We start from the raw sequence: 288,358 nt of genomic DNA, 5'->3' as shown, positions 1-288,358 counted from the left end.
GGTCTCTAATCTCAGTAGACGTAGCCATAAAATAATAGGGAGTGGAGACATAGGCAAAAAAAAAAAAAAAAAAAACACAAAAAAGTAATTTCTCCAGGGCCACATTTTTTTTTTTTTTTTTTTGGCCCATTCTCCAGGCCGAGTAGTCAAGTATTCAAATTCAAATGCACATGCATGCACGTGCACGCACACACAGACAGACACACTAATCATACAGCACTGGGGAACTCTCTGTCACAATTTTAACCTCTAAAATCTTACCTATTATTGAGTCTTAGCAGCCTCTACAAAGTCTCTTTTATCTCTTAACAATGCATAATTTCTCCCTACTCTGTCCATTTTCATCTCTACTTTACTGACCTTACTGTAAATATTTTTGGCTTGCCTCAAACTCAATACAAAATGCCAAGACCAAGGAGGATAGGGAAAGTGCCTGACATATCCTGATATATCTCAGAGGCCTGATACATCTCATTGCTGTACCTTAACTCTTAGCACAATGCCAGTCATGGACAAAGTAGTGGATAAAGATCTTTTGGATGAATGGATGAACAAATGAACAAGAATGAATCAACTGCATAGTTCAATTATTCAGAGGACATCGACATGATCAATTATAAAGACCAAAAGTTCCAGCCTTGTGTAATTTGGCTATACAACATTTACGGCATCCTAGACTTATGTTTATAATCAAATTTCAATTGATATTAACCTGAATTCATTCATTCAACAAATATTTAATCAATATTTGCCAACCATCTGATCTGGGCAAGGCTCTGTGCTAAGAATCAGAATATAGCAGTAAACAGAACAGGTATGTTCTGTAAAATGTAAAGATGAACAAGAAAATAGGCATCATTCAATGAGTGATAACAAATTCAAAGCCATGTTCTTTGGGTTATTCAAGAAACATTTTGATAAAAGAGTTATGAAATAAGTATCATGAAATAAAGTTATTTCACACTGACTTTCTTGCAAGCCTTATCTGTAAGACACTGTGTAATACAGCACATGCCAGAAGGGAAGTGAGAACACTCCACCTGAGAAATCTTCTGTGCCATTCTCTCAGCCTAAGCACTGTTTATCTTGAAAACGTACTGCTACTGGCCTTGCTCCAAGGCAAGCAATCCAATGATTCATTGAGATTTTACTCTTTGGGGATCAGTTTTAAGCAGCAATGGCAAACAGGCTATCCCAATAAAAACATGTCTTAAGGAAAGAAAATTCCATATATTTCTCCTAATAGACAGAAGTCTCATAAATTTTGGAGTTAAGAAATTCCTCTATTCACGTGGCACTGTCTAGATTTCTTATAAACATGATGTCTGAGATGGAAAATGCAGACCTCCTCTTTAAGAAATCATCCTACATCTACATTTAGATTTATGCTTAAAATATAATTTTAGAGTGAACAGAGGAAAAGAACATTAATGTTCCCATATTGAAGGAGTGAGATAAATCAGAACAAATGATGATTCCAGTTTCACTAGTCTTCTTTGGTGAGAATTTTCACAAGCCTTCTCTGCCCTTACGCCCATCCCATGCAAATTGAATAGATTGCTTAAAGTATATGGTAAGACCCAAATGAGGGGGCTGCCATAACCCAATCTTCAAAATATTAACAAACAGAATAGATTTAAATCTTTCTGTACAAGATAAAACATAAAATACCAGGCATATGCTTTCTTATAGTAGAGAAAAAAAATGTTCTGTATTACTTATCACTCTAAACCAAAATACCAATCTAAACAATTGTTTTATAGCAAAATGCTATCCAAATTTCTCTTATAAAAATAATAATAAACAAAATCCTACTCGATGTGGGACAGTATATAACATTTTTTAAAAGTTTGATTCCCTTATGTGAATAAAAATATTCACTTAAATAAAATTTTTCCCCAACTGATGAATTATAATATTTTAAGATTAAATTTTTGGCATCCTTTATATCCTAAAACTGAGTAAAAATAAATATAAAATAGAAATCTGTTTATTACTTCTGCACTATTGTAAAATATAATCTATGTATATACTAAGATTGATATTCTTTCACTTAATCACTTGAATCTGTGACTTTACAAATGTATTTAGTTCAGAGTTCTTTAGGGATAAATATGAATCTATTTTTACTCATTTTGATAATACATATTCTACTCACATTCATAATATGTATTATGTCATAACTATATACATATTATTTACTTATAGAAAATATTAGGAAAGATTATGTTATTTGACTAAGAAGAGTAAGATACAAGTATCACTGACAACTTTCAAGAACTCAAAATATTACTACACACAAAATCATGATTTCCAAGCTCAAATATAAAACATCCTAGAAGGTCTCAAATTATCTCAAACACTGTCCTAATACTCTCAGATCCTATCAAGATTAATGCATTTAACTCAAAGAAAAATTAAAAACCAGATGACACTTAATGCTTTTGAAAGAAAGTAAGAAAAAAAATAGAACAAAATCTGCTAAATGAATGTAGATGTCAAAAGGGTCAAGAGAAAGCCAAGAACCTCAAACAAACGTGGGCCAGCTATCATCCGTTTCTAAAGAGGATAGAGCCCAAAATGGGCTGAATGAAATGGAAGTTATTTATGAAGGTTTTCCTGACTGTGAAATTTGCTAACCTCCCTAGCAGTAGAGTGAGAAAAGAAGAGTTTTACTAGAGAAAATTCAAAATTGGGTAATATCTCACTGGTCTGAACTAACATATGTGACTCTGTTTGAAGGATAGGAAATTGGTAAGACAGTTATTCAAGTTTCCTTTTAATTCTGAATGTGCACAGTAACATATTCTTTAAAATTACACAGAACAGCTGGTCTTTTGGCTCTTTTAAGAATGGATATACATAGAAAGTGGGAAACATATGCATTGAATTCCAGTTCTAAGATCTTCTTGATACTGCTATGCAAATTGTTTACTTAGGTTTTTCAGATACTATCTTTTCTACCATTTCATTTATATGAAAAAAAGAAACCTGCTATCCAGATCTGAGGATTCACTTTCAACAGTACATGGCCCAATCATGGAACATTTAAGATAATTACTTCATATAGATAATATATGCTCAAAGATTCTAATTCCTTTTAAAAAGTGTTTAACGCAGTGGGATTTTCTCTTGTATTTTTGCCACCATCTCTGCTGTTATGGCAGCTGGTCAGCTAATGATACTCACTTTAACTGGCTTTTATTGAACTGATCACACCTTAAAGATAGAGCATATGAAGGTTATTGCTCTACTACCTAATGTTTGTTCTTTTTGATTTTTTTAAATTTTAATTCCAGTATAGTTAACATACAGTGTTATACTAGTTTCAGGTGTATAATATATAGTGATTCACCACCAATTCTATATGTTACTCAGCACTCATCATGATGTGTACTCTTCAATCCCCATTACCTATTCACCCATAGCCCCATCCACCTCCTCTCTAATGTTTGTTCTTAATAACAGTCAACGTTTTATGCCTCCTCTATAAACCTTGCTCCATTTTTCATCAAACAATTTATTTTGATAAAATATAGAAAACTGTCCCAATGATTCATGTTACTCATTACATTTATAAATTATTCAACAGAGAAATAACAAAAACTCTATGAAGTATAATCTAAATTGAACTAAACACATCAAAGTTAATGAACAGTTCATCCTTGATTTTTATTGTGTTTATTCAATTGCTGCTTAATTAGAAAAATGTCATTATTCAGACTACAGATCCCTATCACTGTAAAATCCATGAGACCCTACTATAAAACTATTATTAACTTTAGACCCAGTGATTGCTTTCCTCAAGCCAACAATGATGAAGACTAAATAAATACTTCAATAAGATTGAAAGTTGAGTTGCCCAAGATACAAACTTCAATGGGTGTACCAATAAATATGCAAATGGTTTCCAAAATTTTCAATATTTATTTAAATCTTTTCAAAACCACTTATTTTACTTTGGTGGTTATTTGAGGGTAGATGATAGAAATTCAATTTAGTTAGACATAAATTCCAAAGAGAAGAAAATGTATGAGCTTGGTGTCCCACCTCTTCCTAGGACTATAGAGAGAAACAAATGATACAGGAACTAATCATTCCATCACCATTATTTTGCTCAGACCATCTAAAAATTGGTTGGGATATAGAATCCATGAGAACTTCAAGAGCCATAGAGAAGAGTATCAAAATAAATTAAGTTCACTTTTATATCACTTGATTCACTAGCTCAGTAATATCATGACTTCTGTCCATTAAAATTAATTTTGTTCAGTTTACCCCATAACTTTATAATGCTAGCAAAACTGTAAAGAGTCCTCACAATGATATGTGATCTCTCTAAGAGCAGGTAACAACCATCACATTTATACACTTATTTATATGATTATAATCTAATCCTAACAGAATGATTAAGCTTTTCTTTCTTGAAGTTCAGCAAATATTAACAGAAGGACTAGGAACAGAAACAGGTATGGAATATAACAAATGAAATATAAATCCCATATGGAAAAGTCAAGTATATTCAGCTCTATATTTGGGGGCATCTTTATAATGAATACAGCAGGACTAGTCCCTACAACTCTGAAGTGTATTGTTCATCTATAACATAGTCTGCAGCACACAAGATAGAACCTAAAATTTTTAGCCTCATAAAATTTAACCAAGGTCAACGAAAAGCAGTTGTGAGCTATTATTACCTCCAGGTCAGAAATAGAGGTAAAAATCAAACCAAGATTTATCCAACCATGGTCTAGGTAAAATACATGTTAACAACAGACCAAAAAACCTGTAATTCTATATGTAAGAATCTATCCAAGGAAAGATCTCCCCACTCTAGAAAGCTTGAGTGTAACTGATTGAAAAAAAAAAAGCATAATTTCATTATTTCCCTTGTTTAGCTTTTGTTTGTTTTTCTTCTGTCATGGAGGCAGCAAAAACAAATTATTTGGGGGAGCCAGTTTGGCTTCCATAGCAGCTGCACCAGTCAGACACATCACAGCACAAGATGAGATTGCCAAATGTTCATTGTTTAAATATGGCCCAATTTACTAGGGTCCAAGTTATAATTAGGTTTCTTCTTTGAATTTTAAAAGGAAAAAAGTGAAGACACAAACTCCTAATACATATAATTAAGACTAGCAGCCTTAACCTAACAGGTTTTTAGAGACACTCTTACTGTCACTCTAAATACAGGTTTCCTGCTGAGAGCATAATTACAGTTTTTGTTGCACTTCATACTGTCTACCTCCTAGAGAGCTAACACTGTTTGTTATTAAAAGAAGACCTTGTCATATCGTGTTCACCTCTGCATATAATGTCTCTCATTGTTGCTGCTTACCTTTTATCTACTCTTCTGGTGTGAAGAGGGGTGGGGGGAATGGCTAATGAACTACAGAGACTTGGTAAATTTTAACAAGTTGGAGTTAATGGGGTATTTCCCCCCTCTTCTTCCACCAAAAGGCAGCCTGTCTTCTCAATTTGACATACTTGCATTCTGAATCCATAGATGCCTTTTCTTTATTATGCCTATAAACCAGGCTAGAATGAAAAGCAAACCCACAGAATCCTAACTACCTAAACTAGGAGGGTGGGAAATTCCATTTCAAATTAAATAGCACAGTTTTAATCCATTAAACTTTTCAACTACATTTATATTTAACACCAAGGTGGTAGCCAAATCTTTTCTACTGATCGAAAGCAAGGGCAATGAGCAAGTCTTAGGTAGCCAAGTACATTGAGTTTCCAAAGAGAACCTATAAAAACATGGTGCTTTTTTTTTTTTTTTTTTAAGAACATGACCTACAGGGGACATTTGTTGGTGCTTTGATAACTACATATTTCCAGACATTCAAATAGAATGGCAGCAAATGGATTTCTTCTTCCACATATTTACCATTCTTAGTATTAAAGTCACTATGCAGTTTTGGCAGTTTTTTAAATCTGCTTTGCATGTCTCACCAGGCTGTGACATCTCATTATGTGTTGTAACCTGCTCTGACAAATCAGCATCAAAAAAGACTGCTTTGTAAGGTGGGATAGTTTTTCACTATCATTTTCTAATCTGCTAAAGCTATAACCTATCAGAGAATGGAACACACAGTTGTTCACAAAACTGTAAGACTTAAAAAGAAAAAATATCACAAGTATTTTGGATCAGAAAGAATTTGTTAATACCATTTTCTCTAAGGCGCATTCAGCTACAATTATTTACTTGAAAAAAATAACAATTTCCAATGATGATCATCTATAGTTAGAGTTGAGGGTTTTTTAATATGCTGAAGCTGGAGCTTGACCACACTTTACAGCCAGCTATGCTTCCTCTCTACATGTCAGAAAACTATGTTTCAACATTTTAATGTATAAAATAATTTAGTGGAATGGTTATATAAAACAGGAAAGATCCATAGAATGGAAAATCCAAAGAGTAGCTAAAAGTATACACTTACGTATACTAATAAAAAGAAAGAATTCCAAGATACAGTGATAAGCCCCCAAAAAGCAAATTGCAGAATAGTATATGCAGTACAATTTTTAAAATACTCAAGCCATACTATTTAAGCATGCACAGGTATGTATATTGATGCCTATGTAAAGGCAAGTCTGGAAGGATATAAAGCATGTTGATAACACTAGTTACCTCTGCTAGAGGGAGTGAGACTCAGGCTCTCTTAGTGTCCTATTGCCACTGTAATAAATTACGACAAAATAATGGCTACTTAAAAAAAGATGAATTTATTACCTTACAATTCTAGAGGTCAGAAGTCCCAAACCAATCCCACTGAACTCAAAGTCAAGGTGTTAGCAGGGTTGGTTCCTTCCAGAGCCTCTGAAGGAAGAATCTATTTCCTTGCCTTGTCTAGCTTCTAGAGGTACCTGCATTCCTTGGCTTGTAGCCTCTTCCTTGAATCAGTTCATCCTCTTACTTCCTCCATCACATCTACTACTGACTTTGATCCTCTTGCCTCCCTCTTATAAGGAAGGACCCTTGTCATTACCTTGGGCCTACGTGAATAATCCAAGATTCTTGCTCCATCTCAAGATCTTCAACCAAGTCACTTTTACTATGAAAGGTGACTATCCACAAGACCCAGGAATCAGGACATGGACATCTCTGGGGAGGCCATTAATAAGCCCATTGCAGGAGGATCAAAGTTTCCTGGGTGATAGAGGAAACTGTCAGGGAAGTGAATCCTAGATTCCTAATCAAGAAGGAGGCAAAGACCTATTCTGTCGTTAGATTTCCTCCTAGTTATCAGATGGCTCTAATCGTGGAGAAAAAAAATAAGAATTCTGACAATGTCTTTTTCTGTTATCTCCATCTCACTCTTTCTCCTTCTCCATCTTCTTTATTGAGCAACGAGTATTTTGGCCAAACTTTAATTGGGTTTAATCTTCTCCAGACTTTGAGAGAAACTGTATCATGTGTATTACTGTCTTGGTTCTTAATATGCTAAAATTTTAAAGAACTCCTAAGGCTGGCTTTAAGCCTCTTACTTTCTGAAATACCAAAGGACCAGCTCCCTTCCTGCCCTGTCTGTAATATTAAATTTCCTATATCCTTCTGAGGCAGAAGGCTATGAGGCAACATGATTTGCTGGAAGAGGGATTGATTCATGCAACCCTCATTCCAACTGCCTTCTAACAACATTAGGTGTTGAGAGACTAAAGTCTATACTCTCAGTCTTTCTTTGTAGCTGGGGTTCTGGGTGAGATCTAGGCTCTGCCCATCTAATGCACTGATACACAAGGTCAAGGAACACTAGGTCAAGGAACCATTGTGAGAGAGGTCAAGGAACAATGGCAAAGAAAGCATGTTCTGGAGATGGTAGTCACGGAAGTAGTGCTCTTATTTGGTAACTTCTTGGTGGTAAATTATCAGAAGTGGTAACGTTCTGTGGTATGCAGCTGGGCTGGTGACAGCTTCTGAATCAAGCAGGAACAACTCAACTCAGCTCCCTGAGCAGCCAGAAGCTTTCCTGGCTCCTGATTCCTGGGAACTGATTCACCCTTCCCAAGAATTTGCTAAGCTATATACACACTTCAATCACCTGTACTTAAACTAGGCAGACTAGACTCCATTTTCTGCAACTAAGAATCCTGACCAGTACCTGTGTATGAATGAAGAAGGTGAGGTCAAATGCTTCAATTTCATATTGGAGAATATGGCCTCCCATCATGTCTCTTTGAGAGACGAAAGTGAGCCCAATGGGTACTGGGTAAAGCTGCTCCACTTCTGGGTAAGGTTAAGAGTAAAGGACCATTCTTGAAGCACAGCATGAAGTCTTTTCTCTCACTTTTTCTTGTCCCTGCCTCTATTCAAGTTTTATAGACTTTGTACTTACAGTCTCCATGCATAGCCTCTTCCTCTTATCACCCTTAGCCTGTGGTTTTTGGTTTGTTTGTTTTTGCTTTTATTTTCATTTGTTTCTGGTCAGGGCGGGGAGAGAAGGGAAAAAGTAAGTCTAAGGGAATGGTTCTTGAGATCTTTATTAGGAAAGAGAGGTAGAAAGCCCTTCGGTGTGCTCCAATCTACCCATTATCACAGAGTTCTGAATAAAACTGGTATTTTATTTCCATTTGGCTCCTTGTGACTCTACTCAATGACTTAGAATTTTATGGGCTGGAGGGCTGAAGTGATTGGTATCCACAAACTTCTACCATGCAAAGCTGGAACTCATTTTAGAGATCATTTATTTCAACTCTCTATTTTGTTGAAGATACTGACGTCCAAGGTTATAGAACCAATAAGTGGAAAAGCTCACAGGGAAGCTCAAATTTGCAGACTCTGAGCCCACTATTATTCACCACATCAACTAAAGTTTGGGTGACTGAATTTAAGAGACTAGGTCTAGCTAGTGGATTGAATTCTAGTTTTCTATCCAACCCACTTTACTCTCTTATATATCCTGCCTAATCCCTAGAAGCACTCAGGTTTCTGAGTCTTAATTTAAAAGATTTGTATGTAAAATATTTCAGTGGAAAAAAAAAACTACTTTGGTAAAGAAAATCATTCATTCTCTATATCTAAACTCTGTAGTTTGATATTCCTAAAAGCAGAACCCACCTAGGAAAAGGGCTTGGAACAATAGGAAGGGTCTAGAAATATTTTTTAATATTTTTTGTATCTTTAACTATCCCTCCTTATAGTTAAAAATGTACTCTTTGTTCTTAAGGATAGAACATACCAAGAACTCTCCAGAGCTGGGAAGTATTTCCTACGGAACTAGGCAGGTAACATCTCCACCTGGCAAAACTTGCCTTTGTCTTCCATCTGGAATAGCAACACCAGTTCGGTCATCCCCAAAGGCACCATTCTGATACAACCCATTAATTTTTACAGGGTCTTGACCCATAAGAATAAATGGTCCATGCTTTAATGTCTAAGTATTCACATAAAGAGAACAGAGTTTAACTTAAGTGCTATATGTATAATCTTGGACCCAAGAAAAAAATATTTATGTTGAAAAGATATAAATTGCTTCAGGTAGTTATTTATTAAGCTTCTAAACAAATATGTTGTAGCATAAGACAATCCAAATCTATTTGGAAGAAAAGTATAAAAGACTACCAAGCATTATCACTAGTTTCTTATGAACAGTGTCATTATTCCAGCCCCTTTCATGCTAATGTATTCCCAGTTTAGTTTAACTATACTCATCTACGGATGGGATGCTCAAAAAAGAAAGTGGTTAAGTAATTCAAAATCCTCTCCCCACTGAGAACATTAAATCCTAAAAAATTCCAAAAGTCAGAATACAATAAAATTGGTTCTTTGGCCATAATTAAATAATTGTTCATGTGGGGAAAGTATAGCCAAACCACAATGTGACTCATATTAGAAACAGACACCAAAATCAAGTAAGAAAATGCAGATATATTCCTAAATCAGACCCTAGCTCCAAAGTATTAACCACGTTTTCCAAATAATCTCTTTTATTTATTTTTTTTAAGATTTTATTTATTTATTCAAGAGAGACACAAGAGACAAAGAGAGGCAGAGACACAGGCAGATACATACAGGGAGCCTGACATGGAACTTGATCCCAGGTCTCTAGGATCAGGCCCTGGGCTGAAGACAGCACTAAACCACTGAGCCACCTAGGCTGCCCCCAAATAATCTCTTTTAAAGAACAGTAATAATTAAGCAAATCAATTACCAACCCAGTACCTTACACCCTTCCAGGATTTCACTTTTGGAAATGAGTCAAGAAAAAAATGAAATAATAAAAGCTAACATTTATTGAATTTTTGCTAAATGCTAAGTGTTCTACCTAAGTTATCTAATGTTTTACTCATAAGAGCTATTATCATATACATTTTGCTGATGAGAACAAAAAGGTTTGGGATATTTAAGTGAGTTATCCATGTCCCTTTGAACATTAAGCTGTGGATCCCATCTATCTTCTCTGGAGCCCACAGTCAGAATCACTATCCTTTACTATCACCCTTGCGATCAACTTCTTTCTATAGTATACTTCCAGAACAACAGCTATGTTAGGAAACATTCTGGTTTGGGGATTATAAAATTCATCAAAAGAGACCAAATGAAGCCTGAGTGTTTTATACTGATAAACTCTCATTGGGCATGCAAAATATTTACTGTTTGTCTTCACTGAAAAAAAGGCATCTAATAGAAGACCTACAGGAGTGGAAAGTGTTGGAAAAAGAGCTTACAGGAAGCCTGGTCCACTCCTCATACACCCAATATATGATTTACGACCCTTCAGAAAAAGAGAAGCAGAAAAACCCTTTTTCTTTCCCCTCAAATTTTACTTAAGTTATCAATTTTTTACATTTTGCTTGAAAATAATGAGCTAATACACATCAGGAAACATTAGCTAGATACTTCCTCACATGAAAAGGCTGCCCAGTGCAGGGAACTGATCTGACTGGAAAATAACTGAAAGATTGACTATAATTAGATCAGAATCCTTTAATACAGAGATTCCCACCATAAAACATATTAAACAACATCAAAATAAAGTCTCCATTCAATTCTGTGTCAAACAATAACTGGCTCACGTAATTAGCCTGTCAGAGTATTCAGTGTCCACGGTAATGAGGAGCATAGTGATATGTCAGGAAGAAGAGAAGGTGGACTGCAGAGTTAAATCTGAGTTCAAATCCCAATACCTCTCCTGGGTAAATTTATGTCAGTAAATACATTTACTGGGTCTTGATTTGTGTATCTGCAAAATGGTAAGAACACAGGTTTGGGAAAGGTTAAGTGAGAAAATGTATATAAAAGACTAGATTCTAGTCCTAAAGATTCGTTTGTAAATAGAAGTTCCTATTATTCACTGCTATTGGGTGTGCAGCAGAATGCAACCAATAACACATGGTTCCTGCCCTAGAGCTTACGGTCTAGATCAGGAAACAAAGCTAGCAGATATGAAAACAGAATTATTGATACACACAGTAGTATTTGGAAGAAGAAATTGTTGTGGACTAGAACAGTTGAGGAAGTTCATAGTGGACACATATGTTGACTGGGCCTAGAAGGCTAAGGAAGATCAAGGATGCGATGACTCAATTATCCACTCCCATTTTCTTTTAGAGATTTTATTTATTTATTTGAGCCAGAGAGAGCATGAGCAGGGGGGAGGGGGAGAGGGAAAAGCAGACTCCCCACTGAGCAGGGAGCCTGACCCAGGGCTTGATCCCAGCATCCTGTTATCATGACCTGAGCCGAAGGTAGATGTTTAACCAACTAAGCCATCCAGGTGCCTCCAACCACTCCCATTTTTTAAAGAGAGAATGGTGAGTTTAAGACACAATGGTGATTCCGTTTTCAAAACAAAAGACTCAATAAATAAAGGACCAATGTTTGACACAATGGAATTCTACATATAATGTGCTTTGAACTTCTGCTACTGACCAACTGCAGTTTGTTGGATATGCAGATTCTTGGATCCCACCTACTAACCTGTAGGGGATTAGACCTACTAATCTGTATTTCAAGATTCTGGGGTGGTTTGTGTGTACATTAAGGTTTAAGCAACACAGTTGTAAACCACAAGAAAAGCTTCAAAACAATGAGGCTTATATGTTTTATATTTAAAAAAAAAAACACAGGGTTTTAAGACACTTTAGAGATGATAAGTCCTATCCTGGAATATTGTCATTTATAAGATGGGAATGATGATACCTGCCCCTCAAGACTTTAATGAGGGAGAGGCACCTGGGTGGCTCAGTAGGTTAAGCATCTGACTCTTGGTTTCAGCTCAGATCATGATCCTAGGGTCTGAGATTGAGCCCTGTATCTGGCTCCACACTGGAAGTGGAAACTACTTATAATTCTCTCTCTCCCACTTCATATACACACAGTTCTCTCTTTCTTAAAAAAAAAAAAAAAAAAAAAAAAGACTGTTAATAAGGGTTAAATATGATAAACATACATAGAATCTACATTTTATTTTTTTTTTAAAGATTTTATTTATTTATTCATGAGAGGCACACAGAGAGAGAGAGAGGCAGAGGGAGAAGCAGGCTCCATGCAGGGAGCCCCACATGAGACTCGATCCCGGGACTCTGGGATCACGCCCTGGCTGGAAGGCAGATGCTCAACCACTGAGCCACCCAGGCACCCCCAAAATCTGTATTTTCTAATCCCACAAGGGAAAACCATGTTTTTAAAATCTTTATATCTTCACTCTTAGCATACTGCTCCATACATAGCCCATATTCAAAAAATATGTATTAAATAAATGAATTAATAAATGAATCAAAGGCTTTAGGAAATGATCAAGGTCACTTCAAATTGGATGAACATAAGATCATGAGTTAGGCCTTTAGACAAAGGATGCTGAAATGGGGGAGCACTTTTCAGATTAAAATGTGCACATTCATTTACTTACAAGATCTTTTTATTGTTAAAGAAATAAAAATGTCACATAATAGTGAAACTTAAGCTATAAAATGTATTTGTCATAGAAAATTAGATTTATCACTTATAATGTACTCACTAACCTTGTGTTAATTTAATTCAGTACTAAATGTACTGTGGAGGTTCTGTTATTAATTACAACACTAGTTTTCTCCTGACAGACTCAAAATAGATAATGAGTTCATCTACAGAATGAAATCCAAACATGGTTCAAAGCCTCATTCTTTGATACCCTCAAGAAGCAGATAGTCTAGTGGGGTTAGTGACAAATGTCATTAGCAATTAGAATGAAGAAAATGTCTTAATGGAAGGATGTTCTAAAGAACGGTGGTGTCATTAATAAAAAAGCTGCCCCAGGCTGCCTCCAAAAGGTAGGGCAGGCTTCAGAGAGAAGCTGAGCTGAGACCTGAAAAATGAGTGATGCAGCAGGTGGACTAGTAGGGGGAGGTACCACATGAGCAAAACATGGAAGAGAAGAGAAACAGCTTGCACAGGAAGCTACCAGCTAGCTCAGTGTTTCTGGGGTGTAAACTCAGTATTTCTCAGTAGCAGGAATAAAACAGGAGATACAGACAGAGATGACATAAAGATGGCTTTGCATACTATAGAAAAATTTTACTTTTGAGGCTGGGGCGGGGGGAGGTCACCAAAATAATTTGAGTAGGGAATTAATATGATCACATTTTCATATGGGATAGGTCAAATTTGGCAGCAGTGAATCGGATTGATTGGGGGGAGGGAAGAGTGGAAGGAATAAATGGAATGAGACCAGAGACTGGCAAAGAAGTAGAAGAATTAATGATTAGTTGACATGGTGCCTGTGTCAGTGATGGTCAGAATGGACAACAGAGAGTAAGATAGATATTAACTAATTCATTCATGCTTTTTAAATTTCTAACCTTGATGCTCTAGCGCAATGATTTTCAGAGCTGTCTACCACCTGGAGAGCTTTCTCAAAATAAAGATCCTGTCCCCATACCTAAAACTTCTAATTTAGAGTGGGGAAATGCCAGCCTAGTATGACATCACCTGTGCAGACTCTCAAGCCTGGCTGCACATTAGAAACTTCTTTTAAAAAATATCATGCAGGGGCAGCCTGGGTGGCTCAGCGGTTTAGCACCGCCTTCGGCCCAGGGCTGATCCTGGAGATGGGGATGGAGGCCCACATCGGGGCTCCCTGCATGGGGCCTGCTTCTCCCTCTGCCTGTGTCTCTGCCTCTCCTATGAATAAATAAACAAAATCTTTAAAAAAAAAAATACCATGCATAGCTCCAACTTCTCAGAGATTCTGATTAATTCATCTGAGGTAAGGTTTTGGAATCAGGTGTTTTTAAAAACTCTCAACTGATTCTAACATGAAGGTATGGTTTAAAACTACTACCAATCCTCCAAAGCACAATCTCCACTTTTTTCAAAACTACTTCCCCTAAACTCACTCTTAACAATAATCATATCTTTTAGCTGACTGAGACTGTAGGAGTCGGATATAAGCAACACCATCTTTTCTCTTTTTTCTCTCCTATCACTTTGATTTTTGATCAAGAATGTCTCTATCATCTTGATCTCACCATCATCCTCATCTGGATTACTGAAGATAAAGATAATAAACCAAACTCCTTTCCTGAGTGGATCTTTTCTTCTGATTACAATCATGTAATTACAATCATGTAATCAAGTCTCTCTCACATTAAAAATAAAAACAAAACACAAATAAACAACCTTCCAAAAACTTTGCTAACTCTTGAGGCATCTTTCCATTGTTTTCCTTCGCTTCAAAGCAAAATTTCTTTGATTATAAGTTCTCCTTATGACTGCAATTGGTGTAGTGATTCCTGATAATTTCTAATAACTTTGAAAAGTGGGAAAATCTGAAGAGGAATATTCTGTCCCAGAAACTCTAGTCAGGCCCTAGACAATAGGTCCTCTACTTTACCATGCAAAGTCAGAGAGGGAAATCCAACATTCTTGTACCAAAGGAGGGACTTTCATGTATTACATAAGGACAAAGAATTGATCTGAAAAGAAGATAAGTTCTTATATGAAAGGTGAGAGAGCAAATTCCATGTATTTTTATATCATTAATATTGCATTATGTTGTCAAACTTGTTGCAATAATTCTGGTGCAAAATATATAGTCCAAGCTTGTAAATTTGGTTCAATCTAGGTACAAGTGAGACAGAAAATAAGATAAGGGCTGAATTATTGGCCATTGTTTAATATGACTTTAGAATAAATGTACTAAAAAAGAAAGAATAAATGTACTGGTCATTAAAATAATTATGTGACACATTTCAGCAGTTTCGGTGGGGGGAGAGGGGGAACCCAACACACTTAAAAATAGCCATATAGGAAAAATGCCCATCCTACTGGCTCAAAGTAAATAGAAACTATGCCAAGGACTGGAGAAAGGATCTCACAAAAAAGTCCACTCATCTCTCTTAAAAGAGGCAGCAATATCTCTGGCTCACTAGACTTCAAAGTTAAATCAACTGACTTAAGAGAAGAAAGATACGAGATAAAGAACATTTTAGTGATATACTGTGACCTATCTCATTCTGGCATCCAGGAAGAATTTAAAGTATTACCCCCTTCCACCATCACTGTCAACATCAAACTGAACACACACATTGACAATTTCATGTCTAACAAGTAGATCTCTGACACAGGTACAAGAATGTTGAAGACCAAGTAAATCTTTGGCTGGAAAATTAAGAAAGTAAAAGTAATTCTTCCTCAATTATCTTTTCTCTCATCTTTAGAAAGCTGAATTAGAAAACTGAAAGGAACCCATAAGAAAGATAAGGAATAAGTAAAGAAGAATAAAACTCTACTTCTATCTGAGAAAAGGATTCCTTACGGGTCCCTGCAAGGGCAAATTCTGTTTACATGATTAAGAAATGGACAGACTTGGCTTAGCAGCAAGATTGAAACATTTGCCGGGAGCAGATCTGAATATATTACCCTGGAATCAAATTATTCCAATGGTTATTTTCAATATTTAGATATGTGAGACCTTATATAACTACGTTCTCAAGTAACTATTAACCATTATCTCTTGAAGGCCAACATAATTCCTAATTTATTAATTTCTCAATAATCATTTGTTGAAATAAAATTTTTTGGTCTTAGTTTTGTTGGTATGCCATAATCAGTAAAATCTGTTTTAAAAATCTGTGGAAGAATAAATGAAAATGCCCTTTAAAAAAAACTGAATACTTGCATGAATACAATATATTCCTACCATTAGGTGAAACAGGATACTTTAACAGTACATCCCACCAGGCAATCTGCCTGTCGAATCACCAAGCTTTATTAAGAAACCAACAGATGGGCAATATAAAAAAATTGACATTTAGAAGATTTTGGTCTTTACCCTTTGGCTCCCTGCCCTCAGGCCCAGAGTGTGGCCCTTAAATCTGTCTCCCCAAGAGACTGTAGGAAATGTCTGTGTGGTCAAACTGGTTCCACCATTGGTCCCATTCCAACCAAAGCTCATTAGTTTTACTTTTCCCTTTAGATTTGTGGGTTAGAGTTTTATTTGTTGCATAATAGAAGGCACTAGCAGCTTGTATTTTTCTTTACCCCTTGGCATTGAATCAGCAATGTATCCATTGCATTTTCTTTATAAAGTGGTAGTTCACTCTATGTCCTTAGACCTGGTTGTCATTCTAAATATTTATTAATTACTCTAATTATAATTACATACCAGTCATTTTATGTCTCTCAACTAGGTAAAATAAAAATGAACTAGTGCATTAGCTTCAACTTTAAAAATCTAGACCTGTACTGTCTAATATAGTAGCCTCTAGATACATTCAAATATCGAGCACTTGAAATATGACCAATCCAAATTTGAAATGTGCTGTAAGCAAAAACACACACCAGATTTCAAAGATTTACTACAAAAAAAAAAAAAAAAGAATTCGGAATATCTAAAATTTTAAATTATTTCTTTGAAATGATAATACTTTGATTATACTGGATAAAATAAAATATATTCTTAAAATTAATGCCAACTGCTTTTTAATTTTTTAATGTGGTGACTACAAATTTTAAATTATATATGTGGTTTACATTCTATTTCTAGTGGATAGCATTGATCTAGATGCTCAGAGTCATTCTAAAGATTTTCATTCTTAATGACTGAATAGTTTTACTAATTAATTTGAATTCACTCTTGCAGGCTTGTTTAAAATTTGTTTATTATCTTCTAGAGTTGACAAGAATATAAAAGATAAATTAAATAAAACTAATTAATGACCATTAATCATGTTTAAATGGCACTGACCTTGATCTTCCAAGAGCCTGGGAAGTCCTTTAAATACCTACATTAATGGCTTTCTGTCATGCCAAGTGATACTGAGTGCTGAACCAGAAATATTCTAATGCTGTTCTTGCCTTAGGTGACTGCCTCCGCCTGGTGCTCCACTAAGCATAATAAACAGTGAGTGACACATAATAGCCCAAGCCCCAATACATGTGTTGGAAAAATGTCATAGCACTTTTACCCAAAACAAAGTCATGAAATAGAATATAAGAAATTAGAAAAGTAAATCTGTTTCTAGTACTTGTGATGTATTCTCAAACTCAGCTTTCAATATATATGTAGAATAATGTATGCATGAATGTACGATCATCTATTCATCAGAGGCATGTTTTTAAAAAATGAGTGACCACTGTATTTCTGACCTATAAAAGGAAAATAAATTTTTTCTTATGGAAGCTAAAAGAAATAATGAGATGAAAAACCCTAATATTAAAAAAAAAAAAAAACCACCAACCATCCCTCCATGTCACTGCTTTTATCCATTGAATTGAAAAGCAAGAGTCATAAGAAAACAGCTCAACCATGAGAAAATAGTAATATCCTTCTAATCTGGAATATACAGCAAGGGCTTTATTAAATATCACTGAATCCAAAGGAAATACAGGCCTACGATGAGCCATTTGTGTAAAGGAAATAGAAGCCTGCAAAATCACATAGAGCATGCAAGCTGATAAAGACTCAAAAAAAGAATAGCTGCATTAGGAAAATTGTTCTGTATAATTCTCCTACCCTTCACTAAGGAAGTGAACTCCATAGCTGTAACAGGATATTCAAACAGGGAGAAAATTATTTTTCTCCAACACAAGCTTCTATTAACAAGAAACTTAATAACAAGAAATCATTCAAAGGATTTAATAATGCAAAGATAGTATACTTCGAATAACATAATCTAAAAGATACTCCTATTTATAAAAACTCACAAAGACAATGAAGAGATAACTAAAGACTGCCCAACATTTGTGTACAGAAGCTCTCAGTACGCTCCTATTTTTGTTCATCTTCAAGCTTCCAATTTTTCAGATAGATAGACCAAAGCATTGAATTTAGTAAACTTGCTAAAAATAGAAACAGCCTGTAGAGGAACCAGAACCAGAAGTAAATTAATTTACAATTTTTTAAATTAATTTTTCAAGCAGTTCTTTCTCTCCACATTCTCACTGTAAAACCACTATTCTTGGGGCAATATGAATGATTAGCTTTTACCAGACCTAATATGAAGGAAATAAACTTTTTTCCCTTTCCTTTTAATTGAATAATGAACATATAGTGTTATATTAGTTTCAGGTGCAAATATAGTAATTTAACAATTCTATACATTACTCAGTGCTCACCGAGATGAGCAACACACCCTCTGGCAATGACCAGTTTCTTCTCTGTATTTAAGTAGGTTTTTTGTTTGCCTCTTTTTATAATTTGTTCATTTGTTTTGCTTCTTAGATTCTACATATAAGTAAAATCATATGATATTTGTCTTTGTGTGACTTAGCCACATTTAGCATTCAATCTTCTAGGTACACCAATGTCGTTGCAAATGGCAAGATTTTATAACATGAAAGAAATAATCTTAACAGAGAATTCACTATAGAAATGGTCCTTGAATCAAGTTCAGCTTTTAAGTTGTTCCACAAAATCACGTGAAACTCTTTCCTAAACTATGGCTTCTATGAGTTAATGATACACTCCTTAAAACATCGTATAAAATGTATATGATCATATACTTTTTAAAAAATCAAAATAGGAGGAGGCAATACATAAAGTTTTTTTTAGTATATCATTTCCTTTTTAGTACTTTATTTTTTTTAATCTACATAATTTGCCACTCTATAAATGTCCCCAGGTTTCTCAACTCCCACTGTATAATGTCTATTTAGTATTTAGGTTATATACAATTTTATACTCTTACAAACAATATTACAGTACTATTCTTTGGTTTTTACACTGCAACCAATTTAAGAATTTCAGAAGAATAAATTCCTGGAGGTGGAAATTCTGAGTCAAAGATTATCATGTTTTTAGGCTTTTGGCAGATAAAAAGCAAAAATTACTCGCCAAATTACTCAGGCCAATCAATGTTCCCACCAGAAATAAACAGTAGGGCCTGTCTTCCCATACCCTCTCCAACAATGAATGTTAAGAACTACTTTAATCATACCTCATAGGAAAAGAAGAATGTATCTCAATTTTTACTCAGATTTTTTTGACAAATCAAAATTGAGAAATTTTTCTTTCTTTTTAAATTTGCCTTTTATTCTCTACTCTCTCCTTCAGTTGGTCTTTCCTGATTCTATGAAAAAGAACAATAACAATAAGAGTTCTCTGTCTTGAGATAGAGTATGCAGGGTATATGTGAAAATATTTACCTGCTTCCAGGGACTGGTAAATATAATTCAGTGCTGGATATACTATGCATTCCAGAATTTCTCTAACATCTTTGGTTTAGCTTTTCAACAAACAAAGCAGAAACCAGTCTTATTCCATATAACGCTCCCTTGGAATAGAGAACATTTCAGTTTGGCCTATATCCAGCAAAAACTCAAAACTTTTAATATTATCTAATTTTTAATTTCAACTCACTATATGGTTTTCTCTTCAAACAATTTCTGTCTTTCATGAACACAGATTCAAACCCTAAGAGAGATCCTTTCTGTAAATTTATACTTCAAAAGGAAACAAACAAAAAAACAAGAGAAGTGCTTCAAGATTGCCATGGAAATTGACATTCCTACTGTGCATCTTAGGACAACATGTGAGAGCTTTAGTGAAGCCTTTGAAGATTTAAAATGCATCAAATTAAAAACCATGTCCATTTAAATAAAGAGCTCTTCTGGCATCAATTCTGTCCACATTTCTGGTAGGGAAGCAAATGGCTTTTTTTTAAGATATGAACACAGTTGGGGATAAAGATATTTTCTTTATAGGGACTATCTAGATATCTCACTGTTGGATATTAATGTTAAGATAAAAGTAAAGCAGATTTGTGAAATGGACATGACAGGGAAATAAGCTACAAAGAGAAAACAATCTTCAGATTGCAAGAAATTGGAGCGCTACAGAATATCACCCAGTCTTAAGGATTTGAAGACAACTTTAAAAGAGATCTAGTTCAACCACTTATCTATCTAATGCTTAAATCTTCTCCATGGGAGATTGGTCAAATGTTCAATCACTTAATGTTTAAATACATGCAATGATAGAGAGCATGTTACCTATTGGGGCAGCCCATTTAAACTCTGGAGCAGTCCATTTAGCCGTGGCAATTAGTAAGTCCTTCTTGGAATGTCCTGCTGAAATGCGCTTTCTTATACTTCATATTTATGGATTCTCACCTCTACAGCAGAATCGCAAGAGAACTCTTGGTTGGCTAATCTTACATCCGTTCCCAACTGCTTCCTCCTTTCACCTTCCATCAGAAGGTAAAAAGTAAATGCTTTTTCTCTAGTATCCCCTGAAGCTAAGGGATGCCAGTGGAACCCAGTTATGATTAATAAGATAGAAGAAAAGTTTAAATGGGGGTTCTGGAAAAGCTTTTTATCCTTCCACTCCCCCTTCTTTCTGCCTTGGCATAAACTTGATAAGGGTATAATTGCTATTTGCAACTAAGAATCCCAGACACTGGCCCTTACGTTCCTGAACCACTGGCAACCACCTACCTTTAGACTTCCTATTACTTAAGAAAAGTAAACTCCATCAATCCTGAGGGATTTTAACTGAGTGTTTCTGATGCTTGCGCCTGAAGACATGCCTATTTAACACATATCCCATAATGATCGTGCTGGAAGGTCAAATATTTGTTCTATTTGATAACACCTCATATCTTAACAGAGAAAAACATATTTCAATAAACTGCTACAGGTAGCCAGATTAAATATAGCCTCATCTTCAAATGTCAACAATCTAGAATATATTATCATATTGCAACAATTTCAAACCACTAGGTAGACTACATCCAAAAGTAAGGGAACTTAGTAAATGGAAGTTAGAGACCTCTGAATTCTGAAGCAAGGCCACTGAAGCAATTTATTCATTGTCCCTGGTCAATTCTTTCTCTTTTCTGTCCTCTCTTTCTATTCCTATCTTACCTCACCTCCAAATTCACATTAAATTAAGATTTCTAAACCTTGGGAAGCCTGATAGAATGATCCAATTCGTTTTCTCTTCCCTTTTTTCTTTTCAGGTCTATCAGGATGTCAGTTTTCTGCAAATGACTTGGCACCATAGCTTAATCTCAAAAAGGAGTACTGAATTTCAGCTTTCCCAGGATCAACAAATGTGAGCCTCAAGTTGCAATGTGATTTACAGATACTGATCTGCTATAATCTTTTTAAACTAATAGCAAAATGCCCCCCAGAAATATGTCCAAAAGTTGGACCTATTTTTCTAGCTTCGTTTAATGCATATTACCAATAATGCTATAAAAGAATTAATATAAGTAGTCTCTAACAGGAACTAAAAAATAAAAATACATTAAGGTAAATCTAAATTTCTCCCCATAATTCATTCCCAACTCAATTCTTTTCAAGAAAAATTATAATTGTATTGTTACAGAATTTGTGTTTCTCAATTGCATTTCTTTTGTTTCTTTCTTATTTTTTTTTTTATTAGAGAGAGAGCAGATGGAGAGGGGCAGACAGGGAGGGAAAGAGAGACTCCTAATCCGGCTCCTCACTCAGCACAGAGCCCCATGCGGGGCTCAATCTCACAACCCTAAGATCACGTGAGTCAAAATCATGAGTTGGACATTTAACCAACTGAGCCACCAGTGTGCCCCCACAAACTGCATTTCTGAATCAGTCAGCAGGGCTGATCATATATCTTCCATCTACTTTAAAGAAAACTTCTAAGGAAGATAGTAAAAATAGTTAACAGAATGAACGTCAGCAAGAGTAAGTTCTGGAAAAAAAAAAAAAAGATTCTGAGTTTGAATCTGGATTGCCCCATATGAACTGATATCGGACAAATTACTTAAGTCCATGTGTCCTCATCATCAGTAAAGAAAGAATAATTATATCTACCTCATAGGTTTATTTTTTAAATTTATTTATTTATTTATTTATTTATTTATTTATTTATCAGAGACACAGAGAGAGGCAGAGACACAGGCAGAAGGAGAAGCAGGCTTCCTGTGGGGAGCCCAATGTGGGACTCGATCCTGGGACCCCGGGGTCACAACCTGAGCTGAAGGCAGACGCTCAACCACTGAGCCACCCAGGTGTCCCTTCTTCATAGGTTTATTATGAGGATAATTTAAGATGTGTGTGTGTGTGTGTGTGTATAAGCCACACACACACATACACGTATACGGCTTAGCATCATCACTAGCATGTAAGTTTTCAGTAAATGGTTAGCTATCGTCATTCCTGGAAAAGTGCTGGTCCCTTTGGTACATCCGAGACCTCAACCATACTACTCTCTTTTATACTACCCTGGTTTTCTCAAATTATTTCTTTTGATTTAGCTAAATGATTAAAAATCATGGACTATCTAGCATAAGTATAAATTATTTTCATATTTATATAACTTCATACGTTTTAACCTGAACCATTGTCCATCCTTTTATAGGAATAGAATCTATGTGGTTTAGCAAGAGTTTTTGAAAAGACAGAAATAGTAAGGAGGTAGAGATTGAGCCCCCTGATATGAGAGGTATGTCTAAACTTGTATTATCCCAGGAGGATACCGTGAGACAAGGACTCAAGTGCAAATTGCTTTTTTTGGGAAATGCTGGGAACATTGGTAGGGAAGTAAGAAAGAGCTACAAAGAAGGGTTCCTTATCAATCCTACTACCTACTCTAGGTAACTTGATTTAATCTCACTAAAGAAACTCTAGGAAACAGTGCAAAACATACACCATCAAATTGGAGCACCTAAAGGGCAAGAGAGCCCAATTCCTGAGATCATCAGTTAACTGGTACTTCAAGGGATTGTTAAATTCCCGGCTAGTTCTCACCTACTGATCATGTCTCATAGGCATATATGTTTTCTGTGGTGCTGGTGAAAAAGAAATCAGCCACTGAGATACAAATATTGGGGCATGAAAGCCAGGAGGAACCCACTGAATGATCAGGGTAGGAGGAAGGAGGACCTGATGGGTGTGCATCAGGACACCGTGCACCAAATCAAACTAGAAGAACAAGAGCTAAATCCAAGTAACGTCCTGTGACAGGATAAAACCCTGGAGTAAAAATATCACAGGAAAGGAATCTGAGGGGAGGAAGTAAAAGCCTGAGATTTTTGTGGAATGGAAATGCTGGCAACTCAAAAAAAAGCTGGAATTTGGGTTTGGGGAGCGTGGTACACATCTCATATGCCATTTCAGTTGTGTGTATCCTAGCAAGAAATTCATGATGCTACAAGGCCTTCCCGCAGCTATATGGGCGCACCTAGGACTTCGGGCACACATTTTTCATCTGGCTGACTCTTCTTTAGAGCATTTACTTCCCAAAACATGTCAAGTCATACATTTCAGAGTCCCTGAAAGAAGAGTCCATTTTGGAACTCCTCCTCAGACCTGGACTATCCGCTCTGAGGAAAATTCAAACATCTTTTGACTCCAGGTGTGCTTTGGTGACTGACACTTACTCGCTGGATGACGTTTTCTGCATCTTCCTGGCCTGCTGCACCGAACTCGTTAGATGCTGTCTTCCACAGTGGATGTCCAGAGAGAAGCCCAGAACTGTGAGCTGAGGCCCAGAATCTAGGTGGAAGCAGAACCTAAAATTGTGAGCAAACCCAAGACATCTGCAATTGATGACCTCTGGTTCCCTCACTTCTTCAGCTAATATTTATTAAGCATCTACTTCTCTCTCACTTATATATGTGGCAGAGTTATAGTGGGAAGCAAGCCTGGGGCTGAAATCCCCTCTTATAGGATCTGCCAGTTAGTCCCTTTGTGCTGAGGAGGTCAAAGTTATAGATTAGATTGCTATGATCAGATGCTCACTTATTTTCCAGTGTCTGAATGCCACACTCCATCTCCGCCTCATGCCTGCCCCATCCCTGACAAGCTTATCACAGAGGGGACCTCAGTCAAATCCATCTCTAGGACAAGAGACAATATGCCCTACAGTGAGGTCCTTCTCACACGCAAGGGATATCAACTATCATTAAAAAGGCTTGTGAAACATTTACAGCAAGCTATTCAATGATTTTTATTGGGCTTCTCTGAGTATGATTACACTTAGGAAGGTTTAAGAACTTAGTAGGACATCTTCATGTAAGAACTACAGGATTTCCTTTATAGAGAGAAACTTTCCGTGAGAGTCATGATTGTTTACTATATTGATTTTTCATTTTTTATAAACTCCTGTGGACTTGATACATTGGGGTAAAGATATCTCTGAAATGGGTAATTCTCACTTCAAAAAAAAAAAAAAAAAGGCTGCTTATGTGGAGTTGTGCTTTCAGATTAATGTAAAAAGTTAGGCATGTTTACAAGGCACCCGGGTGGCTAGGTCAGTTAAGCATCTGCCTTCAGCTCAGGTCATGATCCCAGGGTCCTGGGATGAGCCCTGCAAGGGGCTCCTGCTCAGCGGAGAGTCTGCTTCTCCCTCTCCCTCGTGCGCTCACTCTCTCTGTGTCTCTCTCTCATCTCTCATGCATCCACACTCTCAAGCAAATAAATAAACCTTAAAAAAAAAGAGAGATGTTTAAATGGCTATTTAAAATTAATTTGGGGGACGCCTGGGTGGCTCAGCGCTTGAGCGTCTGCCTTCAGCTGAGGGCGTGATCCCGGTCCAAGGATCGAATCCCGCATAGGGCTCCCTGTGAGGAGCCTGCTTCTCCCTCTGTCTCTCTCTGTGTCTCATTAGTAAATAAACAAAATCTTTTTTAAAAATTAAAAAATAAAAATAAATAAATAAATAAATTTTAAAAATTTAAAAAATTAAAAAATAAAATTAATTTGGGACAATTCTAAAAGTTAAATAAATTAATTAAATTAATAAATTATGTGTTTCTAGATCCGTCCCTAAAACATATGAATCTTCCATTTTGTATACTGGGATTTTTTTTTTTTTCAGAAAACTAGATATATAAATGAACACCTTTGGAAATATAATTGAATCTTTATCTCTTTGGGGGCAACATTACCCTTAAAGTATGATGATAAGGCTGAGAATGGTTTCATTTCAAAAACTCAACTGTTCAAACTAACAAAGGAAAATACTGACTGAATAATTTTTAAGCATACAAACAAAAAATAATTTACAGCTATCTCCAGGTGAGAACATGGAAACAAGGTAAGAAGGAAAAGGGAAACAAATTAGGATGCCCAACGTTGCCTTCATTAGTCAAGTCAACCGTGCTGTTTTAAAAAGGCAAATGACAGTCCCTTCTCAGGGCCCTATTTGAATGTAACTGCTTTCTAAGTTAACTCCTGTCAGTCCCTTATGGAAAATTCAAAGTGGATACAATATAGCAAGCTTTAAAAAAAAAATACTACTTTTAGGCAGACCTTTACTTTCCACCTTACTACAGTCTCCATCATCCCTTATTACTCATAACCCCATCCTGATTTAGACCTTTATTTATTAAGTCTCGTCTCTGCAGACATGTGATCTGGGACTTCTGTGCAAAATTTCCCCCACCCAACCAAAATGCTCTATTAACTATCCTAGAACACTGTTCAGCCCATAATTCCACTCTCAAGTAGCCCCCCTCATTCCCTCTTTGCCTGTCTAAATTCCATTTCTCCATAAAATCCACTCACGTGATAATTATTATTTATGAGCAGTAGTGTACCACTATGTGTTTAGTAACTGGCTCTCTGTGGAAAAGAGGGAAATCACTGATCTGCAGTGTTTGCCAATTTCTGTGGTATAACGTGTCCTACCATGGCATTGCTGATTTCAAAACCTACAGTGAGAAAAGTGCATACAATCTGCTCTTGAGAGGTGATGAGAGCCAGCTCCAGCATACAACTGTTTTATCGGAATAAGTGGCTCAAGACTTTGTAATGCCATATCAAAGTATCGTATTTTTAAGAGAGGTGAGATATTATAGTAGAAGCAAGCATTGTGGAGCAGAAGTAAAAAGAATTGGGTTCTAGCTCTGCCATTACCTAACTAGCTGACTCTAAAGCCACTTAAACACTCTGGGTTTCAGTTCTCTCACCTATAAAATAACAGAAGCACACTAACTAACCTTCTAACATTAACAGGTCTATGAATGTCTGTAACTCCGCCTATGAGCGTGTCTCTTATCATCCATCTTAACTGAAATCTTTAGAGTAGGCTGTGCCATAACATGTTATGTCCTCAACACGCCGAGCACAGTGCCTTGCACTTAGCAGGTGCTCCACAAATAGTTTTTGAGTAAATTATTTACCTGGGCGACACTGGAGGTAGACTGAGTACACAAGGAATTAATAGAAGACAAAGGGGTGCGGGATTGTATCAGCACAAGGAGATGAGATCAAGGGATTAATTTGAAGAAACATTTTTCTCTGTAAATATAGATATTTTATGGGTTGGTTACAGATGGATAGGAAGTACCATTTTTAGTTGCACACCATATCTGTTCCTTCCCTCCTTTTAGGAGCATCTCTGAACAGGAACCAAATTGTCCTCATTTGACAATGTCTCTTAGTAGAAATTTCCCTTCTCCACCATCATTTTTCTATTCTTAAGATCACACTAAATTGTGTCATTAACATTTTTTTATCATTTATATTTCTCTCATCATATATCTCTGCCAGATTTATCTCAAAGAATATCTTTTCTACCGATCTCTTTCTTTCCATTTTTCTCACAATGCTACTTGTGATTATAAAGAACTTGAATTGGGACACTATTGTTTATACTCATAGTCCAAAGTACAAGAAGACCATATGCAATGAAGTAAAATTGGACATTCGACAGAAAGATAAATGCGATTCTTTCTATCTCAGTTTTAGCCAAGGCCCCAAAGGTTTATGTATATATAACAGTGAGGTAGGAAGGGCCCCACGCAGAATTGCTAAGACTGCAAAACCACTTCTGCCAAGTGGTTTATTCCAAGCAGTAATGACTCTTGAGTTGGAAGAACTGGAGAAGAATCCTTTGGAGAAAGTTATTGCAGATATTGTTGCCCCAAGGGAAAAAGGCTACTTCCTTACTTTAAGTCAGGTGAGAGCAAACTCAAAGGGAGACTTGGGAGAGTTTGACAAGTATCTCCCAGAGTGTAAATGCTGGGGGTAAGACGCTATGGCCAGACTGGAGCAATGCACAAAGACAAGACATGGGCCACACAGGAGGAAACAAACCTAGAGCCATCTTGAAAGAACTGTCTAAAAGACAAAGTGACTCAAGAGACGGACAGCTACCAGAAGTCTAGGAACTGAGGACAATGTCAAAAGTAACCAACTGCTTGAAGTATCACCTATTTCACAGGCATGGGAGTTATAGATGAGGGTCTCATAAGGGGAATCACCCCAAAAACAATGGATAAAAAGAATCTGCTTTGAACATCTGTGAAGTCAAAGCCAAATCACATCAGTAAGATCTCTACTGCCCCCTTTATGTATCTTCCTTCATCTCACTCCAGTGCTGGAGGGGCCAGAAACCATGGTGAGAGAATGGAAGAGGAGATGCCACTTCCCATATGCACGCACACCACGTGTGCATGCACACACATACCCACACACACCACTCCAGGCTTCCAATCCTTGCTCAGCCCTGGCTGAGGATGGAAGAAATTTTAAAGCGGACAATACGTTTGGATTATTAGACTGAACTGTATTCTTTGAAGCTGCAGAACTATTAATTATCAGAGAGTAACTTAAAAAGTTATGTTCTTTAATTCTGTTATCCCTCTATTTTGCCTAATTACCAACATTAAGATTGTGTTTTTTCTATTGCCTTTCATTGGAAATAAATAATGTATTTCTACTCCCTTTAGATTTTTCAGTGAACTAGTCCTAGGACCTCAGACACCTGTTCTTTAAAAAGGAGAATGTGTGCATCATTTCAAAAATCAATGGTTGGGACTCAATCCATTTAGAGACTGAGTCTTCCTGCAATGTGCTTACTCTTGTGGGGATTGCTCAGGTAAGGCTAAAACAAAACTCTTTATTCAAAATGATAATCTCTGTATATATAAGACTTGTATGTGATCTCAAATCTCTCAAAGGATTCTTGTAAATGTTTTCCCCAGCAGGTCTGGCATGGGACTAAGAGAAACTCATTATTCCATTCGTATTAATTTGTCATGGTGTGTACGGTCATGTACCCAGGACAGAAATGACACAAGCAAAGACTTCCAGGCTGACTGTCTCCATGGCTCAAGTCACCATATTGACAGAGTAAATAAAGATATATTCTAAGACTTATGAACCTGCCCATTATTCCTCTGGAACAGCAGCCAAAACCAATAGGAAAAAAAATGACCCAATGCTGCCAGGATGGCAGGCATTCTTTACTACATTTCATGCCAATTATTTCCTTTCACATGACAAGCAGGCATTACTTTTCAACTCCTGACCTATATTTCACATATCTGGGTTTCAGACCAAAAGAAACACTAGCCATCATAAAAATGCTGTAACAGCCTGCCACACGATGAGGAATCCCTTTAGGCTCCCAGCCAATAAGTTTGGTTTGAGTCTGCAAAACTTTTATAAGGTGGAAAGGTGGGGCAGGAGAAAATGAGGGTAATTGTCCTACCTTCCTTCAGAGGTCTTATTTATCGCAATATCTACCACATTCAGAGTGGTAGAAAGAAGTGGTGGAAATAATAATCCAGTGTTTACTTGTCTCCATGGTGTCTCAGGGCCAGCTGACCATGTCCTTGGCTGTTTCCCCTCTCTCAAGCACATTCTAATCATTCAAATAAAACTCCCCCTCCTCCCCCAAAAAAGTATCTTGCCTGAAATATCCCAAAGACATGAGACTGGAATAGAGAATTCTCCAGACAAAAACCTTACGATAGAGGGTGGCTTTTGCAGGATGTCATTGCCAAAGGCATTTATAGTGGCTGAGAGGGAATTTAAGTGTGATGGTGCACATCCACTAAATGGTTCCCTAGGGGCCCTGAAAAAGAAAAAGTAATATCCAAAAGTGCCCACCATCTTCCCAGGGGTAACTTTTTCAGAGTAACAATCTAACTCTGTGAAGACTCACAATGTGTTCAGCTGAAAAAAAATGTAGTGAAGATACATACATTCCTAGCCCCATAAAGCAGACCCCAAATGCAAACAAGAACCAGATCACAAAACATTCTCAGAGTATAGCCAAGTTCTAGACGGATATCAAGACCCAGAGAGATTTAATTTAATTTTCTAGTGTAACAGAGTAAGTCAAGAAATAGGGGTTTTAAATGAAATTCTTTTTGCCTTACAACCATACAAGTGCTTAAATAAGTCACTGTCAAACTCTATTGTTTCAAATTATATTATTGTTTCTAGGCGTAATAAGAGAAACATGGGGAAAAGGGGCGGGAGGCATATTGCATTGTTACACAAAGTAGCCTCCGGCATCTTTCTGGACTTCATTCATTCACTTCAATTATTCATTCATTCGTAAGTACGTATTAACTACTACATTCCAGGTACTGGGCAAGTTGCTAGGGTTGAGATTGTGAACAAGATAGATAAGACTCCTATCTTCATGGAGAGGCAGAAGAGAGGCCAACTGTACTCTGGGCAAGAGACAAGCTGTAGCTGAGCCGAAGCCCTGGAACTACCCTCTGACATACTTTAGTCAAGGCAGCCAGCCTTTGCTTTACCACTGTGTGATCTCACACAATTCATGAATACCTTCTGGCCCCCAATTTGCCATCACTGCCATGAGACGGTGACACCTGTTTTACACCCACTGTATTTCGAGCTAAATTCTAAGAAAATAAAGCTTTATAAAACACTGTATAAATATCTAAATCACAAATATTAGAAAATACCTGCAGTAAAAATACTTGTTGAGAGATGGTATTCTACTTGTTACCTAACTCAAATCTAACAAAAAATACACCGTCAGAGATGAGAGCCAAAAGAGGGAACCAAGTGGTGGTTATAAATAAACATTTACACAATGCCTCCTGAAGAATACAATACTGAGTTTTGTATAAGGTCACAAGCTAGGTCACAGCAATGTTTTTCACAAACTCACAAACTATGTAAGAAAAATTACTCACAAACTATGTAAGGAAAAGAATATGCATATTTTCCATGTAATACCTTCCAGAATTAAATAAAATAAAGGAAATAAGACATGACTTTATAGATGAATATGGTTTTCTTTAAAATACAAATAGATTAATATTTCAAATAATATTCAATGATTCTAGAGAAAGAAGGTAGAGAAATAGTCTATGAAATTTGTTTTTCTCTCCCCTTCTCTTCCCACCTCTCTACAAAAGGAAAGAAGCCAAGAATTATGAGTTGGGGGTACTTTTTCATTCTTCCATAATTCAAACATATGTTTTCCAACTGAAAAGGGGGCAAGTGCTTCTTTAGCTATGACCCAGAATGATCACTTTCAGTTTCAAAGAAGATGATTAAAACCAAGTAAACCAACAGAGGATGTATGGTGGTAGTCACAAAGAGGGTTTTTTCCTACATCTAAAACATAACTGAATAAAAATATTTTGCATGGCTTTACCTCTAGGTAAAAAAAAATGTATTTTTTAAAATGTAGTGTGCAAAAAAAAAATCCTCATAGATGGGTGTACTGGATTCCTTATAGCAACGAGTGCCAAGGTGTTCTCATTTTTAGACAATGAGGACAATGAGTTCAAATCCAAAGCCACTGACGAATCCAAACCTGCCACTGTAGTTGCAAAGAGATTGTCATTGGATGCTTTAATTCAAGAGGCATGGGGAATACACCGCAGTTCATCAAGACTGGTTTCCTTGTCTCCAAGTCCTGGCACACATATATGGGAAAACTCTGACCCTTTTGTAAACAGACAGCTTGACTCCCCCACCTTTGTGTGGTGGGGCCCACCTAGCCCAGTAGCATACTTCTCAACAAGCAGAATATTAACTTGGCATGAGATGATTTATCACCTAGTTATTGCAGGCATGGCAGGGTAGCTGCAAGGAGTAAATATTCTAATGCACTCTCACTCCAGGCAGGCATAGAAAAGGTAGAAAGGGTAAGTCCATTATAAGCTTAAATACTTAATAAGATTTAATACCATCCCTTTGCTGACAGAAGTAAGAGAAGGGCAGAAAGAACTCCAAAGAAGCAATGGGAAAACCACACGCCAAAAAAAAAGAAAAAAAAAATCAGAGTTCTACACAGTTTGCAGAAAGGATGCAATGGAGTAAGTTTCTAGTAAAGGTCATCAAAAGTCCCACTACAACGGTACTATAAAAACACAAGAAAGAGGAAGACACTAAGCAGCTGGGTAATTGCCAACTCACAGAAAATGTCTTCTAGAAACATCAGCATGAAGAGAAATTATGTCTTAACCAAAACCATCTGATGGCTGAACTCTAGATGCCTTGTAAACAGGATCTTTGCCTTTATTTTCCTCCCAGCAGCTGACTGTAATTTTGGTGGTTTATATAAAAGCTGGATTTTTTTTTCTACAGATGAAATATATATATTTGCTGTTTGCATTTCTGAAATCTTTCTTTAGCCCTATAAGGCTCTGGTAACCACGGATACAAGTACTACTACTGCTACTACTACTACTGCACACACACACACCAACAAAACAAAACACTGATATACACTCGTATATCCAGATCTCCGGAGGAGGAAAATACTCTCTGATAAAAGAAAATATAATCTTTTTTATGGAGAATTTTTTGGGGGGGTTATAAATATGACACAGTGTTGTCAGATGTCTTATATTTTTCAAATGATATCTCAGTCAACAACAAGCGATTTTAAGCATGATTTACCTGCACTAGATTTTAAATCTGCTGAACTCATGGAAGTTTACCGTAGCCCAGCAGGGTGCATGAGACATAGGCATTGAGTACACTTTTGTTAAGTATATTAACTAATATAGTGAGACCAACCAGCAAACCTATTGTTAATTGAAGTTTTACTTTAATCATTTCTATAAATTAATATTTCCATTTTAATATTGCCAGTTGTGAGCAAATAAAAAAATCTCTGCTTCGATTTCATAAATATGCTACGATTTCACACTACTCTCTTCCCCAGCGGCAGCCAAGCCTGAATCAATAATTGTATAGTGACATTTCAAATCCCCATGTCTCAAGCTAACAAAACCAGTAGGGTAAGAAGCAAATGTATTAAATATTATTTGAAGAATGCTTAAAAGAGTGACTGAAAGGATTTTTCCTTCACCAATTTACCACTGATTTGATCTGAAAATGCCACTACAAATCTACGTAGTAGACTCAAAACATACAAAGGCTCTGTTAATATGCAAATGTTATAGGTATAACCTGAATTTTCTTACACCTTAACACGGGTGTGCTAAAATATTAATTAAAATAATGATTTAAAAAATAAAAATAAAATAAAATAATGATTTAAATGTTCCTGGCTTATACATCCACTTATGCTAGATCCTCAGGCCTTCAGCATCCCCAGTCACTGCTCCATTCCTCACCCCCTGCAAACTCCTTTCCAGTGTTTCTTGGGTTTTCAGAGGGCATCTCAGACCTGCCCCTACATGACCATATTCCAGCTAGCTCCTGAAGTGATCTTAGAGGGGTAATAGAGCCCTCAAGAAATCAAATCTCTGTAGGGAACAATGTCATAGCAAAGAATACCTCACTTCCATTTTGGTCCCGGAACTTACAGAGTGTTCTCTTTCTCTCTCTCTCCCTTCTCGCTCTCTAACTCGCCTTTAAATTTAACAAGAGTCCCTCTGCTCTCCACAGAGCTCAGCTGTTTCCAGTAGGGCTGAGAGACAGCTCTAGGTGACTGCAACCGTGGTGCGCACTGACCCAGCCCAACCCCCAGCAGGCAAAGCTCTCTTTTGAGAATTCATCCAGCCTGGCTCCTTCTTCTCCCAAGACATTCTTCAGTGTTTGTGCAAATGTGCTTCTGGCAAATACAGGAGAAAAATTTGCCAAATATGCCTGGATTTCGGTCTCACTTGAGACCATATTCACATATGAAAAGATGAAGAGATAAATATTAACACAATATCACCCACAAACGCCTTCATGAGCATTAGATTTTTTCCAGCTTTACCGAAATACAATTAACAAATAAAAATTGTACGTGTTTAAGGTGTACAAGGTGATCTAAGATATGTGGACATTGTGAAATGAGTACCACAGTCAAGCTAATTAACACATTCATCACCTCACATACTTATTTGTGTGTCTGTGTGTGTGGTGAGAACAATTTAAGAGCTACTTTTAACAACTTTCAATTATACAATATGGATTATTTACTGTAGTCCCCAGGCTGTACATTAGATCCCCAGAACTTACCCATCTTAGAACTGAAAGTTTGTACCCTTGCCCTTGGACCAACATCTCTCCATTTCCTTCATCTCCTAGCCCCTGGCAGCCACCAATTTATCCTCTGCTTTTATTCTAATAATTCTCCAATTTTCTTATCCTATTCTGTGTTCTGAATTTGACTTTTTTCGATTCCAAATATAAGTGCGACTATACAGTATTTGTCTTTCTGTGTCAGGCTCACTTCATTTAGCAGAACGTTCTGCAGATTCTCAGACCAGTTGACCTTTCAGCAGACTCAGATCTCTGAATGATACAACAGATGAGGTTTGATGAGCCAAGTAAAAGGGGAGAGGGATATAAAGGCTAAAAAAATAAAGAAGCTGGAGGTCCTTCCCCAGAAGAAAAGTCCCAGGAGCCAGTGCCTTAGCTGGTGCCACTGCCACCTGAATGGCCGCAGGCAGCCTGAAGATATGGGGTGCACGGCAGGGGACACCTGGATGCAAGGAGCTAAAACGTGGAGCGGAGGGACCCCAGAGATAAACTAGACCAGGTCTCGATGTTTATGAGAGTCAGTCTTAGAAGCAAATATCAGGGCACCTGGCTAGCTCAGTCAGTGGAACATGTGACTCTTGATATCGGGGTCACAAGTTCAAGCCCCATGTTGGGGGTAGACATCACATAAAAAATAAATAAATAAAACTTTAAAAAGAAAGAAATAATTATCTTTTCCAGTGAAATTCCACACGAAGTTTTATATTTGTTTTTGGTCTTCACTGTAACTGGCTCTGTTCCATCTTTCGCCAGTCATAACAACAGTCTACGTGACACCAAACATCCAGCCAATTCAGCCATAATCAAAACTCTTGTTAACCAGCCAGCTGTTTTCTGTATGTAACACCAAGCAATCCACTCGCTGGACTAAGGATACGCCTGGAATGATGGAAAAGACCAGATGTTTTGGCATTATATAGATGTTAAGCGCTAGCTGAAAACAGGAGTGTTCGCTGTCACTTTACATATGATCTTAAAAATGATCCACTCGTGCACTCTTCTCATGCCTAGGACATAAGCTCAACAAAGACCTAAGATACACATGCACAAACACATGCACAAACATGCGCTAAAAATCCTGGCTAGTGAGCATGTGTGTTATGGAACGTGTCAGAGGGATAGGGGAAATAGGATACCTCAACGTGCCCCTTCCCTGCCAGTTTGTGCTCTGCTCTGGCCTGTCCTGCCCTGCCCTGCCCTGCTCTTTATCTCAGGGAGCCGCTCTTCCAGGCTCTTCTGCCCTCTAGCTTTGGCATATGGGAGACAACACCGGAAGATGGAGGATGGCAGGAGGAAGGGAGTAACTAGGTAATTTTTTTTCTTCTGTCTCCACTGATGTCTCTACGAGCTACAGGTCTCGCCAGTAGGCCTTCCTTCTAGTTCTAGTTCTCACCTGAAGGCCCCAACCTCGGTCCCTCAAGCTCCTGTGTCATCTGTGTAATCTGTTTCCTGGACGAAATTTCATCTACTCAGAGACCTAGAGTGACTTTCATTTCTTTGGCTAGAATCTGATACATAGAATAATCTGAAAAAGTATCTTCTGACCCTGGGATTTCAAGAACAATCTGAGGCCTATGATGTAGCAACCCAGGTACTAAGCTCTCCTCCTTTTCCTCTCCTCTCCTTGTCAAGCATTCCAATTAGGAGGAAAAAGTCAATAAAAGACACTTATGAAAGCCCAGTCCCATTCAAAAGTTCCCTTGGTGGTTCTTATGAGACAGAGCCCTGAAATCAAATGTTTGCAATGCTTAACCAAAATCAGCAAACAATCCTTTCTGCGTGCCTCCACTCTCTTTGTATCTCCAAATGGACTTTTTAATTATTATTAATAATGGCAAGAACACTTTTAACATTTTAAGATTCATCTTCTTAAAGTTTTAACTGTACAAAATGTTAACTATAGGCACAATTGTGTATGGCAGCTTTCCAGAACTTACGCATCTTACATAACTGAAAATTTATACCCGCTGATTCATAATTTCCCCCTCCATGCAGGCCCTGGCAACCAATGTTTCATTCTCTGACCCTATGATTTTGACTATCAGATGCCTCTTAGAAGCAAAATCATGTAGTACGTGTCCTTCCGTGACTAGCTTATTTCACTTAGCATGGTGTTCAAAGTTTATCCTTATTGTCACATATTATAGAATTTCCTTTTTTTAACCTAATATTCTACTGTATGTATGTACCACATTTTCTTGATCCATTCATCCATCAGTGGATATTTAGGTAGCTCATCTCAGCTACTGTGAATAGTGCTTCAATGAACACGAGTGTGCTAACATCTCCTCGAGATCATAATTTCAATTCTTTTGGATAAGCAGAAATAGAATTGCTGGATCATATAATATTTCTAATTTCAATTTTTTAAAGGAACTTCTATATTGTTTTCCTTAGCAAATGCACCATTCTGCATTCCCATCAATAATGTAAAGGGTTCTAATTTCTCTATAGCCTCACTAATACTTGAGTTTTAACAGCCATCCTAATGTGTGTGAGGTGATGTCTCGTGATTTTGATCTGCATTTTCCTGATGATTAGTAGTATTGAGCATCTTTTCATATACTTGTTAGCCATTTGTATTTCTTCTTTGGAGAAATGTCTATTCAAGTCTTTAGGACATTTTTAAATCAGGTTACTAGGGGATTTTTTGCTATTCAGTTGTAGGTGTGCCTTACATATTTTAGAAATTAACTCCTTATCTGATATATGGTTTGCAAATATTTTCTCCTATTCTTTAAGTTGCCTTTTCACTCTGTTGTTTCCTTTGCTGTGCAGAAGTTTTTTAGTTTTTTGTGTTCAACTTGTCTATTCTGCTTTTGATGCCTGTGTTTTTGGTATCATATCCAAAAAATCATTGCCAAGACCAATGTCATGAACCTTTCCCCTATATATTCTTCTAGGAGTTTTACAGTTTCAGGTCCTACTTTTAAGTCTCTAAGTCATTTTGAGTTGACATTGTGTATGGTGTAAGAGTTCAATTTCATTCTTTCACACATGAATATTCTGTTTTTCTCAACATCATTTGTTGAAGAGACCATCCTTTCATCACTATGTATTCTTGACATTCTTGTTGAAAATTAGTTAATGATACATACATGGATTTACTTCTAGACTCTCTATTCTGCTTCATTGGTCTACATGTCTTTATGTTAGTACTATACTGTTGTTTTATTTTTAAGGTTTATTTATTTGTTAGAGAAAAAAAGGGCAAGTAGGAGGAGGGGCAGAGGGAGAGGGAAACAGAGAATCTCAAGCAGACTCCACACCGAGCAAGGAGCCTGACTCAAGGCTCCATCTCATGACCCTGAGATCACAACCTGAGCTGAAACCAGGAGTCCAAGTTGCAGATGCTTAACCAACTAACTGAGCCACCCAGGTGCCTTTATACTGTCTTAATTAGTATAACTTTTTGTAATATTACAAAGGCAAGAAGTATAATGTCTGCAGCTTTGTCATTCTTTCTCAAGTTTGATTTGATTATTCAGAGTGCTACATGATTCCATAAGAATTTTTAATATTTTTTATATATCTGTAAAAAAATACTATATAATTTTATAGGGATTGCAATAAATCTGCAGATCACTTTGTATAGTATGGATATTTTAATAATATTAAATCGTCTAATCCATGAATATAGAGTGCTTTCCATGTTTTTTACTATTTCAATTTCATTCATCATTTTTTTTTTTAGTTCTCAGTGTATAAGTCTTCACACTCCCTGATTAAATTTATTCCTATGTATTTTCTTTTATTTTTCTTCTTATTGTAAAGGGATTGTTTTCCTAATTTCCTTTTCAAATATTTTGTTGTTAGTGAATGAAAATATAACTGATTCTTGCATGTTGATCTTGTATCCCAAAATTTTATTGAATTCCTTTATAAGTTAATAATTTTTTCTAATGGAGTCTTTGGAGTTTTCTCTGTATAACTGTGCCACTTGCAAACAAGGTTAACCTAACTTGGATGACTTTTATTTTTGTCTAATTTCTCTGGCTAGGACTTCCAGTACTACGTTGATTACAAGTGGTAAGAGTGGGCAACCTTGCCTTGTTCCTGGACTTAAAGGGAAAACTTGGTTTTTCACTATTATGATGTTAGCTGAGAAATTTTTATATATGGCCTTTATTCGGTTTAGGTAATTTCCTTTTACTCCTAGTTTGTTGAGAGTTTTTATCATGAATGTGTGTTGAATTTGGTCAAACACATTTTCTGAAAAAAAAGAAAAAAAAAAACACATTTTCTGCATCCATTGAGATGATTATGTAATTTTTATTCTTTATTCTGTTAACATGGTATATCACATTAATCAGTTTTTGTATGTTGAAACATCCTTGCTACCTAGGAATAAATTCCATTTGATCATGGTGTGTAACCATTGTAATTTGTTGTTGATTCATTTTGGTAGTATTTTGTTGATGATTTTTGCATTTATATTGACCTATAATTTTCCTGTGATATCTTTACCTGGTTTTGCTGTTAGAGTAATGCTGATCTCATAAAATGAATTTAGGAGCATTGTTTCCTCTTTAATTTTTTATTACTTTGAGGATTGATGTTAATTCTTCTTGACTGTTTGGTAGAATTCACTAGTGATGCCTCCAGGTCCTGCACTTTTCTTTGCTGGAAGGTTTTTGACTACTGATTCAACTTTGGTAGGTTGTATGTTTCTAGGAAAATACCCACTTTTTTTCTAGGAATGTATCCATTTCTTCTTGGTTATCCAATCTGTTGGTGTATAATTGTTCATAACAATCTCTTTTGATTTATGTGGCAACAGTTGTAATGCCTGCTTTTTATGTCTGACTTTATTTGAGTCTTTTTTTCATAGTCTAGCCAAAGCCTATCAATTTTGTATATCTTTTCAAAAAAATAATTTCTATTTTCATTAAATTTTTCTATTTCTACTTTCTATTCTCAATTTCATTTATTTCTGCTTGAATCTTTATCATTCCCTTCCTTCTTCTAAGTTTGGGATTAATTTGTTCTTCTTTTTCTACTTCCTTGATATGCAAGAGTAAGTTGTTTGAGATCTTTTTTTTTGTTTAATGTAGTCCTATCACTAATAGTTTCCCATAGTACTGCTTTTGTTACATCCTTTGGCTTTAGTATGTTCTATTGCCATTTATCTCTAGATTATTTTCTAATTTTCCTTTTGATTTATTATTTGACCTGTTGGTGGTTCAGGAATGTGTTGTTTAATTTTCACATATTTGTGAGATTCCAAATTATATTATTATGTTTGAAGTGTTCAGAATAAGCAAATCCATAAAGATAAAAAGTAGATTAGTAGTTGCTATGGGTTGGAAGAGGAGGAATAATGGGGAATGATTGCTAATAGGTATGTAGTTGGTTTTGGAGTTGAGTAAAATGTTCTAAAATGAGACAGGGATATTGTACAACTTTGTGTATAACAATAAATACTGAATTACATAGTTTGTAAGGATGAACTTCATGGTATATGGATTATAACTCAATAAAGCTGGTATAGAAAAATCAAATACCCTAGGTATTCAACTGCAAAAAATACTGAGCAGGATCAACCAGTGAAATAGAAGCATGGTGTCACTGAGACTGAGAGAAGAAAATAAGTGTTTCAAGAATTAGGGAATGGCCAACCATGTCAAATGCTGCTAAGCAACCGAGTAAGAAGATAATAAAATAATTGCTAGGGGTACCTGGGTGGCTCTGTCAGTTAAGCATCTGACTCTGGCTCAGGTCACAGTCTCCGTGTCCTGGGATCTAGCCCTGCATTGTCAGGCTCCGAGCTCACCAGGGAGCTGGTGAGCAGTTGTCCCTCTCCTTCTTCAGCTGCCCCTCCCCCTGCTCGTGCTCTATATCTATCCCAATAAATAAGATCTTTAAAATAAATAAATAAAGTGACCGCTGGATTTGATAAGCAATGCCAATAAAAAATAATATACTTCTCTGTGATCTTTATTAATGCAGTCCATTACTTCAAACTAATAGCAAATATTATTGCAGAATATGGCAAGAAAATAATATCCTTATAGTATTTGTCAGCTTTCAAAATTTTATTTTCTTAGTCTAAATAATTATTCATTGCCATACCCATAGGAAAGCTTAATAAAGGCTGGAAGAAAAACTGAGGACATATTTCAAAAACAGGACAAAAAGTTAAATAATGGAAATACAAAAGAAAAATAATGAAATGAGAAGAACACAAGAAATCAGACATTTGAATGTTAGGTATTCATTGAGAACAAAGGGAGGTGGAGGGAAGAAAGTTATCAAAGAAAGAATTCAAGAAAATTTTCCAAAGTTAACGGACATGAGTTTCCAGATTGAAAGAGCCCAGTGAATACAAAGGAAATTAAGCCACACAACAAATGTCATCACAGTGAAATTTTAGAGCACGGTTGGGGGAAGAAAAAAACAACAATCCAATAAGGGTCCAGAAAGGAAGGAGAAAAGAATTTCACATAAAGTTTCAAGAATCACGGGGCGGGGATCCCTGGGTGGCTCAGAAGTTAAACGCCGGCCTTTGGCCCAGGGCGAGATCTTAGAGTCCCGGGATTGAGTCCCACATCAGGCTCCCTGCATGGAGCCTGCTTCTCCCTCTGCCTGTGTCTCCGCCTCTCTCTCTCTCTCTCTCATGAATAAATACAATCTTTAAAAAAAAAAAAAGAAAGAAAGAATCACAGGGTGCCTACGTGACTCAGTTGGTTAAGTGTCTGCCTTTACATTTTGTCACTTTTACTGCATATAGAATTCTAGATTGCAGATAATTTCCTCTCAAAATTTTGAAGACATTTACTTCCATTGTTCTCTTATTTCAGTGTTGGGGTTGAAAATATCTCAATCATTGTGATTATTTTGTTTTTTAAGATTTTATTTATTTATTTGATAGAGAGAGTGAGCAAGAGAGCACAATCAGGGGAAGCAGCAGAGGGAGAGGGAGAAGCAGGCTCTCCACTGAGCAGGTAACTTGATACGGGCTCGATCCCAGGACCATAGGATACTGGTGGTAGGTGGGACCAGAAGTGGACTGAGCATAGTCAAGGCAGGTGGTTGGAAAAGCATTATCAACATCCTCCAGAGTAGGGCTAAACATAGTGCTAAAAATATTTTCCATTTGAATGTCTCTTTTCATTGATCTTGTAAATGGGATCTAGCCCATTGATAGGGAGACATACATGCTAACTGTCTGTATCCCTATACCTACACCACAATGTTGAACATAAAAGAGATGCTAAAGAAAACAGTTTATAGTAAATCAGTTATTTAAGTGCTTATTTACAGAGGGATTATATATTGTCAGGCAATCTGAAAATGTTTGACCTTAATTTTATGTAAAACTTTCCTCAGACATAGTTCTAGAGTGAAGGATCTTAAAAGTATATGTTAAGACTTTGAACTACTTTTTGCAACTCAGCTTATGACATTGTCCTCACAGAAAAATTATTCTCAATATAACATACAAGAAAACATAATCTTTAACACAATTAAAACTTTGTATCATCTATCCATGTTTTCTGGTGGATGGTCAAGTAAAATAAAGACAAACAGGTCAGGGATCCCTGGGTGGCGCAGCGGTTTGGCGCCTGCCTTTAGCCCAGGGCGCGATCCTGGAGACCCGGGATCGAATCCCACGTCGGGCTCCCGGTGCATGGAGCCTGCTTCTCCCTCTGCCTGTGTCTCTGCCTCTCTCTCTCTCACTGTGTGCCTATCATAAATAAAAAAAAAAAAAAAAAAAAAAAAATTAAAAAAAAAAAAAAAAAGACAAACAGGTCAGTATGAAAGCTACTGAAAATCTCACTATTTCTGTTCATGAGTATCTGCTTTTGTTAAACACACTAGCATCTTCATTCTTACCTATATAAAATCTAGATCTAACACCTAATCATCAGGACCAGCTCATGGTACGACTGTAGGAGCATAGCCCACACACTGAAATTCTTAGTGCAATGGCTATCTGAGTCATTCCTGTTTCTTTATCACCAAATCCTTCAGAAATCTTTAGCTGTTATCTCTCACTGCCCCCAGAGCTTTCTAATTTTTCCCTAGCAAGTGAAAAGACTCCAGACATGTGAAGGAAAAAGGCGGCATAAGCCTAATCAAAGGAAGACTGATTGCTTTCTTGACATTCTGTAAAAAGAGCAATAGCTTCTTAAGGGGCTAAAAAGCTTTCCTTATTCATTCATTTTTAAAATAAACCTGTAATTGGACTATTTGTTTTTAATGGTTCCTTAGAAAAGCAGATTCATTATAATTAGAATTATAAATTCATATCAAAGAGAAATTTATTAAGAATTATGGTTAAAATTTGCAATGGGCCAATATAAGAAAATTTTTCTGATAATTCTAAGGTGATTTTGCAGAACATTTAAAAAATTATTTAACACTAAGATATTATAACTGGGGATTTAAACTATTTTTTAAAGATAGTTAAAACTGGGATCCCTGGGTGGCGCAGCAGTTTAGCGCCTGCCTTTGGCCCAGGGCGTGAACCTGGAGACCCGGGATCGAATCCCACATCGGGCTCCCGGTGCATGGAGCCTGCTTCTCCCTCTGCCTGTGTCTCTGCCTCTCTCTCTCTCTCTCTCTCTCTCTCTCTCTATGTGACTATCATAAATAAATAAAAATTAAAAAAATAAAAAAATAAATAAAGATAGTTAAAACTGCCACAAAACAGAAAAATCCTCCCAATGTATTATTCCACATAACATTAGAAAGCCATAGCAAAACTCTGAAGAAGCATTTACATATTATTACCTAGAAAAATATCTCTAAGTGCACAATAATAGAGAGTAATTTTATCTGAAAATTCAAGGCACTTTAAAAGACTAATAAAAAGAAAATGTTAAAATTATAATCCTTTAAAGAGTCTGCAGCTATATACATATATTCATGTGTGTACATTTATATCATTTCTGAATGGTATTACTATGTTCATAAAAATGCTGTGCTCTTTTTAAGGGAGACTTAGATACTAAATTTTGCACTGAATCTTTAGGGATTTATGCCAAAGTTAAAGCACTATACCAAAGCAAAATTCAAAGAAAAGCGGTTTTTAAACAAAGTGAATTGAAAGGTAATAAGGTGTTTATCCAGTAGGAAGTTACACATATAATCTTCTAATTTGAAGTCAGAAGATTAAAGCTGCTTTTCACTTACCTATACCAATACACAAACTATTAAGGTAGTTGGCATATTAGTTCTACTTTGGCTTTTCCTGCCAATTGTCTGCCAGAGAGAAAGGTAATGACCTCTTTGGACTTCAATTACTCCAGACAAAATAAGGAAAGCAATATTCTCAAATTCTAAGACCTTGTGGAGATTGTAGGGGAAAAGGACTCTACATTTCATGATATTTTTCCACTACAGTCGATGTACAGTTCAAAGAACTTTCTAATTCAGAGAGCTCTGTGATTCTTTTATTTATCATTGCTTAGATGAACTGCTAGACTACATATACCTAAGTGGGTCTTATCATTAATATACTGGCTATTCTCCTCTATCATATACTCTGTGGTGTTCATCTGGTCTTTAGCAGCAATACATCAAGAACTAAGAATGACCTTCAAACTCCATCAGTGTATCCAGACATTTCTGCCAAAATGGAGTAAAAAGGACAGATTTAGTACCACCACTACCACCCTCTGTGTTATAAACCACTGGAAAATTATTAAAAAATACAGGGAACAATGACTTAACAACATTAGAGTAGAAGCATTATAAGATTATGTTCTCTGTGAGAAGAGAAAAATGACAATGTGATCTCAACATTCACCAGCTTACTTCCTGGAGACAGTTTCAAGGCAAGAGACAAGCAGTCACCGAGCTGAAGGAGCAGAGATCAGAATTCAGATAAACTCAGCACCATACCCTCCAGTTCTATCCACGTTGAAGCAAATGGTGGGTATTCATCGTGTCTAATGGCTGAGTAATATTCCATAGTATATATAGACCACATCTTCTTTATCCATCTGACGATGGACACAGAGGCTCCTTCCACAGTTTAGCTATTGTGGACATTGCTGCTGTGAACATTGGGGTGCAGGTGTCTCGGTCTTTCACTGCATCTGTGCCTTTGGGGTAAATACCCAGTAGTGCAATTGCTGGGTCCTAGGGTAGCTCTATTTTTAACTCTTTGAGGACCCTCCACAGTTTTCCAGAGTGGCTGCACCAGTCCACATTCCCACCAATAGTGCAGGAGGGTATTATGCTGAGTGAAGTAAGTCAATCAGAGAAGGACAAACATTATATGGTCTTATTCATTTGGGGAATATAAAAAATAGTGAAAGGGATTAAAGGAGAAAGGAGAGAAAATGAGTGGGAAATATCAGAGAGGGAGACAGAACATGAGAGACTCCTAACTCTGGGAAATGAACAAGGGGTAGTGGAAGGGGAGGTGAGTGGGGGGATTGGGTGCACTGAGGGGGGGCACTTGTCGGGATGAGCACCGGGTGTTATACTATATGTTGGCAAATCGAACTGCAATAAAAAAATATACAAAAAAAAATTTCAGATAAGCTAAGAAAGGTAGAACTCATGGAATATAGTACCACAGAGGAAAAAGCTGCATAAAGAAAGAACTCCAGAGATCTACGGTAGGTCCGTTTGACACTTTGGATACTTATCTGTGCATGCGCACAAGTAATGTCCCAAGGCCGGGGGGTGGGGAGACCACAAAAAGTAGTCAGAAAAACCCCGTGGCTCTCATGAGGCTAGGAATAGTTTGTTTTCCCATAATCCAGGATGGGGAAAGAAATATAGGAAACATCAAGTAGAATTCTCAGAAGGATACTGCGTGTCAAGGTACAACATAATCAAATTGCTGAAAACTAAGAATGAAAAGAAAAATCCTAAAATCATTCAGAAAAGTAAGATACATTGTGACATATTATATAGAGAGCAATAAAGAGAAGAATGACCACAGACTCTTCATCAGAACCTATGCAAGCAAATGTACTGAAAGAAAAAAAATGAGAATGTCTACCTACTGTTCTTTACAAAGGGAAAATATCTTTCAAGAATGGTGAATAAATATGCATTTCCAGATGAATAAAATTAAGATGATTCATTATCAATAGAACTACACTCCAACAATGTTAAAGAAATTTTCTTATGCAGAACAAAAATAACACCACAGTGAAAGCTAAACTTTCACAGAGGATGGAAGAAAGGCAGAAACAATACCTATGTGGAGGAATACAAAAGACAATTTTCTCATTTTTTAAACTATCTTCAAAATATAATTGATTGTTTAAAGCAAAAATGGTAATAATGTGGTTTGCAGTTTATAGTGCATGCAGAAGTTAAATATATGACAATAACACCACAAAGGGTAAAGAGATGGAAGTACACTGCTGTAAAGTTCTAATACCATATATGAAAAGGTACCATATTGGGGCACCTTGGTGGCTCAGGTTTTGGCTCAGATCATAATCTCAGGGTCCTGAGATCAAGCCTCATGTCAGGCTCTGTGCCCAACAGAGAGACTGCTTGAGATTCTCTCCCCCTCCCTTTGTCCCTCCCTTCCACTTGTACACACACCTCTCTCTCCCAAATAAATAGACAAATATTTTTTTAAAAAGTGACAATATTATTTGAAGTTAGACTATGATAAATTAAGTTACATATTATCAACCCAAGAGAAAATAATAAAAAGCAAAACAAGAAGGTGAAATGCAACAATGGAAATAAAATAGAATTATTAAAAAAATATTCAATCAATCTCCATAAAAGAAAGAAGAACAGGAAAAAAAACACAAACACATGAGGCAAATAGAAAACAATGAGGGATCCCTGGGTGGCGCAGTGCTTTGGCGCCCGCCTTTGGCCCAGGTCGTGATCCTGGAGACCCGGGATCGAATCCCACGTCGGGCTCCCGGTGCATGGAGCCTGCTTCTCCCTCTGCCTGCGTCTCTGCCTCAATCTCTCTCTCTCTCTCTGTGACTATCATAAATAAATAAAAGATTAAAAAAAATTTAAAAAAAAGAAAACAAAATGAGATGGGTAGATTTAAATCCAATCATCTGTATAATGACATTAAATATACATAGTCTAAACATTTCAATTAAAAGTCAAAGGTTGTTGTATTGAACCCCCCCAAAAAGACAAAAAATACTCTTTAAATATAAAGGCACAGGTATTTTAAAAGGACAGAAAAATACATGCCCTAATCAAAAGAAAATTTGAGTGCCAATATTAATTTTTTAAAAAGTATACTTCAGGACAAGAAATATCATGAAATCATATTGTATGACTAAAGAAGAATGTTTCATAATAAGAAAAGTGTTAATTCATCAACAAGACAAAACAATCCTACATGTGTATGTAGCTACTAACAGAACTTTCAAATGCAAAACGTAAAACTGACAGAACTGAAAGGAGATACAGACAAATCTTAGTTATATTTGAAGATTGACACCTCTCTTTCAGTAATTAATAGAATATGTAGTCAGAAAGTCTAAAGGATGGACATAGACAATTTGAACAAGGTTATCAATTACCCTCACCTAAAAAAAACATTTAAAAATACTATACACAACAGCAGAATACACAAATTCTCCAAGCACGTATTGAATATTTACCAAATGAGATCATATTCGAGTCCATAAAATTTCTCAATAAATTTAGGAGAAATGAAATCTTATAAAGTATATTTATTTCATGTCTGCAAAAGGGTTAAAATAAAAATCGACAAGGGATATTTGGGAAACTCCCAAATACTTGAAAATTAAACAACACATTTCTAAATAACTCATCAATAAAAAAGAAATAACAAGGAAAAATATAAAATATTTTGAATTGAATAAAAATAAAAACACAAATTGTCAAAATTTCTGGAACATAAGCTAAAGCAGAGATTAGAGGGAAAATTACAGCAAATGCTTCTATTAGAAAAAAAGAAAGGTCTCAACTCAATTACTAAGCTTCTACCTTAAGAAATTAGAAAAAGAATGGAAAATTAAACCAAAAGCAAGCAGGGAGAAGAAAATAATAAAGAGCAAAAATCAATGGCATGAAAAACACAAAACCTACTACTAAGAGAAAAATCAACGAAATCGATAAATCTCTAGTCAGATTGATCAGGAAAAAAAGACACAAATGACCAACACTTGGAATGAAGAAGAAACATTATAAATCCTAAAATATCAAAAGATGATTCCTGCCCCTGAAGAGTTTATAATCTAGTTGATAGGGCAGGCTCTACGCACAGAGAAAAATGAACAATCTTATACTTGAATCAACAACAATAACTTTAATGAGAATCCATCACCTATTATATGCCAGAAAAGGTTCTAAGTACTTTTTATATATTAAATATTTTAATCATCACAACCATAATAGGTAGATACCATTATTTACTCCAGTCTACAGAAATGTACCTTAGGCACTCGCCCAATGTAGATACGGTAATGGTAGATACAATTTAGTAACTGAGACTCAGGAGGAGAAATCAGGACAAGGAGGAGAAAAGAGGATTGCACTGGCCTTGGGAATTTGTCATGGAAGACATAAGGCCTAAGCTATCTCTTGGAAGGTCTCTCCTGACGTCTACCAAGATTTACACTAGGTGTCGCAATCTGATATTAGATCTACTAGAGATCTAGTACTTCAACACAGTAGCTTACACCCACGTTTCAGCTGCTTCAACAAGCATTTATCGAATACTTACTGTGTTTTCGGCTCTGGGATCATAGACCCAGGCAGAAGATCTACTGAATATGTATATACAACATGCACCCTACTGGTAGATGTCACGGAGCCACAGTCCTCGCTCTCAAAAAGCTCAGAGTCTAGTTAGTTGTGTGTGTGTGTGTGTGTGTGTGTGTGCAAACAAATTAGAAAGCAACTGAGACTAGGTGGTAATTATGAGCGAACCTGAATAATATTATATACGAGTCCAGGAAAACGGAAGATTAGTGTGTTATCCAGAGCTTCATGAAGGAGAGGCATTGGATTTGAATACTGAAAGACTAATCATACATATAAAGAGAGAGAGAGAAGAGGGGCAATACCAGCTGTTGATGAGGAAAATTCAGGTGGGAATCAACAGCCTGCTTAGCTAAATGTAGGTGATGCCAGAAGATGGCTAAAGATAAAGCTGAACATGCAAAGCAGGTGGAGCAATAAAAGTTGGGGCATAAAAATTAGGTTGAATCCCAGATTTTTGTTGAAAATGTAGGCTTGATAAATTTCTCCCCTAAATTCTAACTAAATTATTCTCTTTTATTCAGGCAAGAGAAAGGGCATAAACACAAGAGGGAGTGCAGAGATCTCCCAAAGCAATAGAGAAAAATGTTTCAGTGATCATTTGCTATGCATGTCATTTCCCTGGGAACTCAGAAATATCAATAAAAATTAAAATAGAGAAGAAATATACCTAATCCAAGATTTTATTGATTTTTAAAAGACAAAAGCTTCTTTAAGCAATTAACATGCATCACTGATGCCACCAAACATCATCAAACCATGTAAGAGGAAGCTTAGAGTAATACAATCACTGATACTCCTGTGGGCTGGTAAAGTGGCTGCTGTGCTCAAATGACAGGGCACTGGGTCTTCAGGGTGTCCAAGGGATATTCCCACCGCAATCCATCAGCAGACTGGCAAGTGTTCTTAGTGACAGGAACACACAGCCCAGGAATACAGTCCTACCCTCGCTTGTGGCTCACAGCACCTCAGCGCAGGGCTGCTCTCCTGGCTCCCTCTAATGGCCCCAAATACCAATTAAGCAGCTTCATCATCTCTGTATCTATATTGGAACATAGGTATCAAGTTTGAATGCCTGATGAGACTAATTAAGTGCTTTGCAGGAGTGTGAGGTAATCAGTCCTGGAAGGGAAGGGGGAGAAAGGCAATGCCCAGAAGTGGATCTGACATGGTTCCTGTCCCTGTTGAAGTTTCATAAGATCACAGCCGAAAGAACATTCTACCATAAATTGAAAGGCTCTGCATTAACAGCAGGAAACAAAAACCCATTTCACAACTCATCCCCTACTAATGCAGCACACCCACCGCAAATCCTCAAGTCGTCGCGTTGTCCTATATCGCCACCTAACGTCCACAGGCAAGTGCATGCTAACACTAGCTGAGCCCAAAAAGTGACATTTTTTCTGCAAAGCCCTTCCAAGGGCTTCCAGGTAGACCTAGCTGTTCACGTCAGGATTCCTAGTGTGATTCCTCACTCTACTCCAGGGCATACCGGTGAAAATGTAATAATGAATTTATTTTATGAGAGTTAAAATCCCATTCTGTGGATTGCCCTCAAGTGCTTTGAAACTGCAAACTCTGTAAACTGCTCCCCGGGATGACTTTTTCCTTTTCTCTCTCTCTCTCTTTTTTAGAGGAGGGGGGCAGGCAGAGGGAGAGGAAAAATCCCAAGCAGTCTCCCTGTCCAGTGCGGAGCCCCACGCCGGGCTTGACCTGAGATCATGACCTGAGCCAAAAATCCAGAGTCAGGTGCTTAACCAACTGAGCCACCCAGACACCCCAGGATGACTCTTGACCCTCAGCATACATCTGACTCCCCACTTTTCCTTCTCACTATCTTCTATTATTGGAGTATGGATCCCGTCTACAGAGTGCATACACTTTGCCGCATGAGATATAACTGGGAAGAGAGGGCTGTTTTAGAAATGCACCCAAATTGTTCATAACACCAGCATTTGATTGGCTTTACAATTGGTTCATTTTGTAGATTCACCCTTTCCCTCCTTCAACCACACAGTGGGAAAGAGAAAGAGATGTTTTTTTAAGATTTTATTTATTTATTTATGAGAGACACAGAGAGAGAGAGAGAGGCAGAGACACAGGCAGAGGGAGAAGCAGGCTCCACGCAGGGAGCCCAACGTGGGCCTTGATCCCCGGTCTCCAGGGTCACGCCCTGGGCCAAAGGCAGGTGCTAAACCGCTGACCCACCCAGGGATCCCCGAGAAAGAGATGTTAATGAATAATCAAAACTCAACAGAATATGACAAAAATAATTCCAAGGATTAATTACTTCAGAGACCCCATCTCCTTCCAAGCAATCTTTAGAGTATAAGCCCAAGCAAGCCATTTCTAGACAGGAAGTGTGACAAAATTCCAAAGATACAAGCTATTAGATGGCAATAAATTCTCTCAAAGCATTACTGTCTGAGTCAGGCCTCTTCTGTACCAGGCAAAATAGAAGATGTGAGCAATTAGATGAGTGTAGACATATGAAAACGGGACAGCTTTCTCAGTTTGCTTTGGAGTTAGATGTGCCGGATTGCCATGTAAAATTTAGGGCATACTTACACTAAAAAAATTACTCATTGTTTATCTGAAACTCAAATTCACCTGAGTGTCGTGTATTTTATCAGGCAACTCTACTTGAAATGGAATAAAAGACCTTGTTGGAGAAAATGACTAGGCTCCTAGCAGAAATGGAGTCACTTTTATGAAAATGGTGTCTTGGTGGGGTCCAGAGACCAGTATCAAAACAAGGGCCCGACATTGTAAGCATTCAAATAATACTCTGCATTTATTTAAAACTTCAATATTTCATATTTGTTATCTGGATTCTCCTAATGACAACCGTTATGTGGATATTTTTATGCCTGTCTCAAGGCTCACAGATATTAAGGATTTGTCATGGTGATCCACATGAAACTGTAGGAAAAAGAACTTGAATCCAAATCTCCCAGTATGGTACAACGTCCACAGATAAAATGTTCGTGTGGACCCCACAAGGACTTTTAATTGACATAAGGCCAGGAAAATGACGATATTCTGAGTCACTGAGCCGTCTTACATACTTTCAGACAATAGAGTCCAGTTTGATTTTTTAAAGCACAGAACATTCCCTATATTTCCCCAAGTACAGTGAGACATCATTCTTCTAAGGTAGGTTTATTCACACGCACCCAACTACTACCCTTTGTAAGCCATTTCGATGTCCTCGAGACTTTTGATAAAATCCAAATTTGTTTAATTCAGAGTTCACTTTCCCTAGATCTTTATATTTGAAATTTAGAAAATGTTCTTGTAATCTCTTTTGCTGTTATGGCTCAGGTTTGTGTTTAAATTGTGGAGTAGTGACACCTGGTGTTCAAAGTATGTGTTACATGTTTCCCTGACAGTTTCTCTTTCATTTACTGATTTTTAAAGCTTCTTTTTTTTTTTTTTTTTTTTTTTTAGATTTTATTTATTTATTATTGAGAGACAGAGAGAGAGAGGCAGAGACACAGGCAGAGGGAGGAGCAGGCTCCATGCAGGGAGCCCGACGTGGGACTCGATCTGGGGATCCCAGGATCAGGCCCTGGGCTGAAGGCAGGCACTAAACGGCTGAGCCACCCGGGCTGCCCTATCTTTTATTTATAAAAAAATAAAAAAAATATTTATTTTTTTGTGGTGGTGTGCTGCATTAGTAAGGGATGGGTTGTGAAATGGGTTTTTGTCTCCAGCTGCTAATGCAGAGCCTTTCAATTTACGGTAAAGTTATTTTCAATTTAGGTTCCTCAAATTCTAGTTCTTATAAAAATTTCCTGAAGAATTTCTGAAAATGCAGCCTCCTAAACCCTTCATAGATTCTGATTATCTACAACTGGAGTAATGTACATGATGCAAGCCCCACTGCTACCATCCCTTTCTTCCTCCCGGTCAATCTCACGTAAGAGAACATTATTGTATCGCCCCAACAAGCACTGTGCAAATATATGGAAACCAGAGCTACAAGTATGAAGTTCAGAGGAGTTCAATGATGACAATAATGCTGATAATGATAATAAAGATGATCTCAGATGACATTTATTGCACACTAAGTACTGTGTACCACGCTAAATCCTTTACATGGATTATCTCATATAATCTTCTAAATATATCTATAAAGTAGATAATATCTGGGGCACCTGGGAGGCTCCGTCAATTAAGTATCTGACTCTTGATCTCAGCTCAGGGTCCTGAGATCAAGCCCCACATCGGGTTCCACACTCAGCACAGTCTGCTTGTCCCTCTCCCAGCTCGTATGCGCTCCCTAGCTCGCTCTCTCCCTCTCTAAAAAATAAATAAAATCTTTGTTAAAAAAGTAGATAAAATCATGGTCTCCATTGTAATGAGAAAGAGGCAGAGAGATGAGCAGATAGGTAATTGTTATTTCTAATATCACAAGTAAAGTCCACTGATTGTATGAATCACGTTCAAACTGAAAATAAGGGCAGCAATAGATGGCTAGAACACATACGGTGTTTCCAGGAAAAGTTTGAGTTTTCTAGAAATGGCTATATATATATATATATATATGCCTATCTTAATGTATCAAATACTAAAAAGATATTGCATCACTGTCATAAGGAACTTAAAAGTTGTGATAATAGTCAAGCTCTGTGACAGAGTCCAATAATAAAAACCAAGTGTTCACAGATTTTTACTTTCATCCACACCCTTCTTACATTTCTATTATCATTTTGCATGTTGTTTTCTTGCAACAACAACATGCAGAGTTGTTAGTAATAGTTCCATGCAGAGTTTATTAAAATAACACAAAATATTGTCTTCAAACTTCTACTGTGCTTTAGATATGCTTGGTTGAGCAGAAAATAGTCCATCTTGTCTTTTGGTTTTATAATCCTACTACCTTTACAGAAAGAATTAGCTACGATGCAACAGTCTTTCCAAACTGAGCACTTAGCCATTACTAGATGTTCCTTCGTTCCTTTGGTTGCATTAGTATGCGTCTTTTTGTTACTCAGAATCAGCGTGTTCTAGAATCAAAAGGAAGGCATAGATTTACCAAAAAACATCAATGCACGCAGCTGAATGCGTGAGATGAGAAAGAAAACCCCCAAGGATGTGATATACTGGCTGGCCTCTGAATAGTCTCGTAATCTGGTGAACGGATCCATTTCTACAGTTTTGCCGAGGTCCTGGCTTATCTGAAGCAGCAGCACAATCTGAGAGAGAGTGAAAGGGAGAAGCAGGTAGGAGTGAACCGAAGTAAGCGGAGAGACAGCTACTCACCCCTTCGTCTTCCGCGCTGTATTGTTGTGGAAGGCATAGGGGTTTCGGAGCCAGACAAATCCCGGGTTTGATCCCATAGTCACCACTGCAGGTAGTTGTATGGCAGCAGGCAGTTTGGGCCCGAGGGTCAGTGTCTCCCCTCACGCAGTACAGACCCTACTCCTCTCCCAGCCCAGGTGTTGGGTAGCTAGATGCCAGGAGCTACGCAGCCTGGAAAGCAGCAGCGGCTACCGGCAGCTGGTTATTAACGATCCACACTTCGGCATCTACTCAGCAAACATGTACTGGTCCCCCCACCCCCACCGCCCCCCGGCTCTGTGGCAGGAATATAGTAAAGTGCTGGGGATGCAGTGAACAAGCAGATGAAGCCTCTGTCCTCGTGAAGTTTGTTTCACCCTCGGAGTATCTACTTATCAAAATTCCACCCCCCGTACCCTACTCCACTGAAATTCCTCTGGCAGTCACGGCCACTGGATTTATCAAATAAAATGAACCTCGCTAAGATCTTTCTGTAGCACCTAATAATATGAGCAACGGCCATCATTCCTGACATCTAACACTCCTGATTTCCTTCTCCTTTCTGAAACCTGCCAGTCTTGTTGCTAGGTTTTCTTCTGTTACCCCTCTAATTAGTGTTTCCTGGTATCCTGACTTTGCCCTTTTACTTTTACACTCTACACTAGTATGTCCTGGACTAACGGAGCCACGAACTCCTTTAACAATCTGAAGCTATGCACCCTCTCCCTATGGGGGAAAAATAATGAATCTACTTACAAATATACAAAAATCTGCATAAGAGTTTCACTGATCTTTCTCCCTTCCCATAAAGCCCATCATTGAACTTTAGGTTAAGGGGTTCCCATGGTGTTCATTACTACCCATATGCCAATGACTCTCAAATCTCGGTCTCCTGTACAAACCACTTTCTTGAGCAATAGGCCTACTTTCAGATGACTTATTGGCAAGTCCACCTGAACTCCACATAGGCGTCTTCAAGCCAAAGATGGCCATCTTTCTCCAAACACCTGTTCTGCTTCTGGAGAACGTGAAGTGTGGAAAAGAGAACACTATTTTCGAACCTAACAGAGATTTGTATTTTTTTTAAGATTTTATTTATTTATTCGTTTTTGGTTTTGTTTTAATTTTTATTTATTTATGATAGTCACACAGAGAGAGAGCGAGAGAGGCAGAGACACAGGCAGAGGGAGAAGCAGGCTCCACGCAGGGAGCCTGATGCGGGACTCGATCCTGGGTCTCCAGGATCAAATCCTGGGCCAAAGGCAGGCGCTCAACCGCTGAGCCACCCAGGGATCCCCCCCCCCTCGATTTTATTTATTTATTTATTTATTTATTTATTTATTCATTCATTCATGACAGACAGACATACACACACAGACACAGGCAGAGGGAGAAGCAGGCTCGCTGTGGGGGGCCTGATGCGGGACTCGATCCCGGATCCCGAGCCGCCCAGGTGCCCCAGACCCAGACTTAAGTCCAGACCTGGAAGCTTCGGAAGCATCCTTACCCTCTTTCTCCTTCCATTTCTTCATATGTGACACGAGGTTGATGACACCTCTACTTGCTATAGTGCCAGGAGCCTTAAAGCAAATAATGCAAAAATCCCCACCCAAGTGCCACCACAGAGTGCACGACCCACAAGTACTGATATTACCGGGTTTCAAATAAAGCAAAAGCAACTCTGTCTCCCGAATACCCTGGTTCATGAACCCGGGAGTCCTCCTCACGGGCCCTTCCAGCCGCCCTCTAAACGCCCTCTAAACGGCGGCAGCAGCGGGTCTCCCCGAGGCGCCAGCGCCGTCAGGCCGGGGCCCCGCTGCACCCTTCGCAGCTGCTCCCCGCCGCCTCCAGGACCACGGCGACCCGTGCCCTCGACCACCTGCGGGCCGAGGCGGCACGAGCTGCGGACCCCACGGCCGCTCACCCCGACACATCTTTTCTCGGCTTTCGGACCAAGCCCGGTTAATCCTTCCAGTCACGCGCGGCGGGGGCGGCGGGGACGGCGGGGACGGCGGGGGGCGTCTGCCTGCGGCCCAGGCCGTGACCCGGTCCCGGATCCAGTCCCACGTCGGGCTCCCCGCATGGAGCCTGCTTCTCCCTCTGCCTGCGTCTCCGTGTCTCTCAAGAATAAATAAATAAATGAATAAAATCTTTTTTAAAAATTAAAAAAAAAAAGTTCAAGGGTGCCGGGGGCCCAGCGGTGAGCACCGCCAGCGGCCCAGGCCGTGACCCGGTCCCGGATCGAATCCCACGTCGGGCTCCCGGTGCATGGAGCCTGCTTCTCCCTCTGCCTGCGTCTCTGCCTCTCTCTCTCTCTCTCTCTCTCTCTCTGTGTGACTATCATAAATAAATAAAAATTAAAACAAAAACGAATAAATAAAATCTTTTTTAAAAATTAAAAAAAAAAAAGTTCAAGGGTGCCGGGGGCCCAGCGGTGAGCGCCGCCTGCGGCCCAGGCCGTGACCCGGTCCCGGATCGAGTCCCACGTCGGGCTCCCTGTGAGGAGCCTGCTTCTCCCTCTGCCTGCGTCTCCGTGTCTCTCAAGAATAAATAAATGAATAAAATCTTTTTTAAAAATTAAAAAAAAAAAAAGTTCGAGGGTGCCGGGGGCTGAGCGGTGAGCGCCGCCTGCGGCCCAGGGCGTGACCCGGGTCACGGGGTCGAGGCCCGCGTCTGGCTCCCTGCATGGAGCCTGCTTCTCCCTCTGCCTGCGTCTCTGCCTCTCTCTCTCTCTCTCTGTGTGACTATCATAAATAAATAAAAATTAAAACAAAAACAAAAACAAATAAATAAAATCTTTTTTAAAAATTAAAAAAAAAGTTCAAGGGTGCCGGGGGCTCAGCGGTGAGCGCCGCCTGCGGCCCAGGGCGTGACCCGGGTCACGGGGTCGAGGCCCACGTCGGGCTCCCTGTGAGGAGCCTGCTTCTCCGTGTCTCTCAAGAATAAATAAATAAATAAAATCTTTTTTAAAAATTAAAAAAAAAAAAAGTTCAAGGGTGCCGGGGGCCCAGCGGTGAGCGCCGCCTGCGGCCCAGGGCGTGACCCGGGTCACGGGGTCGACGGGCTCCCCGCGGGGCGCCGGCGTCTCGGCCTCCCTCCGTGCCTCTCAGGAATAAATGAATAAAATCCTAAAGTAAGATAAAATAATAAAATAAGTATGGACTTCAGTCAGAACCTGAGGAGCGGGTCCAGCTGCCCGTGCGGCCGTGAGCGCCGGCCACGGAGCCGCCCAGGGCCCGGGACGCGCAGGAAGCTCGTCCGGGCTCGAGCCCAGCGGCTCGCGGGCTGACAACCGCGCCCCGACCGGCGGGAGCCCGCGTCCTCCGGCGGCAGCACGACGCGAGGCCTCTCACCCGGCCCCGGGGACCGACGCGGAGCACCCGGAGCCTCGCGCCGGCCGGGGGGGGGGGGGGGGGGCGCGTCCACCCACGACGCCCACGGCGGCGGCCCCGGTGTGCGCCTGCGCGTGCGCATCATCCCGCCGACGCTCCTCCGCATCGATGTGTGCGGAAGCCGCTGCTCCGGCCTGGTCGCCGCCGGCGTAGGCGCTCGCCGCGCTGCCGTCGCGGCCGCCATTTTGACGGCGGAGCCAGTGCGGGCCCGGGACGGCTGGCGGCGGCGGCGGCTTCCACCGTGTCGGACCCTCCGAATGCGCCCGTCTGGGGGCCACCGCGCTCGGTATGGCCCCTGCCCCGACAGGCTCCCTGTGGCTAGGCTGTCCCCGTCAGCCCCGGCCCAGCGCTCGTCCGGAGCTGCTGTGGAGCCGCCGGCCCTGAGGACCGTGTCCCGGGCCGGCACGGACTCCTGCTTCCCCGCCGTCACCGGGCCCCAGCTGCTCGCGGGAGCGGGGGGGGGAGGGGGGACTTGGGGGCGGGGCCCTGCGGGGGCGTTGGGGGTGGGGCGCACTTCCGGGGAGCGCTCGGGCGTCGGGGGCGGGGCCCTGTGGGAGGGCGCGCACTTCCGGGGAGCTCGGGGGTGGAGCCCTGCTTGGGGGCTGGACGGACTTCCGGGAGCGCTCGGACGTCGGGGGCGGGCCCTGCGGGGCGCGGGGGAGGGCGCACTTCCGGGAGCGCTCGGGCGTCGGGGGCGGGGCCCTGCGGGACGCGGGGGGCAGACTTCCGGGGAGCGCTCGGGCGTCGGGGGCGGGGTCTTGCTGGGGGTGCACTTCCGGGGAGCGCTGCGGCGTCGGGGGCGGGGTTCTGCGGGGGGGGGCGCCCTTCCGGGGAGCGCGGGGGCGTCGGGGGCGGGGCCCTGCGGGGGTGGGCTTGGGGGCGGGGCGCACTTCCGGGGAGCGCGCGGGCGTCGGGGCGGGGCGGCGGCGCGCCCCGGAGCTGGCGCCGGGTGGGTCACCAGGCTGCTGTGTTTTGTCGGTCCCCCAGGGGTAGAGCTTCACGGAAGGGACGATCGCCGGCGTCCGCCCTCCCCGCCGGAAATGGCCACCGTGAGTACACGCCGCCGTGGTTGGCAAGTGGGTTTCGGGACGGCGGCCTCGGCGGCCTGTTTCTCGCGCTCGGACGCGCTGTGTGAGAAGTGTCGCGGGCAGCGGGGGGAGGGGCGGGTGTGGACAGCGCGGCGCGCCCCGAGGGTGGTTCGAACACGGACGTTTTCGTCGGTCCCGGGTCCCCGCGCCTGCGAGTCCGTGTTTGGACACGAAGCCAGTGCCCGGATCCTTGCAACGTTTTCAGAAGACAGTAGTCAGTGGGTACTCGGAATCTGCCTTTAAGCTTTTTTTTTTTTTTTTTTTAATTACCCGGGTTAGCTACACGGGAAGGTTTTTGTAGCCGTCCCGGGATAGCGGGACCTCCCGCACCCTGCAGGACGGGCGCCAGGGAGGCGGGCCCGTAGCCCGGGAGTCCCGGTGGGCGGCGGCCGTGCGGTGGGATGCAGCTCACCGCGGAGCTCCGGGCCAAGGCGATCGCAGAAGCACTTCATCGGAGTTCCGAGAAGACGCTGGGATCCAGATAATTGGAGATTTTAATTTAATTTAATTTATTTATTCATGAGAGACACAGGCCGAGAGAGAAGCAGGCTCCCTGCAGGGAGCCCCACGCGGCGGGACTCGGGACCTCGGGGTCACGCCCTGGCCCGAAGGCAGAGGCTCAACCGCTGAGCCGCCCGGGCCGCCCGGTAATTGGCGATTTTAATGGAACAGCGGGGGATTGGTCTTCAGAGTCCCTCTCCCCTCCGTTTCAAAAACTCCAGAAGACCCTTCCGCCTTGCGCAACGCGGAAGAGCGGGAAGTGAGGTTGGGACCAGGGAACCTTGCATGTCACGCTCAGGGTTTAGATTCGATTCTTTGGTAAAGCTGTGGTCCTTTGATCAGAGCCGTGTGAGGAGGATACAGATGGCAGCCTTTAGCCAGGGTAGTATTCCCCTAAGGGAACGTGGTAGGTTGAGTGTCTAGTGATGTGAGTGCAGGGCCAGGTCATAAACGTGGACCACTGTCTTGGACCCACTCTAAGGTGACTTTCTACTTAAAAGCACAGGAAGGGAATGTTGTAAAAGAAGCCTGAGGTGTTCTCAAAACAGACATTAATTAGAATAGAATGCGAATGTTTAACTTGGCTTTGTTTTCATTTAAACGGATTAGCTCAGCAAGGTGACTGTTTCCTAAGGTGCTTTCATAGATCCTTTTATTGTTAGAAGTTCCGATAAAGTTTCAGTATTCAAATATACTTTTGAAAATTTGTGTTTGCGTTGTAAACACTGAATGCAAGTATGTGTGTCTTCCACATTGTAGGTAACATAGGTAGCAAGAGTCATAAATGTCTCCGCTTTGAAAGCTGGACCAGTAAATCAAGATGCCTTGGTGGGAACTTTGACAAACTGCAATTTTCATTTGTGATCCGGCAACAGGAGGAGCCTTTCTTTAGCTACAACGATTTGTTATTTAAGCCATTTGGGAATATGAATCCAATGCTGTGAGCTCTTCTGAGTTTTCAAGAATAGCTGAAAATTTGGACTTTTTCGGTGAAATCTGTGATTTTTCAATATTTATATCCGACACAAATTTCTTAGGATTTCTTATAACATCCCACTCAAATTTCTTTTGTGTGGACCACACAAAAATGTCTGAAGATAGGTATGGATGAATTTCCTAGAATGTGGATGAATTTCTTAATAATAAGCTTTCAGTCTTTGTTATAGAGCCTGTTTTCTGCTCACATAACCCAAAACGGGACTTAGTCCTAAAAGAGTGTCAAAAAGACATTTCTCCTTATACTAAGGACTTTAAAGTTATATTTTAATAACCTGTCTTCTTCCCAAGTCTAGAATCTTAGGTTTTGAAGTAGTCATATACAAAATCACGCTTATCCTCATACTGAGATAAACAGGCTGTTCTCTAATTTTTGAGTCATTTATTGGTTGTCACTTTTAGTTATATTTATCACTTTTAGTTATATTTACCAGCCAACCCAATGTCATAAAATCTGCCAGGTAAGAATTTGTCCTATAGGTTAAAAGGAAAACTTGAAAGACATCAACACTGTTGTCAGCTATTCTTTTCAGTGGATAAATTAGATACTGGCTTATTTAGCTGTTAAAATGAAACTTGGTAAATAAAATTAACATGAAACTTGGTGATTAGATTGTCTTAGATTGGCAACAAAACTCACATTTTATTATGACTTTTGTTAAATGCTTTACCATCAAGGAAAAATTCCAAAGTACGAGTTAGTGGCCTTGGCGCTCCCAGGCTAAAATAATCATAATCCTTAATAATATTAGGCAGTTGCTAAAATAATTTGGATTATCTTTCTTTTCCTTTTTTGCTTATGAAGTAATCACAAATAATAGCTTGATAATCATACTTTAATGTTAATAGTATATGGAAGTGTGGGAATAAGTAAAAGAGTGCATGTAAAGCACTTAGCATAGCATCTGTCCCATAGTAATTAACATCTATTGATTATTTACTATTTAATATTGCCCCCTTCAGATAATGTCTTATTGAGGGTTATTTTTAAGGCTTTGCCCAAAATATTTTCGGAGTTTAAAATTTTATATTGCCTTTAAGATCATGAGCCATTATTCTCTTAAATGTCTTATTTGTAGAGGTAAATTGTAGAAACACCCAAAGTCTGAGTTTGTCTAGTAAGTTAAAATCTAATAATTATTATATTTATCTCTCTGGGGAGGTTGGGTCCTGACCCAAGGAAGGATGCTGAAATTTTCAGATGGCCAGAATGCTCAGGAGACCTGCCTTCTTTGGAGATACATTAAGGAAGTTCTGTTTATCCAGTTATTGAAGACAGAGTTGAAATTTGCTAGACCTAGAAGGAGAGGGAAAGGGGCATTCTAGCAGAAGAACTCATAAGGCAGTATAAAAGAAGGCAGAGAAATATGAGAAGTGTTGTGGGGTTTTTTTTATGTGAGACTAAAGAATTGAAAAAGAAAGGAAGGTAAAGTTAATAAATTATGCTAGAGAGGTAAAACAAGTTAGGATGTTCTCTTGTACTTAGGATGAAAAAAAAAGAACACCTGGGTTGGAATTCAGAGTACTCTGTGAAAGGGGAAAAGACTGATTCTGAAGTTATCAAATGGCTAGAGTCTTTCCACACCCTGGTAACTAATTTTCGTACCACTCCAGTCTATTCTTAAATCCTATTCCAGTCCATCCTGCACTGAGTGATACATTCCTAAAAACATTCCTTATTTTTGTCAGTTTATTCTATTCCCTGCCTCCAGATCAGGATTCTGATTTATTGAATTGCTGTTAACAAACCCTTTACTGTGTCAAATATAAAGCCTTTTATGATTACCCACAACTTAACTTCCAAGCCGGTTTTTTTTTTTTTTTTTTTTTAAAGATTTATTTATTCATGCTAGACATAGAGAGAGAGGCAGAGACACAGGAGGAGGGGTAAGCAGGCCCATGCCGGGAGCCCGACGTGGGACTCGATCCCCGGACTCCAGGATCGCGCCCTGGGCCAAACGCAGACGCGAAACCGCTGAGCCACCCAGGGATCCCCCCAAGTCTGTTTTTTACCGCAATCCCTTAAATACCTAACCTTACTAAATTTCTCTCTTTTGAATATACCTTTTATGACTATACATCTGTTTCTGAAAGTTGCTCATTGAAATGCCCTTTTCCTCCACAAATTTCTATTTCTTCAAAACCTTGTGTTCTCTATGAAACTTCTTTTCCTGTTCTCTCGAGCTCTTAATTGTTCAAATCATTTAATAGTATTTCACAGATAATATAGTATTCTTACATATTTTTTACTACACTCAGTCGGCATTTTTGTTTTTTTTTTTTGTTTTTTTTTTTTTGGCATTTTTGTTTTTTAATGTAAAGGGTCGGATAAGTAAATATTTTAGGCTTTCTGTGCCATATAGTCTCTATACAACTACTTAATTCTGGCATTATGGCATGAGAGCAGCCGCATGAGAGCAGCCACAAACAGTACATAAGTATGTGTGACAATATTAGGCTAAAACTTTACTTACCAAAATAGGATGTATTCAGCTATAGTTCGCCAACCCCTGTATTAAATTATTACACTGACATAGGGCACCTGAGTGCCTCAGTCAGCTAAGCTTTAGACTCTTGATTTTCTTCAGGTCATGATCTCAGGGTCTTGAGATTGAGCCCAGCTGTGCGCTCAGCGGGGCAAGTCTGCTGGAGATTTTTCTCTCTCTCAAATGGATAAATCGGTATAAAATACAATAAAAAAAATTATTTTGACCCAAGTATTTTGCTAGAAATTTGTTCATGAAAGATGTTTACACATTCATCTATAGTCCGTGACCTCAGAGTCCAGGAAGTGAACATAGCAAAATATTTACCACAAATCTATGTACTAAAAGTGTTGAAGATTCCTTAACAATAAAAAAGTCTTACTTGTACTACCTTTTTAGTGTTGTTCCTGAATAGGGCAACTTTTAGAGGTTCCTATTCTCTCTAGTGTGGCACTCTCGATTCTAGCCTTTATCAGAAAGGCCATACACTTTTCCACAAAGTAATTTATTACTTGTTTGTTTAATAGATATGTTTTTAAAATTATATATATAATCCTTGTCATATGGTAGTTGCTCCATAATAGGATAAAACTTGGTTTTAAAAGATTCTTTGCAGTGTGAGGGTTTGCCAGAGATTGTCTATGTTAAAAATAACGTATATGCAGAACAAATAATTTTAATTTTTGTCTTATTTTTAGGTGCTCTGTAATAGAGCCAGACTGGTTTCCTATGTCCCAGGATTTTGCTCTTTAGTTAAAAGGGTTGTCAGTCCCAAAGCCTTTTCAACAGCAGGATCTTCAGGTTCTGATGAGTCTCATGTGGCCACTGCACCGCCAGATATATGTAAGTAAAAGTTACCGTAATTTACTTATATTTGTTGCAAAACACCCATCTCCCTTTTGGCGACCACCAGTTTATTCTCTGTAGTAAAGACTGTTTTTGTCCCTTTTTTTTTTCCTTAAATTCTTTATGAGTGTAGTCATTTGATATTTGTCTTTCTCTGACTTATGTCACTTTTATATCCTCTGTATCCATCCATGTTGCTACAAATGGCAAGATTTCATTATTTTTTTATGGTTGAGTAATACTCCATTGTGTACATATACCAAATCTTTATCCCTTCATTTCTGTATGAATATTTGGATTACTTCCATATCTTGGCTATTATAAATAATGCTTTGTTAAATATAAGGGTGTATATATCTTTTGTTGTGTGTTTTCCTTTTTCTTTGGGTAAATATCCAGTATTCAATTATTGAATCATTTGATAACTTTGTTTTTAATTTTCTAAGAAATCTCCATACTGTTGTGCAAAGTGTCTGCACCAGTTTGCATTTCCACCAACAGTGCAGGAGAGAATCTTTTTCTCCACATTCTTGCCAACACTTGTATTTCTTATATTTGTTCTATTCCAACAGTTATAAGGTGATCTCTCGTTGTGGTTTTGATTTCTTTTCCCTGATGATTAGTGATATTGAGCATTGTTTAATGTGTGTACCAGCTATATATTTTCCTTACAAATAAGTCTCTTTAAGCTCTCCATCCATTTTTAATAATTTTTTTAATTTTTTAAAAAGATTTTATTTATTCATGAGCGAAACAGAGAGAGGCAGAGACACAGGAGGAGGGAGAAGCAGGCTCCATGCAGGGAGCCCAATGCGGGACTCTATCCCAGGACTCCAGGATCAGGCCCTGGGCTGAAGGCAGACGCTCAACCATTGAGGCACCCAGGTGTCCCTTTCCATCCATTTTTAATAGGTTTTTTGCTTGGTTTGGTTCCATGTTAAGTTATTTATATACTTTGGATATTAATATTTAGAACTATAAATGATGTATCAGATACATCATTTGAAAATATCTTTTTCCATTTAGTAGGTTGCCCTTTTTTTGTTTTTGTAATTGTTTCCTTCACTGTGCAAAAATGTTTTATTTTGGTGTAGTCCTAATAGTTTAATTTTGCTTTTCTTTCTATTGGTGAGCAGAAGTATCTAGAAAACTGTTTCTATAGCCTTTGTCAAGGAAATACTACCTATGTTACTGAAGAATAGTTGAGTGTGAATAGTTTCAAGCATACATTATGATAATTCAACAATCATATATATATTGCATAGTTCACACCAGGATAAGTAATAAAAGGGTGCATCTGTCACTATGCAGCCTTACTACAGGACTATTGACTATATTCCTTATGCTGTATTTTTAATACCTGTTGCGTACTTATAACTGGAAGTTTGTATGTTTTAAACCACTTCCCTACTTTGCCTATCTCACCCCTCCCTTTCCAGATGACAATTATCAGTTTGTTCTCTCTATCTATGACTCTCTTTTGTCTTTTTTGCTTGTTTGCTTGGTCATTTATGTTCCATGTTTATTTTTTTTATTTATTTTTTAAGATTTTACTTATTCATGACAGAGACAGAGAGAGAAGGGCAAAGTACAGGCAAAGAGAGAAGCAGGCTTTCTGCAGGGAGCCCAATGCTCGATCCTAGGACCCTGGGATCACAACCTGAGCCAAAGGCAGACGGACAATCACTGAGCCACGCAGATGTCCCTCTGTTCCCCATTTATAAGTGAAATCATTTCGTATTTGTCCTTTTCTGACATATTTAACTGAACATAATATTCTCCAGGTCCATCTATTTATTGCAAAGGGCAAGATTTCATTCTTTATGACCAACAATCCACTGTGTATGAGCGCATACTACACATGTTCTTTATTCCTCCAACTATCAATAGACACTTAGGTTGCTTTCCTATCTTGGCTATCGTAAATGATGCAGTAAACACAGGGTACATATGTTTTTAAATTACCACTTTATTTTCATTGCGGAACTACCTAACAGTCAAATTTCTGGATCGTCTGGCATTTCTCTCTTAATTTTTTGAGGAACCTCCATACTGTTTTCCATATTCTGCACCAATTGACATTCCCAATCAACAGACCACAAGGGTTCTCTGCCTCCACATCCTTTCCACTCTTATCTTTTTCATTCTAGCCATTCTGATGGCTGTGAAAATGAATTCATAAATATGATAGTTATTAAAGACTTGTTTGACCATTTTTGAAGAGAGAGATCTGCTGGCACAGGGCAGAAGTGCAGGAGAGAAGTCCCAGCGCCCTGCTACTGTACTCAGGGGCAAAGGCAAGAGAGACCTGGATTAGGACAGTCGCTGTTAAACAGGAGCTAAGTATTCCAAAAGTCCATTTTAAAGATGTTGGTGGCTTTTATTCCCTTGCTCTGCTTCCGTATCCTCCCAATCTGTAGCAGTTTTCAGCCTGGATGAATAATAGCATCATAGTAGTAATGGTAATGGCGCTTACTATGTGCCCAGCCCTTGTCTAAGTCCTTTCCATGTAATAATTCATTTAGTCTTCATATCACCTCATGAAACCAGCAGCATTTCCACTGCACAGATAGGAAACCTGAAGCTAAGAGAGGTCAGAGGATGTGGTCAGTCATAGGACAGGGAGTGACAGCCAGGAGTGGAACACCAGAGTCCTGGCCAGAGAGTCTAATGCCTCTCCTGATCCTCTCATTACCAAGTACCTGTTGGTGGGTTACAGCCCTATAGACTCTCAAAGTGCTGAAGTGGAAGTGGTGGCCAATATTCAAATGGGAATATCCAGCTGGGAGTGGAGGTGGGAATCCAGAACCCAGAGAATAGTCAGGATTGAGGAGACACCACGGAAGGGGGGGTGAGATACCACGGAAGGGGGGGTGGAGTTCACTCGACCAACCTGAATCCCTCAAACTCCATTACTGAGTGTAGGATCAGAATTTAACCCACTGATTTTCCCGACTCCTTACAGAACTTCTTTAGGAATCACCACTCTAAATGATGACATCCTAATCACCAGCATGGTGCATAAGGCCCCCTACATCTGTCTCCTGCTGACCTTTTGGGGAATCATCTAATCGCCTTCAGGCTACCCTCTGTGGTTGCATTCCCAACTTAATTGTTCATACCTCAGAGCTTTTCCTTGGCATTTCTGCTCTCCTTTACTTGGAATGCTTCTCTACCTTGTCTGTCAGGTATATTTGTGTTCACAAATCATCCTTACCTCCAGATCGTTTCTCCTGACCTTAACAATCTCATCCCTGTGAGTACAACAGTCAACACAAAGGAGGGCTCCAGAGTGCTTGATGTCACAAGCTGAGGAGGCACGGGCTGAACTCTCTCCGAAAATCCTCCCTAAAACATGTAATATATCTATTTCCACTCTTCATTCCTCAATCTTAGTAAATAATAAACAAAAAAATACTATATGACTTTTTTATTTTTTTTTTAATTTTTTGCCAAGGTATATACACATTTTATTTAAAAAAGTTTACAGTTTTCATTATACACAACTATTAAGAAGTTATAGTCAGAGGAGGCATTTGTCCTTTTGACAGAAAGCCCGCTAGATCTCACAATGCAAGGAAAAAGGTGGAAGAGAGGAGATAGGGCAAGGAAAAAATAAGTGATAAAAAGCTTAGATTTGAATTAAGGGCTGGTAAGTCCCTTTTCTCCAAGTATCACACAATATGTACCAAATACAATCAGTAAATAATGGCCATTTCTTCCCAAGCCCCCACTATTCTCACTATTCAGATCTGACCTGCCCCTCATGGGCCAGCTCAAGTTTTGTCTCCTCCAAAGACTAGACATGTAGTAAGCTCTATGAATTGGAGCAGACATACAGGGCATCAGAATAAGAACTCAGACTTTATTAATTCAGTCAGAGTGCACATATATTGGGGCTGATGACTTAACAAACAAAGGTATGGGGTTTGAGAAATACGAGTACCAAATTTTAAAACTATTCCATTACTCTTGTGTTTATATGGTAATAACAAGCAGTGATTGTAACTAGCGAAGGACGTGCTGGTACCTGTTTTAATAAATGTATGTCAAGAATGCTTGCAGTTACTGTTCAAGATCAAATGAGTAGCCCTCGAGATCACCATTGTCCCTTTTGGTATAATGTGACTGTGGCAATGTTGCGTGCTCTGAAAGAAATATCAATGGAAAAACCAGAAGTTTTATACCTTTTTTTTTTTTTTTTTTTAAACCATTCATCTATGGATGAACACTCGGGCTGCTTCCATATCTGGCTGTTATAAATAATGTTCAGTAAACATAAGGGTGTAAATATCTTTTTGAATTAGGGTTTGGTAGGGGAGAGGGAACTACCCAGCAGAATGACTGGATCATTTGGTAATTCTATGTTTTATTTTTTGAGGAACATCTATAGTGTTTGCCACGGTGGCTACTCAAGTTTGCATTCCCACCAACACTGCATGAAGGTTCCCTTTCTCCACATCTTTGTCAACACCTGTTATTTCTTGTGTTGCTGACTTTAGCCATTCTGACAGGTATAACGTGGTTCTCCCTGTGGTTTGCATTGGACTTTCCCTGATGATGAGTGATGTTGAGCCTCTTCTCATGCGTCTGTTGCCCGTCTGCGTGGGTCTGTGGGAAAATGTCTGCAGGTCCTCTGCCCATTTTTAATTGTTTCACTTGAAATTTCTTGGTGTTGAGTTGTTGAAGTTCTTTATGTGTTTTGGATATTAAGCTTTTATTGGATGTTATTTGCAAATGTCTTCTTCCATTCAGTAGGCTGTCTTTTTTGCTTTGTTCCTGGGTTGTTTCTGTGCAAAGCCTTTTATTTTGGTATAGTGACAGTAGTTCAGTTTTCCTTCGGTTTCCCTTAGAACACGTATCTAGAAAAACGCTTCTACAACTGATGTCAGGGACGTTAGTGCCTGTTTTCTTCCAGGACTTTTATGGTTTCAGGTCTCTGTTTAGGTCTTCAATCCATTTAGAGTTTGTTTCTGTGTGTGGTGTAGGAAAGTGGTCTGGTTTCATTCTTTTGCCTGTAGCTGTCCACTTTTCCAGCACCATTTGCTGAAGATCCTGTCTTTTCCCCATTGTATAATCTCGCCTGCTTTGTCATAGGTTATTTGACCATGTAAGCGTGAGTTAATTTTGGCTCTACTGTTGCACTGATCTGCGTGTCTCCTTTTTGTTGTTGTTGCCGGTGCCATACTGTCTTGATTACTGCAGCTTTGTAGTATATCTTGACTTACAAGATTGTGCTGTCTTGAGCTTTGTACTTTTTTGTGAACATTGCTTTTTCTATATAGATTCTTTTTGGTTCCATACAGATTTTAGGGTGTTTGTTTTGTTTTGTTTTTTGGTTTTTGTTTTTTAGTAGTCTGAAAATTTGTTGGTAGTTTAATGAAGATTGCATTAAATCTGTGGATTGCTTTGGGTAATAGGGAAATTTTTACGGTAGCAATTGTGCCAGTTCATGCACATATCTTTCCATTTATTTTTTTGCATCCTCAGTTTTTTCATCAGTGTTTTATGGTTTTCAGAGTACAAATCTCTCACCTCCTTGGTTAAGTTTAATCCTAGGTGTTTTATCTTTTTGGTGCAATTGTAAATGGGATTGTTTCTTAATTTCTATTTCTGCCACTTCATTAGTATACAGAAATACAATAGATTTACCAATAATCTCTATTCTGCAACGTTACTGAATTCAGTTATCAATTCTAGTACTTTTTGGTAGAGAGTTTTTAGAGTTTTCTGTATATGGTTTATTTCAGCTACACATACTGGAAATCTTACATCCTCTTTACTAGTTTGGTTGCCTTGTATTTCTTTCTTTTTTTTTTTTTTTTTTTGGCCTGATTTCCCTGACTGGGTCTTGCAGTACAATGTTGAAGGAAACTGGTAAGAGTGGACATCTTTATCTTATTCTTGATCTTAGAGCGAAAGCTCTGCTTTTCACCATGGAGAGGAGAATGAAGTTAGCTGTGGACTTTTGACATTTAACCTTTATCATACTTTGTTGAGAGTTTTTTCTTGGTGAATGATGATGTACTCTTTCAAATGCTATTTTGTGTCTGTTCAAATGATCATATGGTTTTTGTCCTTAAAGTGACAATATCACTTAATAACACTTTTTGCATGTACGGAACCACCCTTGTATACCTAGAATAAATCACACTTGATCATTTTGAGTGATTTTTTTTTTTTTTTTAGATTTATTTATTCGAGAGCAAGTGTGTGTATGCAGGGAGAGGGAGAGAAAGAATTTTTTTTTTTTAAGATTTTATTAAGAGCACATAAATGGATTGGGGGATTGAAGGGAAGAGAGACAGGGAGAGGCAGAAGTAGACTCCCCACCGAGCAGGAGGGAGTCAGCCAGGGGGCAAAATCCGAGGACCCCAAGATCATGACTTAAGCCAAAGGCAGACCTTAACTGACTGAGCCACCCAGGTGCCCCAAGGAAGAATCTTAAGCAGTCTCCTTATTCAATGTGGAGCCCAGTTCAGGGCCTAATCTCATGACCCTAAGATCCTGATCTGAGCCAAAATTGAGAGTAAGGTGCTTTTAACCAGCTCAGCCACCCAGGTGCCCTGTGAATGATTTCCTTACTATATATTTGTATTTGTTTTGATAGTACTTTGTTCAGGATCTTCCCATCTATTTTCATCTGAGATTTTGGTGCATACCTTTTTATTTTTAGTATCTTCAGCTGGTTTTGGTAACAGGGTAATCTTGGCCTGCTGGAATGAATTTGCAAGCTGCTTTCATGGTCTGTATTTTGTAATTTTCAAGAACAATATATAGTAACTCTTCTTCATATGTTTGGTAGAAATCACGGGTGTAAGATACCTGATCCTAGACTTTGTGTTAGGAATTTTTTGACTACTTATTCAGTGTCATTGCTGGCAATTAGTCTGTTTAAACTTTCTATTCATGATTCAGTTTTGGAAAGTTTTAGCTTTCTAGGAATTTGTTCATTTCTGTTATGTTCTTCGTTGGCATATAATTTTACATAATATTTTCTAACTATCTTTGGTATATTTGTGATGTCAGTTATTTCTCTTTTTATTTATGGTTTTTAGTTTTCTCTCTTTTGGTGAATCAGTCTAAAGGTAGTTCAATTTTGTTGAGCTTTTCAAGGAACTGGGTCATGGTTTCATTGACCAGTTGTGGGTTGTCTTTTGGATGGTTCTCCATTTTAATTATTTCTGCACTAATCTTCATTATTTCCTTTTCTCTTGTTTTTGCATGTTTTTTTGGGGGGGTTTTGGGGGGTTTTTTTTTTAGCTCCTTTAGATAATAAGGTTAGGCTGTTTACTAGAGATCTTTCTTGCTGCTTTAGTTATGCCTATATTGCTATAATATTTAAGAGCTATTACCACATTGCAGAGATTCTGGACCATTATGTTTTCATTTTTATTTGTCCCCTTATATATTTTATTTCCTCTTTGATACCTTGGTAGGTGCATTCAAGGTTTAATAACATGTTATTTAGCCTGATTGTATTTGTGTGGTTTTTGTTTTTTCAAAGATTTAATTTATTTGAGAGAGTGCACAAGCTGGAAGAGAGGGAAAAGGAAAAGCACAGGCCTCGCTGAGAGGGAGCCTGACTCGGGGCTTGATCCCAGAACCCTGAATCATGATCTGAGCAGAAGGCAGATGCTTAACTAAGTGAGCCATCCAGGTGCCCCCTGTATCTGTGTTCTTTCCACATTTCTTTCTGTGATTCATTTCCAGTTTTAAACTTTTGTAGTCAGAAAAGATGCATGATACGACTTCAGTCAATTTGAATTTATTGAGACTTGTTTTGTGGCCTAACATATGATCTGTCCTGGAGAATGTTCCATGTGCACCTGAAAAGAATGTGTATTCTGTTTTTAATGGAATGTTCAGAATATAGTTCCATCTGTTGTAATGTGTCATTCGAAACAGTGTTTCTTTGTTGATTTTTGTCTGGTTCATCTATCTATTGACGTAAGTAGGTGTTAACATCCTCTACTTTTGTACTATTGTCAAGGTCTTCCTTTTCTTGTTAATGGTTTTATGTATATAGGTGCTCCCATGTTGGGTGCAAAAGTATTTAGTTTGTTACATTCTCTTGTAGGACTGTTCCCCTTATTGTAGGTATGTCCTTCTTTGTCTTTACAGTCTCTGTTTTGTTTGATGTGTATTATTACCCTAGCTTTCTTTCACTTCCATTTGCATGGTCATGGTTTTCCATCCCTTCACTTTAAATCTGCATGTGTCTTTAGGTCCAAAGCAAGTCTCTAAAGGCAGAATAAAGGTGGTCTTGCCTTTCAATCCATTCAGTCACTTCCTACTGATTTGATTGGAAAATTAGTTCACTTACATTCAAAGTAATTAATGATTAGCGGGTACTTAGTACCATTTGTTACTTGTTTTATTATTGTTTTTGTAGTTCTCTATTCCTTCTCTTGCTCTCTGGTGGTTTATGTGAAAAAATAAAAAGAAAGAAATCCAAGCATATCTATTATAGGTAGTTGATTTGTGGTTCCCATTAGGTTCATATATAGCATCTTAAGCAGTAGCAATCTGTATGAAGTTGATGGCCAATTATGTTTGAGTCCATTCTAAAAGCACTAAGTTTTTACCCACCTCCACATTTTATGTAAATGATATCATACTTGACGTCCTTTTATTTTCTGATTCTCTATGATTTTTATAGATATAATTGATATTACTGCCTTTATGTTTTTACCTCCATACTGGTTTTATATTAATCTACTACTTTTATTTTGTATTTACCTGTAAGATTTTTTCCTAATTTTCTTTCTTTGTTATGGCGATTTCTTTCCACTCAGAGAATTCTCTTTAATGTTACTTGTAAGGGTAGTTTAATGGTGACGAACTCTTTTTTACTTGTTTGGCTGGGAAATCTTTATTACTCCTTCTGTTCTGAATGACAGCCATGCTGGATATATTCTTAGTTGCAGGTTTTTTCTTTTCAGCGTTTGGATATCAGCCAATAGCCTTATGGAATTTCCCTTTTATGTGACTGCTCTCTTTTACTGCTCTGAAAATTCTCTATCTCATATCTGGATATGTATTTCCTGCCTCAGGTTTAGAAAGTTTTCAGCTATTATTTCTTCAAATAAATTTTCTGCCCCCTTTTCTGGGATCTCTATAATATGACTGTTTTTATGCTTGTGGTATGGCTGAGTTCCCTTTTTCATTTCCTGTTCAGCTTGGTCACTTTCTATTACCCTGTCTTCCCAGTCCCTGATCTATTCTTCTGCCTCTTCAAATGTTCCATTCATTGCTTGTAGTTTATTTTTTATTTCAGTCATTGAGTTCATCTCTGACTGGTTCTTTTTGTATTTTCTGTCTCTTTGTTGAAGTTCTCACTAAGATCCTCCACTCTTTTGTCAAGTCCAGTAAGTATAGTTATGAGCATTACTTTGAAATCTTTATCAGGCATATTGCTTGTCTCCATTTCATTTAGCTCTTTTGCATGGTATTGTCCTGCTCTTTCATTTAGGACATATTCCTTTGTCTCCTTATTTTGTTTCTGTGTTTTTTTGTATTTATCTGGAAAGTAAGATATATCTTTTGATCTTGAAAGGAGTGGCCTTATGAAGAAGAGGTCCTGTGGTGCCCTGTAGCACACTTTCCACTCTTCTTCAGAACCAGGCACCTTAGGGGTGACTTTGATAGGAGTTTTGCACACTGTACTATTGTGGCTCAGTCACATTTGCCTTCAATCTAGTCAGCTACAAATGTTCACTTTGCTTGTTGTGGGCAGGGTTTGGTCCTTGTACTGTTAAGGGCCCATGGGGCAGGGAAGGGCTTACAGTTGGGCAGTATCAGTAATCAGTCTAGATGCCTGCTTTTCAGCCTATTAGCTGGGGCTGCAGTTGCATAAAAGTGTATCATGTGAGAGTCTTTGCTGATTAGTGGGGCCAAGAGATCAGAAATCAGATGTCTGGAAGTCAGTCTGCTGGTACTGCAGTCAGACTTGCATGTATGGTTATCTTCCCACTCCGCAGGGCAAGTGGAGTGATGGTATTCACTGTCAGGGCTGCTTTGCAGGGACTCCTGCCCAGTGGGGCTGCTTGAATGGATTGAATCAACAGGACAATGTAAGGTTGGGTGCACAGTGTTAGCAAACTACATGGAGAGTATTCACGTTGGATGCACAAATGTGTGGGTATCTAGGCTGAGATGGGATGGAGAAAATACTCTTGGAGAAGTTTCTTACAGATCCTTGCTTCTCCAGCACAGGTTCTTTTCAGCACACATTGAGATTAATTAAAAAAATAAATAAATCACCTTCATGTATATACCCCAGGCACTTTTCAAACTTTTGCTTCTGTGCTGTATCTAGGTGAGATTGTTAGTTACACACTCTCTCTTTGAGGATGGGAACTCAGTTTCCTATCACTCTCTAGCTCTCCCAGAGCTAAACGCACTAACTGTAAAAACTTTTGAAGTTAAGCCACACTGATTTTCAAAGCCAGATGTTATGGGGACTTCCTTTCTCCGGGGAGTTCCCTATGTCAGGGGTACCTCCTGTGGGGTCTTTTCCTCTTCCTTCTGTGTTTGTCCTTCCTGTTTGTGGTTAGTCTCACTGGGTAGTTTGGTTTCCAACTGCGTCTCTGCCCCTTCTATCTTGATTGGCTTCTTCTCTGTGATTAACCCAAAGACTTCCTGGGTTAGTTGCACTGATATGTCTGTTAATCTAGGTATCTCTGTATTAAAGAGGAGAGCTTAGGATCCTTCTACTCTGCTGTCTTCCTAGGTTCTTTCCAAAATTTACTATATTCTTTTAATGACTACCAGGTATTACATAGTATGGATTACTGTACTTTATTATATCCTTTTTCTTATAATGGTCCTGTCTATGAACTGAAAACTGGCTACGTTGATCTATTGGTTTTATAAAAATAAAAATACCTAATTAGAAAAAAAATATTCTTTTAGTCCACCCATACATTTGACTGTTGGAGAAAATAGATTCACTTTGTTGTTCCTTTTCAGGTTCTCGAACAGTATGGCCTGATGAAACTATGGGACCATTTGGACCTCAAGATCAGAGATTCCAGCTTCCTGGGAACATAGGTTTTGATTGTCATCTCAATGGGACTACATCACAAAAGAAAAGCCAACTTCATAAAACTTTACCTGATGTTCTAGCAGAACCTTTATCAAGTGAAAGGCACGAGTTTGTGATGGCACAGTATGTGAATGAATTTCAGGTAAATTGTTAATATCGTTTATTCTGTTTTCTGATTATTGCTAAAATAATTTCTGATAACTGTGAGCGTATTACTTGATAACGTTTTTAAAGATCTTAATTCAAAATATATTCAACATATATGGCTTTTAAAAACTTAGCATTGTTCTATGTATGTTTGCTATATAATTTTCTTTTTAAGATTTTATTTGAGAGAACACACAAGCCAAGGGAGAGGGAAAAGCAGACTCCTTGCTGAGCATGGAGCCAAAAGTGGGGCTCGATCCCTGGGATCATGACCTGAGCTAAAGGCAGACACTGAACTAAGCCACACAGGCACCCCTTCTTTTTTACTTTAGATTACAATCTCTTTTAGGTAAATAGTTCTTCAAAAATATCTTGTCTAATAGCTGTTTATTTCAGATATAGTTTAATTTCTATATTACTAAAAATTTAGATTCTTTTTCACTTTTATAAACAATAATCCTAATTTTTATGTGGAACAGATAACTAGTTTTATGCTCCACTGGGCACTTAAAACAAGAAAATACTGAGATCTCTGAACTTCTCCAGATAGAGTAATCTAAAAAAGAAAGACTTACAAATAAGTTTTGTTTTTCTGGGGTTTTTTTAAGTGAGTTTTTAAACTGGTATGGCAGGAGTACCTGGCTGGCTCAGTTGGTAAAACATGCTCCTCTTGATTAGGGGTCTGTGAGCTCAGGCCCTGTGTTGGTCATAGAGCTTACTTTAGAAGTGGGGAGTGGTAAATAAATAAACTGATATACTCACCTAACTGGTTTCAATCAAACCCCTAATCCTTACCATTTTCTGAATTTCTAAATAGTTTCAGGCTGAGTTTATTATTTTTTTTTTTAATCAAAGCCATAATATTTGTAGCAGCAGCCCTTACAATTATTATGATTTAAATCAGCCTAACATTTGGAGACAGTTGACCTTCCCTAACTTTTTATCTCCCATAATTCTTTCTCAGTCTTCTTGGCTCCTTCTCTCTGTCTACCAATTATATGTTATTTCCCATGTGTTTCTTCTTTGAGTAACTCCTTGGTCACTTAATTCCCTGGCTTCCTCCATAAATTATAATTCCTAACTCTATCTGCCTGCCAAATGTCATTATCTGAACGTCTTAAAATTCCCTAGATTTTTTTGTGTCTCATCCTTAGGTTCCGCCTTCCTGCCCCCACCTCAAAACGTGTCCTTAATCCCATGTTATCAGCAGCGTAAGTGACTTAGTCATTATCCCACTGACCCAAGATAAAGATCATACTGCTAAACTTGGCTCCTCTCTCCATCATATCCCTATACAGAGTGACAAAATTGCATTGCTTCCACCTTTGAAGTAGCTTTTAAATTATTTGTTGTCCCTTCAGTTCCCACTAATAAAGCTAGAGTTCAAGGTCTCTATCTCTCCTCCATTCTTAGAGGCATTATAGTGAGATGGACTATGGAACTAGGATGAATCTGATTTCAAAGGTTAGTTCTGTCTTTTACCTGATTTTGTGGGCTTAAGAAAGCTACTTAATATTTCTGAGCCCATTTCTTTATAAGTAAGATGGGGATAATAATACCTAGTGACCATAAAGTCGCTATGAGAAAATGTGAAAATGTACCTAAAACACTTAAATATACTGTGATCAGTAAATATTAGCTATTAACTGTCCTATTGCTTGCACAGTAATACTAGCATTAGCATTTTATATCTGATCTTGCTATTCTTCATTGTTTATAGACTAAAGTCAGAATTTCTTAGTGTGGCATAAATGACTTTCCATAGTTTTGATCTCTTAATCACAGCATACCCTATTTTTGTTTTTAAATGTACCATTCTCCTTGTACATACCATTGCATGTGCTTGTATTGTTTCTGTCTCTTCCTGGACTCTCTTTCCTCCTGAGTTTCTAATCCTTTCTACCTATTCTTTGCAAACCAAACACATTAACTCACATGTAGCTCAAATAGGATTTCAACCTTTTTCTGATTTCCCTCAGCAAAGCAAGTTTCTTCCCCATCTATACTGTGAAAAGACTTTCTATCTAATTCTATAGAACTTTTCACATTGGATTACATTTATTTGTTCATGCTATTTTTCTTCTATTAGCTCTTTTAAACCTAAGAGTGAAGACTGGATTTTTTTTACTATTGTGGGGCTGCTCTTGCTATAATGTCTGATGTATATAGTAGGTGCCCGGTAAATTTTAGTTGAATAAAAGCCTCTAAACACATCCTGTAGGAGAGACTATATATTTAAGCATGTTATTTTGTAAGTTAGTGCTATTATCCCCATTTCACAGATTACAGAACCAAGGGAAGGATAAGTAGATGCCAGAATATCAAAGGTAACATTGTAGGACATAGTCATGGCATTTTAGTTTCTTAGCCAACTTCTATTCATATTACAATATTAATATATGTTCATTTTTAAATCTTCACCTCTTTATTCATCATAGAGAACAGTTTGAGTATATAACACTATTACTCTATTGCCAGTTAACTAGGATTATTTCTAAAAACTTCTCAAGGAAGACAAGTTTATAATAGACCAAATATTTTATTTGAACTCCAGCTTTTATTTATACTTCTTATTCCTCTTAGGGTAATAATGCACCTGTTGAACAAGAAATCAGCAGTGCAGAAACTTACTTTGAAAATGCCAAAGTAGAGTGTGCGATCCAAACGTGTCCAGAATTGCTGCGAAGAGGTATAGTGTACTTCAAACATTTTTACACTACGTGTATTAGATAATGCCACCAATTTTCTAATATGTTAAATGATGTACTCTGTAGGCATTATAATACTTTGTAATTAAATATTTTAATATGTCTGGCTGGAAATGATTACATGGCCAAGGTAAGGTCTTTCAAATGTCCCCTGACATCTGACCTCATGCTGCCATTAGACAGGAATAGTAGACTTTTTAATAATTTTTTCCCTGAAGTTCTTCTTCTCCTGAGGTAATAATTATAGCTATAATTTAATGAATGCATAATTTTAATAAACTTTTTTTGAAAATTACAAAATCAAAAAAAAAATTACAAAATCAGTAACAAGTAACCTTACTGCTCTTCAGAATGGTAATATTTCAGTTCAGCAAGAGCAGAAGTTAACCAAAAGTTCACTTCAAATTCCTTTTTAAAAACAGTATGCATTTATTGGTACTACAATGATTTAATCATTTTTCTAAGGAAGTACTTTTATATACTGCTTTTTTTAATTAAAAAAAAAAAAAGGACTTACTTTCTCCCTGGAATTATTATTTATAGATTTTGAGTCCCTGTTTCCAGAAGGAGCCACCAACAAACTAATGATTCTCACTATAACACAGAAAACTAAGAATGATATGACTGTTTGGAGCGAAGAGGTAGAAAATGAAAGAGAAATGCTTTTAGAAAAGGTAATTCTCTCAAGTGCTGACAAGTTTTATGATACATTGTAAGATGATGGGGTTCTTCAGGCTTTAGTAGTTCCCGGCTCACGTGCTATATTTCAGTAGTAAGGGACTTTGACATCTGAGAAGTGAGATGCCGTGGTTGGTTGTTTTGTTTTTTTGACTTAGATTCTGTCTAATACTGCAATTTTTTGGATATATGTGTTTTTGTAAAATTGGAAAATACAGTAAAAATGGCAAAAAAAAAAAAAAAAGTAAAATGAACTCTTTATACTCCTCACTCTTTTTAAAGCAAGTCAAGTAAAAAGTGCAAATTACCCAAGGAGTAATACTCTGTGTACAGCAATAACATACTGTATACCCACATTTTTTTCCTGTCCTTTGCTTTTTGCCAGATGATGTGACACCTTTCCATAGCTACACATAGATTTCCAACTATGAATTTTTATCTTTTCCTGTTGTAAGCAGTGAATATGTTTGTGCATATACTTTTTTGCACACACTTAATCTACAGATTCCTAAATAGGAAATTGCTGAATCCAGAAGATATACCCCTTCTACATTTTGATAGATGCTGCCAGTTTGCCCACCAAAAAAACTGCCCTAGTATATATGCTGTCACCATAGCTCACCCTGGATATTATTAGCGTTTCTTTTCATTTTTACCAACCTGAGAATTGGTAAGTGGTAACTTAAAGTCTTATTTAAAAATATATATAACATATAAATATAAATATATAATTGTCTCAAGAGTTTGATGTTGGGTTATAGGAGATTCTGCAAGATAGGATAATACTCTTGCCTTGTGACAGATCAAGATTAGCTCACTTGGGCACCTTAGCTAACTATAATTGAAAAAATTCCTTTTACTAATTTCCGTCTAAGATAATACTAGCAATTTTTTCTGTTTTCTTTAGGATTGATGTATGGTTCTCTTCGTTTGTAAATTTTAGGATAATGACTTCATACTAAAATGTCCCACATAGCTTTGCTAATAAATTTCATGTAGTCATGATCATACACTAATTAATAAGGAAGTTACAGAGAGGCATATGATATTGTCTAATTTTAAAGAGATATGAATTTAGAGAGTTAACATTTAGGCAGTAACTCATTTTCTATTTACATATAAGGCAGTATTTACTAATATATATACTTACCATTGCTATCAATTAGTCATTCATGTACATTGCATTATTGGTCCTAACTTCTAATGAGTTAAGGATTCCAAGTCTCATTTAATACTGACTCTAGTAAAATTATCAGTTTTTTGTAACCAATTTCAGGGTTTGAAATGTCATTTTTAATTTTATAATAACTAAAAGCTTTTTTTCCTATGGAAAAAAAGGTGTTAGTGACTATTTTAGAACCAAATGTAATTTACTGTCAGTAGATATTTTATGTTCGGTAGTTTATTGTAGTTTTTTCCACCAGATGTCAGTGTTTTCTGTCAAGGAGCATAAATCTTAAATACTTAAACTGGTTCTCTTTGTGATAATTTGGGATTCTTTTAGTTAACTTTTACCACATTTGCATTGTTTTGTTCTCCTGGGAATTTTGTGTACAGCAGATCTGCTCATTAAATAAATATATTTTCTAATGACTTTTCTAGCCCATATTCAGTTTGCCGATTTAAGAATTATGAAAATAACCCAAAAATACAGCATTATCTTAATGTTGCTCACTCAGTATTTTCCAAGAAAGTTAGCTTAGTTTACAGAAAAAAGTTTGCTGATTGCTGCTAAAGAGCCACCTCATAAGTTTTTAGGCTTTATAGGTTTTAGGGTCTCAACTATTCAACTCTCCCTGTGTATTGTGAAAGGAACTAAAGACCCTATACATGAACAAACATGGATGTTTTCCAGGGAAACTGTCTATATACAAGCACCCAGCTGGATGGTTGGGCATTTAAGCTGCAAGTTGCTAACTCTTCTTTTAGGATATGGCCCATCTTCCTCAGGCTTAAACATTTGGGGGATCTCAGCTGGATGTGTTCAGTGAGGTCTTAGTACTCTGTGTGGGCCAGAAATCATATTACCTAGCACTGCACCGACCCATGGTAACACCATTGAGCTCAGGTGCCAGTTGGCACAGTCTGTGAGGCAGATTCCTCAAGGAATCGTGCCTTGTGAGTCGAACCCACAAATTCCAGATGCTTCAACATTCCAGAACTCTTGCTTTCTACCTCCTTAGCTTGGAAGACAGTGTTCCAAACAGACATGAGGATCACGTAATTTGTTGCCCTTCTTTCTGTCCAAGATTACAGTTTTGTCTGACTGACTGTTCACGATTTAAAACCGTTGCCTCATAGGTTTTAGTATTACAGCCCCTACTCTATTATGGCCAGAAGTGGAACTGTGCCCTTGGTTTTAAACATTTATGGTTTGTCCCCCACCCCCCTTTTTTTTAGCACTCTAATCTGGTCCTAATATTTGTTACTGTCTCTTTCACTGCTTACACTTCTGATAAAGCTAATAAAGACATCATAGGAATTAGAGTAGGATGGCAAAACCAAGATTTTGAATAGGTGATAGAGCTACATGGTCTATAATAATACACAAAAAATACAAAGAATATAGTGAAAATTATCTATGACTGAGTATGGATAAATGTGTCTTTGACATGTAAGTTTTTAAACATTAAAATGAATGAATGGTTTATATCTTTTCATTAGGGTAAGAAAGGAAAAACAAAATATTCATATTTTTATAATATAAAAATGGCAGCTATATTTTCTAATTCATGACAAATTCAGGAATCAGTAGCACAGAACTGATTAGAAATTGTTCCTAAAAATTTAGAAGAAAAAATACACAGACTTTTTGAAGGAAATGAAAGTGTTAAATGAACCATTTTTTGAACTGGTAAAAAATGGCTTTATATCTAACTTATCAGTCATATTTTCTTATTGAACTGTCTGAAGCAAAAGATATTTAAAATTTTGTTGAAAAATAATTTGTAAGGATGCTATCCAGGATATTTGTGTCTTTTTCTATGCAGTTCATTAATGGCGCTAAGGAAATTTGCTATGCTCTTCGAGCTGAAGGCTATTGGGCTGACTTTATTGACCCATCATCTGGTTTGGCAGTGAGTAATTACATTTTGAAAGCCAGATTAATTTGAAGTGGGAGTGTTTGTTTGTTTGTTTGTTTTAATTATAAAATGGTTTACAACTTTGGTAGAAATAGATCATTTAAGACATTTTTTTTAATCTTAATTTTGACAATCTTTGAGGTGCCATCATCACTTATAGTTAAGTTTTTCTGTCTTTATTATTTTTCATCCTCACTAGTAAATACTATTACATTAATGAAATAGGTAGTTACAAATCAGCAATCATAGTTGAAGGGAGAAAACTTCAGGAAAAACCACTGTTGTCATATTTTAAATTCTGGGTATAGCTTTCAGTCATAAATAATCATGAAATGTTTTATATCTTAAGCTAGGAATATATATTATTTCTTTTCAAAATCAAGTAACACATGTAGTATAGACGAGAAATGAAAAACTTAAAGATTGTGTTTTAGATAACATGTAATTTGCTAAGATTATTGGATGAAGAGGAAGTGTTTGGTCACACTTTTAATATTTGGAGTATTAAAATAGGTATGTGTTCATCATTGTCTTTCTTGCTAACGAATAGAACTTTTATTTCCTCCAGTTTTTTGGACCATATACAAACAACACTCTTTTTGAAACAGATGAACGCTATCGACATTTAGGATTCTCTGTGGATGATCTTGGCTGCTGTAAAGTGATTCGTCATAGGCTCTGGGGTACCCATGTGGTTGTAGGAAGTATCTTCACTAATGCAACACCAGACAGCCATATTATGAAGAAGTTAGGTGGAAACCAACAGTAATGTCAATGTATTGGCTGTACTATTGATATGTACCATTTGGGTTGATCTATAAACACTGTCAAAAGCTTCAATTTTTAAAATTTACTTATTTCTGGGTATTTATTTCAACATTTATGAATTTACAGCATTGGCAAATGGTATAATTTTTAAATCTCAAATGTTTATTAATACTATCATTGAATACATGTTGATCACATCCACATCGTATAGAATGTGATAATTAACATGTAACCAGGACATGATCTCATATTGTTATTTCTCCCCTTTATTGGAAAAACTTGAGTTTTATTTTTCTCTAAAAATAAATCAATCACACATTTGGTTATGATCTGTTTTTTCATTGCTATATTTTTTTAAAAAATTAATTTTGTAGTTTTGCATTTTTAAAATAAATGCAATCAAGAATTCTAGAAAAACTGCTAAGAGTTTTACTTTGAAGTAACCTTGTGTCAGAAAATAAGGATGATACTACATCTTTATATATGAAAGTGTATGACTCTCACCCTTTAAAGAATCCTTAACTCCTGGATAAATGTGGTTTATTTTGACAAAACAGTACCTCAGCTGCTAAATTCTATTTCTCCATTTTAGCAAGAGATGGAAATTATGATACTTTACAGAAATGCCTCTTAGTGACACTTTTTTACAGCATTTTAAACTTAAAAAGAACCATAGAAATCTCAGAAGAACAAGTAACTTCTACCAAATGAATTAAGAAAATGATTTTTTTTGTGTATTTTTCAATTGACTTTTTAAAGGAACACATGGAGATAATAAACTTAATATAAAACCCTGCTTAGTTAACTAACATGTAGCTAAGTGTTGCTTAATGATTCAAGGAGTAATGGCTGCAGAGTTTTCATTCATTATGAAAAATAGAAAGCAATATAGGGTATACATGTGGAAAAGTGCAGCTATCATAAGTATAAGCAGCACCCAGATCAAGACAGAACATTACTGGCACTTCCTTCACTTGCCCCTCCCAAGGGTAACCACTACCCTGATTGCCTGCTGCATGAGTTGTTTTGTCTGTTTTGATACTTGATGCTATGTGAAACCACATATAGTATGTTCATTTACTGTGCATAATTATAAATCTTGTTTGCATAGCTTTTGCCTTCTCAGTGGCCCCACAGGAAAACTTGGGGCAGAGTGAAGGGGGTTCTAGTAGGTAGAGGCCAAGGATACTGTTAAACCTCCTACAATGCAGAGGACCGCTCACACATAAGGAATTATTTGGTCTGTGGCCTTGCAGCTCTCTCATTGTTTCTGCTGTGCGTATTGATTATTCAGGCATTCTCTTCTTTGTACCATTGTTTGAGCCATATTCCCTGAAATTTCAACATTGGTTTTAACATCGGAAGTGCCATCTACCGGTTGAAAAGGGCACTTAGTCCCCAAAATGGCTATGGCTGTGTATTATCATATAAGGGCTAGGGTACATGGTAGCAGGGCTCCTTTTAGCTTGCTAACAGAATTTCCAGAAACAACATGAGAAACAGTAACTGCCAGTTGTAATATTGTTTATGAAATGTGATGGCAAGATTCAGGTTCGGGAAATATAATCCAAGGGATCTTACTAATAGATGTAAGAAAGTAGTTGACTGTTATGTACGACAGTAAGAAAACACAGGTATCAGTTTAATCATGTCTACTTATTCAGGACACCATAAGGAAATCCTATGTAAAATTGTCCATCTTAAACATAAATCTGCTTCCTTTTAAAATAAGGTTGAGCCATTGAAATTAATTTCGACCTGTCACTGAGAAATAGGTTTTGTTGTCAAATTTGTATTTTGGCAAGAACTTAGAAATCTGTGGGAAGGGATTGTTCAGGTCATTTGACCTACATCCCTCATAGGCAAAATGAGAAATACCTAAGAGCACGCATTAGGTTATACAACTAGTGTTAAGATCAGCACTGGAATTTGGTTTGATTCCAGCGTGTATATATGTAGTTTGTTTTTTTTTTTTTATTGGCTCCAATCATTGTCAAAGTTTATTAAGTGATTAAAAATATTAAAAAATCAGAATTTAAACTGCAAGGACTTTCAGGTTAACTAATACTGCTACCACATTTCATAGATAAACTTCGAATTTCATTCTCTTGAACTCCGCATGCTTCGAATTTCTTTGAAAATGTACTGAAACTTATCCAAAAAAAATTCAATTATAGATACTACACTTCAAAAAGCAGCTCTCTGACTTCAAGTGTAAAGCTTCCACTTTTTTTGGACTTCTGTCATTTGGAGCATCAATATAATCCTTAAATTTCAACAGAATTCTTTTAGTTCCAATTCTATTTCCTTCTCTTATAACTGGTTCTCATGTTGCTCCAAAGCAAGATTTCTGTATGCCTCCCGTACGGACATTTTGAACCGGGTAATTGTTGAAGGAGCTGTCCTGTGCAATTTATGTTTTGTAGCATCCTTGATGTTTTGTAGCATCCTCTACTCTAGATGCCAATAGCAACCCCTCATCATGGCAAAAATACCTGAAGATATTGCTAAATTGGCAGGGCAGGGACTAGGGGATACTAAATGTTTATCTGAAATTTAACAAAGTGTCCTAAATTTATTGCAACAAGCCTATCCCCAGTTGAGAACCACTTACGCACATTCTGCTTCAGTGGTCCTCAACTCTACATTTGAATTACCTCGAGGATATTACACATGCTGATGATTTGGCATCCACAGACTGATTTTATTAGTCGGATGAGGCCTGGGTGTCAGTATTTTTTGGTACTTCAGATGTGCAGTTAGTGTTCAAACCATTAGTATTTGAAACTAATAAAGAGACATCTAAGGAAATAAGAGCAGGATATGATAGTAGATTTAAGGTATTAAGGAGGTATAGGAAACAAAAATGAAAGCTACGTTAGGAGTTACCTAATAACTAAGCAGAAATAGCAGAGTAGGACTCTAGGCTCACCCTCTCCCACGTTTACAACCAGGCACACCACTCACATCTGAGTAAACAGAAGAGCAATCTAAAGACTGGAAGAACATATTCCACAACTAAATGTAGAGAAGAAACCACATCTGAGAGGTTAGGAAAGGCGGAAACAGAGATTGGGGGCTGCCTGCAGGAGACAGGGAGCTGCATATACAGGCAGGAGAAGGACCAGGATGCCCACGTGGGGAAAAAGAATCCCCGTGACTGGCTTTGAAAACCAAAGGGGATGGATTCTAGGAGTTTGTATAACCAGCAGGACCTGGAGCTTTAAGTCAGCTGACTCAGCACTGGGCCAGGGAAGGCAAATGGTAGCTGGGTGCCCACACTTAGCAGCTTGCAGAGAGGCACCACAGAAATGACAGTTTGTGCAATGCCTGGGACAAAATGAAGAAAACCTGTTTATACAGATTTTGGAGTATGTTGAGGAACTTCTCCAGGAACAAAGAAGTTGGCAAGTGCCATTTTCCTCCCCTGCCCCCCAGGCATAAGTATAAAGCTTCTTGTCAGAGGTGGTGCTACACAGACACTTGGTACCTAACCTGCTGGCCATGTGCCCTGACCACGAGTTCTCGTGAGGACTTCCCCACCCCTGTGCCCCACCACCACGAACATGCCAGGCCTGCTGAGACTGCCGGGCTCAGCACGGATTTGGTTACCACCACACACAACCCTGCCCAGCCACTGCAGACACAGATAACTGTGCCCACAGCTGCTACACAGCCGTCATACACCATGCCCTTGATGGCCATCCCCACACTTTGTAGGATTCTTCCTGAGACTAGCAGTTCTACACAAATTTAGATAACACTGCCACCCTGCTTTCAAGCCTTCCCGTGGCCATTCTCCCTCAGAGCCAGCCTGCCTGGAGCAAGCACAGCTCACAACTGGCAGAGTCAGGACTGAAAGAAAAAATGACCCAGACACGATACCCGGATGCAAGCAACATATAAGAGACTTCTCTGAATTGCCAGCTTATAGTGAGCAGGGGACATTGCACTGTGGGGCCCTCTTCATAAACCCACTACTTTCAAGAGCATAAAATGTAGCTGACTTTGCTAACAGAAACAGAATGGTAGAATGAGACTAAGAAATATGTCCCAGATAAAAGAATAGGACAAAATCACAGCAGGAGATCTAACCAAAACTGAAGTAAGTAATATGCCTGATAGAGAATTTAATGTTCATAAAGATAGTCACTGGACTTCAGGAAAGTGTAAAGGAAGTCTGTGAGACCCTTGACAAAGAGAAAAGTAACATACCAGAGATAATACATGAAATTAAAAATACAATAGCTGGGACAAGTAGTAAGCTATAGGAAGCACAGGAATGTATATATGACCTGGAGGATCCAGTAATGGAAAGCAGTCAAACTAAATGAGAGACAAATACCACATAATGAGAATAGACTTAAGAGAATTCAGTGATACCATCAAGCCTAATAATATTTGCATTATAGAGATCCCAGAAAAAGACAAAGTGGGGCAGAAAATGTATTTGAAGAAACAAAAGCTGAAAACTTTCAAATCGGGAGGGAAAGAGATCTAGATTCAGGAGGCAGAGAGATTCCCCCTAACAAATTCAACCCAAGGAAATCCACACCCAGACACATAATTAAAATAGCAAAGACAGTGATAAAGAATTTGAAAAGTTGCAAGAGAAAAGGCGTTTACAAACAAAGGAAATCCCATAAGGCTATGAGCTGATTTTAGCAGAAATTTTGTAGGCCAGAAGAAAGTGACAAAGAAGTGCTAAAAGAAGAACCTGCAACCTAGAATACTCTAACCAGCAAGGCCATCATTCAGAATAGGAAGTTTCTCAAAAAAAAAAAAAAAAAAAATGAACTCATGACCACTAAACCAGCCCTATAAGAAATCTTAGGGGAAATCCATGAGTAGAACACAAAAACCATATGTAAGTGTTCAGAAAAATAGGAAGCACAAATGCAAAAATAAATATGTCTAAAAATCAAGAGAAGCACAAACTAAAAGGATATAAAATATGGAGCACCAGGGTGACTCAGGCAGTTAAGCATCTGCCTTCAGCTCAGGTCATGATCTCAGGATCCTTAGGTCAAGCCCCAGGTCAGGCTCTCTGCTTAGCAGGGAGTCTGCTTTTCACTCTCCCCTCTCCCCCCACCAGTGTGCACTCCCTCTCTCTAATAAATAAAAATCTTTTTAAAAAGGATATAAAATACGATTCCAAATATCTGAAATGTGGAGGGAAGAGGAGTAAACAATGACTTCAAAATTAAGCATTAGCTTAATATAGACTGCTATATGCAAAAGTTGTTATAAACTAAATGATAACCACAAATCAAAAAATAGGTATTCAAAAAAAAGTAAGGAGTATTTCACTAAAGCAAACTACTCATGAAAGAAAAGAGCAAGAGAAGAAAGGAACTACAAAAGTAATAAAACAAAGTGACAGTAAATACACACATGGCGATAATTACTTTGAATGTAAATGGACTAAGTACTCCAATCAAAAGACATAGGGTGATGGAATCAATAAAAAAAGCAAGACCCATCCATATGCTGCCTACAAGAGTCTCACTTCAGACCTAATGGAACATGCAGATTGAAAGTGAAGATAATTTCCATTTTTCATTGGAAATGAAAAGCCGGAGTAGCAATGCTTATATCAGACAAAAGAGACTTTAAAAGAAAGATTGTAAAGAGGAACAAAGGAAACTAATCAAACGTACAATCCAATAAGATACAACAATTGTAAACATTTAAAAAACCAAATATGCACACAACATGGGAGCACCCAAATCCATAAGATCGCTAATAACAAAAATGAAGTTAAAAAAAATGAAGTAATCAATGGTATACAATAATAGTAGGGGACTTTAACACCCCACTGCCATCAACAGATCATCCAAACAAAATCAAAAAGGAAACAGTGGCTTTGAAAGACACATTGGAACAAATGGACCTAACAAATATATTAAGAACTTTCTATCCTAAAAGAGCAGGATACACATTCTTTTCAAGTGCACATGGGACATTCTCTAGAACAGATCATATATTAGGTCACAAAACAAGTCTCAAATTCAAAAAGACTGAGGTCAAAGACCTTTAAAAAAAAAAAAAAAAACTCTGACCACAATGTTATGAAACTACAAATTCACCACAAAGGAAAATCCATAATGAACACAAATACTTGGAGGTTAAATAACATGCTACTAAACAATGAATGAGTCAACCAAGAAATCAAGGAGGAAATAAATACACAGAGTCAAATGAAAGTGAAAATACAACGTTCCAAAGTCTTTGAGATTCAGCAAAACCTGTTCTAAAAGGGAAATTTATAGCAATATAAGCCTGCCTGAAGAAGCTAGAAGAATCCCAAATAAACTAACCTTATTTGTAAAGGAACTAGAAAAAGAGCAAAACCCAAAAGCAATAGAAGGAAATTATAAAGATTAGAGCAGAAGTAAACAAAATAGAAACTAATAAAAACAATAGAAGAGATCAATGAAACAAAAGTCCAAGGCCAAATGGCTTTATGGGGGAATTCTATCAAGCATTTAAAGAAAAGTTAATATCTATTCTCAAGTTCTTCCAAAAAAGAGAAGAGGAAGGAAAACTCTAATTCATACTATTAAGGCAGCATTACCCAGATACCAAAACCAGGCAAAGACACTAAAATTTTTTTTAATTAGAAAAAAAATCAGGTTGATATCTCTGATGAACATAGATGCAAAAATTCCTTAACAAGACTAGCAATCCAAAGAGTACCTGAGTGGTTCAGCGATCAAGCATCTGCCTTTGGCTCAGGTCTTGATCCCAGGGTCTGGGGATCAAGTCCCACATCAGGCTCCTACAGGAGCCTATGTCTTCCCCCCCCCCCCCACCAAAGATTTTATTTATTCATAAGAGACACACAGAGAGAGAAAGGCACAGACACAGGCAGAGGGAGAAGCAGGCTCCATGCAGGGAGCCTGACACGGGACTCAATCCCGGATCTCCAGCATCAGGCCCTGGGCCGAAGGCTGCGCTAAACCGCTGAGCCACTGGGGCTGCCCAGGAGCCTATGTGTTTTCCTCTCTCTCTGTGTCTCATGAATAAATAAATCTTTAAAAAAAAAAAAAAAACTACCAATCTGAATCAAATGATACATTTAAAAAAAAATCATTCACCACAATCAGGTGGGAATTATCCCTGGGATGGAAGGGTAGTTCAATATTTGCAAATCAATATGATACATCACACTAATAAAAGAAGGGATAGAAGTCGTATGATCATTTCAATCGATGCAGAAAAAGCATTTGACAAAGTACATCTATTCATGATAAAAAAAAAAAAACTCCTCAACAAAGTAGGATTAGAGAGAATATACCTCAACATAAAAAGGCCATATATGAAAAACCCTAACATCATACTGGTGAAAAAACAGTGTTTCTTTCCCCAAGGGTCAGGAACAAGACAGGGATGTCCACTTTTTTTTAACATAGTATTGAAAATCCTAGTAGACACAGCAGTCAGACAAGAGGAAGGAATAAAAGGCATCCATGTATTGATAAGGAAGAAGAAAAACCTTCACAATTTATAGATGACATAATTCTATATGTAGGAAACCCTGAAGACTCCACCAAAAATCTAGAACTGACAAATTCAGTATGGTTGCAGGATACAAAATTAATGTACAGGAATCTGTGGCTTTTGTATATACTAGTAACGAAGCAACAAAATGAGAAATTAAGATAGCAATCTCGTATATAATTGTACCAAAGAGCAACTTAGGAATAAAGCTCACCAGGGAGATGAAAGACTTAGAATCTGAAAAGTATAAAACGTTGATGAAAGATATTGAAGATGACACAAGTGGAAAGATATATCCCATCCTCATGGATTAGAATAACAAATATTGTTAAAATGTCTATACTATCCACCTGAGTGGCTCAGTTAAGCGTCCAACCCTTGATTTTGTCTGAGGTCATGATCTCAGAGTCATGAGATCAAACTCTGCATCAGGCTCCACTCTGGGCATGGAGCCTACTTAAGATTCTCTCTCTCCCTCATCCTTTCCGTCTGCCCCTCCCCACCACTTGCATGCTCACTCTCTCTTGCTCTCACTCTCAAAAAAGAAAATCTAGACTGTCCAAAGCGATCCACAGATTTAATGCAATCCCTACCAAAATACCAACAACACTTTTCACAGAACTGGAACAAAAAATCCTAAAATTGGCACAGAACCCCAGAAGATTCCAAATAGCCAAAACAAACTTGAAAAAGCTAGAGGTATCACAATTCTAGATTTCAAGTTCTACTATAAAGCCATAATAATCAAAACAGCATAGTAGTGGCATGAACACAGCCACACAGATCAAGGAAATAGAATGAGAAGCCCAGAAAACCCACAATTATATAGTCAATCACTTTGGACAAAGGAGGAAAGAATACACAATAGGGGGAAAAGCCTCTTCAAATGGTGTTGGGGGAACTGGATGGTGAAATGCAAAGAATGAAACTGGACTAATGGCTTTCACTATACACAAAGATATATTCAAAATAGATTAAGGGCCTAAATGTAAGACCTGAAACTATAAAAATCCTAAAAGAGAGCACAGGCAGTTATTTCTCCAACATCAAACATCGCACCTTTTTTCTAGATAGGTCTCCTGAGGCCAGGGAAACAAAAGCAAAAATAAACTACTGGGACTACATCAAAATAGAAAGCATCTACACGGAAGGACAAAAATCAACAAAACTAGAAGGGAACCTACAGAATGGAAGAAAATATTTGCAAATGACATATCCAATAAAGAGTTAGTATCCATAATATATAAAGAACTTATACAACTTAACACTCCCAAACCAAATAATCTGATTTAAAAATGGGCAGAAGATGGGATCCCTGGGTGGCTCAGTGGTTTTGCACCTGCCTTTGGCCCAGAGTGTGATCCTGGAGTCCCGGGATCGAGTCCCGCGTTGGGCTCCCAGCATGGAGCCTGCTTCTGTCTCCTCCTGTGTCTCTGCCTTCCCTATGTCTAAAATAGATAGATAGATAGATTAGATAGATAGATAGATAGATAGATAGATAGATAGATAGATAGATAATAAATCTTTAAAAAAAAAAAAAAAGGCAGAACACATGAATAGACATTTCTCCAAAAACGATAGACAACAGAAAAAAAGATACTTAACATTACCCATTAGGGAAATTCAAACAAAGCTACAATGAGATATCACCTCACACCTTTCAGAATGGCTGGAATGCAAAACACAAAAAACAAATGCTGGAGAAGATGTGGAGAAGAAGGAACCCTAGAGTGCACTGTTGGTGTGAGTGGAAACTGCTATAGCCACTGTGGAAAGCAGTATGGAGGTTCCTCAAAAGAAGTAAAAAATGGAAATATGAATATATGGAAATCCAGTAATTATGCTACTAGATATTTACTAAAAAAATAATAATAATAAAAACATTAATTGAAAGGGATACAGGTTTATTGCAATATTATTTACCATAGCCAAATTGTGGAGGCAGCCCCAAGTATCCACTGACAGATGAATAGATAAAGAAGACATGCATCTCTCTCTCTCTCTCTCTCTCTCACGGATATCATTCAGCCATAAAAAATGAAATCTTGCCATTTGCAACAACACGGATGGAGCTAGAGACTATAATGCTAAGTGAAATAAACCATCAGAGAAAAACAAACACCATATGATCTCACTCATATGTTTTAAGAAATAACTGATCAAAGGGGCTGGGGGAGAAAGAGACAAATCAAGAAAAAAGACTCTTGACTAGAGGACAAACTGATGGTTACCAGAGCAGAGGTGGGTGGAGAGAGAGGTGAGATAGATGATAAGGATTAAAGAGTACACCTAGCATCATGAATAATGTATAGAATAGCTGAATCACTATATTATACACTTGAAACTAATATAACATTGTATGTTAACTATACTGGAATTAAAGTAAAAATATTTTAAAGAGAGTCCAAATCAATTCAGGAATTTATTTAATCCCCACATCCTCTATGAAGCCTTTCCTAACTACTCCATCCCTCACTGATCATTTCTTTTCCTTCATCTGTATATCAGTTGGTACACCACACCATTTTGCACTTGATTGTACACAATTTTTTTTTGTATTTTTGTCTTAAACTGTTCTTCTCATACTTTAGTCCTTACTAAATTTAGACACAGCACTAAACATGCAGTAATAGTCTTCATTCTCATCTTACTAACTGGGATACTTTGATTTTTTTCATAAGTTTTCTTTGCCCACTCCCTTCATTTTGTGTCAGTACAATGTATATAAGGTCTAACTTAATTATCCTGAAGATTAAAATTCAGCCTTTGAACATAGGACTTCCATTCATATTATTGGAAGTTACAATCACTTAAGACTATGTTGCTACTAGAAACCTGTAGTAATTAAGATAGAATAGTATTGCCATAAGGTTAGACAAACTGACCAATGAACAGGAAAAGTCTAAGAAACAGACCTCTACATAAGTAGCCACTCAATTTATGACCAACATGACACTGCAGTGCAGTCAGAAAAGGATGATCTTTTCAATATATGTGGCTGGATCCGTGGATCTTCATAGGAAAGGAATATACTTTTGCTTTTACTTTATACCATACTGAAAAATCACTTCCAAATGGGTTGTAAATCTAAACGTACAGCATAGGGAATATAGCCAATGGTATGGTAACAACATTGCATGGGGGTATATGGTAGTTGCACTCACGGTGAGCATAGCATAACACGTGGGGTTGTTGAATCACTATGCTGTATACCTAAAACTAATGAAACATGTCAGCTATACTCAAATTTTAAAAATTAAAAATTAAATATAAGGAAACATTCATAAATGTGGGAAATTAAAGCTTTTTAAAAGGAGAGAAAAAAATGGTCTTTGTGATCTTACAGTAGGCAAGGATTTTTTTAATAACAGGGAAACAAAACTATACAGGGTGCAAATTGATTTTGTCATACCAAAATCAAGAATTTTTAATTCATCAAAAGACAACATGAAGGAGAAGACAACCAATAGAGTTGAAGACATGCATATGCAACAATACAGCTACACACACACACACACACACACAACCAATAAGACTCATCTCCAAAATATATAGAGAACTTCTAAAGTCAGTGGAAAAAAAAAACAGAAACATAACACTTAAATATTTACAAAGAAAGATATCCAAATGGGCAGTAAGCATAAGATGGTGCTCTCCTATATTAATCATCAGAAATGCAAATTAAACCCCCAATACCACACCACTTCATGTCCCCAGAATGGCTAAAATGAAGATACAAAGTGTTGACAGATGCATAGCAACTACAGAGTTGTTAGAAAATGATACACTTCAGAAAATATTTTGACAGTTCTAAAACTTAATACTTCTAAGACCTAGCAATTCCACTCTGAGATACAGACCAACAGAAATGCACACATCTGTTCAAGAAAAGACAAATACTCCTGTAAAAGTCTATACTACCACAGTACAGAAAACCCAAAAGAAATACATTGCTCAAAAGCCCATCAGCACTAGAATGGATGTCAACTGGGGAATAGTCCCATAACAGGACACTATATAATAATGAAAACAAATGATTTATGACTATTTGCCCCAAAATGATGACACTATTAAACAATGTTGTGTGAAAGAAGCCAGACAGAAGAGGACGTACCATATAATCATATGCATATAAAGTACAAAACTAAAACTACTTGAAGTCAAGATGATGCTCACCCTTGGGAGGGGAGGGGTAGTGACTGCAAAGAAGGACCAGAGCTTCTGGGGTGTTGGTAATGCTCTTTTTTCTGAATTTGGTTACTGACTGCATAGGTATTTCAGCTGGGCAAACTTGAGTAGTACATTTATGTGCACTTTTTTATATACATGTTATTAATTCAATAAAAATTTTTTAAAAATACAACCAAATGCAGTCTTACAATAGTGGGAGAGCTTACTCAAAGATAACTGGTGTGATACAAAAAGATCCTTAAACAGTATACTTTTTTAAAAAGGGATTACAATTTATAGTTAACTCTGAAAAAATTATGAAACAAAATTGTTCTTAAATATTTAGGTATAAGCTCAACTATCCATTAATTCTTAGATTAAATAAAGCAACAAATTTGCAAGCCAATTCATTTTTCTTAAGCATTGTATTAGATCTTAAGCGTTATATCAGATCTAATTATATAATAAATTAGATATTATTTTACATTTTTTATGACATGATCATTTTGGCCAAGAGTTTAAAGAGTTTTCCAAGAACCTCTTAATCTTGGATACTTAAATCATTCTTTTAGAGTTTCTTTTAAAAAAAAAACAACTTTTTTTAAAATTTTATTTATTTATTCACGAGAGACAGAGAGAGGAGGCAGAGACACAGGCAGAGGAAGAAGCAGGCTGCATGCGGGGAGCCTGACACGGGACTGGATCCCAGGTCTCCAAGATCACGCCCTGGGCCAAAGGCAGGCGCCAAACCACTGCACCACCCAGGGATCCCCCTTTTAGAGTTTCTAATATTTAGTCATCCTCATAGGTTTTTCTGTCTTTAATTATTAATCAACCTAATAGTTGTTTCATCATATTCAATTATTTCATAAAATGTTTCATTTTTGTTACATTTGCAATTTTACTTCATTTTATTTACCTGTCATGCCATGGTTATTAAATTTGCTTCCTTAAAAGGAAAACAGGCAAAACAGATAAGGTTGCAATGCTATATAGTTTGCTTTGATCTTATACTATAAAAAATAGAGGTTCTTGATGCTTTAATTTTGTTTTGCATAAGATTATATTTAAATTATCACTTCTTACATAGTCTAAGATAAAGAGCAATATTCCTGCATTAAAAATGAGTGGTAATTTAATGATACAAAAATAGGCCTTAAACTTTTTAAATAATGGTTTGTACTCGTAGCCTAGGCTCTTTTCCTAGAAGTTGAATTTTTAGTAGTTTTGAAGAGTAAAAAGCCATTCTTGTCACAAACTCCATGCACAGGTGCCTGCCAAAGGTCCAGTTTTTTGCTGGAAGAATGCTTCAGCACAGTGCCTATCACATAGATGCTCACTAACAGGTGTCCTAAAATTGATGCTGACTAATTTAATGATGGTTCAGAAAAGTAATCCAGATTTGACAGGGTCAAACTGAAATTTTGTCTTCATGTCCATTTTAATCCCAAAACCTTGTGTAGAAAGAGCCCCAATTAGTTTCAGATTAGTTCAACATGTTTTATAATTGCAACACAGTTGGAACATTTAATGAAATACACTGCCTATCTCCCAAATATTGCCTGGTACATAATTACACTTAAAAAAAAAATGTCACTTTTTACCTGAAATTCAAATTTATCTGAGTGCACGCTTTTTATTTGCAAAACCAGGTGACCCTAAGTGAATGACAACAATGCTGTCAAATAGTGATTTTTCTTCTCTCCAGTTTTTCTAAACCTAGTTGACAATATAACATCATATAAGTTTAAGGTATATACATACCATAATGATTTAATATATGGATAATTGCAAAATGATTGTCACAATAACTTTAGTTAACACCTATCACCTCACAGTTACATTTTTTTTCTTGTGGCAAGAACTTTTAAGGTCTACTCTCTGAGAAACTTTCAAATATACAATATCGTTAACTATGATCACCATGCTGCTTAATATATTCTCATATCTTATAACTAGAAATTCATACATTTTCACTACCTTCACCCATTTCTCTCACCCCATCTATGGGGACTGGCAACTGCCAGTCTGTTCTCTGTTTCTGTTAGTTAACATTCAGTGTCTGATTCTGCATATAAGTGAGGTCATGCAGAACAGGCCTTTCTCTGACATTTCACTTAGCATCACACCCTCAAGATTCATTCATGTCACAAATGGTAAGATTTCCTTCTCCTTTTCTGGCTGAATAATATTCCATATATACGCACCCCATTTTCTTTATCCCTGTATCTGCCCATGAACACTTAGGGTTTCATGTCTTGGCTATTGTATGTTGTATGGACATGTTGAATCACCCTGCCGTACACTTGAAACTAATATTACACTGTATGCTAACTGGAATATAAATAAAAACTTGTTTTAAAAGATGACAAAAAAATCAATGGAATAGAAAAGACAACCTGTGAAAAGGGAGAAAGCATTTGCAAGCCACATATCTGATAAGAGGTTAACATCCAAAATACATAAGAAATTCATGCAACTGGGACGCCTGCGTGGCTCAGCGGTTGAGTATCTGCCTTTGGCTCAGGTTATGATCCCTGAGTCCCGGAATCGAGTCCCACATCAGGCTCCCTGCAGGGAGCCTGCTTCTTTCTCCCTCTGCCTATGTCTCTGCCTCTCTCTCTGTCTCTCATGAACAAATAAATTCTTAAAAAAAAAAATTCTGCAACTCAGTAGCAGAAACACACACACAAAGAAAAAACATGAAAACCTCAGATAATTTAATTTAGAAATAGGCATAGGGACTGAATAGTCCTCTTTCCAAATAAGGTATTCAAATGGCCATCAGGTGTGAAAAGGAAAAGGTGCTCATCATCACTAATGATCAGGGTAATGCAAATCAAAACCGCAATAAGATAACATCTCACACCTTTTAGAAGAGCTACTATCAGACAAAAAAATAGGAAATGCTAGGAAGCCTCTGAAGAAAAGGGGACCCTTGTACACTGTTATTGGAAATGTACATTTGTGCAGCCATGATGGAAAACAGTATAAAGAGTCTTGGAAAACTGAAATCGAGCTATCGTATGATCTAGCAATTCTACTTCTGGGTGTATATCCAAAGGAAATTTAATCACCATCTCCAAGAGACATTTGCACTTGCATTCTCATTGCAGCATCATTTACAATAGCCAAACAATAATGACTTGCAATGGTGAGATTACAGAGAAACTTTAATAGAGCAGCAGACTGAAATTTTTTTTAAATGTACCAATATCTACTAAGAATAGAAGTACCCTCCTGAAAAGGGTACAAGATTTGATGATCCTTGAATAATCCGCACTTTCAGAAGTGAGTAATGCATCCATGACTCATTTTCTTCCCCTCAGGTTTTTGCCTTGAAAGATCATGGTTACTGTAGCTCACTGATTGCTTCCCCCCCCCCCCCCACCTATTTTTCTTTAAAAACTATGACTCAGTTACAGCCTTAATATTGGACTCAACAATATTTTGAAAAAGAATTTTGTTGTTCAGATTTCTATTTGATTGCAAAAGGACATCTGCAATCCACTTGTCATTTGCTTACACAGCACGTGACTGCATTTGCCATTATTTAAAGTTATTTTAGCACTTCTGGGAAGGTGGTGAGTAGGGGGATCCTAAACCCACCTCGTCCCATGGACACGCCTAGATAGTAGCGACAGCAGTGCAACTAACCCAAAGACAGCCCCAACGCTGGAAGAACAGACTACCCACTGTTAATCTATGGGGGCCACACTGAAAGAGTAGGAGAGGCAGAGACACAGTCCAGGACTAAACCCCAAGTGAGACTAAACCAAAACAGGAGGAACAAACACCACAAGTATGGAGGAGGGAAACGAGCAGAAACCACACCAGGCATCCCAGACACAGGGCACCCACCTCGGGAAGACAAGTCCTTACACCATGTGGCTTTGAAAACTAGGGGGCCTTAATATCAGGAGTTTTTACAATCAGTGGGGCTGAACACTGGGTACTTTAAAAATCGGCAGGCAACCCTCTGGGAGAGCCTGAGGACAACAGACCACTGAGTCTCTGCCACTGAAGAGCATAACAAATAACATCTCAAAGATACAGCACAGACGCAAGTTTGAAAAGCTCATGAGGCATACACGAAGGAGATTTATTTAATAATCTCAGAACGTAGATTGGAGGGGCAAGAATCATCAGGAGACCTCTCCAAGGACAAAAAAGCTGGCAGGCACCATTTCTCTCCACACCCCTAACTTCCCACACTAGATAGCCTGACAGCTGCAGGAACCAGTGGAGGCCTCTCTACCTACACTGCTGACCATGTGCCCTGCCCTTACATTATGCTGAGGTTCCTCCTATTTCAACCCACCCTACTCAATGCAGGAGTCCCTTCGAAGAAGCTCTTGTGGTATCATATCCAGCAGGCAGCTCTTTCAGGAACCAGTGTCACACCAAAGTGACTCCTGCCCTGGGGAGGGGAGAAGGTAATAACCGTACACACGAGTTTGACTGCAGCCACAGTACACAACCCATCTGACTATCCATCCCCAACACCAAAAAACCTCTAGGATGGCAACTCAAACGCTTTGAGTGGAAAGAAAGGGTCCTAATCAAGAATAAGGAAATTATGAAAAGAATCTCACAAATAGAAATCAAAGTGACACATTAACAGAGAAAGGGGGAAAATCATATCATCACCTTAATAGATGCAGAAAAAACAAATGACTAAAGACACCCATTCATAATAAAAACCCCAACAAAGTAGGTTTAAAGGGAACATCATAAAGGCCACGTAAGAAGAATGCACAACTAACTTCATATTCAGTGGTGAGAAACAGAGCTTTCCCTCTGAGATCAAAACCACAGAAGATTGTCCCTCACCAGTTTTATTCAATAAAGTACTGAAAGTCCCAGCACCAGCAATCAGACAACTAAAGAAATAAAAGGATAAAAGGAAAACATTCACTGTTTGCAGATGACATGATACAATGTAGAAAACCCTAAAGATTCTACCAAAAAACTACTGAAACTAATAATTCAGTAAAGTTGCAAGATGCAAAAGTAATATAAAGAAATCTATTCCATCTCTATGTTAATATGAAGCCACAGAAAGAGAAACTAAGAAAAAAAATCCCATTTACAATTGCACCAAAAAGAATGACACTTAACTAAGGAATTGAAAAACCTGTACACTGAAAACTATGAAACACTGATGAAAGCAACAGAAGATGCCACAGACAACTGAAATAAATTCCATGCTCAAGTATTAGAAGAACCTAGATTGTTAAAATATCTATAATATTCCATGCAATTTATAGATTTATTTTTAAAAATATTTTATTATTTATTCATGTGAGAGAGAGAGAGAGAGAGAGAAAAGGGAGGGAGGGAGGAAGGAAGAGAGAGAGAGAGAGAGAAAAAAAGAAAGAAAGAAAGAAAGAAAGAAAGAAAGAAAGAAAGAAAGAAAGAAAGAAAGAAAAAAAAGAAAAGAAAAGAAAAGAAAAAAGAAAAGAAAAGAAGAAAAGAAAAGAAAGAGAGAAAGGGGGCGGGCAGAGGGAGAAGCAGGCTCCGTGCAGGGAGTCTGACGTGGGACTTGATCCCAGGTCTCCAGGATCATACCCCGGGCTGAAGGTCAACGCTGAGCCACCCAGCCTGCCCCAATTTATAGATTTAATGCAAACCCTCTCAAGATTCCAACAACATTCTTTTACAGAACTAGAGTAATCCAAGATTTGAAATCCCAGATTTCAGGGTATACTACAAAGCTGCAGTAATCAAGACAGTATGGCACCGGCAACAACAAAAAGGAGACACGCAGATCAGTGCAACAGTAGAGCCAAAATTAACCCACGCTTACATGGTCAAATAACCTATGACAAAGCAGGCGAGATTATACAATGGGGAAAAGACAGGATCTTCAGCAAATGGTGCTGGAAAAGTGGACAGCTACAGGCAAAAGAATGAAACCAGACCACTTTCCTACACCACACACAGAAACAAACTCTAAATGGATTGAAGACCTAAACAGAGACCTGAAACCATAAAAGTCCTGGAAGAAAACAGGCACTAACACGTCCCTGACATCAGTTGTAGAAGCGTTTTTCTAGATACGTGTTCTAAGGGAAACCGAAGGAAAACTGAACTACTGTCACTATACCAAAATAAAAGGCTTTGCACAGAAACAACCCAGGAACAAAGCAAAAAAGACAGCCTACTGAATGGAAGAAGACATTTGCAAATAACATCCAATAAAAGCTTAATATCCAAAACACATAAAGAACTTCAACAACTCAACACCAAGAAATTTCAAGTGAAACAATTAAAAATGGGCAGAGGACCTGCAGACATTTTCCCACAGACCCACGCAGACGGGCAACAGACGCATGAGAAGAGGCTCAACATCACTCATCATCAGGGAAAGTCCAATGCAAACCACAGGGAGAACCACGTTATACCTGTCAGAATGGCTAAAGTCAGCAACACTAGAAATAACAGGTGTTGACAAAGATGTGGAGAAAGGGAACCTTCATGCAGTGTTGGTGGGAATGCAAACTGGAGTAGCCACCGTGGCAAACACTATAGATGTTCCTCAAAAAATAAAACATAGAATTACCAAATGATCCAGTCATTCTGCTGGGTAGTTCCCTCTCCCCTACCAAACCCTAATTCAAAAAGATATTTACACCCTTATGTTTACTGAACATTATTTACAATAGCCAGATATGGAAGCAGCCCGAGTGTTCATCCATAGATGAATGGTTAAAAGAAGGTATGGCGTATATATAACATGGACTATTACTCAGCCTTAAAAAAGAATGAGATCTTACCATCTGCTACAACATGGGTTGACCTAGAGGGTGTGATCCTAAATGAAATAAGCCAGTCAGACAAAAACAAATACCTAGGACTTCACTTGGGTGTGGAATTTAAGAAACAATACAAAACAACAACAAAAACCCAGACTCTTAAGGACAAAAGAACAAACTGGTGGTTGCCAGAGGGGAGGCTGTTGGGCCATTGGTGAAATAAAGGGTTTAAGGGCACACTTACCTTGAGGACTGTTGAGAAATACAGAGAACTGAGGAATCATCACAGTGCACATCTGAAACTAACAGAACACTGTGTGTTAATTATACTTGAGTAAAAAAAAAAAAAAAAAGAACAAAGTTATTTAAAATACTATGAATTCCGTATCTGATGTTATAGAATCTTAATGAAAACAGCCCGAGACTAAAGCTGTTCAAACAGAGTTAAATCATTGGTTTGGTCAAAGGAAGACTGTTTCGGCACGGAGTGAACAGCTGGGAGAGAGACGGGGAAACCGTGGGGTTTTTTTGCAGTAACTAAGTTATAGTAATGAGATTTGGCCTATATTAAGGCCGCGTGGGTTAAAATACCTTTGCAGAGTCAAGTGGTCACTCATGGGAAATAAATGAACTCTCCTGGGACCCTAGGGCATGAATCAGTGACCTGGAAGAGGCAATTAATCCCAAATGGACGAGCACCAGGCTTTTAGGTTGCTCCCTGCCCTCAGGACCAACCAGAGGCAGGCCCGCCGCCTGCTGTCGGACGCCCCGGCCCGCCCCAAGCTCTGCCCGGACTCCGACCCCAGTGTCTGCGCTGGCAACAACCGCTTCAGCCGATGGGAGGACACCTGAACTGGAGACACCACGAATATCGAGACTATAAAAGCTTTATAGACTTTGTTACGGAAACTTTGTTTCTGACAGTTAACACGGGTCCTCCGGCAAATCGGAGGGGAGGCGGTGGAGCGAAAGGACGGGAAGTCCCAGTTAGGCCTCAGCAAACTCCTGGCCTGCTTCTAAAACGAATCCTGTTCTCCATTTAAAAATTCAGTGTAAAAATATATATAAATAAATAAATAAATAAATAAATAAATAAATAAATAAATAAATAAATAAATAATACTAAAATAAAATAAAATAAAATAAAAATAAAAATTCAGTGTATTTTCACTGGCAAGTGAAAGACTCTGGAAGTGCAGGATTGCCTTTAGCTGCCTTTAGCTGCCGGCCTCTCCACCACGTCCCCCCAGCCCCCAGTGCAGACTAAGCCCCGGCGAATCACGAATCACGTCCTTTCACAGGAACACAGACAAATACACATTTCGGGGAGGAGGGGGTGCAGAGAAACAAGCTTGTGAATACCTTGGGAACAAAGCAACTTCACAAAGAAGAACAAAATAGCTATATATATGAGGCATGTTTATCTAATGTAAAATATTACGTTCAGGGACGCCCGGGTGGCTCAGCGGGGAGCACCTGCCTTCGGCCCAGGTCGTGACCCCGGGGGTCCCAGGATCAAGTCCCATGTCGGGCTTCCCGCAGGGAGCCTGCTTCTCCCTCTGCCTGTGTCTCTGCCTCTCTCTGTGTGTCTCATGAATAAATAAATAAAATCTTTTAAGAAAATATTACATTCAAAGGTATCCATGTGAATATCTCAAATGGAAAAGGAAAAAAACCCTGATTTTACCGACCTGATTCAATGTTCTGCTCCCAGATGTTTAAAACCATAGGACGCAGTGATACCTTTGACCAATAGATGTCACCATCTAATTGTGTACAAAGTCCTCAAATTTGGAGCTTCAGTTTTGCAAAGAATTTGGGGTTTCTGATTTTGTAAAGAATATCCTACCTTATCAATCCTGCCAGTGTCAAATTTATTCTGTTCAGAGAGAGAGGTTACCCCACATCGATAACGACCTTGTTAGTCGGTTGGCCCCTAACGCTATTACCCAGATGCCACTATTCGGTTATGAAACTAGTTAGATTCTCCCGTAATAGAAAGTGGATCTCTCCAGTGTAGTAGGTCAAACTGTTGAGTACTTACACATGTCTTTTTTCCCCCATTTTTTAAATTGTGAGTTTCTGTGAAGATATCAGTGTGTCTCATGCAGGCTAATGGCTTAAATGATGTTAGGAAGGAGGACTTTTAGCTCTTAATACTTAAAGAAAGGGGCAGCAGTGAGACCTGGCGTAGGGGGTCAAATTCATCCTCACCAGCAAGACAACCAAAGAATCCTGGAGTAATCAAGGAATGCTGGGTTTAGCCAAAAGATCTGCTCTTTATATGGTCTCAAGTTTCCAATTTCCAGTTGTTAAGCACTTGCTGCCTCCTGCCTCCATTAGAAGAGACTATGTCTGAAATATTATGAAAGCAGAAAGTTAATAAGAGGAACTACTGCGTTTAGGAAATGTAGTAATGTATTATGGCTCTAGAGTCATTAAAAATATGTAGTACTCTGAAATACAGAAAAAGTGTGCTAAAAAATGAACTGACTGGATTTTTTTTTTTCATATTGTTCCACAGTAGGTGGGACATTGATGATCCAAAGTATCTGTGAATCATAAAAGAAAAATTAAAACTTGCAATTATTTTAATATTAAGAATTTATACTCTAATTCTTTGAAAAGTAAGGTATGTAGGAATAGACACATTCATTGAAGTTTCAGATCATTGTAAGTAATAAAGCCTTACATTAGAAATAATTTCTAGCCTTCTGGGTAAATGAGAAAAAAGCACAGAGATACTGATGCATCTTGGGTCTTTGAAATCATCTAGTTCTACCTTTTATTATTTAGAAGAGAAAACTCAAACCTTTAGAGTCTTAAGTGATTTGACCAACATTGCACTAGAATTCAGATTTGCCTGGTTTTTTTCTGTTGAACTATTTCTCTAATTGGCAATTTCTGATAACTCAGGTGGTTTTGAAATTAACATTTTTTTTCCTTATAAAAAAGAATTTTCAAGTACGGCATAAGCTTTTTATAAAACTGATTTTTCTTACATGATCGTCTATTTTTATTTTTTTTATTTTTTTTTATTTATTTATTTTTTTTTTAAGATTTTATTTTATTTATTTATTTATTCATGAAAGACTGAGAGACAGAGAGAGCCAGAAACAAAGGCAGAGGGAGAAGCAGGCTCCATGCACCGGGAGCCCGATGTGGGACTCGATCCCGGGTCTCCAGGATCGCGCCCCGGGCCAAAGGCAGGCGCCAAACCGCTGCGCCACCCAGGGATCCCTGATCGTCTATTTTTAAAGCAATTTTAATTAGGAACCCTCTCCCTTCTCAGAACAGTATAAATGGCTCACAGCACCCCTACTTCATCCAGGCAGTTCTCCATTTATCAGAGCAGTGATGATAGAAATGTAAGAAGTTCTGACTAATGGTGGTGCTACAAGTAACTGAGAAAGGCCAATACTTTTCATGTTAACAAAACACTGGATTTGCTCAATGTTTAAGCTTTATGATTATACCACTAGGGCTATAAGTTAGCACCTTTATTGCTGGAATTCCTTACTCAAAAATAATGTCATGATCTGAAACTTCTGGTTTTTCCATTGATATTTCTTTCAGAGCACGCAACATTGCCACAGTCACATTATACCAAAAGGGACAATGGTGATCTTGAGGGCTACTCATTTGATCTTGAACAGTAACTGCAAGCATTCTTGACATACATTTATTAAAACAGGTACCAGCACGTCCTTCACTAGTTACAATCACTGCTTGTTATTACCATATAAACACAAGAGTAATGGAATAGTTTTAAAATTTGGTACTCGTATTTCTCAAACTCCATACCTTTGTTTGTTAAGTCATCAGCCCCAATATATGTGCACTCTGACTGAATTAATAAAGTCTGAGTTCTTATTCTGATGCCCTGTATGTCTGCTCCAATTCATAGAGCTTACTACATGTCTAGTCTTTGGAGGAGACAAAACTTGAGCTGGCCCGTGAGGGGCAGGTCAGACCTGAATAGTGAGAAGAGGCCCTAGGAATAGTCTGTGAACTGCACGTGGCAGGGAGTGCACTGCTTTGCCTAGAGCAGCCTCGACATGCAAGGGAGGGAGATGAGGCCAGCAAAATAGGCTGGGGCTGGACTGAAAGCATTTTCTGTCCCAGAACCACAGGTTTGCACTACATGCTCTAACATTAGACACTGACAGTTGTGGAGTAGAACAGTCTACAGACTCAGGTTTGAAGAGAGAGATCTGCTGGCACAGGGCAGAAGTGCAGGAGAGAAGTCCCAGCGCCCTGCTACTGTACTCAGGGGCAAAGGCAAGAGAGACCTGGATTAGGACAGTCGCTGTTAAACAGGAGCTAAGTATTCCAAAAGTCCATTTTAAAGACGTTGGTGGCTTTTATTCCCTTGCTCTGCTTCCGTATCCTCCCAATCTGTAGCAGTTTTCAGCCTGGATGAATAGTAGCATCATAGTAGTAATGGTAATGGCGCTTACTATGTGCCCAGCCCTTGTCTAAGTGCTTTCCGTGTAATAATTCATTTAGTCTTCAAATCACCTCGTGAAACCAGCAGCATTTCCACTGCACAGATAGGAAACCTGAAGCTAAGAGAGGTCAGAGGATGTGGTCAGTCATAGGACAGGGAGTGACAGCCAGGAGTGGAACACCAGAGTCCTGGCCAGAGAGTCTAATGCCTCTCCTGATCCTCTCATTACCAAGTACCTGTCGGTGGGTTACAGCCCTTTAGACTCTCAAAGTGTTGAAGTGGAAGTGGTGGCCAATATTCAAATGGGAATATCCAGCTGGGAGTGGAGGTGGGAATCCAGAACCCAGAGAATAGTCAGGATTGAGGAGACACCACGGAAGGGGGGGGGGGGTGTGGAGCTCACTCGACCAGCCTGAATCCCTCAAACTCCATTACTGAGTTTGGGATCAGAATTTAACCAGATTTTCCCGACTCCGGGGAAGGGGACCCCATGGGGTTCCTAGTGAGCGATGGAAATGGTGCCCACGGACTTCCTCACCAGAACTCGCAGGACTGACGTTCTGCTCATCTTTTGTTCTCTCACACTGTACTTCTAATAATCTGCTATTTGATCAAGTACTATATTCATTTCCACTTGGCTCCAGGACATCCGGGGGCTTCCGATATTCTCAAGCTCATTTTATAAGTTCCCACCTGTCTTAGGCTTCTGAGAATCTCAACTATCCTGCCATCAAGTGTGAGCTCAGGGATCTAGACACTCATCTGGAAATCAAAGAGCTGTGTAGCATCATGGCTTAAAAGGAAAAAAAAACAAAAAAAAAAAACACAAGAGCTTTGCAAAAACACCCGGGGTTGGACCTTAATTCCGCCATTGGTAAGTTTCCCATCCTTGGCCAAGTTGCTTTCCTGTCTCTAATAACGTGCATCTGAGGCAAAGACTGTCAGGCTTAGAGGAAAGGACACAGACAAGGCGTTGCTTCAATTTCCTATGGAAAAGGTCAGTAAATTTTAGCTGCTATCATCTGATCTGTAAAAGTGTACAATTTCGTGGAATATAAGCAGTAAAAATTATCTTCAAACTGTATTTCCTTAGAGATACCATGCAAGCATTTCAAGACACACGTGACAAAACATGTTAGCACTTAATCTTATCAGTGACCGATGCTGTTTGCGTAGTCAAGTCTTAAAAAGTCCTACCTGAGGCAAAACAGTTCCCATGTAGGTCACGGTAAAGGTCAGACCGTTCGCTCACATCTACTGTGATGACTCTATTTATAAGTCAGTATGGACAGAATTAGCAGTTTTTTGCACAGACATTTTCTGTTGAAATTTACATAAGTATCTCATTTACTATTCACAAAAACAGTATGGGGTAAGTGATCCCATCTCCAATTCATGAGAAGGAAATCAAACTCAGAAAAAAAATAAAAATTAAGGCCTTTACAAAGTTTTTAAGTAATGGTCTAGGAATCCAAACCCAATGTTTTGTTTTTTTCATATGAGGCTTCCCATCTTTCGTACTGCATTGCCATTTGAAAAATCACTGGTCAAGCTTCTCACGTAGGTTTTGCATATTTTATTGGAAGGAAGGGCTGCTGCTGATGGGGAAGGGATTTAAATGTCATTCAAAGTGATTTGAGAGGTGATTATTTTTAGGTATTTGTAGGTGATAAATGGAAAGACATGATGATACAAGATTATATGGCAGGTGGTTCAGAGTATGTTCTGCTGCCTTTGGAAAGCAACAGTTCAAGAAGCCATTGAGTTTTGGTTTTAGAAAAAGATCACGGTTTTCAGACTCACTACTAAAATGCAGATTAAAGTACAATTCCTAATACTGCTACCTCCAGCATGATCCATGAGTAGTGGAATATCTTTATCATATAAATTCATATATTGTTCAACATAGGCAAATACTTACATGTATCAAATACTATAAATATCTTAACCAGAATTTTACTATTTGTAAATTAATTATATGAATGAATTAGAAAGAAACATTGATGGTAGTCTTTTTTTTTTTTTTAAAGATTTTATTTATTTATTCATGATAGACACAGAGAGAGAGAGGCAGAGACACAGGCAGAGGGAGAAGCAGGCTCCATGCACCGGAAGCCCGACGTGGGATTCGATCCCAGGTCTCCAGGATCGTGCCCTGGGTCAAAGGCAGGCGCTAAACTGCTGCGCCACCCAGGGATCCCTGATGGTAGTCTTGATAGGCCTGACTGGCTAAGGTTCCCCTCAAAAAAAAAAAAAAAAACAGATTGCAGACGTTTCTGTGCATGTTTCCAAACATATGCAAATATGCACAACTTTGATTTATCTTGATATTATCCAATTATTTAATAATAGTTTGTTGGTTAGAGTTACTATGAGATTTCTTAAATCTGTCTTAACCTATGTGTCTTTATCATATCTCAGCTAGTATTCAAACCAGACCTTTAAAGTTAGGAAGTAGCAACTGTTGTTATAAAGTTAGATATTCATAGCTTTATTAAAGAAATATGTTTCAAGGTGTTTGTTTTTTATGCCATGGGCCTTTTTTTTTTAAATGTTTTAAATGAAGTACATATGTTTTAAAAAGTTTATTATCTTTACATACATTTATCAAAATATTTTTGAAATTTGTGATTGGACATATGTGCTTCTGAAGCCTTAGTATTATAAGATGTCTAATTCTGAAGTATTGACAGTGTAAATGGTATTGATATATTGGCAACTACACAGACTGTCCCCAACCTACGGTGGTTGACCTTAGGATTTTTCAACTTTACCATGGCGCAAGAGCAATACATATTCAGTAGAGACCACACTTTGAATTTTGAGTTTGAATCTTTTTCTGAGCTAGGGATCAGCAGCACAGTCCTCTCTCATGATGCTGGGCAGTGGCAGGGAGCCAGAGCTCCTGGCCCGCCACGTGATCATGAGGACAAGCCACCGCCATCCTTCCCACCACTCTGTCCCCATACGACCGTTCTGGTTCACTTTCAGTAGAGCATTCGATCGATCACGAGATATGCAACACTTCACCATACAACAGGCTTTGTGAGAAGATGACTCTGCCCAACTGTAGGATAATCTAAGTGTTCAGAGCATGAGGAGGCAGGTGAGGCTAAGCTCTGAAGTTCGGCAGGTGAGGTATATTAAGTGCATCTTCAATTTATGCTAAGTTCAACTGACAACAGGTGTATCTGCAAAATGCCATCATATGTCAGGAAACAGCTTTAATGCAATAGGAAAAGATCTGTGTTTTCCGGTGGTGACAAGTCACAGGACCTGCTAACCATACTGGATGCGTTGCTCATATTCACAAAGAAAACAAATGCTAAATTTTAGTGGAATATTAGTGAAAAGAAAAATGTAATTTTTTTCTATCCAAGTTTATTCTATGCATGGACCGCACACTCGGAAGGCCTGTAAGCAACATGTTTTCTGCGAGTTTGTAGCAGCAATGACTTCTTGCTGATATTGCATGCTCTGGGGCTCCTACTACAGTATCCCCGTAGTGTTTAAAGTAGACTAAACCTTTTGAACAAATGAGCTGATACACGTATTGGTGTCTAACATGATGGAAGGCTTATTTCTTAGTTCTAGAACACTAAGGCAGGTGGCCCTCTTCCGGAATGTAATTCAAGGGCCCAGACTGCTTCCATCTGTGTCTGCATCAGCATCTAGAGCCTTGCTGTTGTCTAAATTCTGCTGATGGAAGGGGAAGAGGGTGTGAAAGGACCACTGCAGCTTCTTACAGAGCTTTGGCACACACCACCACCACTCACGTTTCCTGTGGCAAGAATTAGTCACATGGCCCCATGTGGGCATCTTCCTGGTAACCAATACAATGGGGTGGAAAGCACAAATTTGGGTGGACAGCTGTATCTATGCCACAATCAACTTTTCTCTCATACCTTTTATATGGTAGACCTGGGGAAAGCTTTCCTTACACCCGACCACCCTTCCCATGCGTGAGATGAACCCTACTTGGTTTTGGTGGATGCTTGTTTTTCTCCGTTGTTGAGCTGGATGAGAGGAAAAATTAACAAACCAACGCGACTGGCAGCTCTCGCTCTGTGAATGGAAGCACCTAAGCTGCCAACCTAGGAGTCATCTTTGAAGTGTCCTCTTTCCTCCTCAAAGGTCATCTATCAGCTACCGCATCCCAAGTATTTCACCTCCTAAATACTGTTTAAATCCGACTGCCCCAGCCACAGCCTCACTTCAGATCCTCATAAATTCTTTCCTGGATGGCTTCTGTTAGAGCCTCCCAACCCAACATTCGGTCTGCAGCTTTGTCCCTCTTCCAAGGCCATTTCTCCACCAATATTCTCAAATTTTGAACACTTCACACCTCTGTAGGTGAACAAACTGAACACATGTCTCAACACAAGCACTTTGACGTCTTTACGAGTCATGTATACTTACTCTTTCCCTATTTTGTCATAAAATGGTATGATTTTAAAATGGAGTGGTTAAAACAGAAGCATAAATAACACGCTCTTCCCCATCCAGTGGATTGCTCAATACACACCTGGCTCGGTCTGGGTTCTGTCCGGGGAAGGGACGCAGCAGCAGCGGTGGACCAAGGGGTTGCCATGAGCATTAGGGCCTACCTGAATGCTGGTCTGCAAAGGGGTAGTCGGAAGGTCAGAGAAACAGTCCCTGCCTCAATTTGAAGTGGAAAAGCTGGCGTTTCCAGGAGTCTGCGAAGCCACAGGTGTGACCAGAGGACCGTGAAACGGGAGCTTCCCCCCGGGTCTCCGCAAACAGCTCCTTGGACTATCCCCGGCTCCCGCGACCTTCTGAGTATGACGGAATATGCTCCACCTGTGTCTCACCGGAGAGCTGATGACTAACAGCGGGAAGGCCGTTAAAGGGAAATGTACTTCCCAGCCTTAGGAGAGGGGAGCCAGGCGGTGCCAGGTGACCACAACCATGCCAACGCCACACACTGGGAATACTATGCAGCCCCCTCGGATGCAGACGAATGCTCTAATCTGGACTGAGACTGGGTTTTCTAAAACACACCAGATTTTGTCTTATTCAGAATCCTTCCTTAGCTTTCTTTTGTCTCCAGTAGTTGGTTTTGGTTTTTTTTGGTTTTTTTCTTCTGGTAGTTTTTAATCATTTTAGCCTTGCAAACTTTTGTTTGTATACTTACAGGAGAGTGTAAAGAAATAAAATCAAATTCTCATGGTAAGCCTTGGTTGAACAGTGGGAGAGTTGGGAGCCTCTTCTAGATCCTCAGTGGCCTGCCCAGTTTTCCCTCAGTAGGGCAATACCCAGAGCCCCACAGAACTTCTTCAGGAATCACCACCCTAAATCATGACTTCCAAGTCACCAGCATGGTGCATAAGGCCCCCTACATCTGCCTCCTGCCGACCTTTCGGGGAATCATCTAATCGCCTCAGGCTACCCTCCGTGGTTGCATTCCCAACTTAATTGTTCATACCTCAGAGCTTTTCCTTGGCATTTCTGCTCTCCTTTACTTGGAATGCTTCTCTACCTTGTCTGTCAGGTATATTTGTGTTCACAAATCATCCTTACCTCCAGATCGTTTCTCCTGACCTTAACAATCTCGTCCCTGTGAGTACAACAGTCAACACAAAGGAGGGCTCCAGAGTGCTTGATGTCACCAGCTGAGGAGGCACGGGCTGAACTCTCTCCGAAAATCCTCCCTAAAACATGTAATATATCTCCTATTTCCACTCTTCATTCCTCAATCTGTGAGTGCTTAGAAAACAAATAAATATATATGGTATACAACTTTTTTTTGGTAAAAAAAATAAGAAAATAAATAAGTATGGTATACAATTTTTTTCGTGTTGTTTTATTTTTTTTTTAATTTATGATAGTCACACAGAGAGAGAGAGAGAGAGAGAGAGAGAGAGGCAGAGACATAGGCAGAAGGAGAAGCAGGTTCCATGCACCGGGAGCCCGATGTGGGATTCCATCCCGGGTCTCCAGGATCGCGCCCTGGGCCAAAGGCAGGCGCCAAACCGCTGCACCACCCAGGGATCCCTTTTTTGTGTTGTTTTAACACCAAACAACAAATCTGAGGAACACACCACACCACCTCTAGAATCTCTCTGCATTTGTATGTGTGTGTGATTTTGTCAAAACCAAGATGCTTCCTGAAATTTCAAGATGCTTCCTGAAATTTGAGATATGTTGCTTTTGCTGGAGAAAAATTGAAAATCATTACAAAAATAATAAAGCATTCTGTAGCTCTGATATTCATGAATTCTCTGATATTCATGAATTCTACAGCATTCTCACACCCTCAGAATGGCTAGAATGAAAAAGAGAAGAAACAAGTGTTGGAAAGGATGTGGAGAAAAAGGAACCCTTGTGCTCTGTTGGTTGGGAATGTCAATTGGTGGAACCACCATGGAAGCCACCAGTATGGAGATTCCTCAAAAAATTAAAAAGAGGAATTCCAGATGATCCAGAAATTCCACTGTTGGGTGTTTACCCAACAAAAGTGAAAGTGGAAATTTAAAAAGATATGCATAACCCCTGTATTGCAACATTTACAATAGCTAAGATATGGTAGCAATCTAAGTGTCTATCAATAGATGAATGAATAAAGAACATGTGTATGCACTGTATACACACACAATGGAATGTTACTTAGCCATAAAGAAAGAATGAAATCTTGCCCTCTGCAATAAAGAGATGGACCTGGGGGATATAATGCTCAGTTAAATATGTCAGAGAAGAACAAATACCAAATGATTTCATTTATAAAAGTGGAACATAACAAATGACCAAGCAAGGAAGCAAAAAGCCAAAAAAAACTCATAGAAACAGAGATTAAACTGGTAGTTATCAGTTGGAAGGGGAGTGCGGAGATAGGCAAAATAGGGAAGTGGTTTACAAGGTATAAACTTCTGGTTGTAAGCAATAGGGATTAAAGGTTCAGCATAGGTACAGATAGTGTACTAAGGTCATATGGTGACAGATGTAACTACACCTATCACGGTGAGCATTGTGTAATGTATAGAATCGTTGAATCACTATGCTGTATACCTGAAACTAAAATAACATGGTTTTTCAAACATTTAAAAAGTAAAACTTGCATTTTCCTAATATAGAATAATGACCAACATGCACATGAAAAGATGCTTAATGTTACTAACCCATAAGGAAATTGCAAATCAGAACCACAATGAGAAATTACCTGTTAGAATGACTATCATCAAAGAAGAAGGCAAGAGACAACAGGTCCTGGCAAGAATGTGGTGGAAAGGGAACCCTTATACATTGTTGGTGGGAATCTAGATGACCCAACCTCTGAGGAACACAATATAGAGGCACCTAATTTAAAAAATTAAAAATAGGTTTACTATATAATCCAGTAATTCCATTTATGGCTGTTTTCACAAAGGAAATTAAAACAGGATTTCGACAAGATACTTGCACTCTCATGTTATTTCAACGTTATTCATAATCACCAAAATATGGAAACAACCCAAATGCCCATCAATGGATGAATGGACAAAAGAATGTAGTACATAGACACAGTGCAGTATTAATCAGCATGAGAACGTAAGACATCCTCCCATTTGGTGGACCTTAGCATCTTATGCTAAACAAGATGAGTCAGGCAGAGAAAGTCAAGTACTGTATAATGTCGTTTATATATGGAATCTAAAAAAGTTAAGTGTGTATAAAACAGAGTACAAGGGTGGTTATGAGGGAATGGTGGAGGGTGGTTGTGTGGAGGTGTGATAAGACCAATGGCGTTTAAGGGTACAAACTTGTAACAAGTAGGAAATAAGCCATTGAGATCTAATGCACATTATAATTAATATAGATAATAATGTAATATAACTATGTAATGTGGCAAATATCACTACACTGACAATTATAATATATAAATTTATCAAAGCAACATGCCGTATCTTAAATTTACACAGTGTTATGCTTTACATTTACTTAACAAAAAAAAATTTTAATGATTCCTACTAATAACCCATAGAAACAAGTGACTTAGGAACTCTGAAGACAATTAAAGGGATCACTCACAATCAGTTTACTCCTTTCATTCTAGAAATAAGTGATTGAGTCCCATAAGTAAAGAGACTTGTTCTGAGTTACACTGTTTTTAGCAGAATGAGAAATGTAAAATACAATTCCCACATGGTCCTCCAGGCCAGTGTTACTGGCGGATGGTGAGCAAGGGGGAGACATGTAAGGACATGAGAACCTCAAGAGGATGGGGTCCAGCTACTCATAGCAGTTTATATTTTATCTAAGTGCATAATAGAAAGCCACAAATCTGATGTATATTTTTAAATATTGTATTTAAAATAAATTTCATGATATGAATATACAAAAGTGAAAGAAAAGAGACCAGTTGAAGGTTATTGTAATAGTTAAGAGATGGTGGCAGCTTGGATGAAGATGGTAGCCAAGGTGATAAAGAAAAATGGAAGAGTTCAGGATCTACTCTGGAGCTACAAACAATAGAACTTGCTGATAGGTTGGATATGTGGAAAAGGAATGGAGAGGATATTAAGGGGTATTCTCAGAATTTGGTTTAAAAGGTGTCAAATACTGAAATGGGAAAGCTCAAGGTGGAAAAAAGCAGAAATTCTACTGTATCCTCTTAAGTTCAACCAATCAGTAAACTATTTCCTGATTCCATCCTTAAGTATCTACTTATGTATAAAGCATTGTTCTAGAAATAACACATATTCCCTCCGCTTACATAGCCTATGACTGAGGGAAGTGCTAACTGGGGAGGTGTTGCATAAGAGGAGGTCAAACATGTCTGTGAGGGAAGGCAGGATAGGATTTCCCATGAGAGTCACTAATAAAGTGCTACATAAGTGTTGTGAGATTATTTCTTATTGGACTAAGGGAAGAAAAGCTACAATAGTGGAAGTGTTATTTGACTTTTTGGGAGAGACAGAGATGGCATTTCAGACAGAAGGAAAGGTGTTCTCAAAGACAAGCAGTAGAGGAGTGAGTTCAAAACATGTTCAAAAACTAGGGAATACTACAGGGTCGGACTGATAGATTGATTCAGTTGTTTCGCAAGTATTTATTAAAAACTTAGCATATCCCAACTACTATGACCAGCTGGGGACTTAAGGATGGCTGAGATATAGCCTTTTCCCTCAGAAAGTTTATTGCCCAATAAGTGGGGTTGAATGAATTTGATGAATACATGGGAAAGAGGTATGAAAACAAATACTTTACATTCATACTTTTTTTATTCATCCAATATATATTTATTGAGTACCTACCATGTGCATTGTCCTTGGACTTGTTCTAGGACTTATATCCTAGTACAAACAGATGTATTTATGGACATTCTAGAAAAGGATTAGTGAAGTTTTAACTTGGGGTCTGGTTGAGATTGTTCAGAAAAGACTTTACAAACAAGTCATCTTTTACACTACACACAGTAGCTGGAATTGAGACAAAAATATTGGGCAAGGACCATAGTACAGAGGGCCCCTAAAGTCCATCCAAGGAGTTTGGCTTAATTCAGTTGTCACTGAGCAGTCATTGAGGGATTGTTGACAAGTTGAGTGACAGAAATAGATTTTTAATTTGGCTCTTTAAAAAAAAAATGGCTCTTATTAATTTGATACAGGGACAGCTATATTTAGGAGTAACAGGGAAAGAGGAGAAGTTTTGAAATATTCAGCAATTCCAATCCTAGAAATATACTCAAGAGAATTAAAAAAAAAATGCATCCATGTCAAAACCTATATAGGAGTATTACAGCATCATCATTCATAACAGCCCAAAGTGGAAGCAACTCAAGTATCCATCAGTTGATGAATGGATAAAGAAATGTGGTATATCCCTGTAATGGATGCAAATCACCTGTAAAAAGGAATGAAGTACTAATTCATGCTACAACATGGATGAGCCTTGAAAACATTATGCTAAATGAAAGAAGCCAGACACAAAAAGCTACAAATCATATGACACTATTTATTTGACATGTCTAGAATAGGCAAATCCATGGAGACAGAAAGTAGACTAATGGTTTCTAGGGGCTAGAGGGAGCACAGGGTAGGGGGAGTGACTGTTCAATCGGTTTGGGATTTCTTTTGGGGGCAATGAAATTGTTCTAAAATTAGGTAGCAGTGATGATTGCGTAGCTGTGAATATACCAAAACCCCTGAATTGCACACTTTATAAGGGTGAATTTTATGGTATGTGAATTATATCTCAATAAAGATATGTTAAAAAGTTAAGTGGCTTTAAGACCAATGATGTTATTCCTGGGTATAGAGGACTTAAGGGGGAAGAGTTGCGGAGGAAAGCTGAATTTGGGACATATTGAAGCTAAGACATTTATAAAACATCTGGGTATAAATACCCATTATTGTAAATGCCCACTTGCAGCCTTAAAAGATGTATATTTGTGTATTGTCTGCCCAGAAGTGATTACTGGAGCCCTTCAGGAGTGGATAAATACTGAGTGAGAAAGTGAAAAGAGAAGAGATGAAATCCAAGACAAAAATCTTAAGAAATGTTGCAGGAAGGCAGCAGGGGAGAGAACTGAATTCCAGCAAGAAAAACTGTTTGGAAAAAAGGCCTGAGAAAAAGAGCCTGGAACAGGTGAAGAACTGAGGAGGCCATTGTGGCTGAGCTTAGGGGTAAATCTGGGAAAGGATGCGACTGGCTAAGTCCTAAGATAGGTGAGTTGGAATAAATCTTGTAGGTGCAGTTGGGATGCTTGGTCCTTAACCTGAGAACAATATGGAGCTATTGAACAAGGAAGGTCATGATCAGATTCGCATTTCTAAAAGATCACTCTAGCTATAGTGTGGAAGATGATTTGGAGATTGTTCAATCAAAATAATTCTGGTGGAAAAGAAAAACTTGGCCTAGAATGGAAATAGTGTAAGTGGAGACAGTTGAGAGAGATTTTGGTGATAAAGTGATAACTTGGTGACTTGGTGATAAAGTGATAACTTGGCGATAAAGTGATAACTTGAATATGGGTGGTGAGGGAGAGGCAGGTGTCAAGTGATAGGCTCCATTTTCTGGTCACTTTTATTGAATTGTGGGATAGAATGGGATAGAAGAGAAAATTATTGTGTGTGTGTGGGGGGGGAACAGTGTTTGTCAAAATCCAAGCAAAGCAATTGAGGAGAAAGTTGTACATATACACAAGACTGTGTACTCCAGTGAATAGCTCTGAGTTGGAGATAATAACTTAGGGGTCATTATCAATAGACAGTCATTGAAGTCATGCTGTGAACAAGACTGATTAGAGAGAAAGAATAAAGAAGCAAACAGAACCAACCTATGCCTATGGGTCGTGTAGAACACCAATGTTTAACAATCAAATAGAGGAGAATCAGCCACTAAAAGAGAAGGGAGTGAGAGGGTTGGTCAGAGAAACAAAAGGAACATCAGTATAATCCGATGTCATGGAAACCAGAGAAAAGACAGTGTTTCCAAGACAAAGGGGTGATCAGCAGGAACAAGTGGTTTGGATGATGCTAAGAGGTCAATGAGGATTAAAAACTAAAAACTATTGGTTGTGAGAATTCAATATAGTTCCATGGTGGAAATGTACCAAAAGTGCAATCAATTTCAAAAACCCAAATCTAGACACAACTAGATTTTGAATGAGGAGGTGTGACCAATGCTGATCTTTGTTGAATATTGTTCAAAAATGTTAAAAGGAGTTCCTGATGATGATTAGGGAGCTGAGACTTGGTGGCCTTCCAAATGGTTTCAGTAATGAGGTAAATCAGGTTCAACCACCTGGAGGGTGTTACAGACGTGGAGTTTCCAAACCCACAGTCCCCTGGGTCTTCCCTCTCTAGAACCTCCACTCAAAGAAAGCCAGGAATATGGAAACAAGATGGGAATTCCACATAATTCCTGGTCGTCACTAAAATCAGAGACGGAAACTATTTACATCTGACTCACCAAATCTTTTGATAATACAAAGACGTGCATTTCTTTTTTTTTTTTTAAGATTTTATTTTTTAAAATTTATTCATGAGAGACGCACAGAGAGAGGGAGAGACACAGGCAGAGGGAGAAGCAGACCCCAGGCAGGGAGCCCGACGTGGGACTCGATCCCAAGACCCCCGGGTCACAACCTGGGCTGCAGGTGGCACTAAACCGCTGGGCCACCAGGGCTGCCTAGATATGTATTTCTTAAATGATAAGTTAATTTTTCCCTCTCTTTTTCACCCTACTCCCCTGTCCAGCAGCCTAGAAGCACACGCTCTAATTTCTATTTGTTGAAAATACAACTGGTCTGTTTGGGGGGCTTCATCCAAAGAGATGGGGAACAATGCTGGTGATGTCAGCTATAGCATTTGTCCAGCCTTTCTTGCAAAAGTTTCATAATCCAGTGATGACTTCAGTGTTGATGGTTATCAAGTAAGGTAGGACGGTGATTTTCTGTTATTTAAGGCAACTCAATCCAACCAGAATGTAAACATTATAAAAATCTATAATTCCAGCTAGATCTATTTTACTTGTATTTGAAAGCTCGCTGTATTTAATCTCTTTTTATTACATAAGCTAACGATGTGGATAATGTTGTTGACTTTTTATTCATCTCTTAATGGGTAGTTTCAGAGTTAAACCACGTAAGTACCCTCCCGCAGTACTGCTAAAGGATATGGTCAAAATCATATAGGAAGGTGACAAATCATTCATCGAGAACCACAACCCTAAGTCACAGGCAAGATAAAATGGAGCTGAAAGGTATTTATAGGATCTGCTGCAATTACTCAAGAAATATGAAAGTATTTTCCTATTCGATAGCATGCAGCTTTAAAAAAATACACTGTGTGGGTAAAAGCTAGGCTGCCTGACTCAACTTCTTTTTCCAAGTGTCATTAATAAAGCTTGGCTTTAGGCTGCGTGTGCTTTCAAAATAACGTGTAGTCAGCTCTTCCTTTCTCAGAGGCCGTAACTTGGTTATCAAGTTTTTGGATTATACGGGTCCTCCGCTTCTCTCTCTCTTCTTATCCTCTTTCTTTTCTTTCTTTCTTTTTTTTTTTTTTTCTTCTGTTGCCTAGTTTCTAGATATGTCATCACTTGTTAGTAATTCCATCTGGCAAAAGAGTAAAGAAAGGAGCCGAAACTTAATTCCGCTCGTTTCACCTCTTGCTAGCAACAATGGTAGAAGATTTATTACAGGAAGGGGTTGAAAGTATTGGCCGGAATGAAGTTCAGGGAATATGGGATATTTCAATTACTTGTGCCCTCACTCTGTCTTTGGCCAAATAATCCAATCCTGGGCTTGCAGTCAGCTAGTCAAGTCTAATCATCTCAAGCGTGGGGTGTGCACATGCCCTGCTCCCCGCCCTTTGCTGTTCCATCCACCCAACTTTGGCATCAGTCTGATGCGTTACCAATTCTACCCCAATAAAAACAGCCCAAGTGAAGTCTGGCTGCCCACTGCATTCACGGCCCTCCAGGAAGACTGAAGAACTACAGCACCCGGAACACAGTCCTTCGAGGTGCCTTTGAATCACCTGGGGGTCTTGGTAAAATGCAGATTTCCACTCAGGGGGTCTGGGACGGGGCCTGAAATTTGGCATTTCTAATAAGCTCCGATGCCAAGCTACTGTTGCTGGTCCATAGACCCACACATTTTGAGCAGAAAAAGCTTGGAAAAATGGGTAGACCTTGATAAACAATAAATAAAAACATAAAAACCTATCCCGCTTTTCTATAAGGTTCAGGGTATAGGTAATAAAGTAAAGGTCCTCCACAGCGTATTTTTATTTAAATAAAGAAACGTGTATATTTTGCTATAAATCAGTGGGTTTCAAACATGCTTCCTTAAAAAAAAAAAATTCGTCCCATTGTGATAGGAACACTTGACATGAGTGCTGCCCTCTTAACAAAGTGTTGAGGGTACAGTACAGCATTGTCACCAGAGGAACGCTGCAGTCCAGCCGCTCTCTAGAACTTTCTCATCTCACGTGACTGAAATTCTATGCCCCTTGAATAGTAGCTCCTCATTTCTACCTCTTCTAAACCTCTGGCAACCATCTCCTCACTCTTGATTCTGTGACTTTGGCCATATTAGATCACCTCGTATGGGCGAAACCATGCAACGTTGGCTCTTCTGTGCCTGGCTTATTCCACTTTGCACAATGTCCCCAAGTCCCATCCATTTTGTCACATACCGCAGAACTTCCCTCTTTCTAAAGACTGAGTGGCGCCCCACTCTCTGCATTATCACTCCCACTTCACCTCCGGTTAGGAAGGCGTCCATACGTGTGTCTAGCGCCTCGATCTTGGGGCCCTCCGGGGGGTGGCCCGCAGCGCCGACGGGTCTGGCTCCCTGGGGGAAGACAGTGCTTTGGGCTGGGAGAGGCCTTGGGCCCTCCCCGTACTCGGCACAGAGCAAGTGCACAAACACTCTCAGCTCTCAGCTTTCTACGGGGCGGGGGAGGAAGAGTTGACTGAAGCATCTTTTCTTAAAAGCAACAGAACTTCTTTCTCAAAAGAAATATTTTATGAAACTTCAATATATAAACCAGAGAAAAGTGGTGGAGTCAAGGGAGAATCCCTTAAACCCCTCCCACTTAGCCTCTTTCAGCTTCTCTCGGCCACAGAGATCTTGGTGGAACTTCTATTTTTGCAAAGGACACAGACAAAAAGTCCACCGCTTTAGGCCGAGTTTGAATCACCTAGCCAGCGCCACGAAGCAGTATTTATTCATTTAGCACCCATTTGTTTTTGTGCCTACTGTGTGCCGGGCACATGGCAGGTGGGACTTACATCCTAGTGTAATATAATCACAGTAATACAAATATGATAATTTTGCACGTTTATTTTAAAAAAATTAGTACTAGGGGCGGCCCGATGGCTTAGTGGTTTGGTGCCACCTTCAGCCCAGCGTGTGATCCTGGAGACCCGGGATCGAGTCCCATGTCGGGCTCCCTGCGTGGGGCCTGCTTCTCCCTCTGCCTGGGTCTCTGCCTCTCTGTTTCTAATAAATAAATAAAATCTTAAAAAAAAAAAAAAGAAAAAATAAATTAGTACTGTAAAGTGAACACAGTAATACAACAAATAATAAACAGGATGAATAAATGAACCACACAGCACAGTAGAGGGAGATAAGGGCTAGCGAAGAAGCCAGAAAGCAGGGTAAGAGGAATGGCCGGGGCAGGGACAGCTATAAATAGGGGGACAGAGGGGCCTTGTGGCGAAGGTGATATTAAAGCAAAGACTTGAAGGTGACCCAGGGCTACAACGATGGTCATGAGCTCACGGAGGAAGGGTGCTGCCGAGCCCAGCCTCGGTGACGTTGGCCTGGAGGCCATCCAAAGGCAATCCGTGACAGGGAACCGACTGTGCGGACCCCTTGGCCTGGCCTGTATGGTCAGAAGGAGCCACGCAGCCACGCACTGGATTGGGCAGCCTCGCATCTCAGACATCCATCAAGATCTGGGGCTCAGTGTCAATCATTCATTCATGCATTCATCCATCAGACACGTATTAATTGTTCACCATGTTGAGGACCTTGTGCCGGGGCCCGGGACGCAGAGCCCAAATCATCCGAAGTCCCAGTAGGAGCGCCTCGGGCTGCTCGCAACGTGGTCGGACCGGGTGCGCCTGCGTGAAAGGGCGATCCCCAAACAACCGCTAAATGCAAGATGCAGTCATGCGTCCGGGTGATGCGAATTCAGGGGGCAGCAACCCAGGCCGTGGGCACGGAAGGCCCCCCACAGGGTGAGCAGGCCTTCGGGGACGCAGCCTGCCTCCCGCCTAACAAGCCCGCCTGCCGAGTCACTGCCCCTCGGCGGCTGACACCCCGACTAAATATCAGGTTTGGACTCATGAGGTGCTTTTCGCCCCAAATCATAGTTAACTGAAGTAAGTCGTACCTGCAGATACTCCCGGACTCTGCGTTAGGGAAACGTGTTTCTTCGTGTATAATGCATTTTGCCACACGTTCATTGTTCACGACGCTTCATGGCACCGAAGAGCATCTCCTTGATTGTCTGTGGAGTCACCCGGGGGCACTGAACGTGCTGCCCCACTCTGTGGCCTGAAGAATGTCCCGCGTGAGCAAGCGATGGCCAGACGGCCGCCGACGGGGAGGGCGGCGAGGGAGACCCGGGTGCACGGAGAGAGGGGCGGACGGCAGAGGCAGCCCAGAGCCCAGAGAGGGGCCCGTTCGTGCCCGTGACACGGCATCCAAGCGATGCTCCCGTTCAGGTGACAACGTCGCTCACGCCAGGAAGGCCCGGGCCAGCGGGCTGTGGGCTGGCGGTCACCGCTGCCGCCTTTGCCCTGAGACGGGGGGCCCAGCAGAGGAGCTGGATAAGTGGCACCAGATCCCGGCGGCGGGGATTTGTGCTTTGTGGGGACCAGACTTTCCCACTGAGAGATCGGAGAGCAGATCGCAGGGTGGAAACCCGATTTCAAAGGCTGTCGGCAGCGCCGCGCAGATACACGGGCTTGATTTCCCTCTTCCCACCCCGGCGCCCCAGCTCCCCCAGGGGGCCACACAGGCCTTGTCCCGTCGTGTGTGCTCCAGGGGAAGGTGCTGGCGGGGTGGGGGCTCACGTGCATCTGTCTGCTTGCAGGAAACGGCACTGGCAACGCCCGTGGAAGGCGGGTGTCTGGCACGAGCCTGGGTGCGTGGGGCGGGGCGGGGTGCGGGGCTCCAGGTGCCTTCGCTCCGTTCTGTGCACCTCCTCCCTCTCGGCCGCTACTCCCGAAAGCCACAGCAGCCCAGAGCATCCAGGGCGCCCACCCTCCAAGTTCTGAACGCTAGTTCACCTCTGCCCCAAGCCCCAGCCTGCAAAAGCTCTGAGTATCCCTGGGACAAGGGCCACGTGGACAATTCTCGCGAGTGGCCCCATCCCTCCGTGTCACAGATGTCGCTTTGGACTGGCGGTCGTCAGTCGCGGGGCGTTGCTCCTCAGTGGGCTCGGGCTCGGCCGGGAACCGACCGCCCGCCTTCCCGGCAGGCTTGCTCTTGTAAAGGAGCCAGCCTAGAAGGCACGTGAGCCACTTCCCCATCATCCCCGGGCACTGGCGCCGAGGGGCAGTCGGTAGAAAATCACAGTTTGGGAACCTCTCCCCAGGTTACACTGCCTGTTAGCAGCCGCCCCACAAGACCACCCTCAAGCATCCCTCGCTCCCCGTAACGCGCTCGCTGGTGCGTCATCCTGAGTTTGCTGGTACGTTCTCAGCCCCACTGACTTTGTCGTGGTCTGGGTCTTAGGGTCCCGGGTCTACCAGTGTCTAGAGTATGTTTTCCTTTGTTGCGAATGTCCTAGACCTATCTCTTCACGAGACTTCTGATATTCGCTAAATAAATCCATGTCCTATATCCCATAGGAGTTGGTTAATTTAGGTATTTATTTAATAAGCATTTATTGAGCACTTTCTTCTGATCACTAAAGACTTGCCCTGCCTTTTGTTGCCGTTTAGGTTCACAGAGCTCTGTTTTTCTTCCCTTCTCACCTACTTGTCCTCCGCGGGACCAGCCCGGGCAGCGTTGTGTCTTTCTCGGTGGGTTTGTAGCCAGCCCTCCCCACGGGTCCCTAGCTGTGGGCTTCCACATTTTGGTGCAAAGACAGGGTAACATTCCATGTTTCGTTCCCGCTGCCCCTGGTCATGATGGCCTACATTTGGTTGTCCTTTGGCTACAATGATCCCTGCTCACTGTGTATTGTCGCTAATTATTACTAAAACGGTTCCAAATAAGTCTGAGTATTTTGGTGTATATGGCTCCCCTGGAGGACTTTGCCCCAGAGCCATCACCTTCCCCTTGCTCATACTGAGGTGCATTTGACATTTTAAAAAACCATGTGCAAAGCCTAGAAAGTTCTCACTGATGAGCACCCTACTGCCGTCTTCCCGACATGTTCAGGTCAACACCTAATGGTTATTTGCATATTAAATACGGTATCAAATAACAATTTAGCCTCACCGATGATTTCCCAGTTGCGTCTGGATGTAAAATTCTGTAAATATCTGTGGAATCCACCTGGTCCAGTGTATCATTTAAAGCTCTTGCTTCTTTGGAGATGTTGTGCTTAGAAGATCTGCCACTTGCAGAGAGCGCCGTGTTGAAGTCTCCCGGTATTAGTGTATTATTATCTAAGTATGTCTTTCCTTTGCTTACTGATTGATATACTTGGCAGCTCCCACATTAGGGGCATAAATATTCATGATTGTCAGGTCCTCTTGTTGGATAGACCCTTTAAGTATGATCTAGTGTCCCTCTTCATCTCTTACTATGGTCTTTGGGATAAACTTTATCTGATATGAGGATGCCTACCCCTGATTCTTTTGAGGGCCATTTGAATGGTAAATGGTTCTCCACCCTTTTATTTTCAGGCTGGAGGTGTCCTTACATCTAAAATGAGTCTCTTGTAGACAACAAATACATGGGTCTTGCTTTTTCATCCAGTCTGAAACCCTGCGTCTGTTGATGGAGTCATTAAGCCCATTCACGTTCAGAGTTACTATTGAAAAATATGAATTTAGTGTCATCATGATACCTACTCAGTCCCTGTTTTTGTGGATTATTTCTTTGGGCTTCCTCTTTCTTTTACAGGGTCCTCCTTAATATTTCTTGCAGAGCTGGTTTGGTGGTCACATATTCCTTCAGTGTCTGCCTATCTTGGAAGCTCCTGATCTCTCCTTCTATCGATAATTTCTCAAGGGATAAGAGCCCCTTATCTATAATCGCAGAGAACAAGGAGACCTATGTCATCATAAATAATTCATCAGCCTTTTTCAAGCCCCAGAGTATAAGATCCTTCACTATTGACCGTGCTCTGATGGTTTTCCACTTTCTTTGCCCCAGACCTTTATCCTCCTATCAAAAGCATTGATAAAAAAAAAAACAGAGACGTGAATAAGCTGCCACATTTAAACCAAATCCTCTATAAGCAAAGCAGCTGAAGGGATCACTTTCCAGTTTGGATGGTGTCAGAGTATAGAAGAGACTGCCAGCTGCCTACCAGAACCCAGTTTCCCTTTTCCCTGGCACACTTAATGGAATCAAGGGCTCCTGACTGCGGCGGAGCACCAGCTAACTTCTACTGTGCTGAGCCGTCGAGTGTTCGGTCTATTTCTTACCTCAACTTAGTCTAACCTGACGAATAATAAAAGGAATCACTTTGCTTAGAGTCAGGTGTCTCTCAGACAAAGGATGATTTCCATGACCTAATAAGTAGATGTCCAGGTCACCAAGTCATGAGGGAAAATGAGAGAAAAGGGACTTACTCTTGTCAGCCTTGAGGATTTGCCTTCAGAGACAGGAAGGGGACACCCGGGTGGCTCAGCAGCTAAGCATCTGCCTTCGGCTCAAGGCCTGATTCTGGGGTCCCGGGATCAAGTCCCACATCGGGCTTCCTGCAGGGAGCCTGCTTCTCCCTCTGCCTGTGTGTCTGCCTCTCTCTGTGTGTGCCTCTCATGAACAAATAAATAAAATATTAAAAAAAAAATAAGAGACAGGAAGGAATGCCATGTGGACGCTCACGGCCAAGACTCCCTGTGTCTAATTCATTGATCCTCCCCCCCATTTGTTGTTTCTCTCCTGGTTTCTATAACATTTGCAACTTCTGCTGAAGGAGAAATCCAGAGTCAAGCCATAATTCTGAGAGTTTTTGCTAAATGAATAGAGTTGTATGATCACCATGACAATCATAGGACATTTCCATCTCCTGCCCCAAAGTACCCCATGGAAATGTCCCCCCGTGGCCAGCTGCTCCCTGCACCCTCTGTCTTCTCTATCTAGAAGGTCACATAAAGGAACCACAGTACACATGCAGCCTTCTGGATGCGGTTCCTTTCGTGAACACAGGGCACGTCCACCTCCCCGTACGGTGGCCTGTGCAGTCAGGCGCTGGCTTCTCACTGCTGTGTTCATTCCGTTACGTGGGCCTGTCCCCGTCCGCTCGTCTGCTCCCCCGCTGAGGGACATGTGGATTGCTTTCAGTGTGGGGCTATTATGAGTGGAAGCACACTAAACATTGATTCATGCACTGGGTTCTATGTGAGCAGAGCTTTCATTTCACTCGGGTAAACAGCAAGGAGCGGGATTGCGGAGTTGTGCGGGAGGGTGTGCTTGGCTCTGTAAGCAACCGTCAAACTGTTTTCCGAAGTGCCCATGCATTTTGCACTCCCACTAGGTCCAGAAATCTTAAAAATACATCATCTCATAGTGCCGCGGATGAGCTTTGCCTATTCGAGAACACCACATCAGTGCAATCGTTGTCCGGCTCCTTTCGCTTGTATAACGTCTACGAAATCCATCCCCGCTACGACCCGAGCCACTGCTCATTCTTTCCCACCGCTGCACGTCGTGCCTCCTGTTCGGGCGTCAGCCCGCTGGCGGCCACTAGGGTTGTCTCCAGCCGCGGGCTCGTGCGGACAGAGCTCCTGTGCGTGTTCCTGTGCTGCTCTTTCTAGGGACACATGGTGACGAGCTCCTGGGTGTCCCCGGAGGAGCGGAACTGCTGGCTTACAGCGAAGGTGCGCGGCGCTCGGGAGAAACTCCTGCCCCAGGTCTTGAATTCTTTGTCTTAAAGAGGATCCTTGAAAATGTGAGCTGCAGGCCCCGTGAAGCTGCAGCTGCCCTGCGAACGAGCTTTCAAGCAAGAGGCCAAAGCCACAGGCCCATCCCCTTCCCGTGGGTTCGGCCAGGGCGCCCACGGCGGCCGCGGGCTCGTGGAGGGCAGCACCCAGCACCCCAGCCGCAGCTCTGGCCGCCCCGAGCGGGCACTCGGGCTACACCTGGCGGCTCGGCGCACCTGCCCGCACCTGCACAGCTGTCCGCGGAGAGCGCCGGGTGCGCAGGTAACCCGGCCAGGGAGAGCGCAGGCCAACTCTCGGGGACCCGGTACCGTCGTTCTCGGGGCGCTGACACAGCTGCGTTGCGGCCCTGGACCCCGGCGGCTGGGTGTCTCCGGAGGCCTCGAGAGTCCTGACATGGTTGGGGCCCGGGTGCTCGCGGCTGCCGGGAAGGCAGTGGCTCCTGGGAGCCCGGTCGCCTCACCCTGCACCTGGCCGTGGCCCAGGGCTCCCCGTACCCCCGCACCTGGCCATGGCCCAGGGCCCTCCCCCATCCCCTGCACCTGGCCGTGGCCCAGGGCCCCCCGTCCCCCCACACCTGGCCGTGGCCCAGGGTCCCTTGCACCCCCATACCTGGCCGTGGCCCAGGGCCCCCCGCACCCCCGCACCTGGCTGTGGCCCAGGGTCCCCCGTCCCCCTGCACCTGGCCGTGACCCATGGCCCCCCATCCCCCCGCACCTGGCCATGGCTCCCTGCGTGGGGCTCCCCGTGAGGCTCCCCGCGTGTGCAGCCACCTTCGGGCCGGCAGTCACTGGGCGGCGAGCTCCAGCGCAGGCCCCTGACTCGGACCCGGGGGCCGGGGGCCTTCCTCTCCCCTGCACACTCGCAGGAGCCCAGTTTTCTTTTTTTATTTTTATTCTGAAGATTTTATGTATTGATTCATGAGAGACACAGAGAGAGAGAGGCAGAGACCCAGGCAGAGGGAGGAGCAGGCTCCACGCAGGGAGCCCGACGTGGGACTCGATCCCGGGACCCGGGGTCCCGCCCTGGGCCGCAGGCAGGGCTCCACCACAGAGCCCCCGGGCCGCCCAGGAGTCCAGGTTTCATACAAATCTAATAATGGAAAGGGTTTCACGTGGATCAAGGTGCCCCTCTGGCAGGACCCACTCGGGGGCAGGCGCCTCAGCCTAAAGCCACGGGACTCGAGGCCCGCCCTGCACCACGAGCCCACCCGGCCTCCCCTCCGCCTCCCCGTGTCTCCCCACCGGGGCCTCCGGCCTCCTCAAACTTTTCTCCACGAAAACCTGCCTTTCCCTCTCTACTCTAACAGCGGGGGAATCTCCCAGGCGGCATCACCTTCTCCTCCCTTCCATCCTGGACCCACTGCCAGGCTCAGGATCCCTCACAGCCACCTCCACGTTACCATCCCATTGCCTCGGCTCCTCAACAGGCTCCCCTGGCGCTCCCGCTGGCTTATTATGAGCTTGTCTGGTCAGCCTCCCCTCCGTGTCCCCCAGTTTGTACCATGTTCAGCGACGTCAGTCTAGGAATTAAAAATGCCAAACTCAAACCCCCTTTCAGGTACTTGAACCCCTAGGCCAAAGCCCCAGTGAATAATCAGCCCGTGCTTGAACACCCTGGCAATAAGACAGCAGGAGCCACGCGTTCCATTTTTAAACAACTCTAGCTACGTGAAAATTCTTTAATAAGCTGAAATCTGTATTCCTATAATCAATGTTACGGATTCTAGCTCTGCCTTTTGAAGCTCTATAGACAAGTTAAACTGCTTTTCCCACGTGACAGCCCTTGGACCATTCCGGCTACCTCTCTACTCCAGGCTTACCAACTCCAGGGTCTTAACATTTTCTGAATGTAACACATTTTTTTCCTCCCATGTAGTTGCTCTCCCCCTGCACATGCTCCAGGTTGTGCATATGGATACACAACTGTACACATTGCTTTAGCTGTGATGTGACCGGTGAACTATCCCCTCTCTTCCAGAGAAATTCTTTCCATGAACACAGCTCATTAAATTGTTGTTGTAATGGTGTTGGTGATGATGGTGGTGCTGTGTAGGGATGGTGGTGATGGTGGTAGTAGTGACGGTGAGAGTAGTAGTGCTAGTGCTGGTGGTAGTGGTGGTGGTGGTGGCAGTGGCAGTGCTGGTGGTGGTTGTAGCACTGCTGATGGTGGTGGTGTGGTGGTGGTGGTGGTGGTAGCAATGGTGGTGATGGTAGTAGTGATGGTGGTGATGGTGTGGTGGTCGTGATGATGGTAGTTATGGTGGTGCTGGTGATGATGGCAGTGGTGGTGCTGGTGGTAGTGATGGTGCTGGTGCTGGTGCTGGTGGTACTAGGAGTGGTGATGCTGGCAGTGATGGCAGTGGTGGTGATGGTGGCAGTGATGGTGCTGGTGCTGGTGTTAGTAATGATGGTAGTGTTGGCAGTGACAATTTGGTTGATCACGTCATACTGCTGATCCATCACAGTCAACTAGTTAAAGTTAGAAGCTTGTTTTGCTGCTACTAAGTCATATCTCTACCACCTTTTTCATGTGCTGTTAGATCTGTGGACTAGGATCAAGATCGCGGAGCTTGATCTTGGCAGATCTGAGCCATCATTTCAATCTAAGGGGGATTGTTTCAGACCTTGATTTTGTCAGTTTGTTTGCCATTCTTCTCAGCTCTGGTTCATCTACAGATTAATGAACACGTCCCCCATATCTTTATTTCAAGTTTCTGATTAAATATGAATCAAGCAGTGTTAAAGTTAGAGGCCTATGAAAAAGACACTAAAGAGCGTCCTTCAGGGTAACATCTATCTATTAATCAGCATCCTTTGGACACAATTGTTCAATTCATCAATTTTAATGTACCTCATTTTTCTTCTGTTTTGTCCCCAAGGCTATCCTTGAAATTTGGCTGTTCCATATACATATCTCTTTTTTTCATTTGTACCAGTTTCATAACCATGATCTCCCACCCTGAAAACCAGATTAGCTTGATAAGACTTCTTCAATGATATTTGGTAATCACCAGGTTACTTTTATAGATCAGCTTTCCCCGACCATTCTGTTAATAAGTAATCCTAGAATTTTACTTAAAAAAATTTATGAAATTCCCACTGGTCTGCAGTGAGAAAAATCCCACACCTTTATCATTTTTGAGAATCAGAATCACACTTGTCCATCCCATCTTTAAAGATGTCTCATACTCCACAACTGTCTCGCTGGGGGGAAAAAAATCTATTCCTCCCTGGGACCTCGGGACTCGTTGAAGCCTCGTGAAGCAGATCTTACCCTGCCTTCTATTGGGGTTATTTATATAGACATCCTATTCCTTCCACCTCCAGCCGTACTGGACTGTGAACTCCTTGGCAACAGGGGACGATGCTTATTTTCTTGCTATCCCCTGCAGTGCTCCGCACTGTGTATTTGAAGGTTTGAATTGAACTGAATTGCACAAAGGAAGAAAATTAGTTTGATCTATGCAGTCTCAAAATCATTTTTGGTCAAATTGGATTCTTTTCATCTGTCTTAATATCTAATTTGTGCATAGTTGAATCAGTCTTGCAGTTAATCTGATGTGGCCATTAAGACTACTGAAGACAGTAAATTCATTTTCCTGATCTGGTGATTTTTAATCATATAGTCACAGCCATTCACACAGAAAAATAAAACAGCAGATTAAATAGCAAGCTAATAGCAGAATGATGAATGAAATTGCCCCTCGGCACAAAGGCTATTACAGATAATCTATAGTTTCGGCCAAATCGTTCATTCGGTTTTGATCCAACACCCTTTTGTTAAGAGATAATAGTAGCTGCCAATTACTTAGTGCTTCCTAAAGGTGAAGCACTTCACTAGGAGAATAGCAAGGGGGCTGGTAATGTGGAGCCTGGCTTGGCTCGTGTCCTGGCTACACCAATGACAACCTGTGGGACCCTAAGCCGATGATCTCAGCTATAAAACAAGAACAGGAGGTGTCAGTTATAACATTAGTTCTGAAATGTGTTCTCTCATCTAATCCTCACGACTCTGTGAGCCACTATTATTTTTTTCCAACTTTGCAAATTTGCAAGGTACTAGGAGCTAGATGCCACAGGAGTCATAGAATGGCCACGCCAGATCCAGATACAATCTTGCCCTGGAGGACTTCGCGGTCAAGTAGAGCACTGAATTTTAAATAATTAATTATAATCAATGGCAGAATAAAATATCTGCTGTATCAATACGAATGCAAAATTTATGACAGCACAGAGGGTTATGTGGATGGCTTCACGTAAAAGTCTGTAGAATTTTCTTTGAAACTGGAGGGATAAAAATGATCTCCAAAATCACAGCAGAGATTAAGGGCAATCCAGAGTGAGGGAGCTACATAGCAGAGAATAGCAGCGTGAAAGGACATTAGGGGTAGAGCACTAGCCAGAGAGGGCTTCTCACTCTGCTGCTGTAAGAATCATTGTAGCGTGGCCCAATCAGAATTATATATTTTTAAAGATTTTATTTAGTTTAAAGAGAGAACGAGAGCATGCAAGCAGGGGGAGCAGCGGAAGGAGAGAGAGGGAGAGAGATAATCTCCAGCAGACTCCACACCGAGTGCAGAGCCCAGCACGAGGCTCCATCCCATGACCCTGAGATCGTGACCTGAGCCGAAACCTAGGGTCTGACAATTAACCCACCAAACTACACAGGTGCCCCTCAGCCAGAATTATTTTTAAATATGCAAGACATCAGCTAGAAAATATTACAGTACATTCACATAAAAATAGGATGCATATTATGAGCCAATACTCATAGTATTGGTTCACAATATAAAATATATTTCTTATTAGGAGTTGTGGTCTAAGAAGTGTGAAAGGCATCCATCTAAAGAGGTGGGACGCTAAGCTGTAGAGTGCTATGGCATGGGTCCGAGGACAGTAACAAGCAGCTGTGGAATGATGTGCCGCTGGCCCTTGAGCAACGCAGGCTTGGACTACACAGGTCCACTGAGAGGCAGATTTTTTTTTCAATAAATACAGTACTATAAATGTATTTTCTCTTCCTTATGATTTTTCCTAATAACACTTTCTCCAGCTTATTTTATTGTAGGAACATCATATATAATACGTCCAACATACAAAACCGATGTTAATTGACCGTATATGTTAGCAATAAGGCTTCTGGCTAACAGTAGGCTACTGTAGTTGAGTTTTAGGAGAGTCAAAAGTTACACATGGATTTTCAACTGCATGGGGGGGGGGTTGGCACAGTTCAAGGGTCAACTGTATTTATATTTTTTGGTGAGAGAAGAGAGAAGGCAGGCAAGTTGGAGAAGCCCCCACGGTCTGTGCCAGCACATCCCACCTTGACGCTAACTAGCCTATTCTGGGCGTCACTAATAGGTGTGAGACGGAAAGAAGTCTTCTCCTGAGCGAGTGTGGTCATTTAGTGCACAGGTAGAGGTAGATTTACCGTAAAACTGGAGCTTCAGAAACCGTTGTTCCCATGAGTCCCTTCCAAGCCTCTGTTCTGGATTTTGTATTTGTAATTTTATGCTCTTCTTCTTACAAGGCTCTTCAAATTGTATAAGCTCAGGATGCACCAAACCTCCATCTGGCCCAGCTTGTATATGAATTTGAACAACTGTCTTTGTTCTAAAACGAGGCTTCTTAGAGACTTGAAGATACGAATGTGCATTTGGAATCTCCTGAGACAATTTTGGGCCTTCTCCTCCTTTCTGAAACCCCCAAATCTCTTTCTTAAGTCCTCCTCTCAACCAGCACTCACTTCACATTTCATAGGCCCAGGGGAAGGCGTGGGATGCAGCCTCCCTCGTCTTTACACCAACAAACCTATCAAATCGCTGTCCAGAAAGGCCAAGCAGCCCACATCTGGAGAAGTGGCAAATTTAATTTTCTCTCGTTGACTTCTTCTTTGTCTGGTGTTCCTATTTCCAAGGGAAAATGAAAACAAATGTATTAAAAGTAACTGAGTTTCTTTCAATTTAAAAGAGGCTCTGGTTAAGTGTAGTCTTTGGTGTAAATACTCCACCTTTCAAAGTGTTCTCCATCTCCTGCTGTCTTTCCCCTCTCCCTGGGAGCAACTGGACGTAGCGAAAGCTCACATGCATTTACAGCAATGAAAGAGAAGCTTCTGGTGCATTCACTGTCCTTCGAGGCTTCGCCACCTCCTGCTGGGGGCTGGCCCCTTCTAGTCAGCTCCCGGCTGACCTGCGGTGTCCCTGGATGATGCCCGGGTCTCCCACCACATCACAGGCTCCTCACCCCAAGCTTAGGCTTATTATGCACCCCTGTTCTTCCCAGCACCTCCGTGCTCCAAGGGGCCAGAGCAGCGGCTTCCTCACAGCCCGGGAGGGGGTGTTGGCGGGAGGCCTCGGTGTGGACCTGATGCCAGGTACCTGCAGGGCTTGCAGGGGAGGATTTCAGCCACTCAAGGTAGCCCCAGGACGGTAAATAGCAGCTGTCCGCAACCCTCTCCTGCAAATCGCTCTGGAACTTTCCAGCGTAACACACTCTCGGGGTGACCTCAAGAGCACTCCTTGTCTCACGTCTCTCCTCTCTAGTCTTTCCTCCCTTTCTACCTGCTTGTCTGTCAGGCAGGAGCTCCCCTCACATCATTTCCTTCTCCTATTCTTTATACTTTTTTTCAAAGCAGTATCCTCTACTTCTTCCCTGGGGCAGTAGGACTTGTGACTTAGCCTTATAGTAAAAGGGTAGCGAGGGAAGAGAAACTCGGATGACAGAGAAGGAAAAACGGATCAGGATATGTTTGTGTGTTTTTTTTTTTTTTTTAATGTCAATTTACTCCACTACAAATAGCTCTGCTAATCCACCATCTCTCTCTTTTCCCCTTACCACCGAGACCAGTCATATCAGAGGCCAGTCCTCCACTTGTCCTATGATAAGAACCCTCATCAGCCTCAAGGATTTCTCTGTTTAGGTTTCCCCCTTGCTCTGCTTTATGAGTCACTTCCTCGGGCTTTATCCCCCGTCAGCTCACTGAATGCAACATTGTTGAAATCACCAATGACTTCTTCACAGTCAAAGCCAATGGACACTTGGGTTCTCAAGTTTGTCTTCTCAACATATTTGATATCATCCATTATTTCTGCCTTCTTCAAGCATGCTCCTCTCTTAGTTCTATAGTAGCACTTCTGTTTTCCGATGTTTCTTTTACCCACTAGCCTCTCCTTTTCAAACTCTATTGTTAGATCTATCTCTTCTTCCTGGCATATGAGTTTCTGAGGCTCAGGCCTGGATGCTCTCCCTCTTTCAATTCTTTCTCTACGTTCATGTCTCCCAAATTTATATGGCCAGCCTACATTTCTGCTTTGAGTTCACTCCTGTATCCATGGACCTACTTAACATCGCCTCTTAAATCTCACATATGTCTCTAGCTCGACGTGTTTGGAAAATAATGATTGATTCTTCTCCACCTACTATACCCTCAGCCCCAATTCCTTCTTATCTTAGTAGAGGGCACCATGTTTTAATCAACTGCCTAAGACTTCTAGGTTTCTACCTTTCCTGCACCTCCGACTGTCATCCAAGAGAAAGTGATTTCAACTTCCCAAATGCTTTTTTTTTTCACTGCACTGCCAGCCTCTTAAGTCATCTACTATCATCTTTCAGATAACATTGTCTAGTAGCCTTTCAACTGGCCTCTGCTTCAGTTCCTGCCTTCTCCCATTCATGCTCCATGAAACAATAAGAGAAGCTGGCTTAAAATATACCATGGTTCTTCTTTTTCTAGTTTGCTTTCCTACCCTTCCTCAACAATTCAGCCCTTTGGATATAATTCAGCCATAAAAAGGGAAATCCTGCCATTTGTGACAATGTGGATGGATCTTGAAGGCATTACACTAAATGAAATGTTAGAGAAAGACAAACACTGAATGATCTCACTTATATGTGAATCTAAAACAAAACAAAACAACAACTCATAGAAAAAGAAAAACAAAACAAAACAAAAAACAGATTTGTGTCTATCAGAGACAAAGGCTGGAGGATTCCAACGAAGGCAGTCAAAAGGTACAAACTTCCAGTTAAAAGATAAATAAATATTGGGGGTGAATGCATAACACGACAACTATAGTTAACACTGTTATGTGGTATATTTGATTGTTTTTAAGAGAGTAGATCCTAAGAGTTCTTGCTTCAAGGAAAACATTTTTCATTCTTTTTCTTTTTTTTTTTGTATCCACATGAAATAACGGGTGTTAACTGAATTTATTGTGGTAACCATTTCACAAGTTATTAATACTATATGCCATAAACTTATACAGTGCCTTCTGTCAATTGTATCTCAATAAAACTGGAAGAAAAAAAAAACTAATTCTGCCTAAAAGCCATTCACTGGTGCTGAACAAGAAAGGCATCCATGTAGCCAGGTATTAACCACAATGGCCCAGAACTAGGGATCAAAACCTAAGTAGAGCTGAGGAGGACATCCACATGAGGTGATGGCATGGCACATATTGCCTAAGCGTGGATGGGTGAGAAGGATATGCACACAGGAGAGGTGGAGATGGTAATAGCCCAGCGTGGCTGTTGGAGCCTGAGCGGGGTCAGGAGATCATCCATACCAGGAGTAGAGGAGTAGGGATTGGTGGCAGAAATTGGAAGTTGGTTGCATGCATGGACACTGATCAAACAAGTAAATATATTAAAGATATTGGAAGTCAGGTTTCTTATTGTGGGAAAAAGAGGTTATAAATATAGAAAGGTAGAAAAATAGAATTTGCCTTGTAGTTTGCATTGGAATTGGAGATAGCAGTATGAATTCATAGTTCTCTATATACATGAATAGACATAAAAAGAAATGAATATAAATGTGTGTCTGCACATATGCCTACAGGTATACATGTGTATCGCCTAGCTCTGTCCTTGAGAAAGCCTGGGAGCTGTAACACCCCAGTGACAATATGCACATGTCTTGGTTTCTAAATACCTTCTCCACTAAAAGGAACCAGGACTCCTTAGTAAAATGGATGATCCCAAGGCTGGGGTAGGAGAAGTACAAGATGAATCTGGGACATATTTTGTGTCAGAAACTAAGGAAGTGCTCAAAAATGATGGGGGCACCTTGAAAAAAAACATAGAAAACCATAGCTAGCTTGGAAGTGCTCCCATGGGTCAAAGCTGAAACTATTTGGCATCAAAATTAATAGTGATAGTAATAAATAATTATCCATTGAATAAGATGGATGAAATCTATACTGACTAGTCTATACAGTCCATACTGAAATAAATCAATAAATGAATAGATTAGGAATGGGAAAGCTGGAAAGTACCTCTTCACAAAATATTTATTGATTACAAGGGAGGGAGAAAGGTATCTTTAGAGTCAAGAAGCTTAGCTGACATTACCTTAATTAGGGGATCAAAGTTAAAATCACCAGCAATGAATGAGTTGATCAAAACCATGTGCCACCTAATAGTATGCAATGCATCACTTCTCTCCTGCCAAAGATGCATAACCTGAATCCAACCACAAAGTAACATCTGAAAACCCAAACTAAGAAGCTGTCTACAAAGTAACTATCCTGCAATCTTAAAAAATGTCAAGACTATGACTGCCAAGACAAGATTGAGGAAGCAAACAGACTGAAGGAAACTAAAGTGATATGACAACTGAAAGCAAAGCATGATTCTGGACTAGATCCTTTTGCCATAAAGGTATTACTACAATAACTGGCGAAACTTGAATAGAGTCTGAGGTTAGGGTTGATTTGGTTTCCTAATTTTGGTGATTGCATTGTGGTTAGTAGAACGTCCTTGTTGTAGGTGCTTGGTGTGATGGGTCATGTGGTAGGTAGCCTCTAAGATGGTCCCCATGGCACCCACCTCTTGATATTCATGCCCTTGTATAATCTCCCACTGAATGTATTTACACCCAGTGGTTCACTTCTAATTATTAGAAAATGACATAAGTGATAGCATAGCACTCAGAGATTAGGTTATAACAAGACTGTCTCTTGGCTGCTCTTTCTCCTTCTCTTGCTCACTCACTCTAAGACAGGTCAGCTGCTATGTTGAGGACTATGTGGCAATGAGTTGAGGGAGACCTGTGAGGAAGGCTGTGAAGAACTGAACCCTTAACAAAGCCTTGGGTCAGTAACTTATGAGAAACCAAATCCTGCCAACAACCACCTGAGCAAGCTTGGAAGTGTTGTTGCTACAATCGAGTGTTCAGGTAAGACTGCAGCTCTGTCAACACTTTGTTTGCAGCCCATGAGAGACTATGAGACAGAGGGGCCAGCTAAGCCCAGGTTCCGATGTGCAGAAAATCTGAGATTATAAAGGCTGTTTTGAGCCACTAAATTGTGGGATAATTTGTTACACAGCAATAAATAACAAACACAAGGTATCATACTGCAATTTATTCTCAAATGGTTCTGGAGGAAAAGCCGCACTCTAAGTTTGAGATTGTTTTAAAAACGTGTATGTGTGTGTGTGTGTGTTGGATTATGTCTCTTCCCTGCTAAAAGCTCTTTATGGGTTTCCCATAATATGTAACAAAATCCAAATTCCTTACTACACCCTACTGTTCTGCCCTTGATCATTTCTCCAGCCCTCTTTATCCTTCTCACCCCTTTTTAACTTCTGCCGCACTGGTTTTCTCACAATTCTTTGAACAAATCATGAGAGGGCCTTTGAATTTACTTTTTCTCTTACCTGAGATGCTCATCCCCCATTCTTCACATGACTATCCCATTCATATACTTTAAATCTCACCGTTTTTGTCCACTTAAGAAATCCATTACTCCTCATTTATATTCTCTTTCTCAGTCCCTCTCTGGTCTCATTCATATGCTTATCAGATTTTGCAATTATTTTATTTGGGTACTTGTTTTTAATCAGGCTCTGCCTTTGATAAAGATAAGCATTGGGGGAGTCATCCTTCTCCTTTACATCACTGCATCCCTAGTATCTAACACAGAATAAGTATTATTTAATAATTGTTGAATAAATGTTTTAACATATGCTGATGACTTGGGTAGAATTTTCAAAAGCAAAATTTCATTTCTCCTCCCTCCCAAAAAGAAAATTTAAAGCTACACAGAGAGAGTTCAATTTTATTTACATAAGCGATCAAATCTGATCATAATAGAATTTTTATGATCCAACATCAAAATTGATTGTGTATATTGAACTGAAAAACCAGGTCATCATATGGCTTTTCTATACTACTTTCCTGTTATCTTGTCTAAAAGTTGGTTTTGTTTATTCTATTCTTTTAGTCCCTATTTTGAAGATATCTCATCTTACAGTTTTATTCAATGTATAGTACAATTCCATATGTAGATAACAGTGCCATCTTCCAAGAATCCCAGGAATGGCTTCCATATGGATTTATTGGGCCACCCAGAGCTGGCTTTGATGGTGGGTCTGGGAACCCTCTCTGCCAGCTATAAGCCCCCCTCCTGCTTCAACAATTCAGTACCATCATGGAAGAGAAAAAAAAGCAATGAGAATGAGCCTTAAATCTCCCATCTTGTATCTGCCAGAACATATCAGTTCCAGGTCATGTTTCTGCAGCACCCATGTCATGGAGTGAGCACAAACTGTCAATATGAAGAAGAGAGAAGCTCCTTTGACAGCTCCCATGTCTACATTCCAGACCCATTACAGCAGGAGAGCTTGTTCCTCTTGAATGAGCTGCTGCTCCCTCAGCTGGTCCCCCAGCTGTAGAAATACATCCACTGCTGGAGAAATTCTCAGGGTCAAGGCCTAGAAGAGGCCATGTCTCTGCCTGTCATATATATTTACAGGACAGACTTGCTGTATTCATAATTGGGGGTGGGGTGAAGAGGGACAAGCAGGCAGAAACACAGCATGTCTCCCCAGAAGGTGCTATGTGTCATTTCACATTCTCACCATGTAAGTGCATTCAGTTCAAACCTAGAATCATAAAATAAGAGAGCTTCAGAATTAACTTCCTTCTGTAAAAAACCTTGCATTTCTGAAACTAGCTTTCAAGAACTGGATAAACAAACATTTCTATGAAAATAATAAACTCTGCCTAATTGCCCATTACCTTCAAATTATAGATTCCAGATATGAGGAGGTTGGGGAGAAAGGCAAAATGGAGATAAGTAATATGCCGGATAGAGAATTTAAAGTAATGGTCATACTCAATAGACTTGAGGAAGGAGTGGAAGACCTCAATGAGACCTTCAACAAAGAGGTTAAAAAATAAATAAATAAAATTTAAAAACCAAATAAAAGAGAACTAATCAGAGATGAAGAACTTACTAACTGAAATTAAAAATACACTAGATGGAAAATAGTACACTAAAGGCAACAGAACAGATCAGCAACCGGGAGGACAGAGTAATGGAAAGCAATCAAGCTGAACAGGAGAGAGAAAAAAATAATAAAATATGAAAATAGACTATGATAACTTGGCAACATCATCAAATATAATAACATTCACATTATAGTTATCCCATGAAAGGGGAGAAAAGGGAGCAGAAAATTTATTTGAAAAATAGCTGAAAACTTCCCTATTGAAGATTGAAGAAAACAGAAATCCAGATCCAAAGCCCCCAACAAAATCAACCCAAGGAGGTCCACACTAAGGTATATAGTAATTAAAATGGAAAAAAAATAATGGTGATGAAGAATGTGAAGGGTTGCAAGAGAAAAGAAGACAGTTACATACAAAGCAAATCTCATGAGGCTATGAGCTGATTTTTCAGCAGAAATTTTGTAGGCCAGAAGAGAGTGGCATGACATATCCAAAGTGTTAAAAGGGTAAAACTTGCAGCCAAGAATACTCTAATCAGCAAGGCCATCATTCAGAAGAGGAGAGAGCAAGTTTCCCAAAAAAATAGTTAAATGAATTCACAACCACTAAACCAGTCCTACAAAAAAAAAAAAAAAAAAAAAAAATCTTATGGGGAATCTATGAGTGGAAAACAAAAAAACATAAGTAAGAGTAAGAAAAATAGAAAGCACAAACACCAAATCAAATATATATGTAGAAATCTGTCAAAATTAAAGGATGTGAAATATGATACCAAATAACTGAAAATATGGAGGGGAGAGAAGTGAAAAATTTCAAAATTAAGCAATCATCAACTTACTGTAGACTGCTATATGTATAAAATGTTATATTCAAACCTAATGGGAAGCACAAATCAAAAACAAGCAATAGATGTGCAAAAAATAAACAGAAAGCCAGCAAACCATGAGAGAAGACAGCAAGAGAAGGAACAGAGAGGAACTATAAAAACAATCATAATACAGCTAACAAAATGGCAGTAAGTATATACTTATCACTAATTACTTTGAATGTAATGCACTAAATGCTCCAATGAAAAGACACAAGGTAGTAGAATGGATGTAAAAGCAAGACTCCCCTAATCCTGCCTACAAGAGACTCATTTCAGACCTAAAGACACATACAGATTGAAAGTGAAGGGATGGAAAAGTATTTATCATGAAAAGAGAGTTAGACTTCAATACTTGTGTAAGACAAGTCTTTAAAACAAAGACTGTAATGAGGCAAAGAAGGACATAATCATAAAGGAAACAATCTAACAAGAAGATATAACAATTGTAAATATTTATGCACCCAACATGGGAGCATCCAAATACATGAAGCAGCTAACAACAAACATAAAGGATGCAATCAATGGTAATACAATAATGGTAGGAGACGTTAAACCTCACTGACATCAATAGATAGATCATCCAAACAGAAAATCAGTAAGGAAATAGTGGGTTTGATAGATACGTTGGACCAGATGGATCTAACAAACATATTCAGAATGTTCTATCCTAAAACAGCAGAATACACATTCTTTTTAAGTATATATGGAACATTCTCTAGAATAGATCATATTTAGGCCACAAAACAAATAAATCTAAACAAATTCAGGGCAGTCCAGTGGCCCAGCGGTTTAGCACTGCCTTTGGCCGGGGGTGTGATCCTAGAGACCCGGGATCGAGTTCTGTGTCGGACTCCCTACGTGGAGCCTGCTTCTCCCTCTCCCTCTGCCTGTTTTTCTGCCCCCCTCTCTCTCTGTGTCTGTCATAAATAAATTTAAAAATCTTTTAAAAAAGTAAAAATAAAACAAAAAATAAACAAATTCAAAAAGACTGAAGTCATACTATGCATCTTTTTCAATCACGATGTTATGAAACAAGAAATCGACCATGAGGAAAAGTCTGGAGAGAACACAAATATATGGAGGATTGCAAGAGAAAAGAAGACAGAATATATGGAGGTTAAATAACATGCTACTAAACAATGAATGGTTCAACCAAGAAATCAAAGAGGAAATTTTAAAAAATACATGAAGATAAATGAAAATGAAATCACAACAGTCCAAAACCATTGGGATTCAGCAAAAGCAGTTCTAAGAGGAACATTTAGAGCAACACAGGCCTACCTCAAGAAGCAAGAAAAAGAGCAACTAAGCAACCTAACCTTACACCAAAAGTAGCTAGAAAAAGAACAAACAAAACCCAAAACTAGCAGAAAGAAGGAAATAATAAAGTTTAGAGCAGAAATAAATGAAGCAGAAACTTAAAAAACAATAGAACAAATCAATAAAACCAGGAGCTAGTTCCTTGAAAAGGTCAACAAAATTGAGAAACCTTTAGCAGATTCATCAGAGAGAGAGAGAGAGAGAGAGAGAGAGAGAATACTCAAATATACAAAACCAGAAATGAAAGAGGAGAAATAACACTGACACCACAGAAATACAAAGGATTATAAGGGAATAGTATGAAAAATTATGTGCCAACAAATTGGATAACCTAGAATAAATGGAAAAATTACTGAACACATATAACTTCCCAAAGCTAAATCAGGAGGAAATAGAGAATTTGAACAGACCAGAAATGAAATTGAATCAGCAATCAAAGAACTCCCAACAAACAAAAGTTCAGGACCAGATGACTGCACAGGGGAATTCCACCAAATATTTCAAAAAAAGTTTATACCTATTCTTCTCAAACTATGCCAAAAAGTAGAAGAGGAAGGAAAGCTTAGAAATTCATTCCATGAGGCCAGCATTACTCTGATACCAAAACCAGACAAAGACACTACAAAAAAAGAGAGAACTATATGCCAATGTCTCTGATAAACATAGATGCAAAAATCCTCAACAAAATATTAGCGAACTGAATCCAACAATGCATTTTTAAAAAATCATTCGCATAATCAAGTGGAATTTATTTCTGGCATGCAAGGCTGGTTCCATATTAGCAAATCAATCAATGTGATACATCACACCAACAGGAGAAAGGATAAAAACCATATGAGCATTTCAATAGAGGCAGAGAAAGCATTTGACAAAGTACAACATCCATTCACGATAAAAACAGAACAAAACAAACAAATAAAAAACCTCAACAAAGTAGGCTGAGAGGGAACATACCTCAACATCATAAAGGCCATGTATGAAAAACTCACAGCTAGCACACACTCAATGGTGAAAACCTGAAAGCTTTTCCCCTAAGTTCAGGACCAAGACAAGGACGTCCATTCTCACCATGTTTGTTCAACAGAGTACTGGAAGTCTTACCAAGGATAGTAAAATACTTAGGAATAAACCTCACCAAGGAAGTGAAAGACTTATACTCTGAAAGTATAAAACACTGATGAAAGATATTGATGACATAAACTAGTGGAGAGATACTCCTTTCTCATGGATTGGAAGAACAAATATTGTTAAAACGTCCATACTATCCAAAGCAATCTATAAATTTTACACAATCCCTATCAAAATACCAAAAGCCTTTTCCACAGAACTGGAACAAAAATATCCTAAAATTTGTATGGAAGCACAGAGACCCTGAATCACAAAAGCAATCTTGAAAAAGAACAAAATTGGAGGTATCACAGTCCCGGATTTCAAAATATACTACAAAGCTACAGTAATCAAAAAAGTATAGTACTGGCACAAAATAGACATATTGATCAATGGACCAGAACAGAGAGCCCAGAAATAAACCCATGCTTATGTGGTAATTAATCTTTAACAAAGGAAATAAGACTATCCAATGGGAAAAAGACAGCATCTTCAACAAATGGTGTTGGGAAAAATTGGACAGCTACCTGAAAAAGAATAAAACTGGACCACTTTCCTACACCAACCACAAAAATAAACTCAAAATGGATTAAAACCTAAATGTGGGCAGCCTGGGTGGCTCAGTGGTTTAGTGCCACCTTCGGCCTGGGGTGTGATCCTGGAGACCTGGGATCAAGTCCCACATTAGGCTCCCTGCATGGAGCCTGCTTCTCCCTCTGCCTGTGACTCTGCCTCTCTCTCTCTATCTATGTGGGTCTCTCGTAAATAAATAAATAAATAAATAAATAAATAAATAAATAAATAAAATCTTAACACACACACACACACAAACCCTAAATGTGAGGTCTGAAACCATAAAAAATCCTAGGAGTGAGCACAGGCAATAATTTCTCAGACATCAGCCGGAGCAACGTTTTTCTAGTATGTCTTGTGAGACAAGAGAAACAAAATAAACTACAAAATAAACATCAAAATAAAAAGCTTCTGCAGAACAAAGAATCAATCAACAAAACTAAAAGACAATTTACTGACTGCGATGACATTTGCATATCTGATAAAAGGTTAGTATCCAAAATATATGGAGAGCTTATGTAACTCAACACCAAAAAACAAATAATCAAAAAATGGGCAGAAGACCCGAGTAGACATTTCTCCAAAGAAGACATACAGATGGCCAACAAGCACATGACAGGTGCTCTACGTCACCAATTGTCAGGGAAATGCAAATCGAAACCACAGGAAGATCCACCACACACTCGTCCGAATGGCTAAACTCAAAGACACAAGAAACAGCAAACGTTGATAAGGATATAGAGAAAAAGGAACCGTCACGCACGTTGATGGGACTGCAAACTGGCACAGCCACCGGGGAAAACAAGATGATGGTTCCTCAAAAAATTAAAAATAGAATCACCATATGATTCACTGCTGGGTATTTACCCAAAGAAAATGGAAACACTAAATCGAACAGATATTAATGTCTAGGAAAATTTAAACTGTGTGTTCTCAAAAAAATAAAAGTGTGTTCTCAATGGCCAGGCAACTGCATTTGCAGGTAATACTCAAGTGAGACATGTAAAAATAAATAAATAGATAAATGTACTTCCTACAAAGGCTTTTACTGTAGTCTTCTTAGTAAAAGGAAAAAACTGAAGCTCACCTATAAAGCCAACTTAATTTTGGTATATTTATATTATGGACTTCAGTTATATAGAAATAATCTTGAAAACACAATGTGAAGAAACACTCCAGTTACAGACGATTGCTTAATAGTACAGTAAATCATTTCCATAAAATTTACATACCTATAAACTAGCTATGCTGTTTATCAATATATATTTAGAAAACATAAAAACAAGGGCAGAATCACGGAATTCATGACAGCACTTAACTCTGAAGAGATGGATGAGGAGAAATGTGACCCAGGAAAGATTTATAGGAAATTTCAATTTTATTGGTAATAGTTTATTTATTAAGAGAGTGATAAAATATATACAATAAAATATGATATTAATATTTGTTACTTCTGGGTGGTACCTGCGTGGTATTTATTTTATTATCTTTCCAAACAACTCTTTGGTGTTCAAATTATTTTTCAAAATAAAAAAAAAATTATGACAGTTTATAAATTAAAGAAATCGTTAAAAAAAAAAAGGTGAGATGGGCTTTTTGAAGACTCGTCACAGGGTGGCATTCGTCAGGATAAAAGGCTCGGTGAGGCCATGCCTGGGCAGGGACACGGCAGGAGTCCCTGCCCCAGTCCTCAGTCCTGCTTAGGAGTCTGCGGTCCCAGCCCCAGAGGGACTTTGCCCTCCTCCCCGGCCCCCGGAACCCCCTTTTCTGGGTTTACACATCATTCTTTGGAGGAAGTCTTTTCCATTTTGTATGAGTGCGTTGTAATTCCCTTTCGTCGTACTGGAAAAGCCCTCTGCGGGCCTCTTCCCTGCAGTACTCATCACTCTAGTATAATTTGCTGTGCACTTGGCTCCCTGTGCCACCGCTGGCTCCTAGGCTGTGTGACAGCTCCAGCAGCCCCAACACCCTCCGCCCACATTTCTGCTGAATTCACGGATTCTGGGGCCAGAAAGGCAGCCACAGAGGGCTCTGGGCTGGCCGAGGGCCCAACTGAGGGCACCGCTTCCTGAAGACGCCACTAGGAAATCCTCCAGGCAAACCAGCTCTCGAGAACCTTCTGCCCGGGGCTGGCCTTGCATTTCAGAGTCACTGATGTTTGAAGCTGATTTTCATGGGGAAAAAAAGACCCAGTGGTTAAAGACAGCTGATCTTCACTTGCCTTTCCTCCTTGTTTTATCTAAACACACAAATAGGGAAAGTTGGCTCAGAAACCATTCAAAATTGGATTTTCTTTTATAACCTCCACTCAAAATCCCCCATGTTACAGTTTTCCACATAAAAAAGCCAAGTCGCAGCCCTACGGAAAACATCCTATAGATATTTTCCTGTTTTTGCCATTCTGCCCAATTTTTTAAAATGTAGGGACCCTATCAGACATACCCATTGTTCAGTAATGGGGAAAACATGGGTGGTGAAAGCCACACGCCCGTCAAGCTTGACCTTAACCCGTTCCTGGTTTAGAAATCAGAGCTTACTGCGGATGCCCCTGGGTTGGAGAGCTACGGGTCAGGACAGGTCAAAGGGCGTGAACTCCACCCTGGCCTTGGGGGAACACCGTGCACGCAGGTGCCCCGCACACTGCTGAGTGGAGGACCCTGTGGCAGGCTGCGTAGCCACGTGTGAGTGTTCCTTGCCCCCTCCCACTCCCGCCTGCCCGGCCGTGTCTTACAGAGTCACCTGGAGAGCACAGCGGCCTCCCCGTGGGCAGCACTTGGCCACATGACTCGTTTCAGCCAGTGAAACGTGGGCGGAAGTGAGAGGGGGCCCACCCAGCAGAAAGTTCTAAGAGGCATGGCCACCTTCTCCCAGCATCCTGGAACCGCTTTTCTTCAACACACAGAACAGCATGTTCCAGAAAGAGACTGTTCTGCTAGCCTGAATCCCACAATAAAGCAGATCCGTGGAGCTAATGTGCAGCTGATATATAACGTGAGCCCAGGGGAGGAACAAAACAAAACAGAAATACTTCGCTTTTGAAGCCGTTAATAGTTTAGGATTGTCGGTTACAATAGCACAACCTAGTGAACGACGACTGATGGAGAATTTTAAAAATTAGAATAAGCTGAAAATATGCTCCCCACAGTAGACACCAGGCTGCTGACGGGCCTCCCCTCTGCCACCTACAGCAGGAGCTCGTAGGAGGGGTTGGGAACTTTGCCATAGGGTAGCCTCTTTTCCTCTGCAAAGGCAGTTGTAGCAAATATTCTGTTTCTGGCACACAAGCTGGCAAAAAGCCTCCAGGGCCTTTCTGTCCTTCTGTCCTTTTTTTTCCCTCTACAATTCACCTCAAAGACCCAGAATCTTCTGGGTCCAGAACAAGTTCCAGTGTTCCATCTAGCTTCCTAGGGAGATCTTTAACAAATTTCTCACCTGGTTGCAAGTGAGCCTTGCTGACTGAATAGAACAGATTGGTTTTCTACCTTTTCTGAATCAATGGTGGGAAAAACTAGGATTTTCCAAATTAGAGTAATTTAACCTATTGATTTTATCACCAGTGACTCTCCACTATCTCTCCAGGAAGATAGAAGACCTTTCATTAAATATTCCTTGGACATGGGTGCAGCCAAGAGCCTGCCGGTGGCCATCCACGCTATAGACGCTAAACCAGAGTTTTATAATTAGAGAGAGAGAGAGAGAACGGTTTCATGGAAACATGATGCTTGGCAGGGATAATGTTCTGATTTCTGGAGGAAACAGAAGTCAACTAAAGAAGGTGCTAAAAATGCTCTCTAAACACTGGAAACATGGACTGAGCTGGGTCTTGTCTCCATTCCATCCGAGTAGAATCCGTCCCTCACCTTCTTGAGCACACATAGGAGCAGTGTGCGTATCAAAGCAGCTCTCTCTCAACACCACACATGCATATGTTGCTGACACTTCAACATGTCGCTCCTATTAGCTATTGTCCTAAGTATAGATTTTAAATAAAAAACAGGACACGTGACTACAATGATTATTTGTTTCTTTTTAAGTGAGCTCTACACCCGATGTAAGGCACAAATTCACAACCCTGGGATCAAGAGTCACCTGCTCTACCAGCTAAGCCAGTCAGGCGCCACTACAAGGACTGCCTTTATTATTAGTAAAATTAATTAATTATTAATTAAATATTAAATACATTAATTATTGATAAAATTAATATTAGCAAATACTAGTAACAAACAGCATCGCGGTTTCTTTAGAAACTAAGGTAGGGCGTGCTCTTGTGCAGGAAATCATCTGCCTTGGGTATTAACTTTCTTTTTGACTTTCCCCACCCAAGTCTTGTACTTTGTCTCCCCTACCCACACCTTCCTTCTGCCCTACCCCCCACCCTCTGCTCTGGACAGCTGTGATCTCCTTTCCTGTTCTCCATTTCCCACTTCCATCCCCCACCTGATCTTGTCGATCCTCAGAGGGACAGTGGTGCAGCGGGAGGGGCATCGAGCTTAGAGTCCCCATGAGGGTTAAGGTTGAGTCCTAGTGCTGCCACCAACATACTGAGTGACCTGAGATAAGTCACAACAGCTTTCTGTGTACCCACGTCCTCACCCATATAATGAACTAAGGATATTTGGTTTAATTATTTCTAAGGTCCACTGCAACTTTACAGTAATATGGGTCTTCCTGCTTGGGTACATGTCACTTGGTTATTTGAATCTGCTCTAGCTTTCATGAGCCTTTTTTGCCACTTCTTTTTATTATTACTGACATTCGGGATTTAAAAATAGGTGCTCGGTCTTAACCAACAGTTGCTCTTTTATATTGGAACAAAACATCAATTGTTTCTATGATGATATTCCTGCTTTGTAGGTTATAAAGAAAGTCCAGAATATAAGGTTGCAGAATATAAATTGTAGGGGACTTTCTTCTGCCAGAAAATGGCAAGTAAGTTAATCCAAGTTTCCAGAAGACCATAAGCTACTCTTAACAGAATCTCAGCATCTGTTCTGCAAAAGGCAAGAGTGTTGATTTCCATTTGTACTCCCAGAGTTCTTTTCTTGACAAGCCAAGTTCTAGACAACAAAAGGTGGCGGTGTTACATTTACCTCTCAACTGCTGGGATAGAGGAGAGGAAGTAACATCAGTCACATCAGAGTCAATATAGCTCATGTTTGGCAGAGCTGAGAAATGGTATCCAGGCTTGTTTTTTGCCATTTGAGTTACGATCTGACACAAGGTAGATGCTGCAAGCCTTCACAAAACAGCCTGTCCTGCAGAGAGCTAATGGCGAGTCAAATCTCTCTTGTCCCACATGCAGCTCCCCAAATCCCTGCAAATTATTCCAGGGTTGTCAAGGCCCTTACTCCCTCTTATCCACACATGTCCCCCTTTCCTCTATTGAAGTAATTTAAACATTCTTGTTAATATTTACTAATGAGAAAAAAGGATCATAAAAATAAAGTATTGATAAAAGTTTAGAGAGGGTATACAGATTTAAACACTTCATAACACTCTTGGGACAAATTGTCACAAGTTTCTGGGGGGTAATTTGGTAATAGAGATCAAAAATTTCTACTAGTTGTCCTAGAGTCATCTCAAGAGAGTGCGCAGGTGTTCATTGCATTATTGTTTGTGAGAGAAAAATCTAGACACAATTTTTAGGATATGCTGAATGTGGATCAACAGGGGATGGGGTAAATAAGTTATGATCCGTCCATACAATGGAATTCATGTAGCCACTTAAAGAATGAAGTAGATCTTCACGCACTGACAACAAAAGCTATCCCAAAGGTACTCATTTTTAAAGCTATGTTGCAATGATCTGCACATCACATGAACTTTAGGCAACTGTCAGATAAGTGATCTTTACGACGACTAAACTGATTAACATAAGGATATGACAGATACATAATCATAAATGTAAAAAAATAAAAGGTACTTTGCAGAACTCATTTCTATGTATATATGTGATACCATTCATGTAACTGTATGAATATATTTGCAATTGTTTATACATGCATTAGAAAACATGTAAGAGTATATTCAAGAAATTATTATTTTTTAAAAATATTTCATTTTTTATTTATTCATGAGAGACACAGAGAGAGAGGCAGAGACACAGGCAGAGGGAGAAGCAGGCTCCATGCAGGGGGCCCAACGTGGGACTCGATCCCACATCCAGGCTGAAGGCAGCGCTAAACCACTGAGCCACCCGGCTGGCCTATTCAAGAAATTATTAATAGAGGTTATTGTGTAGAATGGAAAGAGGTGGGAGTAGAAAGGGGGATTTTGCTTTTCTAATTAAAAACTTGTCTACTTAACTATTTCATATTTCGATGCTTATGCATTACCTTTGCCTTTACACAAAACTTTATTAAAGGAAAAAAACTAGAAACGTATTTTTAAAAAAGTGAGACAAATTATGATATAACCATAAAATGTAAATGTAATAGTAACCAACCCCTACAAATTACCTCCTACAGCTATGTTTGCTGACAGAAAAGCATTTGAGATGCATTGTTAGATTTTAAAAGGAGTTTACGAAGCAAAAAGAGCAAGGCGAGCAAGAGAACCATTGGAGCCTCCCGAGGACATGCTCCAAGTGGAGTTCTTCTAACACCGATGCCAGCACAGTACCCAGCAAACCTGTCTCGAAAGTACCGCTCCTCTGATGCACACTACAGTCCCACACTGTGCTACAGGCTACGTCCTTTATGGTTGATCCTCACAACAACCTCAGATTGAAGATGAGGGAGGGTGTTTAACAAATGAGGCTTGGATTCAAACCCAGATTCTTCTTCCCAAACCAAAAAGTTTGGAGAATAAATTGACCAAATCAAAGAATGACAGAATGAATCATGGAAAGATTATAGGACTATACCAGACTGAGAAGTACCACAGTGAATATGGAACTCGTAACTCAGGGAGACACCCTTATTCTCTCACAGCAGCTGAGCAAGAGAGGGGAAGTGGGCTCAGGTGTTGAGTCCTGATTTCTTGACTGCAGGTATACAATAGGAGATAGGCACTGGAAAGATTATTAGTGATCACACAGTTCACTGTTTTTCAAATGGTAAATTGTAAATTAGTGGATCTTGACACCAACGTAGTGAGTCACAACTCAGATATTTCTTTAAAAATAGTGAACTGGAATAGAATGGAATATGGAAAAAAACAGACATAATGCATGTTGTGGAGGTCCCTATGTTTTTTGTGAAACACAATTTCAGTTGTATTTTATATACACAGAAATGTCTGCATTGAGTTGCACTGCAATAATATAAATGGCAGCCAGAAAATTTTTTTTTTCTTTTTTTTCAGAAAAGTTTTAAAACCATTGATTCAGTTTCAGTTCCTTCATCAGGTGACAGACTAAGGTCTAGAGGGATTAGATCTTTTAAGACCATAGTGTCTTCATCTGCAGAATCTGACTCCATCTTGCATTTCCCCACTTATATTCTTTGTTCCATCTTTCAAAATTATTGTTACTGAGCTTACCTTTCTGATAAGGCTACTAGGAAAGATAATGTAGGTATAAATATGGAAGCTACCATGTTATTATTACTATGTTAGGACTTACCATGCTATCAATATGGGATGAGCTAGTGGATTCTGGTAGGACCCAAAGTCACTGCCTCAACATCAGGTGAACAAAACAGGCTTCCTGTCATGGGAAATGGGAATTCCAAGGCTGATGTCTTGACAAGAATGTTTCCAAGTCTCCATCCCAGGACCCAGGGATCACGACCTGAGCCAAAGGCAGATGCTCAACTGCTGAGCCACCCAGGTGCCCCATAGTACATTGGTTCTGTCGACTGTACAATATCTTAAAATTATGTATTTCCTAATAAAAGGAAACTTCTCCTGATAGCAAAATTTCAAAAAAAAAAAAAAAAAAAAAGAATGTTTCCAAGTCATAAGTGACCCGTAGGTAGGAAGAGAAGCATTTGGCATAGCATTAGGCATGTGATATGACAATGAGTAGTTGTAGAGCATCCAGCATGTCCTCCAAGCACCTAAAAGCAATTCTTTTTCCAACTCTAATTCTTGGCCCAACTACATATTTCATCTCAACAAGTACACTAAAGTCATAAGAAATGAAAATTGTGATCCATTTTAATGCTTTTCCCAATGCATTACCCTACTCAGTTTTGTGCTAAGTGAAAACTGTTGCTCTTCTTTAGTCTACCAATGCACTATTTCATTGCAGAATCATAAAAGTTTTTCTACCTTCAGGAACATAAAAAGTGTCCTCCTCTTCTCCAGCCTGAGGTGCAACGGCTTCACCCCTCACTACTTCTTGGCTGTACTTACTGTACTATGAGTCCTTCGGGTTTCAGCTCATGGACCCAGTGAGGGCCCAGTTAGTAATACTCCTTTCTAAAGGTCTGAACCAGCTACAGTCAAAACAGTTGTGTCAGGGTATTGGATATCCCCAAAATAGTATCCCTTTACCCTAAACCAGAATAAGACTTAAAAGCTAATTGGATATTGCTAGATAATTGGGTTTCCAGCTTTTGATTTTTTACCACTATCAGCCTAGACATGTGTGGTCTGGGCAAGCTAAGACATCCTTAGAGGAACATGGGAAAATAATAATGCTAAAAATGCAATACTTTTTGTAGTTTACAACTACAAATTACTCATTTGTTCATTTTAACTGGTTTGGTTTAGATGTGATTCTCCTTATCCTAACTTATTCTGGTGTCATTAGGATTGGCCTGACCTAGAATGTCTATTTTTAATTCCATTCTTAACCTTTGCTTACATACTTACTCAAAAAACAACCTGAAAGCCTTGATCCATTGATTTTTGCGGATGGCTCTGCCATGGTCTGCAGGGTTGGTGTGCACGGATTATACAGTAGCTGTGGATCTCTTGAGACTCTGCATTTGTATCTGATTTTTCTCTGTCATTAATGATCTTTCCATTAAATCCAAGCTTTCTGCTCTCAGTCCCCGTGACAGGAATTTTAGCCCTCTGTTCAGTATCTGCTCTGAAAATAGATTTCCCACTGAGCAGAAGCTGTGGCAACATGACACCTCTTGTGTAACACTAAACATACCACAGCCCTGTCTCCAATGCAGACCATCAGCGTTGACAATAGATCACTTTGTTTGCAATAAGATACATGTTAGGAATGTTTAACACCAGAAGAGACAGGTCAGATCCTCTTCTATTTGAATTCATTTCCCAGCTATTTGGAAAAAAGTCAAATAAATAGTTTATTAACTTAAAACCTAAATCAGTTACTACTATCGGTTTACTCAGTTCAAGTCAACCAAACTTTATAAGAAGTTACTATGTGCCAAACACACGCTAGATGCAGAAGGGTCAAAGGACGCATGTTCCCATCCTCAAGAAGCCAGCTAAGAGAGATCAACACATACGCAAATCTAACACCTTGTGTTGTAAGCTCACTGTGTCCTAGGCTCGGCACCAAGAGCTCTCTAGGATCTCCTTTGGTTCTCAAAACAACATGAGGAACTTTGCCTGAGGTCTTTTAGCTTTTTGGTAGCTGAGCTGTGACTGGAGTCCAAGCCTATTGATCCAAAGCCGATGCTCCTCCCTTTTCAGGATTCTCCTTTTCACTGCAACCTATATTGTCGTTTCTGGATTTGTAGCAATGACTGTAATGAACCCTAGTTTAGTAACATTCTAGACCAATTGGAAGTAGCACACATTCACCCCCTCAATTATATTCTATTTGCACAGTTTGAGTCCAAGCCTTCTTTCTGCTCGAGTCTTCTGAATCGCTTTTATCCAGTGGTTCGTAAATATTTTTTTAAATATTTTATTTTTAAGTAATCTGTATAATCAATGTGAGGCTCAAACTTATAACCCAAGATCAAGAGTCACATGCTGTATGACTGAGCGAGCCAGGCGCCTCTGTAAACTTCTGAGAGGAGGAGGAGGATGGAGGAGGGAGAGACCCCGAATGCTTTAGAACTCGAGGGGGGCATTAAGGCCTCCCTTCTTTCTTGACACAATGCTCTCACGCGTCCCATCAACCAAGACTGGTGAGTGGGAAGTAGAGAGGCAAGGAATAGATTTTTAAGCATTTTCCTCCTCAGGGCAATAGGCAGCTCACAGCTGCAGGAGGCGAGCCGGCAGTGAGGCTAAGCTCCCCGGTGCAGTGTGCCCTTGTCGCAGCGCCTGGAGGCCGGGGGGTGGGGGGTGCCCTGGGCCCGCAGACCTGGGGCGGCAGTGACAGGTCAAGATTCCCAGCTGGCCCTGGGGGCTGTGGGCACGGGACTGATGCACCCCGAGGCCCCTGGGGCAGAGGCGTCCCCAGGGCCCGAGAGGGGCAGGCTTTGGGCCTGTCGGGGCGCAGCCGGGGGGATTCTCCCTAAGCAGGGCCTGCCAGGTGCACCCTCCCGGGCACGTACAAGCCTCGACACTTGCTTCCTACCAGCTCTTTATGGAACATGGGGTGTCCTGAAAAGGGGATATGAGTGCGGTGTCAGCGGCCAGGGCCGGGCTGCAGGGAGGCTGACTCGCTTAGAGGGTAGAGACGGGCTCGGGGCAGTGAGGGACAGTGGGAATAGCCGCCACCACCGGGAGAAGGGACCGCACTGGCTCCCCTGCCTGAGCTTTGGGGCTCCTGTTGCCCGCACTGCAATCGGAAGGCGGCCACCTCCTTCGCGACTCTCCTCTCTGTGGCTTATTTAGAATTAGAGCATGTGGTGTAAGTGTCTCGACTTTGGTGACTGCACTGTGGCTACTCGAGACACCTTTGTTCTCAGGGAAGGTGGCGAATTCCGGGTGGAAAGGTACAACGTCCGGACGCAGCCTTCCTTAGAGTGGCTTGATGGTAATACATGATCATCATATTATTAGAGAGAAAGAATGATAAACCAAATGTGGCAAAATTTAAAAATTAATGAATCTTCTTGAAACTTCTCTGTAAGTTTGGAATTAATTTGAAGTAAAGAGCTCAACAAAAAGTAAGAAAGGAATCACACTTTCTAGATCTTCTCATCGAAGATCAGTACAATCCAAATCTCGGGGGGCAGGATGCTGGCCAGCATCGACGGATCTTAAAGAACCCCAGGGCCTGCAGTGGGCAGCCGGGACGGAGAATCAGATTCCAGGACTCTGGGATCTGCCCCGAGTCAACAACAACACTGAAAAGTTATAGTTATGGCTCTCGTTATAAAGTAATATAACCACATTATGTAAAAATTGGAAAATATTTTTAAAACAAAAAGTTATTCCTGTAACGTGTACAATGAGGACATTTCGGTCAATTTCCTCCAAGTACTTTTTAATGTATATATTCACTTCCTAGATAGTATGACACACTGAACAGAGGACTTTAGTGCTGCTGTTTTCATTTGACATTGAAAATGGCTTCAGAGCGGTCATTTTTGATGATACTAGACCAAGTGGATGTGCTGTTACTGATTTAACTGTTCTCCTACGTTTGCACCTTTAAGTTATCTTGAATTTTTATTTATTTTAATTTTTCGACTTACAGATAATACTGTAGGGAACAGATGTGCTCATAGTTGTGTTTCGATATTTCAGGCCATTTACAAGAGTGGGGTTATGGGTCAAGATATGTCCATTCTCATGGCCCTCAAACTGCTTTGCTAAAGAGCTTTAACCATATATGCTGCAATCAGCAAGACATGCTAGTTCTGCAGCATTTGGCATTATGGATTTTTTGTTGCAAATTTAATATGTGAAAAACGTATCAGAAGTAGGCCAGGGCTGGCAGAAAGGAAACTTGATTTTAACTCTTCTTCTGTCACCAACTAGCAGTGACTTTTGAGATTTTTCCCTTAATCTTTCTTCATCATTTCTTGCATTTATTCAAAAAATTCTTTTTTTTTTTTTTTTTTTTTTTTATTCAAAAAATTCTTATTGAGCACCTGCTGGGTTCCAGGCACTGAGCTCAGCGTTGGGAATACGGTAGCGCTGTAAGTTGGGAGGCTCGAGAAGCAGACTCTGAAATGGAGATCGGTGTGCAGGGGAGTTATTACAGAGCACTTTGGGGATCAACACACATGGAGATGCAGGATTGGGCAGAGGGAGAAGGAGGGCTGCAATGAAGTCTCGGTGAATCCACAGCCATGGGCAGCTGTGAGGGTGAGATATGCCTTCTGAGGTACCCCAAATTGGGGTGGGGGTTGGGCCTTTGTGTCCCCATTTCATTTAGAGGCTGGATGCTGGCTGCACTGGGAAGTATCATGACCTTGGTGAGGCAACTCTCTTCAGCCCTATCAATTCCTGAGGAGGACTGCAAGCTGAGGGCTGGGAGGGGAAGTGCTCCTAGCGGCTGGAGACATATGTCTTTGTTTCCTGAAAGGAAATCTGGGTGGTGCCTCACAACACTACTACAAGTGGTGACAAGAGCAGACAACTGTCCTTACCCCATGAGGGGGAGATAGACACTGATATTACACACACACACACACAATGACAATCTGAAGAGCGCTATGATGTAAAAGTTCAGGATTCCATGAGTGTGGAGAGCAAGGGGACTTGATCTCATCTGGAGGCTTCAAGGAGGATACCCTTGAGTCAGTCATACATAGCTGAGATTGGGGGATAAAAAGAAAGAAAAGAGTATACGTATTAGAGAAAAGAACACTGTGCAACGAGCTGAACCTGGAGGGAGCCGATGTTTCAATGAAAAGAAAATCAGAGTGGCTGAGGTGCAGAGAGTCAAAGGGAACAAGACCAGAACGAGGGCAGGGGGAAGGCGAGGACCAGCTCAGGGCCACTTTCCAGGCCATGAAGAGGACATTGTTTTTCCACACGTTAACCAATATGAAATCTTTGAAGAGTATTAAGACCATGGGTGACATAATCAGATTTGTACTTTTAAAACATTTCTGGTTGTAATAAGTGGATTGAAACGCAGGGAGAAAGGATGGGAGAGACTCATTAGGATCGTAGCTTAGGCCAGAGTAGTGCAAGTGGACAGGGAGAGAAGCAGACAGACTGGAAAGAGATAAAATTGACAGGACTTGGTGGTGGACTTGATTTGGGAGGTCAAGTAGAGGGAGTGTCAAGAATGACCCTAGGTTGTTGGTGCTGTTCCCTGAGAAGAGGACACTTTGGTCTCTCTTGAATTTGAGATAACACACAAGTGTTATCTTGAGAAAGTAATCCGTAGAGAGCTTTCTAGAATTTATAGGAGTCTGAGGGGAAGATAGATAGTTGGCAGCTACTGGGGAGTAGCTGGAAATCTAAATAATGAGCATGAAGACATCACCTAAGAGAGATTACAGAGTGAGAAGGAGGCTAGTGCCAAATGATGAGGAACTTATGATTTGGTAAAGGGGGGTGATCCACCAAAGGAGATCGAGAAAGCGAAGGTAAACAAGCAAGCTCCTGGGAGACGGGGGTTCATGGAAGCCAAGGAGTCGTTCAGCGTGGGGGGATTAGTCAAAGTACAGACTAACAATGACAAGTTAGGTGAGAGGAGGACTGAGAGTGACACTGGGCTGAGCAGCCCGTCTGTCATTAATGAATTCAGGACCTTCTCTGTGGGCCTAGCAGAGCAGAGTGGGTGGGGAGTGCGGAGATGACAGTGAGCATAGACCTCTTTCAAGAGGTTTGGTTGCAGAGTGTAGGAAAGAGGGGGAAGCTGTAGGGGGAATTAGGGGCCAAATTCATTTTACTTTGTTTTGCTTTTATGATATTTGAATGTGGATGAGAGAGAGAGAATAGAGTGGAAGAAGCCGAGTATGTGGAAGTGGAAAGCGTCGGGGTGGAGGGAAAGGGATCCTGTGTACAGGAGAGGGTAACCTCATCCATGTCACAAGAGAGACAGAGAGCACTGGGTTTTTTTTTTTTTTGTTGTTGTTTTTAAAGATTGTATTTATTTGTTCATGAGAGACCTAGAGAGAGGCAGAGACCCAGGCAGAGAGAGAAGCAGGCTCCTTGCAGGGAGCCCGATGCGAGACTCGATCCCGGGACCCCGGGGTCATGCCCTGGGCTGAAGGCAGCACTGAAGGCTGCCCCTCAGCTTACTTTTTAGATCTGCTGCTCTCCAGCCTCGCTTAAATGAGTTACTTCTTTCTGGGCAAGATATTATGACTGGACAGGATCAGCTAGTGGAAGATCGCCCTCCAACTCTGATGTGTCATCTGGCCAAGGTCAGTATTTCTGGGCGGACGACATCCAACGAAGAACATTACATGGGCCAGGTCCTGTCCTATCAGTGCGGTCTTGTAAGTCAATAAATGCCTGTTCTGTATCCTCTGTGTACCAGACACTTAGAGCAGAGCCGAGACTAAAGAGGAGCTGTTACCGATCTTCATGGGCCTCACAGTATAGTGGGGAGTCATAATAATGCAATACTTGTGAGTGATGTATCATGAGGAAGAAGTTTACAATTGTGTTGCCACTAATAAGAGGGCTCCGCTTTATTTTCCAGGCGAGAGAAGACTCCCCTGGGAACATGAATGCAATCCAAACCATGACAACTGGGCAAGTGTTTGGTTACGAAAAGAACTAGCTCATAAGGGTAGCGAAGGGCTGTGATTGCTGAGTGTTAGGAAAGCTCTGAAGTCAGTGTGGGAGAAGTTGGCTATACATGACTGTAGCTGAAAATCTGAGTGCCAGCGGACTGGCCCGTGATTTATTTTTCTAGATCTATCTTCAATAAGGTTGCTTCTGTGATTATTACTGATCATCCCTGATCCATGTTTAGCCTTCCATATTTGCTACTGAAGGGCTGCCTACCAGAGGCACGTGGAACAGGAGGAGCGTTACCAACCGTCAGGCGTTGTAAAGCACCCAGACAAACTAGATTAGAATTGCTGGACATGGAGCCGAGTCATTTTAGTTTTAGAAAGCTCCCAGGTGATCCTAATACAGTGGTTGGCACAGAGACCACTGCCATGGGGCTCTGAGAGCCTGAGGGCACTGGGGTTTGGTCTCAGGATATCAAATCTCAGGTCTCAGAGTGAGGGCACAGAATGAGAACAGGATCATTTGTTTCCTTCAACCCTACCCTCTTCCCTCAAGTGCTACCAGGCCCTCCTTCTCCCACCAGATCTAAGAGATTTAATTCTTGCCCACGTTTCAGTTTGAAAAGGCTCTTGCTCTTTCTCTTTGTGAAATGTACACTAATCTCAGTAATTTTGGCCTTGTATCCTTGCCTACTTCATTTATAGGAACTCTAACCATCCAACCACCCCTGCCCACCCTGCAGAGACCTTTGTCACTGTCTCTCCTTTGCCACCCAGTGGGGTGGGTGGTACATCCTCAGTTGCTTTCTTGCTGATGCTTTCTCCACTGCTCCCTAAGTTGAAAGTGTTTTGTTATCTTTAGTGATCTACAGTCTTTCACACAACCTATTCTCTTAGGCCTTCCAAACTTTGCTCTGTTCCTCCAACTTTATTACTCCCTTTGTGCAAACACCATTAATAAAGTGCCCTAGCTATCAGGCTGAAAATGTTAAAGTCAAAGTATCCATGGTCAGGCTCAAAAGAAACATTTCCCAGGCTAAGTCAAATGTTCACCTCTGCATATCAAGGGGTGAGTTCCCCGTCTTCTGGGAATTTGAGGTAATCTGTCCTATTGTCCCCCTGACCTGAGGGCCCTAGTTCAAATCAGATTCTTAGTAGGTTTCTTGGGTTGCATGGAGCTCCTGTGGTGGATATACAGAGAGGCCCTCACTGCCCTCTTCCTATAAAAGGACAGTGGCTATGGGCTAGCTAATTTGACTAGATACTCACGTTCACTATTCTCAACATGTTCTACGTAGGCTGGCCTAAACATACCTGCTATGCTTTTCTCCTAGACTTTCCATATTCTAGACTTTTCAGTTTTTTGGATTATTTGACTTTGCAGAGATAGTTCTTGGGAGGTCTGATCACATTTTCACTTTGGTCTTGGGCTGTCTCACATGAAGGAGGGTGTGTCTCTGCAGCACACTTGGTATTTAGGTCAGTGGCAAAACACACACAGGGTAATTAATTAATTAAATATGATATTAAAGGTAGGGTTGGCCTCAACTCTTTGAGTATTCAGAAAGACTTTAAAGGCAGGGATAAGCCCAGTTCTGACATGTATCAGGACCAAGCCAGACTGAATGAGTCATGAGTGAACCCAAATATGTTCTCTCCGACCATGGAGGGCTATATAGCACCTTTTTACCCTAAACGCCACAAGCATGATCCCTGTCCTCAAATGATTCATTTTCACATGTCAGTGTGTGATGTGGGCCATAGCTGCTCATTCTGTCCTGTTTTATTGCTGGGAGTGGCTGGGATGAAGATGAAGTCAAGCTGCTGTGCACAGTGAACCCCTTACCTGGGGGAAAGGCAGGTGGAATAAGGAGTGGCCAGATCTCCCATGAATAAACAGTCATGCTTCACTGTAGAGAGAAGAGGAATCAGACAGTGAGTCAGTTTCAACTCTCAAAGGTAAATGGATTTATTGAGTATGACTAACTTTTAGCCCTTCTTTTGTATCATGGCTATATTCTGGTGATATTTTGTCCATTTTGACTAAACTCAAAAGAGTTGCTTTTCATACATACCTTCCAGACTTCCAGACTTTGACAAAATGATCCCTGTTACTTCCAGAGGAGGACTGCAGTGGAAGCCTGAATTCCAGGTCTGAACCTAGCTTTTAAGGTTGGCTTCTGAGAACGCACATGCCATAAACTGTGAGAAAACCATTTCTGAATAACTGATGGTCTCTAATTTAGACAAGTTATTCTGCTCTTTTTAGACTATGATTCTGAAAATTATTATTTCAACTGAATGTTTTTCCTCTCAAATTAGAATGAACAATTATGTTCCCAGAAGGCTAGCTTCCTTCCTTGGCTTGCTCTCTCCACATTTATTCTGTGCCCTTTCCTCTACTGATAGTCCTTGTGATACTACTAATCACACAGTGAGTGTGAAGGAAGAGGAAACTTCTAAACCATTGTCTATTTCTGATGTTGTAGAACATCTAAGAAGGGACATTTTGATGGTTTTATCTTTTCTTAACTTAAGCAATGTAATTTTCTCAGAGACGAATGATCTGGGTTCTCTGGGGTTCCTTTTCCTCATGTATAAAATAAACGAGATGGACTAGAAGTTTTCTAAGTTCCCATTCACCTCTAACTCTGTGAAAAAGCCTGAGAAATGGCTTTTTAGAAAAAGTGTCAGAGAAAGGTGGAGTCAAGATGCATGTCACCTTGGTGGGGGTGGAACAGAGCCCTGAATCAGGAATCAAAGTTCTTATAATATAAATTACCAGTGGGACTTCCCTCAACCACTTCACAGCTTTAGCTATGAAAGCTGTAAATGGGATCATGCTGATCAACTGAAGCAATGGTTGTCAAAGTGCTTTGAAAATAAAATCAAATACAAGAATCTGGGGTTGCTATTAGGAAAGCTGCAAAGAGGCTCCCTCAGAAATCATTTCTCTGCCTCTGGATTTTAGGTCTCCATTCAACTTAAAATAAAGCTACATAGACATGCCACTCCCACCGTCCATCCAATTTCAGCAACTGAAAATTTGGAGTTAAAATTTGCCAAAGGAATAGCAAGACAATAGTAACTTGCTAATGGGAAAAACCATGCTTTTAAGGTTAGCTAAAGAGAGTAACTGCTGAAAATAAAGGCTTGACTTGAAAGACATTTTGGAAATCTGCATTGGCTTTGTAACACATTAGGTTAGAAATTTTTATATCTAAAAAAAAGAAACTTGTTTTCTACTAGATTCTAGTGGAGAATACTCTAGGCTAAAGCCATGATGCTTCATATTCATGTCTTAGTACTACTTCTAAGTTGCTATGCAAGTTTAGAAAAATGGCTGAAGGTCTAAGATCAAGCTCTCCAAATTACAATGTAGATTAATAGTACCCGCTCAAAGAGTTTTCATATATTTTATTCCTAGTAGGTAAGTTAAAGGTAATTTTTAAAAAATTTATAAAAATTATTTAGTATTTAGGATAAAAGTTACCATAATGTAGCCAAGGTACAAGGCTTTTCATACCTGGTATGCCCTAAATGTTGTTTGTAAATAATATCTTATAAATGTGTTAGGAAAGGTGCTCACCTCAGCACCATATATACTAAAAAAAAAAAAAAAAAAAATGTGTTAGGAAAGAAATATAAAATGCCTTTATAAAGTGAAGAATCTTTTTTAAACCCCAAGTTGGGTTACCATGTAAGTCTATGTTTTCAAAATCAGATTTTCTAAAAGCATAGTCTGCCTATAGTGTTGTTTACATTAAACACACAGAGCTATTTACGAAGGTAGTGAAAAGAGTTATTTTCATGGAAGTAACACTTTAAGAAGCATCAACTATGTCACTGATCCAGAATCTAATAGAAAACCTCTAACTTTAAGGGAAATATTTCCCTGAAAATGTCAAAATATGGTGTATTAACAAAGAGTCAAGATTTATGTCTGGTGCCCTACCTTTTGTGGGCTGTAGCCCAGGGAATGCTCCTTGACCTCCCTGCTCTGGTGGCCAGGGCAGCTTGTGTTCCTGGGTCTCATAGGACTGCAACAGTCAGAGAAACAGTTCTTGGCAGGCTAACACCCCCAGAGAAATGCATGGATAATAAACTGAGCCAGATCCATCAGTTTTCTGTGGATACCTCTTTTCTTGTCCTGGACTTTGGCCTAAGGAGCAGGTGTCAGCCTTACACACATCTAGAGGCTACAGAGGTGCTTGCAAAGAACGTAGATCAGAGGCTTCCATCTCTGTGTGCTCCCTCTACCTTACTCCTACTTAGTGGGATCTCCCAAAAACAAACTTATGCACATCTCTGGCACCCTGATCTTTATAACCATCACCTAGGGGACACCTCCAGATTACCTGGCTCTGGTGGACAGTAGGCCTCATGCTGATAGTCCCACAGAAATGAATATATTATCATACTAAAAAAGCCTGTCCCTGATGGTCTGACTTCCAATTAGTCTGAAGCTAAGTGCTGGCTGAGATCCTCCCCTTTGGGACACTGACAGGTCTTCATACACCATCAACAAATGAGAGCTATTAAAAATATAACAGGCTGTTTGGACAATTGGAAGCTTGAGAGACAACCAAGAACTAGAGCAGTGTTGAACAAGGTCCATCTACAAGGGCCTCTACTTCAAGATTGGGAGAGGTGGTTGTTTCATTTAATGCATAGAAACCAATAGAGTCAAGCAAAATGAAGAAACAGAGGAATATGTTCCAGACAAAAGAACAAGATAAAGCTTCCGGGGGTAAAAAGCTTAATGAAACAAAAGTCATTTACTTGTCAAAGAGTTCAAAGTAATGGTCAAAAAGATGTTCACTGAAGTAGGGGAAGAAATTGATGAACACAGTGAGAACTTCAACAGAGATAGAAAATATAAGAAAGTACTAAAAAAAAAAGTACCAAACAGAAGTCACAGAGCCAAAAAATATAATAATTGAACTGGGAAATATACTAGAGAGGTTGAACAACAGACTGGATGTTTCTTTCAGAAGAAAGGATCAATGAACTAGAAGACAAAGCAGTAGAACTCACCTAATCAGAGCAGGGGGTCAAAAAGAAAGGGGAAAAAAAGTGAAGATAGCTTAAAGAACTTATGACATATCAAGCTGACTAACATTTGCATTATAATGTTCCCAGATGAGAAGAGAGAACAAAGAGGGTAGAAAATTATTCAAAGATATAATGTCTGTAAAATTCCCTAACTTGAGGAAGTAAAGAGATATCCAGATGCAGGAAAACCAAGCTTTTAAATGAGATAAACCCAAAGAGATCCACAAGAAGAAACATTACAATTAGAATGTCAAAAGTTAAAAACAAGGAAAGAATTTTAAAAGAGGCAAGAGAAAAACAACTTGTTACATACAAGGAACATCCATAAGACTATCAGTATATTTTTCAGTCAAAACTTTGCAGGCCAGGAGGGAGTGACAAGATATATTCAAAATCCTGACAAAAATACAAACAAAATTCCAACCCAAAATACTATGCGTAACAAAGATATCAATTCATACTGAAGAAGAGATAAAGTTTCCAGACAAGAAAATACTAAAGAGGTTCACTATTACTAACCTGAATTTACAAGAAATGTTAAAAGGACTTCTTTAAACTAAAACAAAAGAACACAAATGAGTAACAAGAAAACATATGAAAAAATAAGTCACTGGAAAGATAAATATATAGTACAGGTAGTGGATTAATCACTTATAAAGTGAGTATGAAAGTTAAAAGATCAAAGTAGCAAAAGAAACTATAACTATAATAATTAGTTAAGGTATAAACAAGAATAAAATGTAAAATGTGACATCAAACACAACATAAAAATGTGGTGTGGAGGGGAGTAAAAATGTAGAACTTCAGAACATGATCAAACTTAAGTTGTTACCAATTTAAAATACAGTCATAGATATAAGTTTTTATATGTATGCCTCATGGTAACCACAAAGCAAATCCTATAGTAGATACACAAAAGAGAAAGAGAAAGGAATCTAAGCTACCACTAAACAAATCACCAAACCACAGTGGAAAAGAGCAAGAGAAGAAACTACAGAGAGGAATTATAAAACAGCCAGAAAACAATTAAGAAAATGGCAGTAAGCACACACCTATCAATAATTACTTTAAATGTAAATGAACTAATTCTGAAATCAAAAGAGAGAATGGTTGAATGAATACCAACCAAACAAAAAAAGAAGACCCATCTATATGCTGCCTGCAAGAGACTCACTTCACATGTAAGAAAACACACAGACTGAAAAGCAAGGGATGAAAAAGATATTCCATGCAAGTGGAAATCAGAAGAAAGGCAGGATAGCAATATCTGTGTAGGCAAGGAAATATCAGAATGATGAAGGGATCAACCCAACAGAAGGATACAGCATTTGTAAATATTTATGCACTCAATATGGGAGCACCTAACTATATAAAGCAAATATTAATAGACTGAAAGGGAGAAATATACAGCATACAGTAATAATAAGGGACTTTAAAATATACCCGTATATCAATGGATAGATCATTCAGACAGAGAATCAATAAGGAAACATTGGCCTTAAACAACATGTTAGACCAGATGGACTTAACAGATATATCCAGGAAATTCCATCCAAAAACAACAGAATACACATTCTTCTCAAGTGCACATGGAGCGTTCTCCAGGATAGATCATATGTTAGGCCACAAAGAAAGTCTTAGTAAATTTAAGAAGATGGAAATCATATCAAGTATCTTTTCCAACTACAGTGGTATGAACCTAGAAATCAATTACAAAAAGAAATCTTGAAAAGGCCACAAAGATGTAGATTAAACAACATGCTACTGGGCAAGCAATGTGTCAAAGAAGGATTCAAAGAAGAATAAAGAATACCTTAAGGCTAATCAAAATAGAAAGACACATATCAAAATTTATGGAATGCAGCAAAGCAGTTTTAAGAGAGGTACTCATGGAAATAAATGCCTACCTCAAGAAATAAGCAAAAACAAAACAAAACAAAAACCTAACAGTACACCTCAAGGAACTAGAAAAAAAAAGGCCAAAGTTAGGAAAAGGAAGGAAATAACAAAGATCAATGAGAAGTAAATTAAATGGAGATTAATATGACAATAGAACTGATTGATGAAACTCAAGAGCTGTTCTTTGAAAAGATAAACACAATTGACAAAACTTTAGCTAGACTCACCAAGAAAAAAGGATTCAAATAAATAAAATCAGAAATGAAGAAAAATTACAATTGATATCACAGAAATACAAAGGATCATGAGACTACTATGAATAATTACACACCAACGAATTTGACAATCTAGAAGAAATAAATTACTAGAAACATACAACATACCAAGAAGATATCATAAAGAAAGAGAAAATCTGAACAGATTGATCAATATTAAGATTAAATCAGTAATCAGAAACCTACCAATAAACAAAAAGTCTAGGACCGGATGGTTTCACTGGTAAAATTGTACTAAATATTCAAAGAAGAATTGATACCAATCCTTCTCAGAATCTTCCAAGAAAATAGAAGGAAGAATGCTTCCAAGTTTATTTTATGAAGTCAGAATTACCCTATTATCATATCGAGACAGGTATACCACAAGAAGAGAAAATTATAGGCCAGTTTCTCTGATAAAAAAGAGATGAAAAAATCCTCAACAAAATTTTAGCAAAACAAATTCAATAATACATCATTTAAAAGGATTATATACCACAATCAAGTGAGGTTTATTCCAAAGATGCAAGGATGATTCAATATCCACAAATCAATCAATGTGATACACCACGACAACAAAATAAACAATAAAAATCATATGGTCATCTCAATAGATGCAGGAAAAGCTTTTGACAAAACTTGACATACATTTATGATAAAAACTCTCAAACTAAGTGTGCAGAGAGGGAACGTAATTCAACATAATAAAGGCCACAAATGACAAGTTCATAGCTAAAATTATACTCACTGATGGAAAACTTTTCCTCTTAAGATCAGGAACAAGAAAAGAATGTGCTCTCTCCCCACTTTTATTCAACATAGTACTCAAAGTCCTAGCCAGAGCAATTAAGCAAGATAAAGAAATAAAAAGCACCCAAATTGGTAAGGAAGAAGTAAAATTGTCACTATTTGCAGATGACATGATACTATATAGAAAACCTTAAAGACTCCATAAAAAAATTATGAGAACTAATAAAACAATAAAGTTGCAGGATACAAAATCAATATACAAAAATCTGTTATATTTCTATACACTAATAATGAGCCACCAGAAAGAGAAATTAAGAAAACAATCCCACTTATAATTGCATCTAAAAGAATAAAATAGGGGTTGGGGTGACTGGGTGATGGGCACTGAGGGGGGCACTTGGCGGGATGAGCACTGGGTGTTATGTTATATGTTGGCAAACTGAACTCCAATAAAAAATAAATAATAATAATAAAATAAAGTCAATCCTCTAGGCAAATAAAAAAATTTAGAAAATATAAGAGGTTATTAAATTGTAACCAATTTTTTGATTTCCATAAAATAATAAAATAAAATAAAATAAAAATAAAATAAAAATACCTAGGAATAAACCTAACCAAGGAAGTGGAAGGCCCATACATGGAAAACTATAAGACATTAATAAAAGAAATTGAAGACACACATAAAACATAAAGATATACTGTGCTCATGGGCTGGAAAAATCAATATTGTTAAAATGTCCATACTACCCAAAGCAATCTAGAGATTCAATGCAATCTATACCAAAATTTAATGGCATTTTTCATAGAAATAGAACAAGCAATCTTAAAATTTGTATGGAACCACAGAAGACTGTGAATAGCAAAAGCAATCTTGAGAAAGAAAAACAAAGCTCAAGGCATCATGCCCCCTGATTTCAAAACTCTAGTAATCAAAATAACATAGTACTGGGACAAAACGCACCCACACAAATCAATGGAACTGAACAGACGGTCCACAAATAACGCATGCTTGTACAGTCAATTAATCTACAATGAAGGAGGTGAGAATATACAATGGGGACGACAGTCTCTTCAATAAATGGTACCGGGAAAACGGGGCAGCTACGTGCAAAAGAATAGCACTAGACTACTGTCTCATACTGTACACAAAAATAAAATTGATTAAAGACCTAAATGTAAGACCCCAAACCATAAAACTCCTAAAACATAGGCAATAAACTTTTGGACATCAGTCTGAGCAATATATTTTTTGATCTGTCTCTTCAGGCAAGGGCAACAAAAGCAAAAATAAACAGTGGAGACTACATCAAACTAAGGAGCTTCTGTACAGTGAGGAAAATCATCAAAATATAAAAGGACAGACTATAGAATGAGAGACAATATTTGCAAATGGTATTTCCAATCAGGGAAAATCCTGATTGGGATTAATATCCAAAACATATGAAGAATTTATACAATTTGACACCAAAAAACCAATCTGATTAAAAATTGGGCATGGAAAAAAAATTGGGCATGGGACCTGAATAGACACTTTTAACATAAAAAGTATACAGATGGGATGCTTGGGTGGCTCAGTGGTTTGGCATCTGCCTTTGGCTCAAGGCATTATCCCAGGACTCTGGGATCCAGTCCCACATCGGGCTTCCTGCATGAAGCTTGCCTATGTCTCTGTCTCTCTCTCTCTCTGTCTCTCATGAATAAATAAATAAAATCTTTAAAAAAAAAGTATACAGATGACCAACAGACACATGAAAAGATGCTCAACATCACTAATTATCAGGGAAATGCAAATCAAAACCACAATGAGATATCAACTTGGAACTGTCAGAATGTTTATCATCAAAAAGAAAAGGACAAACATTATATGTTCTCATTCATTTGGGGAATATAAATAATAGTGAAAGGGAAAATAAGGGAAGGGAGAAGAAATGTGTGGGAAATATCAGAAAGGGAGACAGAACGTAAAGACTGCTAACTCTGGGAAACGAACTAGGGGTGGTAGAAGGGGAGGAGGGCGGGGGGTGGGAGTGAATGGGTGACGGGCACTGGGTGTTATTCTGTATGTTAGTAAATTGAACACCAATAAAAAAAAAAAAAAAAAGAAAAGAAATAGCACATGTTGCCAAGGATGCAGAGAAAAGGGAACCCTCGTGCACTGTTGGTGGGAACATAATCGGTGTGGCCACTCTGGAAAACACTATGGAGATTCCTCAAAAAATTAAAAATAGAGGGATCCCTGGGTGGCGCAGCGGTTTGGCGCCTGCCTTTGGCCCGGGGCGCGATCCTGGAGACCCAGGATCGAATCCCACGTCAGGCTCCCGGTGCATGGAGCCTGCTTCTCCCTCTGCCTGTGTCTCTGCCTCTCTCTCTCTCTCTCTGTGTGACTGTCATAAATAAATAAAAATATAAAAAATTAAAAAAAAATTAAAAATAGAAATGCCATATGACCCAGTAATTCCACTTCTGGGTATTTACCCAAAGAAAATAAAAACATTAACTCCAAAAGATTTATGCCCTCCCATGATCATTGAGGCCTTATGTATAATAGCCAAAATACGGAAACAACATCAGTGCCCATTAATGCATAATTGGATAAAGAAGATTTATGTATTTATAATGGAGTATTATTCATCCATAAAAAATAATGAAATCTTCCCTTTTGCGACAACATGAAAGGAACTTGAGGGCATTAGCTAAGTGAAGTAGGTCAGAGAAAGACAAATATCATAGGACTTCACTTATATGTGGAATCTGAAAAACACAAATAAAAAAAAATCAAGCTCATAGATATAGATTAGACCGTTGGTTGCCAAATGTGGAGGGGGATGGGAGAAATGGGTGAAGGAGGTCAAAAGGTCAAACTTCTAGTTATAAAATAAGTAAGTCATGGGGTTGTACGGCATAGTGCCTACAAATAATACTGTCCTGCATATTTGAAAGATACTGAGAGTAAATCTTAAAGGTTATTAGAAGAAAAAACGTAACTATGTAAGGTGATGGACGTTAGCTAGAATCCTGGTGGTCGCTGCACAATGTATACAAATGTCTAATCATTATGTTGCAGACATGAGCCTAATGTTTTATGTCAATATGCCTCAATTAAGAAAAGAAAGAAGAAAGAAAGAAAGAAAGAGAGAGAGAGAGAGAAAGAAAGAAAGAAAGAAAGAAAGAAAGAAAGAAAGAAAGAAAGAAAAAGAAAGACGAGAAACACAAACAAGCTGAAGTTTTTCAAGGTCACTTTCAATACCTACAATTTTACTAAGAAAAATAAAATAAATTTCATTGTATAGATAAACATTTATATTATTCAAATGTTTGTTTCCTGCTGCAGAAGAAACCAACAAGGGAAAATGCTTTCCATTTTTATCATCACTAACAGATTGAGGTTTAAAAATTAAGTTAATGGGGTAGTATTTAGAAATACACACATACACACACACACACACACACACACACACACACACTTTCATTTTTCCTGTTTTAACAAAGAAAATGCTCTAGGGAAACTGCAGACCTGATTGTAAAGTCTGGTAATCTCTCCCTCTTTGATTTTCTGCAGCACTTACTGTCTACATGAATCATTTGGCGTGAGTGAATGGTCTTGTCTCTTTTCATGCGTGTATTTCTTGTCTGTACAACAAGAAAATGAGCTCTTGGAAGGAAGTTCCCTGTGACCCTAAGCCCTATGCCTTATACCTCAATCATTGACTGACATGTACATTTGCAGGGAGGAGCCTGGTGAGATACACTTAAAACCTTTATTCATTGATTTACAAAATGTACAGTATTTACAAAATTTAGGCATTAATCCCATCTTGACATGAATGCAACGGGGAATCTGAAAATAAATAAATGGCACATAGGTTAATGTACACATCATGGCTGTTTGCACTTCGAGCCGTCACCAATGGTGGGATTTAACGGGAAGTTTAATGTGGTAGAAAAGTCAGATGGATGACCAGTCCTGGCCCTTCCACATGAGTGGCCCTTCCTTGGCTCCTTGAGGCTGGGGATGGCGAGCAAACCGCTTTCTTTCAAGAGAACAGAACACCAGTCCTTCTGATAGGCAAGCGAGGTTCATGCAGAGTTTGTCGTGATTCCCTGGGGTGGCAGATGAGTTCGCAGCACTGTGGACCTGGTTCCCCGTACACCAGACAGGGAGGCTTTGGAGAGGTTGCCTTCTCATTAAAAACCAACATTTCGACTTTGCCTCTTACTCAAATTGCATGCAGTACGTGGCGGTTATCAGTGGAGTGGCCATGCACAAAAATGGTACGTGGAGATATGTACAACATCAATTTTTCACTGACTTAGAGCATTTATAGCAGTTAACCTGTCTCCTCTTTTAGCAAGAGGAATGGACTAGGAAGCTATGCCTCCACCCCTTAAAGAAAAAACACACCATACAAATGGCATCCTGCAGAGACAGGACTAGTCAAACACCACATGATCAGATGGACAGATTCTCAGTCAGGTTTGGAAGTTTTCCTAGTTTCCCTAATTCCATCCTCTCTGCTCTCTTCAATCCCACCTCAACCTATAGAACCTAAATTGGAAGGAAAAGGCTTCATGTTATTGAGCTTCGTAGAGTCTCAGTACCTTCATCAGTAAAGTGAAAATCCTAGTAATATTCCCTATAGGGTGCTTGCAGGTTTCATATGACTTAATATATATATATATGTATATGTATATAAAGTGCTTAGCATAGTGCCTGCACATAAGAGGTGCTTAGTAAATGTCTTATCTCCCTCTACTTCCCCAATTATAAGCAACACATTGACAAGCCTTAAATGAACTCTCATTTAAGGCCATATGATGCAATTTAGATTATTTCGTATCACAGCTACCACTGTCAGTCAGTTCATATTTGGTAATCCCTGAGGGGGGTCTCCTTTTATGAGCCTCAGAAATCTTCCTGTGCAGGCAGATGGACCCTGACAATACTCTCCTCTTTATCAGCAATGGCTCCACCAAATTTCATGCAAATATGCCCCTTAACCCTGCAGAGAAACTCATACTAGTGATGGTCACCACCCGAACACTGCTGGGACAACACCGCTGAGGAAACCATGAGCAAAAGCCCTTGAGGCCAACACATTACTCTTGCTCAAACATAAGTTAATTTTTTTCAACACTGATGCAAGTATTATAGGTCACTTTCAATGAACATATATTACAAGCTCTATCACTGTTGAAAAAATAAGTTTTCTAATTTGGTCACTTTGTTCAGAATAAAGAATATCTTACAATATATTTAAGTTTCTCATTATGCCATACAAAAATAAATATTGTATAAATGATTTACAAGGAAGAAGAAAAAGTTGTAACTCAGGCCAAAAATACAGGAAGGATGGCAAAAATGTTACCATCTACTTCAAAAGCAATCACCTAAAAGAAAGAAAAATTCCCACTGGGTCTCCTTACTAGTCTCACCATCACCCAAGTGGCCCACCTACTTCTCATCCTAGGATATTATGTCTCCTTTCCCTATCAGTTTTGAGATAATGTGATGCAGAACCTTCTCCCTAAAGTCACTGGAGAACTGAAAGAGGAAGAACCCAGGAGGGCTCCCTGGCAGTATGATGTACGATGGAAGGGCCCTCTGTGAACACAGGTCAACCTCCACACATCTTCCTCTTATTCTGAAATCCTCTGTCTAGCTAAGCTATGCCTGAATAGGACTTCATGAGTGGAGAAAACTCTACCCTACTTTGGGATTCCTTGGATACCCTTGGCCCAAGGAGAATTCAGAGTCTCACGGAGCACAACGAGGTGCCAAATCATGGCCAATCTCACCAATTATGATGAAAGGATATGCAGCTGCTTTATGGATGCTAGTTCCATTAAGTTGGGAAAAAAATCCTTCTCCTGCTACCCCTCGCCCTATGCAACAAACTTATGATTGCTTCTTATTTCCTGCACAGTGCAGAGGGAATAGGATTCCAACCACTGGGAGAAGAACGTTGGGAAAATTAAATTGGACAACTACTTACTACATTTCCAGGGACTTGGTCAGAATCTCCAAGGAAACAGTCTGTTCATTTTGGAATCAAAGTTGTAAAATTCTAAAGCCATAAATAAATTCATGATTATATTTAAACCAGTGGTCCCTCACCTTTCTCCTGAAGAACACACATCTGTGCATGTCCATATAACACGTTGTCTAACACTCAGAGGGTCCCAGGACCTCCCATGGCTCATGCATGTCCTCCAAACTAAGAGCCTCAGAGCTCAATAAATGCAACCATTTTCCTGGGGTAAAAAGAAACGTTTGTGGTATACAACTCAGGGTCTGTTGTGGGGGCAGGCTGGCTTTAATAAGGTCTCGGACTCGAAATGACTACACGAAGCAATGCCTGTTCCTCATGGTAAGTGGAAATGCTTGGCTGTGCAACATCTGCTGAGTGTCATGGTTTCACACATGTAACTATTGTCAAGCCCATGACTCATGCATGACCATGGACCATGGAGATCCCCAGGGATTGCTACTATACACGGTGCCTTTGAGCTGCTATAGTGTGAGTCCCAACCACACCCACAAGCAGGACACTATCACTGACACGCAGTGTGGGTGCCCATTTGTCTGATTTATGGGTGACGTTGTGGCAAATGTGGCATCGGTTTCATTTCGGGGGAGTGGCAAGTTACAGATATTTCCTTCACAACAGGAAGTGCAGACCTGAAAGAAAGGAAGAGAAACAGAAGGCTGATGAGAAGCTGGCAGACGGTGGAAGGACGCGAGGACTCTGGAGGGAGCTGTCTCCCTCACAGTAAGACTGAAATGAAAACTACCTGTTCCACAAGAGAGGCACAACCCTGCACTTAAGGAAGTGGGATGAAATTTCATCTGGAGCCAATGTGATCAAAAGGAAAATCCCCTGGACTAAGGTTCAAGGAACGTGAGCTCCACTTTTGACATCCGATCGGGTGGTTATTACATGGTTCTACGACCTTCTTAGGTCTCAGCTTTTCCATCTGCAAAATGGGGATTATAATACCCTACGGGGTACCCTATACCTTATAGGGTACCCTATAATACCCTACCTACGGTCTCAAAGAAATCCCTTCTGAGTACTTGAGGGTAACTTTCACTTGCCAAAGTTCCACAGTGTAAGTGAAGTGGAAACAACCCAACTTACACTTACCTATGACTCACTGGAACGGTCTACGTAACTACCGCCATCCTTGCGGGTGAGGTCAAAGTTTGGAGGGTTTTCATTAATGCAGTTGTTCCTGCCTTATACTACGCTGTTCACGGACCATAAGAAAGAAATAAACCTAAAGGGTTATTGGCTGAAATTATTTGGGGCCATGGCTACACAGACTGTAAATCAGTAGCTTCAGCATCCCCTGGGAGTCTATTAGAAATGAAGAATCTCAAACCTCACCCCCAATTTAGCAACTCAGAATCTTCATTTTAACAAGATTCCCAACTGATCCATGTGCACAGTAATATTTGAAAACATGTCAGATGGTCATTAAAAACTGTCTATTTAGTCATTATCCTGCAAGGATTTGAGTCTGGTCACACTTGACATGAGCTAGTAAGACATCACGATGTTGAGGAGAGAAACTGAAGGTCAGAAGTGAGTCTGAGTTCTCTCTGTGGACAGAACTGAGCACATGATGTCACTTCCCTGATCTTTACCTTTATCCACGGTAAAGGAGCTGCAATAATGCCTGAGCGCCTAGTTTGCTGGGAGCGGGCCAGGTGGGGAGGTAAAACCCTTGAGTTTACCTTCTATATTCAGACCAGCATCAAGTTGGCAGATTATATTTTGAAATGGAATTCTTAGTGTATTGCACCACTGGCTTGAAACCTGGGTATCTTCTGGAAGGCCCTAGTAAATGTGCTGTTCCGGGGTTTTGAGAGCAGAAGCTGCTTCCAACCACCAGGAAGGCAGCCTGATGGGGAGAAGTGGGCCAACCTCAAATAAAGGCCAAGGCCTGATGTACAAGACGTACAAGAGCACACACGGAGCTAGCTCTGAGCAGCCAGCAGGAGAGCCAGGGGCATTCCCTACTCTGACGCCTTCCTCTGGTTCTTTATATTCTCCTTCAAGGCTCCGTCTGAAGTTCACTTTACCACATGGAGTTTAAGGGGAGCAAACCCACCAGGAGATGGTTCTCTGGCACCAACTCAAATGACTCAGGAGCCAATGGGCACCTTCCCCAAATGAGCATTCCAATCAGGACAGGAACCTCCCTTCACGGACAGTGGTCAGAGCCCAGCTGCCGCGGCCATCCTCAGCTGAGTGAACTGCTGCTACATCTGCGACGCTTCAGCATGAGGCCCTAACTGATCCCTCATTCCTCCTCCTTCTGGTGGTTTGGTTACTTTCCTCTGAGTAAAGGAAGGGCTTACGATAACTTTCCATATCCCCTGGCGTTGTGCTTCCATAATCTATACTGGTTTTCCTATGCTCTGGTATAAATTTATTCTTTTAGAGCAAACGGGAAAGGAGAATCTTCTCGTAATGCTACAAAGACAGTCAAAAGCCAGGCTACATGGAGGAGGGAGAATCTGCTCATGAGCACCGGCACGCGCGTCTGCAGTGGGGGACGCTGACTGGGCTGTCCCGGTCACTTGCTTTGTTGCCCAGACCTTGTGGCCTTCATGTTCAGAATCTCTGCAGCCAGTGGACAAGCACTCTTCCAGTGGAACGCAGCGTTTGGTAACAGAGATGCTGTTTCCTGTGACTTCCATCGTATGCTGAGTGTAGCAGTATCTGGTCTCTGTCAACAGAGAATATATGTTTCAATTGAGATGGGAAATGTTAGCCCAGCCTGCCTGGAAGGGAAACAACAGGAGTGTCAACGCTACAAGTCCTGAAGAGATTTAACAGCACGTGAACTGTACACCGTGTTGGGTTTATGTCCAATCCCAAAGACGTCCTTGGCGAGATGCACTTCACCGCGGGAGGAGGAGGAGAGCCTTGTGAAGAACACTGGGCCTTCTGCCTGTCGTATCCCCATAAACCAAGATATAATGGTATCACTCTCTGCCTTTCAACAAGTTGTGCCACTGTACTGATTTTTATTTTTAGGGGAGGGGAGGTCTGGAGGGACGATTAGGATGTGAGAGTCAGCAATTTCAGGAAGATAAAGGGATGAAAAAGTTCAAAGGATGCAGGTTAAAAAAAGAAGTTAGGCACGTAACAATGGTCTTCAAGGAGTTAAAAGACTATAGCAGAGGCTGGTGTGTGTATGTGTATGTGTGTGTAAATATGTGTGTGTGTGTGTGTAAGTATGTGTGTGTGTATGTGTGTGTGTGTGTCTATTTGGAAACAGCTATTCCCATGTAAGGGCCGAACAATTAAAAACAGATTCATTTTATCTTGAGAAAATGACTTTACCCAAAAGACCTTCTGGACAACGAGCATAGCCGGATCCTAGAATTTAACCCAACAATGAAGGTGCTGCAAATCTGAGGGGCATCACTTCTCCCGAGTACGACTTCAGCATCTTCTAGGATGGCACATGTAGACGGACCACGATGCAAGTTTCTAGACATCCCTCAAAATCTTAAGATTCCAAAAACTTAACATTTCTTCCAAACTACCATGGAAAATTACTTCTAATTTAAAGACTAAAAGAAATGGCTCTGTCAAAGTAATTCTTTAAGGTCTCAAGGCGGTGTTCAGCTTTCTAAGCCTGGGATTTAGGAGAATGTTCCTGCTCCATTTTCAGATTGAAAAAGAAAATGAATAATTCTTAAGAAATGTCACCGAGCTGTTTTTCATCCATATCTTGGATTCAACTTTGCATGCTTTATACATTCTGGATATTTAGTGGCTAATATGGAATTATGACCTTCTAGAACATTATTTATTAGGCAATAAAAATCCCCCCCACCAGACTCTGTCACAGTTTTGGCAGATTTTAACCAAAGTATGAAAGTCCAAAGAAGAAAGCTTAAAGGTTCTAGGCCCTGAGAATGAGCTCATACAGACACAGCCTGGGAGTCATGAAAATTCAGGGGTTTTAACAATCACCCGAAACACCCCCACCTGCCAGGAACCTGCATGACCTCTGACTGAGTCGTGCTAAGGACAGATTTTCCTAACGGTTACACGAAAGTGGGGTGTCCCTGGGCAGAGTCTGGTCAATACCGTCCCCCAAGCGCTGTCCCCGCAGCACACCCTGACTAGAATTTTGTCAGTGGGAATCAGGTCAAGGCAGCCCTAGCTCGTCAGGGCTCTGGAGCGCTCTTTGGGAGTGGAATAAGTAAGGCAGCCCTATGAGCCCACAGGAAAGTTGAAAGTTTTGCACCTGGCAATAAATTCTCCCAAAGTGCTAAAATAAACTGGAGTGATTAATTTTCTGATGCGGAGGAGGTGGCGGGTCTCCTCTGATTCTTTTTTTAATCTTTTTTTTTTTTTTAAGGCAGTGACAGGTTTTAATAAATGAAGACCAGTAGCCTGAGAGATTTACCGTATTTCCCAAAGAGGACTGGTTTACCTCGCTGGTGCCAGACTTGGGCATTTATGGTCATCATAGGAACACCTTTCCCACCCCATCCCACCTTCGGATGTTCAAGAGAGCAATTAAGACAGGAATGCTCTTATCTCCTGTCTCCCCTTCACGCAGACAACCAGGAGTAGCTGCCAGAGGTTTTATTGCTCCGAAGGTAAATCTGAGCAGATAAGATCATACGTTTATAGAATAAGTAAACCATTACATGGTTTCGGTTTTGGAAACTAGGTTTGTCCCCCAAGTATTAAATGCTCTGATCTTAAGTAAGCCTTGAACAACAATTGGTGAACTTGACATAACTACTTTTTGTTCTTACTTTTGTGTCCATCATAAACCCTCTTTTAATTTATTAATTGGAAATTTATTACACTGCAAAGATAATAACCAATGAGGTTTTTTTCCCTCCAGGAAAATATGCAAAAGTCCAGTACCTAATAAGTTAATTCTTGCTATCCCGGGGAGAGAAAAATGACCAGTGATGAGTCTAGATAAAAAATTTTCTTACACTCATAAAATATAACCCAGGAAACAAAGATATTTCGAGAACACCCCATTACTTCCAGCAGCAGCTACCTTAGATCTGAACTGTTAATCCATTCCACTTCTTATCTTACAAAACCCCTAGGTGAGTTATGAAATGTTAATACAAAAAAAAGCTCTACAGTTAAATAAGTTTTGGAAATATTCAAATAAAGTTGAACAGGTTTCTTTAGAACACAACTTAGGAGAGCCTTGAGTGTGTATTGTGATCTCCAAGGCAGGCGGGGGGCAAGCAGGCAGCATTTCCCAAGCAGAACTAGGTGGACCACATGTGGCTTATCACTGGGCTGTAGAATTGATAAAAAAAAAAAAAAAAAAAAAAAAAAAAGAGTTTCAGCCACAAAGCATTGCTCTCCATGCATTCTGAATAATCCTTGGGTTAGTAATGAGGTTATATGAGAATCAAGCCTGCTGATAACTTCACACTAAAAGGATTTCAAAGGCTTTTATCTAAAAGATAAAAGATGGATTTGAATTTCTACCAGGTTAGTTTTGGCCTCTAAAATCTCATATTCTGCAACTGCCTGGTATTCCCAGAGGTTGTGAAACACAAGTCTTTTACTCTAAGACTCACAGGCATGCAACTGAAAGCAGAACTGGGTATAAGAGAGCTTAATCAACTCCCCAAAATCATAAAATATATAATTTTCATGAAATACACACACACACACACAGAAATTCCATGAACTAGTTTTAAAATAAAAAAAAAAATCAAAGAAAGTTTCAAAGCTAAAATGTAAATTTCCATTTACCCACCAATATTCATTTTCCAATATGGAAGCAGTATTTAAACAAAATATACGTTAAATGATTTGAATTAAAAATGACCCACTTGCCAGTAAAAGGGCTTCCTCACCACTCAGTTATTCCTTGTGGGTCCACTAGTTTGGTGTGTATGTGTGTGTGTGTGTGTGTGTGTGTGTTTTAACAAACATATCTAATGATTAAAGTGACACTAGAGAACAAGTCTCCATGTGCAAGAAAATTAATGGGAGGAATACAGCTTTAATCATAGTATTACAAACTATATTGAAAAAAAAAAAAAAGTCTAGTGACATCTGCCGACACACGCCCAGCCTGAATCCTTCCTGTGTCCTCAGCCCTTCACATCGGGCTGTGCTCCTCCCAGGTTCTCCTCTGCAATGACTGTTTGCCTAAGTGTCCCCTTGGATGTCCTTTTCCCATGTCTGACCCCAAAGGATTTCTTTGCAGCTCTGGGATCTCTTATGTATCATGTCCTCTGTGTGATTCCCCTGCGCTTCAGAGTTTTACCTTCTAGAGTTTCTCCTCCATCTCTGGTCTCTTTTCTTGCTACGCTTTCCTTAATATCCTCCCATGTTCTGTTCTTTTTTTTTTTTTCTTTAAAGGTTTTATTTATTTATTCATGTGAGAGACAGAGAGAGAGAGAGGCAGAGACACAGGCAGAGGGAGAAGCAAGCTCCCTGCAGGGAGCCCGACGTGGGACTTGATCCCGGGTCTCCAGGATCCCGCCCTGGGCTGAAGGCGGCACTAAACCGCTGAGCCACTGGGGACTGCCCCCATGTCCTGTCCTTGAACCTCTTCTCACTTCTCACTCAAGGGACCTCATCCAACCTCTGATGATGTTATCTTCATTCTGACACTCTCCCAAACCACAGAACCAAATCTCCAGCTCTCTCCTGGACACTGTCAGCAGTATCTCAAATCTCATGTATCTTAAACAAATCAAATCCACTGCCACCCCCATCTGTTTATCTTCCTGTGCTTCTATCCTCAGAGGTGGCACCTCCATCTTGGACTATGAAATTCAGAAGCAGCTCAGATTTCTCTTCTCTTCAGCTCAGGCATCTACAAGTCCCTGAAATGTCTCCATTATCCACCTAATTCCTCTGTTTCATTTTCCATTTTCCCTTTGCATCATTTCTCGTCTCGTCTGACTTCTCTACTTTCTAATGCAGATGCCAGACAACCACCAGAAATGTTAGTGAAACCAAGGTCAGATCATGCCCCCCGCCCCGGTCTGTGAGGGCCCGAGTGCACCCTGCCTGTTACGGAGCCCTGGCTGCGTACCGCTAGGTTTAGTTAGCTTACTGGAGTGGCCACGGGTGGTCCACTGCTTTCTCCCTGCTCCTAAAGCTGTGTGTCAAGGGGATAAGAGGAGCTTTGCTTCCCTGCTACAAGCATCGATTACGTTTATAACTCACATCTTGAAACTCAGCATTTATTATTATTCAATGTTGCCCTTGATCTAGGTCTGAAACTATCTCATCATTGCTTACTGGATACCTTGAGATACCACATTACATCTTTTGCCCACCGTTCACAACCAAAATGTTTCCCCCTAGCTCCTCCTGGAAACCTGTACTTTAAAGTTCAATGTAAATGTGATGAATTCTGTGAAACCTTCCTTGATTTTCCTCCTACCAGATTCATAGACCTTCCTAGTTTCCTCATTTGGTATGTCTGGCTTTCCTGGCTTTCCTGCTAAATCACAGTTTCTCAGCATTAGCACAATTGATGTTTTTTTTATCACAGTTTCTCAACATTAGCACAATTGATGTTTTTTTTTTCTGATTTTTTAATTAAAGTTTTTATTATTTTGAGATAATTACAGATTCCCATGATTTGTAAGAAATAATACAGAGGGATCTCACATATCCTTCACCCACTTTTCCCCAAATGGCAACATACTGCAAAAGGATGGTATAGTATCACAATCAGGATACGGTCGTTGATGCAGTCAAGATAGAGAACATTTCTATCTCCACAAGGATCACTCGTGTCAAAACATTTTATTCTCACATCTTCATCCTTCCTTTCCCTACCCCCTCCTTAATCCTTGGCAACTACTAATCTGTGCTCCATTTCCATAATTTTATCACTTTAAGGATGTTACATAAATGGATTTATATAGTATGTGAACTTTGGGGATTAGGCATTTTCACTCAGCCTTAATCACTTGAAAGTCATCCAGGGGATCCCTGGGTGGCTCAGCAGTTGAGTGTCTGCCTTTGGCCCAGGGCGTGATCCTGGAGTCCCGGGATCAAGTCCCACGTCGGGCTCCCTGCATTGGGGCCTGCTTCTCCCTCTGCCTGTGTCTCTGCGCCTCTCTCTCTCTCTCTCTCTGTGTGTGTGTCTCTCATGAATAAATAAAATCTTAAAAAAAAGAAAAAGAAAGAAAGAAAGTCATCCAGATTGTCATATCAACAGTTTGCTAATTTTTAATCCTGAGTAGTATTCCATGCTATGGATGCACAAAGACTGGTTTAGCCATTCACCGACCAAAAGGGCATCTAGGTTAGGGATATTATGAATAAAGCTGCAATCAACACTTGTGTAAAGGCTTTTGTGTGGACACAGGTTTTCATTTCTCTGGGATAAATGCTCAGAAGTGGAATTACTAGGTTATATGGTGGATATATATTTGAATTTCTACCAGGTTAGTTTTGGCCTCTAAAATCTCATATTCTGCAACTGCCAACTGTTTGTTTAGCTGTTTATGGAACTGTTAATACTGTTTTCAAGAGTAGCTGTACCATTTTATACTCCCCCAGCAATATAAACATAATCTAGTTTCTCCAAAATCTAACTGGCATTTGATAGTATTATTTTTGTTTTTTAGCCATTCTGGTAGATATACTGTGATACCTCATGTTTTTAATTTGCATTTTCCTAATTGCCAATGATGTTGACTATGTGCTTATTTGCCATCTATTTATCTTCCTTGGTGAAATATCTGTTCACGTTTTTTGTCATTTTCTTAATTGTTTCATTTTTTACTATTGTGTTTTGAGAATTCTTTAAATATTTTAGATATTAGTCCTTTGTCAGATATTTGATTAGCAAATATTTTGTGTCAGTTTGTTGTTTGTCTTTTCGTCCTCTTTATAGGGTCTTATGTAGAACAAAGATTTTTAAACTTTGATAAAGTCTGATTTACCCATTCTTCCTTTTACAGATCATGCTTTTTATATCAAGTCTAAGAACTCTCCATACCTATAGATTTCAAAGATTTTCTCCTGTGTTTTTTTTTTTCCTAAATGTCATGCAGCTTTATACTTGCCATTTAAGTCTATGACTAATTTTGAGTTAACTTTTATAAAGAGTGTAATGCTTAGGTTGAGGTTCATTTTTTTGCCCATGGATGTCCACATGTTATAACACATTTGTTGAAAAGGCTCTTTTCTCTAGTGAATCAGATTTTGTGACCTTGTCAAAAATAAGTTGGACATATTTTTGAGAGTCTCTGAGATCTCTATTACGTTCCAGTGATTATGCTTCTATTCCTCTGACAATACCACAGTCTTGATAACTGTAACCATTGGAGAAATATTGAAAGGGGTAGATTGGTTCCTCCCACTTTATTCCTTTTCCAAAACTGTTTCAACAATTCTAGTTTCTTACCTTCCCATATTAATTGTATAATAATTTTAACTACATACTAATATATAAAAACTACTATTTGTATAACTACAAATAATTCTGCTAGAATTTTGATGGGAATTGTGTAAAAGCTGCATATAAATTTGAGGAGAATTGACATCTTTACTATGTTGAGTTTTCAATTCATGAACACGGTCTCTAAACTTTTTCTGAAAAAAAATAAAAAAATAAACTTTTTCTGAATTCTTTTATTAGCACTTATAGTTTTAGCATAAAAATCTTATAAATGTTTTGTTAGATTTCCCCAGTCACATTCAGAAGTACTGGGGGTTAGGACTTCACATGGGAATTTCAGGGGGGACACCACTGAGCCTATGACAGATCCTTGTTGGTAGAGATAGTAACCAAAAGTAGTCATGTAAGAAGCCTCTGGGCTGACAAAAATAATCAATTTCTTAATCAGGGTACTGCTTCCACAGTACGTTCATTTTTTTTAAGCTTTGCTAGTGGTTTTTTTTTTTAATTTTTATTTATTTATTCATAAGAGACACAGAGAGAGAGAGAGAGAGGCAGAGACACAGGCAGAGGGAGAAGCAGGCTCCATGTGGGGAGCCCGACGTGGGACTCGATCCCGGGTCTCCATGATCAGGCCCTGGGCTGAAGGCAGTGCTAAACCGCTGAGCCACCCGGGCTGCCCCAGTATGTTCAATTTGTGAAAATTCATCGTGCTGTTCACTATTCTGCGTATGTTACATCTCAATTATAAGTTCAGTAAAACGAAAAGTGAAAGAAAAAAGAGTCCAAGTTAAAGGAAAATTTATGAAGGGAACGAATTACAAACTGAGTTGTAGATAAGGTCAATTACGTGGAGTGTACCCCAACTAGGACTATCACATGGTCTCCAGGATCTAGGCATCGGATTAATCTCTTGGCTTTCCTGATCCTATCAGTTACTTTCCACAGACCCCTGAAAGAGACTCTTTTCTTTTCTTGCCCCAAGTAAAAAATTCTCCAGGTAAAAAAAATTAAAGGCAGAAATTAAAAATAAATGAATACTTATCAACCTGATTGAGTCATAACTGTCTTCCTTTACCCTATAGTCAGCGCCTCTTGAAGAAACTGCCAAACAGGTACTTTCTTGGTTTTATTTTTGTCTTGTCTTAAAAAAGAAAAGATAAATCATCCATACTTCCTAGGGACAGGCGACATAGGAAGTTAAGGAAACCCTCTTTTAGAGCAAATCCCTGACATCCAGAAAGCTATGTGCTTATTACCAGGCAAAGGCCACGAAAGTGGTTGGGAAGATAGGTGGAAGGGGCGAGGATAAACGGGACCTCACGTGAACCGTGGTTCAAATAAAAGCAAGAAGACAAAAGCATCAAGGGGATGCTTCCTATCTGAGGCAATTGTGTTCATGGAAAATACTCGGGCGAAAACACCGTGGATTGGAGCTGGCTGGATGATTTCAGGTGTCCAAAGAACACCCACCTTGTCTAGGCTGATGAAACTTGGGTTAAAAAAATCACTGACCGGTTCTGATTGGAGAAGCAATCTGGGAGTTTCAATGCCCACTGAAATGAACTAGCTCCTGCCTTCTTACCAAGAAACAACAGAATAAAATTGAAATAGCCAGATCAAACTGAAACAACAGAAATCCGCGTGGAAGCAGAGGCGGGCCCCCGGGGCAGAGGGGACGCGAAGTGCGGCCCGACGTGTCTCCCCGAGCTCCCCTCGGGGCACCTGCTGCCGGGGAGGCTCCCCGGGGCGCCGAGGGGCACCAGCAGGGACCTGAGCCCGCGGGGGAGAGGGGCGGCGTGGGGACGCAGGCTGGTGGCCCGGCCACCCGCTCGCAGGCCGCTGCTTACAAAGCTCGGCCCGTCACCTTGCAGCTCCTCTCGCCTCTGCCAACGCGGAGTGCCGGGAGGCTGCGCAGCAACGGGCACTGCCAGGCACTGCCGAGCGGCAAGAAGTGGCACGATCGCTCTGGAAGGCTGCTAGGCCGTCGCCGGGGAGGCCAAAGCACACGTGCCACACGCCCGGCGACCCCACGGAGCTGCTCTTAGCAGCAATGCACACACACACGTTCCAGAACACGTGCACAAGGACGCTCACGGCACCCGAAGTCCCCAGTGCCCATCGAGAGTGGACGCAGTGGAGCACACCCCGGAGGACGGCCCCGCGGCTCGTGAACACGCGGGTGACTCTCACATAGGAAACGTGGGGAAGAAAAGGAATACGGCCTGCGATTTCATCGGTGTGTGGCTGTGCTGGTCGTCACGACCAGGCCACCTCCGGGAGGCCGCCTGCAGCCCTAGTGGCCTGGCGAGGCGCCGCCGCCTAGCACGGGGGACGCACACGCTGCCGGTTCACTTCGTGACATTCCAACGAGCTCCGCGCTACGATCCATCTATCCGCTTCCTGGCGTGGCTGTTACCCTTCAATTTTAAGGTTTTGACTTTAAAAAAAGGAGGAGGTCTAAGACTTCCAATTAGCGACAGGACAAGCTGGGTCACCTACACAGCCCGTCACCCCCAGCAGCCAGCAGGGTTGGTGCCGTGTCCCCGAAAGCTTCTGTGGACACACGAGTGAACTCTCCTGGGGCACCCGGGGGGCCCAGCGGGTGCGCGGCTGCCTCCAGCCCAGGACGTGACCCCGGGGTCCCAGGATCGAGTCCCGCCTCGGGCTCCCTGCGAGGAGCCTGCCTCTCCCTCCGCCGGGGTCTCTGCCTCTCTCTCCGGGTCACCCATGAATAAATAACTAAAATCTTAAAAATAAAACAAAATAAACAAGTGAACTCTCCTGAACGTAAGGGAAATTCTAAGGGCCAAGGCTAGGCTCTGAGTTCTCCACCCGGGATGGAGATGGGGCGGGAGGTGTTCAGAGATAAACTAGAAGATGTGAAGCCTGGCGGCTCAGAGCTAGGATAGAGACCCTTAGAGAAGGCGGACACCGCGAGGGCTGCAGTCTAACATCTAACATCGCCTAAAAGAGAAAACAAATCCGCCCTTAGGCAAAGTAAAACCGAAAGGCTGCGGAGAGGGAGAGGGAGTGACAGTAAGGCAGGCTTTCCTGCGAATTACTGCCCCGGGGCTTGTCTTCAGCTGTGCTGGGGCCACACTGATATTTCCTGCTTCAACCGGGTAACAGCTGTGAAAAGGGTCACCCAGGACTTTGCCCCGCAGTACTTTCAGGGGAAGATTTTGTCTTACAGGGAGGCATCTGCACTTCAGGATCAAGAAGAAACCTAAAAGCCCTGGCTGCTCAGGCATCCTCCACGGAATGAGCCTTTTTGAAATTGTGATGTTTTGGACTTGACATTTAATTCCACAGACTCCTAATAAACACCGAGCCAGCCCCTGTCCCGAGGCGCTGCTGGGCCTGCACGCGGGCTAAACCCGGGCTCTGAGGGCGTGCGGCTAACCCCGAGTTTTCTTTCGTCAGCTCCTTAAACCGGCCCCTCGGATGATAGGATTTCAAGGACCCTCCGACTCCGGCGGCTGCGCGGGGCGTGCTCAGAAACCAGAGGCTAAGCAGCAGCCGGCCAGGTGGGGCGGCGAGGGGCGGCCAGGGGGGCAGCGAAGGGCGGCCTGGTGGGGCAGGGAAAGGCGGCCAGGTGGGGCAGCGAGGGGCGGCCAGGTGGGGTAGCCGAGGGGTGGCCAAGTGGGGCAGCGAGGGGCGGCCACGTGGGGCAAGGAGAGGCGGCCAGGGGGGCAGCGAGGGGCGGCCAGGTGGGGCGGCGAGGGGCGGCCAGGGGGGCAGCGAAGGGCGGCCTGGTGGGGCAGGGAAAGGCGGCCAGGGGGGCAGCGAGGGGCGGCCAGGTGGGGCAGGGAAAGGCGGCCAGGGGGGCAGCGAGGGGCGGCCAGGTGGGGCAGGGAAAGGCGGCCAGGGGGGCGGCGAGGGGCGGCCAGGTGGGGCAGGGAAAGGCGGCCAGGTGGGGCAGCGAGGGGCGGCCAGGTGGGGTAGCCGAGGGGTGGCCAAGTGGGGCAGCGAGGGGCGGCCACGTGGGGCAAGGAGAGGCGGCCAGGGGGGCAGCGAGGGGCGGCCAGGTGGGGCGGCGAGGGGCGGCCAGGTGGGGCGGCGAGGGGCGGCCAGGTGGGGCGGCGAGGGGCGGCCAGGTGGGGTAGCCAAGGGGTGGCCAGGTGGGGGGGCGAGGGGCGGCTGCGGGCCTCCTCCTCTCCCGCCGCGGAGCCTGCTGGCGGGGATCCGTAAGCTCAGAGGCCGGGGCAGCGTGACAGGAAAATACCCCCGTAGCGCACATTTCCAGAGTCAGTCCGGGAGCCCGAGTCGCCGGTGGCCGGTGCCGCCCTGGCCCCGAGGACTCGGGACAAGGCCTGCCGGCCGCCGCCACACGCCTGGGACCCTGCAGGCCAGCTGGCCCCGGCGGCTCACGTGCAGCAGGCGCCGGGGCACGTCGGTGTGACGGAGCTTGGTTTTCAAACATCCCCGAAATCCAGATGATCCCCGAGCAGTTTGGAATGTGGGCTTATTCCACAGAGAGAAGACTAAATACTGGCACGAAAGGGGTTTTTCGCTTTCAACCAGTTATTTTCACATCGAGTGATAATGAAAACGCAGCTGGACGAGTCACAAAACAAACAAGAGGCCAAGCACCTCACGGAAAGCCGGGGTGCTCGTCCACAGCAGCCCCTGAGCCTCCCTTACCAAGCCCCTTGGTGGCTCTAGGGCCGCTGCCAACTACTAACAAGCGGGGAGAAAATAAATCTCGGGCTGTTCAGTGGTTAGGATTCAGATTTTAATCTAATAATCAGTGATGATGTTTTCATCATTAGAAAAATCTGGAGATCGCCCAGAGGCTCCTGGAAAGTGGGGTTGGCCAAGAAAGAAGCTGAGTGTGGCTCCATCCCTCTCAGGTCACAGCCTTAGTCCCTACTCCTCCTCTGACGTTCAAGGCCCCACAAAATACCCAAGCTCCACCTCTTTGCCCCCCTGTTCTCCGACGCGGACTAGTGGCCACGCCCAGGGCCACGTCTCTGCTGGCCCCGAGCCCCCCTGGGCAGCCCATCGCCACACCTGTGCTCCGAGTGACCCCCCGAAGGCCCTCCTTGACACTCTGCTTCCGCCGCCCAGTTGCAGGGCTGCTGCCTCCCCCCGGCCCACGACACCCTCAGTGCCGCCTGAGCCCCCACAGGGCCGCGGTTCCCGTCGGCTCCCCCACACCGCATGCCACGCTTCACCTGGCACTTGCTCTTGTCCCGACATCCTCGACACTTGACACATTCAGATCTTGTCCCTCCAGCTCACTGGGTGCTCCCTGAAAGGAGAAACCCAGTTCCTACCTCCCACTGCATAATCCCCCCCAAAAGCCTGGCATGGTCACTCTGCGTCATGAACCTCAGAGCATCACTTTCCACTAGCCTTCCAAGTTTAAGGACAAAAAAGATAAAAGTGGGAGGGAAGAAGGGAAAAAGAGACGCTGTGAACGCTGTGATTCTTTCCGATATCTGTACTTTGGAAGAACTGGTTTTGACCTCTGGGCAAAGGACCACAAGGGATCGTCCCCTTTTCCTGAGAGGGATCCAAGCAGAGAGCTACCGGTCCCCTGCTTTTCCTTTGTGGCAGGGATATACCTGCCCACCGTCAGACTTGGACAGGGCCTCTGAAATCCGGCCCAACGCCTGAGAGCACTGACTCACAAGCCCTCCTTGTCCCCTGCATCCCGCCTGCGAGGGCAACGGCGAGGAAAGCGCTGCCACATTTCCTCTGCAGCACCTCCGGCTAGCAGCAACTGTTTCAGAAGGGAGTTCCCTGCTGGAACCATCCCAAAGGTTACTGGCGACACAAGCAAACCATCCTGTTTTTGTCCAGAATCACTGTTTACAGTGGGTCCCAAAATTTCCTGCATATTAGGACGACCCGGGGGGATTTCAAAAATCCTAATGCTCAGCCACCACCCCACACCCTGAGAACGGCCTCGGGCATCGGTGTTTTATGATTTTCCCCTGTGATTTCAATGCGCCACCAAGTTTGAGAAGCAACTTGGGTTAAACCAAGTCCATCAGCAACCTGCCCAAATGTTCGTTCTGTAGGGGTAACGTTAGGAAAACACTGGCTTATTCCAAAATAAGCACATGGCTGCAGAAGGCAATGCAGAGAGCACTTATCTTTAATTACCAGGATGGTTTGGTTATCTAGCTCGTGATTAGGCCAATCTTTGGCATCTACATGTTTTTCTCTTCCCTGTGGTCTTTTGGGACCCCATTAGCATCTCTACCTAAAAGTAAACAAGAGGAAGTTGGAAATGACAACAGTGCACTTCACTTCCTATTAGCAGGGAGAGGAGCTCCCAGCGGTTCTTGCCCCTGCCTGTTCATTAGAATCACCTGTGGTATTTCCATCATCCAGTGCAGGGCCCTCCTCTCCGAGATGCTGGCATTTCTTACCGCGTGGTCTCCAGACCAGCAGCATCTGTGTCACCTGGGAATTCCTTAGAAATGCAAATTCTCAGAACCCGAAGCAGACTTCCTGAACCAGGAAGGGGGCAGAAGTCTGTGTTTTAATAAGCCCTCCAGGAAATGCTGATCATACTGGAGTTTGAGGACCACTGGCCCAGGGAGGACACAGGTTCCAGTGATTTTGAAGAGATCCACGGGAGTTTCTACTGGGCAGCCTCGGTGGAAGCTCATGGGTTAAACAGTAGCGGCTTAGGCAGCTGGACACCTGCCTCTTAATTTAATTTTGCATGTTCTCCCAACGCCCAGGCGGAGTGTGAGAGTTCCTGCATTATGTGACAAAATAATAGATTTGGTGCTGGTGTATTCAGTCATTTTAACAACTGGACTAAATCATCAGTGAAACCTAACTGTCCACTCAAACATTTGTCAATAAAATACTCTGTCCTCATTATCTCCCCCATTCAAATGACCGGACTTCCCTCCAAAATTAAAACAGCCCATTATTAGTGACTCCACAACCAAATATAACCATTTTTCCTATTCAATGGGATAAAAGAGATATGAGTATGGACGTGAAGGGTCTACTTCATTTTGAAATGGGCCTCTGGGTCAAAATTTCATGCTTCAATTGGGCATCCGTCTCATCCTTCAGAAGAAATGAATAGTTTAAAAAGCTCAGAGGTTTTTTGTGCGTGTGCAATAACGGCATTTCGAATTCCAGCTTTCATACATTCTCAGGATAGAAGCCTCTGGCAAGATATGCAATAAATGGGATCTTTCTATGAACACCAATTCATACTTTACATAAAGGAAGTTACTATGCAGTGACGGATGCTTCAGAGAGTGGCCAACAGGCTGGTTGTTCTCTTCTTGTCCTGCATTTGGCTAGGCCTCGGGGTGGGAAGGAGCACTTACCTCTTCAGGCACTCCAAGGACACTTCAGGAGAAAAGGGGCCTTCCTGTGACTAGTTGATGTCTCTAAAAGCCTTTGATCATAAGTCGATGAGAAAAGATCTACTAATAGCCTCAGACAGGAGAAGTGGTTGAGATCGCAAGCATGCCTCTCTCTATCTATGCGTCAAGTCAACAAGGCGGTTCGCTCACGGGCAGCTCTGGGGACCCCAATCTGTCTACTGAGAATTTACCTCGAGGACAGTAGATGTCTGGAGCCCATCGGTTGCACTCATAATTGTCTGCTGCCTTTTCACAGGTGAAACACTTAAATCCACCGGGATATGGCGTGGCTAGAAAAAGGATCAAGAAAAAGATTAATTTTTTTTAGACTGAGCACAGAATCCTGAAGTCAGACATGGTCATCTTTTTACAAAAGTTTTCTCAAGACAGCCTGGCAGTTTCTTTAAAAACTAAACCTGTAACTACCATCTGACTCAGCAGCAATTGCACTCCTGGACACTCATCTCTGAGAAATGAAAACTGATATTCACACAAAAACCTGTATGCGAATATTCACAGCAACTTCGGCCGTAATAGCCAAAAACTGGAGACAATCCAGATGTCCTTCAATGAATGAGTGGTTAAACACACTGCGGTACCTCCATGCTATGGAATATCAGCAACAAAAGTGAACTATTAATACATTCAACAGCTTGGATGAATTTCCAGGGAATTATGCGAACTGAAAAGAAAACAGTCCCCCAAGATTACATACTGTAGGATTCCGTTTATACAACAGTTGAAAAATGACATTTTAGAAGTAGAGGAAAGTTTAGTGGTTGCCAGGGGGTAAGGATGGGAGTGGTGGGGGCATGAGGGGAGAGGAAGGTGGAGGGGGGGCTGATAGGAGGGATTCTTGTGCTACTGAAACTGCTTAGGGTCTTCACACGGTGGCGGGGACACAGACTTACACATGTGAGGAAACTGTGTCAAACTAAATACACATACAAATGAACACAAGTAAAACTGGGGACGTCCGGATAAGACAAGTAGATTGATTGCATCAACGTTAATAACCTGGTTTTTCAAAATGTTACCACTGGGGGAAACTGAGTGAAGTAAACAAGGGATCCCTCTATGTCACTTCTTATAACTGCTTACGAAAGTACAACTATCCCAATAAAAGTTCCAACTAAAGACAGGCATTCTAGACTTCCAACGATTTACTCTTATGCGTCAACTCGCATAGACGTGTCAACATGTAAATATAAATATTAGATTGAAACATTAAAAATGCCCTTATGTTTGACCATTTTGACCTAAAAAGTGGCAATATCTCCGGTTCAACCTGGTATTTTTATCTGGTTGCCCTGACATGGTTAAGAATCCTCAGAGATGGGGATCCCTGGGTGGCTCAGCGGTTTAGCGCCTGCCTTTGGCCCCGGGCGTGATCCTGGAGTCCGGATCGAGTCCCGCATCAGGTTCCCTGCATGGAGCCTGCTTCTGTCTCCTCCTGTGTCTTTGCCTCTCTCTCTCTGTGTCTATCATAAATAAATAAATAGATCTATTTTTTAAAAAAAGAATCCTGGGGACAGTAAGCAGCAGCTAAGAAAAGAGTCTTCGTGACCAAAGTCTATGCTGTGCAGAGGGGACCCTCCGAAGGCCGTAGCAGGCCCGTCTCTGATGTCCACGGGGCAGCACGCTGAGGCCACGTGGTGGATGTGGAGGCCCTACAGGCCTCTAGCTCAAGCCTGAGGGATGTGTAATCCCAGGAAGCCTTCCCTAGCCCATCCTCTCCTCACCCCTGAATTCCTGCTTCCTACCTTCCAAAGAGACTGTCCTAGGTGCTCGTATCTTGCCTTCGTGTACCCTCGGACAGAGAGGTGTCCGGTTAGAGTCCCGCTGTAGAGAGCATGCCCAGCACACGCAGGGCCTGGTGGGCACTTAAGGCCGAGCGTCCGCCAAGAATGTCAGGTGCCAGGAATGAATGTCGGGTCGTCTCTGTCCTTCTCACTCATGTGCTTTTCCTCGCTGCTTATCAACTTAGAGTTTTGCCTTCCATAAACAGAACTTTTGCTTTTTTTTTTTTTTAATTGGTAAAATTACCTGGCCTCTTTTTTTTTTTTAAAGATTTTATTTATTTATTTATTCATGATAGTCACAGAGAGAGAGAGAGAGGCAGAGACACAGGCAGAGGGAGAAGCAGGCTCCATGCACCGGGAGCCCGATGTGGGATTCGATCCCGGGTCTCCAGGATCGCGCCCTGGGCCAAAGGCAGGCACCAAACCGCTGCGCCACCCAGGGATCCCTACCTGGCCTCTTTCAAAACTGCAAGCGCTCAAAGACTTCATCTGCAGGAGCCAACTGTTCTCCCTCGCAGATGGCCGTGCCTGCATATCCCACTGGTGGAAATAATCATCTCAGGGTAAATTGCTTTGCCCACATGGAAGCAATTAAGTGTGTTATCAAAAATAAATGAAGGAGGAGGCAGCAGCTTAAGGCCAAAATGATGGGCCAGCTTTAACTCTGGTGCTCACCTTGCACAGAATAGCCGCCGTCCTTGTACGTGCTCGTACCATTTCACAGCTGAGCCTGACCCCATCCAAGAAACGAACATGATCAAAACTCACAACCTGTCTAAAAAAGGTAAGAAACTGGAACTTTTTAGAGGCCAACTATGTTCCTCCACGTAGTCGGGGACTCAAATTCCAGGAGATGATGATAGTGAGGGCACGGACTGTCCGAAAACAAGAGGACGGGAGGCAGCTTAGAGCCGCAGCTCCCAGGGAGGAAATTTCACTACGGGGATACACGCTCCCCCTTCATACGGTTATAACAAAACAGAAGGAAACAAGATCTTGTAAAACGACACACAAATAACGTTTATGTGTCCACAGCTCACCGTCCAGATAGGTGGGTTACATCGGAATGGAGAGATTCTACTTACATAAGAAGATATCTCAAGTGTGAGCCCGAAGAATTTAAAACAAGCAGGTCCTTACATTCCAAAGCTGCTCAATATCCTCATGGACACTGAGCTTATTTTGACAAACACTGTTATGAGAAAATCCATACGAAATATTCTAAGACGCTGTCCTACTGGATACATGAAGAAACTAGTTTCACCGTCAATGTAAAAACACATAATATGTAATAGGTTTAAAAGAACTTCAAAATGGCTTGTAAAATTTGAGGAATTATCATGTATTGGAAAAAAAAAAAAAGTAAATGATTTGCCACCGAAAAGTAATTCTCAAAAAATTATCATCACACTCCCCCAGGTTTAGGACTGCAAGCCGGCCGTGCCACTGCAGCGGGCGTGATTAATTCACGAGAGCGTCCAATTTTATCTGTCGGTCACTACAGCCAGTAAAACTCTTCACCGGAATGTCGGATTAGTTATTCCTGGAAACTTTCCCATCAAAGAGACAAATTAAGAACTCTGAATGAAGATTGATGATCTAGCCACGACAAGAATGAACTTCTCGAGAACCTGGCACTAAGAAGTTGTGGTGTTCCCAAATTTGGATTATTTACTGGACTCTTCAAAATGATCTTTTGCTAGACGGGTGACATATTCCACTAAATACTGTTATTTCTTACACAAGTAGGCCTGGGCTCTGCAAGTAACCCAAAGCACATCAAAATTTAAACAGGAATATGAGCTAGAACACTACGGCGGCGAAACGAAGCTTCGCGTCAAGTCATTTATCTCGGGCATGTCTATCAGCACCGGCTCTGACACTCAACCAAGGGATCTCCTTTTCAGTGAGTTTTACTTTTAAATCTACAACGTCCTACCTGCGTGCGTCTCAACCACAACCGTCTAAATATTTGCTTTCAGCAACTTGTACCTGCATCTTGGCAGGTAGTACCGATGGGTGAATCGTCAAACTCTTCTCTGTGCCAAATCTCTTCAAACAGACTCCGTTTCAAGGGGCCAATTATAGCACAATATCAAGTAAATGGTTAAATTCTTCGCCCTGGAAATATTCAACCAAAAACTAAGGTCCACAGATGAGCAACTGTCTCCAGTAACTCGCTAACTGATACCGCATCTGATAAAGAAGTTCTTTTTTTTAGGAGGAAGGAAAAGGGTTCCTAAGAGATGTGTTATTTTCTTCTTTGTTACTTCAAAGCACTACAGAGCAAGTAAAGTTTCAAATCGTGGTGGCCTCAGCTGTGAATGAATCTAATTTGGCTCTTGATCACAGAGTTAATAAGCTTAGTGTTCTGCATTTCAGGGCATAAGTCCCTGGTCCCTCAAGAGTAGATGATTGTAAAGAAAAAAGGAAAAGCCAAAGCGCCCAGTTACTTCCTGTAATATAATCGGTCCATTAGAGTCCTACGGTCAGCCGAGGTTCAACCACTGTAATTCACTCGTAAGGCCATGGAAGAGACTCCAGCTTTGTTTCCATCTCTTGGAACTTTTGCCTGGACAAAGGCCTTCAGTCATCAAAACTGTGGTGAGAAGAGAATCTTGTTTTAAAATGCGTGCCGCTGTGTAACGCATCCAAACCTGTTTTATTCTTGCAAAACTAATTTCCATTGTTTCTGGAAACTGCATGCAAACATAAGATTTCTAGAAATCTGATAAATTGATCTCCCTTCTGAGTCCATCCAGCGACAAAATATTGTCAGGATAATTTGAATGCTATGAACATATTTCTGACAGAAATGCATTTTCTGGTACCTTTTTAGAAAGAACGCTCACTTCCTAAGACTTACGCGGTACAGAATTGTGAAGAAACTGCGTTGGCTCACTCTCTGGGCATAAACAAGCCCCCCGCAGGGACACAGCTCTTTGTTCCACATGATTAAGGAAAGACTCAGAATATGCAGCCAGAGGAAAATTGGATTTCTCAGGAGAGGTTTCTATTAGAAGTAAAGAAATGGAGGCCAAGAACAGGTTGCAACCACTTAGGATGCTAAATTCCACTATCTCGTCTGATGCCTGGAAACCAAAGAAGTCACTCCGTTTCTCTGAATGCTAACTCCTGCTTTGAAGGTTTTATTGGTCTTTGGTATTTTAATCATAGGGTGGGAAGAAATTCATCATTTTTCAAATGAAAAAGGAAAGAAAAACATACAAATTCCAGAACAGAACGCTATAGAGGTCAGTGCCTCAAGTTTGAAAGCCATGAAGTTGATTTTTTTTATTAAAGGTCGGAAACCTCAAAAACTAGGGCACCAAGGGGTGTCTGGCTGGCTCAGCTGCTAGTGCATGCAATCCTTGATCTCGGGGTTGTGAGTTCTAGCCCCACGCTGGGTATAGAGATTACTTAAAAATAAAATCTTTAAAAACAAACAAAAACCGCACAAAAATTAGGGAACCGGAGATCAAAGGAGATGAGTCATGGGATGCTGAACTTTTCCAACCAAGATTCCAATCTCACCTCACTTCGCTTATGGTCTCTGAGGACTGCTTGGTGCCCACGGGAAATGAATTTGTTTGGGTGGTGTAGAAAACTTGTGTGTCTTCTCAACATCTCTAGCATCACCGATTTCTCCTCTGGTAGGTTCTGAGCAGTATCTAACATTAATGGGATCTGGCTCTCTTGCTGACCCCAGGGAAAGCTACTTGGGCTTCCATCTACAAAGTGAGGTGATTATATTAATAATTCAAAGCCAAGATAATCCCACTCTTCCCTCACCTATTTTTTATGGTCTATATTCTATAGAAACCTGCTGATTTGCAGAGAGATCACTCCCTCTAAACCTGGTCTAGTGGGTGCCGCTCAGGGGCAGAGGTCCATGACCTTTAAAAAAATTAAAGTCTAAGAGAAGCAAACAAACATCAAAAAGTCCTGAGATCGTGCAGAGAAATGTGGAGTAGGAACTGTTGAAGGTAACTTCAATCCAGCAAGACTTTTTACTCCCCGTGACCAGTCATGGAGACTCTAAGCGAGAATTCAGCCCAGAGCTTCCGGGGAATCATCTATGTATAATCGAGCTTAGGACCGATATCTTCTGGCCTCCATATCTCCAAATCACATCAGAAGACCCCACCAAGTCTTTCTATATGGTGAATCCTTTTTTTTTTTTTTTAAGATTTATTCTTTTTAGAGAAAGAGAGTGCGTGAGCATGTGAGTACGGGGAGGGGCAGAGGGAGAGAGAGAGAATCTCAAACAGACTCCACGCTGAGCACAGAGCCCTACCGGGGGCTCAATCTCACAATCCTGAGACCATGAACTGAGCCAAAACCAAGAGTCATCCACTCAATCGGCTGAGCCACCCAGACACCCCTATATGTGAATTCTTTTTAATTCTATCCTATTTAATTCTATTTAATTAACATAGGCCACATGAGCAGAACTTTCCTGCCAACCTCTAGAGGGCAAGACTGATTGCTCCCTCTGGCCTTGCAGAGCTCATCCTTTAGAGATCCCATTCTGAAAAGGACTTTTCACATAGGGGGCCCACTCATCCCAGGCACTGACCCGCCACAACACTGGCACAGAAGTGGTCGGCGTGTGTGACTTAGTCTTGTTCACTCAAATCTAATCCCCTTGATTTTCCTCCCCACCCTGTGTACAATCACAGCCTCACAGGAGGCTTGTTTTTCGGCCCAGTGACTACTGAGTCTGTCACTGAAGCGGACAAAGAATCCCATAGAAACGGAAGGTTTTCGCAATCAAAACTGAGACTGAAATCTAGGTTTTTGTTCACCAGGTCTAATAAAAAAGCATGGCTCTTTGGAGAAGAGACCAAAATGCAATTCCAGAGAACACGGCAAATATCAAAAAGCACCTTCTTTCCATGATCATTAAAATAAACAGTCCCATAGAAACAAGCAGCCAGATACTCTTTCCACACAATTAACCAGTAGGCACCAGCCTTTACCGGTAAGAGCATACAATAGCAGCAAGTCTGAAGGAACTACTTGCTGCCTGTCAAGTGTATATTTGGAGTTAAAACATTAGAGAGACCTATTTCCAGCAACTTCAGTTTACCATCTCACTCACTCACAACAACGTCATAAGAAACAAATATCAGAAAGGGAGACAGAACATAAAGACTCCTGACTCTGGGAAACGAACTAGGGGTGGTGGAAGGGGAGGAGGGCGGGGGGTGGGGGTGACTGGGTGATGGGCACTGAGGGGGGCACTTGACGGGGTGAGCACTGGGTGTTATTCTGTATGTTGGCAAATTGAACACCAATAAAAAAATAAATTTATTATAAAAAAAAAGAAACAAACATCCCACTGCCTCTCACGTAGGTGCCTCGTATCTTACGGATATTATCTCTAGTCCACAAAATAATGCACCAGGGTGTGTATTATTTCATCCACTCTAGAAATGTAGAAATGAGCACCTAACAAGATGCCTCTAAATTTCATTGAGCATTTACTTCGGCTCATACTCTGCTAAGTGCTCTGCACACATTCCTTTATTTAACCTTCACAAAGTTAGGGACCTTATTTCAGGCCAGAAGGCTACAAAGCAGTTGAGCGAGCCACGGACCCAAGCCCCAAGCCCCTGTGCATTCCTCGGAACCCCTGTCATCTACACCAGAACACGTACCCATGAAATATTCTGACTGGGTGGAGACTGCCTCCACTTGGGCTATAAGATCCTCAAAAGCAAGAACCATGTTTTATTCGCCTTTGTACCTCCCATGCCCATGACGATGCTTGACACACAGTAGACGCTCGGAAAACATTTGCTGAACGGAACATTTCAGAAGAGTAACATACCTCAGGGCAAATGGTGAAGGTCAAAACACACCCAATATACCCAGCCTTCCCTACCACAGGGGCCACGCAGAAGAGGATTCAGACAGAAATAAGAGGGATGGAGAAGATAAACGGAGAGATGGAGGCCAAAAGCAGAAGTTTAACTGCTATGCTTCCCGAAGTGTGATCCTTAGAATACGAGTAAGAGAAACACCTGAAATTCTTGCCGAAAGCAAAAATTCATTGGTACAGTCCCAGGCGTGTGCAATCAGACACCCAGGGAAGGGATCTGGGCACCTACATTACTACGCGCTCCCTAGATGATTCTCAAACACAGGAAACCAAAAGGGATAGGGAATAGGAAGTAGCGGAGGCCAACACCGCTGAAACTGAGAATCCGACGCCCAGACAGGAAGACCAGCTATTATCTTGCCTGTAAAGAACTGATCTTTTTACAAACACCCTCCTCCCGGGACACGCCAGTTCACTTTGATAACCGATTGGGAGCTGGCACAAGTTAAAGGGAAGGGCGCTCAGCATCGGAGCGATTGTGCTGCGAACAGAGAAAACAAGCCTTAACAATCTGCCTTGGAATAAAAAACAAACACCCTATTTAAAAGGCGAGGGCAAAACATACATCTCTGGGGGCACCTGCACCCTCCCAATCAAATCATCCAAAGTAGTTTCCCTTGCGTGGAAGGCTGCCTTTGCCTGTCTTTCAACTCACATCTTTTTTTTTTTTAAATAGATTTTATTCATTTATTCATTTATTCAAATATTTTATTTATTTATTCATGAGAAACACAGAGAGAGGCAGAGACACAAGCAGAGGGAGAAGCAGGCTCCACGCGGGGAGCCCGACGCGGGACTCGATCCCGGGACCCCGGGGTCATGACCTGAGCTGAAGGCAGACGCGCAACCACGGAGTCACCCGGGCGTCCCAACTCACATCTTATTTAAAGTAAAGCGACATTTCAGCAGCAAAGCGAACAGGAGTCTTACTTGAAGGGTGGAGGTAGACAATGTCTTTCACTGTGAAGTCTCGTGACTGAGCGGCCTTCAGACAATCAGCCAGCAGGCTCAGGAGCAGGAGCCAGGCCAGGGCAGGGCCAGGTTCCATGGCAGACCGAGGCGTCACTCATACAGGGGGCCTGGGAGCCAGAACTTGGGACAACGGGAGGGAACTCGCACCTGAAATATGAAGCAAGACTCATCTTAGTGTCCAACTCGAGGAAACCCTGGGGGGCCCAGCAGAGCCCCTGCGCTGGTCGGATGAGCTGCGGGCACACAGGAAGCCACAGGCACAGGCAGGTGGGTCGACAGGGAGAGAAACCTTCTAAACGGTAATGTGAGAGCACGTCGAACAGTCCAGCCCCAATCTATTCTTCATTAGGTAGCTAAAACTCCCCTGGTGGGGTAGCAGTCCCCTCTAATATCCAGCAGAGATGGCCTCAGGAGAGACTGGGTTTTAATGAAATCCAGGTATTTCTGCCAGGAGGCCAGGGGATGTCAGCCGGAATGCACCAAGGCGGAAGGCAGGCACAACGGTTCAGGAGCATTTCCTTGGGAACGATGAAGGCCAGGTATGAGAGTGCAGCACCCCTGGGTCATGGTGCCCAAGCAAACCCACAGAGGCGAGGCTTTCAGATTTGGGCTAGGATGGGATGGGATGGGATGGGATGGGAAGGGAAGGGAAGGGAAGGGAAGGGAAGGGAAGGCAAGGCAAGGCAAGGCAAGGCAAGGCAAGGCAAGGCAAGGCAAGGCAAGGCAAGGCAAGGCAAAGGAAGGGATGAGATGGGATGGGATGGGATGAGATGGGATGGGATGGGATGGGATGGGATGGGATGGGATGGGATGGAATAGGATAGGATGGGATGGAATAGGATAGGATGGGATGAGAAGGCAAGGGAAGGGATGGGATGGGAAGGGATAGGATGGTATGGGAAGGCAAGGCAAGGCAAGGCAAAGGAAGGGAAGGGAAGGGAAGGGAAGAAAAGGAAGGAAAAAGTCAAACTGATAAATGAGGTTGGAGCATCAGCGTAGCACTAAGCAGTCACCATTGCATCCTTTATTCTGGTTCTGTCCTTTTCAATTAAAATCGAGAGCAGTAAAGTCTTTTACTAGGTTGAGCTGTCCGGCTCACTAAGAATGTGCATGCATGTCGTCATTCATACGTGCCACCGCTTGCCCTCTTACCGCTTTCCTGCCGTCTGTCCCTCGTGTTCTACTCTTTTGCAAATACCATCACTCTATTGCCCCCACAGGGAGCATGTGAGATAGTCACTTTATTTGAAAGTGGCAGAAATAAACACCAGTTGGACATTCTGTTTACAAATTTTTTTTAAGGATTTTATTTACTTATTCATGAGAGACACAGGGGGGCGGGGCAGAGACCCAGGCAGAGGGAGAAGCAGACTCCATGCGGGGAGCCGGACGTGGGACTCGATCCCAAGACCCCGGAGTCATGGCCTGGGCTGAAGGTGGCACTAAACCCCTGAGCCACCCAGGGATCCCCTGTTTACAAATTTTAATACAAATATTCAGTGAGATTTTTTTAAAACTATGACAAAATAATTCTAAAATCATTTTGTCAAAAAAAATAGATCAAGAGTAAATATATTATGAAACAAATAGAGAAAATCGGGGCGTCTGGTGGCTGGGCTCCTGCCTGAGGGCACCCCGAGAAAACAGGACACGAATGACAGACACCAACACAACATCCTCCTAAAGGAGCGTGGTGCCGCTTCCAAGGCCTCCCGGGTGCGGCTGCACCTGAGGCACACGGACCCCCAGCCCTCAGCAACCCCCTGAACTGCAGCGGCCCCCCGACTTGCAGCGACCTCCCCCGATCTGCAGCGGCTCCCCGGCCCCGAGTGAGGCCCCTCGACCTGCAGCGCCCCCCCCAGACCTGCAGCAGCCCCCCGACCTGCAGCGGCCCCCCCAGACCTGCAGCAGCCCCCCGACCTGCAGCGGCCCCCCCAGACCTGCAGCAGCCCCCCAACCTGCAGCGGCCTCCCCGACCTGCAGCGCCCCCCAAGCCTGCAGCGCACCCCGCGGCCTGCAGCGGCCCCCTGACCTCCAGCGGCCCCCTGGCTGAGGGGGGGGAGCCCCGGCTGGAGGCCTTGCCCCGAGACCCTGCTGCGCAGCCACACCCCCTGCACCCCGGGTTTGCACCTGCCAAATGAGGTCACAATGCCACCTGCCTCGACAGTTTACTGCACGAATGACGTGAAGCGACGCGGTGAAGCCCTAAGGACAGCGTCCGTCACGCAGGAAATCCTGTGTAATATTTCCCTGTATTTTCATTATTATTGTTTTGTTCAAAATACAGCGTTCAAGTCAATGTGGTTTTCGAAGTCAGGGTGACCATGACAGGACTGTCGTGTTCTAAGGGAGAGTAACCAAGGGGCCGTGAATGGGGGTTCAGCACAGCTCGCTTTCCTGAAATCAGAAAAAATACCACAATTTCCAGAACTACTGGAAATCCACACTTCTTTCACCCCAAAATGTGCCCCGTGGCTGGCCAGGCAGGGACAAAGCAGGTGGGAGACGGGGAGGGTAGCTCCTGTCACCAAGCTTTTACTGTTGTCGAGGCTCATGCGGACGCAGGTGACCTCCTGGCACCCGCCATCGATGAAGCAAACGGGGGTGACGCCCACCCACGCTCTCCCGCGTCTCCCTCCAGCCGCCCCGTGGGGCCTGTGTCCCACCCCAGGCCCTCTACACAGCTGCGTCACGTTTGCTCGTGTCAGAGGTGTGGAGAGAGCACAGGTCGCGAGGTCCTGTCCTGCCCTTTGCAGGCGCACGTCTCCTGCAGGTGCGCTCACGCAGGTGGTGGACCCAAGAGGCCTTCCGAACCCCTCAAGCAGCTGAGGCCTCATCACTCCGGCACCGCTCACTCGCGAAATGGTTCTTTATGTATTCCCTGGGCTTAGGTGGGCCTAGAAGGCGGCCTCAAAGGACAGATAGCAAAATGGTTGAGGACTTCTGATCAGTTTAAGGTTCTTCTTTTTGCTTAATTTGTAGGCTGAAAAGGTTCTCATCAGCCAGTATTACTCGGCGGAGTGTGTTTGTGTATCCACACGATTGCACGACCCGTCACCTGGCCCCGAACACTTGCATCACCCCCCAGAACTCCCGCACTCATCGGTGGCCACTCCCATCCCCCCCCCCGAACCCCTACGACCACGAATCTACCTTCTAGCTCTATGGGTTGGCCTACTGCAAACATTTTGTGTCAATGAAACCATATAACAAATGGCCCTTTGTGTCCAGCTCCTTCCAGTTAGTACGAGATTTTCAAGATTCATCCACGTAGTAGCATGAATGGGTTCAACATGCCTTTATTGCCGCTGAATAATATTTTAGGATATGAATGTAACACATTTGTTTATCCATTCATCAGCTGATAGACATTTGGGTGGCTTCCACTTCTTTAAGATTTTATTTATCTATTTGAGAGAAAGAGAGAGAGAGAGAAAGAAGGAGCACTGGGGAGGGGCAGAGGGAGAGGGAGAAGCAGACTCGCTCCACCCCAGGGCCCTGGGATCATGACGTGAGCCGAAGGCAGACACTGACCTGACGGAGCCACCCAGGCGCCGCAGGGGGCTTCCACTTTTTGACTACTGGGAATAATAACGCTGCGAGAACATTCCTGTTCACGCTTTTGTGTGGACACACGTCTTCAGTTTTCTTGGGTATATACCTAAGAGTGGGATTGACAGGTTTTATGGTGACTCTGTGTTTAACTTTTTGAAGAACTGCCCAACAGTTTTCCACTGTGGCTGCACCATTTTACGATCCCATCAACAAAACACCAGTGTTCATTTCTCTACATCCTCACCAATCCTTATTTTCACAAAAAAAAAAAAAAAAAAAAAAAAGCCTTTTTTTTTATTATAGCCTGGTGAGTGTGAGGTGGTATCTTCGTGGTTTGATTTGCATTTCCCAAGTGATATGATGCTGAACATCTTTTCATGTGCTCACTGGCCATTTGTAGATCTTCTTGGGATGATACCAATTCAAATCCTTTGCTCATTTTTTAATAGGGTTATTGTCTCTCTATTGTTGACTTACCGGAGTTCTTTCTATACTCTGGACTCTGGACACTTTTCAGATACAGGATTTACAGATATTTTCTCCCTCCTTGTTTACTTTTCACTTCCTTGATGGTGTCCTTAGATATAAAACATTTTTGATTCTGATGAATCTCATACATTGCGTTTAATTAATATGGATTTTGTTTCCTTATACAAGTCAAGTCCAACATGGCACTAAAAAAAAATGTGCAGACAATGCACAGTAAAAGACCTTGTCTACTCTGTAGTAGCCAGGGCTGTATTTTCCACCTCTCTTTCCCATAAGAAAAACAGAATGGGCAGACCTATTTATTCATATCACCACCAACTGCTTACATTCCTATGGTAAATCCTGAAACCCTACTCACTCTATTAGTATATCCTAGGAACTAAAAAATGAAAGATGAGTTACATGCATTCACAATTAGTCTAACCATCACTGAAATATGGGCTCTGCTGAAGGGGCTGTATTTTTTCTGTCCAGAGGCAGTAGGCAAGGAAGCTTTAATCCCTAAGCCTCCCAAATATGATGCTGGATACGCTCAGATAATATGAAGGGTCTTTTCTAGGACTTTGACGCCTTTCTCCAGAGTCCACTGTGCCTTTGGACTGTCCTAGACATTTAGAAAAGATGTTGCATTTCCATTTTATGTGCTGCTATTTGAATATGCGCTGAGGACCCCATCCCTGACTATAGTTCTCTTTATGAAGAAGTACACTCTCATTTTCACAGCTCTGTGACCTTTCATTTGTTATTTATGAGCTTTTGCAAATCTAATACCACTCTGACAGATTTAATTTGTGCTCTAAATTACCTTTGCATGAGTTACTCAAGTGCTGGTTTTATTCCAATGGATAACTTGCTACGTTCTGAAACAGAAAAAAAATTAGTTCAAGATCTATTTGACTTCCTCCACTTGGGAGAAAGTTGAAAAGAGTCGCATTCTGATTTTCACTCGACGGTAATACTTAGTATAAAGGAGGATTCCTAACACTAGTCATGGAGGCAAAGTGATAGACCCATAACCCAGGTCAAGTTTTACAAATCTACACCCCAACTGCTATTTCATAGAGAGTCCATAAAATAAGATACTCCCAACTCCTTAAACTGGTCAATAAGACAATTAATTAAGCACTTTTGGAAGCTACACTGACTAAGGTACAACTACCAAACGACAACACCTCAATACTAAATCACTACACAAGCAAATGTGAACTAGAGAAGTAATACAAATCTAAGCATTTCCCAATACTATCCATATTGAAGTTTGAAATGCCTAACATAGGAGCAAAATGAAATTCTGAAGCCTGAAAGATCATGAGAAATCTTGACTTAATTTTAGATATGTGTAATCTAGGCGTGGTAGTACCTTAATGACTAGAGACGTTAATCCAGCTCCCAAAAATACAAATTAAGAACATGTCTTCACCAAACGAAGACAACTTAAATGTATCATTCTGACTATAGTAACTTCTCACAATTTGAGAATCGCTTATAACATGGTGGTGGTTTACGAACACATCTGCAAATTCGTTGACATCTCTCCATTGAGAGGTGGCGTTTGCATCCTCTCCTTTTTATTCTGGGCCAAACTTACTGACCAGTTGGCTGGAGTATGGTGGGAATAACTCAACTTACACGCAGTGTTCTGGAACACCCAGCCATGTAAGCAATCTGACTGCTTTGAGTGCCATGATGAGAGGAAGCCCAAGTAGCCCACCCAGAGCTACTGAGATTTTATGAAGAGATAGTGCTGCCCTGCTAGTCCCCAGCTGCTCCTGCTCCACTCTCTGCTCCATTCCAGCTCCAGCCACGGTCTGATTACAAGCGCATGAAGACTCCAAGTGAGAACTGCCTGGCCAAGCCCTTCTCACTTCCTGACCCACATAAGTGAGGAGAGAGAAATAAAATGATGACAACTACTTTATGCTATTACATTTTGTGGTGATTTGCTATGTCGCAATAGCTACCTGGAATATGAAGAGCTGGTACAGGAGAGCTAAGTAGGAATTACAGTGCCACTTGTGAAGATAATCCCATGTTTCACGTTGGTGGCAAAGTAAAGAAATTCAAATCAAACAGACTGTAACCAAAAGGTGGGTAAGGGAGGAAAGGGATGAATTTCACTGTCTCATCTGACCGTCTAGTTTGGACATGGCTGGATTTTTAACCTCTTATCAGGAATTTCTAGCCCTCAACCTTGCTCCCCTCATTTGCCTGTATTCTCATTCAGTTCTTCCCAAACCGTGGCCAAGAACTGGATGTTGGGCCAGCAAAATCACACAGATGTCCCTACAATTAACAATACTAAGTTCTAAGTAACCTCATTAACCTGGAAATGCAAAATGAAACTAATGATGGCTCAAATGAGTATTTCTACGAATGTCAGAAGGTGGGGAAGTTACCTGTTGGGATGATTTTCTTCCCTAAAAATAAAATGCCATGCCATTACAACTTGGCAAATCAAAAGATAAGGTTGAAACGATAGTTCTAGTGGGCATTTGGCATCACTTCTGCCCTATGTCTCCTCCTCCTTATGGAATGGCTCTTCTACTGATACCCATCATTTGGTGTTATGGAGGTACATTGTATTCTTACATGGTCCATCCTATAGGCTGCTATTGCTTGGACCAGGGTGGGACATGTGATCCAAGCCAGGCCAATCAGAGTTCTTCCTGAGTATTTTTCAAGCCAAAATCAGAAAAAGACAATCAGCCCTCTCTGGTACTGGAGTCCTCAAGAAATGAAACTTAGGAACATGTGTAGGGCATGTGTTCCTCCCCATATGGAGGAGGAAGAAGACAATGAAGCTTGCTGGCCAAGAGAGTCAGAGACGAGGGATGGAGACAAGACCTGAGTTGTGTGCAACCCTTGCCTTTTTGGTTAATTGTAACTCTTTCCTTAGAAGCCTCAATCTCGCCCTTTCACGAAGATGGCACCGAAGGGGAAGAAGGAAGCCCCTGCCCCTCCCAAAGCCGAAGCCAAAGCAGAGGCTTTGAAAGCTAAGAAAGCGGTGCTGAAAGGCGTGCACAGTCACAAAAAGAAGATCCGTAGGTCACCTACATTCCGAGGACCCAAGACCCTGTGTCTCCGAAGGCAGCCCAAATATCCTCGAAAGAGGGCCCCCAGGAGAAACAAGCTTGATCACTATGCCATCATCAAGTTCCCCTTAACTACTGAGTCAGCCATGAAGAAAGCAGAAGACAACAACACACTGGTGTTCATTGTGGATGTCAAGGCCAATAAGCACCAGATCAAACAGGCTGTGAAGAAGCTCTATGACATTGATGTGGCCAAAGTCAACACCTTGATCAGGCCTGATGGAGAGAAGAAAGCATATATTCGACTGGCTCCTGACTATGATGCTTTGGATGTTGCCAACAAAATTGGGATCATCTAAACTGAGTCCAGCCAGCTATAAATCTAAATATAAATTTTTTCACCAAAAAAAAAAAAAAAAAAAGAAGAAGAAGAAGCCTCAATCTCCATCCAGTAACCTTTTTTTGAGAGAGAGAGAGAGAACAAATGCATGCATGGGGGGTGGGGAGCAAAAGGAGAGGGAGAGGACAGACAGACAGACTCTTAAGGACCTCCAGGGGTAGCGCAGAGCCCAACACAGGGATAATCTCACAACCCTGAGATCATAACCCCAGCCAAAATCAAGAGTCAGATGCTTAACCTATGGAGCCACCCAAGGCACCCCCAATAAATAACATTTTTGCCCAAGCTAGTTTTAGGTGGCTTTCTGACCCTTGCAACCAGGAGCTTTGACCAATTCAAGAGTCTTCTAAAAGGGACTAGCCACCAGCTTACATTTTTCTTTGTAACATAAATGCTTTGACATTAATACTTCTTTAAGGCTTATCAACAAAAAGGTTAGAGTTGGTTTTTAAAAATGTCAATAATAGGGGAGACTGGGTGGCTCAGTTGGTTAAGCATCTGACTCTTGACTTCAGCTCAGGTCTTGATCTCAGGGTCATGAGTTTAAGCCCTGCACGGGCTCCACCCTGGGTGTGGAGCCTGCTTAAAAAACAAACAAACAAACAAACAAACAAACAAACAAAAAGTCAAAAAAATTTCAATGATAGAGAACTAGTCAGAGATTACCTCTTCCAGACTTCTTAGACACTAATGTTTCATTTCCATAAGCTATAGGGAGATATATGATCACATATTCTGGTATGAATTGAGGATCTACTTGTATAAAAATCAATGCTTTAAAAAGATGTGTATTTCTTTTTCTGGAACCTCTTGGCGAGGCTAGAGTTATAGGGAAAAGCTGCCTTTGTACCTTTTCCAATCTGATTTAAAGGTCAGTTGCATCAAAAATGCTTCAATTCCTGAAGGATAAATGATTTCTGGCCACGTATGCCCAGCAGTATATTCACATTTCTAAGAGATGTTATATTAACTCTCTTCCGCTTGCTGGCTGTTTGCTTGTTTGCTTCCTCTATCAATTTGAAGTTTCTAGAGAACTGATGAGATGGCATTTGGAAGTACAAACAGCCACAAGGGGATGGAGTCAAAGAACTCTCCAGGAATGGAACACCAGGTACATTTCAGGTCCAGCCTGACATTTTTTATTTGCCTGGAAGGGAGTGGTGGTTTGTAGAAATTTTTGCTTCTGTGTCATTTTTAAAATGCTTCTATATGATTAAGAATATCGTATTTTCATTTTATTTTTTCTAGGAATTTTTATCCTAGAGACTTTCCAAAAAATGTGGAAGTTCAAAATATTTGAACTTATTAATTCCCACCTTCAACTTACTAACAATCACTTAACCTAATCTTGATTCTCCCCCAGGGCCAAGAAGAGCTAATTCACATCAAGTATTATTCCCTATTTTGCATGGAGTAGGGTTTTGCCCATGGTTCCAAGAATCCTAACCAAGTTTTTTCCAAACCCTTGACGGTTGTTTCCAGACGGCCCTTTATAACTCAAGTTCAAGAAAACTGTAGTTGCTAGGGTAGGAGAGCCAGCCTGTACTCTCTCTTTTTGTGAGAAAAATAAAATAAATAAAATAAAATGGCCAACATTAAAACAGTGGCTTAAGTGAAAACTCTATGGCTAATTTTTTTCAAATCACTGGGTTCCTTAGTAGCTAAGTACTAAGTCTTAACCAATTTTTCTCATTTAATACAGAATATGTTTCCAAAACCAAATCCATCCATTAAAAAACAAACAAACAAACGAAGTTAAAAAATTTTCAAAGCAAAGGCTTTGAAAGCTAAGAAAGCGGTGCTGAAAGGCGTGCACAGTCACAAAAAGAAGATCCGTAGGTCACCTACATTCATCCATGCATTCATCTTCCAAATTTCTGACCAACCAATGCCTTCAGTGACACACAACATGTCTCCTGAGAGCGCAAAGACCATCACAGTTTCATTTTGGTGAAAGGGTATTGGGGTCTGTGAAAACTCACAGTCTAAACTGTAATTTGTTATTTACCTCACCCTGGGTGTGAAGGCAAAGGAATGTACCAGATGACCTCCTGACTCTGTATCACTGAGGTGTGAATTCTTCCTTTGTAATGCACCATCTTCATTTGCAAGCCTCCATAAATAATGGTTATTAAAGAAGTCTATTATTGTAGCAAAACAATATAATAAGATTTTACATAATAGTATGCATCCAGGCAGAAAAAGATGCAGGAGTTATTAATAAAAGAAGACTGTCCTGGATAATAGAAACTTTTTATTTTTGCAACTAAATTAACTCCCTTCCTAGAGAAAAAATACCGAGTAGCTTCTCATGGATGAGGAAATGTGGGTAGGTATCTAGGCATCTAGGTAGACTCCACTCCCTGACTTCTGATACTGAAAGAGCCGCATGAGACTCCTCTCCCCTCCTCATTGCAGTCTTCCTATTCCTGTTCCCCAGTTGTCCTCCTCGTTCTCTATCTTACTTGCTCATTCACTCATCCATCATCCTCTGTGGGGCAGGTACGGCTAGCATTATCTGTTAAACATGCTGTCATTCATAGTTCCAGCTGAACAGATTATTGAGCCCTATTACTAAAATCATTGATGTGATTCTTAAAGATCCCCTTCAGGTTGCTAAGTACATGGGAGGAGACGCTGATTTGCTTTGTATGCAAGGGAGAGATGATACATCTTGGAGCCATTTAGTCAAGAGTGACCATGGGGTGAGGATGACCTCCTGGCTTTACAAGCAAGGCCACACATTTGCAAGACGCCAGGTAGAGGAGCCAGGTAACACAGTGACTGCACCCGTCCTCCACAGGCCCTCATGGGGGTCACCAGGTGTTACCAATAAAACCCAACTTGAGGTCCACAGTCCTTCCTGACAACCAGAGCCGCTTATCTGGAAGAAGGAAGAAAGGGGGAAGTGGAGACAGGGTTGACCCATTACATTTTATAAAGACCCAGTTAACGTCTAGGTTCATATGAATTATCAAATAATACATTAGTAATAAGGCAGTGGAAATAGGAGGGATCAGAGGAAACAAAAGATGTCAAAATTCCAAAATATCATAGCCAGAGGTGGATGTACCATGCAGTGAAGGGGAGGCTTCAGGGTCCCTGATCGTAGGGGCTCCTGCCACGGCCCTGTTCCTAATTTTAGGATTGTTCATTCATAAATGCTTTCCCTTAAAGAGAGCTCCTCCCTAAAAACCGGGATCAGCTGCCTCTGGCCACAGTAACGCAAAAACAATTCTTGGTATTAGTAATAATATTCTTGCTTTTTCTCTAAAAAGATGTTAATAAACAGAAATACATGCTGTCATTCTACTCTCATGGAGAGGGGGAAAAAAAAATAAGTAGGAAACACAACACATTAACAAAGGCCAGCCTCAAAACGGAGCAAGTGGAATCGTAGCTGGAGAAAACCATCAACCAACCAAATAACTCCATCCCTCGGGGACCCCCTCCAGCACCACCTGTGAGCAAATCCCCCAGGAGCACTGCACGGAGAAAGAATGTAGGGTGCCCTCAAGGCAAAGGAGAAATTAGGGCCAAGAGAAAACCCCAAGCTTTAGATAACACATTTTTTTTTTTTTAAACAATTCTAAGAAGGATCAAAGAAACCACTTCATCTTAAGCTGGACTATGAAGGAAGCCAGCCCAGGCTATGATTCGGACTCTGCTACTGGAACCTCGGGCAGGTTTCTGAATCCCTGTGCCTCATTTTCTTCACCTGTGAAATAGGGGCAATCATACTGCCTATGCCATAGGGCCCTGAGGAGGACTAAAGGAGATGACACACATGGAGCACTTTGGACCATACCGAGCACATGCCTGCTAGCTAAGATAATTCTTAAAATCAGCCCTGAGTGTCCTAACAAGGCATCGGGTTCCTCCTTTGGATCAAGATGCTGGCTCAGAACCCTCTGTTCCCCAGTCTTGGAAGGAGGTATGAAAGGTCTTTAAAAAGGTCTTTAAAAAGGTCTCCATGGAATACTGTGTTCTATTAGAAGAAATCAAAAGCCCAGGTTCCTTGCCAGATTTCCTAGCTGATTCCAACTACAATCAGCATCCTCGGGCGAGGCTAAAAACCCAGGGCAAGTGAATTATACGAGGCAGACTGGGAAGGCCTAAGACAGGATTTCTCAAATTTGAAAACTGCCTTCTCTTTTAAAGAGAAAAAAGTCTCACAGTCTCATCTATCCCTACTCTCAATTAACCCTAATTATAGTAACCATAATGCTTCCTACATCTACACAGATAGAAAACTAGGTCTAAGCCCCTTTGCTTAAAGCCCACGTAATAGCTTTAAAGCTAAACAAAATTACCATATATAAATAAAATTACATTCAAATTAAATACACTAGTGAAATAAAATGGAAAATAACAGCACTGACTAGAGGGGCGCCTGGGTGGCTCAGTGGGTTGAGCGTCTGCCTTCAGCTCAGGTCATGATCCCGGGGTCCTGGGGTGGAGCCCCACATTGGGGCCCCTGCTCAGTGGAGAGCCTGCTTCTCCCTCTCCCTCCTGCTCTGCCTGCTTGTGCTCTCTTTCTTTCTTTCTTTCTTTCTTTCTTTCTTTCTTTCTTTCTTTCTTTCTTTCTTCTTTCTTTCTTCTTTCTTTCTTTCTTTCTCTCTCTCTTATTTATTTTATAAGTAAAATTTTTTATTAGAATAGTAATAACTAGCATTTACTGAGCACTTACTATAGGGCTGAACAGTTAAGATATCACTACTCTTGGATCGCTCCTGGTCTACAAAAATGGGAGTCCTGTGTGGTTCAACCCAACATGTGCAAGACACTCTCTAAGAGCTTTCTTCAATCCCCACAGCACTGTGAAGTAGGCACTACTATTACCCCATTTTACAGTTGAGAGAACAGGGGCACCAGGAAATGAAAACACACATTTTTGAATCTTCTACATGAGTGGCAGGTGCCGAGGAGGGAGAAGACAGCATTCGGGGGAGCCCTGCCCTAGGAGGCATACCTCTGGGGATGGGATGATGGAGGAAGGGCCAGACCCAGAAAGGGTTTGGGGCAGCCTGCGAGCACGAGCAGGACACCAAGATGGGGAGGCTGGAGGGCAGGTGCCAGCCATGGAAGAGCACCTTGACTGCGTGTCCTTTTGTGTTTGTTCTGGGTGGGGCAGAAAGGGGGCTTTGCTGGGACTCCCGAGGGGAGAGACGCTGGCACTCCTCGGGGAGCAAGAGTCAAAGCGAAAGCCTGTAAAGAGGAGGTGCAGGAGAAAGCGAAGGGGAGAGGGGGTGAGAGGAGAGGAGGGCGTGTCAGTAAAGGACCAAGATTCCCCAATATGCTGCACATTAGAATCAGCTAAGATCCTAACAAACGGCTGATGATGGCCGCAAGCACTGTGGTTTCATTGTAGGGGTGTGACCCGGGTACTGAGGGTCAAAAAATCTCCCCGGGCGATCGTGACTTGCAGCCACGTTGGGGAAGCCTTCTCCTGCCGTTGCAGGTGCTGGTGCAAGGAAACAGCTCCAGGGTGCCTTCCGTCCATCCAGGGCACCAGCAAACGCTGCCAGTTCCCCGCAGCACTGGGTTAAGGAGCTAGCCGGCAGTCGGAGGGATCAGCACTGTGAATTCCATCAGGCCTCCCCTCTCCAGCCTCCTGGGCTCCTCAGACCTCCGAGGGAAGGAGCTGAGCAGCTGGGACCCACGAAACGACCGCGGCCTCCCACCTGGTTTCTACAATGCTCTGGCTCCAAACCTCATAGGCTTCCCTTGGCCACTTTGGTGATGGCTTCCCCAAAGTGGTTTTCATCCTCTTGAAGTGATTGTCCCATGTTGCCCTTGAAAGACTCAAGGGTGAAGCCCCCTCTACCTTTGCGACTTAGCACACTTCATTCTACAACAACGAAAGAGAAGATGCCTGGAGGCCCCTCCTGGAACAGATACTGTAACTGACTCTCAAGGTAGCCAGGGACATGGATGTGTTTTTGAGAAAGGAAGCAAGTAGGCCAATGTCCGTGCTGGGGAGAGGACGGCTTTTGCAGCCCGCAGACTTGAGCTTGAACTCTTGCTCTCCCACGAAGAGCCGCGTGACCTGGAGCCCTGAAGTCCCTGGGGTTCAGTCTCCTTTGCACGGACACCCGGGATGCCTTGAATGCATCGGGACCCCCACCCCGCCATTTCCACTGTGAGCGACTATGCCTGGGAAGCTAAGTCTTGATCAAGAAGTGACCCCTTCCGTCCCTTTAGAAGTGGCAAACTTCCCATCTTCACTGACTTTCTAGTCGCTCGCTCTGATGTTATTCATAGAAGGAAGGCTGGGCTGAGAATAAAGCAAAGAGAAAAGAACGGTCGTTGGGAATAACAGGAAAGGTAGTAACACGTCCAACCTCCTTTCACTCTGTAAAGTTAGAATAACATGATCCCAATACCAAAACCATATAATCTATGCAGTTGCACTGAATCCTGCCAAGTCTTTTTCATAAAGGCTATGAAACAAAAACAAAAACAGAAACGTGTATATATCATAGAAAATAATCCTACAAGACACAAAGGAACTGAATCACAGATCTTAAAAGGATCAGGATTTGGCACAGGACGTCTGGTTGCTCCAATTCCTGTTTTCATGCTTACGAGGATCTGAAGTTTCCGGCCAGCCCGTGTGCTCACACTTGGAGAGTCAGTAGTGTCAATACATGCGACGGTGACTCTACGTACACAGCAAAAGTCAGGCTCTAAATCCACACTGTGGGTCGGATCGTCCCGCAATGATGGAACCTTCTACATTGGCGCTGTCCAATCTGGGGGCCACTATCCACGTGTGGCTATTGAGAAATGGACGTGTGTGACTGAAGAACTGAATTTAATTTTAACTAATTTAAACTAAATAGACATTAGAATATCGGCTACAGCGCTGGATAGTGGAGTTCTATATTAATGATAAGTAAATGGAAAACAAAGTTGTGCCCTGAGGACCACTGAGGGCTGGGGGAAGTAGCATGGCTGTAACCTAGATAAATACCAACGCATCAGTGTTAATTAACTCAAGTCAGAAAATATCATGCAACTCTTGGCCTGCTCATCAGTGCTGGGGTGAAAGGGGATAAAAAGGACGTGAACTAGACGGAGGCATCATTTTTCTGAAGTTCCACCAAGAACCACTCTATCCCTACCTTTATTTGTTTTTTTGTTGATGCCTGAAAATGTTAGCTTCTTATATTGACCAGAAGCATCCTACCTGCTTTACATCTGATCCTGTCAATGATCTTACGGGGTCAGTATTGTTCTTTAATCCCTATTTGTATAGGTGAGTGGACTAAGGAAGGGAAGGGATAAGTCGATTGCTCCAAGGTCACCTGGGTAGAGTGTGGGAATGGACATCGGAATGCAGTCCTCAGGCTTCGCACACCACGCTTCAAGGAGCCATCGGTGATTTAGAAGTTACAGCGAAGAGAAGAACTGCCTTTGAGAGGAGGCTGGCTTGTCCAGTGTATCCTAGACGCCCTAAGACTGTGACACGTTTGGGGAAAAGTGGTCATTTTTAGCTTTGAGAATGTGAAGGAAGCATGCGACCGCCGGAAGCTGAAGGAAGAGGGTGAAGGAGACAGAGGCAAACAGGGGAGCCAGGTGGTTCGGAAGACTCACTCTGCCAACCGTCCCCCCCAACGCCCCCCAGGCCTTCTCTGGATCTACAGATTTATTTCCAAGTCATTAAAACCAATGGCAAGACTGCAGATAGAGATGTAAAAAAACAGTGCAAGTCTTGAAAGAATCAGAGGAAAGAAGTGTTTCTGCTATAGGCTGAGAGTCTCTAACTCAGTTTGCTTGAACTAGAAAACCTTAACCTTGCAGATCCAAAGGTAGGTGACCATAATGAGCTTTCAATCCTCCATTATTACTCACTCCAGAGGATTCCAGATTTCCGTATTCTAAGTAATGCTGTCAGTAGCATTCTTGCAACTACAACACATGGTCTAGTCTCCATTATTTTCTTAGGATAAACTCAGACATGGGGAAAAAGGAAAATGAAAAGAAAATGCAATCTGCCCTGTCTTCCACCGGGCAGCCCAGGATGAACGCTGAGGGGGCGGCGGGGGTGGTGGTGGTGGGGGTTCCCTTCCTGGGATTGTGTCATCAAGCTATGATGTGAGTATTTCCCAAGATCCTTTGTCTTCCTCTGCTTATAATCAAGAACGAATCAAGCCTTCCCTCCTGCAGGACTGATTAAGCCAAAATTATCAAGTCCAGGTGGAACGAGCAACACTGGGTTTCCCACTACAACACAACCCATCTCTTCTTACCATGAGACGTGTGAACAAGGTATGTTTTCTAATCTTAATTTACATGCAGGTTCAACATCTCCCACTAATAACACATGCTCTAAATACGGCCCCCAAAAGCATCGTCAACTCCAAATTAATTATCGGTTTATCTGGGAGAATTCATTCATTTATTAAACATTTACTCTGTCTACATTCTGGGGTCCCAGGGTAAACAAAATAGACGAAAACAATATTTGATGTTCCAGCTCAATATATTTCTGGAGCTCCAGAAATTTTGGAGGAAGAAACTGATTCAAGAAAAATTAATATTGAGGTTTGGTGCAAGATCCAGCTGACTAAATGGAGTTCATGGCCACTGCTGGCTCAGCACAGATTTAGTTTCTTTTAGTGGCATAGTGCTTGGGGACCCTCCACCCCAAAATAAAAGAACAAAAACGTAACACATGAAAAACTTTTGGTTACTCACTAGATCCCAAAACCCCAGAATTGTTCTGGACATTTTTATCTTCCTGATATGCAACACCCCCCACCCCCCAGGGGTTTTTTGATCCCACTTTCTAAATGCTTTTCAAATCAGCGCCACCTTCTTCATCACGCCTATGGCCAGAACTTCAGTTCAGGGCCTTAATTTTTGTTTGGACTATTGTCATAGCTTCTAAACTGGTCTGCCCGTCTCCAGTTTCTTTTCATTCTAATACTCCTGTCTTATGGTTTTCAAAACCAGAGATCTGATCCTATAGTTCTACAGTTAGAAATTCGGAATGGTTCTCACTGCTTGCAGATGTAGTGGAAATTTTTTATGTACAAACAAGGAGATCGAGCGTTCTAGTGGGAGAATGAGAAAATAGGCCCCCGGGACTCTGGATGAAGGCCATGCCATCTGCAGCAGGGAAGTATACCTCTTTGGAAAAAACAACCCTGGCGTGTTGCTGAGCCCTGCGAGCGACAGATGCTCCTGTCTGTGGTAACAAGCGACTGCGCATTCGGGACTGCCCAGCACAAGCTGGGTTCTGTTAGACCTAATCACACCTATCGGAACCTCAGCCAGCATAATTACCTAGGGGCTTACGAAATGCCTGCTGCACAGGCATGGGATCCTGCACAACACAGCGTTGAGTCCAAGACCGCGCAGCTGGCCTCCCCAAACGCTGGAATAGCCTTCCGAAGGTACAGCACCAGCTCAGAGGCAATACTTTGAAAGGATGGGGTGTCAGCCGCAGGATGCAGCATGTGCATCAGGTCAGAGTCTCCCATCTGATGCTGTGTCCTCACTAGGAAGGACACCGAGTCCGAAGACCAAGGGGTAGAAGCAGGAGTGGCCTCTCTTACCATCACCCCCAGTGATCCATGCAGCTCTGAGCTCTGTAATACTGGAGATCCTCATCTACAAAGGGGCATAATCTTACCAAAGGACATGGCGAGGTCCTACTGAACTACATGTTTCAGCTCCCACTGGGACACCTGGGACTCTTTGTGTCCAAAGACCAAAAGAATGCCATACTGGCAGGGATAACTGGTCCTACATAGGAGGAAGAGGCAAGGCTACCTTTATACAATGTAGGCAGAGAGGAACCCATACGAAGCCTAGGTGATCCTCAGGGGTACCTCCTGGTACTCCTTTACCCCAGTGTGGCTGCGAAAACACACATGCAGCAGTCCTAGTCTGAAAAGGGGATGACCATTAAGGTTCCGGACCCCCTAGGAATGAAGATTTGAGTCACACCATTAGGTAAACCATCCAGACCTACCAAGGTGATAATCAAGGACGTGAGAAACCCAGAATGGGTATCCTAGGAGGGAGAGCGGGGAGTACCCATTGCAGTCCCGGAATCAACTGCAGCGAGGATGGGATATAATTTGTCCGACCAAGCCTCATCTTCTGAGTTCTCTCTCAGGAAGAGCCGCCCACAGGAACCACGGAGGTGCTCCTCCTTGAACTTGCATAGCGAAGGAGGTCTGCGTGGCACGAAGTGCAGACTATAGGAGCCATGAGACTAAGCCTCATGATTTCTGGCTGTAGGCAGCACAATTAACCTACAGCCCTAGCTGCACTCCAAAATCCATCACCACACTCACACTGAGGCCACACCTCCAAAAGGCTGCTCCTAGCCAGTGACGATGGCACATAAAACTGGTTCATTTTCTGGGAATACAGGAGACTCCTCTGATAGGTGACTTTGGCTCGAGGGTGCCCCATCTTCCTTGCTGAACTTTCTGAGAACTGCACTATAGACTAAGACCGTCCCTCCCAAGGGTCGGGGCTGTACTGCTTCTGACAGCTCCCAGCCTCCTCCAGCCCATCCCCTTTTCCCTCATAGGTGTGCGATAAATCTCTTACACATCTAATCCCATCTCAACATCTCCTTCACTGTCTTCATGATCGGCCTCTACCATCTGTCTGGGCTCATCCCCTCCTTGCTCCCAGCAAGCCCCTGCCCACTGTGTACTCCACGGGCACCAGGAATGAGCATGCTACTTTTGCATTCAATCCTAGAAAAATCTATACTACTCTCTCCATCTAGAATGTCCTTCCCCCCCTCTGCTTTCTCTTTGGCGACTGAGGTTTGGCAGCCAGTATACACAGGACACTTTGGCCTGGCCCCGTTTTCTTCACTCTTTCTGTTTTTGCATGACCAGGCCAGGGCGGGATATGCCAGACGACAGGTGCAGATGCCTCATATCCTATACCAGGTCGTAGGGCTCCATCTAGGTATCCTATGTGGTACACATCCCGAAACTGGCTCTCCCGCTACATAGTGACAGAGTCTGGAATGTGTCCATCTGTAAGGACCAGCCACTACTCAGCTCCAGCTAAATGGTGCCATGAGGCTTAGGGAGGCAAGATCTGATGGGTTAAAAAAAATATGGACCCTTAGAAGTCCAGATTTTTATTGTGAGATTGTTGCATTTTAAAGGCTATAAACTAATTCAAAATTAAAACCAAACCCAACAGGAGGTCACACAAAGACTATCTACTGACTGCTCTGGTTCCCACCTGCCAGCTTCTGTCCACCACCCTAAAACACACTAATGGCTTCGACCACAACCCTTAACGGAATATACCTCGTAGACAGAACGCTGGAGGCTCAGCGCACGGCGATGTCTCTAAAACCTGCAGTCCTCTCTGAAGAAACTTCATCATTACATTCTAGATTCTGTCTTCTTAGTTCATGAAGTGTTTTATGACCCCGTGCTACTGCAGACTGTATTAACCTCACCAAAGAGGCAACGAATTCATCCTTTTATTCAACAAATATTTGAGGACCTAACATGGGCCAAACCCTGTGCTATGTCTAGACGTTCCGATTTGAATAATCAAGCCCTTATAATCAGGAAAATCATAATTAAGTAGAAGAGACAGAAATGTAGAAGGTACGATGTTATGCTGCTTGAGAAGATTTTATTAATACATTTATTCTCTATTAAAGGCAAACATCTTGATTTCTCAAAGAACATTAGCATCTTTTAAGCAAACAAAAAATATATATAAAATGCCAAGAAGAGGGATCCCTGGATGGCGCAGCGGTTTAGCGCCTGCCTTTGGTCCAGGGCGTGATCCTGGAGACCCCGGATCGAATCCCACGTCGGGCTCCCAGTACATGGAGCCTGCTTCTCCCTCTGCCTATGTCTCTGCCTCTCTCTCTCTCTCTCTGTGACTATCATAAAATAAATTTAAAAAAATTAAAAAAAAATGCCAAGAAGCATCTTAAACCATAACCTGGCTATTTGAAAGATTTTAATCTATGAGAAATCTTTTCATTATGCAATTGTAGAAACTAAATGAGGATTTAGAAATATAGTGAGCATTTTTAAAAAATATTAATAAATAGTTGGCAATAAATGCTTTAATAAAATCACTTCAAAACTGTTTCTCATTCTTACACTCTGAAATGCATTGTTCTGAAGAGTGACATAAAACAGATTAATTTGGGGGAAGAAGCCAAAAAGTACAACACAATTCTCTTACCTGAATATCTACACCATCAAGGTTCCATTGCTTATCAAGTCCTATTTCTAATCACGTAAGTTTATGAAGAAACATGATTACAACAGCTACTTCTAGGGAGACTTGGTCATAGATTCTGGGATTGCTGAAGACCCGTCATACATAGTAAAGATACAATTATAGCTACCGTGGGCCCTGTCCCTAACTTAAGCACAACTGCACTCAGCTAGTCCCAAGTGGGTTCTCATTGCGGGGTAAGGTGTGGTGTGTGGATGGAGCCCAGAATTAGAGTAAACCTGGCAACTGTTCCAAATGCTTCTTCCCATCTTCCTCTCAGGTCCCCAATCACACTGCAAATCAATTGCCTGGTACCGTTCCAGTTCCAGAAAGCAGATATGTGAACTTCGCTTTCCTAATAACCCTGGCCAACACTTTGAAACACACTGGGAGAATTTTAACAACTGGATTAAAAGGCCAATCAAATGGTAAACTCCCAGGGGAAACGCTTATGCCAGAGAATAGATGAACTGTTAGCTGATTTCAAGAACAAATGGAAAGTGCAAATCTGGGAGAAATGAGTGGGCAAGGAGAATAAACTAAATGGGATATGAACAACTGGGCCACAGAATCTGGTTTAGTAAATCTGTAGCACGGTGGAAAGATGAAATTCTCTTTTCTTCCTAATTCCTTTTTTTTTTTTTTTAATAAGAGTTCATTTTCCTTTATACGTGATAAAATTTGGGCAGGTTTGTTCTCTTTGTCTATTCTCCTATATAATGTGACAGATGACAGGGTAGGAGAAGTATCCAGTAACTTACAAACTTGACTGCAAGGAAAGGCTGTAGACAAGGATGTTGGCTTCAGGGCTACTGAGCACCAGGGGGTTCTGGAGGACCTTGATGGACATCCCCCTAAATCGTCTCAGTTTGCCTTGTGTGAGGATAAGGTCAACTGTTGGATGATGCTTAATGACATGTTGTTAACCTTTTATGAAGTCAGGGAGAAAGGAAAACGCAAGCCACATGAGAGAGCTTCTGAGAAGAGTGTGACATCGTCAAAAACAATCAAAATACAAGAGAAATTTAAAAAATACCAGAAACCTAGCAAAAAAAAATATCACTATGTTTGGTCTTCAACTCAGATGGCGGTAAGGGGAACAGGGGCTCATGATTATGAAAGATGCACATTTCACTGCCATGTAATTCACACATAGGAATTCTCCTGGAAGTATTTATTATCTAGCTTCTGTTTCCATTCTCACCACATGAGACAGTTTGGATCCTAAGACGAAATGGAATTTTATTTACAATTTTTAGCTTAAAAAAATGGAAAAAGTTGACAGTATTTTGGCTCCCAATGATCACAATGCCCACAATGCAATCCTGAGTATTTATTTCCTGTTAACTGGATAAAAAGAACAGACACATCATCGCTGGCTTAAGAGATCTCTCTGGGATATTGTACCGTGTTTACACGGCTCACAGACCCAGTCCCAGTGTGACTGATCATCAACATTATCTGAAAAAGTAGACTATTACAGACACAGACCCAGGAAGCCTAAGGCAGAATCAGAAAATCGGTATTAAGACAACAGCAAACACAACTTCCATGCTGATTTAAAGATTTCCAGGTATAGAAACTTTAGGTTTAGATCAAGAAAAATATGGATAAACACCATCCCTAAACAACAGTTCACAAAAATAAAATAAAAATTGACTAATAAATCTTTTAAAAATGTTTAGCCTTATCAGACTTCAAAGAAAAGTGAATCAAAAGAATGATTTAAAACAATATAATTCATTCACCCATAAAACCGGCAAAATACTTTGATTCGATAATGCCCTATGTTAATGCATGTGTGGGAAAAAGACAATCTCACTTGAGAAGCAAATTAGTTTATCTTTTTTTGGAAGGTAATTAAAAAGCATCTACCAATTTTTTTAATGTACGTGTTCTTTAATTCAAAAATTCTGTTTCCAACAATGTACCCAGCAGAGGTATTTCAAAAGCGTGCCAAGATAATACAGGGGAGAATGTTCGTGATAACTTAAATATCTAACAACAACAGGGAGGTTTATAAGTGAAAGTCATACCATACAAAGGAATATTGTGTAACTTAAAAAAAAAAAAAAAAAAAAAGGAAGAAGATTGGGGCACCTGGATGGCTCTGTTGGCTAAACGTCTGTCTTTGGCTCAGGTCATGATCCTGGGGTCCTGGGATCGAGCCCCACATCGGGCTCCCTGCTCTGCAGAGTCCGCTTCTCCCTCTGCCTCTGCCGCTGCTTGTGCTCCCTCTCTCTCTAATAAATAAGTAAAATCTTTAAAAAAAAAAAAAAGGGAAGAAGATCTACATGATATATTATGGAGGGGAAAAAAGGAGATGTACATGAGAAAGTACACTATGGTCCTTTTAGTGTTTTCAAAAAAAGGAAATACATAAATATATATATATGGGCTCTACGCATAACCTTTATTTTCTGAAAAAAATACCTAAAAAATTGTTAATAATGATCTTTGGGAGAAGGCCTCACCCTGGAAGAGGGAGGGAGGTTTTTACTTTCATTTTCTATGTTTCTATGGTGTTTGCGTCTTCTCACCACCTACAAATATTCAAGGGCATGCGCGGTGTTTTCTGCAAGATCTGTTTAATTCCATGCTAGCTTCCCTCACTCTCTAGTACATTTCTTAGTCAAATACTTCTGCCAATCACCATGTGAGTGAGTCAATTTATTTCAGATTATATCCCACCCACGCTGCCAACCCACTTACTAGAAAAATGGATTTGAGAAGGCCTATAATAAAAGACTCATAGTAAGGCTATTAAATAAAAGCAGCAAATAAAATTCATGGAAAGGAAGAGGAAATAAAAAGCCCCGGCAAATGTACTGACTGTGGCTGAGCAGTTCGCATGGCTTCACATTTCCTAAAGAAGAAGGCCAAAGGGGAAACATGACGGTTGATGTTATTCTTATTGCCTGTTTGTCAAAGTTTTTTTTTATTTTATTTATTTATTTATTTATTTATTTATTTATTTATTTATTTATTTATTTTTTACTTGGGGCTGAATTCTGAGAGACATGATCCAAGACACTTTGGAAACATCTTGATTTTATGGCGTTAACCTCTCAAATTTGACCCTGCATCCGAATCACCCAGAGGATTCACTAAAACACAGATTGTTGGGTTTCACTGCCGGGGTTCATGACTGAGTAAGTGCACGGTGGGAGGATCTTCTCATTTCTAACAGGTTTCCTAGGTGATGCTGACGCTGCTCGTTCTGGACCACACTTTGGGACACAGGGATCTTTGACCAACCCTTCATTCATGAGCCCCCAGTGGTTGATGACTTCATCAGTAGCCCTGCCCAGGATCTGGACATACTCTTCACAGAGGGTGTGATGCTGAGTGAAGTAAGTCAATCGGAGAAGGACAAACATTATATGTTCTCATTCATTTGGGGAATATAAATAATAGTGAAAGAGAATAGAAGGGAAGGGAGAAGAAATGGGTAGGAAATATCAGAAAGGGAGACAGAACATAAAGACTCCTAACTCTGGGAAATGAACTAGGGTTGGTGGAAGGGGAGGAGGGCGGGGGGTGGGGGTGACTGGGTGACGGGCACTGAGGGGGGCACTTGATGGGATGAGCACTGGGTGTTATTCTGTATGTTGGCAAATTGAACACCAATAAAAAATAAATTTATTATTTAAAAAATAAAAAAATAAAACTAATAAATAAATAAATAAAGACTAAAATGTAACCCAGGTTCATATGATCTAATCAGAAAACAAAGATGGAATTCAAGACAGCCAGAGACGTAAACGTATCGCACATGACTTGGCCCTTCTTGATACAAACTGCTTCTACCCCACCTGCCCCTGATACGGCTTAGACAGGAACTGATAATGCAAATTCATGCCTTGCATTAGCAATAGCCTCATGTACCCACACAGGAGACTGGTCTCCTGCCAACATCCAAAATATATTATCATTGAATTCCAAAATCAAGAATCAATGACCTTTAGACAATCTGCTCTCTCTTTCCCCCCCTATTGACATGGGGAATAGAGGATTAACTGTACCAGGAATTAACATAGGACCTTTCTCTTGGAGAGGTAAGAGTTCAAAACACTTTTCAGGTCAACAACGTCATTTGTCTTCCAACATCCCAGGAGCAGGGTCGGGGTGAGCTGCACCTTCATTACAGCACTGGAATTCCATGTCTGAGGCCACTGTCTCTAAACCCTACTTGGTTCATCGTTCTGAAAACACTTGGTGCCATAGGACATAACTGGTGCATTTAACAGCTGCACTCAGATAAAGACCACAAACACACAGACACACTTGCATGTACACTGACACCAACAACCAATATGTTTTACAAGATTAAAAACATCTAAAACTACATATGCAACAGATGCACTCATAAACGTATATACATTGTACCTCAAAACAGGGAAAAATTTTTAAAAAGGATTTTTAAAAAACTAAAAGTGCTCTGAGATCCCTGAATTTCAGTAAGCTTACCCTGTTTTCAACAGTTCAGGTGCTTTAAGTAAACACCTACTGTGGGCCAAGTACTGTTTCAGCAACTGGGATTATTAGAAGTTGGACACAAACCCTCCTCCACAGTTCTTACAACATCTGTCACAAAACGGATCATTCCCGATGACAGAGGTAGGTTAGGTGTGACGTTAGCTGTGTAGCCAAACGATGCCCAGAGAATGGTCACTGAACCCCTCCTGGGGGGTCCCCGGGGGCGTCCTGGGGGAGAAGACACAGACAGAGCCCTGACACATGAGCAAGAGACAGCTGGAGTGAAGACAGAGCGGTGCGGTAAGGGCCTCGTGCCAGGCTGAAGGTTACGTGCCCAGATCCAGTCACTCCTTCTTTGTTACAAATAGAGATTCAATTTTGTTCAGGGTGGCAGCTGGCCTGACTCGAAATACACTCCCCCGAGTTCCTTGCAGGCCTGGTGATGGGGCGGCGCGGTCCAGGCTGATGAGATGCCATTGGAAGCCACAGAAGGGCTCCAGGAGAGCCGACCCCACCATGTGGCTTCTGCTCTTCCTTCCTTGCCCTTCGCCCTTTCTGCTGCCGGCAATATAGTGAGAAGCCCAGAGGTGCGACTGTCATTGGGGGGCGAGGGGGGGTAGGAGGAGCAGAAAGAGGGAACAAAACCGGTCTCGCAGAGCCTCACATCTGCCCCAGAGGGAAGTCAGGCCCTGTTAAGTGCGCCCGGGGGCGTGGGAGCATGGGATGCATGCAGTGTGGACGCATCGGATGCATGCAAACAGCGTGGACACATGGGATGCACGCAGTGTGGACACATGAGATGCATGCAGTGTGGACGCATGGGATGCATGCAAACAGACACCGCCCTACGCACGTCGGCAAGACTATCGCCGCATTGCTGTTTGTTTCTTTGCATATTCTGGGGAAGGTCCCAAATTAGAGCAAACGCTAACACCCAAAAGCAACCTTCCCAAATCCTCCATTTTTATCAAAACCTGAAAGGAAGGATGTCCTGGCACTTTTAAAAAGTGCTGCTATAATTGAGCAGCAGCCGCTATTAACAATTGTGTTAGCAGAAAGTTTAAATGGTATTTAATCAAGAGCTAACAAACCACTATCACAATGGCCAGTAGCACTGGCAGCCTCCTCTGGGGGGAAAAAATCACATGAATACATAATCCCAGGGTTTAAAAAAAATTTGTGTAGACAAGATTTTCTCCCTGTCATCCTCCAGAAAAAAGAACTATGAACTTCCTCTTCCTCCGTTCCCTTCCTCTCCTCTCTCTCTCTCTCTCTCTCTCTCTCTCTCTCGCACACACACACACGCACACACACGCACACACACCCTGCATTTGTTGCTTTCCTACACGGTCACACAATCAGTAGTCTCAAGCACTGACAATGCTCTCCTTTTGCTACATCAACCCCAGCTGAGACCCATAATCAGCAGACAACCAGGCAGGGGTTCTTTGTTACCCCAGGAAAAATGGTAAGAGCCGGGGACCCCTGGAGGGCGGGCTGAGCCGTGGCCGCTCCAGTCCTGGCTCTTGCCGAGGGAGCTGTTCCCAAGGGACAGTCACACGGGCTGCAGGAAGGGGCTTGGCCCCCGACAGCCATTCTGAGCCTGGGGAGTTCTGTGGACATAAAATTTAACTTGAAAACACAAAGCTGTTCTCCAACGAAGATTTGCCAATGTCGCGTTTTTCTTTAAGAGGCCCTACAAGGAAGGCAACACCAAGAGCCAAAGCAAACATAACCATGTTCCCAACCACACTTATTGGGAAGATTTATCCTTTTACGATGAAGGATTCCATTCTGTCCATCTGGGAAGGGTCAGGCTGTCTGCCAAGTGTCTTAATACCTCCCTAATGATTTTGACCTTTTATTTATATACTTTGCTCTGTATTCCGAAATGTTTTTTTTCCACTTGGAACTTCCAGACCGGTTTATCCCAACAGTCTATATCTCAAAAGTTCTTGACTCTTTTGGGGACAGAGATCCCTTTATCCGTCTAGTGAAAACCAATGCTTTCCCAAAGCAGTATTTTTATTATTTTTTTTATTTTTCTTATTATTTTTTTTCCAAAGCAGTATTTTTAAATGCATAAAGTAAAATACACAGGATGACAAAGCAAACCAATTATATTTAAATATCAATAGAAAGATACACAAACTTGTGATATAGCAATAATATATGCTTCTTTATTATGACATTAAGTATCAAGCTCTAGTGGTGATGCTAATAACGATCATAATTTTAAGCAGTGATGAGCGTAAATGATATTTTAAGATGTCTGTAACAATTCTAATGTTATCTGAGAATATTTTAGATTTCTACTGATGACAAAGTCACAGGCACCACTAATCCTCTTGTGGTTTCATTAGTAGATAATAAAAATAAAGATGCATTTTGCCTTCCAAATTAAATGCCATATCCTCCTGTAATTTGGAAACAGAAAATTTCCAGCCTACCCTAACACCACTACTAGGTTTTTTTCTAACAGCCCACTCCATTCCACATTCAATTGCATAACTTCATCCATATATGATGTGTCAAAGTGATGTAGGGTTAAATATCAAAGATAAGGAAGTCATCTTCTCCCCCTGGTCCTCCAGCCATGCCACTGCCCCCTCTCCAGAGGCAATCACTGCTAACAATTTCTTGATATCTACAGAATGTTTCATTTACAAAGCATTTTGTTTAAATTCTAGAAAACTGTATTTTGCAATGGAATCACTTTATATCCTTTTTTAAAAAAAATTATCATCTTTCTCCTCCCTCCATCCTATTTGACCAACACCACTTATCTTCTGCTTATTATTCTCTTATTATTTCCATGGCTTACTCATTGCTGCATTCACCCTCAACGTTCAGGTCAAGGCATAGAACACTGAACAGCTACACCTTGGCCAGTGGGCCGCTCCACCTGTCTGTGCTCCACTGACGTCCCCAGAAGAACCTCCTGCACACTCCTCTCCCAGTCTCCCAGGTAGCAAGAACATGTTCTAAAGAGAAGAAAGCAGCCTCTCTCTGAAATCTCTCACTGCCAGCACTTCTAGGACAGCCATGAGACAAAATAACGCCCCCCCCACACACACACAGAGCCACTTTCTGCCATCCTCACCCTGTCCTAAAATAGAGGACAGTCTTCCAAAAGAGGAACATCAGAACCTTATAAAAGAGCAAATCTCCCCCCCTCCAAAAAAAGGCAGTTGGCATATCACAGTCATACAAATCACAAGAACATGCCGAGAAAAAGGAGTAGATGGAGGAAAGGCAAACACTCAAGAAATCATAGAAGAAAATGTCCCTGTCTTGCAAAAGGACTACAGTTGGCAGGGTAAAAGAGCTTATCCAGTCTGAAGTTAAGAATGATTACTAAAGGGACGCCTGGGTGACTCAACGGTTGAGCGTCTGCCTTCGGCTCAGGGCATGATCCCAGGGTCCTGGGATCGAGTTCCACATCAGATTCCCCACGGGGAGCCTGCTTCTCCCTCTGCCTGTGTCTTTGCCTCTCATGAATAAATAAGTAAAATCTAAAAAAGAAAAGAAAAGCTATGGTTTTTATGTGTTTATCTCATAATCACTTATCTTCCTATATTCCCTCTTTAATTCTAGTTAGTGTTTCTTAATAGAGCCTCCTGGGTTTTCTAAAAATAATCATCAGCTCAAAGAGGAAATTTTACTTTTCCTTTTTAATATTTCCTCCTGTCATTTCTTGTCTCATATTTTCTAAAAACTCCAGAATTCTGTTAAAAAGCGGTAATAGCTGTCTTATTTCTGATCTTAATGAAAAACATTGAAAGCTTCTAGACAAAAAATAACAAGTTGCCTGTAAAGGAAAGAGAATTAGACTGACATCAGACTTCATCTGCATGCTATTGAGAGGAAAGAATCACACTCCCTGAATTCTATGCCCATCCGAGATATCTTTCACTTCCCACAGCAACAGGAAATATTGAAGTTAATTTAATAACCACACAAAAAAATTTAATAACCACAACAATAGTACCACTGAGTTAATATTCATGGAGCACTTATTCACTGCCAGGTTCAATTCTACACATTTCACTTATTGTGATAGTTGGTCTACAAGGTGGCTCCATTAATTCCTTCTCTCCCCCTTCACTCACGCCTGTTCAGGATGGGGTCTAGTCTCCCCATTTCATAGAATCTAGTAGAAGTGTCATTGTACCAGCTCTAAGCCAAGACTTTATGAGGACTGGCACTTTTCTGCCTCCTGGGGGTTTCCATGTAGGAAAGTCCAGCTTCTTGGATAAAGAAAGAGGCTATATGAGAAAAACAGGCACATGAGTGAAAAAAGCCATGCTGGACATCAAGCCTGGCTGAACCTTCAGACCATTCCAGCCTCTGCTGCTCTTTGATTCTGGTCACACGAGAGCCCCCAAACAAGATTGGCTCAGCCAAGTCCAAGCCGCAGAACCACGAGAGGTAATAAGTTGTTGTTTGCACTGCTGTTTTGGGGTAGTTCATTATATAACAGTAGGTGACCAGAACACTGACACTAACGCATTTAGTGTTTACAATATTCCTACCCGGTAGCTGTTATTGGTACTGCCATTCTACAGATAAGGAAACTAAGGGCCCAGTAAGCTAAACTGTCCACGGCTTACCCAGCTAGAAAGAAAATTCTTGGAGAATTGCAACAATTCAAAAATAAATAAATTCCTTGCTTCATCTGTAAAAAATATGGGGAAGGACTCGAATGCAACAAAAATGCATCAGAGCAGAGACCTCAAGAGAGAGGCAAAGGGAAAGGAGAAAGAACAGTGATAAGAAGTATATCTTGCAAACATATTGTGAAATCTAAGATAGTATAGATACCATAACTGAGAGCATGTTAACTGGATGTGAAAGGCTTCTGAAATCACAGACAGGCTGCAGACATAACAGTCATAGTCAAGAAGGAAAGGAAATGGGAGTGGAGAAGGAGCAAGGCTGGAGGCAGGAAGAAGAAAAAGAAGCAGGGGCCCTTGGGTGGCTCAGTCGGTTAAGCATCTGACACTTGATTTCAGTTCAGGTCATGACCTCAGGGTTGTGAGACTGAGCTCGGCATCAAGCTCACACTGGGTGTGCAGCCTACTTAAGATGATCTCTCTCCCTCCTCTTGTCTCTCTTCCTCTCCTTCTCCCCTGCCCCTCCCCCCCCAAAAAAGAAAGAGAAAGGTAGAAAGAAAGAAAGAAGAAAGAAAGAAAAAGAGAAAGAAGAAAGAAAGAAAGAAGAAAGAAAGAAGTAGAAAGAAAGAAAGAAAGAAGAAAGAAAGAAAGAAAGAAAGAAAGAAAGAAAGAAAGAAAGAGAAAGAAAGAAAGAAAGAGAAGCAAATGCATTCTGAAGTTCTTGGTCTGAATTTCTACAAGATATAAATCAACAAAACTGACTCATGTAGAAAACTGAATCAGTCAATTATCGTAGGAGAGATTGGAAAAGTGGTTAAACTCATACCATTAAGAAGAGAACGGAAACAGGATTTTACAGTGAGTTCCATATAACTTACAAAGAATAAAAATGTTATTTAAATTATTCAAGACTATAGAAACCTAGAGAAAGCCCCTAAATCCATTTTATAAAACTGGTTTAGCCTTTAAAGCAAAATTGATAAAAGCAGTACAATACAAGAAAACCACAGAGCAATCCCACTTATAAATATTTGCTTGTTATCCCACTTATAAAAATTCTAAGTAAAATATTAGCAAGCACATCCCAAAGTAAATGAAATGGATACTGCCAGTGATCAAGTGGCGTATACTCCAAAAAGGCCATTTCCACACCAGCAAATCCATTAACATCATTCATGATAGCAACAGATGCATGGAAGAAAAGTGGTTGGTTACATCAATAGGTTCTAAAAAACATTTGGTAAAATTCCACAGCTATTATTCATAAGACTCAAAGTAAAATATAAATAGAGAGAAACTCCTTGAATATGAAAATACCTATTTATTGAAAATCAACTGCAAACACCATTCTAAACAATGCCAGGAATAAAATGAGATACCTGCTATTATCATTACAATTCAACAGCGCACAGAAGAAAAGAAAATAGTCAATATAAATAGAGTGGGGGGGGGAGATAAAATTTTCCTTTTTTGTCAATGATGTTTATATACCCAGAAATTCCAACCAATGAGTTTCTGGTTCAAAAACGAAAACTACTAGAATCAAGGAAGAAGTTTGATCAGACAGCTAGAAGTTTAGAGCTTTTCTCCACATTTGCAAGGAAAATATAATACCATTATAATAGCATCAAAAAGGCAAAAAAAGGGCAGCCCGGGTGGCTTAGCGGTTTAGCGCCGCCTTCTGCCCAGGGCATGATCCTGGGGTTCCAGGATGGAGTCCCACGTCAGGCTCCCTGCATGGAGCCTGCTTCTCCCTCTGCCTGTGCCTCTGCGTTTCTTTCTCTCTCTGTGTCTCTCATGAATAAATAAACTTTTTTTTAAAAGGCAAAAAAAGATTAGAAATATGTATATAAATTAAAAATTCATATATTCATTTAATGCAATGTCCATTAGAATCCCAAATTTTTAAAGTGGATATCATATCTGTTTAGGTAAGATTAAACGTCCAGAAATTGGCAAGAAATTTCTGAGAAAGAATAATGAGGGAAGGGCCATACCAGACTTCAATCCATTAAAATCAAAACATGGTATGGAGGGGACACCTGGGTGGCCTTCAGGTCAGGTCATGATCTCAGGTCCTGTGATCCAGCCCCGAGTAGGGCTCCCTGCTTCTCCCTCTGACCCTCCCTCTCCCTCTCTTTTTCTCCTCTCTCTCACTTTTGAATAAATAAATAAAATTTAACCAAAAAAAGCAAAGACATGGCATGGAAATGAATAACAGAACAGACTCAAAAGCCCAGAAATGAATCCCAGTATCATTTCTGGAGTAGCCCCCTGCCCTCGATCATTGGTACTATTCTTAGAATAGAAGCTTCTATATGACAGAGTGAGTATTGTGATCCACTGTGGAGAGAACATCTCACAATAGGATATCATGCAAACAGAAAATAAGAATTAGGTGGAGCCCCTACCCCCATCTTACTAAAGTCACTCAAGAGAATGAGTGAGATATATGCCATCTCAACAATGGAAGTCCATGAGGTACTGGTCAGTAAGGGAAGTAAGATTCAGAGTATATTACAGTAACTCCTCTATTTTTGGAATGTCTTGTTCACTATTTAGGATTGTGAATATGCTGGATCCTGATCACATGACTAATGCTGCTTTGGAGGATGTCTCTTTGTACAAAACAAAACATAAATGTACATATTTGTAAATGTCTATATAACACACGGAGAGAAATGCGGAGATATACAGATGCAGAAACTAGGCTGTTCAATATGATCGGTGGTAGAGTGGGGGCGTCGACGCGAAGGGAGGCAGAAAAAACAACGTAATTTTTCAGTGCATGAATGTTTAAGAAGATCTAATTTATGAAGAATTATTTGCACACAGACACATACACCAGTGTGCTTGTGTAGAGGAAGAGATACACAGAAAGAGAGAGAGAGATGAAAGGAGGGGCACCCAAATGTTATTTGTGGTTATCACAGAAGCATGGATTTCAGGTGATTTTTCCTTTATATAATCAGTAAAAAATAAGTTTCATCTTAAAAAAAAAGTTCAGATTGTGAAGGACACATTCATGGTATAAATTTAGTTTTAAAATGTATTTCAAGTGGATGTCAAGTCAGAGGGTCTTCGTATTTTAGCGTGTGAAGTTTTAATAAGGCGGAGGATGAAAGCCCATAGCACATGCCTATCACACCCAATCATGATCACTGCTATCATTATTTCCAGAAGTGCAGAGGTTGCCCTCCGACAACTCTTGTCTAGCTATAGCAAAAGCATAGCCCAAGTGAAGGGAAGCTCACAGAATCGCTGATGACTCTAAAATCACCTTCATGCAGCGGAAAAGGCGTTATCAGCTGTTGTCCTCCACACAGCTGTAGGGCGGGAGATGACATCATCATGAATTAAGAGTTGAAGCAACAGCATTTCCAACCTGAGGCTCGTACGTACTCTTGTCGTCCTGCTAGAAACGGGACAGCGCAGCTGATCACTGCACTTCTTATCCGAGGCTGTCAAGCCACCTGATTTGCAGGCAGGCTCTGGGTGATCTCCCTACCTCCGTCATCAGGTCTGCAGGAGCCTTTCCAGTCTCGCTTGGCGCCTTAGTATCCAAACCCCACCGCAAAGGCCGGCAAATCACCCTGTTCCTGCCATGTCTCCAACAGTCAGGGCTTCCAGAGCCCTGGGAGCTAATGGATGGTAACAGATTCCAGGAGAACTTAGAAATCCCTGCGGTTAAAATACTTCTTAAAATGTATCCAGTCTTTCTAGCTGGGGAAAGCCAATCTCATCCTCCCTCACCATACAGTGCGACCTGGATCCCTTAATCTTGCTCAGATTTGCGCATAATACCCTCTGATGTTTAAGTAATGCTGTGCCCAAAAAGACAGCTCCCTGCCGCACCCCTGGCTCTGCAGCCTGCCAGTTGCCCACACGAGGCGAAGGGGACCACACTTGGCTCTACCCCTTTCCTGGTGAGGCCTCCCTGCCCCCCCCCCCCCATTAGAGGCTGGAAAACCCCTATGCCTGCTAACTCAGTGAGCCTGAATTCTTGATAAACTGGTTATTTAGTACCATCTAATATCCTAAAAAGAGCAAGTATGAGGCTCGTTATTTTGAAAATGGATGCTTCCATGGTTGGGAGGAGGAAATAACACTATCTTCACACAGAGAAGAGCTTTGAAGTCATCCGCTCACCATAGTCATTTACAACCAGATCAGCTCCGTTACCTTGCTGCTGAAAGTGCTAGAAACACAAGAATGGGTTTTCACTGGAAACTCGTAGAGCTAAATCAGACCTCAAAATACTTCGGATGGCACCCACTTAAGTACAAAACTGAAAAGCTATATAGATGCATAAATGTGCTCAGAACTCTGATTATAATTACCAGAGAAAAGGGCTTTATAGTCATCAGTGAATCATCCTAACTTGGGAAGGAAGGAAAGACTTACGCAAAGCTATACCTGATTGCAGTAGGAATAGGGAAAGAACACAAGGTCATACGCTTTTCATCATGCACTTGAGCCAGTGTGCAAGGATCCTATTTTCTAGTGGGGTCCTCCATACAGTGATATCCTTTCATTGACAGAGAACCTTCCCAGGGGGTCAAATTTGGATCTAAAGGACTTCAAAATAATAGATACTCAAGACTTTTGTATGGCTGAGAGAGAGAGAGAGAGAGACATAACTTCTCTGTATGGCAGCCTCTGCTTATATCAGTGCAAATAACACTCACTGCTGTGCCATCATTATTCCCTCTTCCTCCGGGCACCGAGAAGCACTGCGTGAATTGCCAAGACGTTGAAGGAAAGGCTGAAGTTTGCAGAAATCTTACCTTCCACTTACTTCATTCAGTGCAAACAACCACGACCACGTTGATTGTGCCCCTTGAGCCCACATCACACACTCACACACTGTGCCCTGACTTGGAGAAATACATTTCTTTTCTGTCATTTAAGCCACCCCGTCCCTAGTATTCCGTGACGGCAACCAGAGCTGACCCCCTGCTCCCGGGGCTTCGCTGTGCTCAATGACTTGACCATCGTCAAACTGCTGGCTCACTCCAGTTGCTGCCCTGCTAAATGCACGTTCCTTGTTCTCTACTTCCCCCCAAACGAGGCAGGATATTTCCAATCGCATCTCCCTCCAGCTGACAGACCTTCTCTCCTTCCTGCAAGCTCTCTCCCAGCAAACCTCTTCCTCCCATCGAATAGTGGTATGTTGCAGGCAGAGAACCCAGGGGGACACTGGGCTGATCACACACTGCGAGCGGCGTCTGAGAATCACTTCTGTGAATCACGGATCAAAAATCTGCCCTTATAAGGATCAATCAAATCAACGTACCTGGGAAGTATTTTAGAGGTTGCAAGGGAGCATGTAAATATAAAACATATGATGGCTCAGCTCCTTTTATGGAATCTGACTTCAACGCAGAAAGCCAGTGACAGCTCCAGTAACAAGATTAATTTTTAAAGCCCCATATAAACCTACAAATTTCCATAATAGTCTATGCCATCCCCCAAATTAAGTTACTTCAGGGCAAGAACTTTTTTTTTTTTTCATAATCAAGGGGAAAAAATGATTTGAAACAAAAGAAAGCTCAAAGACAGTTTCTATATACCAGACGCTAAATCAGTGGCATTGAGCAAGAGGCTCCCCCACTAAACTATGGGATCCTCAGGGACAAGGTTAAGCTTAATTCACCTTTAAAACTCCGGAGTCCATTCTAGTGCCTGGCACATAGCAAAAAAAAAAAAAAAAAAAAAAAAAAAAAAAAAAAAGAATCAATCAATCAATGAACAAATGTGGTGTCACATTCAAGAGAAGACTCTTGAGATGGATTACTAAGGATCACTCCAGGATTCTTTCTTTGTCAACACGTAGCAGTACAGCATAATGGAAAGCTTTGGCTTTGAAATCCGATGCACCCGCATAAGGACACTGATTCTTCCACTCACCTTGGGTAAGTATCTCAACTCTTTCATCTGTAAAATGGGAATATTAATGCTTGCCATACAGGCTTGTTGTGAATGTTCGAGAGAATGCACCTACAGCGGTTAAAGCACTAAGATGGTGTACGTGCTCAGCAACTAAAGGTCGTCATCCTTGATGACTATCTCCAAACGAGCGTGGACATATGAATACAATGGTACTCATCGCATCACGCACAACCTGCCCCTTGTCTATAAACTACTCTACCAATACTTCCATGCAACTACTGCCCACTGACTTGAGGGACCGTAATACTTAGTGCTGGATACCAATGACCCATGGTAGCCAGGAGACAGAACTGGGCTCTCATAAGACTTCAGATCCTGAGGTTTTTAAATATAAACTAGGACATGTACCCACAAGTCCTGGGTCAAGCGGTAGCCACAGGGCCCGCATGGCGGAGGAGGCGGGCGTGGCTGCAACAATTCTAAGTAGGGACATCCCTCAAAATTCTCTAGAAAGCCAGAAAAGTAGGCTGCCTCTAACTAGGCAGAGGGCCAGCAAGCAAGGGAAGGATGAGCCAACGTGAAAACCTGCAATGGAACGGAGCCAGAGGACGTGCTAGATGAGTAGAAGACGAGAACAGAGGAGAAGCTGGGCGCCGCTGAATATCCCACAGTGATACGGTAACGTGGCTTCACAGCTACAACTGTGCAGGGCTCTCCTGAGGGACGAGGGTTTTCTTCCCCTTTCCAAAGAACTGGACAAGAGGTTATTCCAAGTAGAGATGCAGGAAGAAGGTGCTGGGAGAAAGAGGCCAGAAGGCCGGACTCAACAGCAGGGCTACGGGGGTGCACACTTTCAAAACTGGCCATAGTTTCTTTCCAATCTCCGGTAGGGAGCATTTTGAAAACTGCACAAGGTCCAACATTTGAGGAAACTACCTGGATAGAATATCTCCTGACAACAGATTCAAGGCAAAATAATCATAATCAACTGCATGTAATTAACCAGCAGGATAGAATGTTTCCAGGGCATTTACGTATATACTATGCTGTTTGGGGAAATGCTAGGAGGTTAAGTAGTAAACGGTCAAAACCCAGGGATAGACAAGGGGTCCATTAGCTGGACCCCAAGAGAGCATGCCCTTAGGCTACCCACCCAGCACTGGAGGGCATCCTGCATCGCAGCCTCAGAGGGAGGAGGGAGGGCTTCGGCTCCAGTCCCCACAGGACGGTGGCAGTCAGAGCAGGAGGAGGGACTCCCTGGAAACACGGAGCTGATCCACCGCCACTCAAGGCCTTCTCAGGGGGAGATCAACCTTGCATTGAACAAAAGACTTTACAGACCAAAAATAAAGACGCCAACCCAAACCCCATTGCATTGACAGGTCAAAACCCTTAATCCTGGTGACCTTCACTCCTATTCAAATGCAACCACTGTGATGAAAATATGCCTGGATTCAGTTTGTAAGCCAAGAAGCAGACAAGCACAGATGTTTCCTCCTCGGGACATTCATGAATGCATGGGGCCATTTGGGCTTCTCTGTTTCTAATTTTCTTATTTCGCTAACTTGGTTCTCATCCTCCAAATGTCTGACTCAGTCTCTCTCTCTCTCTCTCTCTCAAGCTGGTTCCATGCCTAGCGGTGATTATAATATTTTTATATCCTAAAATCATAACTTCTGCAGATACCTGGACTTCAGGAAGCCCGAGAAAACATTAACAAATCAACTCAAAGAGACAGGGACACCTTCCATTGTCCCCCACCCTGTATGACTGGCCCTGTGTCTCTCAGGCATACACGGGACAGTGTTTCTGCCATGAAAGGAGCTTCTTAGGAAAAGGCTAGGGAGATCGTTATCAGAATGGAAATTAAGAAAAGTGATCGATCAAATGTCACAAAGGAACTACAATTTCATAAGTCTTTAAAAGCTAAGGCTTTGGGTTGTTTTTTTTTTTTTTTAAACCTCTCAGCCACTCTCCCTTCCTCCTAAAATCATGGCATAATTGACCTGTAAGTCCTATGCTGTAACTTGATCTGCCAATGTCCACTGTAAAGCTTAACAAAGTGTGCAGGACAGCAGTAACCCAGGAACTTTCCCCAGTCCTTGCAGGAGAGAAGAAAGATAATGTGCCTAGCCTAGCATTTGGAAGGCTTAAGGTCACCAGGTTGTTGAGAATTTTTAATCTCCCTTTTAATATAAGTCATGGTACCATTAACTTGAATGCTACTGAAAATAGAGTTGAGCAGCTCATAAAATAACAACACAGACAAGGAGAAAAAGTATCTGACTTCGGTAAAGCTAAGACTGTGTGAACAACAGATTTCAAGTGCAGCCAGTCATCTTATAAAAAGAAAGCCAAGCATTCAGGCAAGAATTACATACAGGACTCACCCCCCACCCTCCGCCTTCCCCCTCCCATCACACCCCTGACTCCTCCACCTCCCACCCCCTAAACCCTGCTGTTGAGGTGTCAAAATCCCATGGGCATTACCCAATTCCCAGATAGAGTCTCCCGACACGTCATTTGCATGAGGACTTCATCGTGTGTGGCTTTCCTGAATCCAGGAAGGTGGAGCCCAGGACTTCTCAACCTTCTCTTCTTAACTAACCCAACTGCAGAGGAAGCAAATGCCTACCCAAGGGGGACTGAGATCCAACACAAAGTAGGAAGTCTACATTACGTTGATACCTCATGTTTCCTTTTTTTTTACACTGTCCATTACATTCTACTCTATAATATATTCATCTGTTTTCATATCAAGCCAATGTGTTGTCTGAATTCATGTGAAACGCATACTGCAGGAAGCTGCACCAGGTTAATCCTATTTGTGTGTGTGGTACACTGTGTCAATTTACACACTATTTCCACTGAAGTTCACTTGAACTTTTAATCCCCTTTTCTTTGTCTAGCAGCTTAAAAAAAAGCAGGGGTGGTTGGTGAGAGAAAGGTAGTTTGGCATATTTAATTATTTAAATAAAATCGAAGTCATTTAGAAACATCCAGAAGAAAGAGTATTTCAATTTTATTCTTTTCTCTGTTTTATTTTCCATTCTTCCTCTATATTTTAGCAGAATGCAGTTAGTAGAATTTCTGCTACTTTCCGACTGCCTTTTTTTTTTTTCTGTAGCTCACAGATTCCTATGCCAAATGGGAAGCCCATTCCAAGTAGTTTAGGGAATTACAGGTTAATTCCCCCAATGCCTGTAAAGGGAATGGCATCTGACCCAGACCCAGATGGATTATATATCTCCTTAGCTACAAAGATTGGTTTAGGAATGGGCTTGTGGTCAGCCAAGCCAGAGAAGTCCCCAGGACGTCTGCCTGGGGTTCATTCCCCTGTATCGCTACTATATGTATATTTATATAAAATATCTGAAGATATCCGCATCCATCTTCGTTAACATGTGAAGAAGGCTCCTAAGAATCAAGTCAATTTGCGTAAAAGAGGTGCTCAAAGATAATCAAGAGGAGAAATGACAGAGGCTTGTGGAGAGAAAGGCACAGAGAGACAGGGCCCTGATAACAACACTTTCACCCCTGGATTTCACTGTACCTAAAGCCAGAAACCCTCCCTACCCCAGATCTCCCACTTATGGGAGAGGGGGAAAAATTCTCTTTGAGCATAAGGCAGTTTAAGTTAAGTTCACTCATTTATAACTTAACACAATCCAAAATGAAAATATGGACATGTGATTTTACTCCACATGCTCCAACACCCATCAAATCCTTAGAAGGAACCCAAACTCCTTAGTGTCACACCAAGGCCAAATGGTATCTAGAACCCACCTTCCTTGGATCAAAGGTAACTGAAGGATGCGTCTTGGTCTTGTACACTACACGCAAAGATGACTGGGAAGGTACTTCAAAGATGCTTGAAAAAGGCTGTCTTCCCAGATTCTCAACTTATCTCATTGTACTTTCAGCTCCCTCTCCATTCTCTAGTCTGTCTACTTCTGTCTCCCTGGCTGGGAGTGTCTCATCTCATTATCTGCCTGGTGAATATTCATCCTGGTAGCTCAGCCCAAGCAGATTCCCACATGAGAACTCTATTACACCCATTCTTTCCCTTTTCAGAAATTCCATTCGGCTTCAGACGTGTTCTAAAATATGTATTTTCTGAGTGTTGTTCTCTGCCCAATGAGAAAGCAGAGTTCTGCACTATCTGCCTCTTTGCCCCAGAGTAGGCCCACAAACAAGGCCCACAGTCTCCACCTGGAAAGCAGGTACTCAGGCCCGACACTGAGTCTCATAGTAAAGGACCTGCTTCCACCCTCTGAAGGCCATATACCGCAAGAGACGGGGGTTTCTAGCCGTGGAAGAAAAGAAGATGACATGAGTGAAAAGCAGAAAATCAGGCCCTTCCATGTCAATAAGCATCATTACAATTTAAAGCACATGGTAGATGAGAAATCTGAAAATCACTTTATAAAGAGAGGGTAACTCTAGGCAGCTGCAGTGGAAACAAAAATCCTCCAAAACTAAGTGCAATAGGAAGCAAAACCTGACCCTCCCTTTACTGTTCTGAAGACTCCCCGTTCCTTATAACTAAATTCAGGTTAGTCTTCATTCTTGAGGAAGCGGTGACTTTGCTCACATACTATATTTTTTTTCTACAGAAGATTAAAAAGGCTAAAATATATGGATTGGGTTTTAAGAACATTTTCATTTTGGAAAACACAGGCAATTATGCCGGTTAATTACAGGTTGGGGAGAAATTCTTGATCCTTTGCCAAGATGAATTCATTCAGCAGCACCTGGGGAACAGTGGTGATGTTCTAGACTCAAGGACTGCCTCGACTGTCCAACCTCGGGGAAGGGAGCCCAACCTCACCCCACTCTCCAAAGCATGTAGCTCTCTCGTTCTGCCTCTGTCGCTCCCCTGCCTCCTCTGTACATATAAAGACAAATGTGGCCTTTTTTTTTTTTTTTTTCAGTGCCAGAAAAAACTCAGCCCTTTTCCCTCCGCCTTTCTCATAGCTGTTCTGGAAAGAGCGCAAACAAATAAGCTGTGATTTCTCTGTTTGATAATCATAGGAAAGGAAAAATTTCCATTTCTGTACAGAGCAAGTCTAATTGCTTTCACTGAATTCACTGGGCATTTCAGTCTAAGAAAATAAATCTCCTCAATTGCCTGGCTGAGAAGACCTGTTAAGTCCCCGACTTGTTAACAAGGAGGTCGCCATGGTAGCCCTCCGCAGACATGACTGATATTAGGACTCTGTTTTTAGTTATCCCAAATTGCCAATTTCTTTTGCACACGCGGGCTTCTCTCTGACGAATACTGTTAAACTCAGATAAATCCAACGTGTCCTTGCTGGGTTTGTCCTCCTGGGGACTTAGTGAAAGAAATGTGCCTCTCAGATGCTTCTGCTCTGAATGTTGCATGCAGGGAGGGCCAGTGAGAGCAGTCGGTTGAGTTTCTGCAGAGGGAATAAAATGAGGCACTTATTCACACTCGGCCCCGTAGAACGCCATGAGCTCTCCTTCAGGGCAGAAGAGGAACCCAAAGCGAAGCAAAAGGGAAGGGAAATGAAAGGATGGGTCCCAGGAAGCCACTTGAAGGTAGAGGGTCGCTAAGTTTGCACCTGGAGTGAGGGGAGAGTCTTTACCTCCTCCCAGAAATCCAGAGGGACACCTGGAGAGAGGCTATTCTCTGTGTGCTCTTTCCTCTGGGGTGCCAGCTGCAATGCCAACCCCAGCACCCAACTGTGGCAAGCGCCATGTTAAGTGCAATGTTTCTCCAACCAACGCCCATGACTGGGACCAGTGTGGGGCCTTTACACAGGACAAAGCTGATGTCACACTCTGGCACCAAGGACTTGAAGGAGTCATGCCCCCTAGTGCCTTCTCAATTGCCAAGACAAACAAACGTAGTCAATTGGGAATTTCTATACGGATGCCATCGTGAGTTTCCTACAGCCATGGACAAATGTCCAAGAGTTTGTGACCAAAACACTCTGTCTTCAGTTTCTGTCACAGACGGAAATGTCTGCTCCCTCGACACGTAAAATCGGACCATATATATATATATATAGCATATTTCTTTAGTAGATGAAATGCGAACATCTTACCATTGAGGCCCGTCAAAAAATGAAAATCCTAGTATGGATGCTTGGATTGATTTGTTCATGTATTTAGTCAGTTAACAAACATTCAACCGGTTTCCGCTCCGTGCTAGGAACTACGGTGGGAACACAAGTAGAAATAAGACACAGCCCCTTTCCCTGAGAAGCTTACAGTATAGGGGAAATGAGAATTTAATATCATGTTTGCTACAATATGGATTTTTTGGGGGGGGGGGGCAGAGTATATTGGACCATAAAGGAAGATTCAATGACTTGTCTATAGGAGCTGGGAAGTCTTCACAAAAGAAAAGGCAGTTTATTTAAATCCTGAAAGATGAATACATGTTTTATAGGTGGAGAAAGAAGTGCAGGTCATAGTACGCACAACATAAGCAGGGAGACTCAGTTGTGTTACCTACCGGTAGACACCTACTGGTAGGTGCTAGGAAATCATGACCACTGTTATCAAAAAGCAAAGCCATCAAGGATTTAAGTTGAAAATTTCTAAATTTGCTCAAAGTATACCCAGTTCCTTGTAATCTGCCAAGCTGATTCCTTTCTACGGTATTTACACAGCTCACGGAAGACTCGGACCCATAATGCTTTGTAAGATTAGTTCTCTTTCATTCTAGCTTCCACGTATGGCTTCCTTTAGTCCTCTCTTATTTGGGGTCTCTTTAAACCAAACTGACTTTAATCCGTGGACTGTACATGCGGCAATATACGTGATCGTCAAGTCTCTTTGATGTTAAACTAACAGATGTCGACTTTAATTTTGCGGTGCTTTGATAAAAGGATTAAGGGAAGGCTTGTGAAAGCAATCGCCTTACCTGAATTTTAACGAATGACCAACGAGGCCAAACATGTGGTTAAGCTCAGCCTAGTAAGAAATGAACATATCGCAACAAAATGAACACTCACATTGGATAATTTCTAACCCAAAACTCATTTACTGACCTATTAAAACTCGAGGTGAGTCGGCTGGTACAGAAAACTTTTTAATACTTTTATATAATTTAGAGAGCACTTACTGAGCTTTGGAAAATAAAGTTTAGGATTCAAATAGTAGCGCTGGTTGCACAACAGCGTGAATGTAATTAATGTTACTAAACTGCACACTTTAAAACGGTTAAAGTGATCAATTTTATGTTACGTATATTTTACTACAATAAAAAAGTATCCCCAAAGCACTCATTGGAGTATTTTTTTTATGACCAGATATTAACATTCAAAGTTTTTTATTCTTACCATTTTCCTTGGAGAATATTCTAAAAGATCATCACAGACTCTCTAGTCAAAGCCCATTGCCTTGTAACCATTTTATATACGTATCCATATATACAATATTAGCAGTAAAGTAAAACATAGTGTATCTTCAAGAATTCTAGAGGAGGTCAGTCCCCAAGATTTTCATAGCTTTCTCTCCAATTAATGAAGTAGCAGCATTACACCAGGCTACCAACTTGAGTATCGACTCCACGTCTACAGACGTTCTGAAATCACTCCGATTCCTACAGTTTTTATGTGTGACCAAAATTTGTGTATGGTTAAGTTGTTCTGACACTAACTAAATTTTATATAAGATGTGAATCAAGCTGTTGAAAGACTTAGAAACTCCAGTGATCTCTGCTACAGTCGGGACGGCCGGACCGAGACGCTGACTGCTGTGGGTGAGGTTCCCAAACATGACTTAGGGCCACGGAGTCGGGTCTCCGGGAGGGTGATAAGCAGTGAGCGAAGTTCAAAAGGCAGAGAGAGCACGGGGAGGAGCTCCCCGAGGGAGGCGGCACAGTAAGGGGGAGATGCAGCAGCGGAGAACGATCAAGCCATTTCTTTTTTAAGATTTTATTTATTTATTAGAAACAGAGAGAGAGAGGCAGAGACACAGGCAGAGGGAGAAGCAGGCTCCATGCAGGGAGCCCCATGTGGGACTCGATCCCGGGCCTCCAGGATCACGCCCTGGGCTGAAGGCGGCGCTAAACCGCTGAGCCACCTGGGCCGCCCCGATCAAACCATTTCTAATGCAATAGGAAAATAATCAATTCCACACCTCAGCAATTCTGATCATACCTAAGGGGAAACGGGCGCTATTTTGCCCTGATGTTACCATCCCCACGGCACAATGACGATCATCGGGGAGGTGACTGCAGAGTAAGAAGAACCATTTCACACCTAGTTCCTATTTATAATAATACTTTGCACTTAAGGAAATTAGAAGTTCCCTTGTTAACAAAAGTATTCCTAAAAATATATTTATGACCTGGAAAGCAACCAGATGCCCATTAGCAGGGCCATGTTTTTCCTATTAAGTTAAGTAGATCTCATTGTTTTATTTTTTTTATTTTTTTTTATTTATTTATGATAGTCACAGAGAGAGAGAGAGAGAGAGAGGCAGAGACATAGTCAGAGGGAGAAGCAGGCTCCATGCACCGGGAGCCCGACGTGGGATTCGATCCCGGGTCTCCAGGATCGCGCCCTGGGCCAAAGGCAGGCGCCAAACCGCTGCACCACCCAGGGATCCCCAGTAGATCTCATTGTTAAGCTCGGCCAGGATCTTCTCGCTGCGAGCCTCGCTTTCCCCTGGACTGTGGCCCAAATGACAGAACCGAAGGCTTGACGGACGAGGAGCAAGGAGTCTGGTGTCTCCGTGGGACGGTTCGGGACAGTGGAGCGGGACAGGCCAACGGACACCGCCGCCCGTAACGCCCAGCGGCGGCTCGGGGCCCACCTTCTCCGGCCACGGCCACGGCCACGTGGGTCCTCTCCTCTCCTCAAACGTCCCCGCTGGCCCTGGCGTCGTGCTCCGGTGCTGATCCGCCCTCCCTTCGCTGGGGACTCCCAAGACATCAGAAGAGGCCCGGACCCCAGCGCCACGGCCCCCCGCTGCCCGACCGGCCGCCTCCCTCGGGACCTGACCGTCTGCGAGTCTTCAAGGTGCATCCAGGCTCCGACCCTTCTCACGACTCATCGCCCCCTCCCTCCTGCCTGGAGTACGGCGTGTAAGTCCCCTTCTTGTCCCCCTGCTGCCACCCGGGGCCCCTCGAGTTTCTTCTCAACCCGGCAGGCAGTGATCCTTGGAGAAGAGCCATCGGCTAAGGCCATCTCCTCCCCTGAGAACCTTCTGGGGCTCTCGCTCTCCCTCAGCGGGAAGCCAGAGGTGTTGCGAAGGCCTCCAAGCCGCCGGAGTGCAGCTCCATTCCCTTCCTGACCTCCTGACCTCGCCCCACGCCTGCTCTCAAGGTGCCCAGGAACTCCAGCCTCGGGCGTCTGCGCGTGCTCCTCCCTGGGCTGAGTGCTCCCCCCTGGGCCTAGTGCTCCCTCCGTGGGCCGAGTGCTCCCCCCCGGGCTGAGTGCTCCCCCTGGGCCGAGTGCTCCCCCCTGGGCCGAGTGCTCCCCCTGGCCCACGGCTGCCCCCCCACCCCCACCGAGATTCTGTGCAGTGGCCTTGCCAGTGGCACGGTCCCTGATCTTACCTAAGACGGCAAACCTCGCCTGCCCCCTGCCCTGCTCTAATTCTACGGAGAGCTCACGCTCCCACGACTGACTTGTCCCTTTCCAACACACACTACCACTTACTGATTTATTTCGCTCACCGTCTGTCTCCCGTGGCCCCGCAGACAACGGAAGCTTCCCTGCTCCGTGGCCGGCACCTGGAACCCTACCTGGCGCTCCGCGGCGTGTGCTGGATTAGTATTTATTGGCTTGAGGAATTAAATCACCGAGTCACAGATATCAGCCATAACTTTCAGGTTCCCAGCTAATGCTCCCACTCGGAGGTAGGCAAGAAGACAGCAGTCCCGTCCTCTCAGAGACGTGAGGGGTCCCCACGCCGAAAGGAGCACAGCTGACGGGAGCCCCTGCACCGAGTCGAGGCCCGATCAGCAGCAGGAGAGCTCAGGACGGGGCTCCCTTCACCCCGGGCCGGGGGTGCACAGAGGAGGCACTGAGCGCTCACGAGCACAAACCCTCCTGCTGCTCATCGGGCTTCAACCCCATTCAAGGCAGAATCAGAAATTTTTTTTTTTCAAATATCAACTTTTTAAAGACTTGTATTTATCTATTTGAGAGCGAGCGGGAGGGAGCGCACAGGCAGGGGGAGCTGCCCAGGGACAGGGCGCAGCAGACTCCCCGCAGAGCTCGAGCCGGACCGGGATCAGGACCTGAGCTGAAGGCAGACACGCAACCATCTGAGCCCCCAGGCGCCCCCCAAATATCAATTTTCAAACGGACGTCGGTCCTGCCCTCCCGGGCACTGGGCTCCCTTCGGCAAAGTCTCTGTTCCCACGTCCTTGCCGCTGACGGCATGGGCGGCTCATCCGGGCCTCCTCGGCCGCCGCCCCCTCCGGCTCGCCCACTGCCCCCCAGCCGGCTGCAGCCCCAGTGTGTCCCCTGATGACCCCGCTCGGCCTCCTGCGGCTCCGGCCAAGTGCCCGCGGCCCCGGACACGGCAGGTTCGGGTCAGTCCGGGATCAAATGCCTTCCTCGCACAGCCCACGCGGATCGTGAACACCACCGGCTCACACCCGCACCCTCACCCAGAATCACCTGCTTACAAGACCCAGCGAGCCCGCCGTCGGTGCCTGCCGCGCACCCACAGTCCCTGCAAGCCTCCCGCCAGCTCCTGCGGCCAAAACCAAGTGCAGGCTCGAGGCCCTCGGAGGCGGGGGACGTACCGCACGGCCGACCGACAGCAGAGGTGGGGACAAGGGGCCGGAGCCGGGGACAGCCAGCCCGGGGCACGGAGGCCGATGGGGCTGGTCCCGGGGCCCACGTGCGGCCTAGGAGCTGCGGAAGCCGGAGGGGCAGCCGCGGACTCAGTCCCACTGCAGAGCCTACGTCTTCCCTCCTCCGTCCCGCAGGAAGACCTGCGCAAACAAATATAGCCACTTGCCTCCTCCCCCCCCCCCAGGTGGGGGGCTCAGCGGGTGGGCATCTGCCTTGGGCTCAGGGTGTGACTCCAGGGTCCTGGGATCGAGTCCCGCAGGAGGCCTGCATCTCCCTCTGCCTGGGTCTCTGCCCCCCCCCCCCCGTCGCTCATGAATAAATAAAATCCTTAAAAAAACAAAAAAGGAAAGAACCACTGATCAATAACAGGATCCGTATCGTATATTGCAGGTAACAGGCACTCAAAAAATATTTAATAAGTCAGTGACTAGTAGAATAGAATATTCCCGGTGGGATAAGTGAAAACTGATGCTCAATTGATAACCGCAAACAAGAGAATGAAAGAGAAGCGACGGGACAAGTGCTATTATTAAAAGTCTGATCATAGAAGCAGCCCCGGGGTGAAAGGAGCCCTGTCCTGAGCTCTCCTGCTGCTGCTTTTTTTTTTTTCTGCCTACAAATTAGGCACAGCTAGGAGAGCCATTCCCAAGAAGGGATGAAACTCAGGCATCACCAGCTTAGGAGGTGCGCAGAGAACGCGGACACGCGCTGTGTCCCACTGGATCCCCAGGGTTCCGCCTGGCACCTGTGCACGGGACACTCGGTGCTCGTGCGATGGACGGAGGCAGAGGCCGAGAGGGGCTCTGGGGCAGGAATATCCCAGGCAGCAAGCAAAGATGAGGGTGTGAAGACCGGGAGGACAGGGGCCTACACCACACCGTTACTCGGCCCACAGGCCACTGTGACCTGGGAGCAGTGCTCCGGCTCCTGCAGCCTCCTTCAAGTCGGATAAAGCAGCCGCGGTGCCCGGTGCCCGCTGCACCCCAGGACGTGGTCAGCCATCGCAGCTTCCTCAAGTCATTAAGCAAAGCAGGCCGACTCCTGCACCTTCTCCTTGCACCGAAACGTCACAATGGACCCAAAAGACCACATGTTTTCGGCACATTTCCCAAAAAAGGCAGGAAGAAAGAAACACAACAACAGCAACTTCAACACAGTAAGTCATCTATTTTTGCCAAAGAAAAATCACCTGCGTACTTTGGAGCAGAGCACTCTTCACCTTTCCTGGAGCCGGAGCCTAAACCAGGGGCCACCGCCCACCCTAGCAGCAGTGGCCAAAAAACCTGGTTAAAACGATGGAATCCGACAGTGGACGGCTCGCAAACGCATAACCACGTCCCGGAGAGGTCGGATCTGATGCCCCCTCCAGGCACCAGAGCGACAAAGGAGAGGGAAGGCACGGTGCCTGGGGACCGCACCGTGGACACTTTATAGGAAACCAGGAGAGAGGAGCGCAGCAGCTTAGGGCGGCTCCGTATTTCATTAAATGGATGTGCCCCGTTCTGCACCAATCGAATAGGGACAGCAGCCATCGGGGACAGCGGCGCTGGTCGGCAGAGGCTCTGTGGTGGCTTCTGCGGATTCCAGATTGGCGTCCTGCTCCTGCGATGAGGTTGCCCGCCGCCCCCGGGACATGCATGTGCAGCCCGCAGCACGGAGCTCGGCCGCGTGAGCACGGTGCTGTGTCCATCAGACCCTTACAGAGGGAGCATCTGAGGACAACGCATCCTTACGCTGCGCTTAAATAACACAGGTGGTTGCATTCACTTCTTCCGGCAACGCTACCTGGGTAGTTAGGGCTACTAGCCTTTTACAGATGGGGGTGCAGGTTCCATTGCCCCAAACCTTTGTTCTCTCACCATCCCTGTCATGGTTTTTCCAGATTAGAAGGGCCCCACCTACTAAGGAGAAGGCCAGAGGCGATGGAGAAAGCCAAGCTGGGGTCGGCGTGGGGCTGGCGTGGGGTCTGCGTGGGCCGGCGAGGGGCCGGCGAGGACTCTCCACCTCTATTTATTCCACTAGTATTCAGATGCAAGGTGATTGCATAATGTGAGCTGACGGCCAGAAAGCTCTTGGGCATCGCCAAGCGAGGGAGAGCTGTTTCCCCTGTCCGGGTTGTGGACTGCGAATTTGGAGTCTGTCTCCAAAACAGACCCAGGGCAAGCCGCACGCCCGGGCAGACGCTGCTCGGCCTCAGCCTCTGTTGTTTCAGCCCGGAGGTGATTTCCACACCAGCAAGCGGCCCCCGTGTGTTTTCACAGCGCTCTCCAGGGTCACAGTTGTCGAGGCGTGTTCAGGACCTCCAGCTCAGCGGCCTCCTCTCAGGCTAAAATAACACCCGGCTCACATGCTAAGAAAATGCAGCAGTTGTAATTTTGCAGGGGTGGCGCTTTTGGAAGGAGACACCCAATCCCATATGCTTTGCATACTTAGGACATTGCTCTCATTAGTGACATCCTAGACAATGCTCTCGTGTCTCAGACCAAGGGCTCCCCGGCAGCTCAGCCACACTCTCGTTGGGGTCCCCCCCCCCCAACCTGTCAAAGCCAGTTCCTCGCCTCTCGGCAATAATGTCAATAGTAATAATAACAGCAATGATAATAGTAACCCAATGGGCCCTTCGGGGCACTTGGGAGGAAATTTCAATGTGTTGGGGCCAGTTGTAACCATGAGCCTACGGGGCGCACGGTGAAGAGGCAGGAAAACGGAAGAGCCTAAGGGAACCAACAGGAAAACGACACTTTTCTGATCCTGTTCAGAAAAGACACATTCTAAGTCTTGCTTGAGGTTGTTGGGCCTCCAAGGTCAAAGAGCGCATATGGGTTTTCTGGGCTCTATTTTCCTCGAGCCAAGACAGAAAGCAGGCCCCCATTTCAGTAGGTGACCAAAACCCAGTAGGCCTCATTCTCATCATCCACTAACCTTCAGAGGTAAAGAAGCCTCTCACCTAAGTTTCTCCCCACTCGCAGCCTCATCTATCTCCGACAGCTCCATGACTCAGCCTCATAAGTCCCAGAAGAATATAACTTGAGACCACCTATGTGTAAAAAATAAACAAAAATACGCATGCCAAATGCACAGGAACTTACAGATACGGTTCTTTTACGCCGATGAAAACTTCTCAAGCGACCAAGGCAAGCGCTGGTGTGGCCACCTCCAAAATAAATCCACACGTACCCCACCCCCATCTAAAGAAAGATGCGCAAAGGCCCTTTGATTCTAATCTAATGTAAACCCTAAAGTAAGTCCGGGAAACAGCTCTTCTGATGGGTCACAAACACTCCCCCAAGTCTCTCTAGACCCTTGAAGGCTCCAGTTTACCCGAACTAAGCTGAACATCCCTCCTGCCCTGAGACTTTGGCACAGCGGCCGAAATAACAACGCTCCTGGCTGCTCTCGCCTTGGTCATCCAGCACAGGCAGAAAAGAAAAAACAAACGCATATACCATATTTTTAAATTAGAATGATGTCATGAAACCAAATTTGATCCTACAATATTAACCACCTGTAACAGCAGCCTAACGTGTGCCACCTGTCCAGGACACACGGTGTCAGCTGTCTGCCCCTGGACACCCCTGTATAAAGAACCTCACTATAGATCTGACCTCGCAACTGTCCGCAGAATCTCCTAAATGCAATAAGAAATTTAATACAGATCATGTCTCTTAAGGGCCCGAGATTGTGAAAGAAAGCAAGAGAAAGGACATCGTCAGGGATGGGTTTTCCATTCGATGTAACATCCCTTGGGCATCCACTGCTTGCTGGGCTCTGGGTAGTGCTCAGATCGCGCCTTCGTTCTCCGTTAGCGTGGGGCACTCGGGATCCAGGTGGCCACTGCTCTCCAGGATGGAGGAGTCACACTTGCACCGCGGACTTCCCATGCTGCTGACCAGAGCAACACGATGCATCGTAATCTCAAAACGCGTCTTGCACCAAAGACCTGAGCATAATTTTGAGACTTTTTCCCTTCTCCCCTACCTTTCTCTCAACCTATATATTTAAGGCAACAAAACAGTGTATTTGACTTCTGAAATAATATGACTAAATAAGCACTGCCTGCCCTGGTTTCTTTCCATTACTGGGATTCCTGTAATAGGTTTAAGAAAAGATGCTGGACTTTTAGCCTAGAGGGATACTTAGCCTCAATATTAGCTAGAGAAATTCTAAATGTCCCAAGAAAGTTCATTCAGTACTTCGTCCTTTTAAAGCAACATGAATCCAAGTATCACGCAGTTCATTTCTGCGTGGGGCCAGGAGTGGGACCGTGAAAACGATCTCCTTAAAAATCCTACAGAGTAAATAATTTCCCCCAGAATTTCCTAAATTCAATTTCTTTGACCAGAACGACTAGGAAACTGGGACCCCAATTAATCCCTTTTACACTGTGCTGTAGAATTAAACACCAATTTAAATGTTGCTACTAACACACAGACCAAATACACTCAGGACCAAATGCATCATCCTGTTTTGTCCACCTGGCAAATTATATTCTCTCTTTCTCCCCCTCCTTTTTTCTCCCTTTCTTTTTCTTTTCTTACTTGGTTTCCAACCTCTTTGCATTTGTCTAGTGTGTATTTAGCTTGAGTTGGGATTGATTTTTTTTTTTGGGGGGGGGGATTGATATTTTAGATTTTGTTGACTTGTTCACGTGTTCTTCTCTGGGAAAAATGACTAGAAGGAGAAATTCACAACAAAAGAAAGAACCAGAGGTTAATACTTTCTGTCACAGATCTAATTGATATGGTTATAAGTAAGATGTCAGAGCTGAAATTCAGGATAACAATTATAAAGATGCTAGCTGGGCTTGAAAGAAGCATAAAAGACATGAGAGAATCTTTTAGTGCAGACATTAAATCTAATCAGGCCAAAATTTAAAATGCTCTAACTGAGATTCAGGCTAAATTGGATGCTCTAAGCCCTAGGGTAAATGAGGCAGAAGAGAGAGTAAGTGACATGGAAGACAAGTTGATAGAAAGGAAGGAAGCTGAGGAAAAGAGAGAAAAACAAGTAACGAACCACAAGAGGAGGCTTTGAAAAATCAGTAATGCCATAAAACAGAACAATATGAGAATTATTGAGGGTCCCCAAGGGAGATGAGAGAGAGACAGAGGGATAAAAGGGATATTTGAGCAAACCATAGCTGAGAACTTCCCATCTGGAGAAGGAAATAGGCATTGAAGTCTAAGAGGTAGAGAGGATGCCTCCCAAAATCAATAAAGATAGATCAACACCCTGACATATAATGGTAAAGCTTGCAAATTTCAGAGATAAAGAGAAAATCCTGAAAGCAGCTTGAGATGAGAATTCCTTAACATATAGGGGTAAGAAATATTAGACTGGCAGCTGACCCATCCAGAGAGACCTGGCGGGCTAGAAAGTGCTGGATCATAGGGGAAGAGAGAGAAAACCTAATGGGAAGAAATCAGAGATGGGGACAAACCATGAGAGACTCTTAACTCTGAGAAACAAACTAAGGATTGTTAGAGAGGAGGTGGGTGATGGGTGGTTGGGGTAACTGGGTAATGGGCGTTAAGGAGGGCACATAATGTGATGAGCACTGGGTGTTATATGCAACTAATACATTATTGAACACTACATTTGAAACTAATGATGTACTATATGTTGGCTAATTGAATTTAAATAAAAAATAAATAAATGCAAAAAAAATAAAAAAAATAAATGTTGCTACATAAAAAAATAAAAATAAAATAAAATAACAAAATAATAAAATAAAATAAAATAAAATAAAATAAAATAAAATAAAATAAAATAAAATAAAATAAAATAAAATAAAATAATGTTGTTACACAATTAAAAGTTACATAAAGGATTGATGTCCGGAGTATACAGCTAAAGCAATAAACACCCTGAAGGGAAAAAAAAATATCTGCTTTTGCCTCACTCCGGTGTGGCTTCCACCAGCAGACCTTCGCATCAAGCGTGACTGACGGCGTCCGTGCTGCTCAGTGCACCTCAAGAGTTCAGTCCTCAACTTACTTGACCGTCTGCAACACTGGCCACGGTTGAGCGCTCCGCTTCTAGAACCATTCTTCCTTGGATCCTACGCGTCGCAGCATAGCATCCTTGCTGTCCTTCTACCCTCCTCCCTCCTCCGTAGCCGCCTGTTCTGACTGCCCGCCGGCCCGCCGTGGCAATCTCCCGGGGCAGTCTTGGAAGGCCTTGTCTTCCAACCCTATGCTCTCGCCCAAGGTGACCTCATGCACTCCCACTGCTTTAAACACCACACCAGCAACTCCCAAATTTATAACTTCAGCCCAGACCTATTTTCTTGACTCCAGACTCATTAATTTAATTACCTCCTGTCATCACTGAGGCTGGCTCACAGGCATCGGAAACTCACCTTGTCCCCAGCTGGCTTCTTGATCCCCAGGCAATGGCCCCTCCATCCACACTACTGGACTCTGGGGAGTCATCCTCAGCACCTCCTTCTCCTACAACCCACAGATCCCTTGGTCCTCTATCCCCCACCACCATCTAACCCAAGGACCCACCATCTGTCGCTAGAGCCCTTGTCATTGTCTCGTTCCTGTCCCTGCCCATCCTTTCTCCAGCAACCACCAGAGAGAGCTCTTCAAAGTACAAATCTGATCATGTGACTCCCTATTCAGTCTTAAAACCTTCTAGAGGTTTACACTGAGAATTTATAACAAAGTTTACCATCTTGGGAAATGATGGTATAAACTCCCATCCAAATGATGGTTTATACCATCATTTCCCAAGATGAGAATTCTTCTTTCCCCAGATGAGAATTCTTTTCCTTCTTCGCTGTGTATAGCTCTGTGAACGTTGACGTGTGTCTGCCCCTGCGTAACTCCCACCCTGTACAAGCTACGGAACGTCTCCAGCCTCCAGGAGGTTCACGCCTCTGTCCTGTCCCCACCCTCTCCTGAGGTAACCACTCTTCTGGCTTTTATTACAATGAATTGGTTTTGTCTGATCCTGAACATCATATAAATTGGCTTATAAAAATGAATACTTTTTTTTTTAACTAAACCAAATTCTTCAAACGCTCCTGCAAATTTATGATTAAGCCATAAGCCAGCGTTAAGACAATAACATCCCGCAGTCACCTGAAATCAGGTGTTCAGGTCCAGAGTCTCAAGTCCCTGAAAGAGTCTGTTAATTAACAGGTGAGAAACAAAATCCCCATAATACTCCAGATTAACTTGTTCCCATGAAGTGTTCCTAAGTATTTCAGATGACACAGGGACTACTACTTCTACTCATGGGCTCTGAGCCAATCTGGAGAACTAATCTCCCAGTCAAATTCAAAGAAAGTATTCTTTTGATTCAAACAAAGACATCAAAGTGACAAAAATGTAACAGCATGAGCGAAGTATATAGTTACGGCAGGGTCTTAATAGAGGAATGAGACTTTATGAGCTTAAGGTCCTACCAGGAGAGTTGTGTTGCAAGTATTAGGAATTAACGATGGGCTGTGGGGAGGCCAGCCTAAAGCTGGATAAAGCCTCACCTGCACCCATTCACCATTATAACTTCACCCTGGAGGAAGGCCATCGAGTCTCTATTTTCAAAGTACAGCCCCTGATTATGTCCCTCCGTCCAGAATAAGGGCGAATTCCAATAAAGGGCCCAGGGAAGCCCAGCCCCTGGAATGCATCAGCGACACCTGAGAGCTTATTTTGCCACCTGAAATCCAGACAGACATCCCCCCAAGGTTTGGAATTTTTGAAGCCTATGTTGGGTGGGGGTGGCAGGTGGCAGAAGCAGAGGCCCAGGGGTTTGGTTTTGCTCCCTTGATGGTCCAATAGCCCATTCCTAGCGTCAAGCTGGGAAATCCTAAACCTAAAATTAGAATCAACTAGGACTTTTACCAAAGCCTGGGAGAATTCACAAAATGGGTCTCACCAAGCATCCCTATGCCTAGCGAGTCTTGCTCTCTGCACCCTTTGGCAACGCAGTTAGACATCTGCTAAGCGTACCAGCTGGTGACACTTGCCGGCTGGGCACGTGACCGGCATGGGTTTTGATGGTATGATTCCGGACACATGCAAGGTACTTAAAAAAATCTCAGTGCCTATTAGGGTAAAGGAATTCCTACAAACTGTAGTTTTGCTTCCTAAACATAAAAGAGAAAAGCAACTGCTCACTTTTTTAGTCAAAGTGTTAGGAGGATAGAGGGAAGCAGAAGGTAAGAAACAATTTGGGTAAAATCCCCATCAGCCCCTCCACTTTTTGATGACCAGAAGGCTTCCCAGAGGATGAAAAATATATTTCTTTAAAATGTATAATGACATTTATATATTTGAGCCTGGGTGGCTCTGTGGTTGGGCGCCTGCCTTCAGCCCAGGGTGTGATCCTGGGGTCCCGGGATCGAGTCCCACATCGGGCTCCCTGCAGGGAGCCTGCTTCTCCCTCTACCTGTGTCTCTGCCTCTCTGTGTGTCTCTCATGAATAAATAAATAAAATCTTAAAATATATATATATATATAATATGCCTACTTTCTCTTCCTTTATCTGCCTAAATTTTCCTTGCACCCTATGCTAGCAAATTTCATCTAGCCTGGTTGAAGATGCATGGAAAAAACCTTCCAGATCCTTTGCTAAATAAAGTGATGACTGGGAGGGGGAGTCCCAGGCAGGACCAGACATCCTTAGCTGTGTTCTTAAGCAGCGATCATTGTGGAACCTGGGAGGAAGGCCATCTGACAGGATCTCGACCCCGAACTGTCCTCACACAACCAAGAATCAGCCCAGTGAGGAGGAAAACCATGGTGTGGAGATAGGAGAAATGCAAACTTTAAGGTTTTTAACTCGTGCAGTTGCAGTCGGCCCATGACTCATAGTTTCATTAGTTGACTCCATTTTTATGTTTGCTCCTCACAGGATGTTCTTGGGTTTACAGAGGAATGCAGAAGCACTTGCATTGGACAGGCACATTGGGCCCAACTGGAGACTCCTATAAGAAGCCCCGGTCCAGGCTGCAGCTCTCTGTGTCAGTTCCCTGGTGCATGGAATACTAGAATTTTTGTTAGCAAAGACATTCAATATACCTAAGGCATGAGAGAGGAACCTGTTTTTGTAAAGGGTGAGTAATTCCTGGTATGAGGACCTGGATTTAATTCCTTGGCAGCTCATTCTCTTCCCCCTTCCACCCAAATTCTCTACATTGGACACCTCTTTCCCTCCTACGTTGCTGAGAGCTACGGCCGCCTCCCTGCCTGAGTTCAAGGCTCCATCCGTGTCCCCTCCCACCTCCTCAAGGACCTCAACCCTCTTTCAGCTGTATCTTCTCAACCCAAATTTGGTGGCTTTTTCCTCTTCCTCCATGGATAAGTACATTTATGCCTACCCCCATCTAAATAAAAACCAACCAACAGAAGATTTCCCTCTTAAGTTTCACAAATTGAGCTTCTCAATGTCACCAAGTCACTGTCCTCACTCTTCCTCAGTTCCACCTCTCTGTGGGATCAATGGCATCACACACCGTGGACCACTGCTTCTCCCTGAGACACTCTCCTGTGTGGCCCTCCTGCCCCCACCCTCTCCTAGCTGTCTTCCTGTCTTTGAAGCACCTCATGGTGCACACCCCCCAATTTCTCTAGAGGCTGACTCCAGCAGGAGTGGGCCTTTGTTAGCCATGTTTGTACTCTTTTGCATCACGTGGATCTTCCCCCGGAAAGAAAGAGAAACTTTCTCTTTCTCTAGGCACTGCAGTTGAGAGGCAATCGGACTGGTGATCTCCTCCTTAGGGGAGGGTTAACCGTGGGAGCTCTGGTTTGTCAAGTGCACAGAAGAACAGGGGAAGGTGGTGTTTAGATAGAAAAAAAGAAACAGCCTGGATGAAATATCAGAGCTCGGAGTGATAGAGTCCTGCTGGCCTTGCAATTTTGTGGTCCCTACTTCCACATCTCTGAGTGCCTCAGACAACTCATTAAGCTTTCTAATGAACTCTAAAAAATATATTTTTTTCTTGCTTGAGCTACGTGGTGCTGGTTTCTGTGGCCAGCAACCTCAGGAACCTCAATTACCATACAACTTACTGCTCCTCCTCTCTTACAGTTTCCCTTTCCTCCTAGTGGCAGGTGTCAAAGGACTGCACTCTTAGCTCTCTTCTGAGTCTGTACACTATCTCCTGGTGACCTCCTCCACACAGTTGGCTTAAACTGCCACCTCCAGGCAGATAACTCTGGTATCTGTCACCCAGCCAGACCTCTTTTCTGAGTTCCTGACTTATATACCCTGGAACACTGCTCATCTCCGGGGGGCCAGAGGGCTATCCCACAGGGCCCCTTACAATGAACAATTACAAAAATGACCTCAAACCTATTGCTTTTCTCAACTTTTCTAGACTGATGGATCACCTCTACCATCCACTCAGTCACTTAAGTCAGCAAGGGGATGCAAACTTCACTTCTCCCTCTGTTTCACCCTCTACAGTGGATTCAACCCCAATGTCTTAATAATTCTGCACCTTAGTATTTTTCCAGTATATCCTCTCTCTCCATTCTGACTTCCCTGTATTTTAGACTCCCATCACTTTATTCTATTTGGCCTTCTTGCCTCCTAATACCCCTTTTACCCTCCTCTATTTCTAAAACACCAACTCAGATTATCTCCTGATCCTCTCAAGGTAAAGTCCAAATTCCTTGGACCAACCTCCAAGAACCCTGATGATGCTGTGACTCCTGCCAACCTTGTCAGTCCCACCTTTAGCACCTTCCAGTGGGCCCCTAAACTCTGTCTACATGAAAAAGTTACATATCCTGAAGTCCTAAACTTCCCCCAACCACTGAGCCTTCCTACCCAACACTCCCAGCCCTTGCAAAGCCTGTCCACATTTCTTCAAAGTCTAATCAACTAACTCAGTTCAGCACCACCTCTTCCTTGAATATTGCTTAATACCCACCCACCTGCACCACGGGATTAGGGTTTATAGCCTCTATGCTCCCATAGTCCCCTCTGCATAACTTTTCTTTTTTTAAAAAAAGATTTTATTTATTCATGAGAGACACACAGAGAGAGAGGCAGAGGGAGAAGCAGGCTCCATGCAGGGAGCCCGATGTGGGACTCGATCCCAGGACTCCGGAATCATGCCCTGAGCTGAAGGCAGACACTCAACCGCTGAGCCACCCAGGCGTCCCTTCTGCATAACTTTTCCATCGGTCTTTGATCCCATGCGGTAATTATCCCTTTCTATCTGTGACTTGTTCACAACACTGAAAGTTCCTTAAGGGAAGAGTAAATGTCTTTTGTATATTTGTATTCACGGTTCCTGCCATTCAAGACACGCTTTCTGGATACCTGGTTCTAGAGCACCCAGCAGGGAATGAATGAGGGACAAGCACTGAGACGCTACAGAACCAGAATACATTGTCTTCTTTCTACTACAGCTTTGAAAATAAGAAGGAAGAGATGAGGGTGTGTTTTCAGCCTTTGTTTTTGATAGCACTCTGGGGCTTTTTCTTTCTCTTGCTTGAGATATCTCAAGGGGGTGGTTCTCTATGTACTTTCACGTAAAGAGTGGTCTTGTCATACGTGCACAGAGCTGACCCAGGGCTGCAAAACCTGGTTCAGAAAAAAGTGCTAACTACTACCTAGTAAAGGCTCTGTAAGTATTTTAACTCAGAAAGGACAAGGTCTCTTCCCTCAAGAAAGGGAACCGAAGATCTTAAAGGCTTGTTGCAATGGAGCCATATATCTCTTTGTCATAGTATCCTAAAGTGGCCCCATCTGTTATTAATGTCCTGGGTAATCTCTTTCCCTTTAGTGTGGGCAGGCCTAGGGATGTGTTTCCAACCAACCAAATATGACAAAGGGGCTGGGATGTCTTTTTTTTGGTGGGGGGGATGTCTTTTTAATAGAATGTATCTCTTGCTGGCTTTGATGAAACAAATTGCAAAGTTGGGGAGACCCATGTAATAAGGAACTGAAGGTGGCCTCCAAAGCAGGTAGGAACTGAGGTTCTCAGTCCAAAAGTTCTCAAAAAACTGAATTATGTGAACTCCAAAGTGGATCTCTCCCCAGGTGAGCCTTCTGATCAGATGCTAGCCCTGGTTAACAACTGATTGCAGCCTGGTAAGAGACCCTGAAACCCACCCAAGCCATACCCCACAGAAAATGTTTGAAGCCACCCACTTGTGGCAGTTGGTTAGGCAGTGAAGGATAAGGAATGCAATTTTCTTTATCCCCACTGAAATATAGCTACTTCAGAAAAAAAAAATCCATTTTTCAGCAGGTTGCATAGAAATCCGTCATCAAATAAATGTTTCACTAAAATTGAAATACCCTCTAAAAACAAGCTTTAGCATTCTAAAAGATGAGGCTAAAAGGATCCACACAAAATATTGTATAAAATGAAGGGGGCGGGGGCAGGGGGGTGGGCGGAGGAAACAAGGTTAAAACTTGTAAAGGGACTCTGGAGAAAATTGTAGGCTCCATTGGTTTATTTAACTTTAAATCTTATTAAATTTGCTAGATGCATGTTAGCATTCATGGTTCATTTACTTTTATTCTGACTTCTATAAATAGGCACGCTATGAGCCCTGATAAATGACTTAAAATCTTGTTTGACTTCAATAAAGAAATTAGCATGTTAATCTTAAAAATTCTACCCATAGAAATGAATGAAAGCCTCCTTGTCCCCCTTGCTCTACTCCCTGCAAGTTTACCTCCCCAATTCCAGGGCCCCTCCCTGCCATCCTTGTTCTTTTCTTTGGCTCTAAATCCATAAAATCTGGCATCCTCTCAAATCACTTAGCTCTGGCTCTCTTGCAAAAACAAACAAAAGCTACCTGGGGCTCCTGATTCCTGCTCATTTACATTCTTTCTGTGCCAAGGGTCAGAGGATGTCAAAGTTGGTGGCAGCCAGTCAAGCCCAGCATGGGACAGCCCTTATCTCCCCATGCAGTGTTTCTCTATCTCTCAACATGCCAGTACTTATTTCTCTAAAATTATAAACGGAAACATGGAACTGCCACAAAACTGATACTAGTTCAGTCTAAAAAGTTCAGCCCAGAGGAGTTGTGACAAGTAGACAAGAGCCCAGAGAAAGCTCATTTAAAAAAAAAAAAAAAAGCCGGCAGTGGGTAGAGGGGAAGACATAATCTATATGACCTATACAGTATAAGGAAAACAAAAGCAAGCTGGAAATTCCCAGTAGTTTGATCATGTGGAATGCATATTTAAATTATGAGCAATTCACATTAAAACACTGATTCTTTGCAAGTAGCTATGGGTTTAAGGCTTTCTAAATAGCCTTCAGCTAAAGAGTGATGTCAGTGTCATACATGTACCACTAGCTACACATATATGCCAGTTCCATCTGTGAGTTAGTTCTACAACCCATCTCTCTGTCCTGGAAAGGTCATATCAACTCTTTTGCCCATTAACAGTACTTTTGTGCCCCAAGATGAAAATTGCTTAAGACACATAAAAAAATTCTATACATACCACTAATTTGTGACTCTCCAAAGCTCATCCTACTTGACAAGATCTTATTCCTCGGTATTTAATTTCTCTCATTAGGAAGAATTTAAATTAAATTATTTTTTTTTTCCTTGGGGAAGAGGAGATAATGAAAAAAGAAGTTCAGAAACACTACTCTAGGTGTTTAGAATTCTGGATGAGCACATAGGGAAGAAAATGAACATAAGAAAGGCAGAGTAAAACCTGCAGACACTAAATGAAATAGCCCTAATAACAATCTAAGAACTGGATGCATTTGTGTATCATAACAGGTGCAGAACTAGAGAAATCCCAAAGGCAGGTTACGACAAAGAATTAGAAACTTTGACCTTGAAAGTCAGAAAAGCTGATCAGAGTCAGTTCCTAACACATGATTATTAGTTGTGAGACCTTGGAGAAAAGTTATTTATTCATTATTTTATTTTTCCTTTTCTGTAAAAAGAATGAAAATGTCAGATTTTCAAGGTTATTACAATAGTTAAATGAGATAATATTAGTGAAGAGCTCCGCAAACAAGAACACACTGTTCAATTAAAAGGTAACACCATGAACAGAATTACTTGACCTTGAAAAACACTGGATGGACACAGGATTACATTAATCTACCTAAAGTTGATGCTACCGTGAATTGCTGTGTCAAGACGTCATTAGACTCAGTGCGATGGGACTGCTCATTGGAATAACACATCCTATGTAAAAACAAGCAAAACAGGAGTGACCTAGTGTGACTAATCAATTCTGTCTTAAAGGGGATAGTAAGAGATACTCAGATCACAGAGAAGTGGTGTAAGAGAAAACCTCCTTTCTTATCCTTCCCCCATCAACTAACCAAATCAGCCGTGCTTACTCTGAATCACCCGGGGTGCTTTTAGAAACTTTTGAAAAATGTCTGAACCTGGAATATGGTGAGAACTCCATAAATATTTATTGAATAAATGAGCACAGACAAGGTTGCAGGGAGGTTAGTATTCTCATACACGACTGTGGGACTGGAAATTAGTACAGTCTGTTAAATATGTATCGACATTTTTGTTTGGTTTGGTTTTTAATTTTGTCTTTAAGTTCCTATCTTTGGTCAGCTAATTCTGTGTCCACGAACCCATCCCAAGGAAATAATCAAAAAGAGAAACCATAATGTATCCACAAGGATTCCTATCACAGTATCATTTTATGTTTGGATGATATACCGTTCTGGGATAGCTTGACTTGCACTGAACACGCATAAAACATTTGTGCTCTGTGGACTCTCTGTTATGGGTGGGGATATATGACAGGTAAACAGAAGAAACAATAAATCGAAACAAGGTACTACAAGAAATCAGGTTATCATCTTAACCAAAGCCGGCCACCCTGCAGCTTATTAATATTTCAAAAAGTTGAGAACCTGCCAATCACTTCAGGTCCGGTCATGTCAGATCTTAGCCTCCCATCATCCTGGTGATCTCCACTAATCTCAAAATCAAAACAGCAGACAATTAGCAGTTAAAGCATCTTGAAGGAAGAAGTAACTTGCAGGCTAAGGCAGGACAGGAAGAAAGAGAATACAATTCACCTTACTGGCTTTCTTTTCAAACTCCCAATCTCCCTGAGTCAGGACTCCCCAGGATTTTCAACTCATCACCAGCCTAAGATTTTCCACCACAAACAATAAGCATTCGCAAGGGACTAATTGTTCCATTATCCCCCAAAACCCTTCTGAAAAGGTGCTGAAATCACTGCAAGTCTGCTCTAAGTCCTACCTTCATGTGAGCTAGAAGATACAAATATTTTCTCAAGAGTGCAATGAAAAGGATTCATTTAAAAAAGGGAGAAAATTAAGTTCTATGCAGAAGACTAAACTGTAGCTCTGATTTTTGGTGTCAGTGATCCAAAATTTAAGAATGATAACCAAGACAGCAAAAGAGCATCTTTATCAGATGCATTTGTCAAGTACTATTGAGCACCTACTTACCAAATGAGTCAGACATCGTAGCTCATCAGCCAGGTAACCCTGGTACAGAGGAATCTGTGGATATGCAGGCAGCTGAATACATACTGATAAACAGCATGTCTGTAGTGTCTGATACTTCCCAAAACACTTTCATAAGTGATTTATCATTTGATCTTTGTATTAACTCTGCGAGGTAAGCAGAAAAGGAAAGATTTGAAAAAGGCAGGGCACGTAGATTTAGGTTAGCTGACTTGTCCACATCTGCAGAGCCAACCGAGTAGTGAAGGCACCAACACTCATATCTAGCTCTTCCGGTTCTCTTCACACCATATCACCCCTAGGGTAGCATACACAGATGCTATATACGTGATATATATAGTACATGATCAGACGAGAGAGAGAGAGAGAGAGAGAGAGAGAGAGGTGTAACCAAGACCCAGGAGCCAGGCTGCTCACTCCAAGGCCCAAAGCCATCATCTGTGGGAGCATGATTTGGGGCATATTATTACTAACACTCCACACATCAGTTTCCTTACCTGCTAGGCAGGGACAATCAGAGCACTCAGCTGTTGGGTGATCATGAGAATCATGTAAAAACTGCTAGCACAGTCACCAGCACATAGCAAAGGTCCAATAAACGTTAGCTACCATGATAATGCAGGACACGGACTGAGGATCAGTCCACTTAAGATGCAGACATACTGAGTCCTTCTCACGTCAGGTGTGTGTCAGGTGCCATGTTCGTTTCCTCTTGCTGCAGTGACAAATCACAAACTCAGTAGCTTAAATGGCATAACTTTATTTAGGTCAGGAGTCTGAACTGGGTCTTACTGGGTGGGCTAAAGCAAGTATCAGCAGAGCTGTGTGCCTTCTGGATGCTTTGAGGGGAAATCCACTTCCTTCCCTTTCCCAGCGTCTAGTGGTCACCTTCATTGGCCTTGGCTGATGACCCCTTCCTCCCTCTTTAAGCACATGATTCCAATCTCAGCTTCTATGCATGATCCCTTCTCGCCCCCTGTTTCCCTCATACATCATGTTCTCTGCCCTTGACCCTTCCGCCTCCCTCTTTAAGGACCCTGGTGATTGCATGGGCCCATGAGGATAATCAGAATAATCGCCATCTGAGGATCCCTACTTAATCCCGCCTACAGAATCCCGAATCCCTTTTGCCATTTAAGGTAATATTTGCAGGTTCCAGGGACATGGGCATCTTTGGGGAGTCCATTATTCAATCTACCACAGGTGCCAAGAATACAGGAATAAATTTGATGAAACCTCTGAGTTCAAGAAGTTTATGGACTATTGAATAAAATAGACATTAAAAGAGAGAGAGGGAGAACTAATTCTAGTGCACATCAGACTACACCACTCAGGGCTATTAGAGAAGTATAAACAAAGTACTCTGGGGCAACAGAGGAAGGATGGGTTTATCTCAACCAAAAAGGAAGAGAAGTCTCACAAAGAATACGATGCATGCACAGAACTGGTCACTGGTGTGTGCTTAAATGTGGCGATGAGGGGTATTCCAGGAAAGCACATGGAAAAGTTGGGAGTATCGAATGGGCGGCTGTGATTACAACCAGGGAGCTGAAGGGAGGAGCCAACGGCAGAAGAGAATGCTGAAGAGGGACATTAAGACCAGGTCATGAAGGACTCTACACAATGAAAAGCCACTGAAGGCTGTTGAACCCGTCATTCAGATTTACACTTTACAAAGAAAACTCCAGAGGCAGTGAGGAGGGTGAATGGCAGAGGGGATTTAAGAGCTACCTCAGTAGTGCAAAGGAAAAATAAAGGAAGAAAGACTAAATTAAGAAAGAAATGCAGGAAATGAAAGTAAAGGTGGATACGAGACACACGTCCAGAGTGAAATCAATGTGACCCAGTGACTACTGGATACAAGAGGGAGACCAAAATGATGCTGGGGTGGTTTAGGGAGGGATGTGTTTGGATATGCTGATTAGAACTGGAAGGGGACTCACTCTGATTGTTCAGCAAATAGGAAGAGCATGCAAAAATGACAGCTGTATGTCTGAGAATCTAAACAGAATTAATAGAATCAGAGGACCTGGGCTCTGGTCCTTTTCTGACATTTATTATGTTGGACTAGTTGCTCAACGCCTTGGGGACTTGGTTTCCCCAACTGTGAAGTGAGAAGGTGGGGGGTATCAGACAATCATTAAATTCCTTTCCTTAAAAAAAAAATTCCTTTCCTTTCTATAGAAGAAGATTTTTGCAAATGACGTATCAGATAAAGGGCTAGTGTCCAAGATCTATAAAGAGCTTCTTAAACTCAACAGCAAAGAAACAAACCATCCAATCAAGAAATGGGCAAAAGACATGGACAGAAATCTCAAAGAGGAAGACATAGACATGGCCAACAAGCACATGAGAAAATGCTCCGCATCACTGGCCATCAGGGAAACACAAACCAAAACCACAATGAGATCCCACCTCACACCAGTGAGAATGGGGAAAATTAGCAAGACGGGAAACAACAGATGTTGGAGAGGATGTGGAGAAAAGGGAGCCCTCCTGCACTGCTGGTGGGAATGTGACCTGGTGCAGCCACTCTGGAAAACTGTGTGGAGGCTCCTCAAAGAGTTAAAAATAGACCTGCCCTACGACCCAGCAATTGGACTGCTGGGGATTTACCCCAAAGATACAGATGCGGTGAAACGCTGGGACACCTGCACCCCGATGTTTATAGCAGCATCCACAATAGCCAAACTGTGGAAGGAGCCTCGGTGTCCATCGAAAGATGATGGATAGAGAAGCTGTGGTCTATGGATACAATGGAATATTCCTCAGCCATTAGAAACGACAAATACCCACCATTTGCTTCAACGTGGATGGAACTGGAGGGTATGATGCTGAGTGAAGTCAGTCGGAGGAGGACACACATTATATGGTTTCGCTCATATGGGGAATATAAGAAATAGTGAAGGAGATTATCAGGGAAAGGAGGGGAACTGAGTGGGGAAAACTAGAGAAGGAGACAAACCATGAGAGACTCCTGACTCTGGGAAACAAACAAGGGGTGGTGGAAGGGGAGGAGGGCAGGGAGCCGGGGTGACTGGGTGACGGGCACTGAGGGGGGCGCTGGACAGGATGAGCCCTGGGTGTTATCCTATATGCTGGCAGATTGAATTTACATAAAATATTTTTAAAGATTTCCTTTCTCATTCTAATATCTCATGGACCTAATATCTGAGTCATTACTTCCTTCTCAGAAGTTTCAATCACTTCTTCTAGCCACTACCGGAAAGTCTGATGGGTCTTGACTTTGAAACAAAAGGGCCAGAGCTAGAAAGGGGAAGGCGGGGGGTCCTACAAGCACGGCCCGCCTGCTACGCCCAGGAACCATGCCTGCCACCCTCTCCTCCAGGAGCTTCTCCCACTTGGCCTGGACAGCCCCCCACGGGGTCCTAGAAAAGACAAGTTTTGTTCCTTTGTTGTCAGTCATTGAAGAGCATAACAAAGGAGTATCAGAGCTGTTCTTGAACTATGTGAACCCGGGGGCAGAGGATGAACCGTGCACGCGATATGTTTAGCAAAAACTGCTTGATGCATTTGGTTTAAATTCTATTCATGTTGCCATTGTGTCAAAAAAAGAGCACGACAGAAATTGAACGATCACCACCTTCAATTTCATGGGGGAATGGGATTATAATTTGTAATGCTAGAGCCGTGGGACAGTTATTTTTGTTCCGTCTGGGCTGAAGCAGCTCTGGGGCGATACAGCCACCACTAGCGGCAGAAATAAAGCAAGCACGTTAGCACGGGCCGGGTGACAGCCTCATCAATGTGCTCACCTATGCAACCACCCAGGAGGACACTACACTGAACCCTAAAAAAGACTGTGGGGCGGCTCTGTCCACATCCTCCCTGGGTCCTAGGAGACAAGGCCTCCTCCAGCCGAAAGCGCTTAGTCGGGGTCCATGAAACTGCAACCCTCAGGCCTTGATACGGGCACTCGACCCTAAAGCTCATAAAGCCTCTTTAGCGGGAGAAAAATCCAGTTCAATGGTCAAGTGTCAATCAGGGTGGGATAACGAGGCAGCCGCTGAAAATACAAGATTCCCAAGCTCCGCCGCGACCCCTTTGGGAATGCAGGCCTCCCGAAGGCTTCGGGGCAGAGCATAGCGCGGCAGCACCGTTACCTTGGGGGGGGGGGGTCCTATTTCAGTGGACACAGAAGCCCCATAAATTTTTATTTATGTTTTTGCTGAACAATAATTGACCTACAATATTGCACCGCCTGCGTGACGTGACCTCCGCGTGTCCTGCGAGCTGATCACCACAGGGCCTAGTTGCCTACTGGCCCCGCACGAACTTAATGCGGTTTTACTGCCTCGGTGCCCACGCTGTCCTTCGCGTTCCCACGACTTCTTTATTTTATAGCTGAGAGTATGGGACTCTTAATCCCCTTCACCTGTTTCGCCCTCCAACTTTCACCCACTCCAGCAACTAATACTCGGTTCTCGGTTTTGTCTTTCTGGTGACAGTCCTTCCGACGGTGTAGGGGACTATCTCATTGCGGTCTTGGCTTGCATTTCCCCGAGGATTAGCGGGATCAGGCATCCTTTCATGGGACTGCTGGTCATCTGTAGGTTTTCCTATTCAGGTCTGCTCATGTGTTAGGTTGTTACTGAATTACATGAATTCTTTATATATCTTGAATATTAACTCCTTATAGATGTATGATCTGCAAGATCTTCCCCATTCAGCAGGTTACCGTTTCATTTTGTTGATGGTTTCCTTCACTGTACACAAGAGCTTTTTAGTTGGATATAGTCACTTTTGTCTATTTTTGCTTTTGTTGCCCTTGCCTTTGCAGTCAGATTAAAAAAAAAAAAAAGGACTAAAACCAGTGTCAAGGAGCTTACTACCTGTTTTCTTCTAGAAGTTTCATGGTTTCTGGTCTTACATTCAAGTCTTTTAATCCTGCTTGAGTTAATTTTTGTATTTGGTCTAACACACGGGTCCAGTTTAATTCTTTTTTTAAAAATTTTTATTTATTTATGATAGGCACACAGTGAGAGAGACAGAGGCAGAGACAGAGGCAGAGGGAGAAGCAGGCTCCATGCACCGGGAGCCCGACGTGGGATTCGATCCCGGGTCTCCAGGATCACGCCCTGGGCCAAAGGCAGGCGCTAAACCGCTGCACCACCCAGGGATCCCGGGTCCAGTTTAATTCTTCTGCAAATAGCTGTCCAGTCTTCCCAACATCACTTATTGAAGAGACTGTCCTTTTCCCATTGTATATTTTTGCCTCCTTTGTTGTAAATTAATTGGCCATACCTATGTGGGTTCATTACTGGGCTCTTTTCTGTTCCCTTGATCTATGTGGGTTTTTTCGTTTTATGTTAAAACCATCATGTTTTTAATATGATAGCTTTGTAATATAGTCTGAAATCAGGGAGCATGAGATCTCCAGCTTTGTTCTTCTTTCTTAAGATTGCTTTTGCTAGTCAGGATTTCTGTGGTTCCATTTAATTTTTAGGATTATTTGTTCTATTTCTGTGAAACATGCCATTAGAATTTTGATAGGGACTACACTGACTCTCTAGATTCCTTTGCATAGTATGGACATTTTAACAATATTAATTCTTTTAATCTAGGAGCACGAAATATCTTCCCATTGATTGGTGTCTTCTTCAATTTCTTTCATTAATGTCTTCTAGTTTCCTTTAATGAGTCGTTCACCTCCTTGGTTAAATTTATGTGTAGGTTTTGATGCAACTGTAAGTGAGATGATTTTCTTAATTTCTCTTTCTGAAAGTTCATTATTAGCATATAGAAACACAACAAGTTTTGTATATTGATTCTGTATCCTACAATTCTACTGTATTTTTATTATTTCTAACAGGCTTTTTTTATGGAGTCTTTAAGATTTTCTATATATAATATCATGTCATCTACATAGACTGTTAGTTTTACTTTTCCAATGTGGATTCTTTTATTATTTTTTTTCCTAATTGCTATGGCTATGACTTCCAGTACTAAGTTGAATGAAAGTAAGATCAAAACAAAACATCTTTGTTTTGTTTCTGATCTTAGAGGAAAAATGTTCAGCTTTTCACCACTGAGTATGATGTTAGCTATAGACTTCCCATTTATGGCCTTTATTATGTCAAGGTACATACCCTCTACACACTTATTTGGAATCTTATCATAAATGGACATTAAATTTTGTCAAAATCCTTTTCTGCATCTACTGAGATGATCATATACTTTCTATTGCTTATTTTCTTAATGTAGTATATATCACATCAATTGATTTTGTGGATCTCAAGCCATCTTCGCATACCTAGAATAAGGGTGTGTGATCTTTTAAATTTATTGATGAATTCAGTTTGCTAATTTTTTTTTTTTTTTTTAGGATTTTTGCATCTATGTTCATCAGAGGAATTGGTCTATAATTTTCTTTTTTTGTGGTCTCCCTGTCTGCTTTTGGTATCAGAGTAATACTGGCTTCATAAGACTATTTTGAAAGCATTCTCTCAGATTCTATTTTTGGAAAGAGTTTGAAAAAGATTAGTATCAATTCTTCTTTGAATGTTTGGTAGAATTTACAAGCGAAATCATCTGGCCCCGGACTTTTTTGATTACTAATTCAATCTCTTTACTAGTGATGGGTCTGTTCAGGTTTTTTTCTTTCTTCCTGATTCAATATTGGGAGGCTGTATGTTTCAAGCAATTTATCCATTTCCTCTAGGTTGTCAAATTTATTGGCAGGTAACTGTTCATCGTAATCTCTTACGATCCTTTGTATTTCTATATCAACTGTAACTTCCCTTCATTTCTGATTTTATTTAGTTGAGTCCTTTTTCTTGGTGAGTCTAGCTAAAGTTTTGTCAATTTTGCTTATCTTTTCAAAGAACCAGCTCTTCATTTTTATTGATCTATTCTATTGTCTTTTTGGTCTGTATTTCTTTCCACTCTGATCTTTGTTATTCTCTTCTTTCTACTAACTTTGGGCTTTTTGTTCTTTTTTCTAGTTCCTTGAGGTGTAAATTTAGGCTGTTTAAGTTTTTCTTGTTTCTTGATGTAGGCTTTTATTTCTATGAACTTCCTTCTTAGAACTATTTTAGCTGCACCCCACAAACTTTAGTATATGTCCATCTTTATTTGTCTCAAGGTATTTTTTATGTCTTCTTTAACTACTTTGACCCACTGGTTGTTCAGTAGCATGTTGTTTAATCTCCACATTTTGCAGTTTTTCCCATTTTCTTCTTGTAATTCAGGTCTAGTTTCATATCATTGTGGTTAGAAAAGATTCTTGATATGATTTCAGTCTTCTTGAACTTAGTGAAACATTTTTTTTGTGGCCCAACATGTGATGATCTATCAATGTTCTATGTGCACTTGAGAAAAACATGTATTTTCACGCTTTGGGATGGAATGTTTTGTATATATCAAGTCCATCTGGTATAATGTGGCATTTAGGCTAATGTTTCCTTATTGATTTTCTGTCTGCAGGATATATCCATTGATGTAAACAGGGTGTTAAAAGTCCCCTACTATTTTTGCATTGCTGTCAATTTCTTCCTTTAGGTCTGTTAATAGTTGCTTGATATATTTTGGTGCTTGTATGTTAGGTACACAGATATCTATAAATGTCATATACTGCTGGATTAAGCCCTTTATCATTAGGCAATGCCCTTGTCTTTTATTAGTTTTGTTTTAAAGTCTATTTTGCCTGATACAAGTACAGCTACACCACCTTTCTTTTTGTTTCAATTTGCATGCAATCTTTCTCTATTCCTTCATTTTCAGTCTGTATGTGTCCTTCTGAAGTAAGTATCTTTTAGGCAACATATACATGACTCTTGTTTTTTTATCCAAAAGACAGCCACTCTGTCTTTTGACTGGAGGATTTAATCTATTTATGTTTTAAGTAATATTGATAGGTATGTACTTTTGCCATTTTACTGTTTTCTGGTGGTTGTTATAGTTCCATTCTGTTCCTTTCTCCTCTTTCTACCATTAGAATTGGTAATCTCTTTAGTGTTATGTTTAGGTTTCTTTATCATTTTCTTTGTGTATTTATTTAATAAATATTTATTAAATAAATAAATATCATTTTCTTTTGTGTATTTTTGCTTTGTGGTTACCATGGGAATTGCATATAATATCCTTTGCATATAACAGTCTATTTTAAATTGATAGCAACTTAAAATTAAATACATTACAAAACTCTATCCACCCCATGTTTTGTTTTTGGTGTCACATTTTACATATTTTTATTTTATGGAACCCTTAACTAATTATAGTTTTAGTTTATTTTAGTACTTTTGTTTCTTGACATCCACACTAGATAGATATATGGATTAATTCACTACCATAACTAAATATTTACCTTTTCCAATGAGATTTTTACTTGTGTATGTTTTCTTGTCTTTAATCAGTGCCATTTTCCTTTTCAGCTTAAAGAAGTCCCTTTAACATTTCTTGTAAGGCTAGTTTAGTTGTAATTAACTTCTTTAGCTTTTGCTTATCTGGAAAAGTCTTTATCTCTCATATTCTGAATGATAATCTTGCCGAGTAGAGCAGTCTTGACTGGAATCTTTTTCCTTTCAGTGTATTAAATAATGTCATGCCACTCCCTTCAGGTCTCTAAGGTTTCTGCTGAAATATCTGCTGATAGACTTATAGGAGTTTTTCTCTTGCAGGTAAATTTGTTTTCCTCTTGTTGCTTTTAAGATTCAGCCTTTTCTCTTTTTTTAAGAATTTATTTATTTATTTATTTAGAGTACGGGGGTGGGGTGGGGAGGGGTAGAGTTAGAGGGAGAGAGAGAATCTCAAGCAGACTCTGCACTGAGCACAGAGCCTGATGCAGAGCTCAATCTCAAGATCTTGAGATCATGACCTGAGCTGAAATAAAGAGTCAGATGCTTAAGTGACTGAGCCACCCAGGTGCCCCTATGATTCTCTCTTTATCTTTAACTTTAACATTTTAATTATAATGTGCCTTTGGTATGTATCTCTTTGTGTTTATCTTACTTGGAACCCTCTAGGATTCCTGGACCTGGATATCTATTTTCTTCCCTAGATTAGAGAACTTCTCAGGCATTATTTCCTCAAATCAGTTTTTTGCCCCTTTTACTCTCTCTTCTCCTTCTAGGATCCAAATAATGCAAATTATTCTGTTTGATGTTTTCCCATAGGTCCCTTAAGGTATCTTCAGTTTTTAAAATTCATTTTTCTTTTTGCTGCTCTTTCTGGGTGAGTTCTATTGCTTTGTCTCCCAGCTCACTGATCTGTTCTTCTGTTTTAGCCCATCCACTGCTGTACCCCTCTAGTGTATTTTTCAGTTCAGTTATTGTATTCTTCAACTCTATCTCTTTGTTGAAGTTCTTACTGTTTTCATCCATTCTCCTCCCTAGTTTAGCATCTTTATTATTTTGAACTCTTTATCAGGTAGATTGCTTATCTTTGTTTCAGTAAGGTCTTTTTCTGTGGTTTTGTTTGAAACATATTCTGTCTCTTCATTTTGCCTGATTCTCTGTGTTTGTTTCTATGTATTACATAAAATAGCTACCTCTCCCAGACTTGAAGGAGTGTCCTTGCATAGGAGATAAACTGTGGATTCCAGAAAGCAATCCCCTTGGTCTCAAGGGCCAGGTGCTCCAGGGGTGTCCCCTTTGTGGGTTGTGGCTTCCCAACAACAGGGACAGGGCTGAAGATACAGCACAGGGGAGATGGTACGTTTTCCCAGACAGCTACGGCACAGTTGCACACAGGAGCAAAGTGGGCAGTATGTCCACCTGGCTTGTTGTGGCACAGCTACAGTGCAGGAGAGTGAGGATTGCCCACCTGTACCAGCAAATTAAAGGGAGACTGTAAAAATGGCACCCACCAGTGCCAGCATTAGCAGAGTAAGACCACAAAAAGGGCACCTGCCAGCACTTCCATCCCCTGAGAGAGTCTCAACAGTTTCCTGTTTCCAGCAGTAGTGAGTCTCTTTCACAGTCTAGGTGCTTTTCAAACTTCTGCTTTTGTACTGGGTCCCAGCATGAGTGACTCTGTGTGTCATCCCATGTGCGGTAGGTTCTCCACTACCACAGTTCTATAGTTCTCCTGGGTACAATCCCCATTGGTTTTATGTTTGGGGGGCTGGTCTCTCCAGTGCAGGAACCCAAGAGCTGCGGTTCCTGATATGGGGCACAAATCACTCACTCCTCAGGAAAAGTTTCATCTTGTTGAGATTCTCCTGGTTGTGGTTGTGTGCTGCTGCACCTGGGGAGGGATTTCTGGCAAGAGCACATTGCCAGAATTGGCAATTGAGCACATTACCTCTTCTACCCATCTTGATATGGCCCTTTCATCCTTTGTCATGGAGGCACCGGTCATCTAGTTTTTAGGACTTCGGGGGGGAAGTATTCCTATATGTAGCTGTAGAGCGACTATGTCCATAGGAGGAGGGGAGTTTAGGCTCTTCCTACATGGCCATCTTGAACCCCTACAGAATCCCAGTTAAGTTCTGAGGAGTTACATGTTAAACAAGTTGGGGAACCTTTCTTAGCCTAAAAAGCATGTGCAAGTGAGCTTGCATAATGAAAACAAATTAGAAAATAAGAAAAATCAAAAGTGCTTTTTCTCCACTATTATACATGTTGTACCTACATAAAGAATCAAATATCTCCTAAGGCAGTCATGAAATTTTGGACTCATGACTAATCCATTCATCCCAAGAAAACATTTAGCCTTTAGAAAAGGGCATTATCTCCCGGACTAAAAGCAGATTGCGAGCTTCATTATTTGACCTTTTCATTTGCCTTCTCTTGAGCCGCCACTTCTCCCTCAATCATAAAAGGGAAAATGAGTATCACTGGGGATCAGGGGAAAAGACCAGAAGAGACCTACTCTGTATCACTGATCCAGGAACTAGGGGCAAAACCCTCTGTCTTGCGCCAAGTTATTTACCAAACCACCAAGAGCAATAGCATGCAAAGTAGAAATGAGAGGGGGAAAGACGGTATCTAGCAGAGGCGAGGATATAATGGTTGGGAAGAGAGACATGATGTGTCCATTATGAGGAAGGAAAACATTTCACCGGTACCAAGCTTCTCCAGCCCACACTGATTCTCCTTTTGCTAATACACAGGAAAAGGGCCACCATGACAAGTACATGTTGTTCCACCCTCGCCACAGCTGACTGGTCCAAGTTGATATCCATCCCAGACTGAGTCAGTCAGCTCTCTTCCCCAGGACTGTTGGTCTGGGACCAGAGAGCATGAGTCAGTCCTTTGCAGTGGCATAAACTATAAAATGCATACATCACAGGAGGATCTGAAGTCATCTTTCCCATTTTATCTGCACCTGGTCTGCAGTAAGAAACACCAAAACTGACAAGCTGAGAGAAACCAAGAGAGAGGGAGACAGTATCAGATGCATTCAAGTCCCTGCTAGTAAAGCCCACCCTATGGCCCTGGTCTTCTAGCAATTTCACTGTCTGACTCTTCCTTCAATTACTCTACAGTTAGCCACGTATGAGAGGGGTGGTATGGCCCAGCACCATAAGAACACAGACCCAGAGTGCAACGGCCAATCCTTACAGGATACAAAAAAATAATAAATTAGGGGCAAGAAGAAGATCAATTCTGCTCCACACATGAGATAATTTGAGTTGGGGTTTTGTTGCTTATGAACAAGAAAATCTAAATACCTAATGAAAAAAACAAAGATGTTATGCCTAAGTCCCTACGAATATAATAGGGGACTCAGCCGATGATTTGTTTGAGAAGCAAAGACCTTCATGACATTTGACCATCTGAGTTGCACACGTCCTTTGCCTTGCTGATCCTGGAGCTCTTTGGAAGCTGATTCCTCATATATATGGATATACATTTATACACATATACATGGGTTTATGGCTATTGGGCCTCTTCTTATCACCAGAGATTAAAATCAATATGTCCTCTCCCTGATTCAATGCAGTCCCAAGATAATGTGAGATGACTGTGAGGGAGGAATAAAAACAATTTTGCAGCCCTCAGAGAAGTTCTGACAGTTTACAATTTTCTAACACTATACGCAAGACTTTGAGAAAGCATATAAAATGCTAATGTGATACGTATTAAATGTGAAAGCATATAAAAGGTTTATATGATAAGATTGATTAGAAGACCAGGTCTCATGCGAGCAATTATAGCTGACACCTGAAGGCAGACTTCATTTCTAGCATGTCAGTGTCCACAATGCACCTGAGTAAAAGGTGATGTTCCCCAAAACTTCATGATAGTATTAATAACTTTTGATATTTAGATTGAACACTGCGACTCATGCTAGTTTTCTTGTCCATATCCAGGTAGACTATTTTACCAGCCTTAAATATTAAAAACATCCGAATTAACATTCAATATCACTTGGAAAGATTAAGCCCTTTACCAGGAACAAGCTTTGTTCCACGGGGAAAAATATATTATTAATTTTGCATAAATTTTTAATTTTTATATAAAAGACCTTAATATAAATTTTAAGATAAAGTATATAACTTTATATAAAATCGTAGAATAACATATGAATTGATTCAGGTAACTTTTATTGAAATAAATTCCAGTTCTCTTCGTATCAACATCTCAAAGGCCACTTTAAAAGTGGGTGCTGAGGGACACCTGGGTGGCTCAGCGGTCGAGCTCAGGGCCTGAATCCACGGGTCCTGGGATCAAGTCCCACATCACGCTCTCCATGGGGAGCCTGCTTCTCCCTCTGCCTGTGTCTCTGCCTCTCTCTGTGTGTCTCTCATGAATAAATAAATAAAATCTTTTTAAATAAATAAATAAATAATAAAAATAAAAGTGGGTGCAGACAAGTCCATGTTTTCTCAAACCTCCCAAATGCCCAATTCTTAGGGCTCAAGAGCTCCCAAGGCACACAGATCTGCTCACTGTGAGTCAGCAAGGGCAAGAGGCACAGTTTCCAGCTGGCCCCACTATCGTATAAGCCGATGCTGTCAAAGTTAGCTCCTTCTCTGGATTTTGCAGATCACTAACTCCTGAACTTCTAGCAGATTGGCCTCCTCATATAGTGAAAAGTGCATTTCTCTCCCAGCCTCCTATACACCACACACGGAGAGAGGGGGTGAGCACAAGCGGTTGAGGATATCGCTTGGTGATTTCCCAGCAACACAGGTGCAGTTCCTACTACCAACTGGACAGGGCCGCAGAGAGCGCCAGCTGCAGCCCCATCTCATCCCCTTTTTCTCCAGTGACGTTCTGTGCCTCTGGTCTGAATGGCCTTGCCTTTCTCTCTTAAAATGCTACAGGGAAGAAGTGAGCTGAGTCAGCTGAGCTACCAAGAGCAACCTCCACCCGCGGCCACCGTCACCGCCGCTCCCCCTCTTAGCAGCCTTAAGCACCTGCGCCCTGTCCCTGGAAGGGCCGCACCAAGCCGTGTGTCCGCGCGCCTTGATTTATAAGCTGCAGGGCGAGAGAAAGGGCCTTCAAATGGTTTCAGGGTGGAGATTTCTTTTTTAATGAGCGTATTTAGGTTGTTAGGAGTCAAGTTCAAAATTCGAGTCACATATGAACAATGTTTATAGGAGGAGGCGTAACCTGATGTTCAAATGCATCTGCCTCCCGTTTTGAAGTTGTTCATCTTTAAAATTCCTGTGTCGCTTCTGCAGAGGTGCCCGGAGAACGGCCCCACCCATCTGTAAGTAAGAACCCAAGCTCACTGCATCGGTCACAGGTTCCGGCACCCCGGCACCCGGCACCCTGGCACCCTGGCACCGGGCAGCGCAAGGGGCCGAGCGCGGTCCACGGCAGCTCCCACGGGCTCTCGCCGCCTTCCAGGCTAACCCTTTAGGGCCGGTTAGAGTCCCAGCCACCAGCCCGAGGCACGGCCGTCACCCTGGACCCACCGCCTCGGGTCCCACGGTCGAGCCGAAGCTGCCAATAGGCTCGAAGTGGCGTCGAGGGGAGACCTTAGGCTTAAAATAAGAGGATGCGTCCAACTGGACTATGAGGCTGAGCTTCGAGGGCGGCTCCCAACCAGCCAAGTCGTCGGCAGACTGCCCTCCGGGCCGGGCCCCCAGGGGACAGGGACTCGATGCCTCAAGGCCGCGCCCCCAGGGGACGGGGACTCGATGCCCCCGGGCCCCCAGGGGACGAGGGCTCGGTGCCCCCAGGCTCGACACCCCACCGCCCTCCCTGGAGCCCCACCCGGACGCCCCGCTCCCGCAGGTGCCCCCCTTCTTCCCGCAAGGCCTGCTCCTTCCCAGTCCTCCACTCCGACAGCAGCGGAAAGGATGTCAGGTGTTACTGGATCCAGTCCCTGCAGGGCCCGGCTAGCTTCTCCCCTAAAGGCTCGGGCAGGAACAGCTTGGGCCTCGGGGCCGCAGGACGTGGTCGCAGCCCATCACCCCCCCGCCCCAGCAGGGTGGCAGCCACCCGCACGATCCCCGCGCCTGCTGGCGGGGGCAGGGAAAATTTCTCTATTTGAACTGAACGCCGCATCCTTTGCATTATTTCACGAAGTTCATCTTTGCTTTATCACTTTGCATTAAAAAAAATAAAAGAATGGGACTTTTTTCCTTTATAAAGCAGGACTCCAAGGTTCTAGAGAAAGCATTCAAATTCTTACGCGCCTTAGATTGATCAACGCGTGAGCACAGTTGCTCCATGATCTGCCTCTGGAGAGCACAGCAGAGGATTTTTTTTTTTCCAGGTCTACTGAAACCGCCATGTCTCTAAAATCTAAGAACAAGAGAAAGTTGCTAATAAATTTTAAACTTCCCACATAGTTACTTCGGAGAATGTAAGATTACGAGAACAGCCGAATTCAAATTCCACGCTGCTTTCTGAAAGATGAGATGACCTCCTGATAGGCTATAAAGTCTGTGGAGCATCTGTTTTGGGAACATATGTACTTAAAATTCCCCACATGTCAGCTTCAAGTTACTACAAAATATAAGGCGGCACCAGCTGCAAGGAGAAGGAGGGAAAGCTGTTAGCAAAGTGGCAGGAAATGTTCGAGATTTTTAATGGGACCAAGTCTCTTTACCATTTGCATATCACGATCCTAGGAAAGAGACCGAACAGAGGCTAGAAACCCTACCCCTTCCCCCTGGAAGGTAATTCTCCCGTGCTCCCGATGCGTTTCCCCTTCCGACCTCCCTATCCAGGAGCTGTGGTAGGTTTGATTCCTTTTTAATTGAAGCATAATTGACACACGATGCTACCTTAGTCTCAGGTGTGCAGCATACGGGTTGGACGAGTTTGCAGGTTCTGCTGTGCTCACCGCAAGCACAGCTCCCATCTGTCACCACACAAAGCCACTGATGACACTTCTGGCGCTGCACCTTTCATCCCTGCGACTTCTTCAGTCCGTCACCTGAAGTCCGTCCCTTCCTCTCTCCTTCGTCCGTTTTGCCGCCCCCCGCCCCCCAGCCCGTTCCCCTTGGCGAGCGCCAGTTTGTTCTCAGTATTTATGGCTCTGTTTCCGCTTTGTTTTTTAGGTTCCACATATAAGTGAAACCACGGTATCTGAAAGGCACGTTTTTTTGTCTTTCTCCATCTGACTTACTTAGCACAATACCCTCTAGGTCCACCCATGTCCTTGCAAACGGCAAGAACACTTTTTATGTCCATTTTTTTTTATTTTTTCTTTTTTTTTTATGGCTGAGGAATATTCCATTATACAGACACATACACAGATACCTAGATAAATAGACACAGACAGACACAGATAGATAGCTCAGTATCGACAGCAAAGAAGAGATTGACGCAAGGCTGTCTATCGATAGCGATTTCTTCTCTACCCATTCATCCACGGGTGGGCACTCGGGCTGCTGCCATAGCTTGGCTGCTGTAAATAATGCTGCGGGAAACAGAGGGCCACCTATATCTTTTCAAGTGACCCTTTGCATTTTCTTTAGGTAAATACCCAGCTGTGGAATTACTGGGTCACATGGTATTTCTATTTTTTATTTTCAGGGGAACCTCCACACTGTTTCCTACGGTGGTTGTACCCGTTTACATATGGTAACTGGTGTCCCATTCCCACCAACAGTGCAAAAGGGTTCCCTTTTCTCCACATCCTCACCGACACTTGTTGTCCTTTTGATAGGAGCCATCGTGACTGATGTGAGGTGGTACCTCACTGTGGTTTCAATTTGCTACTTCTTTTTAACCAAAATGCCTTCCCCTCATTCTTTCTACATCCAAACATTACCCATCTGCACAGACCAGTCCAGTTCTCACACTTTCCACGAGAGCGGCTTCATTTCGTCTAGCCCACAAATTCCTACTTCTCTCTGTACCTACAGCAAATCCAAAGGATCATACATCTGCAACGTAATTGTCCTCCTTCTGCTCTGACAGCCTGATCTAATCGCCTCACGTTTGTGGATCTGCTCCCATTTCATGACTTTCATACAGACAGTGAAGTCCCCAAAGCTACCTCTCCCCAGAACTCATCCACATTCCCAACACCTATTCCATATCTCCCCTTGGAAGCCTAACAGTTATCTCAGATGTAAGAGGTCCAAAGCAGAACCGATCCTTTTCCACATCTGCTCCTCCTCAGTCTTCCTATTTCAGTAGGTGACAGCCCCACCTTTCTAGGATACCGGCCATCTGACTCTGCTCTCTCACTCATGCCCTGCTGCCTACCCTCAGTAAATTCTACCTCCTGCACTCTTTCCAAATTGACCACAAATACCGCCTGCGCCACATCCACTGCAACCACGGGGATCTAAGCCAACATCCTGTGGATTGCGACGGCCTCCTTCCAATCTTGCCCTCCCTTCTATTATTTATTCCAACAGTACCCATTGATTTTTTAAAATCATACAATTAATCAGTCATTTTTTGGTGCAAATTCTTACAATGGCTCAACTCACTCAGTCCTTCAGAAAAGAAAGAGAAGAAGAAGAAGAAGAAGAAGAAGAAGAAGAAGAAGAAGAAGAAGAAAAGAAAGAAAGAAAGAAAGAAAGAAAGAAAGAAAGAAGAAAGAAAGAAAGAAAGAAAGAAAGAGAGAGAGAGAGAGGGAGGGAGGGAGGGAGGGAGGGAGGGAGGGAGGGAGAGAGATAAAGAAGGAGGGAGGGAGGAAAGGAGAGAACATCTGTGCAATAACCTCTAAGGCCCTGCATTATGGAAGGCCCGCCCCCTTATGCTTCTGGCCTCTTCCTACTCTCCCTCTGGCTTACTTGACTCTCACCACTGGTCTTCTTGATGTTTTGAGGGTGAAGCACGATGCTACTGCAGCACCTTTGCATTTCTGCCTGGAAGGCCCCTCCTGCAGAGGTCCCCAAGGCTCCCTCCCTTACCTGGTCCAGGTACTCATGGGAAACCTTCACCGTGGGGTTTCCTAGGACCACCATATGTAAAGTTACCAACTGCTTTCCATCCACCTCAGACATTCCCTCTTCCCCACTTTAGTTCCACCATAGCTCTTAGGACCATGTAACATGCTGCATGTTTTCTTATATCTTTCCTTATTTTCTGCCTTCGCCCTTGTAGAATGTAAGCTCCAAGGGGCCAGGGATTTATGCGAGCCTTAGTCACTGCTTCATCCCCAGAGATCTTTTCCTGTTTCATTGTGTTTCCACCTCGAACTGTGACTGACACAAGTTGATCCTCAAATATTTAAAGAGAAAGACGGAGAGAAGCCAACTACAAGTCCCACAAGGACAGTTACCATGTCTCTCCATTTCTTTCTACATCCCTGGATAAGGCCCAGAAAAAAAGTACTTGTTGCCTGATTATTGCTATGTTTACCTTGGCAAATGGAAAATATTAGGTCATTCAAATCCTTGGACGTGCTCGAGGGAGACAGTGGTGATGCGGTATTAAAAGACGTAACAATTTTTAAAAGATTTCAAAGCTATTTAAACTTAAGCCCATAATCTCTATTCAAGTATGAACAACTCTCAAAATCACCAATAGGAGACAGCTTCTTAAATGCTGCCAAAAAAAAAAAAAAAATAGAACTACCTGTCCAAAAAAGATGGTAAGAGGGAAACCTCAATGCTGTCATTTATTGGGTAAATTACAGCAAATAAAATTTCATTGCCAAGCCCAAAATAAGTCATTTGGGTTGGGTTTTTTTTTTTTTTTTTTTTTTTTTGCCATTAGATTGGTTATTAAAATGGACAGGTGCTTTTAATAAGTCAACAACACTTTGCCAAGCGATGAGAATGGTGATGACCTAGACAAACTGTTAGGGGAATTACAAAAGTGGGTCAATGCAACAGAGAAAGGAAGAGCTTTTCCCCTCCCCTGTCTACAAGGAAAAGGGTGTGCACCCTGTCATCTCCCAAACAACCAGTATTTAACAAGGAGACTTACTAGTCAGTAAGTCTCAGAAATGGTTCAATCTTTCTACACATCCAGAGTGTTGCCTATAACACATCAACAACTACAGACCAACGACACACTACATTTTTTTTTCCACATAAGATAATCTGAATATTTTGCAGAAAGCTTTATGGAAATCCTCCATCTATAAAATGATTGAGTGCCCCAAAAGGGGAATGCATAACAGGCCCAAACCAACCCTACCTAGTTTTTTTTTTACTGCGCTTAGTTCGGGCCCATAGAGAAAAGACCCACATCTCTCCCAAAGTTCACTGAGCTAGTGCAGGACAGAGCCAACTGCACGGATACATCTCTTCTGCTTTGTACAAAAACTTCAAGTAGAATTCTTTTATTTGTGTATTAAAAAAAAAAAAAACAGAAAATACCAAACACTAATCAGCATCCTATTTGTGGGCTACAAAAATTGATTTTTAATTGTCAAGAAAAATAGTGTTGTGTGTCAGGTAAGGATGACAAGACTGGCATGACAGTGGAGACAATAACAGGGAGCACTGTTTGTGAACTCATCTGTTCATTTTTACGGCAAACACTGAGTAGGGAGGCTCTGCTCATCAAATATCTAGTGACTATCTATCTACATTGTGCCAAGGCTTTCGATGAGTGATGAACTAAGGCACCGTGCGTAATGTTTAAAGGAACAAGAAAGGTGGCCTCTAAAAAATGAGAGCCGAATTCAAAACCAGGAGCACAGCATGATTTGGAATCTTTGCCAAGACAGCTCAAGGTGAGGAACCATGAGGCCCTGAATTAAATTATTATTACAATATGTCTTTTATCACTTGGAAAAAGAAATACGCATCAATTGTCCACGAAATTTCAAAATTCAATTCAGAGTTTAAAAATGGAATTAAATGTATACAGCTTATGCCAGGTTTTTTAATAAGACAAGAATAAGTAAATGGGAATATTGACGATTCATTAGAGATAAGCTTGAGTTCAAATAACAAAACATTTGACAAAGAGTCTTAAAAATTTAGAATGGCGGAGAACAGATAACTAAAACTTATTAACAGCAGAACATGTAAATTTAATTTAATTGTAAAGTGAAATTGGTATCAGATTTTGGCTTTTATTATCCTAACATTGCCTAATTATTCTTTTTTAACTTATGAAGAAAACCTAACTCCTAGGCCACTATAAATTGTCGGCTGTAAATTATGTGGAGGCTGACCTACAGAGATGCAGATTAGTCTACCTTTAGAGAATTCGCAAAGTCCAATGATTACAATATGAAAAACAGCCAGTGTGAATCCTTAGCCTTCCTTCTAACCCAAAAGATTACAGATGGCTATCCCGTATTCCTCTACCCCCTACCTCCGCAAGGTGAAATCCTACCTATGCTATCCCTTGGACATCTGTAAGGGCCTCCGCTCCCCACTTTAGAGCACTGCAGGTTTTACCAGGTCCTCACCAGGGAAAGGGTGAATCTGACAGGAGCCAAATTAAAAAAAAAAAAAAAAAAAAAATATATATATATATATATATATATATATATATATATAAGACTGGTATCTTATATATATATAAGATATATATAAGTCTTATATATATATAAGATATATATAAGTCTATATATATATAAGACTGGTATCGGTGGGGCAAGGGGAGATAAACATCTTCTGTAATCCTGAAGATGAAGGGAAGAGCAACGCACATTTTGTATATATTCAGGATTTTGTCTTTTCAACTTGATGTTACAGCTCTATGATTAATTGCACTGCTTTGCTCAGAAATGCCTCTGTCAGAATAAAATCTGAGTCTTCTGCAAATTCTTCTTTTCTGAAATATTATTCCCGCTATTAGCATAAATGTTTCGATATTTTTGTTAGGGGTTTGTGGGTGTGGATATGGGTGTGTTTGGGAAAGTCATTATTTGTGTTTTGACTGCCTGTGACTCTCTGTAGTTTAAAATATAAAACTAAAGGGGAAAAATGCATACCTTGCAGGTCTGTACTATCTCAACATCCTCTTCTCTTAAAGCAGATGCAGGGATTTTCTAACAGTACATTTTTGATCAAAAGGTTTATACACAACACACAAACTCTTCTAGATAAAGAGGCCAGGGGCTTGCTAGAAAAGAAACAAAGACAAACTATCTAACTGTAAATTCACATAATTTAAAACCCAGAAGAAACTCAAGACACCAGCTAACCCAATATTTTGTGTTGTACCAAACACTGGTCCTTAAGATGCGCCTTCCAAAGGGGGGCTATTGTTGAACAGGTTTGGGGTTCACTGAGTACTCTACTTCCTTTCAGACTTTGGGATGATATCCACTTACTAAAGGTTCTGAAGCCTTGCAACTTAAAAAAAAAATAGATATTATTATGCAACCCATTGTTTCCCAAACATATTGGACCATCACACACCTTTCTGCCTTCAACATTCCACAGAACTGGTGTCTCTTCTTGCCAATCCTGTTCTAGAAGTGCTGATCTTGTATAATCATCTTACAGATGAGGAAACTGACATTCAGAGTTAACTCGTTTGGCCAAGATCTGGGAATTAGCTCGTGGTTGATAGTTCAGAATAGCATGACTAGAGTTTAGATAAAGGTAGGAAAGAACCAGAAAGCCCAGCATCTTTCCTTTCCACCCACACCTCGCTGCAAAAGGGTTGCCTCTCCTGGTCTCTGTGTCACTCCCCTCAGACTCCTGGAGTCCCTCCGCTCTACCTGCCTACCTGACCAGACAGCGCTCAGAGGCATTCATTAGTGAGTGCGTCCTTCCCACCCCCACCCCCCACCCCTCACCCCCAGGGAACCTCTTAACAATGACTTACCAGGGAGTGGCTTTCAGGGAGGCTATGGCAGGACCAGGCAGATAATTTTTTTTTTTTTAAGATTTTGTTCATGTATTTGAGAGACAGAGATAGCGAGAGAGAGGGGAGCACAAGCAGGGAGGAGAGGGAGAAGCAGGCTCCCCGCTGAACAGGGAGCCCAACTTGTGGGGCCCCGACCCCAGGACCCTGGGATTGGGACCTGAGCCAAAGGCAGATGGAATGTTTCCTCAGACTGATCATAAACTAGGTGATTCCAGTCCTCTAGCTTTCTCTCCTTCACTCTTTTCCTTTCCATCTTCCATGGTCAACCTTATTGAGCACAATGCTTCTCCCCCCGGAGAGATCAGAAACCCTCATGCAGTGTCAGAAGCACCCAGAGGCTGCAGGGGAGGAGTCCACCCCCAGCCTAGACGTCTCTGGGCGCTCTAGAGCACTCTGCACTTCCTGAATTTGCCCCGCCTGGCTGGCAATTACCCCTTCCGGCAGAGGTCTTGCCCAGAGAGCTCCAAGCTGAGAAGAAGGTCCCGTTACAAAACGTGCCTTTTTAAAAAATGTTAGCCCATGACATGCTATCCATGCATTGTCCTTCATTTAGGAAGCTGAGCCTCTAAATAGCCTTGGTGGGAAAAATGTCTTTGGCATCCTGTTGATCTTCACTTGCCTGGCTCGGCTCTACCAAAGTACAACGCTGGCAACGGTGGAAGATGAACCCAGAACTGTTTCTCAGAACTGGGTGGAGTAAAGGTTGATCCTGCCACATCTCACCTGGTGCTCCTCAAAACAACATTTTAATCAGCTGGCTGTGATTCCAGTCTATGACAATGGGACAGGAAGAAGAGCATGGGCTATTAGAGATTAAATCTTGCCTCGTCTAGGTTTGTTTTAAAAGTGCCAGCCCTGGGACGCTGGGTGGCTCAGCAGTTGAGCATCTGCCTTGTGCCCAGGGTGTGACCCCAGGGTCTTGGGATCGGGTCCTGTATCGGGCTCCCTGCAGGGAGCCTGCTTCTCCCTCTGCCTGTGTCTCTGCCTCTCTCTAGGTCTCTCATGAATAAATAAATAAACATCCTAAAAATAAAGAAGCGCCAGCCCTAACTATGCATGTTACTTTCTTCTATAAGAAGGGGGTCATACGGGAGATGATTCATGAAAGAGTTTTTCAATAGCATAGAAAGATTTTATACATCTTTATCTATAAATAGCAAGTTTGATATACTGTCCTCTATTTTATTCTACTAGAATAAGGACCAAACACGCTGAACATACGCTATCTACATAGTTAGGCAGCCACCATGTCACCTAGAGACAAAGAATACTATTGAGGTAGTAAGAAATTACATATGAATAATAAATCTGGGTGATAGGACGGAATCTGATTATTTTCCTTCTCCAACATTTCTGTTGTTTTTGTTTAACAGAAATGTTCTATGTACTTTAAAAAGCATAGTACAGCTTAGTATGAAAGTATGATGCAGACGGTGTTTTATTTCCACCTGTGAAGATGGCATACTTATCTTTCCCAAGTCCTAGGTCATGGGGACTAATGGCTTAGAGTCTGTTCTACATAAACCTCAATACCTAGAAGGTATTTCTAGGAAACAAAAGCAGAGAAAGTGTCTTTGAAGAGAACAGTCACGACTTGTGGTACCTGTTCTTCATGGACATCCAGAGACTACATTTTGCATCGGCAGAGAAGCAGAGCCGAGTAAAGGTAAGCGAACCAACCCACCCCTTCCATCTAAACCAACCTCTTGCGATGCCCCCAGCCTGGCCTTCACAGCTTTTTCTCGATGAAAGTACGAATTCTAGTCAACATATTTGTTGAGGGAGTACTCTGTGTAAGACAGTATGCTCATGCTAGCACCCAAGAGAAAGGCATTATGAAAACAATAAGCTGAATGTGAGAAACACGTCAATATGAAATACAAGCGTAAGTAGAAGAGTATAATCTTTACTGATGAGAGGACAATCGGGGGACAAGGCTTCCTTGGGGAGGTTGCACTTGAACCAGGCCTTGAAGGATGAAAAGGACTGTCAACTGGGAAATAATGGATGTGAGTACATCCCTGACCAAGGATATGTCTGACCAAGAGTCGGAACTGCTGCAAAACTCACTCAGCTGGGTGACTGGGAATATGAATTAAAAGAATTTCATAAAAGAAAACTCTTCTATGAAGTTATGGACATAAAAGAAGAACCATGTACTTCTAATACCAGCCCTTTGATCTTCTCTGGAAACATACAACAGAGGTGCAGAATATTACTTGTACTAAAGTCAGTATTTTTAAGTGGTAATATTTTTAGGACACTTGAAAGTGGGCTTTTCTCCTCTTCCAGATAAGGAATTCAATGTGTTCCACATGAATAATCAAGTCAAAGAACAGTGAAGATCTACAGAGCAAGGAAAGAACAAATTCCAGGGAGATGTGCTAGATCTTTTACATTATTTACTATAGATCTCAGGCTCTTCGAAGCCAAGAACTCTGTCTGACTTAGCTTGGTCTAAATACCACCATCATACCACACTTTCAGTTGCTAAAAACTACCTCATTAAGTCAGCATTGATGGACAGTTTTTAGTGGCAAAAAAAAAAGTACATTGGTTCCTACTCATCTAGGAATCTAAAGTCTAGCTGGCACAGCCCCTTGATTTTATAGGTGAAGCAAATGGAGTCCACACAGTGGGTGACTAACTTGCTAAAGGTCACCCAGCTAGTTAATGGCAACCAGTTGAACTGGAGGAAACTAAACATCTTGCCCAAGGTCATGCAACTAGTGGGACAGAATTACAACCCAGGAGAGCCCAGGCCTCTAACCTCTATTGGGCTCCACTTCTCTGCCAATGGAAAATAAACATCATCCTGCGCAAGGACGCAGAGCGCTGTTGATGAAAAGCCGCGCAAACAAAAAAGTAGAGGGTAATAAATGCTAATATTCTAAGTGCAAGGAAGTGTATACATTATCTAAATTGCTTTAATGGCATCAGGAACTAGTATTTCTAGGTGTCTCGATGGAAATTTGAATAATGTGTACATTGGCTAACTGACACAATTCTGTACTGAAAAGGAGAAAAATGACACGAGCATAGTGCAAACTTCATTTCTCCTGCTTTCTACGCATAAAACATTAAGAAATATATTTTTGAAAATGGCCACCCAAAATCCTGCTGCTCTAACACAATACCTAAATTGTTACTCATTTAGAATGCTTAAAGATACTTGTTTTGATAATTCATGTAACAATCTCTCTCTTTTTTTAAAGACTTTATTTATTTATTCATGAGAGACACTGAAAGAGAGGTAGAGACCCAGGCAGAGGGAGAAGCAGGCTCCATGCGGGGAGCCCGATGTGGGACTCGATCCAGGACCCGGGGTCATGCCCTGAGCCAAAGCAAGATGCTCAACCACTGGGCCACCCAGGTGCCCCTCAGGTAACAATCTTGATTTTCTTTTCCATGGCACAGACTGTAGGACGATCCTGGGTTTAAGAACTCTTACACCTGTGGCTTCTGAAAGGTCTACCAAAGAAATGAAGATTCTGCGCCTAGTACTTCTCTCTCCCCTAAGAGCCTATTATGTGGTAATAACTCACGGACACACCTACATGTTTCTTGGACCTATTTTTAATTTTAGCCTGCATGCCATCTTGGCAAGAGGGAGAATGAGGCTGACCAGGTGGGAGGGCAGGGCGTGGACAAGGTTATTACACAGCCTTTGGGCTTATTACTTTCTGCCCAATGCCAACAGATGTTTTCTAGTCCTAGTTTTCCACTTTCGTGAAAAATAATCTTGGCAAACTCACTCTATGTGTTCAACAGTGCATGAGAATCTGACGTGCAGTGTCCATCTAGCTCTTCTTTTGCAGCAACACGATAAGGGTAGAAAAGTTCACAAGGTTACGAGTTATGGTAACTATGACCCCTGGTTGGTAGACTGAGCGAAATCACCTGATCAGAGGGACATCATACTTGGGGTGTCTCTCACTGCCATGATTCTGGCAACTGGGCACATCCCATCTGGAATCCCAAAAGCTTTGTCTAGGCAGCTGTTATAAGACATCGGCTCCCAGGAGCACAGGCCTCTAGGCCAAGATGGTTCCCACATCTGTCCAATGGGGGGTCTCATCTCCTCACACCTGAGCTGTGCTCCATGAACAGATGCAAGGATTCCCACAAAGGAATGCCTGATGGCAAGCTGTGGTTCCCGTCCTACGGTCTTCTGGTTACATGCTGCCATGGGTGACCAGCAGTAGTCCTGCAGTCAGATTAGTGGAACCGAAGGAGCTCTAGTAGGTATGACAGGAATCTTTATTATGTATGACAAGGGTCCCATCCCTTGAGCCTTTTATCCTTCTGGGCAGAGTTCTTTTCTTTCTATCTGTCATCAGATACTAGCCACCTTCCCCGAGTGCTCATTCACCATCCTGCACACTGACCTGATCATTTGAGTGTTCTTATCCTGTCCCTTCATGTCTATCCTTCTGGAGGAATGACAGTAAGAGTTGCATGCAGTTGCATGCAGTGGGGCACCTGGGTGGCTCAGTCGGGTAAGTGTTCCACACTTGGTTTCAGCTCAGGTCACGGTCAGGGCCCTGAGACGGAGACTGTGTTTGAGTTTCTCTCCCTGCCCATCCCCATCCCCGAAACATTGTCAATCCATCAATCAATCAATTTTTAAAAGTATTTTTTTAAAAAAGGGTTGCATGCAGTAACATATATATCAGATTTGATATATAATAACAAGATAAACTTCCTTGTTCTTCCACTAAGATTCTGACAAACCAGATATATTATTATTTTGACCCCAGTAACTTACTGCTGTGAAAGATGTTAGTGAAGAACATACATTGATTCCCGGGTTTCCTCTAGGGATCTAGTGTTGTACTCAATTGTGAATATTTAATAGTTCATGGTATACATTTCTCTCTTGCAAAGATTCTAGCTTAACGGGAAGGGGCAGAGGTCACTGGGATCATACCCATGGTGGGGGCGGGGGGACGTCCAAATCCAGGAAGGAAGGTGGTGATCCCAAGTTCAGGCCTCAGAGAAAGGTAATATCCAAGCCAATGAAAGAAACAAAACCCCCAAAACATAGGGAAAAAATGAAATAAGAGATGGAATCAAGTGATAGGATCCAGATCAAAAGTTGAGAATAAGCCAAAGGCTCCTAGATAGTCAACTCAGGCCATTTTTGTGGCCCAGGAATTAGTTGTATAGTACAAGGAATGTCAGGATGCCTTAGCGATCACAATTAAATTAAGGCTTGAATGAATCATATGACCTCAAAGGATAAAATGGGCCTTGGGATCTCTCATTTAAAATTTCTGTGGGGAAAAAAAATAAATAAATAAATAAATAAAATTTCTGTGGGGGAAATTTTCTGTGCTTCTCCCTCTGCCTCTCTCTCTCTCTCTCTCTCTCTCTCTCTCCCCCCCCCCTCGGGGTCTCTCATGAATAAATAAATAAAATCTTTAAAAAATAATAAATAAAATTTCTGCAAGTTTATTGGGGCTTTCATCTATTTTATTCAATTAAAAACATTCACCAGTATTTACTGGGAGACTGCCATGAACCGACGACATCAAGGCAAGCACTGTGAAGCCCGAAGGGAAAGAAACAGACTTGGTCTCTGCCCTCAGAGGGTGTACAGTCCACAAAATAGCCAGCAATGCTTCCAATCCCTTGGCCCTGTATATCCATCCGGATAGCTATGGTAAAAATGGAATGAATCTCAAGTTCCCAGTTCTTACTACATAAAGGAGAGCACAAGTGTTCATCTTCAGCCACACTTTTTCCTGAAAGCAAATCTAAGGAGAGCATTTACACATGCAACCTTTTATATACAGAGAGTGCAGGGCAAAATGTGCAACTACAGATTTCTAGAAGACCTAGATACGATCATCAAAGCACCCTTTCTTAGTACGACAGCATGAAATCTGAGGTTATAACGCTACATCCTATATTCATAACACTTTTTCTTATAAGAGCAATACATGTTCATTGTAGGGAATTTAGAAAACAATGAAGTAAAAGAGTAAAAGAAGAGTTTTTTAGCAATCTTGGGACACCTGGGGGGCTCAGCGGTTGAGCGTCTGCCTTTGGCTCAGGGCGTGATCCCAGAATCTGAGATCTAGTAACTCATTGGGCTCCCTGGGGGGGCCTGCTTCTCCCTCTGCCTGTGTCTCTACCCCTATCTCTCAGGAATAAATAAATAAATCTTTAAAAAAAGAAAAAACATTAGCAATCCCATACCACCCAGAGATAGTCACTGTTAACATGGTGATGCATTGCTTTCTACCGAGATGGATGAACAGGTAAGTAGAGAGGATTTATATGAACTTACTCAACAACACATTTTCAAAACATGGTATCACAGTTACACAGTCTTATATCCTACTCTCCTCTTAATATTGACTTTAACTTGGCGGACACACTTTTCTTTAGAGGGTTAAGAGCATGTTATCCTGCTCTGTTGACTGCTGATGGGAATAGAATTTAGAACCATCTCCTAGAAATGTGCTTGGGACTGCTTTTCCCAAGTACACTTATCCTCAATCTTCCATTTTGCCTTTAATCTTCTATTATTTTTCTTCCCATTTAGGTTGTCTTTTAAGTTATTCCTATGGTTCAACTTTATCAGCTTGATTTTTACTTACTCATAAGAACTGCATGCCATCTGTGAACATTTATAAAAGTTTAAATAAAACCATCCCCAAACTACTTCCTGGAAGAGCCTATTTGTCCACTCAGAGAAATGTCTGTTTACTTTTAATCTTTGTTTCTTGCTTCTTGGCCAAACAAAAAGGTCATGAATAGGGAGGGAACTGAGATTTGAAATCTGGCTAGGCTTTTTGAAAGTTTAAAAATATCACGTTTTCTGCAACGCCGTAGCCACAAACATATTTCCTCCTTTAACTCCAATCCATTCTTGCCTCATTCTACAAAATATGTTGCACTTGCTGTCATCTGTGTTGACTTTGAACACCCATCTCCCACTTGTCCATGGAGACACGGATCTGGTCTGATGGCTCCAGGGTCCTCCCTTAAACCCTCCTCCTGAGAGGAACCCTAAGGACACCAACCAATGCTCCAGAGAGCTGTCACTTACACACTAAGTTTCTTCAACACACTTGGGCAATGGCCACCTGGTCATAGTGCATCTGCACTTAGGGCATCTGCACCTGGTCTTTATCTGCATCTAATCTGTGGATTAGGTCTGGAATATCCTGGGCACTTACCATTTGCTCTATTTCCTCCAATGTGATTATTGCTCCAGAAAGCCTGGGTGTAAGAATATTACTCAGCAAAAGGTGGAGCCAAGAATTCATTTACACCCTATTCTTTTTTTTTTTTTTTTTCTCTGAGTATATGCTTGGTATAATGTAAGCCACGAGCTTCTACAATTCTCATTTCACAGTATTTAGGAGTCTTTCACTATTGTTTTAGGAATTCGCGGCAAGGATCTTTTCAAATTCATTTTTGGCTCTCTCATTTTTGTGTCCTGAGATGTCACCCTTTGAGAGCTCGATTCAGTTATCTGACCTGTCAAAAATTTCTTTTGCATTACATATATCTAAGTAAGAATTCTTTATTTTTTCCTATGTAATCGGTGTTTCAAATAGCTTGAATACAAGACCTTTTTTTTTTATCATAAGTTCCTATAAAGAAATTCATACACTCCCCACTTTCTTATGGATAATTTAATTTTTAAGTATTTATTTCCATTCTTTTCCTCTTACATGTCTGCACTGAATTGTCTTTTAGAGAACTGATTATGTACTTGATGTCTTTCTTTGGAGTCCTCTCTCCCATTATAACATCAAATTGAATTGAAGTGAAATATATATATTCATCATTACGTGCTCCAATCTGCAGTGCATCTGTGAGGCACTCAGTGAACGTTTCCAGAATGAACAGATGATACCAAGGGCTAACTAGCATGGGGCATTTACTGGGTGTCACGTTCCACGCTAAGCACTGGATATGCATCATCATGTCATTAATTCTCAGGCACTAGACTGCAAACACCCCTGGCAAAGAGTTTGCGCACGTATCCCTAGCACCTCTAGCAGTGCTGGCACTCGGTAGGTGCTCACTGAGACTGCCATACGGAGAAACTGAAAAACTGCATGAGGTAGGTGTCATTACTATTCATGTTTTACACATAAGAAAACCTACGTATCTTCTCATGTGCCTCTCTGAGGCACAGAGAGGTTCAATTAATTTCTGGGGTCCCACAGTTTGTATGTGAAGCCAAGACTTGCTTCCAAAGCCCACGTACTTAACTAGGACTTACTACTCGTAAACTCACTGCCTACCTACATTCAGACAAAATCAATTCTATTCATCTTAACAAATACTATGCAATGCCACAGATAAATATTGTGAGCAATAATTTTCCAAGAAAAGATTTGTAAATGACAGGCTTTTAATAAATAATCAGATAGGCGGATAGATATGTGTGTGCTCCCTATTGCTAACTATGCAAGTAAAACAAGATTCCTAAAAAAAAAAAAAAAAAAAAAAAAAAAAAACAAGATTCCTCCCTAATCAATATCTTCTGTTGCATCTGCACACTAGTTAATGAGGATTTCAGGACTTTTTGATAAATGATGTTTTTTTTTTTTTCCTGAGTGGTTTCCGGGTTTATTTAAGTAATCTGTTTTGTCAACTCTTTTTAACATAAGAATGGCACTAATGAAATAATCATTTATTAAGTCTTCCTTGCAATTGTCTACAGAGGTTATGAGGAGCTTCTGCTTAGAAAGCCAGAGACTTATGTATTTCTGTTCCTGTTACAAACATTTCTGTCACTAGTGGCTCCTTGATTTTCCTGGAACACTACCACTGGGACATCATTCTTCAGGGCTTTGATTACTTGTATATTTAACAACTCATTGATAAAAATAATATACCCCTTTCGAAAAGACTGGTTCCTTAAAAACACTATGGGCTTTCTCCCTAAATCCTTATCAGCCTACATCTTCGGGGGAGTTAAATGATACTTAGCAGAGACCAAATCTTTTTGGGAATGGTACGTAATGGTCCTGAAGCCACGGGCTGAATAGTAAAAAAGAGGTGCAGAAATTAGGAGTAGGAAAACACTGAAAATGTAGCCCACACGAAGGAAGGAAGGGCAGGAGGGAGGAAGGGAGCAAAGGAAGTAAGAAAATAGAAAAAAACTTGACTTGAACTCTACTATTCACCTTGGAAAAATCATAATCTCTAAGATCCTCGGCTATCCTACCTGTAAAATGGGGTGACAAACATGTGACTTCCTCACAGGCACTTTAATGGCAGATCTTGATGTGCCATGTACAGCATGACACAACACATGGCATGGTTTTCTACTTGGCATTAGTTGCCTGTGTTCGGCCCCAATTACGCATTCTATAATATAAACATTCATCTTAAAAAGACTGCCCACAGCCTCAAAATACGGACCCACAAATCCTATCTACCTTTTTTGGTCTGGAAGCATTTCCCATATTCTTAACCCAAAGAACCAACTCGCAGTTTTTAGCCACCTTTGTGTACCTACAGGCTCAGAAAGCTTACTGTGCGCTCTGAGGACCTGGGTTCTGTAAAACCTCTGTTTAAACAAGGAAGCCTCTTTTAAGTCCTGTTTCAGTCCGGTGCCTTTGGTCAAGGTGGAAACTAAAATTGAAAATGGATAGATGTTTTACATTTAAATGGGTTTAACGTAAATGTGCATTAAGCCATTTCATGGACGGGCGCACAAATATCTTTTGCAAACTTGGTACACGTGAGCACATATACAGGAACCGTTCATGTCTCCCAGAGAAATAAGGTGCAGACCCAAAATTTTAAGCAGCTATCCTGAGTCCTCTCACTCGAAAGAAAATATAATGGCTTTAAGGGAATTGCTCTAATGATATCACGGCATCTGCACTGGCTGGCCAGAGCGCAGTGTATGTCACCGTAGTTCAATTTAACAAGAAATAAGCTGCTCCCTGGAGAATCGAAACTCCCTGGTCTCGCACAAAGAAAATTGAATTTTGGAGGTCACTCTTTGGGGTAGGTTACCAGAGGGAGAGGCCGAGCATTCCTGCTGTCATATGCTCCAGGAGGTCGGTGCTTGCCCCCAGCAAATCGCCACCCGAGGTCTGGGCCACCTCGACGCCCTCGGCCCGGAAGGGAGCCCTCGCAGGCCTCCCGGGGAAGGGCCAGGGACAGGTGGACAGGTCCCCCGGGGAAGGGCCAGGGACAGGTCCCCCAGGGAAGGGCCAGGGACAGGTCCTCCGGGGAAGGGCTCAGGGACAGGTCCCCCGGGGAAGGGCCAGGGACAGGTCCCCTGGGGAAGGGCTCAGGGACAGGACCCCGGGGAAGGGCCAGGGCCAGGTCCCCCGGGGAAGGGCCAGGGCCAGGTCCCCCGGGGAAGGGCTCAGGGACAGGACCCCCGGGGAAGGGCCAGGGCCAGGACCCCCGGGGAAGGGCTCAGGGACAGGACCCCCGGGGAAGGGCCAGGGCCAGGACCCCCGGGGAAGGGCTCAGGGACAGGACCCCCGGGGAAGGGCCAGGGCCAGGGCCAAGACCCCCGGGGAAGGGCTCAGGGACAGGACCCCCGGGGAAGGGCCAGGGACAGGTCCCCCGGGGAAGGGCTCAGGGACAGGTCCCCCGGGGAAGGGCCAGGGCCAGGACCCCCGGGGAAGGGCTCAGGGACAGGTCCCCCGGGGAAGGGCTCAGGGACAGGTCCCCCGGGGAAGGGCCAGGGACAGGTGGACAGGTCCCCTGGGGAAGGGCTCAGGGACAGGTCCCCCGGGGAAGGGCTCAGGGACAGGTCCCCCGGGGAAGGGCCAGGGACAGGTCCCCCGGGGAAGGGCTCAGGGACAGGTACCCCGGGGAAGGGCCAGGGACAGGTCCCCCGGGGAAGGGCCAGGGACAGGACCCCCGGGGAAGAGCCAGGGCCAGGACCCCCGGGAAGGGCCAGGGCCAGGGCCACGAAGGGTGGTGGGGTCCTCGCAGGTCCCCCGGGGAGGGCTCAGGGACCGGGACAGGAGGGCGGCGGCGCCCCCCAGGGAGGGCTCAGGGACCCCGGGAGGGTTCAGGGACCGGGACAGGAGGGTGGCGGGGTCCTCGCAGGGCTCTCGGGACCGGCCAGGGAGCGGGACAGCAGGGCGGGGGCCCCGGGCCGGCCCCAGACACAGCGAGTTGTGCGCGGCCCGGTGCGGAGCGGGCTGCGGGCGGGGGCGGGGGCGGGGGCGGCGGGGTCGGAGGTCCAGGCGGCCCGGCCTGAGCGCCCCACGGCCCCGGCCCCGCAGCAACACGTGGGGCGCCGCCCCCGCCCCCCGCCCCTCCGCCCGGAGTTCCTGCGCCGCGTCCGCTCGGCCCGGGGAGCGGCGGGCGACTCCGGGGGCGCCTCCTGCAGCCCCGGGCTGGGCAGCCCCGCGCCCCCGCCCCGCGCACACGCCCCCCAGACCCGCCCCGGCCGCGCGGGACCCGAGCCGCGGGCGGGATGCCGGCCCCGGAGGGCGGCGCGGGCTCGGGGCAGCGGGCGGCTCCGCGGCGGGCGCCCCCCGCCGGCCCACGACGCGCACCGCCGGGCGCCGCCGGCCCCGAGCCCGCCTCTACTCACCCGGGCTGCGCGCGGAGTCCGGCCGCCGGCGCCGACCCGCCGCCCCATCCCACGAACACTGCGGCGCCCCCAGAGTGTGCAATGCGGAGCCCCGCCAGCGCGCAGCCCCGGCCCGGGAGCGCGGGGAGGGAGCCGGGGGGCGGGGCCGGGGCCGGGGGCGGGGCCGGGGCGGGGGAGGGGACCGCGACGGAGGGGCAGGGCGGGAGCGGGGGGCGCTGCGGGGAGGAGGAGCCGGAGGGGCCGCGGGGGAGGGCGGGGGGCGCGCGCCGCTCCCCCCGCCGGGTCCCCGCCGCGCCCCCTCCCCCCGCCTGCCCGCCTGCCCGCCGGCCTCGCGGGCCGCGCTCCAATCAGCGCGGGGGGGCCGAGCCCTCGGCGGGCGGCGCTCGCCCCAGGTCGGGGAGCCCGGCCCCGGCCCGGCCCCGGCCCCGGCCCGGCCCCAGCCCGCGAACTCCTGCCGGCTCGGATGGGCGCGCCGACCTGGACTCGCACACCTGCCGCGAGGCCCGCCCCGGGAGCGGTGTTTGCTCACGTGGCACCGCGCCCTCCGGGGTGCCCCGGGTCCCCGCAGCCCACCCCCGCTCCCGCTCCCGCTCCCGCAGCCCCCCCGGCTCCCGCAGACCCCCCCCCCCGGCTCCCGCTCACCCCCGGACCCCGCAGCCCCCCCCGGTACCCCAGGCCCCCCCGGCGCCCGCTCCCCCCCCGGGTCCCCCGGCCCCCCACCCCGGGTCCCGCTCCCCCCGCCCGGGTCCGCGCAGAAGCCGCAGCACCTGCGAGCCGGGCCGACCCCGACAGGAGAGCGGGCGCCCCGCGGCGGGAGGAAGCGGGGAGGCGGCGGGCACCGGGGCTCCGGGCAGGCGGGACCTCGGGCCGCTGCGGGCCGCGCACCCACGTGGCGCCCCCGCCCCCGCCCCCGCCCCCAGGCTCCCGGGAGGCTCGGAGTTCCCCCCCCCCATGTGAGCCCGGGTCCCCCGGACTAGACGATTGGACCTAAAGCCTCGGAGGGGGAAGGGCGCGGGGCCCCTGCGGGGCCGCGGGTGGGGCGCAGGGCGCGGCGCGGACCGGGAGGCCCCCCTCCTCCTGGGACTTTGTTTTTCAAGCGTCTTCCCAGGTAGGCCCGCTCCGACCCCTCCTGCGCCCGGAATCTACTCCCTCTCAACGAAGAAAGATCTTTCTTAAATTTTTTATTTAAATTCAATCTAATCAGCATATG

At 42.1% G+C, this 288,358-nt stretch overlaps 2 protein-coding genes, 1 long non-coding RNA gene and 1 pseudogene across 6 annotated transcripts; 3 read left to right on the top strand and 1 right to left on the bottom strand.

Moving 5' to 3' along the window:
* The first annotated feature begins 55,997 nt into the window (after window positions 1–55,997).
* On the top strand, window positions 55,998–80,624 carry MMADHC (metabolism of cobalamin associated D). Of its 2 annotated transcripts, none has more exons than XM_072789167.1 (8): window positions 55,998–56,230; window positions 56,932–56,993; window positions 61,714–61,858; window positions 72,836–73,053; window positions 75,642–75,747; window positions 76,310–76,440; window positions 79,435–79,521; window positions 80,096–80,624. In XM_072789167.1, exons 2-8 carry the CDS (start codon window positions 56,985–56,987, stop codon window positions 80,294–80,296), a joined length of 897 nt encoding a protein of 298 aa, XP_072645268.1. In that variant the 5' UTR covers window positions 55,998–56,230; window positions 56,932–56,984; the 3' UTR covers window positions 80,297–80,624. The 2 variants fall into 2 exon arrangements, with proteins under 2 accessions (XP_072645268.1, XP_072645267.1); XM_072789166.1 differs by lacking the exons at window positions 55,998–56,230; window positions 56,932–56,993 and adding exons at window positions 58,606–58,634; window positions 60,016–60,118.
* A 34,659-nt stretch (window positions 80,625–115,283) lies between these two features.
* On the top strand, window positions 115,284–147,067 carry LOC140612142 (uncharacterized). Its single transcript, XR_012013457.1, has 3 exons — window positions 115,284–115,553; window positions 133,695–133,872; window positions 146,266–147,067. It is a non-coding gene; the product is annotated as an uncharacterized lncRNA (long non-coding RNA).
* An 18,847-nt stretch (window positions 147,068–165,914) lies between these two features.
* On the bottom strand, window positions 165,915–288,013 carry LYPD6 (LY6/PLAUR domain containing 6). 3 transcript variants are annotated; one of them, XM_072789165.1, is made up of 5 exons: window positions 287,916–288,013; window positions 193,535–193,723; window positions 185,107–185,205; window positions 170,776–170,906; window positions 165,915–168,849 (listed from the first exon to the last, which is right to left on the bottom strand). In XM_072789165.1, the coding sequence occupies exons 2-5, from the start codon at window positions 193,650–193,652 to the stop codon at window positions 168,682–168,684; spliced, it is 516 nt and encodes a 171-aa protein (XP_072645266.1). In that variant the 5' UTR covers window positions 193,653–193,723; window positions 287,916–288,013; the 3' UTR covers window positions 165,915–168,681. The 3 variants fall into 3 exon arrangements, with proteins under 3 accessions (XP_072645266.1, XP_072645263.1, XP_072645265.1); XM_072789162.1 differs by lacking the exon at window positions 287,916–288,013 and adding an exon at window positions 287,149–287,274; XM_072789164.1 differs by lacking the exon at window positions 287,916–288,013 and adding an exon at window positions 227,499–227,637.
* LOC140612141 (large ribosomal subunit protein uL23 pseudogene) lies at window positions 200,544–201,030 on the top strand (annotated as a pseudogene).
* Window positions 288,014–288,358: the final 345 nt, after the last annotated feature.

The sequence above is a fragment of the Canis lupus genome, chromosome 20 (genome assembly GCF_048164855.1).
Source record: "Canis lupus baileyi chromosome 20, mCanLup2.hap1, whole genome shotgun sequence".
Lineage (NCBI taxonomy): Eukaryota > Metazoa > Chordata > Mammalia > Carnivora > Canidae > Canis > Canis lupus.
This window is presented reverse-complemented; position numbering and strand designations above follow the sequence as displayed.

What these genes read in the sequence shown, in the direction of transcription:
- MMADHC (XM_072789166.1), top strand. An exon ending in TAGAGTCTTTCCACACCCTG is followed by an intron (nt 60,119 to 61,713) that starts GTAACTAATTTT and finishes TCTTATTTTTAG; the next exon opens with GTGCTCTGTAATAGAGCCAG. An exon ending in ACCCATCATCTGGTTTGGCA is followed by an intron (nt 79,522 to 80,095) that starts GTGAGTAATTAC and finishes TATTTCCTCCAG; the next exon opens with TTTTTTGGACCATATACAAA.
- LYPD6 (XM_072789165.1), bottom strand. Translation starts at nt 193,652, where the DNA reads ATGGAACCTGGCCCTGCCCTGGCCTGGCTCCTGCTCCTGAGCCTGCTG. An exon ending in TGTCTACCTCCACCCTTCAA is followed by an intron (nt 185,206 to 193,534) that starts GTAAGACTCCTG and finishes TCCTTTTTCTAG; the next exon opens with CCACGCCATATCCCGGTGGA. An exon ending in CTGAACATGAAGGCCACAAG is followed by an intron (nt 168,850 to 170,775) that starts GTCTGGGCAACA and finishes CCTTTCTTTCAG; the next exon opens with GTCTGCACTTCCTGTTGTGA.